The 288,358-nt window shown below is 41.0% G+C and overlaps 12 protein-coding genes and 1 long non-coding RNA gene across 61 annotated transcripts; 4 read left to right on the top strand and 9 right to left on the bottom strand.

Annotated features, from left to right (window-relative positions):
- Nucleotides 1-2,057: 2,057 nt before the first annotated feature.
- On the bottom strand, nt 2,058-43,000 carry kcnh1a (potassium voltage-gated channel, subfamily H (eag-related), member 1a). 4 transcript variants are annotated; one of them, XM_061790389.1, is made up of 16 exons: nt 42,725-43,000; nt 42,095-42,261; nt 41,414-41,802; nt 37,180-37,206; nt 34,296-34,419; nt 26,890-26,996; nt 26,568-26,696; nt 24,721-24,839; nt 23,362-23,754; nt 20,109-20,135; nt 15,766-15,923; nt 14,289-14,560; nt 8,663-8,862; nt 7,639-7,891; nt 6,029-6,225; nt 2,058-4,817 (listed from the first exon to the last, which is right to left on the bottom strand). In XM_061790389.1, the coding sequence occupies exons 3-16, from the start codon at nt 41,484-41,486 to the stop codon at nt 3,951-3,953; spliced, it is 2,946 nt and encodes a 981-aa protein (XP_061646373.1). In that variant the 5' UTR covers nt 41,487-41,802; nt 42,095-42,261; nt 42,725-43,000; the 3' UTR covers nt 2,058-3,950. The 4 variants fall into 4 exon arrangements, with proteins under 4 accessions (XP_061646373.1, XP_061646374.1, XP_061646375.1 ...); XM_061790390.1 differs by lacking the exon at nt 20,109-20,135 and having other exon boundaries at nt 41,414-42,261; XM_061790391.1 differs by lacking the exon at nt 37,180-37,206 and having other exon boundaries at nt 41,414-42,261.
- Nucleotides 43,001-43,143: 143 nt separating this feature from the next.
- Nucleotides 43,144-45,470, bottom strand: mrpl57 (mitochondrial ribosomal protein L57). Its single transcript, XM_061790414.1, has 2 exons — nt 45,311-45,470; nt 43,144-43,683 (listed from the first exon to the last, which is right to left on the bottom strand). The coding sequence occupies exon 2, from the start codon at nt 43,664-43,666 to the stop codon at nt 43,355-43,357; it is 312 nt and encodes a 103-aa protein (XP_061646398.1). The 5' UTR covers nt 43,667-43,683; nt 45,311-45,470; the 3' UTR covers nt 43,144-43,354.
- A 264-nt stretch (nt 45,471-45,734) lies between these two features.
- On the top strand, nt 45,735-53,229 carry LOC133485946 (cytochrome P450 3A40-like). Of its 7 annotated transcripts, none has more exons than XM_061790394.1 (13): nt 45,735-45,903; nt 45,990-46,083; nt 46,196-46,248; nt 47,457-47,731; nt 48,396-48,509; nt 48,819-48,904; nt 49,517-49,659; nt 49,738-49,862; nt 50,675-50,759; nt 50,832-50,992; nt 51,659-51,885; nt 52,635-52,797; nt 52,875-53,229. In XM_061790394.1, exons 2-13 carry the CDS (start codon nt 45,992-45,994, stop codon nt 52,944-52,946), a joined length of 1,596 nt encoding a protein of 531 aa, XP_061646378.1. In that variant the 5' UTR covers nt 45,735-45,903; nt 45,990-45,991; the 3' UTR covers nt 52,947-53,229. The 7 variants fall into 7 exon arrangements, with proteins under 7 accessions (XP_061646378.1, XP_061646382.1, XP_061646383.1 ...); XM_061790393.1 differs by having other exon boundaries at nt 45,737-45,903; nt 47,632-47,731; XM_061790400.1 differs by having other exon boundaries at nt 45,739-45,903; nt 47,606-47,731.
- Nucleotides 53,230-54,339: 1,110 nt separating this feature from the next.
- On the bottom strand, nt 54,340-65,216 carry desi2 (desumoylating isopeptidase 2). 2 transcript variants are annotated; one of them, XM_061790412.1, is made up of 5 exons: nt 64,592-65,216; nt 58,921-58,993; nt 58,742-58,835; nt 57,575-57,716; nt 54,340-56,288 (listed from the first exon to the last, which is right to left on the bottom strand). In XM_061790412.1, exons 1-5 carry the CDS (start codon nt 64,628-64,630, stop codon nt 56,049-56,051), a joined length of 588 nt encoding a protein of 195 aa, XP_061646396.1. In that variant the 5' UTR covers nt 64,631-65,216; the 3' UTR covers nt 54,340-56,048. The 2 variants fall into 2 exon arrangements, with proteins under 2 accessions (XP_061646396.1, XP_061646397.1); XM_061790413.1 differs by lacking the exon at nt 64,592-65,216 and adding an exon at nt 59,419-59,529.
- A 166-nt stretch (nt 65,217-65,382) lies between these two features.
- Nucleotides 65,383-71,578, bottom strand: mtrf1l (mitochondrial translational release factor 1-like). 2 transcript variants are annotated; one of them, XM_061790409.1, is made up of 9 exons: nt 71,278-71,570; nt 70,848-71,131; nt 70,715-70,788; nt 69,573-69,677; nt 68,814-68,892; nt 68,578-68,741; nt 67,343-67,460; nt 67,115-67,251; nt 65,383-66,410 (listed from the first exon to the last, which is right to left on the bottom strand). In XM_061790409.1, the coding sequence occupies exons 2-9, from the start codon at nt 71,026-71,028 to the stop codon at nt 66,198-66,200; spliced, it is 1,071 nt and encodes a 356-aa protein (XP_061646393.1). In that variant the 5' UTR covers nt 71,029-71,131; nt 71,278-71,570; the 3' UTR covers nt 65,383-66,197. The 2 variants fall into 2 exon arrangements, with proteins under 2 accessions (XP_061646393.1, XP_061646392.1); XM_061790408.1 differs by having other exon boundaries at nt 70,848-71,578.
- A 622-nt stretch (nt 71,579-72,200) lies between these two features.
- On the top strand, nt 72,201-76,805 carry fbxo5 (F-box protein 5). Its single transcript, XM_061790407.1, has 6 exons — nt 72,201-72,620; nt 73,570-74,154; nt 74,300-74,470; nt 74,584-74,674; nt 75,336-75,560; nt 76,115-76,805. The coding sequence occupies exons 2-6, from the start codon at nt 73,595-73,597 to the stop codon at nt 76,376-76,378; spliced, it is 1,311 nt and encodes a 436-aa protein (XP_061646391.1). The 5' UTR covers nt 72,201-72,620; nt 73,570-73,594; the 3' UTR covers nt 76,379-76,805.
- A 6,043-nt stretch (nt 76,806-82,848) lies between these two features.
- vip (vasoactive intestinal peptide) lies at nt 82,849-86,880 on the bottom strand. The gene is made up of 6 exons (XM_061790941.1): nt 86,749-86,880; nt 86,059-86,164; nt 85,826-85,930; nt 85,206-85,331; nt 84,336-84,447; nt 82,849-84,259 (listed from the first exon to the last, which is right to left on the bottom strand). The coding sequence occupies exons 2-6, from the start codon at nt 86,154-86,156 to the stop codon at nt 84,251-84,253; spliced, it is 450 nt and encodes a 149-aa protein (XP_061646925.1). The 5' UTR covers nt 86,157-86,164; nt 86,749-86,880; the 3' UTR covers nt 82,849-84,250.
- Nucleotides 86,881-94,730: 7,850 nt separating this feature from the next.
- Nucleotides 94,731-128,030, top strand: anapc1 (anaphase promoting complex subunit 1). Of its 2 annotated transcripts, XM_061790252.1 has the most exons (53): nt 94,731-94,910; nt 95,668-95,907; nt 96,507-96,671; nt 96,750-96,792; nt 97,207-97,304; nt 97,401-97,483; nt 97,581-97,654; nt 97,755-97,900; nt 98,042-98,199; nt 99,405-99,536; nt 99,621-99,836; nt 101,112-101,216; nt 101,313-101,403; nt 101,793-101,858; nt 101,938-102,072; nt 103,137-103,280; nt 104,587-104,647; nt 106,819-106,874; nt 107,583-107,714; nt 107,800-107,874; nt 109,099-109,215; nt 109,319-109,488; nt 112,415-112,506; nt 112,574-112,722; nt 113,577-113,655; nt 114,065-114,095; nt 114,901-114,977; nt 115,066-115,244; nt 115,345-115,431; nt 115,532-115,671; nt 115,767-115,885; nt 116,244-116,374; nt 116,456-116,596; nt 116,743-116,895; nt 117,399-117,480; nt 117,578-117,669; nt 118,427-118,561; nt 118,697-118,779; nt 119,316-119,394; nt 119,476-119,550; nt 119,847-119,902; nt 120,396-120,543; nt 120,612-120,808; nt 122,170-122,256; nt 122,720-122,837; nt 123,443-123,520; nt 123,618-123,685; nt 123,781-123,919; nt 124,229-124,315; nt 125,005-125,100; nt 125,173-125,362; nt 126,165-126,296; nt 126,698-128,030. In XM_061790252.1, the coding sequence occupies exons 2-53, from the start codon at nt 95,692-95,694 to the stop codon at nt 126,838-126,840; spliced, it is 5,946 nt and encodes a 1,981-aa protein (XP_061646236.1). In that variant the 5' UTR covers nt 94,731-94,910; nt 95,668-95,691; the 3' UTR covers nt 126,841-128,030. The 2 variants fall into 2 exon arrangements, 1 of the variants encoding a protein (XP_061646236.1); XR_009790842.1 differs by lacking the exons at nt 123,443-123,520; nt 123,618-123,685; nt 123,781-123,919; ... (3 more) ...; nt 126,165-126,296; nt 126,698-128,030 and adding an exon at nt 121,386-121,514 and having other exon boundaries at nt 122,720-122,772.
- A 4,852-nt stretch (nt 128,031-132,882) lies between these two features.
- arhgef33 (Rho guanine nucleotide exchange factor (GEF) 33) lies at nt 132,883-235,673 on the top strand. Of its 32 annotated transcripts, none has more exons than XM_061789143.1 (28): nt 134,629-134,950; nt 143,012-143,063; nt 151,542-151,637; nt 174,042-174,251; nt 184,863-184,953; nt 189,043-189,202; nt 190,861-190,948; nt 199,206-200,185; nt 200,301-200,407; nt 201,358-201,533; nt 201,615-201,733; nt 221,911-222,054; nt 223,739-223,788; nt 224,517-224,681; nt 225,387-225,499; nt 225,564-225,709; nt 226,239-226,355; nt 227,287-227,413; nt 227,735-227,867; nt 229,075-229,182; nt 229,728-229,820; nt 230,570-230,718; nt 230,815-230,892; nt 231,914-232,095; nt 232,234-232,661; nt 232,749-232,928; nt 233,993-234,123; nt 234,195-235,673. In XM_061789143.1, exons 12-28 carry the CDS (start codon nt 221,994-221,996, stop codon nt 234,274-234,276), a joined length of 2,343 nt encoding a protein of 780 aa, XP_061645127.1. In that variant the 5' UTR covers nt 134,629-134,950; nt 143,012-143,063; nt 151,542-151,637; nt 174,042-174,251; nt 184,863-184,953; nt 189,043-189,202; nt 190,861-190,948; nt 199,206-200,185; nt 200,301-200,407; nt 201,358-201,533; nt 201,615-201,733; nt 221,911-221,993; the 3' UTR covers nt 234,277-235,673. The 32 variants fall into 32 exon arrangements, with proteins under 32 accessions (XP_061645105.1, XP_061645108.1, XP_061645106.1 ...); XM_061789141.1 differs by having other exon boundaries at nt 200,301-200,460; nt 201,100-201,533; XM_061789122.1 differs by lacking the exons at nt 134,629-134,950; nt 201,358-201,533; nt 201,615-201,733 and adding exons at nt 132,896-132,972; nt 150,276-150,304 and having other exon boundaries at nt 199,206-199,289; nt 200,301-200,460.
- LOC133485451 (uncharacterized) lies at nt 192,361-213,990 on the bottom strand. Of its 2 annotated transcripts, XM_061789149.1 has the most exons (5): nt 213,474-213,780; nt 211,568-211,971; nt 207,861-207,979; nt 196,554-196,710; nt 192,361-196,478 (listed from the first exon to the last, which is right to left on the bottom strand). In XM_061789149.1, exons 1-5 carry the CDS (start codon nt 213,479-213,481, stop codon nt 196,453-196,455), a joined length of 714 nt encoding a protein of 237 aa, XP_061645133.1. In that variant the 5' UTR covers nt 213,482-213,780; the 3' UTR covers nt 192,361-196,452. The 2 variants fall into 2 exon arrangements, with proteins under 2 accessions (XP_061645133.1, XP_061645134.1); XM_061789150.1 differs by lacking the exon at nt 192,361-196,478 and having other exon boundaries at nt 196,571-196,710; nt 211,521-211,971; nt 213,474-213,990.
- On the bottom strand, nt 218,967-227,266 carry LOC133485452 (uncharacterized). Its single transcript, XR_009790694.1, has 5 exons — nt 226,224-227,266; nt 225,371-225,511; nt 221,898-221,977; nt 220,094-220,135; nt 218,967-219,234 (listed from the first exon to the last, which is right to left on the bottom strand). It is a non-coding gene; the product is annotated as an uncharacterized LOC133485452 (long non-coding RNA).
- On the bottom strand, nt 235,344-273,310 carry map4k3b (mitogen-activated protein kinase kinase kinase kinase 3b). Of its 5 annotated transcripts, none has more exons than XM_061789107.1 (34): nt 272,936-273,310; nt 263,796-263,853; nt 263,570-263,660; nt 262,881-262,945; nt 262,734-262,789; nt 262,605-262,652; nt 262,045-262,087; nt 261,837-261,909; nt 261,498-261,629; nt 260,645-260,707; nt 260,485-260,566; nt 259,886-260,002; nt 257,046-257,124; nt 256,902-256,960; nt 253,221-253,283; nt 250,095-250,138; nt 249,806-249,844; nt 248,899-248,973; nt 247,017-247,068; nt 245,895-246,267; nt 244,487-244,599; nt 244,322-244,363; nt 244,109-244,193; nt 243,468-243,547; nt 243,299-243,359; nt 243,082-243,199; nt 242,301-242,359; nt 242,038-242,141; nt 241,727-241,904; nt 240,770-240,838; nt 240,593-240,685; nt 240,410-240,480; nt 240,264-240,319; nt 235,344-239,034 (listed from the first exon to the last, which is right to left on the bottom strand). In XM_061789107.1, the coding sequence occupies exons 1-34, from the start codon at nt 273,032-273,034 to the stop codon at nt 238,947-238,949; spliced, it is 2,928 nt and encodes a 975-aa protein (XP_061645091.1). In that variant the 5' UTR covers nt 273,035-273,310; the 3' UTR covers nt 235,344-238,946. The 5 variants fall into 5 exon arrangements, with proteins under 5 accessions (XP_061645091.1, XP_061645093.1, XP_061645092.1 ...); XM_061789109.1 differs by having other exon boundaries at nt 246,072-246,267; nt 272,936-273,302; XM_061789108.1 differs by lacking the exon at nt 253,221-253,283 and having other exon boundaries at nt 272,936-273,309.
- Nucleotides 273,311-274,832: 1,522 nt separating this feature from the next.
- On the bottom strand, nt 274,833-279,298 carry thumpd2 (THUMP domain containing 2). Its single transcript, XM_061789148.1, is given in 12 exon segments — nt 274,833-275,063; nt 275,066-275,184; nt 275,252-275,372; nt 275,444-275,558; nt 275,667-275,738; nt 276,587-276,674; nt 276,769-276,821; nt 276,910-276,987; nt 277,431-277,534; nt 278,113-278,337; nt 278,407-278,545; nt 279,055-279,298. Coding segments are annotated over 12 exon segments (1,386 nt in total). The 5' UTR covers nt 279,166-279,298; the 3' UTR covers nt 274,833-274,902.
- Nucleotides 279,299-288,358: the final 9,060 nt, after the last annotated feature.

Raw genomic sequence — 288,358 nt, 5'->3', positions numbered from 1 at the left:
CACTTTGTTATAATCCAATGGGACGAGCGGTTCCTTTAAGTTTCCATTAGTTGATGCGCGCCCTCGGGGATGATCGCGTCTGCGACACTGAGCCTGGATCAGTGTCCAATCCTCTTAAAAGGAGCAGCAAAGTGTGAGCTTTATCTCCGGTAAGGAGATCGTCGGGGAGAATGAAAACCTGCCGAGTTCCACACTTTGGAGTCACACTGCGCTCGCGCCGACTGCAGTCGTCATGTGTCCTGTCGTTGAGTTTGTGTCATTGCCCAGCTACAACAAACACATTCTAAAAAACAAAGGAGGCTATTTTTACTTAAGTCCATTTTTCAGCGATCTGTACTTTACGTGACTATTTATTTTTCTGACTCCCTACATTTAAACAATTTTTTCCAACCTCCGCGGATGACACCACGTTTGTGGTTGCGATCTTGATTGACTGATTGATGGAGTTCTTGGGGACTTCTGAGATATAAAATAAAAAATGTAAAAAAAAAAAAAAAAAAAAAAATACAGGGACATTGGCGACATGGAGCATTAACGGCGATGACGCAACAGATTCAGAGAAGTGCGATATTCCCCGTTGCAGTTGTCGTTGGTTAATTTAGCAATTTTTTGCTTATCAGTTCACAATGTTATCAAAATGATGGGAAGATTGTTTTTATAGCATCTCCAGCGATTCCTTTTCTTTGTATATATTATTCTTCACTTTTGTACTTACACACCCAGTAAAGTGAATTCAGGGCTTTGTTTCTAAACATGTTTGAAAATAATTGCAGAAAATATGCAAAGCCTGAAAAATATTCAGTACTCAATTGTGAAGCTATAGCGTTAAACTGTTTTTCAACATTTCTGTTTTCCTGAGAATTTGAGTTTTCATGCCCCCCCCGCCATGAGTTGCCCCTCCCCCACTAAATAAGAACTTGAGCGCCATTAGCTAGCTATGACCACACACCCCGAAAATGCATCTTTGCGTTCCATAGTCCGCTGGCGTGCCCGCTTTAGAGCGCCTCATTGTCGAAGGTGAATGCGCGCACATCACGGAAAGTGGAAGAGTGCATACTTTTTTGTTTTGTTTTACTTAAATAAACCTGTTTAATCAGTACTTTCACTTTTGCCACTCTTTTTTTCTTTTTTTTTTTTTTAAACATGTATGCATTACTTTTGCCACCTCTGCCAAAAACTGCGAGTACAACGTGACTGACTAAAAAGGTCGCCGCGATCCATTTTTGGTCACGTGGGGCGATTAGCGAGTTGTGTTCTCGTGTCGTCGTGTGACGTTCAAAGGTTGTACGTAATGAGATTAGCCACGTTAATCCACAGTTTACGCCCAGAAGTAATCAATCCATTTCATATCAGCATGATTAAATTCAATATGTCCAGGATTCATGTTACAAGCCGTGTTAAAAGCTTTTATATTAAATGAGTGGCGAGAGAGAGAGAGACTAGGGAGTCCCTCGTTTGTGAGCTCCTGCATTATAAATGAAATTATGTATTTATCAATTTATTGAGAATATTTTCCTTATGTGGCCACAAATGAGTTCCCGCCTCTGATGACAGGCCAGCTCTTTATTTTTAGTCGTCTGAATTTTTGATGGAAAAAAAAGAAGCAGTAAAGCGTGTGGTGGTTTTTTCCTCTTTGCTGCATCCTTTCCTGATAAAAGACAAGTCATGTAAAAAACCATAAATTACCCATACGAATATTATGAATAATATAAGAACGGTGCTGCTTCTTTGACACGGAAAGAGGACGAAGTGAACGGGGAGTGGACCGCATTACCGGAGCAACTCAACAATATAAAAGAGAAACAAAACATTTATTCGCTTTTGGAATACAAATACTAGTGGTGTTAATGTAAATTACTGATTGGTGTTAATAGATTCGACATACATAACCCTATATGCATAATTATTGCTTGAGTTAAGGCTTTACACATTAGTGAATGAAAATGTTTTCAAAAAATGTTTCTTCTCGTTTGTTCTGTCTCTGTGGTCTGTTTCACATTTTTATTGGATTTAAAATGAAAATCAAAATGTAAATCGGTAGTTAAAAGAACGCACACACGCTAGTTTTTTTGTAGACATGATTTTTATTTATGTGGACAAGGTCGCTGTTTGAATAAAATGCCATTCATTACAGGGACATTTTTATTTTGAAATGATAAAACCCTCATAAAAATAATTTGCATTTTCATGTACAGTGGTTGTGAATATTTGGGGGAATTTAAAAAATATATGTGGTGTGGAGATGATTTGCCGCACATTAAGTTTTAGCTTTTTTATTTTGTTGTTATTATTTTGGGGGATTTCCCATCAGAAATGATTGGTAACCCGACTTGGTTCTGTCCAACCTTACAATAGAATCCACCAAAAAAGAGATCCCCTGCATTGCGAAGATATTTGGTATTTCCCTCCGGAATAATGCAACTTATCCCACGGGATGATTATTATTATTATTATTTTTTTTTTTTTAAAACAATACAGCCTGCATGCAAACCAGTGGCATCAAATATAAATATATCATGTTCCTCGCAGAAAATGCACCTTCCCCATCGGACTCTAAAATACCTTCCAACTTGGAACATTTGGATCCTGGACTAAGATTAATAGTGGAAATGATATTAGTATAATAATATATAAATCAGTCTAGTTATGAATGGTTTTCATGCTATGTGAAGGCGTGTACTGCATGTATGTGGTTCGTGTTGTGTTTCAGTGGGAGATGACCAACACGCAATATAAACGCCCACTGCGCTATTAGAACCGCAGTCCATTTGTCATTAAGCGTCTCACCCCCGAACTCGTTTATCACGATAACTGCTGGACGCCGTCAAGCCTGCCGCCGCATAATTCATAACCGTCCTCGAAAATGCGTACATCACTTGCCCGTGCGGGGGGGGGGGGGGGGGGGGGGCGTAACTCTCGACTGTCCTCTTATAATGCAAACAAACTCGCTTCATCAAACCCGCTCAGGCGTGTAGAGTACCTTTTCATCATGTTTGTAAACAGTAGGTGCCGGGGTTCTTCCAGGTGGCAAAGGAATGGGTGAGTGCCACTGACCTGAACGACGAAATTTGTTTGCGATGCGCCCCCAGATATACCCAAATGGCTTAGAGGGGTTTTTTTTTTTCTCGGTTTACTTAAAAAATAAATAAATAAATAAATAAATCGAAATTAATCGAGCAGAACCTGTGGTTGAGGAGGATAAATCAAGTGGATGTCGTAAATAGCTCGGCAGAGAAGATCGCAAGACGGCTTCAATGATCGGTTGGGTTGTTGTTCTTCGAGGAATTCGGCAAAACAGTGGCTAGCCTGCTAGTCAATTAATTAGCCACTCCCACAGTGACCACGTTAACTACGTCTGAATGTCCACCACATCTGTTTTTCCATCAACTTACCGGTTGAAATATAAATTCCCAACAATTGACCTGACGCAACATGGTCCCTTTTGACTGACACATCACACATTCAAACTATGGCGGTAGCGACGAACGCTAAAATTGTCATTCGAGCCATTTACCCCGTTTCCTCAGTCACTCTGCCTTGCTCAAATGGTTTGTTTACCACGAGAATACTTGAGCTTTTGCCACCTGGTAGTACATGTGACGTCATGGTGAACAGATGTATACTTGATGCGACATGCAAGGAATCGTACGGCATACAACGTCGGGTCATGCTGTTTTACGTCGACGCTCTCAAGTGTTTCGAGCGCAGTGTTTGGTATCTACAGATAAAAGGCTGTTCAGGTTAACCCGCGCCAGGTTCCACATTGGCGTCTGGGCCGTGGCGTTAGCGTTCCTGCAACGGAGGCCTGCGTGTCTTACAAAGACCTCCCCCCACCCACACACACACACACACACACACACACACACACCAGTGCAGCCTCAGCTATCCCCGTATAAATGTAGCCATTACCAGATTACGGCTGAGTTGACAGTAAAATGTCCCTCCAATGCTCAAGAGAAGATGTCCTCCTTGTCGGCTTCTGGCGAGGCGGGCCTGGAAATGTCAAAGAGACCTTGCGGGGAGCTAGCGGGGGGCGTCCTGGCTTTAAGGAGCTGCAGCGCTTCGGCGAGCTGCGCCTCCAGGCCCGACATTCGGACGTTGAGGCTCTTCAGGTCGTCTTTGAGCTCCAGCTTGAGTTCTTGAAGCGAGGCCTGGAGGCTCTGCTCGGGGATGGGGTAGAAGGAGCGTCGGGTTTCAGGCGGCTGCACGGGACTGCGGTCCTGCGGCGTCAAGCGGAAGTCGCCGACTTTGTCGAGGCGCAGGTCGCTTTTGGTGATGCCGCTGTCACACGAGTCCGTCTTCTTCAGGGACATTTGCGACTCGTGGCCCTTGGTCCGCTCTGGCAGCGTCTCCATGGATTCCGCTTTGGACACCGTTTTCCAGTTGTCGGGCTTCGCCATGGACTCCTTGAAGCGTCCCCAGCCTTTGACTTTTCCCGGCTCGGCGGCCCGACCTCCCACCAAGGAGGCGGGAGGTGGCACCTGTAGCTTCACCTTGTCCGAAGGGGTACGGCCGGGGGGCGTGGTTGACGACACGGGCGTGGACGACGAAGGCGTCGCCGGGCTTTCTGTCACCGTCACGATGCTGGTGGTGGTGATGATGGCCGTCTTGGGGACCTCCACGTACACGGGTCCCTTCTCGACGTCGTTCTCTTCGCTTGGCTTGTCGGTGGGCGTGCGAGCCTCCCGCTGCTGCCGGAAGCGCTGGAAAAGTTTACGCACCGGGTGGTCGGGCGGCAAGTTCAGAGGAGCCTCGTTTTTCCGCCTCTGCCGCTCCTCTTCCTCTCGTTTCACGTCGCTGATTTTTCGGAAGACCATCTAAAAGAGAATTCATTGCGCTAATGATTTGAAATCATTTTCGGTACCGACACAAAACACGGAAAGTTGCCGTCCTCTCGTATAAATGTTCCTCTTCTTCTGTCCATATTTAAAGGAGACTATTTAAAACCTGTTCCCAAGTGTTTAAAGTAACTGATATCAGTCTGTTTTGAGGGGGCGGTTCTTTCTCATGCAAATGAGATACTAACCCTTTACTTTTCCCCCCCCTTTCTTTTAGCAGGACAATGGCTATTAATGAAGATTTTACATCTATGAAGATTTTAACAATCAAATGTAAATGCACCTAATGATAGCCAAAAGGTATTTAAAGCAACAAGTGACAATAATTTGAAAAAGAATTACAGGTAAAATGTTTAAAAACATGTATGTATACTCCTTTTATACTGTCTGTCTGTTTTGCTGGACTGTTTGCGTTCAAATGTCTGTTGCTTAAAGAAAAGAAAAAGAAATGAGTCAAACAACATAATTTGGGTCTCTCGTATCTCAAGGCACCACTGTATTTAATTCCACACGTGATGGGAGGGCTTGTATTTGTATACAAGCTATTAGAAAGTCACTTTTCTTTAATACATTCCCTGTAGCACAAGTCGTACCGTGTTTTTCTTGAGGTCAATTGGTTGCAAAAACAGAAACCACAGGCAAATGTCCAACGTTTGAAGAAAGCTGAAGGTTTCTGGCTGTGTGACAGCGTGAAGCAGAATCGCCCCAAAAGCAGCGACCTCTCACTTGCCTCACTTGAACTATCAAGAGTATCGGGCTCGGGATTTCATCGGTGGCCAATACAACCTCGTTGCGCACTTATTCAATCCACCTCGGGATTTCCCAGCAGGGCACGTCGGCGTATAGCGCAACAATACCCCCCGGGCCCCCCGCCCCGCCCCCTCCAATCCGCTGCCGGCCAACCGTGATTTCAGCGCCGCAGATGAGATTGCCTCTTCATAGGCCGGCAATTCCATCTCAGCCGCGCTTTTCTCTTGGGCAGGGTGACCTTAATATGAACGAGGTAATGATCGGTAGCAACTGTGCTTGTTCAATTCCGAGTTGAAGGATCGGCTTTAATATATGGAGCCAATTTACCGTCACTGTCTGCACACGGCGGCGCAACTTGTCTGGCTGTGCGGAAGTATCGTGATCCCGCGGGTTCTTTATCAAGCGGTTGCGTTTTTGCGTGCGTGGGCAACGTCACTCACCCTCTTGCGCAGGTTGTAAGTGAGCAGCAGATTGCGGGAGAAGTGATTGGAGAAGGCCGTGTAGAACTCGAGCACCTTCTGCAGGGCGTCGCGCTTGATGACATGGAGGTCGCAGTACGTCAGAGCGCGGACGTTGGCGCAGGCCTGTGCCAGCGTCACCTCCTTCCAGAATACGTCCCCGAAGACGTCCCCCTTGCCTGCCCGGTAAAAGGAAAAAGACGTTCAAGCCGGATATTTTGTCTGCCCGGACACACGCCGATGGGATTTAGTCACTCGGCGATTGCTCCACACAGCCCTCAGGATTATGTTCCTGGACTGCTCTGTTATTTGCACTGACATTTACAGGAGTGTAAGGCTCTGCGTAGCCGCTTTACACAAACCTGTAGCACTGCCTCCATCACTACCCCAGTCCTGTCCTGTGCTGTCCTGTTGTGTTTCTTACTTGTCGCGTCCCCTCCTTCCTGGGTGTATGCATGGTGAGCAGAGAGCAGCGATAAGATGGGGTCTTGTGCTGTTTTGAGTGCTGTCAGCTGTGCAATGAGTCTGTTCCTGTCCTGCCCCAGACTGCCCAGTCCCCACCACAAGACAGGACAGGGCAAAGGGGGTGGGCCCTTTGCCCTGTCCTGAGACAGCGAGCGCATTGATTTTCACTCGTAGAGGCACCACCTCATCAGCAAGCCGCCCAATTAAAACTCCAATTAGTATGCAGATCCGTGTATGTGGTGCATGCAATGGAGACATCGACAAACACAATTAGCCTGGGCCAATACTAAATACATCTCAGAGTCCAACACTAAAAACTGAAGAGTGCAGGTGAGCCCCCATAAAGCCAGTCAAAGCATCGATTTTCACTTGTAGAGGCAGCACTTCATCACCAAGCCACCCACTTACACTTTAATTACTGTGCAGATCCATGTACAGTATGTAGCTCATGTCAAACACAAACATCAAAACACATTACCAAACACACCCCTACATTATTTGCCAGTTGGTGGCTATCCGAACAACACCACAAGGGTCCAGAACAAAAGTACAAAGCGCGTGTGCGCGAGTATCGCCGACTAAAGGGCAAGTTTATGACTCAGAAAAGAACAAGCTGCATTCCAGATAATTGAATTCAGTCGCTTCATCCGAGCACAGACTTTATCCGTTTGTGCATTTGTGTCTTTTTCCTTGTAGAACTTTGCATCCTCAAAGTTTCTGTTTTTAACCTATATGGTGATTTATTATGCATTCCTTTCACAAGTTAAAACAATTTCCAGGTGTTTTAATCTAATTTGTGGCCCGTAAAGACATAAAAAGCATGGTTTGCATTTTTCCTCGTGGAGGCAGCACTTCATCCTGCGCCAAATTAAAACTGTAAATGAAAAAGTGAGAACACCCTTAACATTTGTGTAAATATTTTATTATCTTTTCATGTCACAACGTTGAGGATACGACATTTTTTCGTAATGTAAATTAGTTACTGCGTAGGTTGTATAATAGTGTAAATTTCAAAATAACTCAACACACGGCCATCCATGAATGTCTAATCCACTGGCAACAGAAGTGAGTACACCCTTGAGTGAAAATGTCCAAATTGAAAAGAAAAAAAAAAAAGCCGCACTCACCCAGGATGGCCACAACCTCGTCATCCTGGATGACTTCCAGAGAGCCGGACACCACGAAGCAGAGGCTGTCCACGCTCTCGCCGGCGTGGTAGATGAGGTCGCCGGGCGCGCAGTGGATGGTCTGGAACTCCATGGCCAGCGCCCGCAGACAGCCGTCGCTTGCCAGTCTGAAGGCCGGGTGCTCTTTGAACACCTTCCGGTTCAGATGGACGCAAATGTCCGCCCGCATGTCCTTCGGACAAATCTGTAGCACCTGAATGGCAAAAATCAAACGTATTATAACAGCGAGGCTACAATATTGATTTTCAAAATGATATCTAGTGCGTGTCATTTTCACTGCACATTAAATCTGATTATGTTGCCGTCCAACAACAACAACAACAACAAGGCTAAATTGTGCGAAAGGACTGAAAGCACCTGCCGAGCGTGTTGCCGCTGCCTTTCAAACTAATCTCTTTGAAGATGAATGTCACAGACGGATTAGGCGCCATTTTTAGAGCCGCGAGTTCTGGCGTCCTCGTGGGCGCAGACGAACGTGGCGTAAGTTTCGTTTGGGTGGCATTCAACCAAGCAGGAGCTGGCTCGGATTTGGGGATGAAAAGGGGATTTGGAGGTTTGAATTTCCTCATTCCTGTTCAAAATGGCGAGAAATCACTGAAACTGAAAGAGTCCGTATTCAAGTAGTTAATGATGCTGGATGGTCTCTCCTGGTTTTTAGAACAACTCTGACTTTGAGTGATGCGCCAATGCACATTTCTTTGTCTGCAATCAGAAAGTTCCCATTTTTCCGGAATGCGGCATTATGTTTCGTCTGCCAGCAGTAGTCTCAAAGGTTTTCAGTCCGTTGTACTTCACTAAAAAGAAATTATTAAGGCATTAGCGTATTATTATTTGCTGTTGCCCTTTACTAAAATGAAAAGATTTAAGATGTTATGTGTTATTAATTGCCTTCAAACCAAGGTACATACTAAACCTTGATTACCGACACACCCCTGCGTATACATGCGGCGGCACGGCCGCGTACCTTTTCGGTGTCGATGCCCCGCGACATGGACCAGGTGGACGCGATGTAGTCCATGACCCGTTCGCTCAGGCCCTTGGGCACCTGGTAGAGTTTGAGGAAGTCCCGCACGCTGTTGAGCATCTCGTGGTAGCGGTTGGTGTTGGCGTACATCTGCTGGAAGATGGTGGTCACGTTACCGAAGATGGTGGCGTACAGCAGAGCTGCGGGAAAGAAGAAGAAACCATATCAAGATGCTTTTTTGTTTTTCTTTTAAAATAGAATCATAAACCCTCGGACAGTCGGTTTGTCACAATAACTGCAGTGATGTTCCTGAGTTGGAGATTATTGCGCCACGTTTAATGGGAATGACGGGAGCCGCTTTGATTGGACAGGATTGAAGTCAGCTATGACAACGCCCACGCCAGCGCAGTGCCCTGCGGTACCCTGCTTCTCGCGCTAAAAGTCAGTTGCGCTATAGAACTACATTTGTTTTATTTCTTCATTGGAAGTTATTTCACAACAGTGCACTCAAAGCCATTTTTTTTTCCCCTTCCCAGGAAATATTTTGCAACTTTGAACCGGGTTAATTTGATTCAACAGGAGGGTTAAACAATTTGGCGTTTACACCAGAATTCATTTTTTTCCGCGTCGGGTCAGTCGGTGAGCAATGAAATGGAGACGTGAGTGTGTCTCTCAGGCACTTGGCTTGTTGAAGCCATCTCTAACAGCTGGCTGGCTGGCATCTGTGTGTGCGTGTGGATCAAAGTGTCTGCTGTGTGTGCGCGGAGGCCTAATTAGCCCCTCTCCGGCAAGGGTCGGCGAAGAGACATGCCAGCCGCACATTTCAATTGTCCTCAGATGTTGATGACACTAACCTGTGTTGCGTTTGTTGGCGTTGCGCCGCGCAATCAAAAGTGCGAGCAACACAATATTGCTAATTAAAAAGTACTCCAAACTCCCCCCCGAGGAGGACCTCAGACGCTCATCCGTGTTATCTCACATTGCGCTCTCATGCACGGGAAGACAAAGGGAGGCAAAAAGAGGCTTTTATAACCCTCTTGCAGGTCAAACTGAATTGTTTGAAAGTTTAAAACTCAAGAAAAAAAAAAACTTTTGCTTCTTTTTATTATCTATATATTTCTTGGACTATTTTTTCATTTTAAATGGTATATTGACAAAAAATATTTTACCTATCAAAAGGGGTCCCAAAAAAACTGAAATCCATTCGCGCCATATTTTCAGATTACCAATATTAATAGTTTTAACCTTAAATACACCCCAAACTATGATCCCCTAACACTTTTATATCATTTCAAACTCATCTTACAATATTAACCTTAAATAAGTAAATGAGTCATTGTTTGATTTTGGAAAAAATGTACTAGAAGACTCTCTGTAGACAACCCAAGCTAAACTTGGCTCCTCCACCATGTACAAAGTTTGTCTCTCAGTCGAGAACTATCACTTCAACATACTCCAAGTTAATACTTTCCTAGTGAGACAAGGTTTCAGAAACCAAAACAAAAAATTTAAAAAAAATTTAAAAAATTGGTTGTTTTTTCACCTAAAACTGTAATCGCTACCGCGCTAATGCTAACCGCTAATTTTGTTGTCTCAAATTCTGTCCAGTTTATACCCTACACTCAGTACCGACATATGCAATTTAAGGATGGAAGTTCAGCCCTCATAAATGAGAATAAAATGCATGCAAGTTGTTAAAAAAAAAGAAAAAGGGTCTGGGGCGGTGAATACTCAACGAAATAGGTATAGGTTGATCAATTCTAAAAAGATTTGATAGTGACAAATCTACTGGAGAGTCAATATTTGTATGAAAAATACTTTTTGGCTATAAATATAAAACAATCTGATGAAAAACAGAAAATTCCGTTCTTTACAGGTATTAAACACGGGACTGTCGTAAACCAAGGCCCCTCCACATTTGTCGTCATGGTTTAACACAGAGCGGGTCACATTCACTGACGAGCATTTCCGGCATACCAAAGAAACAAAGGTAACAGGAGATTTACAAGGCTTGGCCGTCTTGGGAAGACGCTGGTAACAATGCGGATCTATGGGGCCGTTTGAAGGTACTTAAAAGACACTTACGTAGTTGTCAGCCCCAAGCCAAGAGTTGCTATGGCAACATGACATATGCATCACGCTCCCTCCCTCATCTTTCCCCAACCGATCCCCCCCCCCCCCCCCGCCCACCCGATCCCCTCCTCGCACTGTGATCTTCCGCTGGCAGCACCGGTATCCAGAGCTGACGATAAAAATAGAACAGTATCAGGGCATCCATATTTCATAGCCAAGCACAAACGGATGACAAGTACAATTGCATCTACGCTCGCATCCTCCCGGCCCTGGAGGCCTTTTTCTTTTTCCTAATCACGCCTTAATGGGCCGTTTTCTGTTGAAACATTTCGACGGCCGATAAGTGTGCAGATGACTTTTTTTTTTTTTTTTTTTTTTGGTTCACCTCCTCTGCTGAGATGGTGAAAAGAAGGCAAAAAAAAAAAAAAAAAAAGGCAGCGAGAGGGAGGAGGTGAAAGAGGTGTAACGAGGGGGGATAATCGGCCTCTCCTCGGCGGAGGTGTGATGACTTGATGGGCTAACGCGGTCACGCATAAATAGCATCGCGACACTGTGTGAGGCATGCTGGGAAAACAAATTGCCACCCTCCTGGCTGTTAAGGCCTTTAACGTACTGTAAGTGAACGTCTCAAGGAAAGCTGGCAAGACGTGCCCACAGTTGCAGGCAATTAAACTTTCAATTTTCCAGTAGAAAAGGACTAATCCGGTGATCCTTAAACTTTTTACACCAAGTACCACTGGGGAGGGGGGGGGCGGGGGGGAGCTCTCCAAGTACCACCTTCAATTAAAATGGATTGAAAATCAAACTTAATAAATGAAAATTGGACCTCAATAAGAGAGAAAAAAAAAAAAAAAAACGTTCTTTAAGAGTAAATGCAATTGCGTTGCTCTAAAAAGTTAAATATAACTCATATGTACTGAAAGAATGATTTTGTGTGTGTGTGAGTGTATCACTAGCGAGCGCAAGCGTACAACTCGTGGTACAAGTACCACACTTTGAGAATCATGGGATTAATTGACTATGAGGCTGTCATCTTTACTTTATTTTACCTACACCAAGGAGTTGTTGTTTGATTAGGATCCCCCCCCCCCAAAAAAAAATAGTTTTCTCGAAAATTTGGTCCAGAGCCTTTTTTTTTGTTTGTTTTTTTGTTTGTTTTTTTAAACTTTGTGAGAAGCATTTTTCCACATTTTCTCTCAAATTATTCGTGAATACTTCAGGAATTTGACAGTAAAACATATTTTATTGAGTTATTTCTTTACATTTCTATATTTCTTGATTTCATTATTTTTTTTACATTATGCAACAGTATTAGGAGTGAATATTTTTATAATTACTATGTCCATGAGTGGCGGCACGGTGGGCGACTGGTTAGAACGTCAGCCTCACAGTTCTGAGGAGCGGGGTTCAATCCCCGGCCCCGCCTGTGTGGAGTTTGCATGTTCTCCCCGTGCCTGCGTGGGTTTTCTCCGGGCACTCCGGTTTCCTCCCACATCGCAAAAACATGCATTCATTGGAGACTCTAAATTGCCCGTAGGTGTGCATGTGCGGGCGAATGGTTGTTTGTTTGTATGTATGTGCCCTGCGATTGGCTGGCAACCAGTTCAGGGTGTACCCCGCCTCCTGCCCGATGACAGCTGGGATAGGCTCCAGCACGCCCGCGACCCAAGTGAGGAGAAGCGGCTCAGAAAATGGATGGATGGATGGCCATGAGTTTTCTCCATGCAATTTATGATAAATTAATAGAGTATATTTTTTATTGACATTATGACATTTTTCTTTAAAATTTAAATAGATTTTTTTATGAGATGATCCTTTGGGACAGTTATGTTTTTGCTCAAATAACTAACTTTGGCATGATATTAACTTTTTACCAATGACAAACTGATTATTTTGCTGCACATTTTCTTCATTTTTGTAAATAAGATTCCAGACATTTGAACACATTAATCAGTGATGCTTATGACAACTTTCACCTTCAGGCATATGAGGAAGGCGTTCCATCCAAATCAAGATTGTTCATCCTTGGTGAGCCATAATAGTTTAACAGTGTTTCTTCCTCTCCTATCAAAGGCATTTGTCTGGATTTACCCCCCTTCAGCGCAGCTTTACTCGCCGTAAAACCTCCATATTAGCTAAAAACGCTCCACTCCAGCCTGCACTCTGCCTTCTTGCGGATATTATTTTTTTACAAGACGTTTTTATGAGAGGCGGCGTGAGAAGCGAGCCGTGCATCACGCTCGGCACATCTTAATAATTTAGCAGCGCGCCGACTGGAGCTAATGAGCCCAATGAAGGCAAAAATAACACATACGCTAAAGGCCAACTGTCACATGGAGACAGACACCAGGATAGATTCAAAGGATGACTGGTTGTTTGCCGTCGTGGCAACTAACCAAGTACGACTGCTTTGTTACTGTACTTAAGTCGATTCTTCAGGCTTAAAACTTTCCTTTGCATCCCTAACTTTAAACCGTAACCCTGTCTTGAAAAAAAATGAATCGGTGTGAAAAAGGCTACTTCCTGGTTCACGGCGGATGACAGAGGACATGGACTAGATGTGGCGGCGGTTCCACAGTGGACTATACCATCCGCACCAAACGGCAAAATAAATTCCTCTATCCACATCTTTATCTGGATCTCCACCAAAATTTAAAGTGAATTCAGACATTTCTTTCTAAATACATTAAACATGTTTGAAGACAACTGCAGAAAACGTGCAAAGACTGAGCGCTACGTAGTAACTCAGTTACGGAGCTATAGCATTCAACAGTTTTTCACTACTTGACTTTTGCTGATGTTTTTGGGTGTGGCTAAAACGGCGCCACGTGACGAACTTTGGAGTCCAGCATGAGTCGCGCCTCCCCAGCTATTTAAGAAGTCGAGTGCCTTTGTTCGTATCAGCAGTTATCTGGTGCAACTGTGACGTGCAGTTAGCTAGCTAGCTATGTCTACACCCCAAAAATACATCTTCCTTCTCGAATAGACTGCTGGCATGGCCGCTGTAGAGTGCCTCGTTGTTGGCCGTGAGTGCTTGCGCATCACGCAGAGGAAGAGCGAGGAAGGGGAAGTCTAACCTTAGAGCGCCTTGTTGTCATGGCGTGGAACAGCCCCGATATAAAGGCTTTAAGCAGATATATTTTCACGGCTCAAACATTTCGTTGTGTGTAGACTTAAGAAAGATGCTAGACACAGTAGCATCCATTTTTCCTGGTCGCCGTATCGGTAGTTGATTGACAGCTTGGGTGTGGTTTGAGTTCATTCAGCAGACACGCCCACAGCGTTCCAGAGAAGAGACGGCGTGTTTTTTTTCACAATTTTGAAGCCTCATTTTACAACTTGGCAGTTTTTTTTTTTTAATCATTTAAATTTGCCAATGTTGTCAACAACACTCTTCTCTGTGCTTGGAAAGAGACAACTGTCCAAAAATGTCTTGACAACATGAAGAAATAAGATTCAGGGCAACGAAGAATATCTGATGAATAGATGTGTTTGCTCGAAAGTACTTCAATACGCACCAACATCGAAAAGGCAAATGAGACGATAGACTCACATCCGATCATCATCATGGCGACGGCGAAGATCTTCTCTCCGTCGGTAGTGGGCGCGATGTTGCCGAAGCCGATGCTGGTCAGGCTGGTCATGGTGAAGTAGAGCGAGGTGATGTAGACCGAGTCCTTGTTGGGGCCGCCCTCCCACTTGCCCAAGCCGCTGGCGTTGAAGCGGTACGGCGGGCCCACGGTCTCGGCCAGGATGTACAGCCAGCTGTCCGTGCGCACGATGTTGGTCACCTCGTCGATCACCTCGTAGTCGCCGATGCTGTACCTGCAATCGACCGTCATCGCAAAAGTCGGGTTTAAGGTTAGTTTGTGGAAGGGTGGCCAGCACTTTTCACACTCTACAGCGGACCCCCGCTATTTGCAGGGGATAGGGACCGCGAATAGCAAAAATCCACAGATTTTTTTTTTTTTTAGATCCCAAAGATTCTTTTTTTGGAGTTGGTTTGTCCCCCCCAAAAAAAAAAAAAAAAAAAAAAAAAAAAAAGAAAAAGAAAAAAAAATCGGAAAAATAGACTGCTATACAATTAGACAGATTGATAGACAAAACAATAATAAAAAATTGCAAAAATAATACACATACGCTTACGTGATAATTACTTGCGGATTTTCGCTATTCGCAATTCAGGCCTGGTCCCTATCCCCCACCAATAGCGGGGGTCCTCTGTACATGTAAATCTCTAGTATATTTTTTTCAAAATCAAATCATCACCTGTAAGATAGAAAGTGATGATGCAGCAATTCTACCAACTCTCTTTTTATATGTTGATTTTTTTTCCCCCTCTCGGAACGGACAACAAAATCTGAGGAGCCATGCCCCTCCCCCCCAAAAAAGAAAAGAAAAGCAAAAGTAGAGATTTAAAGTGACAGCATCGCTGTCATCCAAGGTAACGGCAGTTAACCTTTTTTTTCCCCCCCCTCTTTCTTTAGCTTGCGGTGTGACCATAGCAACCGCAGACACTGCACTGTGGGAATCGGCGCGGCAGCTATTTTTACCAGGGTTGGGATTCATGCGTTGTGACACTTTATTAGGTACACCAAACACCGACGGAACGCACGTGAAGCAAAGGGCCGACAAAGTATAATCCGCTCGGTTCTTTAATCCGACCCACCGAGCATTTCTTCAATTTGTGTGTGTGAAATGAGACAAAAATCACTCTTATTTAAGTATACATAATCTTTGTGACATTTTTGTTTGGTGGTGTGCCTTAAGCTTCTTCGAATGTAAAATATGTGCCTTGGCTCAATGAAGGTTTGGCACCATTGCTCTGGCATATCCCCCTGTAGAGATGATTAGACTACACAGGCATTACACATTTGCATACCAAGCATAATTTTTTTTTTATAATAAATTCCATAAAGTACTGAAACATACACGTTTGGTATGCTGACGCGGGAATAAAAACAGCCTCTAATTAGTGCGTAATTAACTGAATAGGTGTCCTTGTTATGATAATTGGCTTACGTACGTACCAAATGCAGGCCAGCCAGTGAGCGGCCAGGCCGAACACGCACACCAGCAGGACCAGCACGGCGGCACCGTACTCGATGTAGTGGTCCAGTTTGCGAGCCACCCGACCCAGACGCAGGAGCCGGACCACCTTCAGCGAGCTGAACAGGCTGCTGATGCCCTGAAGCGAAGGAAAAACATAAATTCAATCCAAGTTGTACAAACGCAATCAAAGGATTAACTCAAATGCTTTAGCTGGAGCGTCATGCGAAATGAAAGTAAACAGCGACAATAGTATCTCTAGAGGAATTCAAACTAAATTGTGATTGTGCGCCTATGTCCATGGCCACCAGGGGGCAGTATAATACAGACATGCACACGGAAGAGTTTCACGACTAAGGGACTCAGTAAGATTAGTCGTGTTTCACAGAGGGTAAAGAATATATGCCTGTGCGTATTGTTATTTTCTCTGTCTAAATGCGTTGCTGCTTGCCGAAGCTTAAAGAGTTGTAACACCACGGCATCCATGCTAGATTTATCCGGTCTATGGCGTTTTGCATTCTCTGTTAGCATTGAGCTAACCGACTTTCGTAAGTTACCTTGTTTGATTGTTTCAGTTTTAAATTTCAACTGGGAATAGCAATAAACAGGTTAAATCAAGCAATTGGCCTCTTTTTTTGAAGAATTATTCACTATTGGCTGCATGTTGCGAAGTTCGCTGCCATTATCGAGTGCTTGTAACTCAAATTTTTGCTCGAAAAAGTCAAGTCACTCACTTGTAAGTCAAAGTACCACTGTATATGTTAAGAAAAAATCTTTCTATTATTTCTATAGAAGTTGATGCTGAGGGAAAAAAATATATATATATTTTAAGGCCATGTTGCCAAACCCTAGCAGAAGGTTTTATTAAGGTTTTATGATGATTCACTATTGGATTTGTTTGGTTTTTGTACCACATTGCATTGCACCCTCTTCATCCTGGCAGATAAATTATTATTATATCATATTCCTTTTAAATGACAGGCTCTGATACTCCACACACCAATTCACGTCACATCGTGTTAATAGAGGACCGTGAACGTGAATGGGTATGCAAATGGGTAGCTGGCCACACACATACAGTGCAGTACACGTATTGTACACGCACACGCACGCACGCACGCACGCACACACACACGCACACACACGCACGCACGCACGCACACACGACGCCTGTGTGTGTGTATGTTATGAAAGTGATTCGATTAAAAAAAACGTGCAGAAAATGTATAGCTTCGCCGCAATGTCCACTCAGCATTTTGTCCAAACACCCACCACCAGTGATTCAAATGGACACGCACAACCCTGAGCAGCTTCAGAGAGTCATTGCCCACACTTCGCTGTGTGTGTGTGTGAGAGAAAGAGAGAGAGAACGAGAGAGAGAGAGAGAGAGAGAGAGAGAGAGAGAGAGAGAGAGAGAGAGAGAGAAGCATATTGATTGGGCTAATGCTTGGCGGTGTGCAGCCCGTACGACTGCTGCGCTGGCCGTCACCTGATCCGATCTTGGTGGCGTCTGACGGACACATCGCCCTCTCGAAAACAAAATCAGTCTGAGGAGCAAAAAAATTCATTTATACGAGATGAGAGAACTGATTTGAAAAACATTTTCGCCCGGAGGAAATAAGGGAACTAATCTGGATCGGCCAGGCTGTAAATTGAGTGGCTAGCATGTCTGCCTCAAAGTCAAGAGGTCGTAGGTTCGAATCTCTTTGGAGTTTGCATGTTTTTTTTCATGTTTGCGTTGGTTTTCTCCAGATACTCCGGCTTCTTTACACATTCCAAAATGGTGCATGTTAGCTTCACTGAATTTCTCTTCCATGTAGCTCCTCTCACGAGCACAATGAATACATGTTTAAATCTGGGTTTTCTGCGAGTATCTAGATTCCCCACACAAATGCATGTTATCTTAGTTGAAAATTTTAATCATTTTAATAATCGGTTAATGTGTTGAGTATTTTTCGATGAAATGATGACTCTCATTAAAAAAAATATATATATAATAATCCATCCCTTTCTTCAAAAACAGGACTTTATTTCAAATTGACAGTGCAGAAAATACACAAACATAAACTGATTATGATTAAGTTGCTGGTTTGGTCCATAAAATGTCAGAAAATGGGCAAAAATGTTCATTGTTGTTTTCCAAAGTAAAAGCAGATGTTTGCAATTGCCTTAATGCTAATCAGTCTGCTTTCATGGAGAACTACACAAATCAGAGAATATTTACTGTTCAGAAGCCGCAATTCCAAGGATTTGGGCAATTTTAATTTAAACAAGGTCTCTAAACGATTAATCAATTGTCAAAATAGTTGTCGACTAATTTGATCATCGATTAATTGTCAATTAATCGTTGCACCTCTACTCTAAATTGTCCATTGCACACTGTTGTTTGTTTATATAGGTCCTGCAATTGACTGGTGACCAGTGGATGTCATATCGCACGTCTCCTGACAAGTACAATTCATATGTTTACGTTGCATCAACTGTGCTGTACTCAACTTGTTTAGATGTCGCCTTTAAAATTTAGTTTCAAGTGCAGGTTTGTATGACCAAAAATCATATACTTAGCTTAGCATAATGCGACTTCCTAATCAAACAGTGTCACTTAGCTTTGGTAAGTGACGTATGACGTAGGCTAAAATGTTTGTAAGCACTTTCAGCAATTTGCTGATGTTAAGTGTTATAGTTCCAAGTGTACTTTATTAAGCATTTTTTAAATGACAGTGTTAGTCATCAATGCGCAGCAGTGTGAAGCTGATGTAATGTTTGCTTTCAAGCTTCAGCGTCCTGCTGCTTTGGGACACCACGCAGCCATTTGAGAGTGAAGACGTGTCGTATTTGTTTTGGCGCATCGACATCGTCAGCAGGGAACCAGGGAAGCTCCGGGCTGCTGGATGAGACATCTGTTTACTTCTTCACCTCGTTTTTTTAATCTAATTTTTTGGGGACAAAGCATTGTCTTCAGGTGTGAATGACTTTAATGTTTGGACATTTTATTTTTTATTTTTTTAAATAATCAAACTTTAATCTTGTAATTATCTGACTTTTTTTTTTTTCCCTAGAAAAAATACAATTTCAACCTCATAACTATGCACCTTTGTTTACTCCATAACTAAAATTATAATTCTTAATTTTATAGATCCCCCCCCAATGTATTTATTTATTTACTTTAATCTCGTAATAAAATGATTTATCTTGGTAAAGTTCAATTTCAGTCTGATCAGACTTTTTCCTAAAAAAAAAGAAAGAAAAACAAAAATAAAATTTTAATTTCAAAATCTTACTTTTTTTTTTATTTTTCAACTTTTTTAATATTCTGACTTTTCTTTTTGAAAAAGTAGAACTTTAATCTTTTTTTCCCCCCCAAAAGATATTTTGTACCTTGTAATTTTAAAACTTGTTTTCTTGAAATAATACATTAATCTTGCACCTTTTCCTCTAAAATAATACAATTTTAATCACATGACTATTTTATTTGAAAAATTGCAATTTTTAATCATTTTTCCTCGAAAAAAAATAACCATGCTCATAATATTCTGTTTTTTTCTAAAAAAAAAAATATATATATATATATAACTTAAATCTCATAATATTAAGACTTTTTTTCAACAATTTTAATCTGATTTTAGGACTGTTTCACTCAAGAATAATCTCAGATTAAGAAGACAATTGTGCTTTTTAAATAAAAATAATAATATACCACCTGGTGGAAAACTACAACTTTATAATACTTCATCTTTTTTCTTGAAAACAAAAGGCTATTATTTTTTTAATGCAGTGTTAATCTTGCAATATCACATCTTTTTTTTTGATAAATACGATTTACCATTCATAACAATGTGCCTTTTTTCTCCCAAAATTTAAATTAAAATATATTTTAAGAATAATCTGACTTTTTTTTTGTTGAAGAAAATACAACTTTAATCTGTTGAAAAATTTGCCTTTTTTCTAAAAAAAAAAATAATAAAAATACCAAAGTAACTGTAAACTTATAAATAAACCTCTACACCTTTTTTCAACGTTGATATGGTAACTATGACTTTTTCTGCAAAAAATCCAGTCATGACGCCTTTTCTCTTCTTGAGTAGGGACAAATATAATGTTTGCTACATACTGCTCTTAAATACCAAATATGTAAATATAGCGGCTTCCAATCTTTTGAAGGTTTATTTTCACGTGAAAATGAAGCAGCACAAGTCCAGTGATTGGAATTCAGAACTGATCAACGGCGTGTGTGTGTGTGTGTGTGTGTGTGCGTGTGCGCGCGCGCAAAACATGAAAAACAGCAACTTGTTCATTATCATATTCTCATCAAAGTGAAGCCTACTTGAGTGACAGCTCGCCGGTTCCAATTCTTCCCACGTCACGTCCCGTGCATGCATACAGGCCAAGAGCAAAGTGGGGGGAGGAGCATTGTGTTTGGGGGGGGCATGCGGACAACAAAAAAAAGGGAGATGTGGGGGCAGGGGGGTGAAAAAGAAGAAAAAGAACAAATGAAAACACAATCAAGTGATGAATAAACACACAACTCAAATTAAGGAAAAAAAAAAAAAAACATAATTACAAAAACGAGACAATGGCAAGGCCGAGAATAAGCAAGTTGCTAATCAAGGCTGCCTCGCCTCCCTGCTTGGAGGCCATCACAGTTGTTCAAGTGGCTCATTAATGTCCGCGACACCACGTCGCATCGCCGATCATCTCCGAAGCAATTTGGGAGAAAATTGGCAGCCGCAGAGACGAGACAGGAAGTGGTTATCTCAAAACAACACCTCAGAGATTGGGAAGATGACCCCACATTGCTTTTTAAACAGTAACGTCATCAATCGGATTTGTTTGAAATTGCAGGTGACCCATCAGGAAGTTCAGTCCAGCATTTGATTAGTGTAGAAGGGGAACTTAATGACTGTTGATTATTGCATTGGACATTTTATTGTCGTAACCACAGCTTAGCTGGTCACTCTTCATTGTTGAAAAGTTAAAAAAAATGTGTTTTGAACTCATTATTTCTGTTTTGTCTTGTTATTGCTCTTCAATACAACATTTGATTTGGAATGACTATTGTAAAGCAAACATATTTTTTAAATTTAATTTAGGTCTAATATTTTTCTCCTTAAAAAAACTTGAACTCTACAGCAAATATTTTTTTAATTTTCATCAAATACTTAGAATTATTTTCTAATGTAATTGTTGCAATATTTTATACTTTGTCTAGTAAACTTTGTCCAATATTTTGTCTTATTTTCTAATATTTGTGTCATAGTATCTTTTCTAATAATTTGGATTACCTTCAAATATTTCTCGTTATAATTTATGAATTACATTTATTATTTTTAATATAAATATATGAAATACATCTTTTATTAACGTTTTTTATTTTTCATGTATTTATTATAATTGCCTGATATTTATGTTAATATTTGGTTATTATTTTCTAATGCTTCTAATCATTTTTTTTTTTTTTACAGTTTTTGTCTCATATTTTATTGTTTTGATTTATTATTATTTTATTGCAACCTTTTGTTGTCATATATTGTGTAATATTTTGTATTTTTAAACATTTTTGTTGTAATAGTTTAGTATTTTTGATCATTATTTGTATTGTTGTTCCTTCTTTTTATATTACTTTGTCTAATGTTTTGCCGGTGTTGTCGAAACTTTTGTATTTTTTGAATATTTGTATTTTGTATTTTTTATTTTTGTTGTAATTTTTTGTCATCCTATTTTTCTATTTTTCATCTAATACTATTGTATTTTTTTCCAGATTTTTTTTAATTTTAAACCATTTTCTATTAATACGTAACATTTTTTGTCAAACGTTCATCTTATTCCAGTATTTTGTGTTTCTTTTTAAATATTTGTGTATTTTTTTTCCAGTTGCAACAACATGCTGTTTTCTAATATTTCTGTGTTCGTATTTTTTTGACGTTCTTACTAATATTTGACCCTGTATACCAGACACAGCATATCCAGTTAAGCGTCCACAAGCGCAAAATGACCGTTCCGAGTTCTCCTCATGCTTGAACTCGTCAGCATCTGCGATGCTGAAACATGGAAACACGAGAGCGACGTCTCAAAATGCTGCACGTGCATTTACACACACACGGCGATCCCTTTACGGTGTCTGATAACACCTCGCCGCCACCCTTGAGAGTCCACATATGCAAACACACACACACACAGCGCCACTAACTGCTAGCACTGCATTTTACACTACACACACAGACACACACACACACCTGCTGGACTTGTGTGTTTAATCTGTTCTTTGACCAGGCTCGTAACTACATTTCCTCTATCTTACTGTATATCAAATCACGGTCCCCCATTTAAATGAATTGAAACGCCGTTACGCCGTTCCAGCCCTCAGAAACTACTGACTTGTTGCGTTATCTTAATAAAGAAAACAAGCACTCTATTGTATAACAATATAATAAAGTATAATGAAAGAGAATGTTAAGAAATAAACTGCTGTTCTAAAGCATAATTACTGTACATACTGTAGTATTCGTGCGATGGACTTGTTCCTTTAAGGGGCGTGGCCTAGTGAGTGACATCAGGAGTTGGAGTCGGTTAGCCTGCGTGTGAGCGTCCAGCGCGACTTGTGGTTGACAGCAGTTTCCTGTTGTCATTTTGTATTTGTGTTAACGGTTTGTCCCTCCCACAAATCAAGGTACCACAGTTTATGTTTATGTAGCATATGAAATTGTTTCATAAAGCCATCTGGTTACAGAAAAGCAGACACAGACATCATATAGTGGTCAAAAAAGCTCGAGATTGCCGTTGTCGTTACCCACAATGCATTGCTTCCGTCAGCAGCCGTGAGGTTTTAATGGTTGGAGGGCACAGAAGACAACAGTGTCTGAGTGTCTGCGTGTGTGCGTGGATGTGTGTGTGTGTGTGTGTGTGTGCATGTGTGTGTTTGTCCGTTTCTGTTGAATAATGGAAAAGCTCCTTCTCCCCAATTATAATGTGCCAATTATCTATAAATCCGAAAGCGAGAGCTCCAGAAAAAGCTTTGTGGACATTCACAAACAAGCAAAAAAAGAAGAAAATGAAGAAGTGGGGAAAGAATGTGATCACTGCTTATTAGATGTATTAAATGTGAAAGAGCGTCTCCGTGGACGCTGGATGAGTGCACCACTGTGGAAATCCATTAAGAGATAAATACATGCGCTGTATTGCGTTTGTTTGGATCAACCTGAGCCTTACCCTAGTCCTAACACTAGCACTAGCACTAGCACTAGCCCTAACCTGAGCCTAACCATACCCTTAACGAGTGTCTAACCTTGGCCCAAACGCAAGCCTAACCCCAACCCTTGTCCTAAACCCAAGCTCTAACCCTAACCCAAAAAGTCATATTTGACACAGCCCGCAACGCTATTAGGTGTGGGTTTTGAAAAAAATCGGGAGGTCACCATTTTGGAGACGACCTCCAGATCGGACTGGAATTATAGCCTACCTTTCCATCCATCTATCAGTTTTCTATTGTTCATTTCCAACTATGGTGTTGAAATGTATCTAGTTGTTTTCTCGCATGTTTCAGGTTATGTCAGGTGCTGCTGAAAGGTCGACACACTCACCTCGTCGACGTTCTCAAAGGCGTTGATGACATCGTAGGGCAGGCAGGAGAGCAGGTCAATGACAAACCAGGTCTTCAGGTAGTTCATGCGGATAAGTTTGGGATCCGAGATGACCTCGCCGGCCGGCCCTACGAAGGTGGTGTGGAAGTTGAGCACAATGTCCACCAGGAAGATGACGTCCACGATGCTGTCCACCACCAGCCACGTCACGTTGTTATGCTTGGTCTTGAAGGACACATTGTAGGGCACCATGATGGCTGTGTAGAACGTGAGGATGAGGATGACCCAGTCCCACGTGGTCTTAAAGAGGCAGTAGTGCAGGATGATGTGCGGAGGCGTTTTGGGGGTCTCCTGCTTGTACTGGGGCAGGATGTCGGAGCCCAGCTGCAACACCTGCCCACAAATGCGCAAAATCTGTAAGCCTTAAACATTACTCACAGAAAACAGATCGCCACCAAGTATTTAAACTTGTGACACCTTTGAAATCAATGGCTAAGGTTTAACAATACCGTCCGAAAGTCAAACAAAGATCCAGAACCCAAACAAAAACTGGTGATTCGACTATTACATGAGACTAATCAATTTCTTGTTTTTCCTTTGGCTCTTTGGGCTTATGATAACCCAAAGAGGAAAATTATAAAGACAAATACAGAAAAAAAAAAAAATAACAATAACCCGAGCCCCAACCCTAGTTGTAATCCGAGCCCTAAACCTAACCCGAGCATAACCGCACCGCTAACCCTCATCGTAGCCTTAACGTAAGCTCAAACCCTAAACAAAGCCTAACGCGAACCCAAGACTAACTCTAGCTATTAGCCTAACACTAGCCCCAACGCTAACTGCAGCCCTAACCCATGTGCTTAACCCGAGGGCTCACCTGGGGCGCCAAAGCCTTTTCAAACTGAGAGACACTGATTTTAAAGGGCTACCAGTTTAATACAAGTAGGTCTAAGTAGGACAAACTTATACTGTAATGTGACAAGACAAATACGTATTTGAAAAAGCTAATATATATATATATATATATATACATATATATATATATATATGAAATCATTTGAAAATTCCTCACTCCTGTTCAGAAAATGTCAAATGAATGAATGCATGAAAGTGAAAGAGTCCGCATTAAAGCACTTAATTTGTTTGACAAATCAGGTGGTCTAAAACATTTGTTTGGCGTTGCATAGCAAAAGGACAATGCACATAAAAAGCCAGGCTTTTACAAATCTGACTCTTTGCCGGAGGTAAAGGCATACTGTACATACATACACACACATATATATATATATATACATACATATATACATACACACATATACATATATACATACACACAAAAGGTGCGTGCGTGTGTATTACCTCAGCCAAACGCGAGTGCTTGTGTACGTTCTCGCCTTTGTGGACGGTGGGCTGGAGCTGCTGCAGGACGCCTCGGCTGCTGGTCAGAGCTCGGGTCAGCCGGGCGAATTTACCCCAGCCTGCGCCGCAACAAGTCAACATCATTATTACGCGCTTGACAGTGAGAACCCAATTGATTTGGAATCCTAAGCATCCTATTATGTAAATCCACCAGACTCTTCTTCTTCATGCGTCTCTTATCTATTGAATGTACTCCTTTTGCCCCCTAGTGTTCAGACTGCGACACCACATAACTGATATGCCTTGTATTACAGGCTACATTTAAGTGCAATGTGTGGCAAGACCGTTAGAAAAACCTGCCGTTGGATGGTAAAATGTCAATAATGACATTAGGTGGCATTGTAAGGGCTTGACCAATCCACAAAAGTTATCGCTTAAGCAAAAAACGTTTTCACGAACACAACACTAAGATACAGTATGCGAGACAGTCAACAGCGTGGAGAAGACTGGCGAGACACAACAAGGGAAGATGCTGGGTGAGGCTACGATGATGCGCAGCCAATCAGCTCACGGGATAAATACACTCGTGCTCTCATTGATCGATGTCGCGCCGGGAACCAATCACGCGCATTGTATGAGCATGCCCGTAGCATGTACAGTACAGTACAGGCATCTACAAAGCCTCTGAGTCAACTCATCTCTGTCTGTGTCTGTTTTGACCACCATGCAACCGAAGTCATACTGAATTCTACACCGATATCTTGGATTCGTCTCACTTTCCCACGCTGCTGTTTTTACATTTCATTTCATCATTTGAAAGTCAGTATCTCCCGTACAGCACTAAACACACTTGGATGCAAGAAACAAAAGAACTGTCTGCCCGTATGAAACCATACAGTATGTATCTTTGCGGCTGGTAGCGGCTTTAAAAAAAAACAACTTCCGCAGTATTTGTCATGTAGTTTATAAAAACCTGTGCTTGACACAAGGAAGGTGGTCGCAGAAAAAAAAACTGAATTTTGTGCTGATGTAGTTTGCGTGGAAGATTTCAACTATTAACTCTTGTCTGTCATATCTGCTGTATAGTTTTGCAATCCTGTGCGAGGGAGAGTGTTCTTTTCCTTTTTTTCAAATTGATGTGCAACGCCTTCAACATGAACAGAAATGCACTTAATCCATTCCAGTCTCACTCTTTAATATTGTACGTTATTAAAACAAAAAACAGTAATGACGTAATTAGAATGTAACGAAATTAAAGTTTTTCCACACTTTTTTTTTTTTTTTGGCTTCAATTCAATGGACATTGCACTGCTCCATTTGGTGTGCGCGCCTTGGCCACCTGGGGGCAGTATAATACAGCCGTACAGCTTTACTATACGTCTCAGCTGTTCTCTGCTCCTCCGAAAGCTGCCGTAATATTAGTCGTTCTTCACAGAGGATAAGAAACCTGTGAGTATTATTATGTGTTGCTCCGCCCTTTGAGTTCAAATATCCGTTGATTATAACACCACCCAGAAATACAATTTGTTAGCCCATCTATGGTTTTATCTGCCTGTTTGTTAGCATTAAGATAAGCGGACTTAAACCAAACTTATGAGGTTGTTTTAAATAAAGGTAATTATCTTTGTTTTATGTTTTGTTTGACAGTAAACTTAAACTGGGAGTGACATTTTGAAGTCTTTTTTTTTTTCCCCGCACTATTTTCACTAATTGTTCATTAGCTGCCAAACCGCTGCCTGTTGTGAAGCGAGTATCTGAAATTCTTGCCCACAAGTCAAAGCAAAAAAAAGAAATAAGAAATGTTCCCAAAGACAAGTTTTTCAGTTTGTTGCGCCACGCGTACCAACCTTTGGACGAGTCGTCCTCGATGGGCTGCTTGAAGGCCGTGATGTCGCTGAAGGTGCACAGGAACAGGACCACCTTCTCCTGCTCGTTTCGAATGGGCGCGATCTTCACAAAGAACCACACGGGCGTCCCTAAAAGCACAAGGAACATCTTACAAAAGTCATAACCGATGTGTTAAAGGGTGAATAAACACTGACGACACAGGTGGAAACAAACATGGCCTTGAGGAAACGACCGGCGAGGAAAAGTTGAGAGCCCACTTTGAAGTCAGCCGTGTACATTCCGGAATATATTTGCATAATGAGGGGAACGCGGCGTACTTACTGTTCTTCTTGTACATGAGGATTTCAAATGAGTTCATCTCGTAGTTCTCGAATGTCAGACGCACTTTTTCCGTCGTGTCTTTGTCGGTGAGCTCGCCGTACATGAAGCTGGGAAAAAAAATATGAATTTGTATTTTTAATAGGCAGACATTAGTGAATGTGTAAATATTTTAATACCTTCCTCAGATTATTGTTTTAAATATTCCCTAGTTAAATATTTAATGTACCTTTGCTGCCTAATAAACAAAAATCTTTTTTCCACTTTTTATAACTTTTTCTTTGGATTTTTCTTAATCCAAAAGAAATTAAAATTCTCCAAAAATTGCAACAAAATGTCTTAAATTTTGTAACTAATTTTATTTAGAAAAAAAAGAGATTTAAGATTAATCGTGATTATGTTAATTATTTTTTTGGTCATAGAAATAGTGTAGAAATTAAGATTTAAAATCTGAAAACAAAACAAAAAATGGAAAAAAATGAAAATACTGGGTTTTTTTTTTTTCAGAAGTTTGGGAAGAAAAAAATGTTCGGGGAGAAATCAATATTAAAAATAGCAACACAACAAATGTTGGTTTTACAGATTATCAAATTTAAAAATAACTGTGATCTGAAAAAAAAAAAATAGATTTTTTTTTTCTTTGATTTTCAGTTATTGAGACAAAACAAGATTGTGAGGTTTATTTTACATCTGAAAAGAAAAGAAAAACGGCTGCATACTCCTACTCCTTGAGTCTTTTATTTTTATGTGGTTGAAAAATAAATGTTTTTTTATTAAAAAAAAAAACAAAAATGAGGAAGATTTGAGGTTTAAAATAATGAAAGTACTGTTTTCATTATTCAGACAATAGGAGAGGAAAGGCAAAAAAAAAATATTTCTAATCCAAATAACTAAAAACAAAAATCCCGTTTTGGTTTTCAGATACAGGGGGAAATATCTACAAAATACTAAAAATTACTTTTAAAAATTCCTATTCTTTGGTTTTCAGATGAAAAAAAAAAAAAAAAAAAAAAAAAGATTATTTTTCTATTTCTGAAAAATAACACAAATGAGCATACATCTGGACACATAAAAAGACTCTTTAAATTTCTCCCCACAAAACCCTAAAATGATGTGCTATTCATCAACGTACACCGGCAAGTACTGAGCCTGACTGCCGCATGAAAAATTGAGCAGGAGCAGATGAGCATTTATGGTCTTTGTCGGAGCGAAAAAGCAAAGCCTGTTACCTGTTGTAATGAATACATTCGCCGGAGGATGGGTCACCGTGTGCGCTTTTGCGCAGTCAGCCCTGTTCTAAATATACCGCACGGCGGGTTTGTTATGAAATACAAACAAAGCTGAATTTAATTAAAGAGGCTACATTTTGACGCCACTGGCTGACTTCTCAGACGAGCGCCTGATGTTTTTCTAAATGTCCTCTCTCTTTCTGAGGCCACTTTCTTCAAAGAAACTCAATTAAAAATTCCGCAAGCGACGCTCTTGTCGCACGTGGGGAATTCCCGGCGGGATTGCCCTGGGAGACTCCGGACACAAATCTTTGATCCGCAGCAAAGCAGGCTCAGATGTTGGAAATGAGTATGCATTTTATGTTGGAGTCAACTTGTCAAAACATCCAAAACAACTTGCTGCACACACTGTGAATGTTTTATAGCCTCATCATCAAGCGTCCAGCCATGCAATAGGATGAAATAGGATAGAATTAGGAATAAAGTAAAGAGAGATGTCTATTTCGAGAAACTGGATACAACACCTAGCAGTTACTGCAACAAAATTGGTTTAAAGCTGTCCAATAATAACTGACATTTAAAATATGCTGCTGCATGTTTAGCTATACAACACTTATTAGAACGATCTCGTCCTATCTCGTCTCTTCCTTCTCCCCATGCATACCATCACCCGCACTCTCCGTTCTGGCAGTTTAATTAACCTATTCACTCCCAAAGTCCAGACTACTTTTGGTCGAGCATCTTTTCAATTTTCCACCCCAAACGACTTGAACACTCCGCAACAAATAATAAAACCTCATTCGTACCATTATCATCGTTTAAAATGTTAGTGAGGGATACTGGACATGACCGCTGTATCTGTTTTTAGCCTGTCGTCAAACTTGTATTCACCATGTGCTTCGACGTGATGTAATGTATTCTGTAACTATATCACACCGTTTGTTGTCTATGTATTTGTATTTGCTTTGTATAACACTGCTTTCTGATGCCAAGTCATCCTACCAAATCAGAACCTGCTCACATTTGCCTTGACTGGATACGTAAATGTTGAATAAATAAATGAATAAAACATTTAGACCTACGAACAGTGACTAAAAAGCCAGCCAATGGCTGCATCTAATGATTAATATGTAGACCTACCAATAACAAGAACAGAGACTGAAAATCCTGGCGATAATTGTGTAATGATTGAGACCCCCAAAAAAAAATGCTTCAATGTGAACTACAGTGAGGTGATTTTAGGTCTGTTTACTCCTTCCAAAAAAAGGACTTCCGACTAAAAATAAACCTAAGACGAATCAGAGCCCACACACACACACACACACACACACACACACACACACTCCATTGAGTGTTGGTTCTGGCAAGTGTTCTGAAGCTTATGCCGGAGCCACCGAGGGTCCAAATCATCAGCGCTGGCTGTGACAAAAGCCAAAAAATCTCAGCCCATTTGCCAATGTGACGTGATGTGATCCTGTTAATTAACTGCTTCGTGGCGCGCTCGTTAAACTCTTCCGTCAACACGCGGCGCGTCAACGACGAGGCTTGCGAGATGCTGTCATTTGCCATCTTTCCATTGGATCACTCCAACGACCCGCCCCCTCAAAAAGGAGACGGAAAATGATCCACGGTGTCGTCAGCGCCCGGTGGGGGTATTTGGACCCCCCCAACCTCCACCCGCATCTTTCATCAACAGGCTCCGCCTCATTGCCGCACTTTGATTTTTTTCAAATGAAAATCTATAATTGAGCACACGCTGGCGGCTCCTTTGTTTAGCGGCACGTATGGAAAGCCGCTTGAGAATTTCTTTATTATCATCGATATCCAGCCTGAGGTCCATGTACGAACACACAATTGTCCTATTAGCGCGCTGAATTGTCTTATTAGCGAGGACAAAGAGCAGACTAGTACATGGAACTCAAGCTGTGAATATCGAGGATATCGAATAAATACTCCTCGGGTGTCCAACTGGTGGCCTGGGGGCCAGATTCGGCCCAGCACATTGTTTTATGTGGCCAGCGAAAGCAAATCATGCGTTTCAACTTCATGTTTCTTGCAAATATATCAAAATTGCAAATTGTCTTCACTTGTAATAACATCTCAATATTGCAACCATTTTTTATTACCAATGCCTCCTTGAAAGGAAATGTAATAATAGTTGGAAAAACATGTTTTTATGGGCTTCTGATTTAAAAACGAGTTATCCATCAATTTGTTGTGTATATGTAATTATTTGAGGTGGTAAATCATTCATATGAGTTCACAGTCAGAATGTCCCTCCAAGGGAAGTCATAACTCCAATGTGGCCCGTGACAAAAAATAAGTTTGACACGCTTGAAATACTCAAACGGCTTAAGGTCCATGGTACGCTCTTTGTCAACAGGAGTAAGAAAATTCAGCACACTAGTATAACGACTGTGTCTTACTAATAAAGTTTTTCCCACTTCTGTATGAGACAACCCTGCAGACTAGTAGGATGACTTTGGCATACTAGGAGGACAATTACATGTTATGAGTGAGGCAAAACTCACTAGTAGTATCTAGTATTCAATCTAGTGTTGTTTTTTGTTTTTGTGTTTTTTGTTCGTCTTTGGAGACATTACGCGACTCACTGACAGCTTCCAGCTTCACCGGGCAGACCGCGACACGGAATGATCGGGGAACACAAAAGGCGGCGGGATATGCTTCTATATCAACAAAAAAAAATGTGTACGGACGTCACGGAGCTCAGCACACACTGCAGCCCGCATTTAGAGTCGCTGTTTTCTACTCGCCTCGTGAGTTTGCATCATTCATTCTCGCCGGTTCTACATTACGCCTCAAGCTAACACGAACACCGCACTGCTGACGCTCGCTCAACAAGTAAACGAAATTGGAAAAAAATAACACCCGGACTCACCCCTCGATATTCTCGGGGACTTGAACAAAGCTAAACTCAACCACGAACTCCCTAAATACAAGCAGCACATCGACGGTCCTACCAGAGAAAATAACATTTTAGACCACTGCTATACGACCCTAAATAACACATACCGTGCCATACCCCGTGCAGCACTGGGCTCGTCTGATCACTGTTTAATTCACTTAATACCGACATACAGGCAAGAACTTAAATGTGTGAAGCCTACAGTGAAAACAGTGAAAAAGTGGACCAATGAAGCAAAGATAGAACTTCAAAGCTGTTTAGACTGCACAGACTGAAGTGTCTTTGAAAATTCAGCTGGCAGCCTGGACGCATATACGGACACTGTCACATCCTATATCAGTTTCTGTGAAGATGTGTGTGTACCAACAAAGGACACTTTCACACCCCACACCACCGACCACAATCACACCTCTGACTTCTGCGTTGACCATCCACGAACGGGATGTGAGACGCATCTTCAAACAACAAAAGATTAACGAAGCGGCAGGCCCAAAGCACGTGTCCCCATCCTGGCTCAAAGTCTGCACAGACCAGCTCGCTCCAGTCTTCACACAGATCTTCAAAAGATCTCTGGAACTGTGCGAACTACCATCCTGTTTCAAACGCTCCACCATCATTCCAGTTCCGAAGAAACCTACAATCTTGGGTCTAAATGACTACAGGCCTGTCGCCTTGACATCTGTGGTCATGAAGTCCTTTGAACGTCTCGTGCTGGATCACCTCAAGAGCGTCACAGGTCCCCTGCTTGAGACCCTGCAGTTTGCCTACCGAGCAAACAGGTCTGCGGATGATGCAGTCAACATGGGACTGCACTTCATCCGAGAACACCTCGACAGCGCAGGGACCTACGCGAGGATCCTGTTCGTGGACTTCAGCTCAGCGTTCAACACCATCATCCCTGAACTCCTTTCCTCCAAGCTTCTCCAACTCAGCGTCTCACCTGCCATCTGCCAGTGGATTTACAGCTTTCTGATGTGCAGGACACAGCTGGTGAGGCTGGGAGAGGCCACCTCATCCACACGCAGCATCAGCACTGGGGCACCCCAAGCTTGTGTCCTCTCTCCGCTGCTCTTCTCTGTCTACAAAAACAACGGCACCTCAACACACCCGGCTGTCAAACTCCTGAAGTTTGCAGATGACACCTCTGTCATCGGCCTCATCAAAGATGGTGACGAGTCTGCATATCGACAGGAAGCGGAGCGGCTGGAGCTGCGGTGCGGCCGACACAACCTGGAGCTGAACACGCTCAAGACTGTAGAGATTATCGTGGACTTCAGGAGGCATCCTTCGCCACAGCTGCCGCTCACAGCTGTCGAGACCTTCAAGTTCCTGGGAATTACAGTCTCTCAGTACCTGAAGTGGGCGATCAATAGCAACTCAGTCCTCAAAAAGGCACAGGAACAGGATGTACTTCCTGCAGCTTCTGAGGAAGCACGGCCTGCCACGGGAGCTGCTGAGGCAGTTCTACACAGCGGTCATCGAATCGGTCCTGTATTCTTTCATCACAGTGTGGTTTGGTGCTGCTACAAAAAAAGGACAAACTCTGACTGCAACGGACAATCAAAACTGATGAAAAGATTGTCGGTACCCACCTACCCACCCTTGAGGACTTGCACGCTGCCAGAACTAAGACAGGAGCGTGCAAAATCCTCTCGGACCCTGCACATGCCGGTCACCGGCTCTTCCGGCTTCTTCCCTCAGGTAGGCGCTCCCGATCAATGCAAACCAGAACTAACAGACATTCCAACAGCTTCTTCCCTCTTGCCATCAACCTCTTAAACAGCTAACCTACAATTCCATTGCAACATGCTGGCAATTTTTTGTCTTTTTGTCTTGAGTTTGTCGTCACATTTCTGTCGGGCCAATTATATACGACTCGTGCACTCACTGTAGTAGTCTCGCCACGCTGCACTATTTGCATATCTGTTGTTGACCAATACTGCCCACTCATGCCAGAGTAGCATCTGCACCACTTGCACACTGACAGAGGAGTATCTGCAACATTTGCACAAGCAACACAAATGTACCGGCATTACCAGATAACTCGCAACCTTTTATTGCTCAGCGACTGTTTTTCTCAATGTCTTTATGTCTCAAACGTGTTCTCTGTCAATTGACTGTCTGTTGTCGTACTGGAGCAGCTCCAACTACCGGAGACAAATTCCTTGTGTGTTTTTTGGACATACTTGGCAAAATAAAGATGATTCTGATTCTGATCAGCGTGCAAATAGTGCAACTAGTGAAGTGCTTGATGTTATCTAGCAGAATTTCATAATGTAGTTGTCCTTTTTGTATGCCAAAATTGTTCTACTTGTGTGAAGAAATGTCATAAAATAGTGGGAAGAAAACGGTACTAGTAAGACAATTGTTCTACTATTGCACTGAACTGTCTTACGAGTGACAAACAACATACTAGTACATATTAAGAATATGGAATAAATGTTCAAACAGCTTTCTAGACAAAACATTTGCCATCTGACTGTCAAATTGATACTTTTAGATTGATTTCTTTCACTGGTAACTGATCATCCACTAATGCTGCGAATCCTGACACTTGTACCTACTGTAATTGGCACACAGCGCAGAAATGACGACGTATGGCCTCCATTTTGTCGCTCAACAACAGTCGGATCAATTATTCATTTGAAAAGCGGCCCATTGCGGCTACATCTGCTGCACGACGCGGGGCTGCAATGAACACCAGCGGATGAGACAACCAGCAGACGACTCGTCTGTGAGGATTGGAATCTAGGCCTACATTGGATAGAAAAAGTCTGCACACCTCTTGTTCAAGTGCCAGATTTTTGTGATATATTTATATTAAAAAAAAAAAAAAAACTTTAAAAACTTTAAAAACTTTTTCTGCCATTAATGTCGCCATTTAAAAAATATATATATTTTCAATAAGGGAAGTAGGAACAAACAATTGAGGTAATGTCATTGCACAAGTGTGCACACCCTCTTAAACTGCTGATGTGGCTGTTTTTAGAATGAACAAATCCCATTCAAGCTCATGTTAAATGGGAGTCAACACACACCTGCCACTGTTTCAAGAGCCTCTGATGAACCCCAAATAAAGGTCAGCTGTACAGGCTTAATGGTGTAAAAAAGTTTTTAAACAGTTTATCTTGGTCTTTTTTTTTTTTTTTTTTAACACAAAAACCTGGCATTTGAACAGGGGTGTGTAGACTTCTTCATTGTACCAGTGACTGGCACGACAGTGACTGATAAACCAGTCGATGACAGCGGCCTACCTGCAGGTGCTGCTCTTCTGCATGACCTCTGCCCTGTGGTACCCCGACAGTTTGCAGAAGCCGTCGTTGCTGTAGACGATGGGCCAGTCCACGATCTGCGCGTTTCCCAGCACAAAGTTGGTGTCTGTGCCGCCCACACAGGCAAAAAACACAAAAAGCACAAGGAGGCAAACACTTGAGGGGTTAACGCCGGCATCTCGGCAACACTCCTCCGAGAAACTCAAAAGAGGTTGGAAATATTTGCCTTTGATCAGAATCGAAGGTGAATATTGGGGGAAATTAAAGGGTGAAAGTTACTGGAAGACATGAAAGGACACAAGCAAAAAGGCCAAAAGGAGAAGCAGCAGTTGAGTGTGCATTTATCAATACAGTCTTTTACCGCCATCAAGGCAGATTCCATTGTTGTTTGTCCTAGCTGCAGCCAGGTGGTAAAACCCATTTTGATTATCGGGAACATTTATTTCCACTCCCTGAATCTGAACTCCAGTTTCAATGCTAGTTGTCATATTGATCAGAATAATTGTGTTTTGATTTTTGCCATAGCACAGACTTAGGATGTTGTGTCTTCTTTGGACAGCAAACTAGGTGACTCAACAGCTCCTCTGCTGGTTGCAGCCCGGTAGTGCACCCCACTATGATTATTGGGAAAATGTGTTTACGCTATCTGAACGTTTTTGAACGCCTAATAATTGAGTTGTGCCATAATAAGTCAACAACCCATAGCATTAACGAACCATGTTGGTCTTCTTTAGACAGCAAACTCGTCAACTCAATTGCTCCATTGCTTCAAGACACGATGAATCGACTGAATTCTTAATTCATGAATCTGCGATCGATTATTATGCCCATTTCTACATATTAGAGTGCAAAGCATTTTAGATGTGAAGGTTGACTATATACACGTAATTTAGTGTTTTATTTGTTTTTAATTTGTGTTTGTTTTCCATGTAGTGTCCTTTTTTCTTGTCTACACTTATTAATATTACAAGGACAGATTTGTAACCTTTGCGTTAAAAGCTCCCAACGCACTTGATCAATGTTCATTAGCGTACACGACGCTTCATTACATGCGGGGACATAAGACCGGCAAATTTCGACTGCACTCACTGACACAAAGACCTCATCTGAGTTTGTTTTAACACAGGCTTGTGTGTGTGTTTTTTTAATGACTAAATAAAGAAGGATCACGGGGGATAATCGATGCGATCCCTCGTTTGTCTGTAAATATCAATAATTGCCGTCATTAGTTTTAAAGGTCATAAAAAAGGCAGCGGGTTTTTATGCGGCCTATTTTGCATATTAAAAAGGTGAGCAGCACCTCGGAGCAACACTTACTCATAGTCAATATGCTAATAGCCCGAGACAATCAGTGTTGGTTTTCCACTTGGTTAACGGTCCGCTTGCCGGCATTGCCTGGTCTTTGAATAATAATTTTACAAAAATCTGCGTCCTTGAAAATCCTGTTGCGTTCTTACTTACCCCTGGCTGTAAAATGGTAATTTATTGATCATCAACGTTTATTGAAAGGAGCGTGAAAAAGATCAAAAGCCTGTAAATGTGCTGAACTGGTTGGATAAAAGTGTCCTATTGGCGGTACGAATGAGCTATAGTTACTCCACCACAAGATGGCGGCAGAGAAGGCCACAACGTTCGCCCAATATCCCAACTCGCAATTTGACCTAAGTCAAGGTATCACTGTACAGTGAATCCCTGCCAATTTCCGATTCACCATTCACAATTTTTGCTGTACAACCAAAACAACTATTCGCTGAAAAACTCTACCAATGTATTTTTTTTTCCCTCAGTGAATGTCCTGAACTCCAGTTTTTCAATGCAAATCTCGCGTAAAGCAAAAACAACTGTGATCACATTGTTCTTTTTTAGACAGCAAACTAGTCGAGAGTCGGTTGGTTGCAGCCAAGTAGTGCACTCCGCTTTTCCTTGTTTGCTTCAGACATAATCGACAATCCAAACCAGCCACCGAATTCATAACACGCAATTAATTGATTATAATTTCTTACGGAATGGGAAAACCGACTGCAGAATGTTGTGAACTTTTGTTTCTCAAGTGTCGCATGAATTCCTCCAAGGCATGATTAATCAGCAATGAATTCCACACAATCTTTGGAATTAACAATCAATTCATTGACTCTTGGATAACTATACTAGAAAATCGGCTAGTTTATTTATTTATTTATTTATTTTTATTTTTTAAAAAGGTTTTGCATATGATAACGTTGTCATGTGAGTCCCTTTAAGTCCCACGAAAAATATCTTTTTTTATACATAAACAAATAAATTAATTAATTGATTATTCCTGGTTATTATTGATGGGAGAAGCACATTAATAACTAAACTTGCTTAGAAACAATTTTAAATTGTATTTATTTTGATACTAAAAAAAAATGTGTCACTTCAGTCTAAAAAAGTGTAAAAATAATACACAAGTGGTGCATCAAACAAGAAAATTACACAGGGGCAAAGGACAGGGGAAAGGGATTTTAAATTTCAGACCACATATGAACACAAATACACAAACACTGACACACACACACACACACACACACACACAAAAACACATTTATTTTACCACATTGAACTAAATTCATGACAACACAATAGAATGCACAAGATGTTCCATGCCAATGTGTTATTTTACAATGATCAGATGGATGTTACTTTTGGGAAATCCAAATCTCTTACTCTTGTCTTAAAACTGATATTTGTAAAAATGACTATGGCTCACTAGTTAGTGAGCACTTTGTAAATTAACAACATTTGGTATAGAACATTCTAATGATACACTGCAATGAGAAGGGAGAGTAAGGTAAGGGTCAGTAGATAGTGTAAAGAAAACATAAGAAGCTAGTTTAGATTGTAGTACCTGTCTGTCTATGTGACAGTGTCCAAACTGAAATTTGTGAAAAGAAAAACAAGAGTTAACAGATTCATATGACAAATATCAGGTTGAATGTGTGACCAAAAGAAAAAGAAAAAGATGGAATGTTGCAAACAAACAAACAAAAAAGATAAAACGGTGCATTGACATGTGTGCTCAAATTGTGAACAACAAAATGCTATTTTACTAACTAACTTATGGGACTAGAATGAACTATCCATCCATCCTTCCATTTTCTGACCCGCTTATCCTCACAAGGGTCGTGGGTGGGCTGGAGCCTATCCCAGCTATTTTCGGGCGAGAGGCAGGGTACACCCTGAACTGGTCGTCAGCCAATCGCAGGGCACATACAAACAAACAACCATTCGCACTCACATTCACACCTACGGGCAATTTAGAGTCTTCAATTAACCTACCATGCCTGTTTTGGGGATGTGGGAGGAAACCGGAGTGCCCGGAGAAAACCCACGCATGCACGGGAGAACATGCATACTCCACACAGGCGGGGCCGGGGATTGAACTCCGGTCCTCAGAACTGTGAGGCAGAGGCTCTAACCAGTCGCTCACCGTGCCGCTAGAATGAACTAGTCAAATTAAATTCATCCCGAAACAAGTTTTGCATGTTGCGGCTAGCATAACATCCAGCTGGTGCTAAGAAATGTTAGCATCCATCTGCTAACCCAAAATTTAAAAAAAGGGAGTATTTATACATAAAACAGATGGTTTTCCGTACCTTCTACACTACAGTATATAACCATGTGTTCAAATCAATTAATTTCAATAAAATGTTGATTTGTGAGACACAAAGTGGTGTGATGAGCCTCGGCTAGCTGATTAACATGCTGAAATCAGTAGCCTCTGTTGAAAAACGTTATTAGAACAGCTTTTGGGTATAGAATAAACACACTTGAAAATCAATTTACAGCAAATTTAAGTATTAATCACCTCAAATGTCTAACTTGTTGTGGTTAACATGTTAGCATAACATCGAGCTGATATCCGGAAATGGTGGTGTTACTTTTCTCATCAGAAGAAAAGAATAACAGAGTTAAAAATGACTTACTTTAGTAAATATAGACGGATTTGAATTTTAGTAATGAAAATGTTGATTTGCGATATAACAGGGCGGTGTGACGAGCCGCAGCTCGCTGGTTAGCATGCTGAATTTAGTATCCAACTTTGAAAGAAATTGTTACAATAGTTTCAGGGACAAGAATGAACTTGTTTGAAAAGACGATCAAAATATTTCAAATGAATAAGCAAAATATTAATCTACGCTTACTTGGATTAAATGTTTTGTGAGATGGGGTGAAGAGCCAGAGCTAGCTGGTTAGTATACTAAATCTGATAGCTAACATTTAGACAAAAAGGACATTTCTAAACTAAAAATAAATAAATAAATAAAAAATAAAAAAATGTAAAACAGCTCAGATGTCATCCTTTAAATTTCATATAAACACACACACAATTGGTCTGAACTTTGTAGATTAAATAAAATCTTGATTTATGAGAGTCGAAGTGGCGCTAGCCGGTTAGCATGCTAAATTTGATAGCCAACATTTACATACAATAAAAGTAAATATCTATAAGCTAAATCGCTCAGCTGGCTAACTAAGTTCAATTTGAACATGGAGTGGATGCTTTCAATTTTATTGAATAAAATGTTGATACGTGCGATACAACATGGTAATAGGAGCCGTGGCTAGCTGGTTAGCAAGCAGGCTCAATTTGGCAGCCATCATTGATACAAATTGATTGAAATTGTTTGCTGTGAATTGTTTGAAACACGATTCTAGCACATTTTGTTAATAGCTAGCTGGACACTTGCTTAAAAGTGTGCCGTATTTAAACATAAAGGAATTAAAATTCACTCATAGTCCATGATTGAAGAAAAACAACATTGCTTATGAATATGAAATGTTAAAAAAGACAACAACAACAAAAATATCAAACGATGAGTGAGTGAGACACTTTGTAACATCCACCCATCCGAGCAGCTAGCGCGCTTTTCAGATTAGCACACTTGGCTCCCGTTAGGTCCAGATTTAGCGCCTGCTAATCCTCGGCCCGCCCAAGGTCACGTTGGCTTTTGTCTCAAAAGACGGGATATTCATCGGCTTTTTGCAAATTTTGGCAAGCCCCCATTTCACGGTACCGCACTTAAGATGGGTACACACAGACCGATAATTGGGACAAATCTGAGTATTTCCCCCACCCTTCTATTATCAGATGTCTCTAACAATTTATCCTTACCGGTTATTCAGTGGTATGGGATATGTTAAAACCTTTTTTTCCAGTTGGCGGCTGACAATCCAAAATGTTAAACCTGTTCAATATTTAAAGCGGGGTACGCACATACTGATAATTGAGCTTTATTTGCACGTTTTAACACTCTTCCGACTAAAGTCAGCAAACGCCCGATTGTCGGATGTCTCTAAAAGATTATCCTTTGGGTGTAGGGTTAAGACTGATTTTTCCTTCCCGTTGGACTTAGAAATCGGTTGGTTTCGACAATCGCAAATGTTAATCTTGTTCAGTTAGCCTAGCATTAGTCTAGCAACTTCTACTTCTTTTTCCACTACTATGTTTGTACTTCTACTCCTTCTTTGTATTTTCCGGCCGTTTGGATGCCCTGTGGCACTGTGCTGCCTCTTACAGTCGTACAGGTCAGTCTTGGTACTACAACAGATATGTTTTTGTGTGCGCATGTGTGCATGTGTGTGTGGTGTGCTGTTCTGTGTTGACCATCCGGACTGCACCTCACACAATTGTTGAGAAATTGGTATGTTTGCAAACTGCTTAAATCTGATTTTGGTTTCCTTTTATAATACTTTGGGGGGGGGGGGAAACATTCCGTTTAAAAAAACATTGATTAGACCTCATTTGAATATGCTTTTATGGTAATATGATCATTTCATTTGTGTATTTCTTTAGGTACATATATAACATGCTTTATCATACAGTATGTAGTTTTGTTCCATGTATCGATTATCACGCAATCGCCATATTGTTATGGTTGGTCTCTCGTAAAAACTACCTACAACTTTGGATATTCAAATTAATTTAAATTGAGCTTGATTATGTGATCAGGGGCCCCTAGGCTACTTTTTTTTTTTTTTTACATTTTTTGGGGGGGGGCCCTTTAAAACTATTAAAACTGCTCCCCACCCCCCAACATTTATTTCATGCATGTTCAATCAGTTACTGTATACTTCCACCCTTTTAAACGGCGTACTTTTAAATTAATTTTGGGGTGGCACGCAGGATACGTGGTTTTAAACACTACCTCAGACAACCTCCGAGTCCGAAAATTAGCACTTTTTCCGGACATACAGTATGGTTTCACAGTGTGCAGCACATATGCGTTGCTGCCCATGTAAGAGACACCAGAGACTTGTGTTGCTCTTGTGTAATTATGCGTGAAATTAAAAATGCATCGCTTTAATGGGAGTGAGTAAATGAACAGTCTTGCTTCCTGAAAGAATTCCAAAAGCTTCTCATATAAAAGTTGCTCTAATTAAACATTTCAAGCGGCGATAAGTCTTTTTTTTCGGGTATTATTTCTGGTCCATCAAATTCTGTCCGTGCCAAATCAATCCTGCAGGAGGTTTTTGTCATCACAAATTAGGAGCCTGAAGTTGATTGATTGATTATTATGTAAAAATCCTACATACTGTTGTACTATCACACATCATTTTATCGCACCTTTCCAAAATGTACATTTCATTATTGCATTGTCTATTTTTGCTTAGGTTTTAACACAAAATGGAGCTATAAACACTATTAGGTGTATTATCAACGTTATTGTATCTGTCAATTATATCACACTTCCCACTTTGCACTGTTTGTACAAATGTTAATGTAGCGTCATTAACGATATACTGCATTTACTTACCATATATGAAAATGCAACATCTAAATCTGCATTTTCCAGTTGAGATTAGGTTACATTTCTATTAAACCTGCTTGTTTCTATCCATCTATTTCTCGATAATATCTCTACAGTGTAAGTGGTTTTTGAAATGATCCATAACGACAGGGTTCAGGGTGTAGTGTTTCTGTTTTTTCATCCCCGATTTACATCATCACTCAAACTGCAACTTTACTCATCGAACCCCCTCAAAAATTAGTCCCCAATGAATCAATTTGGCTGTGGATCAATTGGTACGTAATGTACACACACACACACACACAGACGGAAAGCGAAAGCTGGTCTTACCGTTGGAGCGTCGGACAATATTCTCCAAAAAAGTATTCTGAGGGGCCACAAGTCCCCGGCGGCCCCCCGCCATCCTGCCGCTTCACTCGGCCTGCTCCGGGCGAGGCTCCGCGCGGTGCTCCGGCGTCATGATGCCGCGGCGTGGGTGCGTGTGTGCTGCTTGTGCGGCTGCTGCTGCTGCTGCTGGCTCATCAGCCCGCTGGTGCGGCGGCTCCTCATCTTCCTCATCCATGGAGGAGGAGGAGGAGGAGGAGGAGGAGGGAGGAGGACGCCTGAGATGCTGACTCGGATGCGGGGAGAGGAGGGGCCCACCCGGACTGTGTGGGGGGGCGGGGGGGGCCTCCCTCCTCCCTGGTCTCATGGAGAAAGATGATGTGCCACAGCGACACCTGCCGGATGAAAGGATGCGCACACTGGTGAGTGAGCCTTCCATGGAGGACTTTCATTAGCCATCAAGTTAACAAAAGTACACGAGTGCCTCGAGATACGAGTGGGTGACCCGACTTTCTAGATTTTACTATGACTCAAAAGTCATTCTCGAATAGGAAATACTTCAATTAAAAAAAAAAACACGTCATAATAAACACATTGTTCGCGGATATCGTTTCATACGTTTATACTTCGATTAAAAAAAAAAAACACATCATAATAAACACATTGTTCGCGGATATCGTTTCATACGTTTAAGTACGGCCCTCGATTAAGGTGTGAAGAGTGAACTGTGGTGGTTGCTATGGGAACCAGCAGGACACAATGCACCGAAAAGGTGACAAAGTCCTTAAAAATGAAGCTTGCATAGGCGAGGCTGTCCTTCCAGTGAGGAGGATAAACTTGGGTTGGGAAACATGCTGGAGAGGAAGCAGAACAACAGTTATTAATATTTCAAAGAGACAAACTTGAAAGATGTTCACACGTCTACTTCAAGTGGCAGACACACACACACTCACACAGCACATTCCGTTATACACGGTACAGTGTAGAAATCATTTTCTTCTGCATTTTCACACCATAGCAGTAAATTTGAAAATATGTAAATACATGCGCATCGGAGGCGCTGCAGGAATTTGTATTTAAAGAATATTTGTATTTAAAAACTATGTCATTATTTCTTTTTGTTCAATCATTAACAGGTACAGCACTTTGTTACAGCTGCAGTTGTTTTTTTGTGTTCTAGAAATAAAGTGGAGTGCGGTTGTTAGGGATCTTAGCCAACAGGAAGTCTTGAAAGTGAAAAGTTTTTTTTTTTTTTTTTTTTTTTTAACTGATGTTTCCAAATACCAATGACGGAACACTGTGAAGTGTTTAGCCCACCTGTCTCGCAGTCGGGAGGTTGTGGGTTTGAATCTCAAGCTCGGGCCCACCAATGCGGAGCATAATAAGACGTCTGTAATGACAAAAGCCAAAAGTGTGGCAACGAAGCACTTACAACCGTAAAACATCAACTCTGTGTGTATATGCAATCACAAAACATAACATTACATGAACGGCTGTATTTAGTTGTTCAATTATTCAACATAAACAAGCCACCTTCACATGAGCTCCATCAATAGATATTAACTAGCACACAACTAGACCAAACGATATCAAGGAATTACTGTGTTGTAATTACTACTGTACACCTAAAAATTTGAAGAAAATCTGAGCGGTGAAGGGAAAATTAAAAAGTGTCAATTATGTAAATTAGCCCAAGGGGCATCTTCACATCTTCAAAACAGACAACCAAAAACAAGTTGCAGTATTTCAACTGGGTTTTATATATAAATGATGAGTAATACATGTGGAGAACCAAGTTGTACATGGACAACAGTTAATATTGAATATTTTGCTGCTTTCATGCCTTTTTGTGTGTTTTAATGACTCAAAACACCTTGACGCTTTCAGCCCTGCTTCACAATACGGCACGGACACGCTGAAAAGTCTTTCCTTGTCCAAACCCAAGCGTTAAGCAGACCAGTTCTTGGACATGCCGAGTTGGGCCAGGTGATCGGTGACGGTCTTGTGCTGGGGGAAATTGTTGAACTTGGCCTCCTTGATGCCCAGCCAGTTGCCGGCGCGGCGCTCGGCGGCACTTCCGGCGTCCTGCTCGGGCGTCACGTAGGGCCGGCTGATCCAGTACTCGTTCTGGGCCTCGCGCTCCAGTTGCTTCAGCATGTTGCGCTTCATCTGCCACGTGATGGGCCGCGGACGCCGGTACTTGCCGATCCACTGCTTGCCCGGGATCCCCTTACGCAGCAGGGCCAGGCTGAGGAACATGGCGGCCGCTGGCTTCTCTGACGGCGGACGCAAAAAACAAAAGCAAAAAAAGAGATTCAGGTCACGACAGCCGACTCGACGATCTCATTCGCCTACGCCCACGTCACTCACCGGGCCGGGCCACACTTTTTAAAGTCACACACACTCAAAGTCACAGATACTGTGTGGAATATGAGGATAGCGACCCGAGATTACAACAATACCTCACATGCATATTTCATTGTTTAACAATACAATATCATTTTTTTGCAGTTCACTTGATTAATTGATAGACATTTTTATTCTTAAAATATGAGATAGCTGCAATAAATCTATGAATACAATTGCTTTCATTTAATAAAATAATAAGCATTATTTTAATATGTATTAAAAAAATGCTACATTAATGTAACAAGTTTGGATGTAAAATATTACAGGACTTACTATTTCAATCTAAACAAAAGCATTTCATAATACAGTATGTTTATAATTACTTTATTTTCTCTACTAATAAATGTCATCTTAATTAATCAATTCACCAATTAATGAATCGAGTATTTTTTTTTATTAATACAAAAAACTAAAATAAATAAATGTTGCTAACCAATTTTAAGAACCAAACAGCCAACTTAATGCAACAAATATGAATGTAAAATGTTTCAGGAGTCTTTACATTTAATATTAAAATAGTTTAATTTAAAAAAAATTCGCTATCAAGACTGTAATCAATAATCAACTTAATTTATATTTATCAATTATCCATTGAATAATGTACATACGAAATGGGTAAAGATACATTAAAAAACAATTTATGAGGGGGGGGGGCGACAAAATTAATACAACTTTAAATGTTAAGTATTACAGGACCCTTTACATATGTAAACAATATGAAAGCCTGACATGCCAAAATTATATTTCTCTTTTTTTTGTTGTTTTGTTTTCCGTTTATGGCAAATAGAAAAGTGTGACCATGTAGCCATAGAAGCACAAATGTAACAAAATGTAACAACAGAACGCATCCGACTGCACTCAATAGCTATAAAATGGCAACAGGTGACAGTATGCCTGACAGGCATCTTTGAAGGTTAAGTAGTTTTACTTGATTTTAGTTGTATTATTATACAGTGCTTATCTTACTCAAAGTTGCATACATGGAAAATGCTACTTAAAGCATTCACTGTACAGTTTAAGGTTGTCGGGTGGTGACAGTTTGACCCTGGAACAGATTCATTGAAATTTCATTATTTTCTATGGGGAAGAAATTTGGTTCAAAATCCAAAACAAATCAAAAGGTTTCACTGTGGTTCTTCTCATTTAAAAAATGACTACCACTTAGTTGAATAGTTTTAACGACAGCACAATGTGATGTAGAACTGGTTGAAGTATACCCTAATTCATTCATCCTTCATTATGTAACATTGAGTTGTTATATTCCTTGTTCTTTCATAACAAAAAAAAGTGTATTTATTTATCAAGGGTTTCTTTATATAACTTGACGAACCACTGAACGAAACAAAACAAAACACGATTTAATTTGCGTTTAAACTACTCCACAAACTGTTGGCTACCACGGGATGCTAACTTGCTAGCAAGCTAAACTGTAGGTCAGATTACAAGCGAAATAGTCGTTGAAATAACGCTTGACGAGCAATATGTGCACCTTACCTCGCTTATTTGTAAACGAAATAGCTTCAAAATCCGGGGACAAACAAGAAAGGAACAAATTAAGACCTAAACGTATAAAATGTGCAAATGTCGGGGTCGAGCGTCTACATCCGGGTTGGTCTACGGCGCGGCAGAAAGATCAAACTTCACTGCGACGGTGCACTTTTTTACAAGGATTTACACTGAATACAAATGTCCTTAAATACAAGTTTCAAGACTAACAAGTGGCCGGTTTTATATTAATACGTATATTTAATGTGTATTAAAGTATTACAAACAATAAGTCTGTAATTATATGTGAAGTAGGCGTGACATGCACTTAATTCAGGGCACAACGGCGAGTCAGAAAGCTCAAGATCATTACGGTAATAGGTCGCCAACTCGCGGCGAAAGCCACCTTCAAAATAAAAGCCGAGTATGAACAAAATTAGGGGCGGCTGGCTTGACTGCTACTTTTCGAGTGGAGGCTGGCTTGACCGCAGTTGGTTTTCGCATTCACGCTTGGATTCCTCGACGAGTACAATGTTCCCCTTTGAACTGTTTTCGGCCACAACCTGGACTTTAGTGGCTCTGTTTTTCGCATTGCTTTTATTGTGAGTATGTTACAATTTATTTATTTATTTATTTATTGGAAAAAAGGGGAAAAAAACATCTCCTGAGTGACATTTATGTTGCGTAGATATGGTGTGTGGCCATATGGACACTTCAAAAAGTTGGGAATTCCAGGACCCACGCCACTTCCCTTTATTGGCACAATGTGGATTTTTAGAAAGGTGAGTAAGAAACATGGCCAATTGTATGTTGTTGTTTTTTTTGTTTTTTACTGCGTTTTACTCATGCAATCGCTTTATCTGATGGCATCATACCTGGCGGAATTCCAAGTAGGGCTTTATTGCTGCTGACCAGGAGTGTCACGCCAAGTATGGAGATGCGTGGGGGTGAGTAATCTTACATAACTAACTTTGACTCGGCACAAATATGCCACTAGTCCAGTGATTCCCAACCAGCGTTGTGCCATGAGCGATCTTCAGGTGTGCCGTGGGAAATGATCAAATTTGACTTAACAGCTCAAAACATGATTCATTTTCAAGAACTAATGTAGCTTTGTTCCTCTAGTTATGCCAGTGAGGCACAGTGACAGACAGAACAAATAAATGCTCTTCTATTAGATGGCAGGAAGTACATACAGTAATTACTGTGGATCTACTTTTTGTAACTTTTTTTTGTTTGTTGGTGTGCCGTGAGATTTCCCAATTGTAAAATATGCGCCTTGGCTCCAGAAAGGTTGGAAATCACTGCGCGAGACAAACAAGCAAACCAACTCATTGGACATCAAGATGACGACAGTATGACGTTTGGTTAGGCAAAGTGTAAAAATGAGTTGACTGCTGTACGGTCAAATAAAAATAAATAAAATACAGTCAAATTACTCAAAGTACATTTATTTAGTGTACGGGTAATGTGACATGATTTAACAATATTCACGGTACCTTTTAACTTTTTTTTTTTTTTTTTTTTACTTCAGAAAAATTTTTTATTTTTTTTTTTTTACTCTTGTAACTTTCTGATTGTATTCGTTACTTTACGACTTAATTCGTATAATTACATTTTTCATTTGTATGTTCATGACTTTTTTTTCTTCATAACTTTACAACCCCAAAAAATTATAAACTTACGACTAATAGTTGCAAAGTTATGGGACTAGTTTCTGCACTTTATAACTTTTTTCATTACCTTACGATTTAATTCTCATAACATTTGGTTTAACTTTACATACCTTTTTTTTATTACATTTTCTCTTCTAACTTTACAACTGTGTTGTCGTAACATTACAATTCATCGTGTGACTACATTTCTTTTATTGCAACTTTACTGCACTATCGTAATGTTGACTTTCTCAGAACTTTGTGACCTAATCCTCACTTTTTTCCTGTATTTTTATTTTTGGTAACTTTACAACTAAATTCAAGCAACTGTATGTTATATTTTCTTTACTGTGTTGTTTTCATAATATTCTGGATTGACTTTTATTCTCTGAATTTGACTGAGCTATTCTCGCGACATTATGAATTTTTCCTCAAAACTTTTTTTTTTTCTCGTAACTTTGCGACTTTATCCTTGTAACATTACAATTTGTTTCCATTTATTTGTTTGACTTTTTTTCTCGTAATTTTTCATTCTTTTCTCCACTTTCTTTTACAATTATTATTTTTTTCTTGGAACATCACCGCTTTAATCTTTTTTTTTTTTTTTTTTCCCCCCCTCCTCGTAACATCACAACTTTACTGTCAAAAGGTCTGCCGTACCGCGTTTGTGTGCAGTTTGTTTGACGGCAGAACTCCGGTGTTGTTGGTGACGGACCCCGAGATCATCAAGGCGGTGATGGTGAAGGATTGCTACACGGTGTTCACCAACCGCAGGGTGAGCAACGTGACGGGAAAAAAAATAATCAAATGGAAAAAGCCGGCCTGCCTCCGGCCAACTGTATTTTTAATTTCATTTTTAAAAATTTATATTCCTGTATATATTCTTTTATTATTTTGAGGGAAGTGGTATTGAGGAACAACAGAGTAACACAAAAAAGTTACATTTTTAGCTATTTTTATTTCTGAATGTTGAAGTTTTTTGAAGTTTACTTTTTTTTTTTTAACCGCTTTTGTCACCTTGTTTCAGGCAACTGTTCAGGTATACCATCATTTCAAATTAATAGATTTCATTAAGTTTTCTGTTTTTGCACATTTGAAATGATTTTATTTATTTTTGTACTTTTATAGTCATTCTTGCGCTTGTAGTTTTTTTTTTTTTTTTTTAAACTTTGGATCAATGATTGTCAAAGTCTGGTACGTGGGCTCCCTCTAGTGGTACACCAAAGAATCACTGAATTAAAGGGCGAGTACATTTGTTTAGTACAGTGGAGTTGTATGTACAACACATTTGCATAACATCTTTCAGAAGTGTTTGTTTTCAAACATTTACAATTTTATTAAACCTTTGTGTACAATACATGAAGTCGTTTTGAAATGTTCCTCTATTTAAGCGCAGTGTTAGCGTAATTGCGACGCTGTTGCGTTTCCTTGGCCCGCAGGACACGCTCGTGGTGGGAGCGCTGGCCGATGCCATCACGTCCGTCAAAGACGAAAGATGGAAAAGGATCCGCAGCTCCTTGTCGCCGTGCTTCACCAGCGGAAAACTGAAGCAGGTTGGGATGCTTCCGTACTGGAAACTCCATTTATGTAACTTTTATTTTTTTTCCTTCTAAATGTTGTTCTGGATTAATACTAGGAACGTTACAACTTCACAGTTAGTTACGAGGCTAAAGACATTCATAGTAGTAAAAAGGGATCAAAGTTAGAAGAAAAAAGTCATCAAGTTGAAAGTTGCAATATTATGAGGACAAAATTTGAATCATAATCACAAGAAACGTCACACTTTTGCGAGAATAAAGTTGGAAAACAAAAAACCGTACTTTGCTAACTTGTTTTCACAAGGATGGTTTGTTTCATCGAAGGTGTTCTCGCTGGTCACTCGTTCCACGGAGCGACTTGTCGAGAGTTTGGCCAAAAAGGATCTGAGCGAACCCGTGGACATCAAACAGTGCGTATCAAGCACCAATCGCTTTGCTAGCTTTACAACCCAATTAACTTTGAATTGTTTTCTTGTAACGTTACAATTCTGTTCGCACGACTGAATACATTTTAGTCATGATGTTACGGCTTTTTTTTCTTGTCGCTTTACAAGTTTCGTATTGTATGTCGTCTTGTTTTGCGTCGCACGTATCTTTACGTTGTAACATTGTAGCTTGACAAATGTATCGTAACTTTACAGCTTTATTCCCGTAACGTTCTGAAACTTTTGACTGTAATGTGAGCTTTTTCTCATGACTTTATGCTTGGAAAATTTTTTCTCTGGTAACGTTATGACTTTGTTCTACGAACTTTACAACTCACGACACGCACCTTTGTTTTTGTTTTTTTTTTGTGACATTACGACTCTGGTTCACGCAACTTAACTTTATTCTTACAACTTTTTCTCATAATTTTATGTTTGTTTTTTTTTTTTCATGGAGTTTCATTTTCACAACTTAACGACTTTCTTCATGCAACATGACCACCAATTTTGTCAAACTTTACGACTGTATTGGCGTAGCTTTACAAATGTTCCCCCCCCCCCCCCCCCGTACTATCGTGATGTCCTCGTGCGCCGTAGATTCTTCGGGCCGTACAGTTTGGACGTGGTGACCAGCGCCTCCTTCAGCGTGGACACCGACTCCATCAACCACCCGGACGAGCCCATCGTTCTTCACCTCAAGAAAATTCTGAACTTCAAATTTTGGCCGATAGTGTTATTGCGTATGTAGAGTACATAGTGGCCGTTATGAACATTCCAGTCTATGACTATTTCATATTGACCTCGCTCTCCTTTTGCAGTGCTTTTTCCATTTTTCAGCAAGCTGTGCAGGTTTCTCAACCTTGACTTTATGCCCAAGGCCAGCGCCGAGTTTTTCTTCAACATCATTAAGAGGTTTAAAGATCAGCATCAAGCAGAGCAGTCGGTAAATTTCACAGCGTTTTCATCATCTTTTTCATGTAACTTTACAACTTTATTCTCGTAACATAACTTTAAAAAAAAAAATATAATAATAAATAACATTACGACTTTATCCTTGTAACTTGAGGACCCCGTTCACGTAACTTTGTTGTTTTTCTTGTAACATTACAATTCTATTTTTGCAACTTTATTCATGAAACGACTTTATTTTATTCATCACTCCATTGACGCATCTTTCGGTTGTTTTTGTAACTTTACGACTATCCTCGCGACTTCCTTCTCGTAATCTTTTAGCTTGTCTTGTAACTTTACGGCGTTATCATTCAAAATTTACGGCTTTGTGTATTCGTGTAACATATGACATTTGTCTTGTATATTTACAACCCCATTCATGTAACAACGTTTTTTCTTGTAATATTATGGCTTTAGCACCATAACTGCACAACATTTTTTATACTTTGACGTCTTTTTTTTTTTTTTTTTGTCTCAACTTTACGCTTTTTTTCTTTTTTTTTTTGCCACTTTACCGCTTTATTCTAATAAATCTGGGACTTGGGATTCTCGTAACTTCACTTTATTTTCGCAACTTCAATGCGTTCCTTTCATGATATTGTGACTACTTTTTCAACATATTTTATTCTCGGAACGTTCCAGCTCTCTCGTCTTAACTTTAAGGTTTTATTCTCACAGGTTTGCAACTTTTGACGACTGACTAATGACTTGACATTTTTCTTGTAAATTTAGAATCTTATTCCAACATTTTACATTTCCTAATGTTATGAAATGTAAAATGCGTTGACTCTTGTGTTTGTGCAGAGTCACGCAGACTTCCTGCAGGTGATGATCCAGCACGAGATCCCCGAGTCGGACATAAAGAGCGAACACGAGCAGCCGAGTAAAGGTACGAATAATCAACGGAGTCACCAAAAGTCGACGAAAATGGCCGTCTGAAACGTGACTCCCGTGGTCGTAGGTTTGACGGAAAGGGAGATCCTGTCGCAGGCTTTCATTTTCATCTTTGGGGGTTTTGAGACCACGGCCACCACGCTGACGTACATCCTGTACAACATCGTCACCAACCCGGAGGCCATGAGGAACCTGCTGGAGGAGATTGACGCCAAAGTTCCCAAAGATGTACACTTCACTCCCTCGTGCTTTTGGTTGTTGGATTTTGCTTTTTTTTTTTTTTTTTTTTTAGTTTATTCTGAACGAATTGCCTTCAGGAAGGCTTTTTTTATTTTTTATTTTTCCCAACTTTACAGATGTCTCGTAACTTTACAGACGTAAATGATTTAATGATTTTCAACATTTTTGCATCTCTCTAACTTCATTCCGATAAACTTTACACCTTTAGTCCATTAACGTTACTGCATTATACTCACAGCATTATGACGTTATCCTGATAATTGTGCCATTTTATTCACATTTTACTCTTTATTCTCATAACTTTACAACCCTTTTTGCAACTCTTGACTTTCTCGTAACTTTACAGCTTTATTCTCATAAATTCACCATTATCCTCCTTACGCTGCCACTTTATTTGCACATCCTTTTGACTTTATTTGAGTAGTTTTATAATCTTTTTTTCCCACTTTCTCCTAACTTCACTGCATATAAGAAGAAAAACGATGTAGTGATGTCACGTCGCAGCATCTCATCAGACAACTCCGGTGTATGCGTTGATGTTTTAACGGAGACAATGAAGCAATGAATTGATTTTATGGCGTGCCCCCGTGACGTTATCGCTCCAGAATGTTTTGTTGAGCGTCATTTAAGTGAGTCTCCTGTCCCTGTCCCAAGGGTTCCATTTCATACGAGAGCCTGCAGGGTATGGAGTACCTGGACAACGTGATTAACGAGTCCATGCGCTTCATCCCGCCGGCGCCTCGGCTGGAGCGCTTGTGCAAAAAGACCGTCGAGCTCGGCGGCCTCACCATCCCCGAGGGGACCCTGGTCACCGTTCCCGTGTCGGTGGTCCACAAGGACCCCCGCTATTGGAAGGACCCGGAAAGATTCAGACCAGAGAGGCAAGCCCACGGTCATTAGATCTGTAGTTCATTCCAGATCTGCAATTATTTCAGGAAACAAAAGAAATGAGATCTCCCCCGCTGTCATAATTCCCGAGTAATAAGGTCAAAAATCAGCATGCATCGATCCATTTCCAGATTTATAATCATTTTGGCTAAAAATACTCATATGATTACCCTAACCTTGGCTAGGGCAAAGGTCAAAATTCACTATTAATAAGTCAAGTATTTGCAACAAATCATAACGTGACATCCCTCGAATTAAAGTGCCTGATTAGGGTTTTCCAGAGCTGTAATTATTTCGGCAACATCACCTTAATATTACATAACGCCCAAAACCTTAGCCAGAAGTTCATTAATCAATTTGCAGTAAACCATACTCTCTCATACCTCAAATTAAAACTTGATGAGGACTTTCCTAATCTGTAATTATTTTGGAAATATAACCCGATAAGATGCCATAAAGACCAAAAATATTTGACCATAAAGATGTTCACAACATTCGCAATAAAAGTATCAGTTGTTTTTTTTTTAAACAGACCATATGATGTCATACCTCAAATGAAAGCGCTTGATGAGGGCTTTTGCAATATCACCTGGAGGTTCACTCGTAATAAAGTCACAAATGAGTTTGCAACAAAACCATATGATGTCATACCTCAAATGAAAGCTCTGCAATTATTTTTTGCACTGGACCTGTGTGTCTTGAAAACGTTACCCACCGTCCCCCTTTCGACGTGCCATCGCAGGTTCAGCAAAGACAGCGGCGAGGAGTTGCACCCCTACGCCTACATGCCCTTCGGCCTGGGCCCTCGCAACTGCGTGGGGATGCGCTACGCTCTCCTCACCGTCAAGATGGTCCTGGTCCGCCTGCTGCAGAGCTACAAAGTGGAGACGTGCAAGGAGACCATCGTGAGACATTTACAGAGTCATTTCCATCGCGTTGCTTTAACCGCTCCTAACGTGTCGTGGTGTGTCTTCCCTTTTAGATTCCTCTGGAGTTTAACTGGAAGTTCCAGCCGGTCAAGCCGGTCAAATTCAAGTTTGTGCCCAAAGAGTAGGCCAGAAAAGAGGGGGGAAATATAACATGTCTGAATGTATTGGAAAGAAAAAGAGCGCTTTTTAAAATTCTATAAATCACTCTCATTACCCTCTTGACACATCAATCAATGAGTGTAGCTAATGATTAAAGGAGAATGAGAATCTATGCTGCAGTACTGGTAGCAGCCAGCATGGGGCGCAGACAGCTCCATATTGGAGCTATCATTTTTGCATTTCGTTCATACTTCATACTTTCATACTGATTTATGCAAATTTCAAATAAAGATAAATCATCTCACTGAACCGTAGTTGCATGTTCTTCACTATGAGTTAACGAAAACTATTTAAATCAAAACACTCCAAAGCATTTGCATTATTTTGTTCCGTGTTATGCTTTGGGTAGATCCCATATATTAAGTAGACATTTAAGCCCAAATTTAGCAATAAAGTCATTTGTTGCGATGGCATCTTTTGGCTACAGAGGATAAAGTGTCAAAAGAAATGAGTTTATAGCTCAGTGGTCTACAGTCTTTGGATTTCATCGTATACTGCCGACTGAAGGCACCATGCGTGCCAGGGCTAGCAAAGCAGCCCCAAAACATGATTCATGATTTGCTTGACTGGATCTGGCACACAGGGTGTCTTCAATGTCTCGAGACTATAAAGACATTCAGGCGTGAAATGTGTTGCCGGTGTCAAAGCTTGTTGGTCTTCCGCACACCTCGTGCCGGATAGCGCAAAGCAGCCCCAGAACAGCTAAAGTGTTCCTTTCCAGCAGTGTTTTTACAGATGCATGCAGGAAAAAGTACACAGTGAAACATATGCTCAGTTGCAGTTTTCGTTGTCCGGGGCTGCTCGGCTGCATCCGGCACTTACTGCCATTGGGATTTCCAGCGTAAAAGATACTGATGCAACACACAAAAACATCATTTCCATTTAAAATGTGTCAGGGATATGAATATTGTGGATTTAACTACACAAGAATCTCTGGAAATAACAGCAATTGAACAATTTCTACAGTGCAATGTTTACTAATGTTTTTAAAGTAACTCTGAACCTGAAACATGAAGGAGGCTTGGAGGTTTGCAACACCTGGCAGTTACTATTTTCATTTCCGTGTTGATTAAATACTCACCTGACCAAAAACATAATTTCAACTCAAAATGTGGCCATGATACAAATATTTTCAGCCGTAACTGCACAACCTTCTGTGGAAGTCATTGCAATATAATTCACGCTGTAACTCTTGCGATTCCTTGCACAAATTCAAGATACCCTGTCCCAGATGTAGCAAAGCAGCCCCAGAACATCAGCGCGCCTCCTCTGAGTTTCACAGATGAGGAATAAATACCCCAATCAGCTTTCCATATGTAACACTTCACATACAATAAAACCAAAAACACCTTGTCAACAAAAGCTGTATTCTCTATTTAATTTCCATAGAAAATTGCCAACCTGTGTTCATGCGGCATAGTGATGACTGCATCAAAAAGCAAAAAAAAACTGATAGATTTTTTCTTTTTTTTTTTTAATCGAAGATATTTCAAAATGATGACCAAAGACTATTTGGGGTCCTGAGTTTGTCAAAGAAACAGACCAGAGAAATACAAAAGAGACATTTGTAGTAAAGGAGGAAAAGGCTGTGCATTCTCATCCATTTAAGAGTCTCTGAATACCTGAATCAGACGTCAGAGGCGTTGCTGTGCTCGGTTAAAAAACAAACAAAAAAAAAAAAATGTTTTTTTAAAAATCACAAAAAAGTTGGGTTGCTCTACCTGGTGAGCCAGCTCGAAGGCACCACGGCAGGTTGTTGCTACTAAGAAAGTCACTTTCCTTCCTCGAAATGACAAAAAAATGTAAATAAAGGAACATTCAGTCTTAAAAAAAAGAATAATAATCATAATCATCATCATCAACAAGGTCCACGTGAGGACGTTTGGCTCGGGTTACCTGCAACAGGCAGAAGCACCAGTCAACCAGCTGGTCGAGTCCATTTATGGCTGGTGAGGGTTAAGACGGGAAATAGACCATTTCATAATGCTTGTAAACAATAGGCGGCACGGTACTTCTGGGTGGCAAAAAAGTGATTGACTGCTGGTGACGTGAACTGAAACCATGACAGAAACGCCGCCAGATATACCCCCATTTCCTAAAAAAGAAAATAGTCCAGCGGCGCCTGTGGGTGAGGATAAATGGGAGGTCGTAAATATTTGTAGAGACGATTGCCTAATAGCCACTTCCAAAAGGGACAGACATTTCCTCACAGCTACGGTATAAAATGTGGCATTGGGTCGTCTCAGTAATTCAGCACAACATCATGGATAGCGTGCTAGCTAACATCTTAATGGTGTTAAGATGGGTGTTAACAACCCCAAACAGCTCTTTTATTTCCATCTTCGGAAATTAATTAGCCGGTCCCTCACAGATTAAATTAAGATTGAACTTCCATCCCGTCTTATTTTGGAATCAATTTTTCTGTTGAAATGTAAATTACGGGCAGTGTCTCCTTTGTAAGTAATTTATCTCGTGACATCTTTTTGACTGGCGCGTCACACATTTAAACTACAGCAGGAAGGCGGAAATCATCAGTCAAGCCATTGAGCCTGTTTGCTCAATCGTCTCTTGCCTCAAAATGACAGTCACATTATGTTTGTGGCGGGCAACGAAGGTCACGGCGCGGATGAGAACTCTAGTCAGCCGTAGTAAAACAGGATGAACGCGACAAAATGTGATTGTGGGCGTCACAAAACATGGGAAGGGGAAGCATATGCATTCCCATGACATCTCACGGTCTTTTCACGTTTTGTCACGTTCTGTCTGTTTGATACGTCATTTCGTCCCCTTTTGCCACATTATCTGACGCGAGGGACCCCATCAGAACGTGAGCGGCCAGGAGGGAACACCCCGGCATACGTGGCAAAGCGCGAGGCCAACCTCAGCAGCCACCGTGAGAAAACATAAGACTTGAATGTGGACCAAAAAAGTGGCCAAAGTCCCACATTTCGTGTGAACCGAGCTGCCGTGGCCACCGGGAACGTAGAATAAACATTTTGTTAATGCTTGTGCCACCCGGAAGTACGTGTGACGTCAGGGTGAAACGTCCTACAGTGGGCACCGCTTTTCTACCGACGTGGTTGGTGGCGGGACGAGGACGGCGCCACGGCCGCCAGCGAGGCGGAGGCGACGGCGTCCTCCGCCTCCTCCGGCTCGCTGCCGCCGGCGTGCAGCTCCTGGCTGACGCTGGACTGCAGGGCGGCCGGCGTCAGCCACTCTTTGGGCAGGCAGCTCTGCAGGAAGGGCACGCACGAACTGAAGTAGGCCAGGCGGTTCACCCAGCGCGGAATCTCGCGGCCGCACAGGATCTGGACGACGAGAAGGAGGAAGAGCGGATGAGTACAGCCGAACGATAACAATGACAATGTTCCCTATTGGTAGAATGGAAATTGAAATACAGCGCTGCCTTGACTTGCAAATGTAACCCAAAACATTATCATCATCTTTCCCCATTGAAATGAATGAAAAATACCATTCAGAAAAATACTAACAAATAAATAAGAAAAACATCACTACGCAGTATTGTATTTTATTAAAAAAATTCAATGACAACAATTGATAAGAATGCAAAGAACTAAACAGTTCGTGTATTGTGATAATTCAATGGGCTGCTCTTGCTGGTGTGCGCCATGGCCATCAGGGGGCAGCATAATGTGCGACGTCTCGCACAACATGCAAAAACGGACGATTAAAAAAAAGAACAATGAGAAAACAGAACATGCAGCGTCAACGCCACACGCTGGATTCCAAATTGTGGGACTGTCAGGGTGTTCGCAAACGGGTATCGATTTATTTTTTTCCGCCCCAAAGTGCACTTCAAGGCAAGACGAAATGATAGTCACGTCACTTACATTACGGTGCTTTCAAAGAATATTGTAAAAAAAGGCCAACGATTGCCTCACTTCTCCATTACAACATCGAAAGCGTCTAAGCGTGTGTGTGTGTGTGTGTGTGTGTGCAATGTGGCTGGCTGTGTGTGCATGCCCGGGCTTGTATCGTTACATTTAATCCCCATCTCAGCGTTGGGACTCACCGTAAGACTCCCTCCTCATTAGTTGGAGCAGGATAAGCCGATTTGGACCTCACACAAACACACACACCATCGGACACTTCAGTGGTTGTACTGGACAAGTGAAGCTATCATTTGCCTGTTTTTTGGGGTTTTTTTTCCATTATTTTTTTGAATGCACCATGATGCCAATTTACACGGATCTTCTGTCATGATTCTTTTAGATACAAAAAAAAAAAAGGGAAATTCCAACGGCAAAAATGGACGTACGTTACGAGACTTCAGCTCAGACGTCGGTGCTGCCCAACATCACTTAAAAATCTTCGCTATAGCGCGGCCGCGAACGATGAACCGCGATCTCGCGAGGGTTCACCGGACTTTCCTCCATTTCCATTATTTCCTATGGGAAATTGGTTTTCAATCCAAAACGGATTATGTTCGACCTCAGTGCATTAACCAAACAAGTGGCCCTTTCAGTCCTTTGTTTTACTGTCGTGTACTAATTACACGGATTCCAAAGAAAGCCACCCACCACAGCAGGTTTGTGTACGTGTGTGTGTGTGTGTGTGTGTGTGGCTACCGTACCTCTGAGAGCGCCGAGGAAAAATGGTTGCAGTTCTTGTGCATGAGGTGGTAGGCGTTGCCTTTGTACTCCTTGCCCATTTCCTCCACGATGTGCTCCACGTCGTCCTCGGTGAAGTCGGTGCTGCCTAGGACGATGGCTTCTCTGCGCGCGCGCACACACACACACACACACACACACACACACCATCATTATTCACACTCATGTCGACAATGCTGAATTAATACATGTACGATCCTCTCAGGTTGGACATCAACACAAGCAGAATATACTGTAATTTGTTTAAAAAAACAAAAAAACAAAGCACATATATGTTTTAAATCATGAATAAAATAAGCCAAATATCCATGAAATGCACCAAATGGTGTGCCCGGTGTGCATATTTTTGGATTTATATTTATATCTTTTTTGCACCAATGACTATAAAGTTGTGTTATAGGTTGGCCCAATTAATTAAAAAAAATAAAAACAGCATAATCAAATGTTTCTCTTAAAGTGTCAATTTGACTTGCAATGTAGCTAGAGGATGAAATAAACCATTTTCATTGTCTATGTTGATGACTCTCATTAAGCCAAGCAGACGTTTCATACTGAAAAACTACAAACTTTATTTTATTTTGCTTTACTTTTTGCTATGTTTGTTATTATTCAGGCTGTTGCTATTGCAGTCTAAATGCTTTTACGTTCACAATCCTAATAGTTTATTGAGCACCAAGGAACACAATACATACAAAAGTTGATTGTCAAAGGGTAGAACTGTTGGGCATAAACTTCACACCCCTGCCCCAGCATCGCAGACTACCTTGGAAACCGCAAAATTTGCCGGACGACTTCCAACTGTCACAAAAGAAGCCAAAGAAAAAGCAAAACAGACACGCGCAGACTTAATTCGACGCTTGCAGACCTGAGGTCTCATGAGGAACGCTGAGGGTCGAACGTTAACATATTGTGCGACTTTAGTGGTGCGTTTTCCCCTGGAAGTGTCAAGTCCCACTGTATTTATTTGATTACCGTGGTTCAGTAGGCGGCAAAGATGCGTGCCTGTCTGTCGAACACCACGAGGCACATCAATTAGAGCAGAAGTAATGGGACAGGCACGTACGCACACACGCGCATACACAATGTGGGTTGATAATAAGAATGGAAAAAAGGAATTCTGAACGACTTACTTGAATTTAAAAGTGTCGCCGAGCTCGGTGGCGTCACCCGGCGTGATTTCAAAGATTCCTGAGAAGGGGTACGGGTGTCCCCCATAGGCAAACTCTATTTAAAAAAATAAAAAATAAATAAACATATATTCAGCAAGGCTTTTAAGTAGCGAGGCACGGCGCCGTGAGATTGTGCTCACCTCGGCCGTAGATCTCGATTCCTGAGTGGAAGACGCCGATGCCAAGCGTGCTGGTGAACTCGTTGATCCAGTACTGAGGGTGCACACACAAAACAAATGGTTTAGACAAAGCACTCCTATTATTTCGAGTTGTTACGAGTTACATCATTGCCGCAAACAGCAAAAATCTCCCAAGTTAACGCCTCCCCTAGAAGGGGTTTGTAATTGCGTATAGATGCCATCAGATGGTGGTAAACCACTTAAATCGGAGAGGATCACAAAGCATCAACACCATACATTGCGCATGTACACAACCATGAACGCATGTTATGTTAATGACTGTACTCTGTAGTTAAACTATACAACACAAACAAACCACCTTCACATGAGGCTCATCGATAGTATTAGCTAGCATACTAGCCTAAATAACATGCTAGCACAAGCTGACGTCACTACACATGGGCAGACAAATATGCGCACTAGTACTTTACACAAACGCTATTTAAGTCATTCAATCACCTTTTTTTGCATTTACACACAAAATTAAATACGAGGGAATAAAGGAAAATCGGAACGGCAAAATTAGCCACGTGCTATTAGTAACTGCGTCGGGAGAGAAGCGGAAACATACTTTCACTTTTGACGATGCACGAGGTGCATTTAAGGACAGCCTACAATGCAGGACATCTCAAATGCAAATTAAAAAAAAAAGAGATGAATTATAACAACAAAATCACGATTTAACAAGATGGTTGCCAAAGTAATACTTTTATGGCTTTGGCTTGCACACAGTTAATAGACAAAAGATTTACAGCAAATAACAGAGGCTAGGGAAGGTCACCCCCTGAATCTGATCCCAGGGAACACAATATAAACAAAAGTCCTTTTTTCACCAAAATCTGTTTTTCCAAAGCCTCATCCCACCAAAATGTTTTTACACTGTCTTAAGAATATTCACATGATTTCAGCTGTGGTCATGTGAAAATGCTTTGAAAAAAAATAATAATAAATAAAAAATAACCCACATGACATCTTGTCAAGCAGCTAAATTTAAAAAATGTAGTTAGTCTTAAATCAGGGAAATGACTTTCATTTCCAAGTGCATGATAGCTGTTTATGCGCTTACGCCACACTTTAATGGTCAAGCATTTTAAAATGCAGCCCCGACGCGCCCATAAAAGAACTGCTGCTTGGATCCTCCTCGGACTCGCTGGTGACATAAGACTCTTATCTCAGAGCTCGTTAAAACCTGCTGCCTGCAAGGCACAATGTGTGTGTCTATAGTGTTTATCAGAAGCCTCTTGTCACGTAGAAATCCTGCAAAAGCATAACAGTTACTTTTACACCGAAACCCAGCGACAAAGACGCCGTCTAAAGACGACTGAAAATGCTGTGGAGTTCATTTCAATTTGTTTTAAAAATTAAACGTGAGACAGAAAAAAAATATCTAAATGATGCATTTTTAAAATGTATCAATTTATTTGTGAATTTTGGCATGGAAAATGAGGAACGCTAGAAAATATGGGAATTTGGGAAACGTGCAAAATCACAATAATTAAGGTCACGTGGGCAAGGAGAGCAACAGTCCCCGATGAATCTGTTTGTTGAACGGGGAATAAATAAAAAATGACAAACTAAGTCAAGGTACCACAGTATATAGTTTTTTGTGTGTGACATGTTATTTTGTTGCAGCATGAGATTGTTTGGAATGTATAAAATATGTGCCTTGGATCAATAAAGCTTGGGAGACATTGCACTAAAGCACTCACAGAGCCAAAGAGGAAATGCACTCAGTCGAGATGAGAGCAGCCCGGCGGCGGCGGACGCGCTTTATGCTGGACTCTTACGGTGGTGTGATGATCCTGAAAGTCATGTGACACACTACCGATCCTCAAATGGAAAAGATGAATGAGCCATTTTACCGGGAGGTGACGCCGTCTCATCTGACGTCTATTTCACATTCTTTCATTCGTTCAATTGCAAACAGCAGCAACCAAAAGGAGTGGAAATACTGGACTTGCAGTAAATAGTTGACTAGAAAGCTCACTCTATATAGTGACTAGGAGGGGAATGAGCGGAATGATTCTGAATGCAGCGACTGTCGTAAATGGTGTGACATGCTCGTGTGAAATGATAGCGTGACATCATCATAGTGCGACGACGCGACGTGAGGCGCCACTGAACTTGACAAAAAGGAAGTTGGCAGAGTAAAGGACATCTTTCTTTTCTTGAATCTTTTTCAGTGCATTAGTAGGGAAACGACTTCCTCCCGTGTAAATATTGAATAGAAAGCAGTTTCAGCAGTTATCCAATATCCTACCATTGTGCTGAATTATGACTACAAACTAGTGAACTTTAAATAAATGCTCAAATGGCTGTATGGCAAGTTTGAGCATTTATTCATTACCTTTTGTTACCGCGTACATCTAGTAAACTCTTTTTCCTCACTAGTAGGACAACTTCGGCATACCAGGAGGGCACCAAGGGTGTTGTTACCAGTGAGGCAAAACTACACTAGTTGACAACTGCATGGTACTAGGACTACTTAGTGACATTATAAAATTCTACTAATTAACATCTAGCACTTCACTAATGGCACTTCACAGATGTCTTGTCAACTAATGATTTTGCCTCACCAGTAACATGTAGTCCACCTACTAGTATACCAAAGTTAGTGAGGACAAAGAGTTTACTAGTTGTACATGGAGCTGAAGATGGATATCAAGGCTAGATCAAATACATTCTCAAAGTACAGCTTGCCGTAATTGGGAGCGTTTAAAAATATTAAAAGTGTGGCACTCGTACGTCATGCGGCGCTGACCACCAGCTGTTCGGGTCAAATCGGTTTTTTTTCGCCTGACGGGGAAACAACGTGTGAATAAACGGCCTGTTGTCGCAGTGTCCTCAATGACACAAACTCCATTCCCGCAGTAGGAGTAACAGTCGTGCACACAAACGCCGCACACGACACAGGTGTGCGCGCGTGTGTCTTTGCGTTGTCATGTAAAAGTTGTTGATGTCAATGTGTACGGCAGGTCGCGAGGAAGTGCAAGGAAGAGCAAAGGGGGCGGATGAATGAAAAAAATAGAAGAGAGGAAGGAACACGTGTTGAATGTGAGGGGAGGCGTTGTACACAGTAATAAAAATGTGCTCAATAAAAAGATTAGCTTGGAGCTTCAAAAACAGCAGTCCCCATTATTTTAGCGGGCCGGCATATTGACAAATAAAAAAATGCAATTTTTCTCAATAAAAGTTACATTACGCGGAATATAGCTGTTGTAATTAACAGTTTGAACGGAGTTCTTTATTAACGTTTAAAAACATCAATGCCATTTGTTTTTGCTTTGGCTCCATCTGAAGAGTGCATTTAAATGACATTTGAGAGTTACGTTTAGCACGACGCTAGTTTTTAACACGCGACACTGACATTTACGTTGGCGTGATGCTGCTTCAAATCAATAATAAGTTGGATGCACTGTACTACCAAAAACATTTTGTAAGCCATGACTAAACTACAATGTATTTGCTTACGGAGCGGACGTGTGGCCACAGTTACGTTCCTGCGTCTTATCTAATATGTTCCGTACCGAAAAATCTGAATATGAACACAAAACACACTCAAGAGGACAGACTGGACTGGACTGCGTAATCTGGACACCAACAACAACCTTGTCAGCAGATGTTAACAGCAGACACAAGGGCAGCGTGACCATTCCGAGGCCTCCCAACACAAAGACCCCCGCCCGCCGCAGAAGACTCCACCAGCGTGTCAATCAATGATTCATCAATACTTGAGTTGTCTCACTCACCCCCCACTTCCTTTTGCATGGTGACAACGCGGTGACTCTGCCGGCGTCACCCGCTCGCGAAGACGCTGATGTTATCCTCTGAGGAAACGCACTGGTGGTCTTACTAACGCTGTGCTTTGAGGTCCCCATGTGTCAAAAGCCCCATTCGCATACACTTTCACGTTTTGCTTCCTCCTCGGGACGCAGACTAACCCGATTAATATGGATGCTCTAGTAATAGTATGCTCTGTATGTGTTAAAGTAGCAGTTTGAAGGTTTTTAATTACAGGAACCCGAACAGCTATGCTAATTTCCGTTAGCCCTTCTATAGTGTTTCGCATTAGATGTTAGCATTATGCTAGCAGATGCTCATAAGACAAAAGCACGCTGGTGCCTCTTATTTGGAGAAGTGTACGACCGAGAGTGAGAACAGACGGTAATGAATATAGTACTTAAAATAAAGTTTAAAAGTGTTTAAAGTGAGTGGGAGAGGTAAAACTTCATAAGAACTCTCTATATCGTGTATTTTTGCCGAAATGCGAGTGGGTCTTGAACGTAATGAGCAATAAACTGGGGTTCACTCACTGTAGTGCCAGAATATCGATATATACCGTAAAGATATATTATTGAGGTGAAACAGGTTTATACAATTTAGAAGAGCGGTGTTTTCAGTATTGAAGTGGGATGTTTGGCCATTTAATCGCACCATTTTCCTAAGTTTTATTCTGACAGACGTAGATCGGACCCTTCACCCTGAAAAGACATTTCCTAAAGTGATCCAAAACAAACAAAAATGTAAATATTTGAAAAAGTCATGCTTTTATACAGGTGCTTTAAAGTTTGCGTACACAGAGGCTATTTCAGGTCAAATTTGACTAAAATTGATTTTAGATTTTGTAAGCCTAGTAGCATACCTGCTGAAAACAATTTCTTCAAGTGACTGTCACATTATTAATTTAAAAAAATACCACTGTTCTTGCTTTATATATAAAAAAATAAAAAATTAAAATTAAAAAAAAAAACTTTTCGTGATGTCTTTGTAAATTCTGACTCATCCAGGTCATGGTAATCCATGAAGGTTGAATCGAGGCGACTGGATTCTTTTAGTTTGTTAAATGTGTTGTTGTTTTTCTTCTTAATAACTGTAATAAAACTGTACATCCCAATAGTGTCCGTATTTATTATGGGACAGTGGTAACAGTATTCGAGAAGGATCTTAAAACCATCACGAGAACTGTCTGTGTGTCCACCACGTTTACACATTACTGCAGAAACATGCACCTGTTGGTCTTTGCAGGGTCATGGGGGAAATTTCCAAACAGTAAGAGAGTCCAAATCATATATAATCATATATATATATATGTGTGTGTGTGTGTGTGTGTGTTTGCGTGCGTGCGTGTGTATTAGGATGCCCGCTGGGGACTTTGAAACAGTTCAGAGACCTGCCTGTGTTTGCACCATATTTGTACACATTCCTGCAGTACGATGGCAATCTCGAAACAGTGAAAGATTAAAACAGCATAGAATGATCAGCCATACTAAATATGAATGATTTGTTGTTTTTCTTTTGCCATAAACGACTGGTAATATATATATATATATATTAATTATTATATATATATATATATATATATATATAATATAATATATATATATATAATATAATATAATATATATATATATATATTATATTATATATATATATATATATTATATATATATTATATTATATATATATTAATATATATATATATATATATATATATATTATATATTCCCTTTTCTTTGTCACATTGAGTAATGGTTAGTTAATCACCCATTTGTTAATGTCAGACAGGTGACAATTACGTTTTGAAAAGACCTGTAGTTCATAATTTCATTTTGGACAAAACACGTTTCTTTACCATATCGTAGACGTTTAGGATGATCGGTTCGTTGGCCATCCCACTGTGGAGTTTTGTCTTCCTCCAGGCAAGCCGGTGGTGGTGGTGGTGGTGGTGCTTGTTCGGCGGGGTCCTCCTCCGCGCGCCCCGGACTCCTTCCTCCTTCCTCCCAGCGCGAGAGGCTCCACGAATAACCGTCAGCCCTCCCCTAGTCAAACTTGAACACTTCCAACAAAGACGGTCGGGGGTGAGAAACACTTCACGGGCTGCGTGGCGCCCAACATGTGACGGCCAGGCTTTTGTCAGCCCTGGAGCTCGTCCAAAAAAAAGCACAAGAAAGAGAGCAACTCGGCTGACGTGAACCCGGCGACGGAAGAAAAAAAACAACAACAACGATAACTTAAAACGTCCTCTGGCTGTGGGGGAAAGGAGTTTACGCGAGGCGAAAATAAAAACGACATATAAAACGATTCGTAAAATGACGTAATGCTGTCGCACTAAAGCGAAAGCATAGCTACCTCCAGCGGCGGCAGCTAGCTAACGGCGGACGGAGAACCAAACAGGAAGACTCGGTGGGAAGGGGAAAAAAATTGGACCGCGAGTGACAGTGGGCGAGAGCACAATCGAGCGATGAGCGTCGCACTCGATTAGTTGATCTGGAAATGGCGACGGGAATTCTGGGTAATGTAGTTGGCGAGCCAAAGCAACTACGGGGCAACGTTGCTTCAGCGGAAACGTGGACGAACACTCTTTTACTTATCATTGGAGCCTTTTTTTACGTTTACATTTATTTAATGTACATTGCATTTGGCTTACGAGCTGGTTTTTTTTCGTCAAAAGTGGAAAAAAAATAAGACATAAGATCAGAAAATCGTGATTCAGCCCATACAGCAAAACAGTTAGCACACAAAGAAAATATGCTGCTGTTGTGTATTGTTGTTGTTTTCAGCATAAATACAAAATGAGCTAAAAATTGAATATGGAGATCGAGAATAACTTTTATTGGACAGCAATATTAATGCATGGGTTTATTTTGTAACAGTTTGAGTTAGATGTGACTTTATTTATTTCTATCATCTGATGTCTTCTCATATTATTTCATACGTGTATAAAATGATAAGGTTATCCTGAAACTGGCATTATTACTGTAGCAGACAGGGAATGCTCCAAAGGCAAATACTGTATATTTATCCTAGAATAAGCTTACTTTAATAGTAACTTCTAAGGCCTTTTTTTTGAGTAAGTTCCAAAATGAAATGGTGTCGGAAATTAGCAATATTAGATACAACATATCAGACCATACCAATGTGGCTGACTTTTGTGAATGGTAATGGTAAATGGGCTTTCACATGGAAAGCGCTTTTCTACCTTCAAAGTACTCAAAGAGCTTTAACACTTTAACACTCTTCATTCACCTACTGATGACGCAGCATCAGAAGCAACCAGGGAGGGGGGGGGGGGGGGGAGGTCGGGTTGAGAGATGACCACTCTATCAATTGAGCATTGACAGTAAATTCATGCAGTCCAGGTCCAAAATCTGAGGAAAATTGTAATTGACTGTTAAGGTTCCTTAAAAGTGAATGTCAAGCATGGAATTGATAAACAGACACTTAATCCAAACTCATGATCATCCTTCCTTGTTGCCGTTTCCCCCCAAAAGTTCCATGAGCTCCTCCTGGTTGGAGAATTCCTGAAGGGAGGAGTTCATCTCGTCCAGCAGATCCTCGCCCAGCAGGAACGTCTTGACGTCATGCAGCGTCATACCAATGCGGTGGTCCGTGATGCGATCCTGGGCGAAGTTGTACGTGCGGATCTTCTCGGACCTTCCTTTGGTGCCGATCTGTTGGAGAAGCATGGAGAATACAGGTGCATCTTAATACATGAGAACATGGTGGAAAACTTCATTTATATCAGTAAAAAAATGAATGAAAAAAATACTGATTTATCAAATACAAAGGAAAATACTTTATAAATTAATTGCTCATTATCTATATTGAAAATCATTTTGGCTGTCATGTAATTTTTTAATTTTCTTGAGATGGTGAAGTTTGGATTTTCATGAGATGTATGCTATAATCATTAAAATTCTAACTACAAATACAATATTGTAATATTTCCCCCTGTTGTGGATTTGTGCAATATGAGTTTCACTTTTTGAATGGAACGACTGAAATAAATTAATTGCTTTCCACGATATTCTAATTGATTGAGATGCACTTGTATATCGATTATTTGTTCCTACAGGAAATAATAGCAATCAAAATGAAACTGTCATCCTCGAAAAGCCTCCATTCACTGCACAGGCAATGTTCGAAGAAAAACTATAGCATTCTTAGTGAATAGAATAGAATAGGTTTAGAAGTGCCTGTACGTGCCAAAAGGTGGCGACAAAGCACCACTTTTATATGAGATAGGGCTTGGGTCCTGCAACTTCAGAGGCGAATAGTGCGGTTATTAGAGTCAATTTGACTTTAGTTTGTGTTTTATAGCACCAGAAACAAACAAACGTCATTGTACCTTGCAGTATGCAAGCATGTACAGTACCTGCACTTTCCGCTGATTGTAGCGCTTGCTGGTCTCCTCCTCCAGCTTCAAGCTGTAGAGTTTTGCCCGCAGAGCTTTCATGGCCTTTTCCTTGTTCTTGAGCTGAGACCGCTCCTGCTGGCACTCTGCCACAACACCTTGGAAACACACACAGGAGCTCGATAGTTGGGATGGATTCACAACTTGTCAAGGGGCAAAGCTGCAGGGTGCGTAAACTGCGTATCGTACCAGTGGGCAGGTGCACTATTCTGACAGCGCTATCCGTGGTGTTGACGTGTTGACCCCCAGCGCCGCTCGCCCGCTTCGTTTCGATTCTTAGGTCCTTAGGGTTTATTGTGAAGGAGATCTGAGGAAGAACACAAGAAAAGAACCATCTTAATATATCCAAAGAAACCTACATGGGCCTACATACACGGCTGAACTTTATTTAGGGTTCATCAGAGGCACTTTTAATCAACGGCAAAAGTACAGGTTACAGGTCACATCAATGGGAAAAATTTTGAAGTGATTTACTTTGGTCTCATTTTTTATATTAGAAAAATAGCATTTGAGCAGACTTTTTATAACATTAGATACAAGTCTAATGAGTTAAAGACAAAGCCATTCAATTTACAGTGGACCCCCGCTATTTCCAGAGGATAGAGACCGGGTCGGAGCGCGAATAGCGAAAATACGGCGATAGGTGATGTACTTTATAGTTTCATTAAAAAACTATTTTAACCCAAAAAATATTGAATAAATGGGGATAAACCACCAATAAGCAAAAAAAAAAAAAAAAGAAACCTGGGGAAAAAAATTGAAAAAAACTAATCAGCGAATACTTGAATCCACAGGTGCCGAACCACAAGCATGCGGGGGTCCATTGTAATCTAAATTACATCAAAGAAAACATCCATCCATTTTCTTTTACCGCTTATCCTCACTAGGGTCACGGGCTGCTGGAGCCTATCCCAGCTATCCTCGGGCGGGAGGCGGGGTACACCCTGAACCGGTCACCAGCCAATCGCAGGGCACATAGAAACAAACAACCACTCGCACTCACATTCACACCTACGGGCAATTTTGAGTTTTCAATCAACCTACCACGCATGTTTTGGGGATGTGGGAGTAAACGGGGAGAACGTGCAAACTCCACACAGGTGGGGGGCGGGATTTGAACCCCGGTCCCCAGAACTGTGAGGCAGATGTGCTAACCAGTCTACCACCGTGCCGGATCAAAGATAACAGTCGAAACAAAATAATACAGGAGTTATGGGTAGTCAACGAGTGTATACATTTTTGTGACAAAATTAATATGCACTTTGCACATGTAGTTATGTGTATTCATGTTGTTGTTTTTTTAAATGTAATGAATATTACATAAATGATCGGAAAAAAAAAATATATATATATATATATATATATATATATATATATATATATATATAAAACGATTTCCTGTTTGACGCACAACCTGATTGTACCTCAGTGGGTTGGGGCAGCACGGCCACGGTCATGGTGCTGGTGTGCATGCGGCCCTGCTTTTCCGTCTTTGGGACCCGCTGGACTCGGTGAACGCCGCCTTCGAACTTCATCGTCTGGTAGCTCCGACGGCCGCTGATGCTCGCCGAGGCGTGACGCAGTCCGCCTGGGCGCAGGTGAAGGGCGCAATGATCAACTTTTACTGTGTGTGCTTTTATTTGTGTGTCCACTGACTGACCTAAGTCACTGTTCATGTGTTCCAGGACGTCAAAGGACCAGCCGTTGTGCCGAGCGAATCCCTCATACATGTCAAACAGCTTCAAATGGGGGAGGGGGAAGAACTTTGTTACTATAATGAAATTTCATCTCCACAACTATCCTTATACTGAGCCAGTGGTGAGAGGTTCTAATATTTGTTCCATGAAATTATATTCATTTATTCCCAACAGTCTATCTTCTGCATTCGGTAGTATTTCTCTTGGCTGCACTCTTTCCAGGACATGTACACGGACGTTAGATGTTTTGTCCGAACGGATTTCAGCCTCTTATGTGTTGCCATGCTAACCTATTTCGTCCAGGGCCTTCACAATCAGTAGTGCTGGCATGTTAACGGATTTTAAACTATATAAGCAATGGGACTAATTCTTTAACCAATCAGATTTCAAGAGCGCTGCCCCTCGACATCAGCATTTTTCCATCCTCTGGTCAGACAACTTTGAGTAGCAAAACACATCTGTTACAATCTGCAATACATTTAATAATCAGCATCTTCGGTGGGGATGATGTATTTTATTTCAATGTTTTGTTGTCATGTTATTAGATAAATATTGATCTGTTATGTTGCGTTTTTGTCCAATTTTGATGGTTTCTAATGGTGACGTGTATTAAGTCCCAACTGAATGCCCAGGTACCAAATGCACTGCCTGCCACTGTACTTAGAACATACATATTGTTTATGCACTTTAGATTTTTTTTATTTTTTTTAAATAAGACCAACCTCAGCAGTAAACAGCATGGCCTCCTGTCCGCCAACTCCTGCCGTCACTTCCAGCACGAGGTCGCTCAGATCTGTCTCGTCCTGCGTGATCAAAAGATCTAATATCTAAAATGGTGGGGGGAAAGTAGATTTAACGATTTAACAGCGCTCAGAATTTCAGAAAGCAGAGAGAGTAGTCCCTCGTTTATCACAGGGGAGTGACGTTCTACAACCCCCCCGCGATAGATTAAAATATGAAAAGCACCGAGCATATATTTATTTTATTATATATATATATATATTTGAAAGTTTGATGACGCTCCACGTTCTTAAACCTTTTGTCATACCCTTATAAACACGTTCTATTGGGTATGGGGCTTTGTAATATTTCTCAAATCAATTCTACAGATCATCCCATTTTTCACTTGAGTACGCTCATAAAAAGATTTTACTTATTACCAATACAAAAGATGCACGTGAGGTACTGGTATTTTTTTGGTCCACTTGTGGTCGTCATCCTTACATTCTACACAGTAGTATCTGTGACTTTGAATGTGTGCGACTTTGAAAAAGGGGGGCGGCCTGTTGAGTGACACGGGAGTCGGCAAATGAGAGTGAAGAATTTTCTGGCTGTTCACTGACTAACCTGTTTGCTAATCTGCACGTTGAGTGACTGGGCATCAGTTGTGGCCGTGCAGCTAGTGTATGAATGTGCTTGTTACGTGTTTATTTTGTTACTGTTCAATCGTTTGTTTGTTGATTACTGTTTGTTCAATAGTTTGCTGAAAGTGCACCAGCAGCAGTGTTTATCCTTGAGCAACTGGAGGGATTACAATTTGTTCTAACTAGCAGTAGTAAACTATATTAGCTAATGATGTTTACTTAACCGTTGGTGTGTAGTTCTGTACGTCAGTTGTGCTTTGCAACAGACGTATGGCACTTTATCTTTAAATGTGGGATGATCCCAAACTTTGGAGATTCTTTGTCTTTTACAAATTTCTTCCTCCTAGTTCATGTTTATTGGTAGAAGAGTCTAGTGACATTAGTTCATCTGAAGAAAAATTATCACTGCAAAATCCGGAGATGTAGCGAAAAATCTGCGATATAAAACAAAGTAATTAATAGACATGTTTTTTTTAATGATTAACACAACAATTAGCTACCTTTTGCCTCAGGTCACGGATGTCTTGTAAACAGGCTTCCCGCTCCTGCTCAGCCAGTTCTCGGAGATCTTCATCTGCGGGAACGCCCAGAATTATACAACGCCTTCCTTACTTCCGGAAGAGTCGTACTCACCCTTGAGAAGCGCCTCCATCTCACTCATCTCCTTCTGCTTGACGTCCAGCTCCCTGATGGTCTGGATGAGGGGGGCCAGCAGGGACACTCTGGTCCTCTTGGCCCTCAGCTCTTCCGCATTACTCTGCTCCTGCTCATCGCTGTTGACTGCCCTCAAAAAGCCGCTATATTCCGACTCCATCTTTCCCAGGTAGTCCAGCAGGGATCTCCTGGAGAACAGCTCATCGAGGGATAATAACTTGGCCACCTTCAGCCGGCTGGCGGTGTGAAAAGTCCTTGTGGTTCTGATGCAGTGTTTAGGAAACCAAACATCTTTCATGAAACTTGAATAACTTGTAAAACGACAAATGAGGACGTTGAAGACAGACTCCTTTCCTGTAGGTCGGAGGTGAATAGCTCTTCTGAGAAACATGATTGAATGTTTGGATACACTATTTCATTGCAGAAACAGTCTCCACCATCACGATTCGTTCAAAAGTGACCTACAACCGGTTGGTGGCACTGTCAAATTGAATTTACTATAAATTGTGAAGACAAACATGCAACTTAAAAGATACCGAACGTTCAGGTTTGATGAAATAAGTTACCGGAGATAATGAGATTCATAACGCTAATGCAAACTTCCGTCAAATATATAATATATAATATATATATATATATATATATATATATATATAAGTATCGTGAGAAAATTCACAATACCCACTCGCAGATGGACGCAGCCATTTTGAATATTGAACGCATGCGCAGTATTGAACTTCTTGTTGGTTTAAAAAAAAAAAAACGTAGTTTAAAAAAATAAATCAATTGACGAATTAAAGACTGAATTGTTTTTTTAAATTATTATTTTAAATAAGGTGTAACGGTTGCTGTGTTGTTGTCGCTCCCTCTCTTTGCTCAAGTGACCTCAGCCATCAACAAATAGACAATTAAGGTCACTAATGCAACCTAACTTTATCTGACTGGTTCCATGCAAAGGCGTGAAATGACCAATTGACCAGCATTTTCAAGCCACTTATTTGCTTTATTTAAATACAACATTGAGGGTAAGCTAAACATTCACATTTTTCTTTACATTTTGTTGTTGCTTGATATGGAGAGAGAAACATTCTATCAGAAAGAGCTCTTCAGTTGTATTTAATCTAGTGATGGAAAGTATTTGACGCGGAGGGGGGTTCACGCCGAACTCTCTCCCAAAAAAATACCGTTTATTTTTTCGTGTTTTTTTACGATATATTCCAGTCTGAATGCTCTACGATTGCGATCATATTACACTTAACTAAGTACTATTTCATTTGGCATGGGTCTTCTGCCTCCAGATGTTTTGTGTAGGAGAACGTCGTTTCGGAGTAAGTTTGACTCAGTGAAATTGTGAAGCAGCAGGTAACTAACTACAGGCGCCACGCTTTAAACTGCGTATGCGCCCTGAAATCTCGCCAGACCGCGTCGCCCGCTCCCCCAACGTAGCTCGCGATTGGCTGCCGGTTTTAATAGGAAATGGCCCGCGCTGCACCGCGCATGCGCGTTCCATTCAATGTACGTCACTTCCCCCTAACGGCAGCTGTCGCGGCCGCTGATTGGCCGAAGGTTTAAATGGTGAACCACCCGCTTGTCTTTGAATACTTTTGCGCCTTCTTTTGCCAATTTTGAAACGTTGAGGCGATGGGAGGGCGACTTTTTTGAGCGCTGAACGTCTTCTCGAAAACCTCAAAACACGAGCTGACCCACAACAAAGAAGGTGGCTTTATAGAAACGGGACGAAGAAACATTCAGGTGAGTCACTTTTATTCGTATTCTGCAGCCACCGAGGTGTCAAGTGACTACAACGAAAATGTACAATACCAATACGTTTGAGGATATTTGGTTTTATGTAACCAATAATGCGTCTTCGTGGTATTTTTAACGTACTTGATAAGACGTTATGGTATTTTATTTTTTTTAAATCACTTGTGCTTGAGTTAAAAAAGAAAAGAAAAAAAGAGTCAGTTAGTATAGAGTCAAAATGGCTGGTCCCCGCCAAATCTATATGACTTCAAAATGGTCTTAATTCACTGGACACCGTAACGAAACAATGTCCGACCACTTTCGAGGCTGGTGGGGGACCCTGAAATGCTCTCAGTGTTGTGTTATTTGCCAATTTCTCCATGTTTGAGGTAGCTACGTTAGCTTGCACGCGACCTATGCCAGGGGTGAACTTGTTCCTCCCAGGCCTGCATACAGAAAAATCGAAAGATTCTTCAACATTCATTTATTAAACACACTAACAACCAATGCATTAAGCAATTACATGCTTTTTTTTTCCATATGTTATCATTATTTTAGGCTGTTAAACGTGGCAAATAGTGTAGGATTTCGGGGTGGTCCTGTTTTCCACTTGTACAGGGTAGGCCAAAAGTAGGCTTACACTAGCAGCTATACATTTTAGAGAAAACTGCTTAGAAATGTGACTAGAATCAGGGATATTTAAAAAAATAATAATTATAATAATATAAATAAATGCTGACCACATTCACTGTCAACCCTTGCAATTACAATGCATATTTGGCATCTACAGCTTCAACAAAAAAATCTAAAACGTCTCTGTTCCCTTACACTGAGCAGCAACCTATTTGCACATTCGGAACCAGAACAAGAGCAATCTGTAGGAAGCTGAGACTTTTAGTTGGAAATACACCTCTGTGATATGGTCAAACTTCGAGTGAAACCCTCGCTCTGTCTGCAGTGTGTTCGACTGTGAGGAAGCCAACATGAAGTGCCCGCAATATGACGCAGCCAAAGCCAAGAGGAACATGGAAAGAGGCTCCCCGGAGAAGCCCTTGGGCCTCCGTGGGAAAGATTCCCCCATCAAGGACCCCCTCGCCTTCAAGCCCCTTGCTGAGAAGGTGTCCACAGTGTTGTTCCACAACGACACCCTCGGAGCGGCCCGTGACAAAGAGAACCGAACCCTAAAGGCGCACGAGAGGACTTTCGACGAGGCGTTAAATGACAGCGGCTACTTGTCCTTGTACAACAGTCATATAGACGAAGACGACAATCACGGTCAGGGCAAAACCAAAATCCCGCTGCCCCTGCTCCCTCCATGTGTGACACCAAAACGGTCCAATCTATGTCAAGCGGGTACGGTTTTAGACTGCGTTGTGAGCCTGGGGGCTTCTTCCACGCCCGTGGACCACTGCTGGCAGAAACCACCCATGTTTGACTTGTCATCCACCCCCTCTGAGCACCACCACAACCCCAACCTGCCCATCATCAAGTTCCAGCAAGCCGTGTGTCAAGAGCTCGCCAAGAGTTACAGCAAGAATAAGAGGTAGGTACTGTATTGGTAGCAGAGTCACGAACTTGACAAATGGAGGCTAGCACCCCCACCCCCCCCAAAAAAAAAAAAAATCACATGATTGGGAACTCTGTAGTCCGATTCCTAATAGATTTTGTTCGTTTGTTTGGTTTCTCAGGTACGACTGGAGTGTCATCACTGAGGTGGCCAAGGATCATCTGCTGCACCAGGTGATCGGCGGTGGCATGGGCTGCGAGTTTGTGGACGTGTTCGCGTCTCTCCTGTCCAAGAACATGAGGAGCATCCTCGCCAACATCCTGGCCCTTCTGGGAGACATGGACCTCATCAGGTAGCCGCACAAAGTCGAAGTTTCCTGGTGGTCACTAGGTGGCGGCGGCGTTGTTGTCGTCGTGACCGTGAGCTACAGTACCAACGCCGCTTTGCTTGTTCGGCAACCCGCAGTTGCAAGAAGGTGAGCAGGACGTGGACGAAGATCGTACGTGAAAATAGCGCTGCGCTGAGAAGGTGCCGGCAAGCTGAAAAGACGCTTCAGGTGAGCAAGCGCACACAGACACACTTGCACAGGCGCACACGCGTCTTAAGGCGTTACGTATGTTTAAAGTACCGAAGACCTACTTTGATACATACAGTAAACAAATGCACAAAATTCCATTATTTTCCATCTAATTTGATAGACCATTTAATACACAGTTTCTTATTCTCATCACTTTCATTCCTATTTAATTTGGGCAATAACACTCCATAAATTAAGTTTTAAGTTGCTTTGAGTATGTTACTTTTAATCTACTACAGTAGATTTTTTTTCAAATATTAAATCTGTTGTAGATTTTTAGATTAAATCAATTCCAACATGACTCTAGTCCAGATATTTCACATTTCATTGACAATTTGTTTATATTGTTTTAAATTGTATTCCCCCGTAAATACACTTAACATGTTGGCAAAAAACAACCTTATTAAATAACTATTGTACTTTTTTATAATTTTTTTGACTGCACCCCCCCCCACCCAAGATTTATATTTTACATTTGAGTCAAAAAAAAATGTGCACAAAAGCTAATGTTTGTCAACTGTTACGGGATGCACATTTATGAACAATTAATTGCTTTCAAATGTGTACTTTTTTTGTATGAAAATTCTCTACAAAAAAAAATATTTTAAAAACATATTTCCCATTCCTTTTAAAATTTTAGGAGTCATTAAGCTCCGTGAAGCAAAAGAGTTGCGGTCTGACGAGAGATGTGGTCGCGTCCCGGGTGGTGATGTCCTGCATGCAGAAAGTGGCCTCTCCGCACCCTCCGTCGTCGTCGTCCTCCTCTTTGGCGAGCGGCGGTGTCAACAGACGGACTGCTGCTCCAACGCAGAAACGGAACGGCAAATCTCACTCGCAGAGTTCTTGCTTCAACGAATACATGCAGGTCAGTGACCAAAAGCAAAGAACAAATGGGTCTAATAATACAAAATACAGTAATCAAAAGCACGTTCCCAGTACACCTGCCGCTAGCCTCATCTGACATCTGTACGCCACAGTGGCTAATGGGCTAATGCTATAGCCAGGAAACGGCTATCCAACAGTACAGTACGTCCATGACCACGTCGCTCTCCCGGTTAATACATAAACACATTCAGTCATACTAGTTACGATGGTGAAGAATGCGTGAATGTTTCTCCCTTCACTTTAGCGTAGTTGCTTGATGCCAAAGTGATATTTTAATACAAATGTCAAATTCCAATACCAATGAGCCCTTAAAATGGAGGCTGATTGGTGATTATAGTTCCTAAATGATAAATGGCATGTTTTTGTGAAACCTATTGAATTAAGTCTTAGTCTACACCTTAATCACATCCTGATCTGCAATGCTGTCTGAAATGTCTGTCAAATGTCATACTTTTCTGAAACTTCTGGCGTTAAAGCCAAAAGTGTACTCTTCAAAGTCCTAATTATGACGTATTTTTCCATCCGTCCCCTCAGGCCGCCAGCAACTTGAAGCAGGACGAGTCCCTGCGGCGGTGCAGGCAGTGCGGCTCGCCCGCGGCGCGCTCTGCCGAGGCCCAGCGAGCCACGTGCACGCGGGCCAGCTGCAACTTCGTCTTCTGCACCCTCTGCCAGGAGGCCTTCCACGGCTCCGCCCCGTGCCGGATGGCGTGCTGCCACACCCGCTTCCCCGCCTCGGGCAACGCCTACTCCGTCCTTCCTGGCAGCGCGCTGAGCAAGAGGAATGTACGGAGGTTGTGACTGGGAGGGTGCGTGTGTTTTGCCTTTTTCTGTATTGTTGCCAAAGAGGCGGGATTTCAAAGGGGCTGTTGCCGTGGGCTTCTAAATGTTCATTTAAAGCGAGACTGCTAAAATTATACCGCCACGGTCGGCCCGACTGAATTAACTGAAGCACTTGTTCTCAAAAGCATCCTGAACTGTCACCCAATCGGGGCTCTGTGTTTTCGTCAGTGACTGCAAAAAAAAAAAGACAAAAGAAAATGCTGACACTTTAAAGTTGTTTTAAACGTGTTTTAAAGTGGTTGTAAATATTAACCTTTTTTATATATATATGTATATTGTGCTAGTTTGTTTTAAATAAATGTAAGTTCTCTTGGAAACGTTGTGCATATTTACTGTACTGTTTGTATTGACAGTTCCTGTTAAATAGATGCTTTATAAAACTTCACTTTGGCCTCTTTGTGGATCAGTGTGCTCAAAACTTTCACACCACTTTTGTTTGTGTGAAATCTCGCGTACATTTCTGGCGACCCCTAGCGGCTAACTAATGTAATCAACCAAATTAGCCAAAAACAAAACTGTTCTACTGTCCACTGTACTTCAGTAATGATATTTGGACCAAAACGTCCTGTACCGGTCACAACTTCATTTAGTTAATGGTTATGTAAAGGTAAACGAGCAAGTTGGTGTTTAGGTAAGTATCAAATAATACAATAACGCTCATTTAAGAGCTGAACATGCGTTTGAACGTCCATTTTGGCTGACCCATTAAAATGGCGGTCAGGGTGTAACACTTTTGCTGTCCGAGGTCGTTTTGGGTTTGGTAAAGTCGTAGTTGTTCTATATGAACTATAGATAGCCGTTGGAGCATTTATTCAATATTTATTGATCATTTATTCAATATCTTTGATATTCACCGTGCATGTCTTATAGTAATGTTTTTTTCATATACTACTAGTGTGTTGAATTTTCTTCCAAGAGAGGACAAAGTGTACTAGTACATGGATCTTACGCTGGATAGCCTTGATATTGAATTAAAGCTCAGTCAGCTTTCCATGTACTAGTACACTCTATCCTTACTAGTGAGACAATTCCGACATTTTTTCCACTACTACAGTGCCCCAGTTGTTGGGCTGAATGTACTAGTACTCTCTCCTCTCGAGTGAGACATTTCAGCACAACTGTGTCTTACTAGTAACATTACCCCCCCCCCCCCCCCCCCCCCACACTATTCTATGTCATTTTGCCACACTAGTGGGACAACTCTGGCATACTAGCAGAACCAAGCACGTTACTACTAGTGAGGCAAAATTGTGCACTAGTTGACATCTGTGTGCTCCTGGTACTTGTAAACCGTGACATAAAATTCTACCCATTTCCTGCTTCACTAATAGTACTAGTAGCTCACAGTTGTCAACTAGTGCATAATTTTGCCTTCCGAGTAACACACAGTATATAAAGCATAACACATTTTATATATATATATATATATATATATAATATATATGAACCCTGTATTGTACTTGGATTCCCCTCAACAAATTCTATTTTGACTTTTTGCCACTAGATGGTAGTGTTGTTCCCTAGCACTTGTCGATATCAACCTATCAAAGTTGGAAAAATACACGAGGAAAAAAAAGAATGTACACAACCAAATGCTCAAAATATTTCCACTAATATTCCATAGTATGAAGTTCAAGCAGCACGGTGAACATGTCTGCCTCACAGTCCTTATGTTATTAATACTCTTTATTCAATATTCATCAATTATATTTTTTCAGACACTCACAAAATAATTCATCAAAACTGGATCAACATATATTAACTACCAATTTAATCTAAAAAAAAATATGCCTTCATGTTTTTCAGCAAAAGGAAATAAGGGATTTAAAAAAAAAAAGTACAATTCATAAAAAGTGATTCATTTTTCAATCCAACATTATTTGTATTTGTTATTTTTTTCAAGGGCGTGTTTTGAATGGCATCCATCAGCAGCATTCCATATTTCCCTTTCAGTCTGTTGTTGTTGCACTTGTAAGTGCTGTAACTATGTAGCAAATTAATACAAGCTGTTTTTGCTGTTATTAAAAAAAAACATGTTTTTTTCTGATTATCAATAAGTACTTGATTAAATTATGATTAAAATATTTTAATTATTTAAAATTTGGGAGGAACATGCAAACCCCATACAGGCGGGGCCGGGATTTGAACCCCAGTCCCCAGAACTCTGAGGCAGATGTGCTAACCTAGTGCACCGTGCCGCCATTGTTATTATGCTAGGCAGGTATAAGTATTATTTTTTAAGTCCTCCCATGGCCAGTAGATATATGAAAAACATATTGTATACATTATGAGCATTCACAGTCTGGAGGGATTTTACTCCCCCCCCCCCACCTCACCCCAAAGTAACTTTTTTTTTTTTTTACTTAAAAAAACGTGAGCGTTGTTGATGTTAGAGCGGAGGCTGCTGATGAATTGCCACGGTGGCCTTTTAGTCTGTCTGCCACTCGGGATCATTTATCTGCCCGTGTTATTGATCGCCTGCCACACTGAAACACACACACACACACGTCACTAATAAATAGGCTCGCCCCAAACTTCCTGCACTCAATCTCCACAAGAGTGCTACAGTGGTACCTCTACTTTCAATTGCAAGTGGCCTGCCTTAGTTTTTGGAGATATGAGCTGCCGTTCGGACATTTTGCAAAGTGCTTTGGGCACTTTGATGGTGTAGATAAAGCGCTTTATAAGTGCAGTCCATTTACATTATTATTATTTTTTTTTTCCAAATGAGTCACACGCACTAAAAAAGTGTTTCAAGGAATTTCACAACGTGCCGCTGTTTGGCAAAAAGTGAACATTGTTTCAGAAAAGAGGTTTCAAGCTGTTTATTGACACTCCTAGTTGAAGTTTGCTCCGTAACTTGGCTTTGGATAGTCCACTAGCTTCATGCTAACACACAATGCAAAACGCCATAAGCGGGTTATTGAAACTAGCATCGATAGTCGCCTGTAATTCTAAAGCTTTAAACAACTTCAATTTGAACACAAGCATGCAAACAGAGCATAAAACAATACTCAAAGGCATGTATTCTTTATCCTCTGTGAAAAATGACAATATTACTGCAGCTCAGTCGTGACAGTTGTCTTCTGCGTGTCATCATCAAATCTACGTGTAGGACAGTATGTCTGTCTGTCCGGATTATGCTGCTCCCTGGTTGCCAAGGGAACACACACACACACAATGCAACGCAATTATCATGTTGCACAGTGTCTTTACGTTCTATGAAATTACTGCAACGTAAAAAGTGTAAATTGCTATTTTCCCCCACTCCCAGAGAACGGGTCGTCCACTAACCGAAAGGTCGGCGGTTCGAATCCCGACTCCATCTGTCTGCTGTTGAATTGAAACTGTTCTCAATTGCCCAATTTGCTGAAAGAAAGGAAATTCATGACTTAAAGATGATTTGAGATGTACGAGTTCCGTTACGAGTCATTGATTCATCTTGTAAGTCCAATCTTAAACAAAGCATTGAAATGATTTTCCGCATAGATGTTGAGCAAACTGAGACAAAGTGGCATGTACTGTAGGTGCAATCGCACACACACACACACACATGGCGTTGAAAGGCTCGCTCTCTTATCTATTTTTACCCTGTTTGGTCCATTAAGATCATCAGTGATGAGAGTTAATGAGCGAAGCCTCGCCGCAAAAACAGACAGTAATCACATATGTCCTGAAGAGCAAGCGCACACACACGCACACACACACACGACATGTATGGATACATAACCCACAGTCGTACGAAACAGAATTCATGTATAATAATGACAAAACAAGATATGTCGAGATCAAAAAAGCACACACCAGCAATGATAATAACAACACGTCAAACTTGTGACATGCTGTTGTGAAATGACAACTCTATTGTCGTGACATCACGAGAACTTTATTCTCAAAACTGCAACTATTTTCCTCGTAAAGCGACCTCATTCGAATAAAGTTACAACGCTAATCTCGTAGTCTTTTTTTCCCCCGCATTATGTGTCTTCTTTCTTGTAATATGACAGCTTTTTGTGTCACCGTGTTCATTTTTATTCATGTGACATCATGACATTTCTCTTTTGTAAAAATAAGTACAAATGTATATTTTTTGTAATACCACAACATAATTTACATAAAATGATGACATGTTTTTTTTTTATAATGCTAAGATTTTTTTTATCGTAATACAATATTTTTTGTCATCATGTTTCTGACTTTTTGCTCAAAGTATTACACCTTTATTCTCGGAACAATAATAATTATTATTTTTCTCTTAAAATGATGACTTCTTTTCTTGCACAATTACAACTCTTTTCTCTCTAATGTTAAGACTTGACTTTCTTATTTTTTTTTTTTTAATAATAGTGATTTTTGCAGGTGAAATTATTGTAGCGTTTTTTTTTTTTATCATCATAATTTGGCGCGATAATACCAATTTTTTCTTGTAAAAGTATGACTTGAATCTAAAGCAAAGCAAATGTATTTATATAGCGCGTTTCATACACAAGGTAACTCAATGTGCTTTACATGATTAAAAGCATTTAAAAAAACAGAGAAAAAAACAACCGCCATGAGCATTTCTTTCATGTATTGAGGACCTAAAGCGTTTAGTGATTTATAGACCACTAGCAGAACTTTAAAATCCATTCTAAAGCTGACTGGAAGCCAGCGTAAAGACTTTAGAATTGGACTAATATGCTCTGACGTCTTTGTTCTGGTCAGAACCCGAGCCGCAGCTGTTTAATGCACTTTTTAGGGAGTCTAGTCAGAAGACCATTACAATAGTCAAGTTTACTTGAGATAAAAGCATGGATGAGCTTCTCTTTGTCTGCTTGACACACGCAAGCCTTCACTCTGGATATGTTCTTCAGATGGTGGAAGGCAGTTTCAGTCTTTGGTTTGATATGACTGTTGAAAGTCAGAAACTCCGAGGTTTCGGACTTGGTCTTTGGTTTTTCATGAGAGTGACTCCAGGTATTTACTAACAGCAATCCTCTTTTCTTTATTGCCAAAAACAATTATCTTGTAGTATTGCAAAAATGTTTCTTATAAAACTGCAACATTATTCTTGTAATGTTTTGTATCGTAAAATTACATCTCTATCTTGAAATACAATATTACTACTATTGTTGTAGTACTAAAACGTTCATCTTGTAAAATTAAGACTTTTTTAAAACATCTTGCAGTATCACGACTTTTTTTATTGTAATATTAAAGTTTAAGCCTCGTAATATTACATCTTTGATCATGAAACAACAATTTCATTCTTGTATAATCGCTAAATTTCTCTTGTAAAATTACATCTTTATTCTGGTAAAATTACAGTTTTTCTCGTAACATGAAGACTTTTTTTTTTATTTTCGCAATATTGAAGTTATTCTCAGCATATTTCTTTTTCCACATACACAAACAAACAATGTATGTTATATACCATATATACGTCATCCTTATTTAACAAAACTCCAACCACGTGATCACCAAAAATGTTCAAAATAGATATTTTTAATTTCCTTTTTTTTTTCCCCCGATTGGGGCCGAGTCAGCAAAACTCAGCGGCGCGTCCGTTATCGGAGGGACGCCTCGGCTCGTTGCAGTTATGGGGAAGGGTCAGCATCCGGCCCCGCAAACAAATTCCTTGTTGACATTTATGAGTCACATTTCCGCGTCCGTGTGAAACTTGTCAACAAAGTGACTCACCACAACACTGGCGAAGAAGATTTTGGCTCGTCTTGCACCAAATGGAACATTTTCCGACATCCAGCTCGTCATTCTTCACGTAATTCCCTTATCTGGTTCGATTACAAGAAAATATTGCAAACTTAGAAATATTGTCAAATGAATACCGCTCTCAACAGGGTCATATTTATTCTTGTACATTATTTGAATAATCAGATGATGTCAATATGAAATGTGTTGAAAGCAGAGCTGGTTTTTGATTGAACAACTCAACAAAAGAAGGCGGTTTCAGTCCAAGTAATATTACGTCTTTATTCTTGTAAAATTATCATTTTATTCTCATAATATAATGCTCTTTTGTCATAATGTGTCAAATATGTAGTAAAAATGTACTTTTATTCTTGTGAGTTTCTGACATATTTCCTTGTAAATGTTGTAATATTCCCACTTTTTTGTTTCGATGTTGTTATGACATTTTTTTGTGTGTAATAGTTTGACTTTATTTTCATAAAGTCAAATTTTTGTTTCGTAATAATTCGGTCTTTTGTAGAAAACTTTATTCTAATAATAATAATAATACACATTTGTTTGGTAATATATTAACTGTATTTACATAATATTATGACTTTTTGTCTGTTAAATCCCTAACTTTAGTCTCGTAATATTTTTTTACTTATATTTAAAAAAATACATATATTTCTTTTAATATTCTCACTCTTGCTCTGCGTGTGTCGGGGTGAAACGATGAGGCAGACAAAAGGACTCAGCTATGAAAAATAAAAGGGACATCTTTTATTTGGTGAGTGGCGCACGTACAGTACATCCATACATTAATTAGCACATGGTCATCGTCGTCGCCATAACGCGCTAAAGGCAGCCAGCCCCATGCACAGTTGGGACTCTGTTAGCTCTACAAGTCGTGTACAGTAGTAGAAAGTGATGAAATGAATCCGGCGTCCATTGGCAAAAATACGCTTTGCTCGTCCTCCTCCTCGCCGTCGGTCCGTTAGCCAGTCGGATCTCGTGGAATTGGATAAAGTATTCCCGTTCGTAATGTGAACGACATGGTTGAGCAATATATTCCAACAAGGAGTGTTCTTAAATTGCGGTTCGGAAGACTTCTTAAAAGTCAAGATACTGTATAAAGGGTATTTCCAATTCAACAGTGTTATAATACCTGTAGAATCAAAACATACATTGGTGAATGCCACATTCTTCTTGAAAAGTGCATAAAGTGAGACTGGCCCAAATTGTTTCGTTGTCATGGTGTCAATTGATATTTATGGGTGAAAAAAAATTAAATAAATCCCGTTACTGTAAATCCTATTGGGAAAGAGACTCTATGGCAATTGAATGTTTCATTTTTGCGATGTGAAAGAACATTTCTAGGCCAATGTTTTATTGATCTCCATGTGTGCAAATGTTAATAAAAGATAAGAAGTGCAAACATACGTACAGCGCTTGACAAATGTATAAGACCACCAGCAATGGTAGTACTATTTACCAAAATCTTTTTTATAGGTTTCTGTCATGGTTAATTCACCAGTACAGTCGATGTAAAAAGTCTACACACCCCTCTTCAAATAAAAAAAGAGAGAGAAAAAAATTTCTAAACATTTTCCGTCATTCATGTGGCCTATAATGCAATCTTTTCGCCGGATGATGTAAAAATAAATGACCGAGATGAAATGGCATGCGGTTGCACAAGTGTGCACACCCTCTAATCACTGGCATTTGGTTGAGTTCAAAATTCACATTCAAACTTAAATGAAAGTCAGCACACAACCGCCACCATTTTAAGTGCTTCTGATTAACCCACCCACATTTTCAGATGTTCTAATAGGCTTTTCATTGCATTTTTTGGCTCTCAAGCAGAAGTCGGAAAGTTTTGGAACTGTTCATACTTCCCTCCACCTTGACTGGAAAATAAACCACAATAAAGCTTTTTCTTGTGCTCCTTTTTTTTTTTTTTTTTTTTATGCCTGGCGGTCTAATACGTGTGTTAAGCGCTGCATATTGACGATGGACAACTCAATTACAATCACACTGGAGGACGTGTCAGCCTTGCTGGGATCTTTGGGTGAATGCTGCTGCTGCTGTCGTTGTTGTTGTCGTCGTTGTCACTGGAACGAATGTTTTCGCCACGATGACTCCGGACTTCGGTACGTCTCCTCAAAGCGGCTGAGTTAGCAAAAAAAAAAAAAAAAACGTCAAGACAATTGACTTTTGCATACGCGCCGTTTTACGTGTCGCGTACCAGCTGGAAGTTGTTTAGCAGGTGGTCGACGTTGATGTCGTCGTAGCTCTCCTGGAAGGCGTTGGGGTCGTCCCGGGACTCTTCCTGATCACCCGTGCCCACATTTTCTAAACTGTTGAGGGGTGAAAAACAAAACGTTTTTTGTTTAGTTTTTGTGTTTCACCATAAATCACAAGTGTGGTGTAGGCAAAGCGGTACACAGGCCGCCCAAGTGCAGTTCAGTTGTATTGAACTTTTTTTTACCACAACACAGTGGCATTTAGTCATTAAGAACTGTTTTCTTTAAAACTTTTATTTAGGTACAATTTTTATTAGGGGGGGGGGTGACAGCGACAGTCGCCTTGGCAGTCAAACACAGATATACAAAATGAAAACACTTGCAAGGAGCATGGAGGAGATGTTCACACTGAACTGCCTGCTAAATGGCCAACCGGGGCTGACATCACTCACTAGGCCACACCCCTTAATAGCATGCATCAGCACAATTACGACAGTGGCTGTGTGTGACTTTTGGCTTATTTCTTTACATTCTCTTGTATTATGTTTTTATACTTTACAATGCAGTGCTATTTTTTCTTTTTTAAAAACATAACAAAAATTTGTGGTGGAATTTTGGGTTCCGGAACGGATTAACGGCATTTCAATTCAATGAGACCTTTCAAATTGGACCTTTGGAATTCTATTTTGTAGCTTTTCCCTGTTTGCTGCCCCCTATTGATTTGGAGGTTCCGGCGCGAGGTGATTAAACCGCCATATTTACAACATTGCCCGTGATGTCGAACTGTTGTTTTTTTTTCTTCTCGTCTTTTTTTTGTGTGCTCCACAGTCCATCAGAGTAATGAAGACAGTCATCCACGACGCGCCCCTCACCTCCTCTTCCCCGTTAAGACCGAGTTGAGGTACTTCTTGACGGCCATCTGTTTGCGGAAGCGGCTGTAGTTGTCCGTGAAGATGGCGTCCGAGTGGCGCTTGACCGGCTCGTCCATCAGCTCGTCACTGGACGCACGTGAGAGGGTAAAATCAAAGTAAGACGAGAAGGGAACATAAGTGATGAGCCATTTTGCCTCATGGCATCGCTTAACCTTTGGCAATTTGCATCATCAGGCAAGTCAGCTCTTATCATCGCAAATGTCACTGGACCCAAACACACACACACACACACACACACACACACACACACACACAAAATGTATTTGTAAAAAAAAAAAAAAAAATGTCAAGATACATGTTATGTTGTTCTATTTCTACTTTTACTACAGATGTGCGTCAGTAGATGACCCCACGACCCCAACAGGCATCCTCCATTTCTCGCACACTTTCAGCTGAATTGTAGAGTGTATTTGTTTCAATGCACACTGGCTCAATGTAAGATTGCTAACTTTAGATTGATCGCTCTTAAGTTCTCCTCTGAATTCAGCTCAATTTCCAAACTAGAACTCTGATCTAGTCCCCCCCCCCCTCCGCAATAACGATAAGGAGCATCCGCCTACCCGACTCTCTTCCCAATCAGAGACTCCAGGTACCTCCTGGCTGAAAGCTGCCCCAGAAGTTTGCTGTAGCCGCTGGTGAAAAGCCCGTCCGCGTGTCTCGTCGGTCTGCACGCGACAAACAGCATGAAAAGTCCAACGCCTCCGATCATCCAATCAGCAAATGCCAAGCATCGCTCGGAACTCGACATGATAACGACGCGCCTCGCGTTTCAGACGGAAATGGTTGTTCTCACCTCATGGGCGCGTAGGGCAGACTGAGCGTCCTGGAGTAGAGCACGCTGAAGAGGGCAAAGAGGAGAAGGAGCTGGGGGCATCTCCGCTGTGACATCATTTCTACACCTGCACGACCACAGGGAGTATTTAGCCACGTGTTCCTGGAGATTGTATCTTAATCCAAACCTTTTTTTTTTTTTTTTTTGTTTTGTTTCCCCCTCTCGACTACTTTTCAAACAAATGTGAACTAAACGCATTTTGAAGGAAGGCGAGAGAAAAGGGCCCAAAATCAATGCGTAATTGCACACGGGACACATCCAAGTGACAATTTAGGCAATATTTTAAACAAATATGATTTCAATCGTGTTCATGGGTGAAGATTGTTTCTCGGCGAACGTGCATCAGCTCGTCAAAGATAAGCGAGTCTAATTCGATTTCTTTTGTTGAATCAGAAATAGCACCGTGGTTCAAAACGCCCAATAACGAACGCAATACTTTTTTAAGCCAAATGTCACCATCAAAAAAAAAAAATGATGCTTCAAAGTATCTTCGCGGTATAAATATCAATATCGTAAACAAGCGAAACCAATGCGTCATTACGCACGGAGCCGATCTCGCATTCCGACCCCGCTCCACGATCCCTAAAACACTCAAATCCACTTCAAAATGAATTTGGTTTGTTGTTTACAAATCGAAAATAGCCATCTTACACGTGAAATCAAATGTGGTGAATGTGCGGGAATCCCGGTGTGCTTGCTGCCGTCCTCTCCAAGCCTGTTGATGGGATGACGTGTTGGCTCTTTCGTACACCTTTTATACGCCCCCTGTGGACCCCCAAGAGGACCAAATGAGATTTGATGATTGGGGGAGGGGCGTCCGTCGGTCACCGCTGACGTCACCCGCCGCGACGCACTGCGCGAACCCGCGCGCCAATGAGTATTTAGTTCCATGAATCATCTGGCTGGCTGAGCTCAGGTCACTGTGTGGACAACTTGGATATGACGTCATCTGAAATAAAGTTCCGTCAATTCAAAATAAGGTTTGGGAAATTGCAAAAATAAAAAAACTTTTATTGTGGAGCGGATGCAACTCGCTTTCTGTTGGGAACGACACCTTTAGTCACTACAATCATAAATTGAACGTAAATGTAAATGTGGATTATGATGACTACATTGCCATTGTGCATCTGGTGTATGCGCCTTGACCACCTGGTGGCAGTGTAGTACACGGCACAGATAAACATGGAGATGGTCACAACTCCTCAATAAGCTGCAGTGAATATGAGTCGTTTTTTTCTCACGGGATAAAGAATATATGCCTGTGAAAGTTGCTATATTGTCTGGCTACGCGTTGCTGCACCATTTGTGTTCGACCGTCAGTTGTTCAAAGGTTTATAGCGATCATGTTATCAATGCTAGTTGCGTTAGCCTGTCTTTGGCATTTCCCATTATGCGTTAGCGTGACGCTAAGTCATGTGGTTCGTTGTTGCGTAATTCTGTGTAAATGTTTTACATTTCGTTTGACAGTAAACTGTCAACAAGAAACGCGACCGTTGCTTTGTCGTGAAGTTCGCTGCCGCCATCTAGTGGCGGAGTGCTTGTCGCGTACTCGTACTGTGTGTCAAATCGTCGCTCACATCGCGAAGCCAAAATATTCACGAGATTAAGATGTATTTTTTCTATGTCATTGTTATCAATACTAGTAAGTGCTATTGTAATAAAATGGGGGGGGAAAAAGTACATGTACTTTACAATGTAGCTATTTTTAGCCAACCCTGTATGAAAATATTTAAGTAGTTATAAGTATTTTTTAAATCTCTCTGCGTTTATTGTCCCCAACCGCTTGAAATGTTTTGTCGTCCAGCGCAGATGTTATCTTGCAGATTACGACAATGCGGCGTTACCCTTCTGCCATTAAGTGTGTGTCCTTTCGTGTTCTTGTGTCGTGTGTGCAACCCAAACACGCAGACATCAGTACGTCCGATTTTCCATTCACCCGCCGTCCCTCCGTCTGTTCGATCATCCGAACATCTATTTATTTATTTTTTTTTAAACGATAACAGCGAGACATATACCATTGACGAGTCCGCAATGGCAACAGGCCCACGTCAAATATTTGTCAGGTCGCCCGGACCCCCCCCCCCCCCACGTGTCCCCTCCACCGCCTCCCCATCTTCTCCACCATGATGGCCCCATGCGCAACGTAATGTGATCAGCCCACAGAGAAAGTAGATTAGGGGCCAAATCGGCCGTAATTGACAGCAGTGACTGGAGACAGAGCCCGTCAGGAAGGGGAAGCGAGCATTATTGTGTGGATGTTGATGGAATGTTTGGGTGGGAGGGGAAACGTTCCTTTGGACCACGACCGCTGCGTCGTGAGTGCGCGCGCGTGTGTTGAACCTTGGATTTCAAACGTTTCATCTTCCTTCCAAAACAAGAGATGCATCGGGATTCATTTTAAATACCATCCGGCAATCTCAGGTAGCTCATGTCAAAAGGTATGAGGCTAGTACTAGCGATGTTTTAGGAGTAAACACAGCAATACGTTACATTTTATACGACAGTTAGTTTGGACCGAGCGATTTGATTGGACAAGAGTCATACCGTGAGTGACGACACAGGCTAGCAGTTGTTCCAAAGCATTCACGTGGCCTTTGGCTAGTTAGCACGTCGCACAGACGGCTAACCCCGCTTCTATTTGTGTCGGCCGATTAAAGCGATTAGCAGATCAAATAAACACATCGTAATTTGTTGTTGCTTATTACTGTTAACTAATAAAATGTAAAAGCATTATCACACATTATGTTGTGCTCTTGTAGTGTTTCGCATCGCGTTTGTTTTTCATTCGTAGGCAGAGTGCAGGAGATAATCACAGCCGTGACCGTGATAAAATGATAAAATACAGTATAACATCACTCTCTCTCTCGTGTCATATTGCTTAAATATATCACAATATGTCCCACAGGGCATTTGACAATCGTTTGATTATTATTGTGGTGTTGTTTAACAGCCTCCCAACAATGATATAGCATGCCTAATGCTTTTTTTGAGTCTTTAGTCTGGATGAAGTGCTTTTGCATTGTTCTTTACCTACTGGCCAATGCAAAGCATGTTTCTCCAAATGTTTGTTATCGTTTTGTATTCATTTATGTTGTGCTCTGAATTAATTTGGTATTGTTTTTTTTTAATTTTTTTAATAGATATTTTTTTTAATTCATGCATTTTTTTCTTTTTTTTGTTGGACAATGATTATATAAAAATCCTTTTGTTTGTTTTGGTATCGTTTCAATATAATGTTTATTTGTTTGTATTTTTGACCTGACACAAAGAAAACTTTTTTTTTCTTTCCTTCTTTCATTTTGACAAAAAAAAAGTACAATATTTTTGTGTGCCATATTTAACGTAAAATACCAAACAACCGAGTGGACAGTAGACCTCCGAGCCCTCCGTGGCAGTAGTGCGCTTTACCTACTGGTTAAAAAAATATGTAAATCCAACCCCGGCATATTATAAAACAGTCACTGAGCGATAACGGGTCGCTAGCCGAGGGGAAGACTTGGACTGAGGTAGACGTCCGTGTGACGACGAGGGGAATCCCCTGGCGAGTTAAGTGCCTCCTCTGGGCCGCCTCATCCAATTAGCTGAGCCCAGAGTGGCGATTCTATGATGACATCGTGACGATGGTGCGAGTGCTGGGGCGTTGGGGGTCTCGTTGCAGATGAGACACAGACGATCCATGTGGCGTTTTGAGCAAAACAAAGGGAGAACGATGGCGATCAAGACGTACGAGCCGTTTATCGGAACTGTAAAGGTCAATGGAGATGAAGACGTGGAACCTGGGGCCGCTGTCAAATGAAAAGCATGCATCTCGCAAATTGTTGTTCTCTCAACAAAAGAAACTTTTTCCTCCTCGTTCACTCACAAATACATATGAGATACGTGCTTTTCATCGGACGACAATGACGATAGTGGCATAAATGCTAAACCATAGCAGACTATACCATAGTATATAGTATACCATAGTTATACCATAGTTTTATTTAGCTTCTTTATGCTGATGTTTATTATTTATACTTTTTTTTTGTATAGTTTTTTTTGTAGCACCGTGGGCCCTTGAGTAACATAATTTCAATCCTCTGTGTGTGCTACGCATATTGTTGAATTGAGAATAAAAGTACCTTGTACCTTGTATTATAATAAATATCTAGATGTCGGACGTATGGTAGAATTATGGTGCGTGCACTGGGAGATGCCAACAAAGATTTTTAAAATCTGGAAAAAAATAAAGTAATAAAATTGGTTTAAATATTAAAATAATAGCAAATAAATTATACAGTTATAATACATCATATTTCAGGTATTAAAGGGAGGAGTTTGCAGTTTTAAAAGCGCTAGCAAGTTTTGAATCTAGCCTCACTTCAGTAATCATGCCAAGGTTGACCAAAGCTATGTTCCAAATAGAGTATTCTAAAAGTTCCAGCAAAGCTCCCGAAGCCTAAGCAAAAAGGTCAGCACGAGGCTGCGGGGATGTGTGGTTGAACGACTATGCGCATGGTAAAGCGTTGACTTCCTGTCGGTCATGCCATCTGTCCCTGTTCGATTGTTCTTTCTCATGCGCGGCGTTAAAGTAAAACTGCAAACTCTCCTAAAAACAAGAAAATGTCAAAACTAGTCCAAGTGTTGAATTTTTTAATATTCAATAACAACATAATATTAAGTAAATGAGACAATAATTATAAGAATATTTTCAGTACAAAATAATATTAAAATGAAAATAATCCACGCACCAGTGATTTTTAAAAGAAAATCATGAATTAATAAAAAATAGAAAATGAATTAAAATTATGTATGATAAATCATTTAAAAGAATTACAGCAAATAAATAATACAATTAAAATTACAAAATGTTTAAGTGAAATAATTATTCATTAAAAGATTAACACAACAAAATGACAGACATAAAGCATCAAATGTCAAGATCAGTGCAACAACAACAACGTTCTTTCTTCTAAGTTAATTGCTTTTTTTTTTTTTTTTTTTTTTTTAAAGACAAATGTAAGCAATACCAGCAGTGTATGGATTGCTTCAATTTTTTTTCATGATTACAATCATATAAAATGTGAATGAATGAATGGCCATTTGCGCACAATAAATCACATTTTGCTGTCTTCAGCAAATAATGGAGGAACAACTGCCTCTTTACTTTTAGCAGTCGTCATATGAATACCTCTATCACCGTGTCAATAAAAAATGGCCACTTGTTATCTTGGTAATGGAAGAATTGTGGCAATAGGCGTCATTGGAATACCTTACACACACACTCCTGTGTCGTCATGTGATAGATTGTCGTCCCTGGCCAAAAGACGTTAGAGATCAATTCCGGAAAAATTCCCCCGATAGTGAATCAGGTTGACCGCCGATCCAAATGGATCCGCATGAAAGTTGGGGAAATGAGCCGCATTAAAGCGAAGACAATGATGACACGCTTTCCGGACCACGTGCAAAAAAAAAAAAAAAAAAGTCTTTAATTATGATTCGTGTTGCGCAAACAAACGCAGTGAGGCCTTCTCATACGCGCTTCATGGTCAGGGTCCCCGGAGAATTTGTTAATAGGGGGGGGGGGGGGGGTCTTGTTTTGTGTGTGCGTCAATTAGACATCCGTCCAGAGCTCGTGCTTGCATCCTGAATGAAGTAAGTGCATAAATACATTTGGCAGACATTACACATCCACATGCCAGCCATCTTTAATTAGGTCGCTCGTTAACCAGACCCAAAAAACCTTCCCAGAATGCCTTTGGGTCCGTGCCAATCTGATTACTTGCCCGGCTATCTATCTATCTATCTATCTATCTATCTATCTATCTATCTATCTATCTATCTATCTATCTATCTATCTATCTATCTATCTATCTATCTATCTATCTATCTATCTATCTATCTATCTATCTATCTATCTATGGTGGGGGTGCGATCTCATCCAGTCGCGGTGAAACTCGCAGTAATGACATAATGGTGTGGGGCCACGTTCCATCCGGTTGATGCCCGCCGCGTGCCATTGTGCGGCAGGCATCATTAACGTTGTTAGCGCCCCCGCAGCCTTTTCTGCCGTGACATGTCAAAATGTCTTGAGAGGACTCGTCACAGTGCAGAAATGTTGCGGGGAGAAAATGAGCTCAGAAAAGTTTTTGGCTTTGCTTTTTGGCAAGACTTGTTTACAGTCAACATTCATACTGCTTTGATTTCTATAAAAGGCATGTACAGTATAACATCTTGAGAGATATTACTTAAGACAATAAAATACTCATTTTAATATTTAAGAAAATATCCAGGGATTTTTTTTTTTTTTTTTTTTTTTTACCCAAACAGGCTGCTACATAAGATAAGATAATCACGTCTTGGTCTTGAGACATGGTGAAGCAGCATGTGGTTAACTTTGCCACGGAAACATCATATCAGTGCAGCTTCTTCTCTTTGAGTGTTTTTACTGGATCACAGATACCAAAGCAGCCTTGCAATAACGAAAATCGAAAGTGCCTGCGCGTTATGGCAGGATGACCTCGCCTTCCAGCAGGAACCAGCGGGCGAAATGGATGACAGTTAAGTGGCAACTAAGTCCATTTCCATGTTTTCACCCAGAGGAGACATGAAAAATAGCAATTTTACCTGTTTTGCTTTTTTTGTGTGTGTGGCTGATGTCAGTGTGAGGTGAATTCAGGTGCATCCAAGTTTTCAAATGTTATGCAACAGCTCAGTACTGCAGTTTGCATGCAAGCCAGTGCATTCTAATTCGAAAATTAGCAAAAGCTGCACAATGCAACAGTGTAAGAAGGAACAAATGTGAATTTAAAAACAGTCGATTTTACCTTTGTGATCTTTTTAAGCAGCAGAAAGTTATATATGTTCGCCAAGGTAATATTTCAGATGTTTGTGTAATTATCAATCCATAGAGTAGGTTTTTGTCAAATTTTTGTCTGAATTGCTCAGTCATTCACAAGCAAAGATGGAGCGAGGTTCACCTCTTTGTGAACAAGTGCGTGAGAAAATAGTCGTGCAGTTTAAGGACAATGTTCCTCAACGTATAATTGCAAGGAATTTAGCGATTTCATCATCTACGGTCCATAATATCATCAAAAGGTGCAGAGAATCTGGAGAAATCACTGCATGTAAGCGACGAGGCCGAAAAGCAACATTGAATGCCCGTGACCTTCGATCCCTCAGGCGGCACTGCATCAAAAACCGACATCGATGTGTAACACTTCAGAAAACCAATGTCAGTAAATACAGGTCGGCGCTACATCCGTAAGTGCAACTTAAAACTCTACTATGCAAAGCAAAAGCCATTTATCGACAACACCCAGAAATGCCGCCGGCTTCTCTCGGCCCGAGCTCATCTAAGATGGACTGACGCAAAGCGGAAAAGTGTTCTGTGGTCCGACGAGTCCACATTTCAAATTGTTTTTGGAAATAATGGACGTCGTGTTCTCCGGGCCAAAGAGGAAAAGAACCATCCGGACTGTCATGGACGCAAAGTTCAAAAGCCAGCATCTGTGATGGTATGGGGCTGTGTTAGTGCCAATGGCATGGGTAACTTACACATCTGTGAAGGCACCATTAATGCTGAAAGGTGCTTACAGGTTTTGGAGAAACATACGCTGCCATCCAAGCGACGTCTTTTTCATGGAAGCCCCTGCTTATTTCAGCAAGACAATGCCAAACCACATTCTACACGTGTTACAACAGCGTGGCTTCATGGTAAAAGAGTGCGGGTACTAGACTGGCCTGCCTGCAGTCCAGACCTGTCTCCCATTGAAAATGTGCGGCGCATTATGAAGTGTAAAATACGACAACGGAGACCCCGGACTGTTGAACAGCTAAAGCTGTACATCGAGCAAGAATGGGAAAGAAGTCCACCTACAAAGCTTCAACAATTAGTGTCCTAAGTTCCCAAACGTTTATTGAACGTTGTTCAAAGAAAAGGTGATATAACACAGTGGTAAACACGACCCTGTCCCAGCTTTTTTTGGAATGTGTTGCAGCCATAAAATTCTAAGTTCATGATTATTTGCTAAAAAAAAATCTAGTTTATCAGTTTGAACATTAAATATCTTGTCTGTGTAGTGTATTCAATTAAATATAGGTTGAACATGATTTGCAAATGATTGTATTCTGTTTTTAATTGTTTAACACAATGTCCCAACTTCATTGGAATTGGGGCTGTAATAATCAGCGACTAATATTTAGCATGCTCAAACTGGTGTGTGGTGGACCAGGAAGTAGCAGTGATTAGCAAGGGGGATGTTAGAAAGGCACTAAAGAGGATGGAAATTGAAAGGCAGTTGGTCCTGATAATATAATTACATAATAGCTATACTCGTGTCAAATATGATCAACAATTTAAGAATATCATATGAAAATATACTTTGCAAAACAAGAATAAATGATGTAAGGATGTCTAATGCTTCTCATTATCAAGTCAAAATCATTTTTTAAATTGTTATTATTGTCCAACTGCTTTTCTTGAAAATGTTTGCATTTATGTATTGCTATAAATAAAGAATTATACGAATAACAATCCTTCTGAATAAATGAAATTCTCATTTGACGCCCAATAATAATAACGGTCGGATTCCACCGTGATGACGCAATGGCATGACGTCAACACGCTCTCTACTCTGATTGGCGGAGAGGCGGAAGCAGAAAGGATGCCGACCGGGGCAGCAAACATGTCGGCGGTCAATTGAAAAGTTGTCGCTCGTCAAATTATAGGCACCGGGGCGTTTATGTGTGTGTGTTCTTTTTCATGTTTAAACTGCTTTGACACGATAAGCAGACGAGGACTCCACAATAAGAGCCAGAATATTCGTTATTATCAGGTTGGTGCTTGGTCGTACTTCCTGTTGAGTGAATAGAAGACTGGGGGCTTACTGTTAGCCAAGTTAGCATGCTAGTGTGGTTCGTGAACGCATCACCGGGAATTTACGCGTACGGTGCTCACCTGTCAAAACGCGTATGGCCACTTTGCAAATGTCAAAAATACACACTGTTGATTTTACATAAGTAAAGGTGATAATAACTAATGTTTTTTTTTTAAGCATGTAGCGCCTGTTAGAGTCAAATATAAACCATCTTCGGCTGGCTAAATGAAGCCAAGCGTGTCTGATGGTGCTTCTTGTCGAGCTACATGTTTCCATGTGTATATTAAAATAATGATGATCTAGTCTGAACTTGCTCATACATGCGGTTGCTAAATATGAAATCTGGGCCTGTTTAGTTGAACACAAAGCTGATATAAAATGTGTTAGATTTATGGTTTAAACTTTTAATATAAGCAAATGTATACCATGGCTTATTCTGTTATACGAATGGCACAGGTTATTTTTACCTTATGGCATCTCGTGCGAGAGAATTTCATTGTTCTGCCTGTTACTACATGTCGCTGGTAAATACAATATTTGGAGAAAATAAGTAATAATTTTCGAAGCAGTTAAATGAAATTAGATCCTTTCTTTTTTTTTTTTTTGCAGCACACTTAATGATATCTCACGCCACACTAATGTGCTGTGTACCAACTGCAGCCTCTGCAAATGTCGGAACTGGCGGTGTATTGATAGACTCCGTTTCCCCCTCCAGAAATAATGCTGATATCTGGGACTCATGTCGGACGTCGTGTATGAAGAGACAGCCACGATGATTGCCGCAGGGGAATTGCAGTCGTTTGTCCCGTTTGGCCGTGATCACTGCAGGAACCACCCCAACGCCTTCAACCTGCAGCTGCGGGAGCTGCAGCCCGCCTCCGAGCTCTGGTCTTCGGACTGCGCCGCCGGCCTGGCGGGCTCCCTGCAGGAGGTCAGCCTGCAGGAGAGAGAGAAGGTGAGACCGCAGACTTTAGTAGAGACAGATATCGTTTTTTCAGCGTACCGATACTGATTATGAGTCGTCAAGCAGGTCGTTAATCGATAGTGTTAGCCGATATTCATTTGCAGTAAAAAGGAAACTATTGTCCAATTTTTTAAGAATACAACCTCCAACACTTCAAGTTCATAAAGGTAAGTGAAAATTTAAACACATAAATAGCTCCTTAAAATGTTCTACAGTAAATAGTTTTACAAAATTTCAGTATAACTGCAATGTTCATCTTTCGCTTATCTTTGCTTTAAGTTCAAACAAAATAAAAAACAATTGCTGGGAGTCGCCATGCTCGGCAGCATCTCTTATAAAGTGAACTGAAAATGTAAACGCTGTAAGTAAATGGATAGTTAATGAAGTTTACTCAGTTTTAAATTGATCTCTTATCGGTTGTCGGCTTTTAAAAAAAAAAAAAAAGGCTTATGCCGATATGTGTCAAAATGCCGAATATCGGTGCCGATAATTGGCCCTGCCGATAATCGGTCCAAACCTAGACTTTCTTACATGTCACGTCAATTATCATAAAGGTGAAAGGATTCATAGGTGGTGTAATTGATTGGCAGGAGAGTTGGCAGCTGAGGAAGGGCTGCGTGGAAGCACAGGAGCAGGATGTGGACTTTGAAGAGGAGCTTTACACGGCCAGGAACGTGGTGGTCTGGACCCAGGGCAGCCGGGCGCAGAGTTGTAACGTTTACAAGGCGTTCACTGTAGACAGCCCGGTAGAGCAGGTTGGTTGTTGTGTATTATTATGAATTTGAACTTAAGGTTCATGAGAACAATATCGATGTTTTTTCTTCTATCTGCAGGCTTTGTGGTGCGACTTTGCCGTTCCTCAGGGCAAGAAAGACGGTACTGTGTCGTCGCATCATTCAAGTTCCTTTAGGAAAGATTTGAATCATTATTTTATTTGTCAATTAAAATGCTGATGTCATCAAGAGCCAGAGATGTGGACCTGGGAGGATGAATTTGAAACCTGATTGCTTAAAGGAACAGTCCCATTGCTAATATAGTTACACACGCCAGCACTACTGATTCTGAAGGCTCTGGGCAGATTAGACTCACATGGCAACAACACATAGAGGCTGGAATCTGATTGGACAAAAAAAAAAAAAAAAAAAAAAAGTAACATCCGCATATAAGTACTTGAAGCGGTGTGGCCAAGAGAAATGAAACGCTTGAAATGAAGAGCACAGACCGGAATATTAAATATGGAATATTGAGTCAGTGCTTGTGGTAGTGTTAAGGCCTGGTTGTGTTTCACAGATGAAAAGGTGGAGCACACGGTGTGTATCGTGCAGAACGGATGCGTCAACATTCACACTGTGACCGGCAAGGATTTCCTCTCGCCTCTGCCGTTCCAGGTGAGACCCTCACCTGGCACCCCGGTGGGATACTTTCTTTCCAAATGATATGTGAAGTAAGCTAAAAGAAATGCGCGTGTATGTGTTCCACCACAGGTGTCCAAAGTCTGGCCGACCAAGTTTGGACTTTTGCTGGAGCGTAAAATCACAGCGGCTGACGGACAGCTCAGCCCCCAGGGGTATGCGCGAGCACACAAGAAAATTCACGCACACACACACAGACACTCTCGCTATCTTTGCATGTATGATATTTACACAGCGTGTGTTCCTCCACAGCGAGTCTCTTCCCACCGTGTTCAGCATGCTGCATCCGATAGACGAGGTGGCGCCAGTGGTGTGCAAATCTTCAGGTTAAACTCTCGTCTCCTCGCTTTCTCCAAAAACGTCATACAGCGAATGGACCCTCAGAACTGGAACACGATATTTGAGCGCTTACCGTTGGCCTCGCAGGTCCGTTCGACAGCTCTCGCGTGGACTACATGTCCGATTCCAGCACGAGGATCGTCTTCACCTGCTGTCGGCCTTCCATCGTCGTCTCTTACGACAGCGTGCAGGGAACGCATTCGGTGTGGAGCCTGCGCAAGGTCACACATGAGGTACGACCTCGCATACTCAAGTATTCACTCACTGGCATGCGCGCATACTCACTCACACACACATACATACATACACACACACACACACATACATACATACATACATACATAAATAAATAACCTGCCTGTTATCTCCACCAGGAGCGCTCTACTGTGCTCAGTTGTCTCTCCAAGCCCTTCGGTGAACCCTTGGGCTTCCTGGCCACGGGCTTCCTGATGTCCCACCTGCGCAGCCACTCCCGCCCGGATTCGCCGTGCGGCAGCAAGGCATCCAGGTTTAATCCCGGTGTTGGAGGAAGGTAACGGTGTTAGATTCTAAAGGTGTATGGAAATCATTTAGTTGCACATGTGGATGTCAGAATGCAGCAGAGCAGACGATGCGACCCCCCCCCCGTGACATCTTTGTCTGGCGGTCGGAATGTTAGAGATCAATACCCACGAACAAAACGCTGAATCCCAAATTGCTACCTTACGCAATATGGACAAAAATATTGGGACACATAGCCTTTACACCAACAGTGAGTGAAAATGTGGATAACAGCTACAATAGCCTCTATTCTCCTTGGGAAACTTTCCACAATTTCTGAGTGTTCAAGGCAGGATCCATTTTGAGGTCAGTCTTAACCGTCCTAAAGGTGTTCTTATGGGCTACCACACCAAACTCATCCTTCGCCTAACAGTTCCCACAGATGTGGAGGCACACAATTGTCCAAAATGTCTTGATAGGGTTTTTCCTGGCCCAAATTGACACAGAAGCACTGGTAGTACTATTGCGTAAGCAGCACCCCCCACTGGCTCAAACAAACACTTTTTCCGTGAAATGTTTACATGTACCTTATTATTTAATGTTTTCTTGTTGTTGAATAATAATTTACTGGAATACAAGTTAAAAATAGAGGAATCGTGTTTGATATTACAATTCTGTATCGAGTAAATGACAAAAGTGCATTGTGTTTACAGTTAAATATGGCCCTGTTAAATGGTAGCGAAATCATCAGTTAACCATTTCTGTTCAATATATAAAAAAAACCAAAACTTTCAATGTTGTCGTACATTTTAGAATGACAAATAAAGCTATTGTTTCGCAGCCAGAGGCGGAACATTTTGGCCTCCTGTTTTTATTGTATAAAATGTTCTCATGCGCTCCTTGTAGTCTTGGTGCCTCCTTTGCAGCAGAAGTCCAAACTCCTCACTTTGAATCTGTTGCACAGGTGTTTTTTTAACCTGAGAAAAATCGAACAATTCATGTATTAAAGCATTTTTATTATCACAAGATGGAGGAATGTGTCTATTTAAGTGATCACAAGATGGAGGAATGTTTTCTATTTAAGTGACCTGTTCCGGTCCCCACAACTGTGAGGCAGATGTGCTAACCAGTCGTGCGCCGTGCCGGCTGATGTAATTCATTCATTTATTTTGGAAGCGTGTGTCCCACTACGGTGTGTGAATCCTAGTTAGCAGTTTCCCCCTGCTGATGATGTGCTTGTTTTTTCTACCTTTTTAGCGGTGCCGTAGCCACCAACTCCCCTCTTCACTACAGCACTTTGCACAGCCACCAGAACAGAATCCTCATGTCGTCACCTGCAATACACTCCCGCGTCCATTCCCCGGGTATATCCAAGATGGCTGCTCTCAGGTAAGTTCAGTATTATTATTACTATTTTACTCACACAAATAAGAAGTAAACACAGTCAACATGCTCCTTTTTTCCCGGCGGTAGTCGCGACCACTCTCCAGGCATGGCAGCGCCGTCCTTATCGGGCGTGGCCCGCTTCAACACCACCCTCCACGCCTTGTCGCCCATGGGCCTCCACCACGGCGCGCTGCACTCGCCCAATAGCACCGTCAACGAGTCGGTTGTGGTGCCCGAGCTGGAGCCCATCATCCCGGACCTCTTCATGGAGCAGCTGTGGAGCGAGACGGCCACGTGTCACAGGTTAGCAGCAGGATATGACGTAAATGATCGGTTCTCTTGTCGGTTAAGGTTTGTTTTTAAAGGGAACATATTTTGCCAAACCAACTTTTTATAGTATTTGGGGTGTAATATTGTCTCTATGGTGCTTCAGTAAGCCTGTAAAATATGAATGAAACTCATCCGCACATTCCTGAGTTCCGAATGTTTTTCTGCCGAGAAGCCTGAAATCAGCTCATTGAAATTTCTCCAGCTTATCAACGTCACTAGCGAAGATCTCCGCCTACCTCTCCGCCCCCGAGCCAGCGCTGTCAACATAACAAACACGTGTGCGCTCACAAGTGGGTCGTCTACATGGAGGAAACCAATCACAGGAAAGGGGGCGGTCTTAGCCAAATATGGACAAAGCGGATACAAAAGCCAAAATCTAAAATAGCCAAAATATTTCCGGAGGTTTTTTACAATACATGTACAGTATTTAAGAACACGGCATGAAATACTGCACACATAAAATAGTGGCCGCGGGACACAATATTACAAAACTAAAACGGTCTTAAACATTAGATTTGTTGCATTGCAATTTTGTCATAACCATACAAGATACTGTATGTGTGTAATTGTTTTTGAGACTCTTTATTAGAATACAATAACAAAACAAAACACTCAAATGTTTGACCACAGTTTTATTTGTGACATACTGCGTACATACTGTAATTGCACTTGCATAGCCTGGAGTGAACCATTCCGAAGATTGTGCATGGCAAAAGACAAAAATACAATAAAGAATATATTAAAGTAAGGCAACAATTCGCTATATGCAGAACGTCACATGACCAAACCCAGAAAACGGGATAGCTGACTTTATAATGCTATTGGATGTAATACTATGTTTTAGTTAATCAAACAAATACAATTAATAATAATATTTTTTGTATAATAACATTATGGATGTCTTTTTTTCAGAAATGGATACAGTAAGTATTTTTAACTGTTTATTAAAAAGTCATGCTACTTGCTTTGTAATACTAATTATTCTGTTGTTATTTGTTTTTGTAAGATTATTTAACTTGCATATCGCCGGCGTCGGGCAGAATCCTCGCATCTCCAAAACCATCACTTTTCAGGAAAGGAAAACAACCGCATGAATGTTGAGCCATTAACATTGCATCGTCAAAGAGAGCTAGCTGTTTTCAACACTTTAGATTTGTCAATAATCGATTTAGTAAAAATATGAAATGGACCAAAGTTGCATGACGGAGGTTTCCGCCCACCAGTGTCGACATGTGTATTGTTCATCAGCCTGGGCAGAGAGATGAGCAGCCAGGCCTCCAAAGTGTTCCTGACGTCCGACCTCTGTGAGAACCGCTACCTCTGTTTCCTGGTGGAGTCGCACCAGCAACTCAGGTCAGAGTCAAAACACTAGCTGCTACTAGTTGTAGCTGCTCCGTTTAGTTTTTTTTTCCAGGCTGACGTCCTCGCTTATCGTCGTCATCCCCTCAGATGCGTGAAATTCATGGAGAGCAACGACACGTCCCAGCTCATCTTCGCCTCTGTAACGTGCATTGTCGCCAAAGATGCGGAGCCCCTGCAGGTAAACGGCCTTGCTTTCATGTAGGCTAATTATTGAGTCAATAAATATCGCATATAAGATTACACATACATTAAACCCCCGTTTATCACAGGTGATATGATTTCATTCAAAACATGGTACCGATTTACACAGAAAGGGCGTTCTTGCTGTTAATTCCGCTGCATCTATTCTAGTAGAGCCCAGTGCTGCCCGGCATGTTGTGGCACAATGTGGTACTATGCTAAAGTCACGCAATTCTAAACTTTGACTTGCCTTTAGAGTATAATGGAAGGGGAAAAAAAAAAGAATGCTGACAAAATCTGTGATATTAGGGGGTTGTGAACAATGACCCGTGATGTTGCGGGTTTTCAGTGTACCGGTACTTTTACTGGTACTTTTCTTCCTTGCAGAATATAAACGCGATGCTGGTTTTAGAGGCCTGCGGTAGCCTGGTTCTCTACACGGGCATCACCCGGGTAAGGCCGACGATACATTTGTGTCCCTCACACATGGTAGCTATTTTTTTATTTTTGTTTTTGTTTTCATCCCCTCAAGGTCAGCAAAGTGTTTGTGCCCGGCCTCCTGCCGTCCGCCTTCAGTCTGAACAACCACCGCGTCGGCCTCTACTCGCTGGAGAAAGTTAGCACGCCTGCTAGCGCCAGCAGCAGGCACGTGCAGAGACTGGACGAGGTGTGTTGTAAAAACGTCAGGAAAAGCAACCATGAATGTGCTGTACATTTCCCCTTCAGCTCTCTGTACATGTGCTGGTCTGAAAAGCAATGTCTCACTTGATTGGTGACAGTGAACACACAGGCTTAGTTCACTCCCTGTTTTAATAGGCCCGTTCCATGCTAATGCTATATATACTACAGTGTTCCCTTGCTAGATCCCACTTCATCGTTGGTGGCCCCACTATATTGTGTTTTATGGGTTTTTACAGTAGTGTTCACCCGCGAAACGGGACTGATCTTTGCCGCTGGTAGCAAAAATTTGCAAGTAATTTACGCCCCCCTATAAAGTTTTTGAATTTATAATACATGCCACTAAATGGTAACAAAGCACAATTTATGTCTAAGTGAAGCTCCTCACCTCACTTCAACATACAGTGGACCCCGGGGGATAAGGACTGAGTAATTGACACTCCCTTTTAATTGACAAAAAAATCGGAAAAAGAAGGAGATCAAGTCAAAAACCACAAATAAGTATGTGTAGGTGCCCCCCCCCCAAAAAAAAAAATTTACGAATCGGTTAGTTTGTGAATGCCGAACCGCAAATATGCAGGGGTCCACTGTATTTCCTTGGCACGAAGATGCCACAAGATGCCGATGACAGCGAATAGGTGAGTTTTCCTGCATATAATGGAAGAATAAGTGAATCCGAGAATTGCGAATATGCGGGCTGACATTTTTGGTATGAGCCACATTGGATGATGCAATTTTTGTGGCTCTTTCTTGACTGCTGGGAGAACAGTGAAATACAGTGAGCACACTTATGCAAAAAAACTGCCGTTGACCACAGCTCTCAATCAGAGACTCACACACAAACTCGGCGACATTACAGGCCACCCCAAGAGACCCCGCCTCTTAAAGGCACACACAGACACTACAATACATATGGTATTTTCTATGTTTTATGCTCGCAATTATTTTTTTCTCGTGTTCAAATACATTTACAATGTGTTTAAAGAGTGTGTTTTAGTCAGTATAAAAGGGGGTTCACTGTACTTTAATTTTGTCATCCGGCAACTCCCCCAGGCCGCCATGCCCTCCCCGGTGTCTGAGCTGAGTAGTCCGAACGTGAAGCACCACGAAGGCTCTTTTCTAGAGGACTACCTCTTCCAGCAGGCCATGCCTTACATCCACGCCCTGCGGGACCCTGTCAGCAACCGAGTAACTCTGGTGGGTTAAAGTCTTGTTTACTTTGAACCTTGAAGCAATCTAATGGCCGTGTTTCCAGCCATATTGTGTGGTTCATTATTATTTCTGAACTGCAGCCGCACAGAAGCCTATTTCCTGCACATGCACATTCTGCAAGCGTGTCTGCAAGACTTTGACGTATTGCCTCCGTTCATTGATTCCCCATCCGGTCCCTCCGGAGGCTAATTGTTTTTCAGTCCGGCTTGCTGCTGCTCCCTTGACAGGCCGCTACTTGATTTTCTCATCATGGATTCGGGATAAACAAAAAAAAAAAAAAAAAAAAAGGACATGCAGGATAGTGGAATAAGTATGGTTAAGCCACAGGAGGAGTTGAGATTCTTAGCGAACGTAGCTTCTATTTTGACCCCGAACGTGTTATTGGTATATCACGGCCTGACTGTGTAACTTACGAAAACTCTAAATGTCTGTTTCATGTCTATAATGACGGTACACGACATGTATATTATTGTATTTCACACTCTTTATTAGAATCCAATGATAAACACACACACAGCAATATGTTAGTGCAGTTTTATTTGTCACATACATGCAGTAGTGACACCTGTATTGTGTGTAGTTAATGGTACCTCAGAAACATTCTTAAGACTGCGCATGGCAGAGACAAAACATATACAGTATGGATTTTTTTTAATTGAATACATTTAATCAAAATAAAATACATATATTTAGAAAAAAATAACATACAAATTGCATTCAGTTAGAAATAATCTCAATTCGCTGAATTATTTGCAACAAATTCAAAATTCCTCCCCTCCAAATGATTGGCATGCTATTTGGTATGTAATACTACAACCCCAATTCCAATGAAGGGATCGCCTGAGGGATCGAAGGTCACCTGTGGGATGTTCCAAACAGATGTTTGATGAGCATGCCTCAAGTTTCTCATTCATTTTTGCCACCTGTCCCAGCTTTTTGGGAACGTGTTGCAGCCATAAAATTCTAAATGAATGATTATTTGCTAAAAACGATCAAGTTTGTCAGCTTGAACATTCAATATCTTGTCTTTGTAGTGTATTCAATTAAATATAGGTTGAACATGATTTGCAAATATTATGTGTGGTTTGTATACCACAGTCCGAAAAGGTGGCATAAGAGTGTCTTTTTTTTTTCTTTTTTTTTTTTTCCCCCGATTCTGATTTCTACTTTGTTGAGGTACCAGTGTGGTTGTATGCGGCTCATCTGAACGGAACTGATCCATGTGTCCTCCACTGCATAAACAAGGTATTTAAAGACATTTAATTAAAAAATAATTTGTATGTTTCCCTAGGAACTAAGCAATGGCACCATGCTGAGACTCTCCATCCCCGACATTGCCACCTCAGAGCTGGGTAAGCTCTCTTTCTTGCGTTCAGGAAAACTAGCTTTAAAGAGCACATACTCAAAAAATTATTATTATATTGAAATTATATACAGAAAATGATATGATGATAATCGTTGCTGCAATATAAGCCTGCAAATGTTGTGAGTGCTGCATTTCTATTCTGTATTTCTACCCAAAACAGACAAGTCACTTTTGATATTATTATACTTCTGATTATTATCATTAATGTAATAGTACAAAAATTGCTTGGGGTTGAAATGTTCAATTCCCATGTATTGAAATGCAAGTGTAGTACGGTGCCGAAAGGGGGGAAATGCGCTGCAAACGGACCATACGCTGCATAGCAGGAATGATGCAAGACGAAAAACACGCAAGCACATAAAACAACTGCAAAAGAAAAATCCCGCAAACACAACAAAAGACACACAAATCCCAACACAACTGCAGGAGAGAAATGCCGCAAGTTCACGCCACACAACGGAAGGCCGCCAGGCCACTAGGGGGCACGGCCAGTCCTGTGAGACCAGAGGCATCACAGGTATCTATAGGTAGGTACGACACGCCCATTTTGAGCTCCATGACGACTGTGACGCTAAACGAGGGAGGTCAAAGTCGTCAGTGCATTCCATGTGTTTGGACAGCGAGAAAACCAGAAGACCAAGGTTGCCGGCACATTGTGCCACATACAAATAGCTTACAATTACGACAAGGGAACTGGGAGTCCGTTTCACATATATATATATTTTTTTTGCTTTTTATCAAATGTTGCGGATTGATAGCATCGTTTTGGTGTTGATAAAAGAGTAAACCTCATGAAAATTTTTCCGATGCAGTTGTTTTCAGTGATTGCAGCAGTTTTAAATGGCAGCATTTTTCTTTTGGTGTTTTCTTATGTGCTTGTGTGTGCTTTGTTTTGTGTCATGCCTGCATTTGCAGCATATGGCCGTTTGCAGCGCATTTGCCCCTGTCGGCCACCGTATTATAGGGCATTAATTTTACAACCATTGGATTTTGCCTTTTTTCTTCTTCTTTTTTTTCTGCTCCTGGTCTCTCCTTGCAGTTGTGAAGATGTAATAAATACTGTCGGCGCAAACTCAACTTGTTTGTGTTGTGACTTAAAATGAACATTTTATTCACTTTTTAAATGTCAACCAAGCTTATTTAAATCTTGTTAATATTACATGCACACCGACCGTAGCATCCAGAATCATCGCTGCTTTAATTCAATACATTGTAATGAAATGCGTAGGGATCGTGTTGTTCATGTAAACCAGACACATGTCAGACGTCACCATCATCTCCCCAGTGGAGGTGGCTCATGTACTGTATGCATGCTGATGTATTCAAAACTTGCTGTTGGTCAGACATGCACACGCACACACACACACACACACACACACACACACACACACACACACAAACAGGGTTTCCGGCTGAGTCAGAACAGTTGGGTCCTGGAAATTAGGTTTGAGATGCGCCCTACATTGTTACTGTGATGTATTGAGGATGCCATTTCAAGACACACACACACACACACACACATTACAATAGATGATGAAAAAAATTTAAGAGAAATTGACGGCAGACAAAAGATTTCAACCTGTAACCTGTGACTTCTTGTCCAGTTCATAAACAGTCACCTGGTGTAATAATGCCGGGGCGAGGCTTGTGTGTTTTTCCAGACCTGCGAAAAGTACAGTACATGGAGCGGATCCTGTTATTACAGGATGACGTCGTACACTCGCCTCATTATCGGCGCTGATTCATCCCCGTTCGGAGGGCTCAGCGCCACAGCGGCGATGCTGGCTCGAGCTCGGAGGAGGTGGAACGCTCAGATATCAAGTCAACCTTTCGCGCCCAGTTTGCACCTAATTACAAGCACCTTATACGCAGCAGCCCGTTATTTAGTAATCAATCTTGCAGCTGAGGCTTTCGCCCGACCCTAATGAAATGGCATTTATCTGCCTCGCCGCTGACCTTTTCAATTTGGGATGTCAAATGGAGATATTCTGGTCGACCGTTACCATTGTAGCACTGGCTCTTGGTTGTTTTGTTTAAATTATTTTGGCGGTCATCAAAGGATGTTCATTTCCTGTGGTTGAATATTAGAAATGAAGTAAGATTTTTTTGAGTGTAGAGGTTCTTTTGAAGTTCCTTTTCTCCTTTGTTTTTATTTAGTGAGGAAATGTCTTCAGGCCATCCGCTTCATCCTGCCCAAGGATGCTGCCATGAAGGTTTGTAGACACTTGATCATCAGACCCGGTTGTTTTATTGAAAACAAACTTTAAGGGCATGACATGTTTTTCATTAATGACTTCTTCAGTTTCCGGGTGTCTTGATGAAAACTTTCTGAGATTTTATGGTCAAAATATGCAAAGGATAAAAGAATTACAGCATTGGTTGCCTCATTTTTCATACTGAGTTGGGCTTTTGTGACTATAACGAGCAGAGGCGGAAGGGCGTTGCGAGTAAGCTAGTGCACGTCAGTGTTGCGAACTTTTCCAAGGCCTCTCGTGACTACCTTTCAAAAAAACAAAAAGGCAATAAATCTAGCGATGGCTTGTGGCGATCTTAATGTAAGGTCTCTTACATTCTTTGGTCAAAATACACAAAGAAAAGAATTAAACAAAGAATTATAGAACAGTGAACATACTCTTGCTCTTCTGTCTCATGGAAATGAGCCACTGTTGTCCCTGCCACCCTGATCTTTGGGGGCCAACGGGCTTTGGGTACAATGACGACCAGGGGTGGCGCTAGGTGACTTGTTGTTTGTTTGGCACTCCAAAGACAACTGTCCGTGTACGAGCAATCAACCATTCAAATTTATGTCCACTTTTAAGTCTTTAGCTACTTGCTTGTCCTGTCCATCCATTTAACAAATAAAGTTGAACATAAACTCAGGTTTTTTTTTTTTTTTTTTTTTTTTTTTTTTTTTTGCATAGGTTTTGGTGAAGTGGTACACCATCTACAATGCCCCAGGCGGCACCAGTGCCCACGGCGAGTGGAACCTGTTTGTCACATGTTTCCTGACGCTGATGGGCTACAACACGGAGCGCCTGAACTGGACGCAAAATGTGAGTTGTTGTTTTCCCCCCACCTAATTAAAACCGAGAAGAGCTCATTCTGACGTGACCTATATTTCTCCTCCTCTTACTCCAGCTGCATTTTGACGTGCCGCTCTCGCCGGTGATTGCGGCCAAGAAAGCTCGTCCCTGTGACGGAGGCTCTGATGAGGTGTGTAACTAAGAATAAACTAAGCTTTGTCATACAGTTGCGTCGCAATACATTTTTGAAATACTCGATTCAATTCAAAATCTATTATATAGATTCACTACACACAGTGAAATATTTTCAGATTTTTTTTCCCCTGATGATTTATTAACTGTATAGGCCATCAAATGCCGACTTAAGAAGTCCCAATGAAATCTTTTCCCAACTCGAGTCGAGACACTTGATTTTGAGTATGGCTCGACACGAGTCTGATCCGATACCTCAGCAATGCATTAAGACGGATATACTGTACATACTTGAGCGCATTTAATTTCTTCCAAAGTAAATAATACATTCACATTGTTACTTGGAAACGTGTCTTAATTAAATGTGCGACCCAAATGAAGGCGCATAGTTGCTTGCTTAGTGCTCGACTCATCTACAAACACCACTATTATAGAATTGCCTTGTCCAAGGCAACTAGTGGGGCACAAGTTTGCTTGTCCCAACGTAATTCACACTCGCTAGGCTTCGATCTGAAGGTAAGTCGTTTAAAATGCGTCACATTTGCTAACCTGTCGCTCTTTAATCTCTTTGACGATGCTGTTCAGCGAGCTGTTTGGTAACACTGTGTCGTGTACATTATATCAGGCAGACTTGGTTTGTAGCATCTTTCGGCGTGCCCTGACTGTCGGCTGTGTTAGCATAATGTTTCAATATCTCATTTTCCCCATGGAAGAGCATGAAAGCTTGTGGCCATTGTGTTCTTGTCAGAGCAGAAGATGACTGTCAAATGTCAACCAGCTGGGGGCTCAGACTGTGCTTTGCTAGCTGCAGTATGTTCTTCTTATGCATGTGTGTGTTTTTGTGTTTGTGTTTGCGTGACACATGAGTCACAGAAAATCAGAAAACAAGCTGTTGAACTCGCGTTGCTTGTCGAGGAATTTTCCGCCACGGGAGCGTTTTGTTTCGGAGAGCAGTTGCAAATTTTCAGACTAAAAAGTCCTTGAGGCTCAATTTAGACGCCAGGTCCATTTTCATCTTAATGCCTCTATTTGATCATTTTATTTTTTTCGGTACTGTTTAGTTCCATGTTCTACGAACATTTCAGTGTACAAATGCTAATTGTGTCTCTTGAACCACGCTGTGTAAATCCAGCCTCAAAGTAAGACTACAACACATTTCTGTTCTAATTATGCCGAGTAATGAACTAATCAAACCCATGTGTGTTGCCTGCTCCCTGTTGAGGACTGGGAATACTTGCTGAGATGTCATTACCACCGCCAGATGGATTGTGTCGGCAGACCAGCGGACCCTAGTGGCTTCGGCGCGAGCGTCGCTCCGGAGGCGGAGGACCCGTCGTCGGTATGCGACCAAATCGATAACTACCAATGAACAGCGAAGACAAGTCTTAGACGTGTTTCTGAAAAGTTCACTTCACTTCCTGCGTCCCTTGTTTGATTTCCAGTCGTTGCTGCCCTCCGGCTCCTCGCCCACTTTGGACAATACGGCGCCCCTCTTCGCATACATTCCGCCCCTCTTTTACGTTCTCCACCTGCTCTACCAGGAGCTGCTGCTCAACGAGCTGCACCGGGAGAGGGCCTCGTCTCTGGTGTGTCTGCTGCAGCAGCTCGCCAGGTAACTGCCACTCGTCTCTTTGTGGAATCTGATTTGCTTGCTGGGTTCTGTGTAAAGGAGGCCGCTGTTTATGTCGCGCTCCTTCTAAGGAGCATTAAGGAACTCCACCTTCACTAATGAGCGTCTCATCTCAGGCGGATTGGTAGGTATTGAGAGCTTGGCACCTCGGGTGGCAGCTTTTACAATCGGCATGTGGCAACACTTGAAAAAGAAGAGGGAAAAAAAGCACCCCACAATCAAACTCCATTCCCAGAATGCTTCCATTGATGTACTTCAGACCAGATTTTGGTCAAAAGTACTGTTTCAAAGTCGAATAAAATGGGACGGTCTATTCATTGTTGAGATTCACGTGGTGAAAATGAGCACTGGCCAATTATGCTGAAGGGGCCTTTAGACTCCCACGCCACGTTCTCCGTCATTGTCACCAATCACAGCGCTCACTTAACCTTTGCCACTTTGTTTCTGTCACGCTGAAGAGGCCTGATTGTAGGAGGTGTGTTCAGCAGGGACGCAGTCAGGACAAATAGTTTAACCCACGAGCAGAAAAAAGTGTACACACCCCTGTTCAAATGCCAGGTTAAATAAGGCCAAGTTAAAAGAATTACTTTTATACTTTATTCATCATTAATAGAGGGCTAGAACATGTACAAGTCAATGTATTCATTTTTAATATCTTTTGGCGATGGGAGGTAACAACTGAGATAATGGGGAGCACTGGTGTATGTCTGCTGCTGAGCCACCCGCTTAAATGGGTTTGTCGATTCTGAACACAGCCACATCCCAGTTCTCCGAGGGGGGGTGCACACTTGTGCAATCACATTATTTCAGCCAGTTATTTTTACGTCCCCTCATCAAAAGATTTTATTTCAGTTGAGTTGTACAGGTTGTAGGTGACATTAATGGAGGGAAAAGCTTTAAAATTATTCATCTTGGTATCATTATTTTTAATATGCCCAAAACCTGGCATTTCATCAGGTGTGTGTATACTTTTTATATCCACTGCAAGTACACAAAATGTTACTTTTTTTCCTTCCCATTGAGAATTTCTGACATGATTTCTTCTATTGTGTTAAGATTTTATTTTTACAATCATTTGATCCTCTCCACTCCTCCAGAAAAAGTTACACATATTCGACTTTTGGATGGAATTCCAGGATAAACCCAGAATTGACTGTAACCTTTAAAGGTATTTTTAAATGTTTTTTTATTTTATTGTATTTTTTTCACGTCTTCGGTTCATCCTGAAATTTCACCCCAAAGCCCAAGATCCCTAACGCTTTGTGAGTGGTGTATTACATTTGACAAAACGTACTCGCTGTTCACCCTTTGATTTTTGAGAAATGTCGAAGCGGGTCTGTCTCTCGCTTCTGTTTTTGCTTCGGTTCAATTATTTTTTTTTTCATCGCACCACATCTTTTTTCTTTTTTTTTTTTTTTTTTTTTAAAACTGCCTTGTCCGCTTTTATAGTCCACCAATTCGGATAAATGGGCACGTAGAGCTGAGTGGGATGAAGCTCTGTGCTAAATTAAAAATCATTGATTATGTGAAGTTAAAAAAGGGAACGTGTCTGACTCAGAACGCGCGTAATTAGCACGCCACAACAAAGCTGAATGTCACGGGGAGAGGAGAAGCAATTTTTTTTGTCCTGGTTTTACACATGCATGGCGCTTACTTACTGTTCATGTCTGTACTTGTCTTGGGGCCTCTTTGTTTCTTCACAAAGCGGCTGAAATCATCATCCCGTAGGTCTGCTGTCATCTTCCAGCACTCAGGCCCCCTCCTCCTCTTCCTGCACTCGTTGCATGAAGACGAAGGGGAGGCAGGTGAAATATTTATTAGCGCGGAGAGTGACACAACAATTATCTTGAGTAGCAAACGGACCGTGGCCACGTGTCCAGCGATGCCATTCGACACACGTGTAAATAAACTCAGTGGCTTTGTGGAGCAAATACAGGCTGAATGTACATAATATTTTATTATTATCTGAAAGAGTCAGTAAACTCCCCACATGAGCTGTTTTTCCATCTTATGGCAGACCATGCTTTTATGATTAAGACCATTCCAATTTAGTGCTTATGTGTAGTATGTTTCTATGTAATGACACTGTCGCAATTGACTTTTGCCCACCGTGCCCTGTGACGTATTGTATAATGCCATTGCTATTTTGCATCTTGCCATTGTGATCAATATTGTTCAGCAGCAGACTATGTGATGAATGTTGCCCACTCCACATCCATTGCGGCCTGGTCATCTGGAAGGGGGAATGATTACATTGCATTTAACATTTATATTTTATTAAATTATTGGGAAATTATGATAAACAAATGAGAAATAATCATCTTTTTTATTATTATTAACCTTTATTTAACTTTGTTGTTTATTGAACTCAAGATTCAAAATCTCAAGTTAAATGTCAGTGCGAATGGTTGTTTGTTTATATGTGCCCTGCGATTGGCTGGCGACCAGTTCGGGGTGTACCCCGCCTCTCGCCCGAAGATAGCTGGGATAGCGGTACAGAAAATGGATGGACGGAAGTTAAAGTGATAGAGTGTCCTGGTCAAGAAGTATTATTTTCTTATTAAAATAAACAATTTTACACGTTTGACATTTGACACATTTTAACATAATTAGCTGACCCATGTTTAGGTACAAAATTGAATGTGGTCTTTGAGCTCCAAAGTTTGTTAGAATGTAAAGGGTGATACATTTAATTGGAAAATATCTTACTGGATCTGTCCTATTATTTACTGTATTTCTACGTCAAATGGAAAATGTAATTAAAAGCAACAAATCTGGGAATTGCACAGTACTACACACAGTAATATGCCAGGTATACAAGTACATCAAGAACCGACACTGTCATATGTCCATTGAAAAGTATTTTTCTGCACTATCCCGAGTGATGTAAACGCAATTTTCTCTGCAGGGACCTCCAGTTGGACGACTATGTGGATCTGTACTGGAGAGACTACCCCTCATTAATGAGTGGATTGACAGAGAGCTGCCTCATGGACCAGTGTAAGACTTCAGAATGCACTTTTGGGTGCAACAAATGCCTCTTTTCACACTTCCTATATTTCGTCAGCTCTGATTGATCAGATGCAGCATCCTTCCTTCCTGCGGGCGGAGCCTCCCTGCATCTTCAGCTGGCTTAGTTGCTGCCTACGAGGAGAGGAGGTCCCGCCTTTCCCCTACCTGCCCGGCATCTGCCACAGGGTCCGGCTGCTGGTTCTGGTACGTCTGCTCTCGTACACCCTAAAGTCATTAAACATGTCCAAAATCACAAAAACAAAAGCATAGTTGTTGGATATGAGCGATGTCTTTTGTACATGGTTTGAGTGCGTAAGGGTAAAGAGTTCTCCGTGTGTGTATGTTGCATGAAGGGCAATTATGCCCTTTTATTTGTCGAGAAGTGCACATACTGTAATTTGCCAGTGCGCCGGATGGGTTCAACCTTTGATTCATCCAGCAAGGAACACAACCTTCCTTGTTATGTATGATGCAATTAGAAGTAGTCTCGCTTTTAAACATTTGTTTTGTGGTGACTAATTCATAAAGGGGGCAGTACAGTGACGTAAACACACGATTGAATGTTTTGGACAAAAAAATTGACACCCGCTTGGATTGTTATAGTGTACAATTACTGTAATAACTTTTCCTATGCCCTGTACATTATCCATCCATCCATCCATCCATTATCTGAGCCGCTTATCCCCACAAGAGCCCTGGAGCCTATCCCGGCTATCATCGGGCAGGAGGTGGGGTACACCCTGAACCGCTTGCCAGCCAATCACAGGGCACATATAAACAAACAACTATTCGCACCCACATTCACACTTACGGGCAATTTTGAGTCTTCAGTCAACCTACCATGCCTGTTTTTGGGATGTGGGAGGAAACCGGAGTGCCCGGAGAAAACCCACGCAGGCACGGGGAGAACATGCAAACGCCACACAGGCGGGGCCGGGGATTGAACCCCGGTCCTCAGAACTGTGAGGCAGATGTTGTAACCAGTCGTCCACCGTGCCGCCCCCTGTACATTAATTTCTCGGATTTATTATGTTTTTTTTCTTTCTGTCTACTGTCAGAGTTACGCTCTGTACATCCGTGGTGACGACAATGCCACCACATCCAACGTGTCCAAGTACCTGGTGAAGCTCTCTGCAGGTCAGTGCGCATGCCATCAACCACCGCGTGTGTGCATGTCTGTCAAGCCCTGCACACTGCCTCAGGAAGCAAAAATAAAAGCGTGTGACACGGGATTAGCTGTCACATGGGGTTTTTTTTTGAAAAGGAGATTGTGGTGACGACAACTCCCTGCTGGTATTTGATGTGGTATTCAAAATCACTGACTAAAGATTGGACATTGACTTCCGTATATAGTGTAATAGCAATCCGGGCCTTTATTTTTGTGCGTGTTCACCCAAATGTTATCGTCTCCCAAGGTGGGAACAATCGAGCATCGAATGTGCTGACGCATTTTCAATTTGCGCCCTCCGAATGCAAACAATACACCAGAGGCGCGGTGGCACTAATTATTGAACTCGTTGACCTCTTTCTGTCTTTCTTTCGTCAGGCCAGAAGATCACTGAGCCACAGTACAGAAGGTAAATCAGCTCACAGTGCTCATTTGTCCATTGCATTGAACAGAAATAGAAATACGATTAATGCAACAAAATTAACAAGTCATAGATTTATTCTATTAATCCTCATAAATAAATCAATGATGATTAAAAAGTAGTACTGTGTAGAGCAACAGGGATGGGAAAAGCAGGTTTGTACTTAAGTTTAATTCATTGGGGTGTTTCTTGTCATTTTCCAATCCAAAATGTTAGTAACAGCTCTCGATATGCTTTACAACCACAATAAGAAACATAGTAGTACTCAACAATTTGCAGTTTCTGTGCTCAGGCCAAAGCAATAAAAAGTATTTGGTGCTTCTTTTGGACAAAAGTAGTGCTTTGCCACCATCTTGTGGCTTCTTGATGACAACGGAACTATGTTGAAGGGAGTCGAGGAGTTTGATTTCGACAAAAGTAGTGATTTGCGACCATCTTATGGCATCTATAGGTAATTATAATCCTTTTTGTGAGGGCGCCGTTAATTACTGGCAGATTTTGGCTATTTGCAGCAGGTTTGGCCCCTATCCCCCGCATTCTAGGTTCTAATCCAAAAAATGAAATTTGAAGGGTTAAAAAAAATACAAAGAAATTGATCTTTTACACTAATGACTAGATCTCATGTTAGTTAATAACAAATTGCAGTAAAAGAAGAAAAAAAATACATTATTTGATTATAAAAGTTGGAAGGGGGGTAAAATTGAACAAAGACGGTGGTTATTTCATTTGTGTATTTTTATTTTTGATTTATTATAATTAATGTATTCGTCATGTTTTTTTGTCTCGATTGCAGACAAACGAGTGTGAATCCAGTCAAGTCTTGCAGTGAGACTCTCGCTGAGCAGCTCGTGGTCTGGCTCACCTCGCAAGGTAAACCTCTTTCTGTTGCTTTTATCACACTTTCAATGGATATTTTTGTTTTTAGACAAATATTGTTGCCTTGCCTTCTGTGGCTCAGGGTTCACCCTCAAGGACTTGGAGTCGGTGCCGTTCGGCGCGGCTCTGCCCATCCGAGACGCCGTCTACCACTGCCGGGAGCAGCCGTGCGCCGATTGGTCGGAGGAAGTTTGCCTGCTGATCGGCCGGCAGGACCGCACCAGACAAGCCCACAAGATGACGCTGGCGAAGAGCAAAGCTGTGAGTCTGAATATGTTTAAAAGTCATCACTACAGTGTAAATATTTCATATTGTACTGTTGCGTGTGTGTGTGTGTGTGTGTGTGTGTGTGTGTGTCCAGTCTGTGGGTTCCAGTTTGTCCTTAGATCCTCCCGCGACCACAGAGGCAGACGAGGAGGAGGATGGAATGTCGGACATCATCCAGGAGGTACACCTGGTCGTCGAGCAGACAGCGCATCCACCGCAAAGTATCACTGGATGACAAAAACCTGCAGTTCTGAGCGGTTGTTATCGCACACACTCAATAGGTCACAGGGCTGATCTGGAGTCAGGATCTGAGGATCCAGGAGGTCCGAAGGCTCCTGCAGAGCTCCAAGCCAGTCCGGGTCAGCGTGGTCCAGCTCCCAGAAGTCTCAGACCATGAGTACATAGAGGAGAAAGAGAACAAGTGAGTCCCCCTTTGCCCGTGTCCTAGAACGAATAAGTAATATCTTTCACTTCATTCATTTGAATGCCTTCTTTATCACCTTGCGCCTTTTCCAGACTCCTTCAGCTGTGTCAAAGGACTATGTCCCTCCCAGTGGGAAGGGGCCTCTTCACTCTGTTCTCCTACCAGCCTGTACCCACGGAACTTTTGCCCATACCCAAACTCAACCTCACAGGTAATGAAATAACAGTGGTGCCCTTAGATACAAGTAATAATGAACAATATCCCAAAAGACTTAAGAAATATTTTCAAACTTATATGGTTTACAGATGATTTGATTCCCCAAAAATGCACAGGAAGTTGATATTTGACCGTATTTAGAGTAATTATCCCTTTACTACTGCGTTAGCGTAGGCCAGCGCTAAATTAAGGCGAGGTACATCTTTGGGTGACGTCGCCGCCGTAGGAACAGAACCCCTTCGGAGCCAGGACCCTTGTAAACAAATGAATTTGATTTAGCCATGAGACTGCTTCAAAATACCGATTAATTCTGACATTGTGTTCGTAACGTTGCACGTTTGCATGTGGCCTAGGTCGTGCCCCGCCCAGGAACACCATGGTTGACCTGAACAGTGGCAACATTGACGTTCCCGCTAACATGACCAGTTGGCCCAGCTTCCACAACGGCGTGGCTGCCGGACTCAAGATTGCGCCCGCGTCGCAGGTGAGACTCCACAACCGGGCTGTGACCTGTTCTCGTGGTTATGCGCAAATAAACGAAGTGGCCCGCCGCTCGTGTGTTCAGGTGGACTCGGCTTGGATCATTTACAACAAGAACAAGAACCAAGAGATGGCCAATGAGCACGCTGGCTTCCTCATGGCGCTGGGCCTCAACGGGCACCTCACTAAGCTGGGGACACTCAACATACACGACTACCTCAACAAGGTGCTCATGACTCTTTGTAAAGTGCATCCGGAAAGTATTGACAGCACTTGACTTTTTCCACATTTTGTTATGTTCGAGCCTTATTTAAAAGAAAAACCGAAGCAAAACTATAGCTTAAGAGCTCAACTTGAGCATGTCTCTGACAGGGCCACGAGATGACCAGCATCGGGCTCCTACTGGGCGTGGCTGCGGCCCGACTGGGCACCATGGACGTGTCGACCACACGCCTGCTAAGCATACACATCCCCGCCTTGCTACCTCCCACCTCCACTGAGCTGGACGTTCCACATAACATTCAGGTATGATTATCATGCATCAATAATATGCTGGGTTTTTTTTTTAATGTGGATTTTCTACTGGAGCATGAATTTTATAGTGATGTGGTTTATACTTTTGCCTAAACAGTGGTGGCTTGAGATACAAGTTTAATTCATTCTGTGACCATGCTTGTAACTCAAGTTACTTGTATCGCAGATCATCTTTCGCCATTGAAATGAACGGAAATGCCATGAATCCGTTTCAGCCTCCCAAAAACAAACAACATAACATTTTGTCATGTGTTTTTCTAATGAGAAAAAAAAACACTCTATAATATTGCATTTCATTAAATAAAAAAAATACAAACATACATGAATGATGATTTGAGTTCAAATATCAGTTGCTTAAAGGGTTATAAGTGTGTTTCCCATTATGTATTAGCATTAAGCTAGAGGACGAAGTATGTGGTTCACCGTGGGTCACAGTGGGTACCTAAAGGCACCACTGTATTTTAAAAGGACACAATTTTCCCCTCTGTTTGCAGGTTGCGTCTGTAATTGGCATTGGGCTTGTGTACCAGGGAACAGGGCACAGACACATTGCTGAAGTTCTACAGTCAGAGATAGGTGAGTAGAGTACTCATGGATTTATTGTCTTGCCACTTCATTAACACTAGCTACTACGTGCAGTAAGTGTTTCTGTATATGTGTGTGTTCATTTCAGGGCGACCTCCTGGTCCGGAGATGGAATGCTGCACAGACAGGGAGTCCTATTCCCTGGCTGCAGGACTTGCGCTCGGCATGGTCTGCCTCGGGGTAAGTCACATTGAAAAACACTATTTACTCTTAGGGCTGGGTGTTAATGAATTAAAGTGAATAAAATCCCCAAATTGTTTTATTAATTTTTTTTTTTCCCACAAAAATCTGAGTTACGATTTTGAATAGCTTTTCCCCTGTTTGCTAACAGAAAACTCAAATAACAATCAAAACAAGTTTTGCTTCTCTGGAATTTGCTGTATTTCTTCTGGTACCAAACCGTACTCCCAGCATTAACTTGCATCAACTTTCAAAGCTACAAAAAAAAAAATCATCTATCTTTTGTCCTTTTTTCAAAACTTAAACAGTATGTTGGACATTTTTAAATCTCCAACAATAGATCTTTTATCTTTTTTCTTTCTTTTTTTCCCTTTTTTTTTTTACTTTACAAAAAACAAAGCAATGGAAAATTTTACTTTACTAAATATCCAATACTGAAAACATTTTGTACTGCCAGTCTGAAAAGGAGTAGAACAAAATCCTAACCCTTCACCATTACCTCCATCAAGAAGTGCATTCCGATATACATAAATATACCATAATATATGCAGAATCAATCTCCACATATATACCCCCCAAAATACCTACAGTATATACATAGACCACATAGAAACACTTTTGCCTTTATAGGTGAGACAAGGCGACCTCTCCAAAATATTTCTATCTTGGAACCACGTACCTTGGTTCCAGAGTTTTCAACATGTTGGTAGATCATTGCTTTTGCAAAGTATACATTATTTCCTGTCCTCCCCTGCAGCAAGGCAGCAACCTGATCGGGATGAGCGACCTGAATGTCCCGGAGCAGTTGTATCAGTACATGGTAGGGGGACACCGCAGGGCCCCGGTCGGAGCCAGCAGAGAGAGACACAAGTCTCCCAGTTACCAGATCAAGGTACATTGAACAGTTTACAACACTGACAATCTTTTGCGGTGCGTAAATAACTGTATCACCCGAACAGGAACAGCACTTCTGGATGTGTTAATGGTAGTTTGCATACCGCTGAAGTGTATTAATGATTGTTTACAGGAGGGCGACACAATCAATGTGGATGTGACGTTTCCCGGAGCCACACTGGCTCTTGCCATGATCTACCTAAAGACCAACAACCGGTGAGAAAAGTGACCATTCTGATTGGGATTGCACACTGACTTCTGGGTGTTTTATTAAGCAGACACAGACAAACGGTCAAAACAGTGTTACTATTACTACTGCTTAAGCGATATTCAGTTGCACAGGGGTGAACATCTCCCGCTCTGGAGGGAGTCTCTGAGTCTTCAATAACACACAAAAAGAGTCACTACAGCTTTTTTGAAACATAGGAGAAGGGTTGGAAAACTTGCCGTGTTGGCAACACTGAGTAGCTACCGCTTTGTCGCAACACCATAGCTTTGCTCCCGGTTGCCAAAGTAACAAAAGCTTTACTCAGCATTTGTATATCTATGGATGCCTTTTTTGGTAAACTGCTTCAAAAGTCTTAATTCTTAATTAATTAATGAATTAATTCTAGGGCTGCTGCTGCTATTGAATTACATTTAGAATCGCTTTTTCTATCAATTATTCCATTGATTAATCAGATACAAATTTAATATGTTCGGTGGAGAGGGTGCAATGGAAACAAGCGTATTCATACTTTGTGCTTGACCAGGTCCATAGCTGATTGGCTGAAGCCTCCAGACACTTGGTTCCTGCTGGATTTCATCAAGCCCGAGTTTCTTCTGCTCAGGGTTAGTGTGCCGTATGAGATCATTTTTGCAATTTTGTACCACCACAATAATAGTTAATTCTCTCCTTGCTCCTCCCACAAGACCCTGGCCAGGTGTATCATCATGTGGGATGAAATCCTACCTAATAAAGAGTGGGTGAAAAGTAACGTACCTCAGGTGAGAAACCACACAAATAGAAAACATTTACCGGAATTTCTCATGTATAATGCACATATTTTTTCCCAAAATAATCTTCAAAATTCCATAGTGTGTGTATTACATAGCTGTAGTAAAAATGTCCTTCACTGTGAAATTAGGTCTATGAGTAGAAAAGCCATAAATTAGTTTTAAATCTTGTTTTCAATTTTGGGGGTGCGCCTGATGCTCGAGTGTATTCTACAGGAGATAGATATTATGGTACATTGTTTGTTTTGATTCACTGTTAAATGTATGCGTTTTTTGTTGTTGTTCAGATTATGAGGGGGACTCATTTGGACTCACCAGAAAACATTAACATGGAAACATGGATGTGAGTTTCTGACTTTATACCGCCATCCCTGTCATTATGTTCAGTCCCTGCTGTGAACTGAGAAAAAACAAGCGTAAATGATGCCTCCTCACCCTCATTAAAAAAAACAAAACATTTTCGATATATGTTTTGGTTTAAACCAGAAATATGAAGCAAATTATAGTCTCAAAACAAATGTGATAATATTTCAAGCCCATTTTACAGCATGCTGTACACTCTTAAAAACAAATGGCTTAGATGTTTCGATCTCGACAAAAAATGAAGTGCGCATGTACTGTACATATACAGTGCATGCGTCAAAGACTCTCGAACTTCCACGAACATCAGTTGAGCTGTATCACTTCAACAACCCTTGACACAAGGTTTTGGCACCATCATGTAGCTTCTTATTCTTCTATTCTTTATTCTAATATTGAACCACAAATATTCAGGGAATTATGGATTGTTCATTTTGTTCTCCACATTGACACGTGGTCTTTTTTCCTTCTCTCAGCCAAGTGCAGGACTACATCACGGCCGGAGCTTGTATGGCGCTGGGGCTGCGCTTCGCTGGTTCCGCCAACTCTGACGCCTTCGACTGTCTCTACGACTTTGCCAAGAGCTTCATGAAGGTCATGTCCTTCTACGGTACAGCCGCTGTGGTAAGTCTTTACATATATAATGGACAGACTGTGTTTATGTCCACCAACGTCCGCTCTCGTTCCCGCAGGAGCCGGGCTGCTACAACATGCAGACGGCGCTGTCCATGATTTTGTTGTCCATGTCCATGGTAATGTCCGGCACGGGCAACTTGAAGGTGCTGCAGCTCTGCCGCTTCTTGCACTACCGCACTGGCGGCGAGATGAACTACGGCTTCCACATGGCTCATCACATGGCGCTCGGCATGCTCTTCCTGGGAGGGGGAAGGTGCGACGCCAACATGAGCACACACAAAATGCCATTACATTGTTCCCCCATTATTCGTGAGGTATATGGACCAAAGTGCACTCAAGTCACCAGCACTTTGGCAGATAGTGAACAATTCTTCCAAAAAAAAGAAAACAAGTTGCTTGTTGCCACTCCCGGTTGAAGTTTACTGCCAAGCTAAGCAGAAGACAAAAAGATGTCCATGTTGTGTATTTAAAACAACCACATAGCTTTGCCGTACGAAGTTCTGCTAGCTTAATGCCAACAAACAATGCACGACGCCATAAATGGGCTAGCATTGATAGCATTGATCATGCGGTGTAACAACCCCGGTGACCTCACATTACGATACATGCGTTAAAAGAAGATAAGCACAAAATTAAGAATTTAAAACTCGCTACCTTAACTGTAACTCTGGTGCTTCCGTTGACTATTTATTTCATTGTCCTTTTGGAATCAAAAAGACAAAGAAAGAAAGACTTAAGAGCCATTTTTGTTCCCTGAAATTTGTCATCTCATTCTTACTTTAAATTTTCAAATAAATCATAGTACCCTATTTGTTTCTGTTCTTCTGTAGAAGGAAGGCTGGATATCATTCACTTCACATATCTACCTCCTATGCTGACCAAAATTCACAGTGCACCTCAACGAGCACCATAGCCGCCATCAGATAGACCTTCTGCGTGGAATGCTGCTCATTTCCAATGTAATTTTTATCCAACCAGAATGAATTCACATTCTGGTATTCTTTGTAAAAGAGTTGATAAAAATATTCCAACCATAGTCAGGGAAATAGCAATTTTCCATGGTTTTCTTGATAGTTACCAAACTCAATGGGAATACCATTAAGACGAAGCATGTCAAATAGGACATTAACTATTGTGGAATCAGCTGCATTTTTGTCATGTTCAGTGTATTCTTCAGGTAATATACCTTCAGTCTTACCAGGCATGGAAATGAACAAGAAATTGAAGAAACAAAGGTGGTCTAATAATTTTTTTCCATGGCTGTACGTAACACGGAAAGGCCATTTTCATGATGTGTAGCACAAGGAGATGCCATCCATTGTGAGTGAGAGTTGATCCATTGTCCCCCCCCCCCCGTCTCTTCTTTTAATAATAATAATGGCTCCTTTATTCGAAGTACACACTTAAAACAGCGGGAGCTATTATGTTGGAGAGGCTGGATGGTGTCAAGAGTTATTATCAAAACACAGCGAGACAGCAATGCTCCTACTCAAAATGGGGGGTGTACACTTTCACTGTACCTTTTTTTTTCGTTTTTGTTTTGCATGTCTCACATTTTTGGCAAGCAGTGATGGTTCAATAATAATAATAATGTTTTTTTTTGTTTTTTTTCAGGTTCAGCTTGAGCACCTCCAACTCAGCCATTGCCGCTCTGTTGTGTGCCCTCTACCCTCACTTCCCTTCACACAGCACTGACAACCGGTGAGATGAACACATCAATCATTTAAACAACTGCACCAAGGCAAATTTTTCACCTGTAATATCGCTCAGCGACTCAGGGGGTGCTATAGCCAGTGTTCCCAAAAATTTGAAATATGAATACAGTGCACATAGTCGCAGTTCGGCACCCCGCAGATTCACCTATTCGCAAACAACCCCAAAACTGCTCATTGGCCACCTATTCACGGTTTTTGTGGGTTAAAAAAAAAAAAATCAATATTTATTTTATTGTTTTCAATGCAATTATATATATACTTTCGCTATTCATGGTCCAGCCTGGTCCCTACCCCCTGCGAATATCGCGGATCTACTGTATATGTGTTACTACATGTCCTACCTAGGCACGGATATGGATTTTAAAAACAATTTCACAAGGCCTCAGAAATATTCATTAAGATGTTTTTGCCTTCCTCTTTTTTTTTTTGTCACGTCTATATCCTTGCAGCTACCACCTGCAGGCCCTGCGACACCTCACCGTGTTGGCCGCCGAGACCCGCCTCCTGGTGCCGGTGGACGTGGACTCCCTCAAGCCCTGCTACGCCCTCCTTGAGGTCACCTACAAGGTAACAGGGAGCACCGTTGAAGTCTTTGAGTCAATTCTACCACGTCATTGTACCTACTTCCTCTTTGTGGTTGCGCGTCCGTGGCGACACTTCCTCAAAGGTGAGAAAGTAACATGCAACATGTGCTGATTTCACTTCATCCACTAAACTGCCACTAAATTTGCCATCTATCAGTTGACATTGAAAAAAATGGCTCACTGTATGAAATGTAAGTGTTTTGTTGCTACGGCAGCTTTTTGTTTGTCCAGTTGCGATGCGTTAAAACCGCTATGCTTGCATTGTTTGGCTTGCATTTCCCTTTTCACTCGGGTCCTATTTCTTCTCATGCACGAAGTAATCGGGTTACTAACATACAGTAGATTCTTTTTAGTGCATGTAGAGCTTTCAAACTCGAACTAACCAATGTTTAATGTAGACACACATCTGACATAACAAAAGTGCCTTCATAAAGATAATAATGCTCACTTTTAATTAACACTGTTGCATATTCACATCAACAACACATGCTTAGTGTAATTGTAGTTTACAATGTTGTACACCTACACTGCGTTATTCAAATATTTTGGTTGCATGGTGAGACACTGATCTTTTCTGTCTCCTTGCAGAAAACCGAGTGGTACGACGAGACCACGGTGGAGCTAATGGCACCCACAATGCTGCCTGAGCTGCACCTCCTCAAGCGGGTAAAAAAAAAAAAATCAAAATGAATCATGACCACAGCGTCTCTGGACTAATGTGTTGATAGTTTAACATTGCTGCCTTATGTTTCCCTCCGGCCAGGTTCGAGTGAAGGGTCCTCGTTATTGGGAGCTTTCTATTGACCTGATCAAAGAAGGGCAGCACCTCAAGTGAGAAACGATGCTTTCCTCAAGGGGCGCACTGATCTTGTTTGCTTATTTGGTGGGCACATTTTAAACAACGGTTTGTCTCTGCCGCCACTCAGGTCCATCCTCTCCAGGGACGGCGTGCTGTACGTGAAACTCCGAGCCGGACAGTTGCCCTACAAGGACGACCCTCAGGGATGGAAGAGCCTGCTGGCCTCCGCTGTCAACCAGCGCAACTCTGGAGTCAGAGCCTTCAAGGTAACTCCTTCAGACTATTGAGAAAAATACACATTTGTTTGTGTAATGTAATGTAATGAAATGTCCCTACAGTGTGTTTTTTTTTTTTTTTCAACTTTATATACACAATACTGTTTACATAACATTTTTTCCTTTTCCGTTTGGCTCTATCGCGGCCATTTTTGGCCAATTGGAAAGCATTTAAACGACATTTTTAAATTCTGTTATTTACTGGATGAGTTTCATTCTAGACTCAAAACTTGAAACTTTTAGCTTTACCAGAATACATAACATTTGAAATGTCACTAATTGCCTGGCATGTGTGTGTAGCTGGAGGCCATCTCCACCTTCACCTCCGAGCCCGCCCTGCTCTCCTTCGCCGAGTTCTTCTGCAAGACGTCGGACGGAATGAAGCACGTGAGTAGACGCCGTTCGCCACAAGCAGGTGCTCGCAAGGTAGTTGTGCGCGCACGAACGCCATCCTCATGGTGGTGCTAGAGATAAACTGCTCTGGTTAATGTTCATTGAGCTTCACGAGAACACGTGTGGCACCCAAATGTGTGGAAATATTTTTGGGGACAGTAAAAATTATGCAGAGCGGTGGTAATGGAGGAACCAGCAAACACATTTTTTAAATACAATTGGAGAGAGGATATTCTTAGAAACTGCATGACTCTAATAGGAACGTGTCTCAGTACATGATGTACACTTTCTACAGTGAGCATTTGAGTTGGGTTGCCCCTTCCTTCCTTAAAGATCACTGTTCCCATCTTGCAGGAGAAATTGTCGTTTTGTAGTGTAACATTGTTTGATTAAATTTATGCCATCATGAACCAATCAATTCAAGCCACTCATTGACACACATCTGTCGGGAATATCCCCGATATTCATGGGGGATAGGCACAGGGCCCAACTGCGAATTTCCTTGAATAATTGACACGCCTCTAAAAGGGATTTTAATTGCCTATAGTAATCGTTTAAAACATAAATATACCTCAAACTATGATATTGGGCTGCACGATATGATTTTGATTTCTCCTGTAAATCACGATGTAAATGTTAAAATCAACCCATTGATGCATAAAATGACACCAGTATCCTTGCAGAGGGAGGAGACGGTAGCGTTGTTCTCGGCCATGTTGTACGAGTGTGTGACGCGGGAATGTCCGGAGATGCTGCCCACGTACGTCGCTATCGAGCAGGTAATCGCATCGACGGGCCCGCTTGTCCGACATGGCTCGCATCGCGTCTCTAACGGGGTCTCCTCGCCTTAGGGGGTCGGTGCTCTGTGTCGCGGCGAACTGCAGCACAGCTTCGCCTTGTGGCAGATGCGTCTGGTGGTGGAGCTGTGGGACAGCCGGGTGCTGCGGCGTCCCGCCAACTGCCGCGACGCCTTGCTCTCCTCGGAGTTCTTACCCGTCATGAAGAACAAGGTGGACGTGGCGCTGGACCAATGGCTCAAAGGTAAAAGCTCAAGTAGGGTAATAAATGTATGGTGTTACCTTTGCTCTCAAATTTCGGATTTTAATGAATACAAAAAATCTTGGCACCAAGATGCCTTAAGATGGTGCCAAATCAATGCTTACGTATTAGAATGGGCTACGGATTGAGCACAGAAACAGCAAATAGAATTTTCAGCGAATAACGAAGTATAGTTTCCCAAAGAAAGTCCACACATTAGATTTTGTGTATAGTAAATCATGAGTATGATGGGGAACATTGTATTAAAAACAAGTTTTGCTTGCTGGGATTTATTTAAATTCTCCTGATACCAAACAGGCCTTGAAGCATTTTTTTCAATATTTTTTTTCTTTACAGATCAAGTGAATATAATTGCTTTCTAGTGGGTAAAAATAAAATCCCTTTGGTCAAAACATGTATGTAAACACAGTTCTTTATAAATTAACATTTTAAATGTTCAACAATTTAATATAAAATGAGCCGTCGAACCGAATGGCTCGGCCGGTCCCGGTTTAGTTATCTCGCTGCCTCAAAACAGGTCGTAAATAGGGGAAAAGACTGTCACGTTTGATGCCGCATCATTTTGAACCAAACACAACTTGGTATTTGATCCAAGTGTTTTTTTTGGACACAAACTTAATACAGTATTATTTCAAGCCTCTTGTAACATCAACACCACCAACATTTACATTGAAAAATAAACCCTGGGGGGTTTTTCTGAAGATTTCTCACTGGTGGCAAATATTGCAAATCAGTAGGATTCTTGAAAGCGCAAAGAAACTATTATGTGCATTTGTTCCTCCAGACAACAGCTCAGCGTTGAGGGCTTACGTTCGCGGCGAGGTCCCCTTGGATGGTGCCCGTTCTCCCATGTTGGCCTGCTTCCTGGTCTATCGCTCTGTGCCCTGCCTCAGGAACAAACTTGCGCAGCTTCATGGTAGGAAATGGTTGAAGGATGCTGTGGGTCGGAGACACTCTCTTTTGGGGCGGTACGATGTCAATTTCCTGAATTGCCACGTAACGCTGGCTCACAGACGCATTATCAGAACAAGGCAGATAAAAGATGCAAAAGCAAGCCCTGCAAATGAAAAACTGGGAGTAATTCTCTCCACCTAAACATTTTTACAATTGTTTATGTTAACAGTTGAGACTGTAAATATACCACAAACTATGATGATCTCAAAACACTTGGATATCATTTCAAAATCATCTTACATTACCCTGAAACACATCACATGGCTCGCAGATTATTTGATTTTGTAAAAAAAAAAAAAAAAATGCACCGGAAGAGTTTTCCGTAACTTCCACGAACAACTGTTGCGTCCTCTCCTCTCCAAGGGTGCACTTCGCTCAGGGACTTGTTGACCAGCAGCGGCCGGTTGGGAATCCCGCTCAGAGACCTGCTGAGGCTCGCTCCCGTCCTGCTGGAGGCCGCAACCGGGCCGCTGACGCTGCCTGGCTTCCCGATGCTCGCACGGTGAACCTTGAGTTCTTTCATAGCCTTATACGACCTTCGAACAACAGACAGACAAGGTGGCCTTTCTGCATGTGTTACAGGTAATCTGGAAGGAAATCTGTATGGGAATGCAGACTTAGTTTCTTCCCATTTGTAAATAGAATGTTTCTATGTAGTTCTCTGTAAAGTTGAAGGTTGCTGGCCGGTTTGTCGACTCGCGCAAAGACACAAGTGTTTCTGTGTCGAAGATAAAGACCCTGCACGCAGTTTATTTTTGTATTTGCTCCTGGTCAGGTTCACTGAATGCTGGGAGCACACACTAAAATACACTACTCACAAAAAGTTACGTGATATTGGGCTTTAAAATGAAATTTCAGGTTGAACCTAAATGCATTATAACTTTTACAGGTGAACTTAATTCAACCGCTCCAACTGTTGATTGTTTCAGTACTGTAAAGGTTTTGGTGTATTTTAGGTTCATCCTAAAATTTCACCCAAAAGCCTAATATTCCTAACTTTTGGTGAGTTGTGTATGTTTGTGTGTGGTTGGCAATGTTCCATGAAAGTCATTCAAAACTGAGTAAGTAATTAAAAACAGGCGTTTGCTTGGTTCCGGGTGTTCCCCCCCCTCCACCCCCACCCCCCCACACATGACAGGACTCGCAGTGTTCGCTTGCAAAATTAGTGACTCAACCAAGTTTGACTTCTTATGTGTCTGATGTCATGAATTAAAAAAAAAAAAAGATATGCCTCAAAAAAATTCCTTTAGTAGCAACGCATTTGTTGTGTTTTGGTATCACACATTTACAGGCACTTACAAAAACACTCGTGTGTGTGTGTGTGTGTGTGTGTGTGTGTATGAACTCCCTCTGGGCTTTAAGGCCCATGAACTTTAAATTCTCATTTGAATAAAAACAGATTTAAAAAAGCAAAACTCCTCTTGGAAGCAAATTGTGAAATTATGATGTAATAACTTACTAATTCATATCATTTGAAGATATTAGTTATGTTAGTGTTCCTTTTACTGTAATTACTTTTATCACCAAACAACTTTGTATTATGACAGAATATTTAACTTTAGCCTTTAAAACCTGCCAAATCAGTAGATTACGCATGATAAAAAAAATGAGCAACTCAAAACAGTACTAATAAGCCTACTTTTTAAAAACTTTTTCCTCACCCAACACCATGAAAACCTCAATAAAAAATGTAATTTCACGTGCAGTGTTATCGTTGATCCTTTGTACAATGACTGACAAATGGACTGCCCAATGACTGCAGGAACAGAGCCTGAAAAGCAAGCCAGCCAATGACTTCACAGCCACGTGTGTGTTTTTGCATGATAGTATTTCAGCTAGGGGTCGGCTGTCACCTGACAGTGGCTCTGGATATTTCCCCAGCCTAGCTCCCAAATCACAGGCAAAGGAGCTCAGCATTATCATCACCAGCTGAATTTTTTCATCAGAACGTTTGCAGTCTTTTAAGTGGCTCTTTCTTTAGTCTGGAGATCAGAACTTTTTTTTTTTTTTTTTATTATGTTTCTTCCGAAGGCGTGTACATTCCAGCAGTGGTTGTGGCACTTGAAAGTGGTGGACAAGCAGCATTTATGCCTAACAATGTCTTCTAATCTCCAGTTTTCCAGCAGCTGTGAGAACATTCCTCAGCAAATGAGAAACACGCAAACAAACAAGCAAGCAAGTGGCCCACCCAGTCTCCTCTCACGCTCCCTTCCAACTATGTTCATGCAACTGCGCTCCGTTAATGCGCTCTATGTTGCGTCTGACTGCGCTATCGCGGTCAAACTTGCGAGATAGCCAGGCCTTCAGTGGCCTGCGTGTGCGTTCAGCTCGCTGATAGCGAGTGTCTTCCGTTTCCTGGAAGTCACTTCATCTCATCTTTAAATGCTCACGAGGGTCCAAACTGCGAGTGTCTTCCGGATGATCAAAGATGTTCAGGTTTTAAAGTGTCTCCGGTTTTGCTTCCTGAAAATCCCTTCTCAAGACTTTTAAGTAAATTATTAACATTCCACACCCACATTGTGGAGTCCTCATGCCAAGACCACGAGATGAAATGCTGTAACATCCTGCAGACGTTTTTTGCCCCTCCCATCCCTTTTCTACACTCATATTTATCTACTGTATAACAAAGACAACACACGCTTGCTCATTTAGTGCATTTTAAAGCCTTGTGCCATCCATTTATGTCCTCCTATTTTATTACTTCCTTTTTAAAGTAATCATAGGCAAGTATTATCACATGCACTTCATTATCTCAGGACTGTTCGTGTAATAAAAATACAGAGAACTATAAAAATATACATCACATGCAGTATGGCAGCACGGTTACCTCCTGTTTAGCACTTCTCTCCCGCAGTTCTGAGATTTGGGTGTGCGTTGTTTTTTTTTTTTACGGGTTCTCAGACTTCTTCACATATCCCGAAAACGTACGTTAGGTACATTGAAGACTTAAATTGTGTGAATGGTTGTTTGATTATATGTACCCTGCAATTGACCATGTCCCACGGCCTAAGTCAGCTTTGCGATAGACAATAGTCAACTTACCTGCAACTCTTATAAGAACAAGCACGATAGAAAATGGATGGATATGCAGTATGCTAAATCTGGTCAAATAAGTGGGTCAAAGTAGTAAGCCCTGAGGAACCCCATCAGTTTGGCTCAGGCTTTTTTCATCAACACAGTGTTGCCGTAATATAAATGTAAAAATGTGTTTATTATTGTGCATATAAACCCTGCATTTCATCCTGCCGAGAGCCATTTTTAGCATTTTGACACTCTCCTGTAGCTAAATGATAATGATAATAATAATGCCACCGCAGAAGGGTACTGATGATGGGAAATGGGAGAAATGTGATGGTAACCATGGAACCAGACGTTGAACTGTGATATGCGATAAATGAACAAATCTCTGACAGTATCAAGCAAAAAAAAAAAGACTACAATGAAAACCATATTCGCGGTTCGGCATTCACAAATTTGCCTGTTGCCTGCGATTTTCGGGGGCACTTATCCTCCATTCTTCGCTGACAAACTCACCTGTTTTCGCCATGTCTAATATACAAAATGTTGCTTTGGCGTCATCTTGTTGGCAAGCAACTATGTAGAAGTGAGGGGAGAAGCTTCATTTAGTCAGGCCATAGTCTTTGTCTCACGGGTTTTCGCTGTTCACAGCAAAGTCCGTCCCTACCCTCGTGGTTGACTTTATTATCATTTATAATAGATGTATAAATCTTTATTATTATTAATAATAATAACAATGACTTGGTCAAGTTGTACATGGATTGTGCAAGTATACGTCATGTTTTGGCCTTTCAGCATAATTCTAATTTAAAAAAAGTTATTTTTGTCATCGTAAAGTGAGACACGACAAATATTTCAACCCGCCACTTTGATGGTGGTTGAAAACTAAAGTATAAATAGCTTTTCAAAACAAAAGCATGGCAGGTATGTGCGGTACGTTGCCTCCATGTTTTTTTTTTTTTAAATTACTTACGGTTTTAAGTCGAAGGATACTTCCAGTACTAACTCTTACCTCACACAGTTGGGTCATTCTTCAAGTTCTTTCATCACACGTTGTCTGGATGTTCAAAAAGGAAGAGTGATTGTGCAACCCTCGCCAATCCAATTGCATTTTTTTTTTTTCCTGAGCTGTGTTTATATCAAAAATACTGTGCTACATTCTGCTGATAGAGGAAATATTTGCGCAGAAAAAGGAATGCTTGTCCTGAAACAAAGAAGAACCAACCCAGGTGGCCTCCGCCTTTCTCAATACCAACTCATAATAATTATCATCGCAATCATTCCGATCACAGCAGCTTTCTTCCTGCAGACATCGTGTCACGTTTGTTTTCATAATAAGCCAACGTGGGAGTGTCGCTGTGAGCCTTTCTCACGTCTCGCAACACAGGAGTGTCTCACGGTCAGCTTGTGGTGAACCGGAACAAAAGACCACACCTTTGCGTCAGTGTTTTTCTTTTTACCTGTACATTGCACAACATTAGGTAGGTCTGCACGATCAAATGATTTCCAATGTTAAAATTGAGCCATCACAAACATGATTTTGACTACTTGAACAGTTTGGAAAAAGCTGCTCTGAAAATAAACAGAATTCTGTTTCACGTTTGGCTTAAAATGAAGCACGGCGGTGCCTTGCGATGCAAGTTAAATTCGTTCAGTGACCATGCTCGAAACTCAAAACACTCGAATTTCAAATCATCTTTCCCCGTTCAAATGAATGGCGATGCCGTGAATCTGTTCCAACCTCCTCCTGTACTTTTTATAAACATATGGAAATAACATGATTTAATAGAACAATAAAAAAAACCATTTTGTGCATTATGAGTAATTCATTGTGATTGTGCGGCTCCTTCTGGTGTGCGCCTTGACAACCTGGGGGTGGCATAATACAGACACAGATCTACATGGAGACGGTCACAACTCCTCAGTATGCTGCAGTTATGTTTTTCGGGGAGCTTAGTGAATATATATATACCTGTAAGTATTGTCATATTGTCTGTCTACATGTGTTGCTCCACCCTTTGAGTTCAAATATCCATTGCTGCAAGGGTTTTGAGACGGATGCTGTTCCTTAGCCCGTCTATGGCTTTTATCATTGTTTGTTAGCCTTAAGCTAAGTGGACCTTCAAAAGGCAAAGCTATTTGGTTCTTATATATGCAAAACGCGCAATTCTTTGTTTTATGTTTCGTTTGAAAGTCAACTTCAACTGGGCGTGGCAATAAGCAGCTTGAAATCGGTGACTATCTGCTAAACTGGTGCATGTTGTGAAGTGAGCTGACTTGAGTATTTTGAATACAGCAGGACCAATGATTGCAGAGTGACTCCGGTCTTCAACTGAGAGGAGGGGATGCAGTGGATCTGAACTCCTCGCTCGCCCTTGCTAACATGTCTAGATTCTATCTTGCACGAAAATGTGCATTTTAGCTTGGGCGTCGCTCCTATTACTTTCGTTCGTCATTTCCCACGCACGGTCTCTCCTCGCAACTGGCACGTCCTGTAAACAATCCTAAAAGAAAGTATTCCCGCATGACTCGAGGTTACCTACAGTAGAAGACGTGAAAAGCGCCAGGCGTCTGCCCACACACTCCGGCCTTGAACACTTACAGCATCTATAATTATGATAAGATGAACGAGTGGACAATATGACAATTGAGCTTTTCATGAAGTTGTTTCGTCGTTTTCTATTTCGGTTTTTTGTGATTAATCTGTTCCGAAAAGACTGACTAAAACCAAAATACGAAATCCAGAGCAATATTTCTCACAGGAAATCACGTAAATACAATTAATCCGTTCCAGACAACCAAACATATTAACAAAAACAATTATAGATTGGATTTGGATTTGATATTTAGATCTAGAATAAAAAATAACAATCTCTTTACATCCAAAAACAATGTGAAATAAATGTAAAAACCAAGCGGACGTACGAACCAGGAGAAAATGTCTACCCTCCCCCCACCCCCCAAAAAAAAAACAAGGTTTCTAACCAAATCATGAAAACTAGGGCATAGGAAACCTGAGGTTCCACTGTGTATGTAAATAACAGTGTGCCTCAGAATCCTCTTTTATTTGCCAAGTATGTCAAAAACACACAAGGAATTTGTCACTGGTAGTTGGACAGCATGCTGTTTCACCACTTCTCACACTTAACTGAAACACGAGCCGAATGACAGCTGAAGAATGCATGCTGACCCAAGGTCAAAGGTTACTAAAAGTAACTTGTCTTACAAAAAAAAAAAAAGGGCGTTTGGTCGCCCGCTTAAAAGTGTGATGCAGACCATAGAAAATGAAATTGATCGTTTCACATTGTTAAACGGCTACCTCTCTGACAGTTTACAGTAATGTACAAGTGTTCTGCGTGGAGGATATTTCAAAATACAATCAGTTTCAAAATGAAGAAAACAAAACAAAAACAAAACTTGTGTAATTCCTGTCTTTCATGAGGGAGGATGTCATCACATCTGCACTTCCCCCACCCTTCTCCTCACCTTGCAGGAGGTCACCACACTGCAGTTACTTCACCTCGCAGTCTATTCTGGGAACTCCAACCAGGTAATTTTTTGACGTTCTGCCTCAGAATGGAGAAGTGTGACTGCGCTTTTGTAAAGAAGTGGAAAGCATGGTGAGTTTTTGTGCCCTTTCTGGCACCACTTCTTGTTTGACTTCCTCTGTGACTATGAAAATGGGCCCAATGTAGTGGCCTGCCAGGCGCAGCTACTTTTAATATTATCTGCATATCGAGAGGAAGCCAGATAAGCACACACCCGCACACACCCACACACACACCCCCAGATGCTAGTTTTACTCTGTCTTAAGATGGTGTCTAGTTTGTAGCTTTTCCATGCATCTAACTATTTTCTCATACCATTTTACACACTTTACAGCCGAAAACAAGGTTTATTACTTTGTCCCACTTTGGTTGCCTATTTTACATACCGTCTTGCGTAAGATATTTGACATAGCTTCTGTGTTATGGAGTTGTTTGATGCCTTGAAACCTTCAGACCACTCAAAAGATACATCAAGACAGTTTTAGCCATTAGGGTCTACTACTTCGCGCCAGTTTTTTGTTTGCATTTTGCATTCTGTGTGGCATGATATGGTTTTTCGTGAATTCCCTTAAAATCCTGAAAACAACAACAAAAATGCATCTAAGAAAACAGCTTTAGACTGACTGATGATGGTGTACGTCAGGGTTCGCTACACTGCCCCGCTTTTTTTTGTCTTTCTCCTTTACATTTGCATACTTGTATTGCATATATTTGATAGTCGTTAATATGTAATGTAGGATCAATGGTCAAGTGTCACAGTTCTAGCTGTAATAAGCTCAGTACAACCTTGAAGACCAATCACACAATTGACTGATTCGTCCTCAGGATCTAATACTCTGCCCCATTAAAAAAAACAACAACATTTTTTCTAATGATGAATACTGACTTTTGTCACCTCTTGGACTATTTACTACTTTATGAAGACAGGGTGGTATGGGAAAACACCATAACAGAAATAAATGACTAAACACTGCCTCTCTCTCTCTCTCGCTCTCGCTCTCTCTCTCTCTATATATGCATATATACACACACACTGACACACATCTGAATAACCATTGATGAGGGCGATGAATTCGTAAGACGTTGGGACATGAGTGTGTATGAATAAACTTGTTAAAACAGGCCAATGAATGAAATGTTAAAATATTTTGCCTTTTTTTTTTTTTTTTTTTTTTTTTTAGGAAATAAAAATCGTTTTACACCTTTTGCTCAATTTATATTTTTATACACAAGAAAACTGAATGTTGCACACCTTCCGCAAAAAAATAAAAAATAATTACAAATATTTTAAATATTTAAATAGAAGTAAAAGTGCCAGCACGGTGGCCGACGGCTTAGCACATCTGCCTCACAGTTCAGGGGACCGGGGTTCAAATCCCGGCCCCGCCTGTGTGGAGTTTGCATGTTCTCCCCGTGCCTGCGTGGCTTTTCTCCGGGCACTCCGGTTTAACTCCCACATCCCCAAAACATGCATGAATTGAAGACTCTAAATTGCCCGTAGGTGTGACTGTGAGTGCGAATGGTTGTTTGTTTCTATGTGCCCTGCGATTGGCTGGCGACCGGTTCAGGGTGTACCCCGCCTCCCGCCCGTCGTTAACTGGGATAGGCTCCAGCACGCCCGCGATTAAAAGTAAATGGATGGATGGATGGATGGCTAGAAGTAAAAGTGCTCCCCAAATCCATTCAAGTCACGTGACTGCACGGTGTCCAATGAATGACGTGTCTCCATTCATGGTGGGTGGAGGTTGTGGGCGTGTGACCAGAAGTTGATACTCGAACTCGGCGAATCGTGCAGCAGCTTCACTTGAATGGCGTTTGCAGGGACGTTTGCTGCAGGGAGAAAAAGATCGACGTGGTTTGGGCATTATTATTATTATAATTAGTAGTAGTAGTAGTATTTTTTTGTTAAAAATATAAGTGCATGGCGCTTTTTTTTTTTTAATTTTTTTTTTAAGAAATACAAAAGTTGTAAGCAAATACGTGTTGCGTTTAAAACAGAAAGAAAAGTAAAGAAAGTTTGGGGCCCAAACTTTGCTGCTGCTGATGTTGTGTAAGTTCACTTTCTAAATTAATTCAAAGCAAGTGTGTGCGCGCGCGATATGATAAGAAAGTGTGCGTGTGTGTAAAACAGCTTCGCTCGGCCTTCCTCTTCCCTTTTTTCCTCTCCGTTCAAAACTTTCAATTCATCGAAGCTAAAATTTCCGAGTAGGCCGGATGTACCATGAAGACGGCACAGCTGATCCGCTCTCTTCATTCTCAGGTGGTGACGTCACTGCGCGTGGTGCATGGAATCTTGTGACATTCCGGGAATGTTTTCTTCGTGTGTGTGTGTTTTGTTGTTGTGGCCCACTTTTATACACACAGTGGGGAGGTTTAATGAATTCGTCAAGTCCACGGATACGCGTAGTTAAAGCAGAACGGGAGTGTTACATTTAGAAGTTCGAAAAAGCTTCACGGCCAGGAAGTCGCTGAGAGAGCTGCTGCGTTCAGGCGTTGTGGGGAAACTACTCCATCCGGGTGAATAACGACTCGTTTCTTTCAAATGTGTTAGCAGTGAATATTCTCATTTTCGTCGTGTATTTGTAATGTGCTAAATAGCGGAATTAGAGAGGAACACAGACAAAAAGAAGCAACAAGTCCATTTAGGTTTAGCAGGGGGGAAACTTTTGCGACACGAGCGAGATGCCCCTCCTGAATTTCAGATCGCTAAAATCAAAAATAAGATGAACGATTCTCAACTGGCGCCTGGGTGGCTCCAGCAGCTAGTCAAAATAAGACAACGTAGACGACATTGATATAAGACAATGGTGGGCAAACTTTTCTCAAGGGTTACGGAGGAAAAAAAAGCTAGTGTTAAAAGTCATATAGTTAATTATAATAGAAAATATTCATTTATTCTCATTTTTAATTGTATTAAACTAACTTTATCATTGTTTTAAAAATTTAAACATATACAAAAGTATTTGCCCATTAGTTCTATATTTACAATAAACCAATTAACCAGTTGAATAAATACGTTTTCAGTAACCTTTTGGGGAAAAAAAAAAAAATCAATGAAAGAAAATTTGCCCACTCGGGTCTAATAGAGCTTTTTTCAACTTTTTTTTTTTTTTTTTTTAAATATATAATTAGCTGAGTTGAACTTTTATCCAACTTTGGGACAATGTGGCATTTGAGAACCTTTGATCAAGATTCACTTCAAGGACATCAGGCTCGTTTTGTGTGTGTCAAAACACCAAAGGCATGCGATGATATCAGCTTCCCAAGGCCTAGCAGGAAGCTCCTACGCTTGAGCAAAGCACGATGCGTCTAATATTGGGACAGGGATTTGGGGGGAAAAAAAAAAAAAAAAGAATGTGTTCGATGACAACTTGAACAAACAATCCACTAAATGTTGATACAGTTTCTATTTGGTCAATTAAATTAAGTAAATTACAGACACGTTGGAGTTGGAGTCTCGAGGGTTTTCTCCGGGTACTCCCGCTTCCTCCCACAAACATGAATATTGGGTTCATTGAAGACTAAATTGTCCATAGGTGTGAATGGTTGCTGTAGCTCCTCTCACAAGCACAATGAATACATGTTTAAGTCCCATTGACTTAGCATTGTGTGACGCTAAGCCCAAACAGGCTAATCACCGTGCTGCCCAAAACATGTTAACAGTGTTAGCAATTAAGATCATAGTCATGAATATTTCTATTTATTCATCTCGTCTTGATGTGGCGTTCACATTTCCGACCGTACTTGAACTTGTGCTCCTCCAGCAGGCTGCAAAAGGTTAGCATGGTAGTGGGACTTTCAAAATGACACAACGCGTCACGTGGGCTTTCCCTGTCCCACTTTACTCCATTCATGTGGCTAACACACATACCAGCCGGATGTGAGGTGTGTGTGTAGCCGGATGTGAGGCGTGGGTGTGTGTGTGTGTGTGCGTGTGTCATAGATACGTGGACAATAGCTGGGTGTGTTTGCATGTTTTATTTAGACGGGCTTTATTTAAACAGGATTGTTGTTTGGGATCACATTGTATTGTGTGCGTGTCATTGTGTGACAGCAGTTTCCTGGTTGTGCGATTTGAGTGAGCTCAAACTTGCTCTTGATGTCTGCTACATTGAAGTGTAGTGTTGTTCCTATGTGTGTGTACCTAATGATTTGACCCTAGTTACTTGCCAGTCGCCCTTGTGCTCCTGGTCACCGTCACCTGTTGCTAGGCAGAATCGGCAACTGTGCCCCCACGATACACCAATCAAGCTGACTACATTGTATTTGGCAGCCCCACACTGCTGCCCCAGGAGTGGGGAGACGGGTAACCGATACTTAGCACCTTGAGAACCTCTACCGATTGTTTTGCTTCTTTCACAGTTTTAAGCATTAGCATTTAGCAGCAACAGGAAGTATGCCAAAGTGTAGTCTTATGCATGTGTTTTTTTAGAAGCATTTTGCAGTCCTACTTAGGACTTTTCACAATCTTTCACTGTGGTTGGGTTTCAATTGTTAGCATTAGCATGTAGCATTTAGCGTGGACTATGCCTATTTTGCTTGTTCATATGATTGTGTGCAAGGTGGTCAGTACTTCTAAAAGCTCCACTTATGCATGGGTTGAGACTCTTCGCTTATGTTAGCAATAGCATGTAGCATTTGGCATTGAAGCAAATTTTTCGGATCTGTCAGCTACTACAGCGACTTTAAGGCACCTCACCCATAAAGCTTTAAAAAGGGGTGTGGGCTCGACAACACGACTTGGACGCGAGTCAGACTCGAATCATGAATTTGATGACTTTAGACTCGACAACACGACTTGGACTTGAACAGCAACGACACGTGACTTCACTCGGACTTAAGCCCATTGACTTGAAAAGAAAGAAGGATTATTGCAACAAAACAAAAAAAATCCGCATTCGCATTGTGGGAATTGCGTGGCTTGACGTCACCGATGCTCATTTTTCATTAGCATTAGCAGCTAGCTTTGTGAGCGATCACGCAAATGGTGACACGGCGGGCCGGCCATGCGCTATCTGGGCTTCCTGTTCATTACAGTCTGGTTTAGTCAGTCGAGTGTTCTCAATAATCAGTCTTGTATTTCTTATTTGAATTCACTTTATTTACCAGTCTGCACACAGCTAGCATCTATTCAACATGAAGCTACATTCTTCTTCGTCTCTTTCTCTTCTTCTATGCTTTTTGATGTAATATTTTTATGCAGTGGCCCCTAGTGTTGGATAAAATTGTGCCTTCTTAACAAGTTAACAAACATGTTCCTCTTTTTTTTAAAGCTTTATTTTTTTGATACATACAAGAAATGCCAGGTTTAAACTGAAATCTATTTATATTTGTGTTTGAAATTGCCTCACTCGAAATGTTTGTAGACAAGAAAATGCAGTTTCCTGCTATATGCAAAATGTTAGCATTAGCATGCAGCATTTTAAAATGGACATTTTGCTCATTCAAGTGAAAGGGAGCTTGGCATGTCGCTACTGCGGCCACTTTAAGGTGCCTCATTGAGTGAGATTAGCATTAGTATTTGTGGGAATTAGCATGTTTCAATAGTTTGAACAAGAAAAATAAACAGAGGACTTTTTGAAAGCTCTCCCAAGGTTGTGTTCAGACTGTTAGCATTGGCATTTAGCATTGATGATGCTAATTTTGACCATTCAAATGAATCGAAGCTACTGCGACAACATTAAGAAGTCTCACTCGCAAAGCTCACTGGTCAGATTAGCATTATCCGTGAATTATCATGTATCATACATTTAACTCCAATAAACAGGAGCTTGGCAATTAGCTACCGGAACCACTTGAAGGCATCTCACCGTGTTGGATTAGCATAATTGGCAATAAGCATGTAGGCATAGTTTTAAGAAAAATGCAAGCAAACTGTAAAAACCATGAAGTCAAATCAGCACAATTACTAGTTACACCGACCGGCAAGCACTTTCTTGCAGTAACTTCTCATCTTCAACATCTTGACTTTTTAGGAACTGGAATCCCATTTAAAGGCGGTGTTGATGAGTCAATGGGATTTCGTAATTTTTGGCTCATCGCAATAATAACGCCTTCACGTACTATTGTCTGAAACTGCACTGGAGAGGACATAATACGCTAAAGGCCGTGTGTCAATATTTGCATTTAGCACGCGCACATATGTTTCATCGGTAGTATGTTTGCTCTAACAAATAATATTTGCATATATATATACAGCTCATATTTTTTTCCAGCAGTTTTTTTTAAATACTCACAGGCCGCTTCATGAGGGACACTTACATCCAAAAGTCAGCCTTTAACAGAATAGTCATCAAATAAATGCAACAATATTTATGTAGGGGTTGAAAATATAATATTACGGTGTAACAAAATCACAATTCCTTTTTAAGAACTGTCCTATAGCACCACTCAGCGTCAGAAAGGCGAAATTACATCCTTTCCAAACCTAACACTGCAGCGCAACTCTTCCGCCATCTGCTGTACAAGTGGAGAACTACATCTTATTAAAAAAAAATAGAATCTTCCTCTTTCCATTTTCGGCTATTTCTGTTGCCTTATAGATGAAATCATTTCATATGTATGTAAATCGAAGCAGATCATTTTAAGTCTTATGGCATCACTTACTTTTTGACCCTCTCATATATATATATAAAATAGGAAAAAAATCATGACAAACATTTTACCATGATAGAGTGCATTTGTATGTGTGATTTCTGTTCTAGTTTTTTTATTTGTTGACGACGGGGCAACCAGCGAAGACGAAGCGAAGTTGTAATCGTGTGGGCGGTATCGATTTGACCGCACGTGGCCTGTACCTTTTTGAAGTCTCGCTCCCCTTTGGGAATAGGCGCTATTGATTGGTCGACGCCGTCGGCTGCGTGTATTGATTGGTTGAAATGTGTCAAGTGAAGACAATGTGAGTGGTGAGAATTCTTCAGGGTTTCGTTCTCACACGCACACACACACACGCGCGCGCGTGTTCGTGTGTTTGTTTGTTGACTCTTAACAGAAGAAGTCAGTGGTGCGTTCACTGTCACTGAGTAAATTTGTCAACTTCTGCTTGTTTTTCAACGTTTTATTACACAACACTTTAATAGGATTACGGGTCAAACACTCCCTTTTTGCTCTGAATATTTATTTTTTTCCCCATCAATTAGCATTTCAAATTATTTAAATTTAGCACAACTCACAATAATGACAATTGAATAGAATGTAAAGAATTGAACAGTTTGTTCACTGTGATGAACTCATTGTGTGGCTCCTTCTGGTGTGTGTCACTTGGCCACCGGGGGCAGTGTAATACAGTCATGCAGACACAAACAAAGAAGAGTTTTGTAACTACTCATGACTCAGTAAGCCGCAGTATTAGTCGTTATTCGCAGAGGATAAAGAATATATGTCATAACGCCACCACATTTATGCTGTCCGTTAGCCCATCTATGCCGTTTCCCATTGTGCATTAGGCTAGTGCGCTCAAAGGTAAATTTGTTTTGTTTGATGTTTAGTTTGACATTAAACTTCAACAAGGAGAGGAATTCAACATTTTGAAGCCTCCTTAAAAAAAAAAATATATTTTTTTAATGTATTCACCATTTGCCAAACTGCAGTTGGCAACAATGTACTAGCTTAAAAAAAAAAAAAAAAAAAAAAAAAACATTTGAGTGGAATGTTAAGCTCCAATTGGAGAGTTTCCGCTTTCCCAGCAGTTTTGAATGCAACATTTTTTTGGAACGCTTCCTCCTGATAAAATAAATTCAATAACATTAATATTGACTACTTTATAATGCTATTCATATGAAATAAATACACGCGAGGACTCATTGTGTTGACCAAGACTTTTCGCACTTTTGGGAAATCGCGCTTGGTGGTCGGAATCAGTAGACGCAGGCGGGTACTTTCGTACTCACACTTCATCCCATTAGACCGCACACACACACACACACACACACACACACACGCACACGCAGATAAGACAAAAGTCCAGTGTGTGTGTGTGTGGTCTAATTAAAAGCACAAAGAGCCTCGTCTCCGAGTAACCTTGGAGACTAAAAGTGTTTAGACTCCCGAGGAGGTGAGTCAGACTCTTCTCAGCCAGCCTGACTCATGACGCCGGACACAAAACGGCAGGAAGCAGACACACCGTGGAACTAAATCCAATGGGAATCTGTTGTCAATGGCCTTACCTGGATAATTGAGGGCCCCGAAAATGCAAGCTTTAATTAAACACACAGTGCATGATGTGAGGTGGGATTTCACGAACAATAGAAATAAAAAAAGGACAGTGGAAATAAAAAAAAAATAAAATGAATAAATAAATGTAGTCCACGAAGCGCTCTGCCGCGTGACTCCATTTGCACAATGTACGCGTTTTATGATTACGGGACGGATCGTCACACCAGTTATTTGTCATAACAGCCACCTTGCACAATAGAAATTAACAATGCCTGGAAAGAATCCTAAGACTCAAAAATATGGCATGGTGGGTCACAGATGGATACATCCAAGTGCGCAGTGGCTATAAAAAGTCTACACAGCCCTGTTCAAACCTGCCAGGTTTTGAAAGATTTTCAACAGGGGAAGTAAAAAGAAAAACAACCAGCGTAATGTGGTTGCACAAGTCTGCACACCCCTTTTGAAGTGGGCATGTGGCTTTGTTCAGAATGAACAAATCACATTCAAACTCATTTTCAACGGGAGTCAGGACACGGGCCACCGTTTAAAGTGCCTCGGATTAAGCACAAATAGAGCTTAGCTGTTGTAGGCTTTTTTTTAAAATGTATTTTATTTATTATTATTTATTTTTACAGCTGGCTTCGTACTGTACAGTACTGTACGTGTCATGAGTAATGCAATTACTCCTCTTGGCATTCACTTATTTTTATTTACAAATTAAAATAAAATAAATAAATGAAAAAAATCATGTGAAAAATTTTCCTTTCAACTTTTTCACATTTCCGAAAATGATTTTAAAAAAACTTGAAATATCTCAAATTTTATTTCCAATTGTTAAATCAAATCACGCAACAAAATTTCATTTTTTTTTACAGTAAAACATAATTTAAAATAAAAAGTGTAATATGCTGTAATATTTAACTTAAAACATTTTAAAAATAAAAATCATGTTTCCGCGTTTATATTTTAAAGAATTCATAAAACTAATATTTCATGAAATCATTTTAAAATAAAAACAGTGTGATAGCTTATAAAATTGAATTATTTTAAAAAACGGGCATTAAAAATGTGACAAATTTTCATTATACTTTTTTTTTTTATATAAAAAGTGATATCTTGTAATGGTCAACTTAAAACATTTTAAATAGGTTGTTTCACCATTATTTTCTTTCTTTAACTGTTTTACATTTAAAAAAATTATAATAAAAAAAGTGTATCATGTAAGATACAATTGAAAACATTTGTAAAGAAAAAAAATGTGTGTATGTGGCAACATTTTAACCTCTTGTAACCTTTTGATTTCAGCTGCGTTTAATTTTACTATAAGAATGAGCGGCAGGCCAATAAAAAAAACCCCGCAGCTGGCCGCAAACGGCCCCTTGGCCAGTGATCGGCCACCGTAGGGCTTTGACCCCGTAACAGATTATTTCCATTTCTAACGTGTTCAGAAATGCAAATAAGCGGCCTCCCAGCATGCTTTGCGCAGGGCTTTCCACTGTGCGGCTGTGAACCGAAACCTGCATTTCATCCTAAGAGATCCCAAAAATCTCCTGGGATCCCTGGGAAAAGGGAAGCTACTTGTTTTCCTCTCTTGCGCATAGGGTCACACGCTCGTCTTCCCCCCCCCCCCCCCTCTTCTCATGACATGTATACACTCAGAAGTCATAAGTGGAGAGCGTTTCGGCGGGGGTGCGTACGTCTGAGGAAGCTGAAAATGACTCAGTTGGAACCGCACTGCTCATTCGCTTCATTCTTTCCTCCTCTCATCTTCAGGTTCTCTCCATTCTTTCCCTTCTCCCCCTCCGTTCTTGCCATGATCTCATCCCCCTCTCTGCCCTCCGAGCCTCTGCGAGACGTGTGTACATCGTTTGTGCGTGCGTGCGTGGGAAGAGGACTCTCCTCCCTCGGCTGTGATTAAAACATTCCTTCTCTCTTTTTCTCTTTCCGACTCGCTCAGTTTGAAGTGAGGAGCCACTGTTGAAGAAGACGACGACGAAGAGGCGCAAACAGTGAGTGAAAATCATCCCCAAAATCTGCTTTTTTTTGTTTTGTTTTGTTTTTTTTTTTAATCCCAAAATTTGTTGCGGAATGATGTCTGGAGCTGCGCCGGTGGTCTGTCTCAGCTCGGTTTGGCAGCGCTGTTGCATGTTTGTTTTTGGGGTAGGGTGATTACGAAAGAGAGACCCTGAAAAAGTGATGCTGCGTTTATTTATTTATTTTTGGGGGGAAGAGGTCATGTGATTGGTGATGTCATCACAGCTACTGGTTGATGCCAATTGACGGAGGGGTGTCGCCATTTGTCGAAAGTCAGCGAGCTTAATGCTAACGTATAATGGTAAAAGCTATAGAAAGGCTAACGGAAATTAGCATCAATGTTACAGTAATTATAAACCTTCAAACAACTGCTACTTTACACACGGAGCAGCGACACATACAAACAGAGCATATGACGACGCTCACAGGCATATTCTCTTTTTTTTTGTGTGTCTCTATTCTTCTTGCGCTTAATTATATACTGCATCTCTTCCAGTAGAGCTCAGTGCTGCCCGTTGTGGCACGACATGGTACTACGTGGAAGGCGCACAACTCGATTCCGACTTGCCCGTATACTGTCAAAAACCTGTTAAAAGTGATTGCTTACAAACTTGTGATGTAGCAGGGCAGCACAGTCGATGAGTAACAGGTTGAAATGACTGGGGGGGGGGGGCGGTTCTGTCTTTTTTTTCTTCCCCCCCGCCTAATGCAAACGCCAATTAAGGCTTCCCCCCCCAAAAAAAGCAACTATTTACAAGCGAGCTTCAGTGAATATTTGCATTTTCACTCGCGCAGGCAGCACTTCACCACCAAGACGCTGAATTGCTACTTAATTGAGCGGACACATTTGCAAACACAAATACCTTCCCGCTCAAAACATCAAGTCCACATTTGAACCACTGAGAACTAGAGTGGGCCAAGTCCATTTTTTTTCAAAGTCAGTTTTGTCGCGCGCCACACTGTGCCGTAGTTCCGGTTTCCCTGAGCGGGCCGTTATGACTGTGAAAGCATATAAATGTATAGCTGCCTCTATTTTTACATATACACCAAAAATGTATGGATAATTAGTTTCGAAGTATGAAGTCAAGGAAAACAATTTGCTCAACTATTGCTCAATTTATTTGAAAAAGTGTTTTGGTAACAAAAATGCTTATCTCGTAACGTTATTAGAAGTGAAACCAATCTTCGATCCGAGTTTAGTGAGGAAAAAGTAGATTCACATAATTTGATTTCTCGGGCCACACAAAATGATGTGGTGGGCCACATCTGGACCCCGGGTTTTGAGTTTGACACCTTTGCTTTCGTATAATAGTGGTGTAAGTCCAAACATCCGTCAAATCTATCGACATTTCACGAAAGATGACAAATAACACGCACTTCCACTAACATGCAGATGTGGTGCCACGCAAGCTAAAGCACTGCTTGCTTAAAAAAAAGCACAAAACTCATTTAGTTTTAAACTTATATCCTATGAATACAATTATGTTATTTATACATAATGTACTCTGTTATATAAATGTATCAAATTAATAATTGTATGATAACACCCAATATAAAGCTTTTGAATTGTGGGAACGGGAGTTGGCCCAGCGTTGCACCGACGTTAATTCGGGAAACGTGCCTTGTGTAACGAATGACTGCCCCCTGGCTGTCAAAATTGGAATTCAACCTTGATGGAGACGACGATTTGCTCAAAATATATTCTCTGTTCCTCACCCAAATGGAGTTAGCCCGCTGTCGTTCTCAGTGGCTCCGTTTTCCCAAACTCTTACTTTGAATTCACTGAAGCACTCACCCTTTACAGATACATGTTGTTGTTGTTGTTGTTGTTGTTTTTTTTTTTTGCTTCGTACGCGTCCAGATGAGGTGGTGCTGCTGGTTTTGCATCACCGAGAGAGAGAGAAAGGGGGAGGGAGGGAGGGAGAGAGAGAAAGAAGAGAAGAGCGTGGGTGGAGGCGAGTGGGAGGTCTGGGACACGGATGACTCAGTGGGCCTGTGTTGCCGGGTAGTTTGGCAGGAAACGCACCCGCAACCCCCCACTCGAACGCCTTGCTACGCTCCACCCTACCACCTTTCACCTCTGAAAACTTGACCTCCAACACTGCTCAAGAATTTGGGGGGGCGGGGGAATAAAAAATACCGCCCAATGAAAAGCGCCAAATGGAGCCACAATGTTTGTCCATATTCACATAATAATAATAATAATAATAATAATAACTGCACTGCATCATACTGATGGCAGTTGTTGATTATTATGGTTTTGTTATTATAAAATTGTTCGAATTACTTTTTGCGATTTATTTTTAATAAGTAATAATAGTATATAGTAGTAATGATTTAAAAAAGTTAACATTTTATTTAAATATGTGCTTTTATTTTGTAAGATAATTTAAATGTTTGTAATGTGCATAATTTATTCAAATTATTTTGCAGTTTTAGTAATAGTGATATGAAAATATTTGGATTGATCTTATTAACCATTAACATGATTTGAAACATGAATTGTTATTAAAAGTATTTACTTGTTGCTATTAATTGGATGTTTGCAATATGTAATATACATTTAATGCATTATTTTACCAATCATTTAAATATATCAACCACGGATTGTTTATTCCAGTTATTTCTTTATTTTTATGAATAGCCAGTTAAACCTAGTTGTAATTATTTAATATTTAAATTCTAATTAAAATATGCATGATTTATTTTTCTTGTATATATTAAAACTAATTATTTTATGAAACTATGATTGTTTTTTTTTTTTTAAATAAATTGGTATTTAATTATTTTGAATATTTATGTATTGAAATAGAGTAAATAATTTTACAAATGAATATTATTTCATTAGAACCCCCCCATTATTATCATTTGAAACAGTTCTGATGCAGCATCGAAAAAAGTGGGCATCGTTAGCTTCGCTTCTTTAGCTTTAGCATTGAAAGAGCTTTTTTGGAAAGATGACATTTCTTGTAACGCGTCCTCGTGGTGTTGGTGGGACATGTTGCCATGGCAACCAGACAACGTCACACAATAAGCGCTGTTCCCAACTGCTCCCGTCGTGGTGGTTCATAACGCGGCGCGTATTTCGGCATTGGGGGACCCTCAGCGTCCGTGTGCTGCAAACATTTTGAATATTAATGTTCATCGTCAACAAAAAAAAAAAAAAGAATTCTCTTGTTTCCTAAGCTGGGATAACTCCGCTTCATTTTCTTGACGACATGCCAACAAGTTTGTTTTGCTCATTGCAACTCGTTTCTTGAATCGGGTCAAGTAAGAAGATGGACTAGTCCATTGCATGAGAAGGGAGATTGCTTTCAAGCAAATACAACTTTATTAATCACGTTTGATAGGACTTTTGTAAAAAAAAAATATATATTTTTTATTTTGCGACCCCCCCCCAGGCAAGTCTGCGCGTTTCAGCTAAAAAAAAAAATAATTAAAAAAAAGATTATTCTTGAAGTCTTTGTGTGAAATTCAAATTCAACGTGAAGAAATAGTCGAATGATGAAAATCCCGAAGCGAGCGAACGACTCTGATTCGAAATCTGCGTGGCCGTGTGTGTGCTCTCGTCTACCTTTTTCTTTCGACACACACGCAAGTACGACCGTGCTGTTGTGTCAGATGAGTCAGACGCTGAAATTGTCCTTTTTTTTTTTTTTTTTTTTTGCTTGCTCTCTTGTTCTCTTTTCTCTGCTTCCTGCATCGTTCACTTCAAAGGCAGCAGCAGCTTGAGAAACATCAAGAAAACAAAAAAAAGAGGGGGGAAAAAAAAAAAAATCTACTTTCTTTTCATAGTTACTTTATTCATGTGCCAAGGAAATTCATTGTTCCCCAAAATAAAAACAATGCAAGGCAAATCAGGCCTGAAGTAATACTAATAAACTAATAATCTTTTTTTTTTTTTTAAATACAGAAATAAAAAGTAATCATTCCCTTTTTGTTCAGCATATCAAAGTTTGCATCCCAATCTTTTTTTTTTTCCTGACAGCCCTTTCAATTGACAATTTGACTTGAAAAATATATTTTCAATGTTATGTTCTGAACTCCTGCTTTCTTCTCATGCAGACGTGTCTGACATTTGAGCTCTGTTGCGAACCAAAACAGCAGCCTTTCCGTTCGGGACTGTTCTCTGTCCACCAATTAATACAAAGTCATCTTCCCCAAACTGTCTGTGTGTAATGCAAAGCCACTACTATTACCCCCCCCCCCACACACACACACACAAAATCATACTAAACTATTATGTACAGCAATATAATCTATGATTTGTATTTATTTATTTATTTATTTTTTTTAATTGTTGCTGTGCATCTGTGTATGTCCTAAGTGTAGCTATATATTTTCTAGTGTTTTTTTATTTTATTTATTTTTTGCTGCTGGAGTGATTCAAATTCCCCCCCCCCCCCCCACCCAAAAAAAAGTGAGATTGCTGCAGTGATGTCAATCATGTTATTAATAACAATAATTAAGGAGCAGCCTGTTTGCGCACATGTTGGGTGCAGCAACATCTTGTCTTTGGAGAAGAAAAAACTCCCAACCGCCACAGAGGCTGCCAGTAATGTGACGTCATGAAACTGCGTGTGTGTTCGTATGTGTGTGACGTAGTAGTAGTAGTAGTTCCCCTGACCTCCACTAGATGGCGACTCGTGCCCACGTTTGCAACAGTGAACGTCTGCCCGAGTTTTTAATACCAACGTCAATGCCATATATATATATATAAATACTTATTTCTACAACCGGTCACCATTTAAATTTCAATGATTTTTGTTTGCTTGGTCTCACTTTTGTGGCCGAAACTAAAATCATTTGGCCAAAAGGTGATTAATTCTTTATTTTAATTTTTTTAAATAAATAATTTAAAAAGAGGAAAAAAAATTCACCTCGCAGGAATTAATGACCTTTTTTGTCAAAAGTAGATTGGAATTAATCAATCTCTTATTAATTAGGTTTAGGTGTGCTTACAACTAAATAGTTGGGCAATGGTGTCTTATTATTTTTTCTTTCTTCCTTCATTTTGAATGTTTCTGCCTTTTAACGTACGAGCTTTAGTCACAGTATTTCTTTGATTAAAAACTTCATTATACGAGCACAATGCCAATGATTTGGTTGTATATGCGTGTTTTATTGTGTACGCAATGGTAAATTTGACATTTATTTAATTAGTTTTCCCCTCTCGAACGATTAAAAATCTAACGTCGTTTGAAACTGCAACGTCAACCAAACACGTCTGTTATTTAAAGCAATTTTAATTATTAAAAGAGTGCAAGGTAAAGAAAGGGGGGGGGGGGAGGGGATGACGTATACTTAGTGGTTATTTTAGGCCGCAAATGGAGAATGTTTATCATTTAAAAAAGGAAAAATAACTAACAACAATAACAAAAAAAAAAAGATTATTCGTCATCGATCGAAAGTAACAACAGCGGTGCGTGTTTATGCAAAAAAAAAAAAAAGAAGAGAGCGTTTTAAAAATAACATCACAAATAAATCCGGTTTAAATTAGAATTGCGTGTTGAAATGCGCATTTATGTTTACAACACAATCCAAATAAAAGTATACACGCTTAATTGGGAGTGTTTTAAACGTTCAATAATGTACGTTTGTTGTGTATAAGTGGGGAAAAAAGAGTTTATTTGAATGGACTTAATTCGAAACGTGATTAGAATGTTTAAACTGACAGATATTATTGGATTATTTTCCAGGAAAGACAGTAACATGACTTCGGTTTACCGCATTTTAATCATGGGCAACCGAAAATTATTATTATTATTTTTTTTTAGTGTTTGAACAACAACCGCGCAGCTGTCACAAGAAAAAGTGAAATCATTTCCACATAAACGACAGAAACGAATAAAAAAAAAACCAAATATAAATGACGTGAATTGCAATTCAAGTCATTTTGCACTTTTAGCGGATCACAGCGAACATTTAAACATATTTGTTCGAGTTCTTAATTGCAAATGTTACAATTTCTCCTGCGCTATTTTCTTTCTAATAATGATCATTAAAAAAACATTTTCATCTACTATATCACTCTAGAAATGCTCACGAATTATGTTTTTGAAAAAGCTTCGTTTTTTTAATAATCACGAGTTTCTTCTTTTTTTTTTTTTTTTTTTTTTTTTACAAAAAAAACCAATAAAAAAATATACAACACTAAAGACAAGTACATGTTTGTTGATATAATAACAAGAAGTTATCCGTCATAATAATAATCATCATCAAGAAAATGCAGTCTGCTAAACTTTCTGCGGTTTGATTAGGTTCGAAATTCTCTTTTTGTTCTTTTTCCCACTTTCTCACTCAGCAAAAACAAACAAACAAACAAACAAACAAAGAAATAAAAAGGACACAAGGACGTTCTGTCATGAAACTTATAAAAAGTCCCGTTGAAAAGCAAGCTGCTCAATATGTAAATGATGCGTTTATTCATATTCATATTTTTCAAATGACGTTGACGGGACAACAACTACATTAATATTGACTTTGAGCTCACATATTTGTTGGACTTGTTTTTTTTTTTTTCTTCATATCATATCGGAGCTTGTGAAAGTCCTCGTCATATCCAATTATGAATATGATCTGAGCTTCTTCAATGGTGTGTCTTTTCATATTCATCTTTCAGTTTAAGTCGGCATGCAGAGGACACAAACGCATCGTCATCATCATCATCCTCATATAAAAAAAAAATAAAAAAAAAGGCCTCAAAGCAACTAGTGTAATTCAAATTTTTTTTTTTCCCAAAGCAATTCTATTTTTACAAGACCCAAAAGGCCCAAGTGACTTTTTCTTTTATTGACTTTAAAACTAAAGAAACGTTAAACGTGCTACTTGGGGGAGGTTGTAATCAAACATCTAACTGCCAAACACACTTTATATATTAAATAAAAAAATTAAAAAAAGATGCAGAGTTGCACTGATGCAATTTTCATTTTGTGGTACTGAGAGTGGATAATGTATAAAAAGTTAGCTGGGAGCTAACAGAAGCCTCAACAAAAACGTCATATACTGTAATTATTATGAAACCGCTTCATCATGATGAATCCACATTTATTTTTTACTCTACAGAATAATAATAATAATAATAATAATAATAAAAGACATGTTCACAATATACTATATGATGTAATATAAAAGTGGAAATGGCACTTAAGTGCAAATCATGTCATATTTTGTCATTTTTCTTTTAGGGCCTCAGCAAGCATTAAGGTCAAGTCAGGTAGGCTAATTTAAAAAATAATAATAATTAAAAAAAAAAAGTCATATTGATGTTCGAAAGCTGCTATATATATATTTTTTTATGCATTTGCAAACTTGCTGGAGGGGAATAATTGCATTTTATTTACATGAGTAAAGAAATGAACACAGGAGTTCATGTCAGGCGTTAAAAGGGCATTTGGACACGACTAATGATATTTTTAATCATAACGATCATTCCCGCCCATGGATAACTTTCAGCGAATAAAGCGATTTTTTTGTTTTATAAATTTTAAGACTGCGGACTGTTTTTTCATTGGAAAGTTTCTATTGATGCATGTGTTTTCGTCCACATTTAATGTGAGTGAACCCGCCGATACCCGCGGTCCAGCACCCGCAGAATCACAACAACAAAAACAATAATAAAAAAAAAAAATATATATATATATATATATAATATATATATATATATATATAAAGTTCTTTGAATGGACTGAATTTGAACATGTACATCGGTTGCACCTTATGGAAAAATGGGTGAACTGACTGCCAAAATCATTTTGATCACATTTTAATCGTGTGCAACTGATATACGTGTTCAAATTAAGTACATTCAAAACACTTTTTTTTATTTATTTTTTTAATCTTCCAGTGCATTTGTAGATTTAAAAAAAAAAAATAAAAAATAAGAAATTCTCCCCAATTTATTTTTCAATTGTTGTTTTTGTTTTTTCTGTTTACGGGGAAATCCGACCCTGAACATGCTTATTGGCAGTTTATCCCCTGCTTATTCCAAAATTTCTTGGGTTTAAAAAAAAAAAAAAAAGACAAAATTTAATTCATTTACAGCAGGCATTATCCTCCACGAATACTCAGGAAAAAGTGAGGAGTCGTCTTCAGGTGAAATTTCAGTATGAAACACCATCAATTTTACAGGTCAACTCAACTTGACCTCGTGTAAACTGTTGAACGTTTCAGCCTTTTTTTTTTTTTTTTTTTTTTTTTTTGCGCCCAACTTGCAAATTTTGTGCTTGAATCTCACCAAATGTCATCAGCATGTCGCGACGGAGATCGGAGGAGTCACTGAAAGTTTGTGAGACCTCCTAACATTAAAGACATTTTTCTTTATTTGTGTTTCTAGAATAAATGATAGTGGTTTATAATTTTAACCATAGCGACCATTCCCTGCCATTCAGGGACCATTCAGGCCTATGGACAAATTCGAGCCTAGAATGAAGCCAAAATGTTTTTGTTTTTAGACTGCGGGAGGAAACTGGAGGACCCCGAGAAAACCCGTCAAACACCACACCGGAAGGCCTGACTGAGCCCAGATTTGAACCTAGAACATCACAACTGTGAGGCACACACGATAACCACTAGGCCCGCCGTGCATTCTATCAAACTTGCTTTTTCCTAAACTGTTGCCACAAAGCATACAAGAGCCCAAAATGTTACAATGAAAACACTGCAGGAAGTTTTTATTGGACAGTTTCCATCGATGGCCTGCAGGTGTTTTCGTCCACAGAGCGGAGACGCTGATACTCGCAGTTCAGCACCCGCAGATTGACCTCCACTGGAGGGGGGAAAAAAAAAAAAAAAAAAAGTTCTTTTGAATGGACTTAATTTGAACATTTACGTGGTTGAAAAGGGGATCGAGACGGAGCCCTGCTGCAAATAGCCAGAATCCTTAACTAAATGACCCCCACCCAAAAAGTTATGTTGTTGCATGTAGATGCCACAAGATGGCGAGAAAGCACATTTCTATTAGACAAAGCTGTCCTGACTGAATGAAGCTCTTCTTCTCACTTCTATGTAGTTCCTTGGCCCCAAGATGCCACAAGATGGCGCTAAAGCAGTGTTGGCCTGAGCAAAAAAAAATAAAAAATAAAATAAAACAGCAAATAGGTGAGTTTTCAAGGAATAACAGAAAACCCCTTTAAAAATCCGCAAACAGGCAAATTCGCAAATGCCGAACCACAAAAATTCGGAGGCTAACTGGTGTGTCTGCATTGTGTAGCTTTGCAAACATTATCGTTCCGTCTTGTTTTCCCATTGGTAACATGATTTATTTTCTTTGAAGCCGAACTTGCAAAAATGTTTTCTTTATGGCTGGTGTCTTTGGACTAAAGTTAAAGACATAAATATGATTGAGCTATAGAAATATGATATATGTAAAGACGACTGAAGCCTAAACAGCGTCTGTTGTCATTCTTGGTGGCGCTGTGGTAACATCTTGTGTTTATAAAAGACAACGTAGAAGTTTCAAGGGGGGTTGGAAACGCTCCCCTTCGCCGTGCACCCGAGCGAGTGAGGCCGAAGCGCTTTTAGCCGTTTCGCCGGATGCGGATGCGTATATTTGCGCATATACGGGATTGCCGGATGTGTGGGTGTGAGTCGCCGACTTGTTTTTTTTTTTTTCTTTGTTTTTTTTTTGGGGGGCGATTGTCCACTTCAATCACTTTCTGCAGCCTCGCTCGCTGTGCGGTGGGCCTAAAGTGCATTAGTTTGTTTCACTTATTAGCTAATTTAGCTAATTTTTAAATCAGTTATTTATTTTTTTTTAAATCAGTGATTTAAAAAAAAAAAAAAAGATTTTTTTTTAAAAGAGAACATTTTCTTGGTATGAGCAACATGCAAGTGAAACTTTTTCAGTCATGCCAAGTTATCAAAATGGGTATCGTATTACAATTGACTGTAAAAATTCATTTTTCATTTCTACTTTTGACTTAACTACAGAAGTATGATCAGTACTTTGCCCCGTCCCGGTAAGAGTCCAAATCGGCTGTAACGCCTTTTGAATTGTCGTATGTATTTTTAGCGCGGGTTCTGCAGATTAGCACGCGTTGTCTTCCGATGACCTTTTGATTGAGGAGATAACCGATATCAGCTGCAGCGGTGAAGCCGGTTGCCACGGCGATGGGCAAACGACACGCTCGCGCTGACGTGCGCGCATGACACACAAAAAGTTTGGCTTCAAAGGCATGAACGATCCCGTTGGGCTTCCTCTTCATTGGCTAAGTAGCTTTTTAATTAACGCGTACATAGCATCCAATTCAAATTGGAACAGCAATTTAAAAAAAATACAAAATACCCTTTATGTCAATCTTTCACCCTGAAATTTGCTGACTTTTTCGAAAGTGACCCAAAATATGCAGCGTGAAAGAAAACATTGGAAAAATGTCATTATTTTGTACAGGGGCTACGCTGTTGGTTTGCAATGAGGCTGTTGTGTCTACTAAAATTGATTTTTTATTTGTATTCCCCCCGCCCCAAGTGTTGATATGGCGGAATGTTGAAAGTGTCAATACAGACGCCATAAGTAGTGTGTGTATTTCTTATGGGACAAAAGTGGTCAAAGGGGAGCTTGAAACAGTCGCGCAACTTTCAGGAGCGAAGGATCGTCAAGTAGCTTGCGACTGCTTCACTCATCTACCAATGTTCAAAGGGGGGCTTGAAACAGTCTGTGAGGAAGAGGAGGAGGCCGAAGCTTTAAGCCAATTTTTAGGCGCCAAAGGGTCATCCTCTCACGTTCAGCTGCTCCTCACATCTCGAAGGCCCGGCGCCGGCTAAAGTTCCAGATAGCGGTCGGGGTAGCGCGACCCGAACGCCGAGCTTCTCCGGCTCGTCCGTCGAGAGCCCGAGGACGTACCGCCGCGCGCCACGCTAACGGCAGCGGGGGGCGTACCGGGCCCTGAATTTCAAATGGCGAATTTCTTTTCTGTTGTCCTTGCGGTGAGGCCCCAAATGAACCAACGAGCGGTGACGGTGATTTCTAGCCGAGAGGTGTCATTCACACTGTAATCCAACGAGCGAGCTACTGCTAACCTTTGTACCGAGAAGTGCGCTACTGTTCTAAAAGTTGAATAACGCAAAAGGGTCATTTAGTGGTTTTCGCAAGCAAAGTCCAGGAAGCTGGTGCAGCTAACCATGGGAAAAAACGCCAATGCACACTGGACCGGCCGTTTTTTTTTAAATACTTGTACGTGTGCACGTGTATGATGACTTTGAGAGGCATTCTATTCTACTGTATTTCATGTTCCAACTCTTATTTTTCTTGATTGCCGTTACATGGACTGCAGTCGGAAATTTACTTCGAAGCAAAATATTGCGACTCTCGTGATTGTTTTCTGTACGTGGTCCCCGACAAATAAACAAAACTTCATTGCTTCTACTTTAGATGGCTACTAAGCGGAGTTTCATCTCCGTTTCTAATGTTACAAAAACGTCATTTTAAGTGCAACCTGTCCCGTTGCTTTAGGTTGACGACGTGGGGACAAAAGAAAGCCGCCGCAAATGCGAGGGGCTTGGCATGACTCATCATTTTTGTTTTTATTTATTTATGTTTTTATTCTGCTTTCATGTGAGTCATTAATGAGTCGTGGGGGAAAAAAAAAAAAAAAAAAAAAAAAAAAGTGGTTTGCCCTGGGGGAGAGCTGAGAGCATGTCAGCAGGACATTATGAAGTAGGATTTTTTTTTTTTTTTATGTAAGGTGAATTTTTAAGCAATCTGTTTTTCTTTTGAAACCAATTTAGAGTCACGCGTCTTCAGTGTGGTACGGCAGCATGAGGTCTACTGGAATACATGCAGCGTAATTATGAGCAAGAAGAAGCGGAGAAGGTCCCTCACTAATGTCCAGTCATCGTCGTCGTTCCCACGGAGTTTCGAGAATATACGCCTGTGAATATTCTCGCATGCTTTGAATATGTTCTTGCTTCATGTTTGTTAAAGTAGCAGTTGTCTGTTGCTTTGTAATTACTGTAACATTTACGCTAATTTCCGTTACCCCGCCTGTGGCGTTTCGCGTCGTATGATGGCATTCAGCTAGCTAATTTTTTTTGTTGGATGAGATTTCATGATTTGGTTGAATGTTTGGGTGTTTTAAAAATACAATGTTTAATTCTCTTTTGTTGCATGCTCAGAGTTGTATGTGTTGCTGCTCCGTGTGTGTGTGTGTGTTAAAGTAGTAGTTTTGTGAAGGTTTTTAATTAGTGTAACAGCTATGCTAATTTCTGTCTACGATGTTTTGCATTAAGCAAGCGGACCTCCGATTGGATTGGGGAAACATTTTGGGGTTTAAATATACAATGTTCAATTCTCTCCTGTTTTGTGTCAGTTTTACTGGAAGTGACAAAAACAGCTTGAAGCAAACACGCGTTGCCTCTTATTTGGAGCACTGCGTAAGCCTGAGGGTCTTCTTCTTTTCGCTTCCTCAAAGTGACGTTATCTGAAAACGTTTTTTTTTATATGGTCTTGCTATATCTCAGCTTCGCACCCATTGCGGTTGCATCTGGATCGTCCCCCCTCCTCCCCCCGAGAAAACGGGGATTTACTGTAAGCGGAAAAGATGCGGTCGAGGTTCTCGCAGAGTCGCGTCACATAACACTTGCCTCATTGACTTTATTGATTGCGAAGAGAAGTTGTCAGAGACCTCACAAAGTGTCGAGGGCTGGTCCCAATTAAAGATGCCCGTTTACAGTCTGCACTTGCACTTCCTGCAAAAAAAAACAAAAAAACAATTGCTTGGCAGCGTTTGCAAGTGTTGGCGAGAAGAAGGTGCAGCTGCTCCATCGGGACGTCCCGCACGTCATCCGCTGCATCATCGCCGACGCCAAAGTCGTGAATCACAACCGAACCCCTCCCCCCCAACAAAAAACGTCTTTTTCACCCTCCTCAACATCCTCGCCATTCTCCCGACATCTGGACTCTTCTTGCCTCCGAGCACCCAGTTGCTGGATGTGATTAAGTTTATTCAAATGAAAACATAAGCAACACTTGAGGCAGCAAAGCATATTCGTTGTTGTTGCATTACTAATTTGACGTGTTTATATGCTCGCTAACTACAGCATGTCAGATTTTAATGTGTCATTTATTTATTTGACTAAATTACATTAAACAGCAGCTCAGGATGGCTTACTCAATCGTACAGATGGGAGGAGACACATTTCTGGAATGACGTTAACCAATATCACCGCTATATCACAAAACCCCTAATCCTTACCGAGTTTTTCAACTGAATGCTAAATGCTAATGCTAACCCTAACCCTATGGGAGGAGACACATTTCTGGAATGACGTTAACCAATATCACCGCTATATCACAAAACCCCTAATCCTTACCGATTTTTTCAACTGAATGCTAAATGCTAATGCTAACCCTAACCCTATGGGAGGAGACACATTTCTGGAATGACGTTAACCAATATCACCGCTATATCACAAAACCCCTAATCCTTACCGAGTTTTTCATCTGAATGCTAAATGCTAATGCTAACCCTAACCCTATGGGAGGAGACACATTTCTGGAATGACGTTAACCAATATCACCGCTATACCACAAAACCCCTAATCCTTACTGAGTTTTTCATCTGAATGCTAAATGCTAATGCTAACCCTAACCCTATGGGAGGAGACACATTTCTGGAATGACGTTAACCAATATCACCGCTATATCACAAAACCCCTAATCCTTACTGATTTTTTCAACTAAATGCTAATGCTAACCCTAACCCTATGGGAGGAGACACATTTTTGAAATGACGTTAACCAATATCACCGCTATACCACAAAACCCCTAATCCTTACCGAGTTTTTCATCTGAATGCTAAATGCTAATGCTAACCCTAACCCTATGGGAGGAGACACATTTCTGGAATGACGTTAACCAATATCACCGCTATATCACAAAACCCCTAATCCTTACTGATTTTTTCAACTAAATGCTAATGCTAACCCTAACCCTATGGGAGGAGACACATTTTTGAAATGACGTTAACCAATATCACCGCTATACCACAAAACCCCTAATCCTTACCAAGTTTTTCATCTGAATGCTAAATGCTAATGCGAACCCTAACCCTATGGGAGGAGACACATTTCTGGAATGACGTTAACCAATATCACCGCTATATCACAAAACCCCTAATCCTTACTGAGTTTTTCATCTGAATGCTAAATGCTAATGCTAACCCTAACCCTATGGGAGGAGACACATTTCTGGAATGACGTTAACCAATATCACCGCTATATCACAAAACCCCTAATCCTTACTGATTTTTTCAACTAAATGCTAATGCTAACCCTAACCCTATGGGAGGAGACACATTTTTGAAATGACGTTAACCAATATCACCGCTATACCACAAAACCCCTAATCCTTACCGAGTTTTTCATCTGAATGCTAAATGCTAATGCTAACCCTAACCCTATGGGAGGAGACACATTTCTGGAATGACGTTAACCAATATCACCGCTATATCACAAAACCCCTAATCCTTACTGATTTTTTCAACTAAATGCTAATGCTAACCCTAACCCTATGGGAGGAGACACATTTTTGAAATGACGTTAACCAATATCACCGCTATACCACAAAACCCCTAATCCTTACCAAGTTTTTCATCTGAATGCTAAATGCTAATGCGAACCCTAACCCTATGGGAGGAGACACATTTCTGGAATGACGTTAACCAATATCACCGCTATATCACAAAACCCCTAATCCTTACTGAGTTTTTCATCTGAATGCTAAATGCTAATGCTAACCCTAACCCTATGGGAGGAGACACATTTCTGGAATGACGTTAACCAATATCACCGCTATATCACAAAACCCCTAATCCTTACTGATTTTTTCAACTAAATGCTAATGCTAACCCTAACCCTATGGGAGGAGACACATTTTTGAAATGACGTTAACCAATATCACCGCTATACCACAAAACCCCTAATCCTTACCAAGTTTTTCATCTGAATGCTAAATGCTAATGCGAACCCTAACCCTATGGGAGGAGACACATTTCTGGAATGACGTTAACCAATATCACCGCTATATCACAAAACCCCTAATCCTTACTGAGTTTTTCATCTGAATGCTAAATGCTAATGCTAACCCTAACCCTATGGGAGGAAACACATTTCTGGAATGACGTTAACCAATATCACCGCTATATCACAAAACCCCTAATCCTTACTGAGTTTTTCATCTGAATGCTAAATGCTAATGCTAACCCTAACCCTATGGGAGGAGACACATTTCTGGAATGACGTTAACCAATATCACCGCTATATCACAAAACCCCTAATCCTTACCGAGTTTTTCATCTGAATGCTAAACCAAGTTAACTCCCTATCCTAACCGTAAAAACCTGGATCCTAACAATAACCCTTACCCTAATCTCTAATCCTAAAACAAAACCAAAGACCCCTAACCCTAACCACTACCCTTATCCCTAATCGTAATGCCAAACCAAAGACCCCAACCCCTGATCCTGTCAATCAGGATCCTGTGACGATTATACTTACTGCCCATTTTTCTCCTGATGAGAAAAAGTAGGCATCTGTTTGAGGGAGGCGTCCGCTAGAGTCGGGGCAACTATTTGAAGAAATAAGAAATTGGAAATTTGGATTTCCCCAAAAACAATTGTCCACATTTTTCCTCTGCTTAATACAATGACTATAATAGAGCGCAGACCTCCGCCAAGACATAACAATCATCTGTGTCACTTTCATGATTTTGTTAGCTTTGCGCTTCCTGTTGCTGGCCTCCACTCCCGTTTGCTTGTTGGGTCAGAACCGATATTGACCAACTTTTTTGTGAGTCTTTGAACTCAGCTCACCTGTTAGCTTCTCGCGCAAGCTGCCGACTGCTAGATTGTCATGTGCAGTTTATTATTATTTTTTTTTTACATCCAAGATTGAGTTCATCTGATATTTGGTATTGGTCTCTTAAACCTGTGCAGTGTTTTTTTTTTTTTTAGTACCAGACTGGCGGCGGATTGGTTGTTTGCTACAACACTCCTACTCACACACACACACAGACAAAAATGACAGACGAAAACAAAAGTGTTACTGGTGGTTGGTTCACCTCCCACACTAACTAGACATACTTACACGTGTCATTTTACATAGGAAAAAAACCATACAAGACACACACTTCCACTCCAATATCTTTCTGTATGTCTGTCCGTCTAATGATATAATAGTTTTTTAAAAATGTTTAGTATTGTTATTATTTACAAATGTAGTGACTTGGTGCTGAGTCAACTGTCACTTTGGCACTTTTCCCTCCCATTCCCAAAAAAAAAAAAAAAAAAGCTCCTAGCAACAATTGTAGCTGCACTTTGGTCCATGTAATTGACCAAATCAGTGTCAGACAAGTTCCAGGACTGATGTACACACACAAAAGAATTTCAAACCCAAAGAGATTCTGCAGCTGGACCAACCTCCCAACTCTCCGACCTTGCTCAGTGTGATTTAAAAAAAAAAAAAAAAAAAAAAAACATTCCCCCTCTTTCTCGACGTGAAGCTTGACATCAAATATTTCTTTTTTGACGCCAGTCCTGGAACATTTCTGACACACTTCGTATAATGATCATACTGGTCGATTAATTAATCGCGACGTATTCTGTCGATTGTGTGGACGTGATTGCTGATGTATTAGGTCTTAAAGTAAATGCAAGAAAAATCGAGTCCACTAGTTGGTTTGCATCCACAAACAATATGGCAACCCCAAAAGATTAATGCAACGTGCTTAATACAAACACTGGCATGGAAACAGGAGCTCAGAACATTCAAGAGAGACAGTGATGCCTTGACAACTTTCGTATCGCAAAGTATATTCCCCCTTTTGAAATGAATTCAAATTAATATAGTGTGTAGTTCCACCGTTTGTGTTCAAATATCCGTTGTTTAAAAAGTTATAACACCGTGACACTGATGCTACACTTAAAATAAAAGTATGGTAAACTGATGTAATTTCACCCTCTTTTCCTCAAAAATAATCAAATCTCTGTCAGCTTAACACAATTTAATCATGTTCAACCGAAAATTAAGTTCACTTTTTTTTTTTTTCATTTTTCAGCACAATGGTGTTGATCAGAAGCATCCTCAAAAGCCGGAATGTGGTGTGGGCTTCCTTCACGACAACTTTGGTTTTTCAGGAACATCGCTGCGGCTGTGTGACTGCGACTTATGGTCGCAAACAGGAAACAGTTTCCTGTTACTGTTATAAAACAAAACAAAACAAAAAAAACAAACACACACACACGTTGCTCCTCGCTTAATTCGAGCCAGTTGCTTTATCAACGCCTAAATGGGCTGCAGGTGGACGCCGGAGTGCAATACCATCGAGCTGCAATTATCTCATCTTTTGTATTATTCTGCTATGGCTACTTCTTGAAGCATGAGAAACGTGATTAGATTGACCTGAGCGGTTGGCTGCAAAAAAGTACACCGGAGTCCAGTTTTTGTATATCGGGAGCTGTTATGTCGCCGGGATGTTCGGAAAGCAGCGGCGTCGCGATTGGAGTCGGCAGTTAGTTGAGCTTTGCCGCTTAAATGGGCTGCTGAGGTTCACCGGAGTGAAGTATGCATCTCATATTTTGCTTTTGGAGTTTTGTTATATTGTTGTCATGTCCCGACACATTGGAGGACACAATTTAGAATTAGCCATGAGCAAAGGAGGAGAAAGTTCATTCCGGCCCGACTGGCGAAATGAGCCTCAAAGATGCAGCGGTCGTTGTAACGATTTGTTACGCGTGCGCATTTGAATGTGTACAAGAGAACTTCCGAGCCTTCGCATCCTTTCTGTTACTCGTAGTAGTAAAATTTCTTCCTTTCACTGCAAAAAAGAGAGAAAAAAAATAAATAATCTTTTGTCTCTTCTTCCATCTGAAAGTAATGAAAGCTGTTGTTTGGTGACTCAAAACGGTCGCACTAATTTCCAAAACCACACACGCACGCACGCACATGAGTCGGCGTGTGGGCGCGCAGGGTTGCAGCAGCGTCAACGCGTGCATATTGCATGAAAATTATGAAATATTATCAAGAAAGGATGACAGCATGATTCCTGGGCAAAACTGGGAAATGGGAGCAATCGACAGATTCAGAATCATCTTTATTTTGCCAAGTATGTCCAAAAAACACACAAGGAATTTGTCTCCGGTAGTTGGAGCCGCTCTAGTACGACAACAGACCGTCAATTGACAAAGAACACTTTGGAGACGTAAAGACCTTTTCCAAAAAAAAAATAAAAATAAAAAATCACTGAGCAGTAAAGGGTTGCTAGTTATCTGGTAATGCCGGTACATATTTTTTTTGGGGGGGGGGACAATTGTGCAAAACGATGCAGAGCAGTTCCAATGACTAATATCGCAATAGTCCGGTGCAAGGACCTTCGCGCAATGGCCGCCGAGACTTCAAGCGAGTAGTACGATAATCTGGGACAATGTCGATTGTGCAAATGTTGCAGATACTCCTCAATGGGGCAGATGCTACTCTGGCATGAGTGGCCGGTATTGGTCAACAACAGATATGCAAATAGTGCAGCGTGGCGAGACTACAACAGTGAGTGCACGAGTAGGATATAATTGGCCCGACAGACAAACATTCAGACAAAAGAAATTGGCAGCATGTTGCAATGGAATTGTAGGTTAGCTGTTTAAGGAGTTGATGGCAAGAGGGAAGAAGCTGTTGGAATGTCTGCTAGTTCTGGTTTGCATTGATCGGGAGCGCCTACCTGAGGGAAGGAGCCGGAAGAGCCGGTGACCGGCGTGCGCAGCGTCCGAGAGGATTTTGCACGCTCTTGTCTTAGTTCTGGCAGCGTGCAAGTCCTCAAGGGTGGGTAGGGGGGCTACCGACAATGCTTTCAGCAGTTTTGATTGTCCGTTGCAGTCGTCGTTTGTCCTTTATTTTTTTTGGTAGCAGCGCTACAAAATGAAGTCATCTGTCACGGAGAGCATAACGGTTTCATAACTCATGAAGTTGACATAGTTTACAAAAACAGATTTTGAAGGCCGGTTGTTGTCATTTGAAGAATTGAAGTTCCGACGAACACCGCTTTTATGACACTGTTCAGTTCTATTCTGTTGCAGTCATTGTGCAAGTTTCAATTGAATTGAATGTTTCTTAAATATCATCCACCTGCCTCTTGTGTTCTTATTTTCATTTTTTGTAAGGGAGGGATTGTGTGTTGTATTTCCTTTTTAGTCATTATTTCCCCTTGAACGCAGAGGAAAAAGGAAAAGTCATTTCGAGCTCTTCTGGGCTTCCTTTTTTCTACCTTTTTGAAACCCGATCTCGGTGTTTTTTTTTTTTTTTGTCTTGAAGTGGCCTCACAAAGCGCTGGTGCACTTCCCACATATTCTTCACAATTTCTCTGCCGTCTTATCGACGAAGTCTTCTCTTCTGTGCGTGTGAATCTCGTCTATTATAGGGTGTAAAAAAAAAAAAAAAAAAAAAAAATGTTCCTGCTCACTTGCGATGTGACTAATTTTGTGCCGTGAAAAAAAAACAAATAGTCCCGCCGGCCGCTGCTCCTTTCTGCTCGAAAACAAATTGTCCTTTAAATGCTTGCATTTGTTTGTTGCTGCTGTGTGGAAACAACAACAAAAATCAAATTCAAATACAATTTCCCCACTCATCTTGAAACCATGAATCAGACTGAAACAAGATCTTGCGTGTTTGAAGTGACACAAATGGAGCCTTCAGTTGTGACTGTGGGATGTATTATTATTTTTTTAATAGCTTCATATGTTTTCAACACATGTAACGCTTGTCTATATTTGATCTACAATTTAAGACAAATGCTCAGCAAAAAAAAATAAATAAATACAAAAATCCCACTTAAAAATATTTCGGATGAATTAAAAATGGCAACCACATATTTGATAATGCCACTTGCTAGTTTGCGTTTCAATTCGGATTCAAACAATTCAAATCCAATCAAATATATCTTTAAATTCAAGTTAAAAATTATGAAATATTCTTAGAATGTGTAAATGTCCAAATCACAACTGATACTAAAATTCTAAAAACAAAAATGAATCTGTTATTAATATTGCAACCAAACACAATAGTACAATTTTTAATAATCGAGTAAGAAATATTGATTAAAAAAATGTCTAAATGTTGAAATGACAATTGATGCTTAACATAATTTCTCACAGGTTGCTTTTAGAAAAATGACTGACTAATTGTTTTCAATTGAAGCTGTTGTTAAAGAGGAACAAAGCCTATAAATGCCCACAAAAAAAATAAATCCAATTCTCATAATTGTAGACTTCAATTGTTGTGAAAATTACTAAAAATGTGGAGATGTGTGTGCACACCTAATACTTAAAATACTTTACCCCCAAAACATTTTGCCTGGAGTGGACAATTTTGCCCATTAAAAAAAAAAATATTGTAGTTCAAAATGAATATTTCTAGAATGTGTAACTATTGAACACACCTGATAATTAAAATACTCCCCTCCCCAGACATTGCTTTGAGTTGACCCACAAAAGTCAATTTGTAATCATTAAAATATTTAAGTTGCAGGAAATTGCAGTCATTTTTAAAGGAACGTATTATGAAACACACGCGATACCTAAAATGCTGCGTCTCCCCACGTTACTTTAAATTCCCAATTTTTGCCCACAAAAAGCCAATCTCCTGGTTTTGCCCTGGTGTGTGTCGCCGAGTTGTCGTCAGATGTTTCTCACGTCAATAAATGCGCGCAAGTCAAAGTGCAAGTGCGTGATGTTCAGGAGGAGCGATAATAACAAGCAACAGGGGAAATTTCCCTCGTCGAGCGTTCTTTTCTCTGACAACCCACTCACTTTCGACTGGAAAAAACAAAAAACAAACGCACTTTAACCTTTTCAGCAGCAACAAGTAAAAGGATGAAAATGACTGTGTGTGTAAATGTAATGAGCACGTTTCCTTATCCCCGTCTATGCATCGTTTTAACAGTCACATACGAAGTCATGTCACTTTCAAAATGACAACTCGGCGCAATATTGACAATATACACACTCGCACAGCTAATATGAAATAGGATCACGTTTGTTTTGAATTTCAGAATTTCTTCATCAAATTTGAACTTGTAATTTTAGCCATATGTGTGGCACATGCACATGCTGTCTTTTTTTCATTACAGTCCACTTGCGTTTTGTTCAGTCTCTCAGCGTCTTGTATATAAATACTGGCTGCGACAAATATTGTGTATTTAAATATGTTCTAATTGTGGATGGAATCACACACTCCAACGTGTGGGGATCTTACTTCTGTCGACTTTGATTGACGCTATCAAAATGTTTGTTATAATTGCGGTGGCTGTTTCGAATGTACATAGTTAATATCATTATATTCTATAATGTGAGTGCATACACATTGTAGTGCTTTACAGCGTACTGCCGGTTTTTATTTCTGGCTGTGTGTGTGTGTGTGTGTGTGTGTGTGTGTGTGTGGGTGGGTGCGTGCGCACACTTCTGCAATTTGTTGCATGTACATTTTTTTTACATGACTAACAGTATATTTTGGACATCTGCTTGTGTGTGTGTGTGTAACATAGCTGTGTGTACATGTACAATTGTGTCTGACAGTATGTGTGCATATTTATTTATATTATGTAATAGTCTGGTTATGATCTGTGCACTGTACAAATGTCAGATGTAATATAGTGTGTCTATGGGTCCCACAATGGTTGATAAATGTGAACTAGTTTGTTTTATAAAAAATGTAATCAATGCGTACACTGGCACATGGTAGCATTTAGACGTGGTAGTATAGCTAAAATGTACCGAATGTTGAAAATTTCCCCACGTAGTTAATAACTGCTTATTAATGCTTTATAATGTATTTATAACATGGTTATTAGCCATCTTATAAAGCACGTATAAACCCTATATGAGCTTAAAACACTGGGTTTTAATTGTATATCATAATACAAGGTTTTTGAAAAGTCACTGTGCATTTATATATGTATTAATGGATGTGTTTAAAAAATGAATTTATATGTACCTCCTGTATTGTACATTGAAACGTGTCTGTAAAAGAAAATGCCATTGTGCACTTGTATTTTTCCGTAACAGACATGTTTCAATATGAAAATAGACAAAAAATTAATATCACTTCACAGTCAGTTTCCGAACACTCTGTATAATGAATTGTACTTTACATACGTACAATATTTTAACCTTGATATATTTACGCCATGAGGCAAACGGCGCACTGCAAATGTTTGCTTGGCTGACTGAAAAGTTCAACTGTGGACACGGTCAACTAACAAAAACAAAAGTGCTAATTATGTTGACATACAGCATAATGTGACAGACGCAAAGAGTGATTGGATATAATTTGGAACAACCACCCTTATACGGCATGCTGCGTGTGTCAACGCGCGCCCACGCGTGCGTACATACTGTATTCTTTCTGGGTTCGATTTGCATGCGCGCGGACGCGGCGGCCACTTGAGCGCGACCGTCCGACATTTACACATTCAAATGAAGCCGTCTGAGACGAGTGAAAAGATGAATTTGGCTGCCCGCTAGTCGATAATCTCCCCAGATGAGCGCCGCCCGGGCGACTCGCTTCGGGAACTTCTTTTGCTTTGTTCTTTTGACCCTCGGTCACAAAACTTCGTCGGCGGCTAAAGCAGCTCTTGGTGAAATACTGCATGTTTTTTTAAACATATATTAACAGTAAAACAAACATGCGGTAACTACTCTTTCTGAATCACCCAAAGATGCCACCAGAAGCCGCCAAATAGGAAAGTAGCACAGTCCAGTAATTGGTGTCAAGGAAGTGCGTTGAAGTGATCTATCTCGACTGAGAATTTTCTTCATCGGGCATTGAATTAGCTATCTTTAAACATCGCGTGACTTACATCTTTATAAAGCTTTAACCAACAAGTGGGAAAAAAAAATCTGGTTATAACCAGTTAATAAGCCATTTATAAACTCTTAATAGGAATACCCTAATAAACATTTTGAGCTATGCTTAAACGGCATTGTATGATTTGTCTTTACAAAAGTGTTTAAACTCGTTACAACTGCAACAGTCATAAGCATACCCTCAAAAAATAATTAATCGCTTATAAGCACTCTGTTAAATTGGCTACCGTTGGTTTAAAACAGTGTATGACATCTTTACAAAGTCTTAGCTCGTAAAAAAAAAAAACACGTTATGACCAATTCATAATTTGTAAACCCTTCATAAGTGTGCTCTCAAACATTTAATAATTGGTTAATAAATTGGTTATAGGTACTGTGAAAGAAGTTGCAGTATGTTCAAATGACAATGTATGATATACATCTTTATAAAGCATTCAAAACTAGTACAAAAAAGTAGTTATTACCAGCTAATTAACCATTTAAAACGCTTCATAAGTGTCCCTCATAAACCGCTTATGATTAATAAATAGGATATAAACACTTTATAAACAGGAATATGTTACTTGTGTGTGATTATAAAGCATGATCCAAACAACCAGTGTATAACGCCTTTATGAGCACATTTGGGTATCTGTTTTTAGCAAATGTGTGTGAGTCAATGTAGGGTAGTCATAAAAAGTTTTTGTGAGTCACGCACGGTGAGCGCGCGTCAAGTCGCGCCGCGGCGCGCCGGCCTGCTCGTTGCAGCCATTGGCGGGACGCGACCCGCTCACGCTCCGGGTTCTCACGCCTGTTCGGACGCCGCCGACCGGCTTCCAAAGCAAACACGTCCACTTTTTTGTTTTGGTTTTTGTGTTCAGCCCCCTCAGGGCAACCCCCCCCCTTACCACCGGTGAGTCAGCGCACTTGGACGTCTCACTTCCTCTCCAAAGCCCCGTTGCTCACTTACTGTACTCGGATGTACTCCGGTGAAGGTTTCAAACATCCCCGCAACGATCGCTTGCTGCGCCCGTGGACTGTCGACGCGCGCGTGGCCGCGCACGTACTGCGAGTACACACTTGTACTTCATTTGTCAAAATACATCTCACAACAGCAGGGTGATCACAGACTCTAAAGTTATTGCGGCTTGTATTTGGTTAACGTTTGAAATTGCTCTAAAACCATAATGAAGTTAAAGCTACTACCACCACCACTGTAGTACAACTACCGCTACGTACCCTTTCTTATACTAGTACCACCGAATTCTCCACCTCCTACTAGTGTTTTCTTACTAATCCTCTTCCTTTTACTAGTACAGTACTGCTATTGTAAGCACTCACGTCGATGAGTCCCTCTGTTCCAGTTCCAATCCAAACGGATCATTTTGCTTTTTGATGACGCTTTTGTCGACGGGTACCTAATGTTTTGTCCGTGAAGTGTGTTTACCGAATGGGATTTTTTTTTTAATTTTTTTTTTCTTCTTGGTTTGTTTTTCTTTCTCCCCCTTCCTACGCCAACGCAAATGATGAGACGAAGTGAAGAATTCAAAGCATTCCGTCTCTTTTGGTCCCTTCCTCTTCTTGTTTCCTCTTCTTTTCACGACTCCTCCCACTTTCGGGACGAATTAGCTAAAGTGGAGCACGTCCATCCATCACGGGGATCAATAAGTCTTTGTCGCGATGGCGGCTGACTTTGTCAGTGGTGCCTCGAGATACGAATGATACGAGTTGTCTTCAGCTGATTTTTAGAGATTTATTTATTTTTTGCTTTGACTTGAGAGCACAAATTTAAGATACGACCGCCGTATGGTGGCAGTGAACTCCGCTCTCGTCGCTTCATGACAACAAGCCGCCGTTGAGCAAATATTGAATAATTCTTGGAAAGAAAAAAAAAAGAAGAGGCTTCAAGATTGACGTTTACCGTCAAACTAAACACAGAAGTAAAAGAATTACGCATTGCATATGCTTGTTTTGCTTTTTGTATTCAAATGCATTTACAATGTGTTTCAAACGTGTTTTAATAAGTTGAAATGTGTTTAAAGCATGTTGAGAAGGGTGAAACTATTAAAAAAAAAACAAAAAAAAAAATTTTTGTTCCACCTCTCCTCCTGCGCTTGTTTTTATCTGCACGTCCGTCCGATGAGTCAGCACATCTCCTGTGAAACGAAACCATTTTGCCAACAAAAGAAAAACCGGGACGGCGGCCAATGAGTCCAGTGAGTTCGCGCGTCGCTCGCTCTTAATTGTTTCATGCCGCACAGTTTTTTGTGTTGTGTTTTTTTTTTTGTCCTCGTTTGAACCCGAACGATGGCACGGAGGTAATGAAAGCCACATGGCTGGCCTGAGCGGGACGTTTAACTTTGCAGGCGTAAATCCACATCTGGCTTGGGCGTGTTAGCGGGATGGCGCTAGCTGCGTCAGGCTACGTAAAACGGCGTGACATCGGGGGACAACGGATGACAAATTCTGTCGTTTTCGCGGGTAAATTAGCTCATTTTAGGGAGATTTCACATATTTACCTTCTTACCTTCCACATTTACTGTCAGATTCTGTTCAATTTATTCAGGACCTTTGCAGCGTTTGTTCGCAACCGTCGTCACCCTGGAATGACATTTTTCTATCTTCGCTATGTCGCAACCCGCTTTTACCGAAGTTTGAAAGAATATGTATTGTTAAAAAAAAAAAACCTTTGAAAACATATGAATTTCCTATTTTTTGAACATAATTACTCATGCTTCCATGTTTAAAGTGCCTTTTAGAGCACTTATAAGGAAACTGAGGGTAAACATAACTAAATGTCCCAAAATGTAAATCTTGGCACTGAGCTCTTCTTTTTAAGAAAGTGCAAACTTTATTGTGGGTTTTTTTTTCTTCTTTTTAAGAAATGAAGGCAACAGACCAAAGCAACTGTAATAGTTTTAACAGTCTGAATTATGCTACAATTTTGTCACTACCTGTCCGCGACCCGCCCAAAATGGCTCCACGACCCACTTTTGGGTCCCGACCCACCAGTTGAGAATCGCTCATTTACAGGACTGTGCACATTTTTCAGAATTCTGGAATTTTGACAATAAAATTGGACCGATTTTCCACGTGTACCTCCTAGTTCCACGTTTCTTGACGGATTCAAACCATTCCAACTTCAAACTGTTTCTGCCCTTTCAGGGACACAAAGATTCCCGCTCTCAAAATGACCCAAATTTTCATGATAAAGTTTTTCAATTTTTGATATATTTGACACATTTACTTCCACATTTCTTTACCAATTCAAACCATTCTAACTTCCAACTGTTCAGCCCATTCAGGACAATATGAAAATATTCCCACGACAAAAAAATCCCCATTAAAAAAATAAATAAAATAAATAAATTAATAAAAAAAATAAAAAAAAATAATAATAATAACAAATAAAAATAAATAAATTAAAAAAATATTTATTTATTTATTTTCCTGCACGGACTTGACAGAGATAATGCTAAAAACCTTAATACCATCCTGGCACTGACTGTAATCAACAACGTTCCGTTCTGGTCGCCTTCACAACTCTTGCCATTGTGAACGTAAGAATCCGGGTTAGCGTATTTCCTCAAATAGTGGCCCCCTCGCCAATAGATACGATGATTTCACTCGTTCAAAAAAAAATGCCTTACCCCAAATAGCCACCTCTCTTTTTTTGCCTGCGTGACAAATGACGGGTAGTAACTGCACTGCAACAAAACAGACGCCTACACCATCTGCAGTTAAGTAACACACACACACACACACACACACACACACACACAAAAAAACACTCCTGGGAGCAAAGTGCTCCTCGGAGATTTGGCTGCGTTCCCGCTAGGTGAGCGTGATAAACATCTCGGGTACGTAGGTTAGAAAAAGTGAAATAAGCTCCCGTGGGAAGACTCGTCCTTCGCACCGGCCGCCGGCTGCCGTTCGCCCTTCGCCCTTCGACCCGCCGGCGGCGGGCGTTAAGTAAGTGGTCTGAAAACATGCTCTCATCCGTCAAAGTGGCCCGAAAAGTCACTCGGACGACTCATTTATCAACTCAGTTGACGCACTCGCCGCTGTGTAATTTGTCTTGATGGCTAATGTGATGAGTGGCAGGTTACGCGCAAATGTTATTTAGCGGCAAATGAAATCAACACGACAGGGGCGGTCGGTCATTTATTTTAGTAATCAAAAGAAATATACAACAAATGTAATACAAAATGACCAGAAATCATTCATTCTCATGTTTGAATTGTATTATTGATCATTATTTATTATTAACCACTTTATGGACAGTGACATTTTAAATGTTACTCTTTGATGTCATTTTCAATATTTAAAAAAATAAAATGAATACAATAATGGTTTCCTCAAGGCATGTGAGCGCAGGTCGGTTCACATGCACGTGATCGACCTTTCTCAAGTTGTTTGTGCCGTCTGGCGAATCCCTCATGAAAGATGAGCTTATTTCTTTTGAGGCCGTCTTCTTTGCATGCGGTCTCGCTCAGGCCCTGGAAAAAAAACAACAAACAAACAAACAAACAAAAACAAAAAAAAACTGATCAGCTGCGACAAGACGCTGCTTTGTTCCTATTGCCTCCGAAGTCCAAACAACACCAGTTAGATCGCGCAAGACAATTTTTTTTTTTCAACCTAAAGAGCCTTTCGACCCGCAACACCTCGCAACCTCAACAATCAACATCGATGAATGAACGGGCGGAATCGACGAATTAACGTAATGTTGGCGTACGATGTGTAATTACACTCGACTGGACCATGAATTGGAATAACGGACACACAATTAAACAGTACTGGTGCCGCCTCCTCTCACATTCCCAAAGTAGCCGCGTTAGCTTCGTTTAGCAACTCTAAATTGTCCATAGGTGTGATTGACTTTATGCGCCCGCTTCTCTCGTCTAAAGTCAGACGTTTGCACTCGTCTGCAGCGTTCATTTCCCCAAAAGATCAACTATTGATGTTACACTTTCCTAAACAGAAGAGATAAGCTGATGAAATATTTTGTTTTTTATCCTACCATGTTCCGTAATTAGTTTATTTGAGAATGTTTCATTTTTTTGGTAGAATTTACTGCTGGCAGTTTGCATTACCCTCCCCCATATTTCATTTTAAATGCCATTAAAAGTAATCCTGTTGACACAAAAGAGAAGCACGTCGATGTTTTGAATTTTCATTTACTGTCCTCAAAGCGAAATGAACCATCGCCTTAAAATCAAGGTACGGTACGTACTGAACTGCGGTTTTAGTTCTACTCCTAATAGAAAAGTGTATATAAAATAAAAAGTGTTGTTCCTCTTCTATCAACGCGCAACAAGATCGCAGACAAAAACGTCTCTACTGCAATCCAGCTCTTGCACCGGTGATGAATACTCCAAGGCGTGTAAGACAATTTGATTAAAGACCTCGTAAGAAGTGTCAAGAGATAAAATACAGGCGTCCATTTATAACCCGGAATCCGTCGACTTGGGCGATGCCGTTAATCATGCTGCTCTTTAATAAGTCGAGCAAGTGCAGTTGTCAGTCCTGCATTCCTTTTGTCACTTTCTATGCGCAAACTTCATGTTGCTATTGAGCTAAATTGACAGAGCTCAAAAAAAGGGCTTTCAAGCCAAGTCGCCGGGCACTTGACTTGATGAATTGCCGGGGTGAATAAATCACGTCGGGGACACGGGGCAAGACGCCGGGTCGTGATGGACGACTCGGTGCTTTGTCTTCTTGCGAGATGAAGCGCGTGTACGCCTCCGGCGCATTTGTCCGAAAAACCGCGATGGGTGTTAAAAGCTTGTCGGTAACAGTGTCCGACCTTCCTCCCGCCCGCTATATTTCGTTGACTGAACCAAGGGTGTAAACTAGAATGACATCTTTTTATATCACTAGTCAGTCGTCAGTTAGATTACGCTACCATTGACTCTGAATTGTAGTAATGAGAAACTTGGTCTTTAAATTGGAGAGTGATTTTTAAATTGGATTGGCAAATTGGTGCGGTAGTCAAGTCCAGCTTTTTTCACCAACTGAAGCAGCAATTTGAAACAAATTAATCCACGCCTTCGTCACATCTCAGATGAATTATTTTAACGCACTTTACTTTGGAGTCAGCCAGTCCCCCCCCCCCTCCTCAAACGTCTCCAGTTGGTCACCTCAAACTGGAACACGTAAGAGGGAGCATAAAACTCTTGTTCTGGCTTCCCTCTACTGGCTGCCTGTACACTTTAGAGTTCATTATAAGATTCTGCTATTTTTTTTCAAATCTCTCTAAGCGGAAGCCCAGTTTGGGGGGGGGGGAAGGTTTTTTTCTGTCGTTGGTCCCAAACTGCGAAATGACCTTCTGGTGCACATTAGACCCGCCCCTTTGCTCTTCAGCCTTAAAACACATTTTTATTCCTTGGTGTTCAACACAGAAGGAGACTTGAGCCCTTATTTTAGCGTCTTATTTAGTTTGATTATTTTTAACTTTGTTGTTTTTAAATTAGGTATGTTAGGTCGATTTTTGATTTGGGGGGAAAGAAATAAAAAAAAAAAACCTTTCAATTAAGTGGCACCCATCTGGCTAAAACATTTTTTCCCCAACCTTTATTAATTTAAATCTGCAACATATTTTAAATTAGAATGAGAGCAAAACTGTCACACAAACAAAAAGTGGATGCACGGTTTCTCTAATTGTTCTGCATGTCACCATTTGTTGCTGGCATAAGTAGATTAACAAAATTTGTCGCAAAACCAAAAACACAAAATTTGAACCAATTAAGTGAAATTGGGTAATTTCCTCTTAGCGTGCCGCGGCACAGTGCTCAGGAATCACTTGCCTAGCATAGTTTATTTTTAATAAACTAATATGATATGACTATGAGATGACTAATATGATTGAAAAATTCATTCATTCATCTTTGATGGTTTGTCATTTGCCAGTGGGATTTTTTTTGTTGGGGGAATTTCATGTAGACGTCTGACTAAAGAATTGGAGATGAACCGCCGCTGTTGCGTGTTGTAACAGGAAGAACAATTTAATCGGTTCAACCCTCGGCAACGCCGTTTTGCCCGCAATGACACATGCTCATAAGATGAGCATTAGCCCCGCCCACATGCTCTCTCAAGAGACATGACCCTTTTCCCGCCAGAAAAAAAAAATAATGCAATTTCCTCCTTCAATTTGTTCCCAAACACACATTAGCGTTGACTGTTGAGCCCTTTTGAGCCCTGTTGCTAACCAAATCAGCTCCTACCAAGGCATGTAAATGGTCTCTCTATATAATGAGTTTCTGGTCAAGTAGTGTTACAATAGATCAGGGATGGGCAAGTTCAATGATGGTGGGGGCCACCATTTTTTTGTCAGCGCGACCAGAGGGCCACATGGGACCGCCATTTTTTTTAATTTCATTTGATTTTATTTTTTGGTATTTATGTTCCAGGGAGCTTTGCCACTTATTATTAATCATATTCCCCCCCCCCCCCCATCATTTTAAGTAAGTAAGTAAATAAATAAATAAACCCCAACAATTCTTGAATAATTGTGGATAAACCTCCACTAAGCAGTTTTTGTGGTTGGTTACCCCCCCCCCCCCCTCCCCAAAAAAAGAGAAAAAACCCCAAATAAAAAAATAAAAAAATGGAAAAAAAAAAACAAAAAAAAATCAGCAGATAGGTGAATCTGTGGGTGCCAAACTGCGAGTATGCGGGGGTCCACTGTACTTACGAAAGGATAGGGATATTCAGATATTGGATGAAATTCCAGCATGAGCCGAAAATAATCTATAACCTTTACAGGTGAACTTAATTGTACCTCGTCTCAACTTTTGACTGTCCAACTGTTTCATGCTTTTGAATATTCTCATTTTTCATTCTCAGGGCTATGAATGCATCGCAACTGGACTGTTGTGTTTGTCCGTCTTAGAAGATGTTTAAGTACGAAACAGTTGGACATTCAAAAGCTTAGACAATGACAAATTAAATTCCCCGGTAAAGGTTTAAGTGCACTTTAGCGTTATCCTGAAATTGCCAAACTTTTTTTTGTGAGTGAGTGTGTATTCCGACAAGTTGCCGAATTGTCAAATTGTGTCTTAAGCATCTCCAACATGTTCTTTTTTTTTTTTTTTTTTCCCCCTCTGGTTTCTTTTTGTACTGCAGGATTGCTGAGTCAGCCTCATGACTTCATCGACATCACGGGACGGTGCGAGCGAGGGCGTGACCGCAGGCCCGGGAAGCGCTCTGCAGCTGCCACTTGGCTTCTTTTTTGGCACCAGCTCACCCGGCCCCCCCCCCCCCCCCCACCCATGGGCGCTCTTTTCTCCCGTCATAAAAGGAAGGAACAAGCACTCCTGGACATTTTAAGGGGCAGTAAGTGTTTTTTAATTTAATTTTTTTTTTTTTAATTTAAATATTGCCACATTGCACCAAAAGGCTGTAAAACACCTGCAGGGAGGTTTGATGTTGTGGTTGCGCAGGTGTTGAGGTTTCAGTTGCGCTCTTTCCGGGCTCGGTGGCACAACGGCCCCGCACGCTGAGGTCATGGCGGATGGTGCAATGACCGACACGGCAGATGAGCTCAAGTGGACGTTTGATGCGCTTTTTAAAAATAACGTATGAGAGTGAACATCTGCCTCTTCAAGTGCACACAATACGAGCTTTTGAAAGGCCTTTTATCTTAACAGGAACATCGAAACACAGCTTAATGTGGAGGTCATCGTGACAATGAAATAATGCAAATATTATCTTGAAATATTTTGAACACTAGTAACCAACTAAATATTATTTGTTAGTTAGTCTGTGGATTGTGAATTTATTCCTTAAACTTTAAATTCTTTCACTGCCAGCGTTCCCACTTAACGTGGCTATTTGACTTCTAAAGCCGTCAATGGCAGTGAATGTTTAATAAAAAAAATTTGACAACCACTAATATGATTTTAAATACTTTTTTAAATTTTATCACATTTAACGTATGTATTATTTTATTAATATTTCATAATCAAGGATTATATATATTTTTAATTGTAAAAGTATGTAATTTAATTAGTTTATAATCATTTCTATAATTCACATACATAATTCTGTAATTTAGTTAAAATAAAACTTGTATACATATAGATATGTAAAAACGTGTAAAATGAAATGAAATGAATAAAACATACTGTCTTATATTCTTTTCCACATATACGTAATGTAACTACTGTTTATGGATTATTCAGTGCATGTTGTTTATTTAATAATTGAATTGCACAGTTAATAATAATAAACAAAAATTGATAATAATACAGAAAAACATTTTAGAACATTAAAATGTATATTGCATACATATGGAATGTAAAAAGCATTCAAAAGCAAATTTTATAAAATAAAAAAAAATAACTGGGATATTTCTGCTAATCTTTTCAAATGAAATATAATGTACACATAAAGCAAACAATGTGTAGACTGTATTCAATACAGCTTGCACTTTTGTAATATATTTTATATTGTAAATCTTTCCAGTCTGTATTATTGTTTGAGCGCGTACGATGGTTATGAATGCAATTAGGGAGAAATCTATTAAATGCCAAACCATTTCTTCCCCCTCACATTTAATTATTATGTTGACACGGTACAGCTGTTTCGCAACCAGTAGGGTACGGATGTCATAAAAAAGTGTGTACACGTGTGTGTGTATGCATGTGTGTGTGTGTGTGTGAGAAAGGTGCTGAGTTATATTTGTCTGCCTATAAAGCTCTGCGTGCTTCTCGTTTCGAGGCATTAGCAGAAGTGAGCGAGTGGCCGTGTAGGAAATGACTGTTCAAATCTCAAGCTAATTTCAAACTTATTGTATAAGGGTACTACTGCGTGCGTTTGTAACGTATAATTTAAAACAAAAAAGAAAAAAAATGAAAAGAAGACAAATGCAACCAGGTCAAATTGCTGACGCATGTAATGGTCACAAACATCATGCATGAACGTGAGGTCTTAAACGAGGTCGAGTACTTTTACAATCAAATTACTTCACGCAGTCACGTTGACGTAGTGGAGGTTGAACCGACGAGTCGCGTTTACGACTTGAAGCTTGGACTTGACTACTCGCTAATCGCTTGTTTAAAATATTGAGTTGATTGGACAAGATTTGGAAAGGGGACACAGCTGTCTGTGTAAGGTCCCAAAGTTGACAGTAAAGCACAAACCGAGCATAAAGCTGGCCTAAGATCCAAGTGCCAACCTTGTGGCATCGTATTCGAAAAGACTTGTGGCTGTAATTGCTGCCAGGAGTGCGTCAACAAAGTCGTGAACAAAAACTGTGAAAACCGACCGTATGGGCATACACGGGATTTCTTAATTTTTTTCTGTTCACAGGGGAGGGAAAGGTAAAAACAGATAAATGCATACATTGTCACCTATTCCAGGGCGCGGCCACGTTGGGCAATATCGCCCTCTGCTGTCGACTGAAATTAACATCACAATTGCCCTCGACAACGTCACGTGACTAAACCCGGAAATCAGGATATCGGGCTCCCCGCGTACGCCGCAATAAGTAGCAGAACTACGGTTTGGCCGATATTTTAGCAAGTTTGAGTTCAAACCTCTGCCTCCAGTTAAAAAAAAAAAAAAAAAGTCAAGCCAGTCCGCCACGATGATTGTTCATAAGCAACACGGGCGGGCTCTGACTTCAAAATAAAAGAACCAATAACACATTGGACATCAATGCCTTGTTAAGCTTTTATTTTGAAGTTTGCCTCCGCAACTTTCTTGACTGGATGCCGCCCAGGCCGCAGTTTATCTTGCCATCATATACTGTATACTACCAAAGTCATGTTCAATTGCTAATTTAATATGCAAAAAAATAAAAATAGCAAAATGTATTATGCTGTAATTGATTGTTTAATAGAATACGCTGTTAGCTCCTCGGCATTAGAAGCTAGCAGCTAGCTTCCCGAGTGCCCGGTCATCACAGGGAAATATTGTTTACGTGCAGTCGAAAAGATGTCACTTGCTTTGAAACAACTCATTTCGTGCAATTACTCAAAAAACAACAACAACAAAAAAAGCATTGTGCATTTTTTTTTTTGTAGTGGTTATTTGATGAATTTGGTCAGTGTCGTGTACTTATCTCATACTTGCTATGAAATGAAACCGTTGTCATACTTGCTCTCAAGCTCTGTTAAATCACCTCAAAACAACATGTGCGCCTTCCTTGCGCCCAGAGAAAACAAATCGGGTCCCCAAAACGAAAATAGGACTTTCAAAAGTGGATAACGTGCGAAACGTACAAGGTTGTTTATATTTTATTGTTGCCGGGTAGGGAAAGATGTGAAAGTAGAAAGGAAGTTGAAACTAGACGGGCGCAGCGGGTCAAGTTACTGTAACACGACGATGTGACGACAATGACTCACCGGCGAGATGATGCGGAGGATAAGAAAACGAAGAGCGCAGCAACATCATCGCGGCGCGACTCACTCACGTGTGCTCGCCACCTGCTTGCGCCATCATGAAACTCATCTTTCTCTTTTTCTTTCTCTTTCGTTCCCATCCAAATCATGCTTGCGTGAACCATTCTGTCTGAAACGTGTGTTTAGAGCTAATTGTGTGTCCCCAATAAATGACTCAACAGTCACCAGTCGGTAATGGCAAGTAAATGGCCAAGTTAAGGGCTTGCCAGTACACCAAAGTGGGAAAAGTTTGGAAACTTAGCACCCGAAACCAGTTCTGCTTCGCAATATGGCATTTGGTAGGCGTGTCTATCAAGAGTAGACCCTCCAAAAAGTCTTCGGCCATGTTGTCAAACCAACGGTTAGTCAGCCATTTTGCTTTGAAGCAGCCATTTTGGCAATTTCCAGGGAGTCCTTCAAAGAAGAACTCCTGGAAAATTCAGCCCCCGAAGCCCGTTTTATTTCGCAACATGGAATTTGGTAGACTGTTCTATAATGAGTAGACCTACAAAAAAGTCTCAAGACGCCATATTGTAAAACCGACAGGAAGTCTACTATTTTGCTTTGAAGCAGCCATTTTGGCAATTTCCAGGGAGACCTTCAAAGAAGAACTCCTGGAAAATTCAGCCCCCGAAGCCCGTTTTATTTCGCAACATGGAATTTGGTAGACTGTTCTATAATGAGTAGACCTACAAAAAAGTCTCAAGACGCCATATTGTAAAACCGACAGGAAGTCTACTATTTTGCTTTGAAGCAGCCATTTTGGCAATTTCCAGGGAGACCTTCAAAGAAGAACTCCTGGAAAATTCAGCCCCCGAAGCCCGTTTTATTTCGCAACATGGAATTTGGTAGACTGTTCTATAATGAGTAGACCTACAAAAAAGTCTCAAGACGCCATATTGTAAAACCGACAGGAAGTCTACTATTTTGCTTTGAAGCAGCCATTTTGGCAATTTCCAGGGAGACCTTCAAAGAAGAACTCCTGGAAAATTCAGCCCCCGAAGCCCGTTTTATTTCGCAACATGGAATTTGGTAGACTGTTCTATAATGAGTAGACCTACAAAAAAGTCTCAAGACGCCATATTGTAAAACCGACAGGAAGTCTACTATTTTGCTTTGAAGCAGCCATTTCAGGGTCATTTGGGCAAATTTCTGGGGGTCCTTCGAAGACCAACTTAAATAGTTTGAAACTTCAGCCCCTGAAACTAGTTCGACTCGTTCACATGAAATATGGCAGTCACGTCTATCGCGAGCAGACCCACCAAAAAAGCCACGCACAAAAATTACACAGCAAGTCTGCCTTATGCGCCTCAAGTGCCGTTTTGGGCTCAAGACAAACTTCTCCTGGAAATTTGGAAAATTCAGCCCCCGTAGCCGGTTTCACTTAGCGACATGGAATTTGGTAGACATGTCCATAATGAGTAGACCTACAAAAAAGTCTCAAGACACCATGTTGTAAAACCAACAGGTCATGTGCCATTTTGCTTAGAAAGAGTCATGTTAGGGACAATTTTAGTATTATTATTATTAATGTTTAGGGGTTGTTCAAAGAGAATCTTTAAGATTTAAAAAAAAAAAAAAAAAAAAAGTCAGCCAGTTGAACGAGGCAACATGAAATTTGGTCGCAGCATCTATGAGTCGAGCCACAAAAAAAGGCTGTGGTTGAAAAGACATCGGAAATTACAGATTCACTTTAATTGCAATCATTAGCATTTGATGGAGACACACTTTCCTGCACAGCGCGCACAAACACACACACAAATCATTGAGACAAACAGAAATGGCTTGATGACGTTTTATTTTATTATTGTTTTTTTTTTATGTCAGTGTGCTGGCACAAAATGGCCTACGAGATAAAACTTGGACTTCACTGCCCTCCTTTTCTTTGTTGTGTGTGCGCACATGTGTGCACTCTACACCACTGACTGACTGACTGGCGAAAAATATGTCCGGACATGTTTGAGGAGCAACACACTCTCGAATACACACACACTTACACACACATGTACTGTATTTCGTCACACGCGCACAAAGACACGTTGTCCAATGCGCATCCTCGCATTGTTCAGCCAAAATGTCCTCACAGAGAGAACATGTTATTGCGGTTAAGGCGCCAAGGGTTGCGCTGCTTAATAATAATGAGAATTATAATGATAATGATCACAATAAATACTACTACTACTACTACTAATACTTAGTCCCGTTACCACGTTCATAAAATAGTCCAGTAAAATAATTGTCATGAATCCTGTGAGTTTCTCAGGTTTCTTTAAATTTCTATATCAACATAAAACAAAATAATTTTACACTCTAAAGTAAAAAAAAAAAAAAAACTGTGCAAAACAAATATGTAAAAAAATCTCAGCCATTTTTTTGCCAATCAGAAGCCTGATTGAAACACGCTATGACATTAAATATGAATTGTTATTTCATTGGACAGCACACTTGAATTTAATACTATTTTACCCCCCAAAAAAACAAAATTATAAAAAGCTTTTCAAGTTTTTTTTTTGTTTTTTTTTGCCTTAGATTTTTTTTATTCAATTTATTTTATCCTTGAAAGTGTTTTCAAAAATGTTATCATTATTATTACTGTTATCATTATTATTATTATTATTATTATTATTAGTCATGAATTGTTTTTAGAAAGTCACTTTTCAGGGATCCAAAATGGCCAAAGTCGAACATTCCAAAATATGTCGGTTGCCGTGTGTCGTGTCTTGGCGTGGCGCGCGCGTCGTTCAACTCGTACACTCCGGCAATCGAAAGTGTTCCACAGCTGCACGAAGTTACAAGGAGGAAAACGTTAGACGTCAATAGTGACAAGTGGCTTGTTTTATGTGTTTGTACAGCTTCTTTGAGTTTCATGAAAAGCGCTATATAAAACTGCTGAATTATTATCATGATTATTATTATTATTTAGTGAACTGTACATAGGAAAGCAGCGCTCTCATAAGACCAAAGTAACATACGGTTGCTATTCATAGTTTGAGAGTTTCTTAGTTTCCTTTTTTGAGGTTTGAAAAGTGTCACAAGTATTTCCCCGACTGCCAAGTCCCCTTTTGCATTTGCCTTTCGACGCCTCTTGGACATTTTGAATTCTGGATTAAAAACAATAGCGACAGTGACAAATTGGGCTTGTATGTTGTTTCGTGTTGGCGATAGCGAGAGAGACGGCGGTTCTTGATCTTGAATTTGCTGTGTCATGTTTTTGAAGAGATCTAGTCGGATTGTTGTGCCCTTTAGACTTTGTTCTTTGGAAGAAAGAGGAGTAGTTGTGCAGCGCAAACGCACCGAATGCAGCGCGCAAGACATTGTGACCAACTGCTAACAGCTGTTGTCACAATTGCGTCAAACAAGCAACTGTTTACAGTGACTTGAAAAGGAAAATAAAGAAATAACCACAAGCTATGTCACCAAGATGAATACATAAAAATATGATTTTATTCCCCCCCCCCCCAAACTTAGTATGTTTGTTCTATATCGTGAAAAAAAAGACTTTCCCTTGAAAAATGTTTTACTCCTGTTTTTTAAAAATAAGTGTCTAAACTAGTATTTGTTCTGAAAAAAAAATATTCATTTGTTTTCTTGTAGTAACACAACTTTAAAAAAAAATAATAATAATAAATCCAAAGAAAATAAAGATTTGTTTTGTTGCCTCACTGCCGCCTCCTCAGGGCTAGCGTGGAATTGCAGGCCTCGACATGCTTCATAATTTAAATAATAATAATCACAAGCTGTATTGAGGGAGATAATGAAGAAGATACCGTGCTAGATAACTGCTCAAGACGTCAGTGCAAAAGTTTCATCAAGTTTCGCATCTAAAAAACTGGTTTGTTCTCTTTTTGGGCGCAAGTGGGAATGGCGCTAGGGTACTTTTGGCCAAAACTGGAATTCACCGAACTCTTATCGCCATCACGTCCACATCTGCTCTTTGAAATCGTCTCAGGGTGGAAAAAAAGGCCAGTCGGTCTCAAAGTTTTTAAACCAAGTAGCACCGTAACGACCAACATAAAAATACAGTCGTGAAAATACAGTCCCAAAAAAAGAGCGAATGTTGCCTTCAGGTTTTTGTGGGAATTTGAACTTTCAGCTCGTCAAAACTGCAAGGTCATTCTTGTAAATGTATGACTTCATTTTCTTGAAAAAACCTCAAAAAATCTAATATATATATATATATATATATATATATATATATATAGATATATAGATATATAGAGTGATTCTCATTTACTCTGACATGCACTGTCTGACATAGACAGGTGTGTGGCTTTCCTAATCAGGTCCAATCAGTATAATCAAACCCAGCTGGACTCCAATGGAGGTGTAGAACCATCTCACAGATGATCAGAAGAAATGGACAGCACCAGCGTTAAATATATGAGTGTCACAGCAAAGGGTCTGAATACTGTGTGATATTTCAGTTTTTCTTTTTCAATAAATCTGAAAAAAAATGTCAACAATTCCGTTTTTTTTCTGTCAATACGGGGTGCTGTGTGTACATTTAATGAGGGGGAAAAAAAATTACTTAAAGGATTTTAGCAAATGGCTGCAATATAACAGAGTGAAAAATGTAAGTGGCTCTGAATACTTTCCGTACCCAGTGTGTGTGTGTGTATATATATATAATTTTCTTTCTATTTTTTACATGAAAATATACAAATTCTCTCAATTAATTTTTCAAATGTTATGTTCTTGAAAAAAAATGGAAAAAGATATAATAAATTCTCCCCCAAAAATACCCCCCCAATTATTGTTTTATATATATATATATATATATATATATTTTTTTTTTGGTTGTTGCAAAAAACAAAACAATTCTTTCATCTCATTTATTATTTTTTTTTTTAAAGAGTAAAAGAAATCATTGGGGGTGCATCGTAATGGAGCATCTGCTCTTTGAAATGGTCTTTGATGTGTATAGAAGGGGGAAAAAAAACGAGAGCGAGATCTTCCAGGGGGAATGTGTCACGCCGGCCACGCCCGCGCGGCTGGCGACGTCTCTTCTTGTGGGAAGAAGCGAGAAAAACAGAGAGCAGATGAACCTCAGCGACCGCTAAGCCTCACACGCGGCGCGAGCGTTTCACCGCGCTCACAAAACGTTTCCAGTAAGACACACACTGAGGTTTCAGCTCATTTTGACAGCTTGTAAAAACAACTTCACGGGCAACTTGTAATGGAAATAAATCACCTTTTTTTTTTTTTTTTTTTTTCTTTACACGTGTTTGTTCAAACCCTATCAGTCACAGAAGCAGAAGGGGAGTCCAACTTTCACCCCATGAACAAATAATGAACTCAGGATGAGTGAAGTGAAGCATTAGTTGTGTATTTATGGACAACATTCGGGATGACTACAAGCGTACAATGGACTGTTTAGACGTCTGATGTCACTTGTGGTGTGGAAAGTACCTGAACATTTGTGATGGCTCATGCACAGTTTTATTTTGTTTGTTTGATTGTTTTGTTTTTTTGGCACCACATGCTCGAAATATGGACTTTGTTCAGCCGTGCGCCTGCAGCCAGGCGAAATGACTTCTTATCTCCTAAGAATAAGAACCGCTCAATGTGACGCATCGCTTTTCTACAGGTTCATGACAACAGACAAGTTGCACTGATAGTGTGGGTTTAACCAATGATTCATGATTGTACATAATTAATATACAATCGCAGATCTTCGTTTAGGTCTTTATGCCTTTATGCTCTTGAGATTGTGACTTTTTCAAAAAAAAAAAAAAAGAAAAAAAAAAAAGCAATCTAATTTTGTTTAAACTTCTCACTGTATTTGAACTTTTCCCCTTCAAAATTATAAAAAATAAAAACATTTTGACTTTATCCTCGCACAATTTCAACTTTTTTCTGAGTAATATACTTTTTAATTAATAACTATTGAAAACAATTATGACAAAAAATCTTGGAAAAAATATTTTTTTTTAATTCTTGAAAAATATTTTCAAATTTTTTTTATTTTCAATACTGATTCCAGACACCTTTTTAAAAATGGGCAAAAAATATAAATATAGAAAATATTTTCAGAACTATTGAATAGTTTTTAATTTTAAACTTAGAAACACTTTCTAAAAATAAATTTGGGAAAAGAAAATGAAAAAAAGACATTCTAAAACAATTTTTCAAAATTATAAATGTAACTTTTTATGCAGCATATTTCCTCAAAAATATTTCCCTCAAAACATTCCTGGGAAAAAGTCATTTTTAAAGAGTTTTTTAAAAAACATTTTTTTTCCTATTTTTAATTGAATTGAGTTTTAATTTATTTTCTCCAAAGAAATATTTTTTTTATCTTGAAAAATTTAAGAAACATTTCGAAAAATAATTTAGGGGAGAAACTCATTGAAGAAATAACTCTTTCCAACTCACATTTTTTTCCAGGAAACATTTTTGCAATAAGACATTTTTTTCCCCCTCCAAAAATTTTTGTTCTCCAAATTTCCACTGTTCTTTGTCTTAATATCACAATACATAACAGTCATGCTAGTGTTAAAAAAAAAAAAAAAGGTATAAGATAAAGGTAATAAAGCTGAAATAAAATAACTACTTACCACTTGGCGGATTGTTGTGTCATGTCTCAACAAATTCTAGTTCCTGTTCTATGGTTATCATCATATATTTTCCCTTTGATACCCTTCTGTGAGTCTTGCCTCCAAATATACGGATAGCTGTTGTGTGACTGCTGTGGCTGCCATGGGCATGCATGCATCATCCACATACATTTGGAGACTAGCCCCAAAATCATTTATATACAGGCTAAAGAGTAATGGTCCTAAAATTGACCCCTGAGGGATTCCTGTTTTACATTTTAGAAAAGATGATTTCTTTATTATTATTAATGATGGTCCATTGTTCACGATCCATAAAGTATGATTTAAACTAAGACAGTTTTCTCAGAAAAATAAAATAAAAAAAATAAAATTTAAAAGATTGGAGAAAAGAATATCATGAATTACAGTCTACAGGGTGATTGAAAAGTAACTTCCTATTTTAAAATACTTATTTATTCATATGATGTAATATTTTCCTCCAATTTTTTTGTGTATGTTCCATGATTAAAGGAGCAAGTCTATTCTACCAAACCAACGACTTTGGAAGAAGTTGAAGGGCAAATACGAGAAGTAAACGTCTTCCATCCCACACGAGTTCCTTGTGAAATCAGCTCATGCGGTTCCCAGGCGGCTTGAGAAAGTGATGGCTAATGCCGGCGCCCATATCGAATTTTAAATAAAACTCAATGCAATACACTTTCTTCTCATGTTCATTTCTTGTAAGAATTATAGTTCTGAAATAAATTACAAGTACTTAAAAATAGGGAGTTACTTTTCAATCATCCTGTAATAAACGAGCCCCCACCGCACTTCCCTTGTCTATGTAAGATTAGGTTTGTTCTCATGAGAGATTTTCAGCCGTCTCGTGCGATGATGTTTTTGTTGACTTGTGTGCTCTTTTTTTTTTTTTTTTTTTTTTTTTTTTTTTTGCTCAATTTGTCAGTGTGCCTGTTTGAGCTTGTGGCAGGTAAAGTTGCTGACTCATCTTTTCTTGGTCTTCACAGCTGCAGTTGGGTTGAGCAAGGAGAAGGCTGACAGGTGAACGGGAGCCTGGAGGAGAGCCCCCCCCCCCCCCCCCCCCACCACCCTCTTATGGTGTGTGTCATTCATGGGTAATTATATGTTTGGAGTGCGTGCAATGACAATTGTTCACTGTTCATAATTGATTACCATCTGAAAATGTAGAAAGGGATACAGTATGTGGATTTGTGAGGGTCCATTGTTGGGTTTTGGACTAAAATTAGCAATAGGAGACAGTATTTGTTACTTGTTAAATACATTTACCAAGTAAGATTCATTTTATTCTGCTTATTTTTTTATTTTCATTACCGGCATTTTTTCCCCACGTGCTTCTCCTGGCACAGTTCCGAACTGATTCAAACATTACAACTTCGAATAGTTCACGTCATCCAGAACACAAATGGAACTATTCATCACATTCCTCCAATTCCCACATTTTTACAATCAAATTCCCAAATGGAGATATTTTACATCCAGTTTATTTTTTTTTTACCCCATCCTTCCACATTTCTTGGCCCATTCAAACCATTCCAACTGCAAGCCTCACATTCTACAGTTCAACAATTCATTTCATTCCGCAGCATTTCCATTCAGCGTCAGCATTCACGCGCAAATCCTACAGAAATTGCGTTCTCCGCTTCATATTCATGTGCTGAAAAATAGAAACTATATAGCGCTCAACGCGATTGGTGTCCTGGCTGGTCCAACAAGCAGTTATGATTAAAAAAGAAAAAAAAAAAAAAAAGAATTCCAGCTGTTGTAGCATTCCCCCATCAATTTAGTAGTGTTCATTTAAACCCAGATAATTACCTCTTGTTGCGTTCAGGATAATTTGATGTATATGCAAAAAAAAAAAAAAAGCCACCGAGCTTTGGATTTACGGCATTCGACATCAGGATAAACCTCAACTTCCTTACTGCAACTTTGATGCGGTTTTCATTTCTGGGAATTGGACTGGAACTTCGTTTTTTTTTTTTTTTTTTTTTTTTTTTTTTTTTTTTTCTTTTCTCTCTGCTCAAAAGTGCATTCCCCCCCCCCTGTCTTTTTAAATGGCTCTCATCCAAATATATACACACAACAGCACACACTATATATATTATATATATATATATATATATATATATTATAAAAATTCATTTTTATTAAATTCTTTCTGGAACGTTTTCCTGTTTGTTTCATATTTTCCAATTAAAAGGCAACTAATGAAGCAGAACCACGTGATTTTTTTTGACCCAGCCAATCAGCAAAGAACCCAAAACGATTAAAAAGGAAATCATGAAAGTCATGTTGTCACGATGCATCAACATTATTTTAAATACAATGATTAAAAAATGTGAAGGGAAAAATATCTTTCATGCTACTATGTCTTTCATAGTATCTGAATAATGAGTGGACCACAAATTTCGGTCTAATCCACGCGCGCACACTAAGATTTAGATTGCAGATATTTGAATTGTAAAATGATGTGCGTGTAGTTTTGTGGACCATTATCATGACTTCAAATTCCTCTTTCGAGTCACGCTGACTCATTACATTCTTCATACAACTATATACAGTAATGAAATTAATTTTGTGATGTAATACTAGTAATTCTAATATTAAGAAAGAAAATAGCTCTGTGATGGATGCACGAGATTGTGCAAGTGTACCTAATGAAGTGGCCAAAGTTGGCGCGGGAATTTTGCTGACCTTCTTTTTTTGGGAGCTGGTTGTTTTCTTGTACTTTGCACGTTGAACTATTTTATGGTATATAAATAATTAAGTTCAAATAATGAAAAATTCAAAACGTTGAAAAGAACAAAAAGAAACAAAATAACCTACATTACAATAAGGTGAAAACAAATTTAAAAAAAAAAAAAAAAAAAAGCCCAGACACAATAAAAACAAACAAAATAAAATAACATTTAATACAATAAGATCAGATCAAATACCCAAAAAAATAAATAAATAAATAAATAAAGGAAGCAAAGATAAGAAGATAACGGCCAATTGGTAAAGTGTTTAGGACGTCTGCCTGACAGTCAAAAGGATCTCTGCTGTGGACTTTTTTTTTGTTTGTTTTTTTTTTTTTTTTTTAACCTTTATTTCTCCAAGTAAGGCAATTGAGAAGTTTTTTTGCTTACCATGTATATGGCCGAATTTTGGATACGGTCGAGTTATTTTTCAGCACATCTGTAGCTGTTTAGATGCGATTGTAACAGTAGTTAAAGAAGACAAAGCAACACAATGCAATCCATCAAATAGTGCAAAAAGGCGTAAAAATAAATAGGCTGAAAGATGCCTTCACGGGCTTTCAACTCCTCACTTTGATCAGGTGAGCAGAAAGAGGGTGCGTTGCCGCGGGTGACGCAGCGCTAAGGTTTGTGTGTAGGTTTTAATGTGTGCGCGCGTGCGAGTGTGCCGAGATCTTTTTTTTTTTTTTTTTTTTTCCTGTTTGATTGTGTAACCCGCGCTGCAGCTTGTGCAACTCGACCTGAGAGATGTGTGACAGAGATTATGAGCGATGTTTTGGTCGATTACGTTGGATGCTGTGTTTGTAAATGACTGTGTGTTGGTCAATAGGCTGGAAGATTATGTTGGATGTTATTTTGGTAAAATATAAATGTCTACGTATGAAAATAAACTTTTATTTAAAAAAACAAAAAAACAAAAAAACATAGTTTTGGCAAAGAAATTAAAAAAAAAATCGCAATGAAATGCAATAGATTTTCCTTTTAAAAAAATCTGTGAAAAATACTTTTTAAAAGAAAAATGCATTTTTTTTTCAGAAAATAAAATCTAAATAAAAATAAAAATCATGAATACTGTACATTCAAATAGTAGGCAGCTCACACACAAAACAAATGATTTGCTTGTTGGATTTCACACTCAAAGGATGGACAGGCAATCCAGAGAAACAACTAGTTGTATACAAATATCGTACATAACTGCGGGAACATGCTCTTAAAAAGTCAATTTTACATATGTGTCCCCATTAAAAGAGAGTCTGTGATGTTTGAGTGACTTAACCACTTGGGTATTTCTGTTGTATTTCTGGCACAAGTTAAGTGTAAATAGTTGGGCCTTGACCTCAATTCTTTATTTATTCTTCAGCGCGCAAAGGTGTCATAGCAAAAGCAATTCGGAGGCAGAGCTGCATGTCAGCGCGGCTCAGGCTGATGCAACTCTGAGCTGAAGACGTGCAAACACTGCAGGCGGTGGCGCGCAGCCTCGCTGGACACAACATTAGGGACACCTGCACCCACCAATTACAGGAGAAAATCCCTTTCATGGGTGTAATAACGCTCACTTTTTGGCATTGATTGAACAATGCAGGGTGTTTATTCTTGTGCTTGTAGAACTGCACTGCATCGTTTCTCACCTACCTGTATAATCCATCCAACCTTGGAGCCTATCGCAGCTCGCTTTAGGCAAGCGGGGTAAATGCGGGTCACATATAAAAAAAAAAAAAACAAACAAACAAAACAAAAACATTCAAATTCCCACCTATGGGCAATTTAGAGTCTCGGATATAGCTAACATGGATGTTTTTGAAACATGCATTTGGGGAACGCCAGAGAAAACCTGGATTCAAACCTGAACCTCCTGACTGCAAGGCAGATGTCCTAACCATTAGTGTGCCGTGCTGGCAAACTGAGAACTCCACCCATCAATTTTATATTGCGCTCATCCTCATTTGCGTTGCGGGTGAGATGAAATTCATCCCAGTTGACTTTGGGCCAGAGGTGGGTGGGCTACACTATGGACTTAAACGTGTATTCATTGTGCATGTGAGAGGAGCTACATTGGGGAGAGGCAGGACACACCTCAGACTGGTTTCTAGTCAATCACAGGGCACCTAACACGCATTCACACTTGTACCGGTCCGTTTTTAGAATGTGGGAGGAAGCCGGAAAATCCGGAGAAAACCCACGCAAGAACATGCAAAACGCAACACAGGAAGTCCGGAGCTGATATTCGAACGGCAGACTTTGAGCCAGACACACGAACCAACTGTCAGTCAACCTTGTAGCTAGCTGTATAGCCGCCAAACTAATAGGAACAGCTCTCAGTATGACGGACAAAATCAATTCTTCGCACGGAGGTATTTCCCTGCGTTCATGTGCTCCAGTAGCTAAAAATGGAACACTTTTATGAGCCTTGATCATTTTGTGTCTGATAAAGGAGTGGACGTGACTGGAAGGCCGGGCGTGGGCGGACATGTGACTCAGCAGGCAGCAGCAGGAACTAAAAGAAGGCGACGGCGGGAGGTACGGCCGCAGCATCCACTCGCAAACGGGCGGCCAAAGACGACAGAGGACTATCATGTGATCACCTGATTCCTGTAAGAGCTGTCGGAAGACAACACAATAGCTACAAGCAGACAAATAGTGCGGATTACGGCGTAATACTGTATGATCATTATTTGTGTTTGTGTGTGTGCGTGTGCATGCATGTGAGCGAGATTAGCGCGTACCCCGGCAGATGCATCTTTTCCTGTTAGTTGTGATAAAATAGGGCTAATGTGCAAAGCCAAAACAACAAGAAAGCATCTGGAATTTAGCGCAAGGCGTTTTCTCAAGTTAGAAGTGGGCTGAAATGTCCACGTTTGGTTCAGGCAGTGCCAGATAAAATATTACAATACCTGCAAGCTGTTGTTTTTCTTCGTCTAAATGTAAACAAGAGTCACGCGCCGTTGCCTTCGATGGTAACGACGACCTTCCCAACATGGTCGCCACGTAGGCACTTGGATGAGCCGGGCTGCCGTATCTAGTAGCAAACCAAATGTATTCATATAGTGCATTTCATTACACCCGTTGTGTTGGTCATGTGACTTCCTTGTGTCGTTTGATTGGTGAACTAGAGTTAAACGTCACTAGAGCTTAAATTGGATTGGAGCAAACGGCGCTCAATGAGTAAGTCGAAGTCGTAGTCTCGCACAAAAATAGTTGATAAGCAATAATTGATCAACAAAAGTAGCAAGTGGCATTTCCTTCATTGTAACGGAGCAAAAGTACCGTTTCTTTTTCACATAAATACTCCAGCAAAAGTCAAAAGTATGCTGTATTAAAACTACTTTGACAAGTACAATTTATCCCAAAGTCTGCTTGAGTAACTGTAGCATGTTACTACCCACCTCTGGACAATAGACAGCTTTGTCTTAAAATTCTAAAATTAAAAAGTACATGGCGCTCCCAGGCTCAGCAGCAATTTCTTACATGCAACGACATTGATTTTAGTAACATTCCTAATCTCTCGTTCAAGTGTATAAATCAGTTCAAGGGAGAAACTGTGTTGTTCAAACTGCGAGCAAGATTTGAATAAAGTACAGTACTTACTTGAGTCCTATTATTATAAAATAACAGTAGTCTGTTTTACAGTTGTTAGAAAAACAAATGATGTTTCCCCCCCCCCCCCCCCCCCCCCCATTGTATTTTACAGAGGCGATTATTACGCCATCGTTTTCAGCAAAGCTCCTGAAGCCCAAAGTAGCAGCTCAGCGCCAGGTCATTTTACTCATGTCCTACTGTCACATCATACTGACAGTTTTAACAAATATGAGAAACTACCTTTCATAATAATTCCGTTATATTAAAAAAATAAATAAAGCACTCAGTCTTAACTTTAATGATGAGTGGCATCGGTGACAAGTGCAAAAGGAGCCGGTGACACTGGAGTCTCACTGCTTGGAACGTGAGTAACTTCCTGGGGATATTCTACTTTTTTTTTTTTTTTTTTCCGTTGTTGTTCTTTTATACCTTGTTGAGGCTGCTTCCCGTCACATCATCCTTGCTCGCTGAACTGAGCTCTTGCAGGGTCATTTTATCTGCACTTGTATTTCAAATCAAATGATTAGCTACATGGAGCAAAAAAAAAAAAAAAAAAAAGAGAGAGAGACAGCTACAAGTTGAGCAATTGTTCTTCTGAGAAGCTTTGGGAGCGAGTGACGCTCTTACCTAAAACACAGATGGGTAAATGGCTACTTCTCTCTTTTCTCCTCAGATGGATGGAGCAATCCACGCTGCTCGACCGCCACCCTGACTCACACGCACTGACATGACACTTTGTGTGTGCGTGTACACGCGCAAATGTACGTATGTGTGTTCATGACCTGTGTGTGTGTTGTGTGTGTGACGCAGAAAAGATGTAATTATCTGGGCATGTGATTTGGCCAAATCGTGGAAGACACCGTACTTTCCTGCAAATGAGCGTGCACAAACACACACACATTGCACCCACACACATTGCACGCACACACATGCACACGATGATTAAACAGACGGAAAAGCATCTTTGACTCAAACAGCGTTTGAAATGTCGTTTTTACGGCGTCCTTTTATTGCCGCTGTCTTTCACGTGTTCATCTGATGTTTGATCTACTTTAGTTTGCTATTATACATGCAAACATTTTTATATACATTTAGTATTGATGAATATGTATTAAGGAGATCAAACATTGGACATTAATCAAGCTGGTCTAGACACGACATAGTTGATGTGTAATGTTTTCTATTCATTGCAAAATTACAATGTAAGAAACAAATGCAATAAAAGAAGCTCCAAAAAAGCAATTATTGTTACAATTTGTATGTTTTCAGATCTAATTTTTAGGATTATTTTACTCATCATTAACACTAATTGTCATTGTACTAATTACCATTATAAACCAAATGTGTTTTGGACAAATACTTAAGGATATTACTCAATTAATGTATGAGTCGCTGTTAATCTCCAAATGTTGAACTTCGGTTCATCTGAGAGGTTTACTGGTCAAAATTACAATTTATTTTCTTGAAAGATGCAATTTGACTTTTCTCTTGAAAGCATAGAAAAAATTTTTTAAATATTGAAAAAGATAATGTTCTTAAAAGCTTTCTTTTCTTTAAATGTTTTAATGAAAATTTTTTTTAAATATTTTTCTTAAATATATTGTGAAATATGACTTTCTCAAAAGAATTGAAAAAATGTTTTCCCCCCTCATATTCTTGAAAAAGATTTATTTTCCTCAAATATGTTTTCCTTGAAAAACAAAACATTATCTTGGATTTTTATTTCAGGAAATAAGTCAATGTATTTTTTCTTGATTTTTCTAGAAAACATTTATTGAAAAGTATGCCGTTCTCAAAATAATTCTTGAAAAAAATACTTAGATTTTCAACCTTGTTTTTAGCAAAACATTTTTTTCCCATTCTTATTTTGTTTCTTGTATTATTAGTGTATATTTGTAATAAAATATGCACTTTTAATACTGGTGCAAAAACCAGTATTTTATTTTTCTTCTTTTTATTTCTCAATGTTTTGCGATTTTTATTTTTTTCAGATTTTCTTGAAAAAAAGATATAAATTTGTCTATAATTATTTTGTTTATTGTATTATTAATGTCAATTTGTTATATAGGAAAAAATGCACTCTTAATACTGGCGCAGAGTTTGAAGATGACCCCTATTTGTGTCAATATTAACATTCCTATCTTAACCAGCAAGCCACACTGAAGGGTTGATGTAGAAAGATGGAAAAAAAGTTTTATTTACAAGTTGAAAGAGACAAACAGTAAAATTACAACAACTTCAGTGTGTCATAACAGTATCAACAGGCATAATAATAATAATAAGACAGGTGCTGCTGCTACAGTCGCACTGGGTCATTCAGAGTCACTTGCTCACAAAATTCCCCCTCTTCATATGCAGTCCCATTTGAAGAAATGTTTCAAATCCCCTGATACAGTCATTCACTCTGAACGCAAAACAAAACACATAACGACTCCAGCAGTGTTGTCTTGCGAATGTGCAAAACCCTGAATGTCACACAATACGGCTCATCCGTCGCTGTGCTTTTTTGCTCCCAGCCGTAGTCTTGGGCTTAGTTAGTTAGTTAGTTGGACGTGAGGTTGTAAGTTTTCACAGGGCACCCCGTGCAGTCGCAGTCGGTAAAGAGTCAAGTGAATGTGTTTGTTGGTCAGCCTGGTGGGTTGCGTACTAAAATGCAGACTTTGTTTTGCATGAAAACCAACAAAATAAATCAGTGTAACATTTCGTCAAACACATGACTCGACTGACGAGGTGTGGTTCAGGGAGGCGCATAACAATCACTTAATTGGTCGTTAAGAATTCTGTGAATTGTTTGCTAGTAATTTGAAAGGTGTATGAATCCCGCTAAAGTAAGTCTGTCAACATTTCTCACTGACTATTGCATGACACTGGACTGAGGACATGTGGCTTAGGGAGAACATAACAATCACAATTCATTGTTATGGATCCTGTCGATTGTTTGCTCGGAGCTTGGAAATGTTGAGAAAAACTCTACTCGTATGAATTCCAATTAAAAGTATATCACTAACATTTCTCACAGAAGAATGTATTACTACAGACTGAGAAGATGTAGCTCGGGGGGGGGGGGCATAACAATCGGTTAATTGATCATTATGATTTATGCCAATTGTTTGCTAGTAACTTGGAAGGGTTGCATAAAACTGTATTTTGTACAAGTTCCAATAGAAAGTACACCAAAAACATTGCTCACGGAATAATGCATGACTATGGACTGAGAAGGTGTGGCCTTAGCAAAGGGCATAACAATCTCTTAATTGATTAAGAATTCTGTTAATTGTTTGCTATGAACCTGAAAGGGTTGCGCAAACCTTTATTTAGTACAAATTCCGATTAAAAGTACATCAGTTGCATAAGGCATAACTACGGACCTCGGAGGTATGGCTCAGGAAGTGGCATAACAATCTCTCAATTGATGGTTAAAAAAGTTCTCCATTATTTGCTAGTAACTTGGAAGGGTTGCACTAAAAAAAATATCTTTCCATATGAATTCTGTTAAATACGTAATACCATTTCTCATGGAAAAAAACGCATAATTCTGGACGGAGAGTGTGGCTCGGGTAGGGGCATAACAATCGCTTAATCGATCATTAAGAAGCTTGTCAATTGTTTGCTAGTATGGAGAAAGGGTTATGCAAAAAAAAAAAAAAAGATATTTTTGCACGGATCCCTATAAAAAGTCGGTCTGTTAACATTTCTCACTGACTAATGCATGACTCTGGACTGAGGGGGTAAGGCAGAACAACAAGCTTTATTGTCCGTTAAGTATTCTGTTGATTGTGTGGAATCATTGTTAATATGATGGCAGTGCACGACCTGGCTCTTGGTCCACTCGCGACTAGCAAAACGTCGGCTAAGAGAAGTTAAATTACATCTGGCGTGAAAACGGGTGTTCAGAAGATTGTCACCCATAAAAATTCAATCGACTGATTGTTCATTTCCCCATTATTGATAATTCCCCAATTTCAGTGTGTTGCGCGACAAAAGTGCACAATTTGACGCTGATTCGAATTAGGGTTGCCCTGGCAGAGGATTTAAAATCCACAAATTTTGTGCACCAGCGGGAAACAAAGTATTGTGAATGTAAGGAAGTCTTTTACAAGTTGAGTTCATGCCTTATATACCTGCAGGCTACATGAAATGAATCACCTGGTTCTCTTTCGTTCCCATGAACATTTATAGCCGGCCCCGTCCAATCAGACGTTGGATGGGTCCCAACATCGTGAAAGAACGCCAGCGAGTTCAGGGACTGTGATGCAGTGCGTGTTGACACAACTGTACAAACATCCCCCACGGACGCGGCACAAACACGCTCAGCTGAGTTTTAAAAACCCACGTGGGTGGGGAAGCAACCGTTATGAAACCATCGCTAAGGATTGTTATTATTAATTATCATATCATTGTTGGTAGTTAAATGATTTGAGTAAAGTTTTTACCCCAAAAATTGGGATTTACATTCTCCAATCAAAACTCCGGCTTCGTTCGGCATGTACGGAATAGAAAATGGCAGGTATGTGTTGCATGACGCCAAGTTGGAATGAATTGAGTATTTTTAGATTGGATTCAATTGAAGTGAGTATTGCTCTACGCTCTGCTTGTATGTGTCGCTGCTCCATGTGTGTTAAAGTAACAAATGTTTGAAGGTTTACAATTACCGTGATATCTATACTCATTTCCGTTAACCCGTCTATGGCGTTTGCCATTACATGTTAGCTTTAAGCTAGTGGCCTTCTCGTTGGATGTTTAATTCTCTTTTGCTTCATGTGTCACTTATACAGTAAACTTCAACTGGGAGGGACAAACACACTTTGACACTTATTTGGACAACTTTGCGAGCGAGTCTTCTTTTCGTTTTCCTAAATTGATCTTATACGATGATTTCTCCCATTTCTTGAGAGTGAGAACAGGTGTGAAGTCATACTTTAAAAAAGTATTTCTTCAATAGGTTTAAGTGTGTTTAAAGCATTTGGGAAGGACTCTCACTAAGACTCTTTAGTTACCAATCAATGTACAGTATGTGCAGCGTGCTAGCAGGCGTGTTAGCTACCCATTCATTTGCTGCTCAGAAATCTCTCTGTATGTTTCTGGGAGTGCCTAAACGGCCGGCGGGCAAGCGCAGACCTGTGAATCGCGGCGATAATAAACGGATATGACGATACTGTACGTCCACAGGCTGCAACCGAGAACGGAGAAGGAAAGTGGTGTCCATATAAAGCACTCTAGGACCCAAACGGCTACAAAAAGTAGTCGGTTGATTCAGTTCTAGTGGTTACAGAAACACTGGCGTCTCATAGAGAGGATGTTTTGCATAGGAGCTAAGATCTTTATTGGTAAGTTCATAATTACACACCAAGGAAGAACTCGTTTGTTCATCTTAGAACAGCGATTCCCAAACAAACTAAGCTTTATAAGCTTTTCCGTTTTTTTCTTTTTCTTGAGTGTGTCCAGGGGGTGCGGCAACGTTATTGGCATGTTGAAGATTTCAAAAAGTGGGCGCCAATAAAAAGTTGGTGTGCAGCTTAAAAAGTTTGGGAAAGGCTGCGGTAATTGCTTTACAGCTTTGTTAGAGGGTGTTAAAAGGAGGACTGAGTTGGGCGTGGCTTGAAAAGTTTGGAAAATGCTGCGCTAAAAGCTTTTCCGAAATAGTTTTGAGGGTGTTGGAGAAGCGCTTCACTAGGGGCACGTGATTTAAAAAGTTTGAGCAAAGCTCCAGTAAAAGATTCTCAGACATTCTGGAGGGGGTTCCGGGAGAAGGTGGTGGGGTGTGCCAACACACTTGGCATGTCGGGTCCAAGGGGGTAGGCAGCTTTAAAAAACAACAACAAACAAACAACGTAAAAGGCTGTTCCTACAAGTAAAAAATACCGATAGTGTATTTTTGTTGGCAGAAACAAAGATTATCATGTGGATCATTTCGAACGTGGGAAAAACGGACATCAGCCAGGGAGAAATGTCGGAGAAACCGCGGCTTGGGAATTCATGGACCCGCACGTCATTTAACAACCCCCGGGTTTGCAGAGTTGACTCGCTTACCTTTCTGTATAACAACAACAACAACGATGAAAACATCTCGCGCAAGTAAACGAAAAGGAATTAACAGGAGAATGTACAAGGCACGCTTGGATTTCCACAGCCATCATCTTCCGGGGAGGGGGCCTTGTTTGCGTTCCGGATGGGAGTGCAAATTCCCAACTCTTTGGTTTCATGGCAAAGGCTCAGAAAAAAGCGGAAATCCGGACATTTTTAGAGTTCCTGAAAGTATCCCCCGTCAGAATGTTTTAAGCGGCACAATTCCTGAAATAAGAAGAAGACTTGTCGGATGCTACGTCTGCTGGGTTTATTTTTTTCCTCCCCCCTCCGTGAGCTAACCCTGAGGGTGGTCCGGCTGGCCGTCGGGGTCTCCGCCGAAGTACCATGCGATCACGAAGAACAGGACGCCCATGCAGATCAGGAAGGCGGGATCCTGGTGGATGTGCAGCACCAGCAGCTGGTTCTGATGGACGGCCGCCCCTCTGCGCTCTTCTCCCTGGATAAAAACACAAGATGATGACGTCAAACCGGAGAATGCAATTTTTCGAAGGAATTTCACGTGAGCACAGAAAAGCTCGAGCTAAATGCTGTGGAATTATTCGAATTGTTGAAATGAGGAATTTGAGATTTGCAATGCTTTGAATCGGTTGAGAGGTACGGTAATTGTCTTTAATTCGGTCATTTCGGAGGTTTATAGTCTAGAGTGTGGCATTTTGGAAATATGGAAAATAGTTACATAGGTGTCACCAGTTTTCAACTTCTTTTAATAAATGTCTCGTTGACATGTATTTTCTTTTTGGGGGGTGGGGGGTAGGAATCTAGGAAAACCGGGAATTTTGCAACATGGAAAGTGACACATTTGTGACGATGTTGAATGGTTTTAATCTTTGCACGGAATAAAATGACAAATATTGGCGCAATTCATCAGCATTCACACAATAAATCCCCGACTCATTGCTATGATTAAAAACACACAAAATAAAACTCAAGGATACGAATATAGAAAGGCCCAATTAGCTGAGACTGAAATAGTCACACATGATGATGTCAGTCACAGGAGATGGACGCTTGTGTTAGCTTCATGCCAGGAATGAAGTTTACTGTGGTGATGGTTGCTATGTACCACCAAATTACTCATTTTACTCATTTTTCAACAGACGCTTGTTTGTTTTAAGACAGAAGAGATGTCTTGTTGCTTGTTTGGGAAGATTTTGCCCCGGACCGTAAATGCTATTCTTAGCCTCCTAGACAACAGGAGCTGTTAGCTCCATATTAGTTGTTGACAAACCAGACCAGTTTTTTTGTTTTGTTTTCGGTCGGAATTGTTGGTTGAAAGCTAGATAATCATACGTAACCGTGTTTACTGCGTAATTATTGTTTCTGCTAGTGATTGAGGATTTTGGCAAGAAGCTACTTGCTAATCTAAGATTCCTAGCTTGTCTGTGAGCGACAATCGTTGACAAACTAGGCATCTTTACACATTTTTTGGTTAAAATGGATATTATAAAGCTAGTTAATCATACTTTGTCGTGGTCAGCATAATTATTGCAGTTACTGCTTGCAACATGCTAATCGTGGCGTCTTAGATAACAGCTGTTGTTTGTTAGCTACATTAGCTGGTTGACAAACTAGGAAGTTTGTTGTTAGGTTAGAATCGCTGATCGAAAGCAAGTTAATCATACATTGTGGCGATTACAGCATAATTACAGTTTCTGCCAGCGACTGTTGAGTTTGGCAAGAAGCCACTTGCTAATCTCAGCTTCCTCGCTTCTCTGTAAAATGCATTAGTTGAGTCCAAAATCAGGCTTTTTATTTCATTGATTTATTTGTTTTTTATTGTTGTATATTGCATTTGTACTCGAAATCAAGTTACTCATACATTTTGGTGATTCGAGCAAATGATTATTGTTTCTGATGGCAACATGCTAATCTTGGTTTGTTAGAATAACGGGTGTTGTTAGCTCCTTTGGCTGGTTGGCAAACCAGGCATGTTTTTGTTGTTAGGTTGGAATTGCTGATAGAAACTGAGCAAATCATACATAACGGCGATTACAGCATATTTATCATTTCTGCTGAAAACTGTTGATTATTTCTAAAGGCTTCTGAGACAAAATGTGTTTTGTGTCCATTAGTTGTTAACAAACTAGGCCGTTTTTTTTTTTTTTTGTCATGTTAGTTTAGAAATGCTGATAGAAAACGAGTAAACCATACATGCTGTTGAATACACAAATATTATTGTTTCTGCCAGTTACTGTAGATTTTGAGGAGAAGCTACTTGCTAGTTTTAGCTTCCTGCCTAAACCAATGTTATTAGCTACATAGCTGGTTGTCACACTAGGCTGATTTTTTGTTTTGCTTTTTTGGGTTAGAAATGCTGGTAGAAAGCTAGTTAATCATACATTGTGGTGATTACAGCAGAATTATTATTATTTGTGCTGGCCATCGTTGATTAATTTTTTTTTTATTCCCCCCCCCCCCCCCAAGAGACTGCTTGCTAATCTTAGCTTCTTTGTTAGCTACAGTAGTTTGCTGAAAAACTTTTTTTCTTATGTTGGGTTAAAAATCCTTGTCCAAGGCTAGTTAAACATACATTGTGGTGTTAAGGCATAATTATCGTTTCTGACGGCCACTGTTGATTTTGACCCAAGGCTACTTGCTAATCTTAGTTTCCTAGATGTGTTGTTAGCTCCATTAGTTGTTGACAAACAAGGCTGTTTTTTCTTATTTTAGGTTAAAATCACTGGTAGAAAGCGATTTAATCGTATATTGTGGGGATCACAGCATTCTTTCTGCCAACGACTGTTGATTTTGTCCAGAGGCCACTTGCTAATCTTAGCTTTCTAGCTAAACTGGAGTTTATTACTACATTATTTGACAAAACATGCATGATGTTAGGTCAAAATTGCTGGTAGGAAATGAACACAACTGTTACATGGATTTGGAAAGGCTCATGTAACGTATTAATGGTGTTGCTGTATGTGGCTACTTTAGCATGTTGCTAAACTGATGATGGGTTCCAATCCAAGAGGAAACGCGAGCTGCACCACTATGTTTACATCCACAGGAAGCAAGCAGGTAAGTATAGTTGTCAGTATCCTTTTTTTTAAGCCTTTCCAGGTGTCATATAGTGCCTATTACAAACCTCACTATCTACTCCGTAACTCTATTCGTAAGTGTCCAAATCATCCATGCAAAGAAAAACATGCATCTCCAGATGTTGTCAACTTTTAGTATAGCCAACAAACAAAAAAGGGACTGTTCTTAGTTTTTGAAATATTTGTAAAAAGCGTGTACAGTATCTCGCAAGTTTTTGTTTTATCCCAAAGACAACAAAAATTACTTTCCTTTTTTTTGGGGGGGGGGGGGGGGGGGGGAATATTTATAAGTGCCAAATCGTCCCAGTCCAACGAAAAACATGCATCTCCAAATTGTGTATTTTTTAATATCTATAATAAATGCAAAAAAATATATATATATTTACAAGCTACCAAATCACTTTCCAAAGAAAATTCTGTAACTCCAAAATTTGTAATTTATTTTTTTATATGAAAAACCACTGAAAAGATGTTTTTCCATATATATATTTTTTAATTTTCACTTAATGAAAGGCTCCTATCATCACTACTGTCCATGAAAAGCATTTACCTCCACATTTTGCCAGTTTCTTTTTTTTTTTTTTTTTATCCCCAAAACATCAACAGTGAAATGTCCTTCGTTAAGATACCAAATAATTTTTACTTTGAATCCAACATACAACAAAAATAAATGTTTGTTTTTCAACACAAAATAAAAAAAAATGACATGTTTTTCCATTACACAGCCATGATTTGTTAGTTTGGAACAAAATCAAAATACAACAATGTGTTTCTACTCCACCAAACCTTTCAGTAAATATTAAAACGTATCATCAATAGCATGTGGAAAACCGAGCCACATTCTTTGGCCTCTACACACCACAGACCGGATCACTGGTAAACGTAACCACACGTCTCCCACTCAGATTCCCTAACACACTTGGCACTGGTTGTGACCGTAGCAGGTGTTTTGGTTTGGCTTGACTTTTCTTTCTGCTCTTTATCCCTTCAGTCAACAACGCCACGCTTTGGCCCACATCCACATCGTCATTCATTCCTCACTCTTGCAGCAGTAGAGGGGAAATGCTCTCCAGAAAACACCACCAGGACTCGAGAAAGGTGCGCCAACATCCATGCAGACTTGGGAAGTTTTCTCACGAATATAATTAATGGTAAAGCAAAGTGAATCATTAATAAACCTTTCAACAATAAGTGTGGAGTCACTATTTGGCCGAGATCCAACTGCTTCCGTCAAATCGCTGATGTTCCTAATTAAATAATCAGCTACTCCCATTTATAGTTATAAGCCATATGGCAAATAAAGGGCTTTTGAGCAAGTGCGGTCTGAAAAGACCTTGGGCTCACTATTTGGCAAGCATGGAGGAGAATGGCAGTTTTTTATTACGTTACCAAATGCATTGTCAGCCAATTTCTGCTTTGAAGGTTACACTGTCCACTCGTCTTCTTCATATGATTGAACATTACGTCGATGGGGGGGAAAGCAAGTGCATCTACATTTTTCACCTTCAAAATAACAAATATATTCACTTTTATGTCTAACACAAAAATTGGATATACTGAACTGCTTGTCATTGGACAGTGACGTCAACAAATATCCAATATGTATTAAAAGAAAGTTTTTAAAATAAAAAGCGAAAATGTAACCATGTAATCTGCTCGCCCCTTTTATAGTTAGCCAAAGCCGTATGGCAAAGGATGAGTTCGCAAAAAGCATGTACATTTACATTTTTCTGTTTTTAAAAAGTACACTTTTTTTTTAAATTAATATCTATTTTTCATGTTTTTGATAGAACGAAGAAGCCACAAAAATTGGACATACATGCTTTACATTGGACGGTGATGTCATAGCAAATACCACCACAACAACAACAACAACAACCGACTGCCTGCCACATGTATCGTGTTGCACTGAAGTTTGCTTTTGCTTGACTATTCAACTTCTGCCGCGGTAGCTCGCTTAAATACATGTTTTAAGATGGACCCGTCGCAGTCTGTCTGAAACATATTATTTACTGGCGTAGGAAATCAGACTTTATTTGGGTTGGCAGGAGGACGTCCTGTCTTGGCCTCACGCGTTTTGAATGAAGCCTGGCCCGGATGGGTTGTATAATACCAACAAGACCCGAAGTGGCACGAAAACGAGCCAGAGAGAGATATATCCCAAGCTGGATAGGAAAAGTAAGCCAAAGCCCACACAGCACGCTAATGCCAGGACAGGAAACAGGTGAGGGGAAAGACTGGTTTTCCCGGTTATGAATCATATCGTCTTATAATTCTGCTGATGACCCGAGTCGCACACATACAGGCCAGACGCGACAATCAAGAGACTTTTCCAGCTTTTCCTGTACACCATCCCTTTGACCTGACTGCAAATATGTCACACCCAGGAGAGGATTCAATTGTCTCGTGATGACTAGGTCAGAGGTGAGGAATAGTTCTTGCATACAAACATTAACATTTAACTGGTAATAAAAGAGCCTTTGTCTTCCAAAAAACATCCCAAAATGTCCTTTACGATCATTTCAAATAATCTTTGCGATGTCGAAGGCCACATCTCGTCAAAGCAAATCTCGTATTGATTTCATAGTGTCGTATCGTACCGTGTTGTTTCATATTATATCAAATGTGTCGGATCGTCATTGGAGTGAATCGTATTGCCTGGTTAACGGAATCGGATCAGAATAGGAATGTATCGAATTGTTTATAGGGTGATTCATATCACCTTGTAAATGGAATTAGATCATAATTGGTGTTATTCGTATTGTGTCGCATGGTAAATGGAACTGGATCAATTGGGGTGAATTGTATCATAATTGGAGTGATTGGTATTCTATCGCAAGGTCATTGGACGACATCACATTGCAGGGAGAATGGAATCGTATCAGATCATAATCGGAGTGAATCGCATTGTAATTGGTGTTGCTCATATATATCACAGGGTAAATTGAATCCAATCATAAATTGAGTGCATGGCATCGTCATTGAAGTGAATCATATACTGTGGCATCGTATCGTAATTGGAATGAATTGTATCGCACCTGGAGTGGCTTTATCTGTATCGTATCGTGTTTCGCATCGTAATTGGACTAAATCATATTGTATTGGAGTGTAAATGAAGTGAACTGTTTCATAACGTCATTGGATAGACTCTTATTGGATCGTAATTGAAGTGAATCATATATCGCACAGTAATCGGAGTGAATCGTATTGTAAGTGGAGTGAATTTCCTCGCTCGTTAATTAGTTTCAGTTGTACCGCCTGGTAATTGGATTTTAAACGTACTACGTCATAATTGGAATGAATCGTATCGCATCATAATTGGAGTGAATTGTATCATACTGCATTGTAATTGCAGTGAATTGTAGCACATCGCAATTGGAATGATTTGTCTCAAATCACAAAGTAATTGTAGTGAATCATAACAAAACGTAATTGGAGTGAATCATATCACTTGGCATTGTAATTGGAGCGTTTGGCATCGTATTAGAATTGGTTTGAACCAACTTGCAGCGTAATATGACTAAATCATATTTTATTGCATTGTTAAAGAAGTGAATCGTTTCATATCGAAATTGGAAGGAATCGAATCAAATCCTAAGTGTAATGAATCCTATCACATCAGGAGCAGCTTTATATGAATTTATCGTATACTCAGAAGTGTATGAAGATGCAAATGGCTGGGGCGCTAAAGCTAAGTCGAGCCAATGAATGCTGAATGTTAATTAAGCAATATCACTAACTAATTAGCGCCCTCAACTTTGACCAGTGATGTTAGCCAAGACGCTCGCACTAATGCTACATTAAAGGATATTGTAAGCCACAAAACTTAACGTTATATAAAGTACTAAATTGGAATGTGATTGTTTTGTTGGACAACTTTAATGGTCCTTGAACCTCGGCAGCACTGTAAACAATTGGCCAGCAAGCCATCTGATTAGTTTTTATTGGCTCTCCACAAACTATACCACAACCTGTCATCGCGATGCAGATAGCGTGTTCACGAGGTTAAAATCGCCGAGCGCTCCTTCGTGCCTCGGGGGAGGGATGCAATCAATTATTGCGTCATTGTGTTCACGGGCAAGTGTAGGAATCGATAAAGCAAACACAAGAGTGAGTTTGCCCGCCCGTCTTGTGTGTCATTTTCCCTGCTCCCACTCACACTGAGCAGTACGTTCACCTCTTGAAATTTCGATTCCGTCTTTATTTCTTACTCTTTTCCTTGCTGTTGTTACTGATGTGCGTCTGTTTGGTGGAAACATTGCAGTCAGCCGGTACAAAACAGCTCATGTGATTTTTGTTTTCTTGCCGCAACTTACTATGCTGCTGTCCAAAAATAGCTGCGCGAACAGGGCTACACTTAAAAGGCGTGCATGCACACACACATACACTGACGCAGCAAACAGAAACTGGCTCAGGCTTTGTTATCGTTTTCCAAATAGCATAGTTGCCGAAGTCATATTTGAACGTTTTCAAAACAATACAAAACACAACAAATTCAACAAACAAGAAGAGTCCTGTTGCCTTGATTCAACCTTTGCGGATGATCACGACTGGAATGACTGACAATGTACTCGGTCATAAAGAAAAACAATTATTTAACAAACATTTTTTATTGATATTGTGACAGTATGTTAAAAAATCAATATCTATATAAGCTGGATGTACTTTATGTTTTACGAGACTTATATATGTATGTTTAATGTGAACCGTAGTTGTTCATGAGGTTTAGTTGGACGCATTATTACAATATTTTAGTATGAAAAAAATTGGTGTGATTAATAGTAATTCATATAAAAAAATATCACTAAAAGAATACAAAAAAATAAATAAATAAATAAAAGAATCACTAAACAAATGATGCAAATTACAATTCAAATTGAATTTAAAATCTTCCCAAATCTGGAATTAAGGACATTTTGCCAAATACCCATCCTAATCAGCATAGGCCTACTTGGCTATTAATAATTATCCGGTGATTCTGATTCTTACACATGAGCCCAAATATAACGCCCTCATAAAAAAATATATATATATTTTTTTTTTATTGTATTGGGTATTTCTCATTAATTGATCAGCTAGTGAATCCCTTTCATAAAACTACACTTTTGTAATCATCTGCTCTCATGCTTCTTTTGTTAACCAATTATTAGAATACGTCATATACTGTACATCTTTCATAAGTCTTTGACGATATGCAGTCGTACAGTCATACACTGTCTTGCCCTGAACGCCTTCCTTTGTGTTCATTTGAATAATTGTGAATAATTAAGACCAATCCTGTAACGTCTTGCAGTGTCTCCAGCAACACTCTTCGTGTTTATTTTAAAAGTATAAAATACTTTGTACAACTCCCGCTTTTAGACACGCTAACAGCACGTCCCGACGGGTGCGCAATGTTCCTCCGAGTTATTTCTATCTGCGAGCACTCCCACTGAAAGACGACACAGTGTGTAATAGCCTCGGCCGAAGTGTGCGTTCGTGTGTGCGTTTGAGCGGGATAATTAGACCTTTTGCCTTTGCTCACCGAGAGCCCTGTAACCGCAAGGCTGAGCAATAATGTTAGCTACACTGTCACGGAGACTGGCAACTGACACACACGCGCACACACACACACCAGAGAGCGTTTACTGACGTCTGAAAACAAACGCACAATGCATAAATCCGACATAAACACAGGGAAGGCGTGTAGATGACGCATGTGACGATGTGTTCAAGCCCACTTGACAATTTTTCGCAATCGGTGGAGAGTTTGTGTCGAAATTAGCTGTGATTAGCGCAGTTAGCCAGGTGGCTAATAAGGGCCTGGGACCAAACGGAGATTTCGTGCTGTCACATTTTCAAGTTGTGGAAGATTCAGGCGTGACTCACAAGCTCCGCCCCCTCAAAAAAAGATAATAGTTCAGACTGTTCAAATTGTTACTTGTCGCACTTATCGTCGTTGTTTGTTTCCTAAAAAGAAGAAAAAGTATTGGTGTTACACTTTCTTAAAAAGAAAATGATTTCAACTAGTCAAAAGTCAGAATTGTTACTTTCCCAAGAAAGAACAAACTTGTGTAGCACTTTCCTCAAAAGAAAATATTGAAGCTATTCTGTATTATTAAATTATACTACAGCCTACATTTTCAGAAAGGAAGACTACTGATCTTATACTTTCATTTAAAAAAAAAAAAAGAAACTTTTGATGTTGCACTTTAAAAGAAAATTTAGCTATTATATATTATTAATTTCCACATCCTTCATTTAAAAAAAGAAGACAAAACTATCGATGCATCACTTTAATTAAAAATGCTTTAGTTGCATGTGTTATGAAATAATGTTCGTAAAAAGAAGAAATACTATTAGTGTTGCTCATTTAAAAAAAAAAAAAAAGAAAAGTGTTGCACTTTGCTAACAAGATGAAGAAGATTAAAACTGCTACATATTGTGTTATTAAATTGCACTTGACTGCGTTGCCAAACAGACAATCATTTGTAAAAAATCTAAGATATTACTGATATATAATTAAATTGTTTGTTTCCTCAAAAGAAGAAAAACGATTGGTGTTGGACTCCCCCCCCCCCCCCCCCCCCCCCCAAAAAAAAATTACATTAAAGCTTTTACGTATTATTATATTCCACTTGTCTTCATTGCAGGTGTCCTAAAACGAAGACCAACTTTTGGTGCGTACAACATTTGGGAGTTTTCCCGTTCAGTAAACGGCTGAAAGTTCCTTGGCAAACGTGGCTCTCCTTGCCCACATGCGAGGGCGCTTCGCTCGAGCGGCGGCGTATGATAAGTATTTATATTTGATGCCATTATTTTTCGAGCAAAGGCAATTGGAATCCTAAATGCTATCAGGCGATAGCACCTGGCACGAGAAGAGGGAACAAGCCTCCGCCTTCCTCTTTTTTTCTGAGGCCCGCTCATTGTTCTAATAAAACACGTGCGCACACTTTCGGAATAATTCTGTGCTTAAGTTCACAGGGAGGCTTGCGCTATTAAGACACACATGCACACACCTTCTTCTCTTTCTAACTTCCCCAGTCATGTGAATAAGTGTTGAGTCACAGCGGCTACTTATCACATTATCGCAGTCTTCTGCAGCCTCCTGCCGGCTTCCTCTGCGGCTTTTTAATCGTGGCCGAGCGAGGGCCGGGTCGTCCGCAATCAATTTTATGTGCACGCCTGAAGGCCCGGCGGGCGGACGCAAGTGCAGTAATTGACTAACAGTCAAGACTAAGGGGTGGGGTGGGGTGGGGGGGCGTTACTAAGCTCTGTTAATGACGAGCTTTAGAAGCAACGTCTCAGGAAAAGTGGAGCTTTGTGACACTCGGATGAGATTCAACTGAGTTGAAGCGGCGATGATGCAACGGGCAGAAATGATGCCAAAACCAAAACGGGAGCCACGCGTAAAACATTGTCGTGCTGCCCTCCATCAAGTTTAAAACGTCAACTCCCGATGAGATGGTGTGTAATCTTACGGTAAAAATAACTCTACAGTAAGAAAATGTCCTTTTGGAATCAAACAGGCTTAAGGTTGCCAAAATTGGGTCATTTTATGAGAAAGTCTGCAATACTATTTTTGATATACTACGCAGTGTTCCCCTGCGATATCTCGGTTATGTCGCGTGCTCTGTACGTGTTGCTAAAGTAGCAGTTGTTTGAAGGTTTCTATTTACCGTAACATTGATGCGTTGCGCATTATGCTAGTGGTCTTTCAATAGATGAAAGGCAAATGGTTTGGTTGAACATTTTAGAATTTGAACGCGTTTTGTTTGTTGTATGCTCTGTTTGTATACGTTGCTGCTGTTTTCTCTGTTTATGTTAAATCAGCAGCTATTTGAAGGTTTAGAATGACCGTAACATCTAGGCTCATTTCTGTCAGCCCATCGGTGTCATTTGGCATTAAATGTTAGCATTAAGCTAGTGGAGTGTCGTTCGATGTCATTTTATGGTTTAGTTTAAGAGAATGTGCAAATGAGTCATCCTCTTTTTTTTGATTTGTCAACGTTATGTTATGATATTTTGTGACGATGAGAGATACAGAATAGGCACTAAGGAATATTTTAAAAGGTGCGGGATGCTGTGTAAAACAATGTTGCTTTTGGTGTTTGCCTTGCCGCTTGACGTGCAGAGATTTCTCTAGATTCTGCAAATCTTTTGATGACATTACGGCCCATAGACGGTGTAAATCCTTCAATTCCTTGCAATTTTCTGCATGTTGGGAAAAGTTGTTATTAAACTGCTGGACTATTTGCTCCCACAATGCGGTCAACTCGCCCCCTTCCTTGCTCATGAGGAACTAAGCCTTTCGAGGCGGCTCCCTTTTGTACAACATCATGATACTCACCTGTTTCCTATTAACCCGTTCACCTGCGGAATGTTCCAAACAGGTGTTTTTTGAGCATTTCCTCAACTTTCCCAGTCTTTTGTTGCTCCCGTCCCGTGTTGCAGGCATGAAATTCAAAATGAGTGCAATGTAATGTCATTTGCACCTATCGCAGGAGGTCTGGTAATGCACCACAGTTCACAGTTCACCTAAAAGGTCGACTGAATGCGGATGAAGACTGACCCTCAGTATGTAGTCATTGTAATCGTCGCCGATGTGTCGAAGCGACTGTCCGATCTCCACGGCCTGCATCGCCCCCGCTGCGTCTCCGGGCCTGACGCTAGAGGGCCTGGCAGAACTTCCTGTGAGCAAAAAAAAACAAAAACAAAAACAAAAACATTTCACCCTTTATGCGACCATAAAAGCACTTGCTAAATATTAGCGTGAGAGCTCAGCCAATTAGCCGCGCGCCATCCCGCCATGACGCTGCTATTCATTAAAAAGCGGGGAAGACAGACGGGCCCCGGCCAGTAATTACACGACTGAAGTGGAGCGTCGTCTCTCTGTGAATCAAAACAAGCCGAGGAGGAGCCGACTGGCCGAACGGATCCGAACCCAGTCACAGATGATCTCCATGACGGAGACGACCCACCGACCCATGCTTAGCGGTACTGTGTGTGTGCGCGCGCGTGTGTGTGTGTGTGGTTTTAGCGCAATCTGATGGACGCCGCTGAATGAACGAGCGCGTCTGCGCCTCACAAAAGACCAGCGCCACTGTTTTGACTGCCACACACGCACAAATATCAAGCCTGCTAAAGCCCAGAGGTCTTAATGAACCGTGTTTAGACTCCTACTATCTGTCCTGCGCTGATAAAGCGTCGAAGGACACAAGTGCCGAGATTTTGACTCTCAGCCTCTATACTAGTTTTAATAGATACAAACGCCGTATCGACAATTCTGGCTTTGCGAAAGACCTCCGCCAAGGCCAAACAATACTGGTGAGTCGAGAGACGTACGTTCCTCGCTCTCAGCGTAGGTGGTAGTTTCAGACTGTAAGGTGGGAATGACATATATTTTCAATCTCTGATTTTAATAAATGCTAAAAGACAAAAAAGCTCATCTTACGATCCTAAATTGAGTTCTGTATTGCTCCACTCCAGTCCTGTAGGTGCCAGTGGGTAGTAGAGTTAGATTATGCCATTCTAGCTTAGTAGCTAGTTTACTACCCTGAGATATATAGACAAAAAAAAAAAAAAAAAACAGCTCTTGATTGTTGTTACAAAAGAATTATAGGTTGCGGTTGATACTGTTCCACTCCAGCCCTCTAAGTGGCAGTATTGCGGCACATTCCTCCCACCTAGCTTAACGGCTACTTCAATACGCTAAGGTGTAAAATGTACGAATTCTGTTGTTACTAAACGTTAAAGACTCACAAAAAAAAAAAAAGAGCTCAAGATGATCGGAAATTTTCCAACAATCACTAATTGAGCTAGCTTAGTGGCTAATGCACAACTGTGAGATGTACACTGCTGTGTGTGTCATAAAACGTTCAAGACAAAAAGCAGCTCCTGATAGTTGGACATTTTCTAACAATCCTAAATTGCAGTCATTATTGTTCCATGCCAATCCTACAGGTGGCAGTATTGTGGCAGATTGCGGTACAATCCGCCCTCCTAGTTTAGCGTCTCGTTTAGGACTATGAGATGTTTACTGATAGGCTGGCAAAAAAGCTCTGGATTGTCATACATTTGAGATTGTTGTAAATGTTTAAACAATTCTGTGTTTCAGTCATTACTGTTCCACTCCAGTCCTGTAGGTGGCAGCATTGTGTTTTCCCCATTTCAATCTCTCACTACCTAACCTAATTACTTCATTTTGACTGCAGACAGACATGAATTGAACACGTTTGCTATTATCCAAAATGTTTCCCCTCCCACGAGTCTAAAATATTAGATTTGAGGACAAAATAGGACTCTGTGCAGCGTGAGATCGTCATTGTTGTTTGTGTCCGAACCAACACTATGAGGGGATTAGCGCTTGGTCGATACCGCTCGTTTTGTCCCGCGATGCGGGTCGTTTGTTACCAAAACAAGCGTTAGGGACATTGAGGTGGCTAAAAAGTGGGCAACATCATTTCAAAGTAGCGCTTACATAACGAAAAACAAACGCTTTTGTGTCCCGTGGCTGGAGGTGATGATGTTTTTCAGTCAGCATAAATAATAAATAAAAGGCACTTAGCGGAGAAAATGCTAATAATAAGATGATGAAAGCCCCTTTTGTTCTGCATCCCAGACAGGGGCATCACTCGCAGAAATTCTGTTCCGGGAAAAGTGTATCCCCGATATTAGAAAAGATAGCGGAGAGCTCACATTGGCACAAAATATAAAGTTTACAGACTGACTTTACCTCATTTACAACTAAGTGTACAGTTCTGTTTAGTATAAAACACTTCTTTCCCCCTGTTTTTGGTTGTTGAACATTGCCAAAAGAAACTATTTAGCCATGTTTGCACCAACCGGTACAGTCTGTTCACCAATTTTTTTTTTTTTTTTTAGATACAATTTCTGCCACGCGTTAAGTGACCAGAAAAAAAAACCAAAATAAATAAGAATCCGACTAAGCTGCGGCAAATTTTAATCACACATCAAGTTTCGCAATGAACCATGTCGAAAAGATTTCTTTGTGCTGTTTTTAAAAAACGTTTCCAGACTTTTGAGTACAATCAACAAACTGCCTAGCAACAAGTGACAAGCAATTCTCAATGCCCTTTGAGCGAGCTAAAAATTGAATGGGACTATTTTATGATGAAAATGCGTTTTATCTGCGTTTGAGTACATTCGCCAAATTGTTCAAGTGATCAACTGTGTGGGGCACTGGGTCCCTGCGCCCCAAGTTTCCCCAGGAAACAGCGTTGCAAATTCTGAGAAGAATCTGAGAATTTCTGTGCCTTGGAGCTAGCTAAGAGTTGATTTCAAATTGTGGCCTTTAACAACCGCGTAGACCAGTTCTGAAACATTTTACACCCAGCACCGCCTCCAAAAAATACTCACCTCGCCAAAAAAACAACACTCAAATGCGGACACATAGTAAGTCTTGGTGTTCATAAAAATTCCTAAAAAGTACATGTATCATTGTAAGCCACTGTAACATTATGTACAGTTTTAACAACAATCAGCTTAAAGAAAAAAGGAAAATGTAAAAAAAAAATAATAATAATAGAAATTATCAAAAAGGGTAATGCAAATGTTTTGTACTAAAATATTAAATACAACTCAACTGTATTTAAAATATACTCCGTACTGTACTTGAACGTAAACAGGTTGTTTGCTAAGCTACAAGCTTTGTTCGAATATGTTTGATGGCATTTCATGTTTTAAATGTAAAATGTATATGCATGTAATTCAGTGATTCTTTTGCATAGCACTAGGGGGAGCTTGCGTACCACTAGCGCGTCGTGTCACATTTTAAGAATCACTGACATCTACTTGTAAATGTTGTTTTGCTACATTACTGTCGGACTGTTCCGTCACGATCCGTCCTTCTTTTGTTTCGTTTTTTGTTTTTGTTTTGTTTCCCCGTCTGGTTGCTGCCAACTCTCCCTGTCCTTTCTCGGTCGTGCGCAACGGCGCCAGTAGACTATTTGACGTCTCGAAGCGAGCGAGACGAAGCCTGCGGCGCGACTCGTGTTGTAGTTTCACGTTTGAACGCCCGCACTGCAGTTGGAATATCAGCGGCGCCTCCGCGCGCGAGTTCATCATTTCTATCAATGCCGTTATTATTCGCGAGCTATTTCCGGTGGCCTCACACCGATGACCTTCCGTTAGCGTCGTTTGCTCGCCGAGCTGCAGCCGCACTCGCACAAGACATTGTTGACACACACACACGCGCGCGCTGGCTGCTCACGTGATCACACTCGCCTTCCGCGCCCGCCCGCCCGCCTGTGCGCTCACCGTGCGGCGTGCGCGCTCCCCGGTCACGCGCCTCCTCGGCCACGCGCGCCAAGGCGTGCCGCAGCGCCTGGGCGGAGGGGCTGGGCGTCTGCGTGGAGGCGACGGCGCGCGGCGGCAGAGGCGAGCCCGGCAGCGAGTCGCCCGTGCCGGAGAAGTATCCGCTGGACGAGCGCCGATACGGGAAGTGGAAGACTGTTCTGGTCTCGAAGACGCCGCGGCGCTCCGGGGAGAGGAGGGGGGCGACGCTGCTCCGGCGGCGGGGAGGCGAGCGCGGCGCGCCCCCTCCGGCTGCTCCTCCTCCGCTCCCCTCGGCGCCGGAGCCCCGCTGCTCTCCGCGGCTCTCGCTGGGCTCCGGCCGCGGACGTCCTGCGCTCGCCTGTGTGCTCACTGCGGTTCCATGGGCTCTGCGTGCGGGGACGGGGACGGGGAGGGGGGATGGGGGAGGGGGGGGGGGGGGGGGGCGAACAAAACGGCACCGTCAACCCGCGCGTCGCCAGAACCGAACCGCTGCGGGGTTTTTTTTGGTTTTCTTTCTCCTCAATCGGATTACTTTCACCGCCGAATGGAAATTGAGCGTATCAGCCGTCGCCGTGCAGAATTCCAGCTGGGACGCTCTACCGCATCCGAACCGGCGCCGGTGCAATGTTTAAAAAGCTCTTTGGTCTGGTTTGGTTTGGTTTCCTCCTGTGGGATTTTGTCGAGACTCGCGCGTGAAAAGGAAGCAAACTTTCAAAACTGCGTCACATGCCAACACGATCACGGAAAAAACAACAACTTCTATGACAGCACCCCACCGGGAACCCGTTGACTCTCTTTAAGTCGGTTATTTGACATTGTTGAGGCTTGAACCAAACAACAACAAAGGTCCAGCAGATAACATTATTGATATATTTATGTATTAGTCAGAAGGGGGGGAAAACGCATCTCTTCCTGTTTGTCCAGACTGAAGCGATTCCCTCGGCGCGCATTAAACGCAATTCATTTCTTATTTTATGACGATTTATTTGGAGGACTTTTCTCGCAACAAAGCCAAATTTGCGCCGGCAAAACAGCGCCTTTGCGCAATAATAACAGCGGACAGACGTGACGTTTGCCCGGTGACGGCATGCGTCAACATTCAAGTTGTTATTATTGTTGTTATTTTATTGACGCTACACGACTATTATTATTATTATTATAGCGTGCGCGCGTCCCGGCCTGCACCGAGTAAGGCGTGCGCGCCCCCAGCAGGCAAATGCTCGCACCGGCACCCCCCCCCCACCTCCCAATCCCCGCTACCGTACCGAAAACCGGCGTCAGCCTGTTAACTCCCTCGGTTTTTTTTTTTTTATTCTTATCATCACCGAAAAACATGCATGTGAACCAGTCTCCGATGTGACGTCACGACTCGGAAGAGAAAAAAAACGAGGTGGGGGGGGGGGGGGGCTGTGAACCCCTTGAACTCGATGAGATGAGGCGCTTTAAAACACTATTATTTTTTTTTTTAAACACTCAACATTTGTTGTTGTTTTGCTTCATACGGTCGCACTAAAAGAATTTCCTGAAGACCTTGAACGCACCATTACGCTGGTTTAGGGCAGCAAAAACAGCAAAGTGTCCCCAAATCAACTTTTTGGAGGACTTTTGATTTATTATTATTATTTTATTTATTTATTTTATCAAATGCAGCAAGAATGACAACAAATTCGGATGAATATGAAACTCCCGAGGTCCTTATTGAGCAATGACGTTCGCCAATGTGTTGTCTCGCTTTTGGGAGCGCGCGGCGCGACAGCTGACTCGCCGGCGAGCCCCGAGGCCGTCGTCACTTTGTAAAAAAAAAAAAAAAATACAATAAAATAATAATAATAATCCCAAATAAATCACAATGGCAGAAATAGCACAACATGAGCCGGTTCGGACTCACCTGCGCATGTCAGTGGTGACACATGACGGCCGGCTCGGAGAACACAGTTGAAATGAATGTGTTTAAATCAACAACAACAACAACAACCCCCAGCGAGTGCGAGTAAGGTAGTTCCCGATGGGTGGGAGGGGGGTGGGGGGGAAGCCCAAATAAATCCTCCAAGTTGTGCTGAACAATCCGCGTTGAAAAGTGTGTAAGAGGACGAAAACAAAGTCCAGCAGCGTCTTTTGTGTAAGGTTTCCTTCCTGTGTTCTGCTCGTCCGTCCGCCGTCGAGTCGGGGGCTTGTGGAGCCCGTGCACCCCTTTATAGACTGTTCCCGGTGGGCGGGGCCTCGGGCTGACTCCCGTACTTGCGACACTGGCGCCCCCTGGTGGGCCACGTGCGGTGAGGCAGCTCGCGGACGTCCAAGAAAATGAAGCTCGCGTTAGTAGCTTGGTTCATTAAAACAACAAAGCTTGATCATCCAAAAATTCTTTTATGATTATATTTTTCTATGTCACCGAAGTTAGTTTCAGGTATTTTTAATTTTTTTTTAAGTATACCCAAAAAAACCTGAACCAAATACTGAATATATTATATTGTAATGTCGATACAACAATTGTGCAAAAGCTGTAGAAAGTCGTCAATCAGTTTACACTTTAAAGTGCTGATTTCAGATCAGCCAGGACAGTGTAGCAAGATCATTTTTTTTTTTTTATCACCAATGCTTTAAGATAATAGATAACTTTTTTTTTCCCCCCCCAGACAGATAGCAGGAGAAGTATCGAGTACTCACCGATACCAATACAGTTACTTTTACTTTTGATACCCAAAATCCAAGAAGAGGGGTAAATTATGTCATTTTAACGCATTTTAATCATGTGCAACCGATGCACATGTTCAAATGAAGCAAATTCAAAGGATTTTTTATTATTATTTTTTTTTTCCAGTGTAAAAGAGTTGCATTAGCAGATTTTTGCACTTATTTTAGGGACATTGTTTTTTCTTGTTTTAAGTGACATAAAATATGCCAATGGAACTAGTATGATTGACTTGATACAATTCTGAAAATAAGATCTTGATTTTCTTTTTAACATTTTGTTAGTTATGTAGTAAATATGTATTTGTTAGCCTTAAAACAGTTACATTTGTTATGTATTTATTTATAAAAAGTAAAACAATTAATCAAAATAGAAAATACTTAAAGATATATTTTTCATTTTGTTATGTATTCAATATGAGATTAGTTTAAAAATGTATTTTTTTAAAGTTAATATTATGTCACTATTGACTGCCGACGATGTTTGTTGTACACTCACGATCTCATTACAAGTTCAACTTGTTTGTCCCTCAAAGGCCACCATACTCCGCGGACCTGGCAAGTTTGACTATTATTATTGATTTTTTTTAAAAATTATTTTTCACTGACACAATTTAGGGAACAACAATTCCTCATAACATCAGTCTTGTATAACATTATGTAAGACTGCGAGCATCCGAAGCCGCAACAAGTATATCGTACACTTCTGCCGACTTCGAATAGTTCGGTTAGCTCGTCAGAAGGTTTGGCTTTGTGCGTGCTTGGCGGCCATCTTGGTCAACGCTAGCGGAAGCTACGCTCCCGGGTTGGAATTGCAATTGTTTTCCAAGTGCATTTTTGACTACAATATGGTGAAACGCTGTTCGTGTGAAGAGACTCACCTCACAGGCGCGCGTGACCTTACTGTCACAATATAAATAAAAAAATACCAATGTAGTGTAAAATTGTATTGATTTTTTTACATTTTTTTATTTTTTTGGGTCTGTCTTGATTCTCAGGCGTCCACCAGGTCATGGTAATACACAGAGGTTAAATTGGTTCCAAAATGACCTCGGCAGTTATGCCATTAGGCTAACAGAATGTTTCTTTAAACGTTTGACTGTACTGTTAAATCTTTTTTTTTTATTTTTTATTTTTTTTATGATGAGGCCATTGAATGGATTTGTACAGTACGACAATTTAAACACATTGCGAGTTGACGAGCAGACACACACGCACGCACGCACGCACACACACGGTGCAGACAGACAAAAGGCTGAGAGCATCAATACAATTTACATGCGATCAATACTGATTAATTCCTCGGTGTGGGAACCTTTCTGTGGAACTCGTCTCGGATGACGCTGCGTTGGTACGCGTTCATACGGAGACTTGTGATGAAGTTATGCGTGGAAATACTTTATTTTTCGAAAAAAAAAAAAACAATCGTAAGTGAACAATATTAATGCTGCATTGTGTTGAGTGTGTCCAATGGAAACCTTTGCCTGTCATTAATGCGCTAATAGAACCAAAGGACAGCACAGGCCTAAGATACCGTTTTAATATGATGAATTTCTTCTGGGAAAATGTTATGATTTAATAATCATTTCAAAATAAATACTCATAACATTGGGACTTAGAAATTATTTAATAATAATTAAAAAAAAAAAAAAGATAAATGAATCTTGGAAAAAAGAAATTTCTTGAAAATAATGCCATGTAAAATAAAATAACTTGAATTTATTTTGGGGAAAAAAAAGAAAAACATTTTGAAATTTTTTTTATTAAACGTCAATTCTGGTAAAATGTAGTTTTCTAAAAAAATAATATATATATCTTGTAACGTGACAACTATATTATTGCATGATTGGGACTTTTTTCTTGAAAACAGATATTAGCAAAAATAAACTATTTTCTTTAAATACAAAAGAATCTTCAATACAAATCAACAAAATATGGAAAAAAAACTCTTGTAAAATTACACCCCTCCCCCGATTTTTTGTTGTTGTTGTTGAAAAAGACACCTTTTTAATACATAAAATTTCTTCTGATTAAATGTTATATTTAAAAAAAAAAGATAATTTTGCAACTTTATCCCTGCATGTTTACGACCATACAATTTACAATAGTCGTTGATAAGTTATTGAATAAATAGCTTTTTCTCCCAAAAAGAAATCAGTTTATTTGTTCTCGAAAAAATACAGCTTTTTCTAGAAAAAACAACTTAAAAATACAATAAAAACGCATTTTGAAAAAATACACACTCTTATTAAAATGAATTTCTTTGGGTAAAACTAACATTGAGATTTTCTTGCATGGTTAAAAAAAAAAAAATACACTCTATATTAAAATGATACAAAGTAAATTCCCCAATTAAAAAAAAAAAAAACAACTTTCGCAAGATAACATGAGTTTAATTAATCACTAAATGAGTTAAGAAAGATTTGTGATATGCTACAATAGTGAGTACCCAATATCGAGTTCATTTGTGCATTCAGTCAACTCAATGACACCCATAAACCACAGTGAATGTGTTGTTCCATGCTCAACACTGCAAGCTCTGTGGAAACTCACTTTTACGGTGAACTTGTGCAACCTCTCTGTGAAATAAGGCTAATTAAGGGCCTGTGTGTGTGTGTGTGTGTGTGTGTGTAAGCAAGAGGGTATGCATTTAAGAGCTAATAACTAATGCAATCCAACACTAATGGAACGCCAATTGGTTCCCATGCAGTGAGCCATGACCCCTGCCCCCCTTCGTCTCCCCCTTTACTGGACAATAGCAGCCACCTGGACTAATAGTGTGTGTGTGTGTGTGTGTGCGTGTGCATCATAATATTGACAGGCTGCAATGTGAGAGGTCAGGACACAATAGCGCTGCGACTCTGAAGACGTAACACCGTGCTGTGAGAGGTCGCAGCTATGTGACACACGCGCGCGCGCACACACACACACACACACACACGATCAACGAAATGAATTCAAATGCATTCATCTGTTCCAGCCCCCCGCCCCAAAAATATTTTTCACGTTTTAATGACGGAAAGTAGCGCTGTGTTTGCTCAAAGCATAAAACAATAAAAGTAGAATGTAAAGCAATAAATAGGTTTTGTGAAGTGTACTTATTGTCCATACTGTAGTTGATGTGTGTTGGACGTACGCATTTAAGGGGCGGGCCTGAAGCGGGTCGGTCTGGCCTACGGCAGCTCCGGTGACCTCAGACCGGGGTGAGGGTTCATCTCGGGGCAGTTCAACGACTCTTGAGCACACAACGGAGATATAGAGGTAGTGCTCCATTTGTGTGGTTAAATATTATGTTACAAGCAAGTACGCTGGTTTTACATCTTTCTGTGTTGTTTAAAAATATTTGGGGGGGGCTCTCTAATTTGTAGGGGTGCTGGGATTCATTCGAAAATGGGCTAGAAATGCCATCTGACATTGCAAACAATATTTATTCGTCAATTTGTGTTTTTGTTCCCTCACACATATTATACACAAAAAAAAAAAATAATCACTTCAAAACTGATGAATTTGACTTGTAACATAAGACATGGCGTGGTACGAATTTTAATGTTCGATTTGAGCTTTGCGCCGTGAAAAATCACATTAATTGAAAAATGATTGACGTGTGCGTGCGTGCGTGCGTGTGTGTGTTGCGAGCGTGTAGTTAAATGTCACACCGCGAACACAACAAAAAGCTCAAAAAAGCGCTAACATTTAAATGACACACACACAGCCTGCTGACATTTTCTCACCAATTTTACTCATTTACTTTCAACTGCACGTGTGTGTGTTGTGCAGGCCCACACACACAAAACATGATATTTTGACAGCAGGATGCAGATATTCAGATAAAAGAGGCAGGTGCACAGGGTGTTTCCCCTGCTGCAGATGTGTCTCCACAATGTGACAGCTTGTGTGTGTGTGTGTGTGTGTATATATATATATATATGGATATATGCATGGAAAATGTTGCACAATAACTAGATCGCAATGTCTCCCAAAGCATGTTTGAAAACTGTTCTGAGGTACAAAAAAAAAGATAATTTTAATTACAAAAAAAATAAAATTATATAAAATGGGTTTGTACAAAAGTACTAATTGTAATAAAATAATAGAAAAAAAAACATAATTCAAAAATAGAAAAAGATTACATAAAAAAAAAATACTCCTATATCTGTGAATGTTGAAATATTCTTACATGGGTATATATATATACAAAATAATTGTAATTAAATAATGGAAAATAAATCATCTTTATTTAAAAAACAGGGAAAAGAAATATTACATGAAAGTCACTTCATAAGTATTCAAATAAAATTAAAAGGTTTTGTACAAAATAAGAATTGAAAATGATCACTAAAAGAAATTGCTTGAAGATTGAGCCCGAGATGCCGGACGTCCTCCGTGTAGGCCACAGGTGTCAAACTCAAGGCCCTGGGGCCCCATCCGGCCCGCCACATCATTTTATGTAGCCCCGCGAAAGTAAATTATGTGCGTCAACTTCCTTAATTCGTGCTGAAATCTTGCTGCCAAAGTTTCAACTCATCATATGTAATGAATAATAATGTTGAGATTGCAAGCATTTTTTTGGGGGGGGGTCACCAAACCCATTTTTACAGTAACTCAATAGAGTTAGTGTACAGACTTCAAAATCAATTTATAGTATATATTTAATAATATGACAACACAATGAAACATATGGTTTCAAAGTCATAACGATCTTCTGAGGAAAACCGTACCTACGATGGGGGCCGTGACAAAAAATAAGTTTGACACCCCTGGTGTGGGCTGAGTCGTCGTTGTCCCTGCAGTCTCACAAGGGTGGTGCCGTCAGAAACTTTGACGATGGCGTTGTTGGGGTAAATGGGAGCGCAGCCATGTGTAAAGAGGGCGGACAAAAGAGGACCGAGGACGCATCCCTGAGGTGTCCCCATGTTCAGGATGAGGGTGGACGGAGGAGGTGTTGTTTCTCATTCTGGACTCTGTTGCGGAGGACGTCGAGTATCAAACTCAAAGGTTGATTGCGCAGTGGAAAACAGTACGCAGTAGTTAGGCGGCAGACGCGCGCGCGCACACACTTTGTGGAGGTGAAAGCAAACTTCACCACGGCAACAAGTCGGGAAGAAGCTGACGGGGAACAAAACACCAATGTGTGCAAATATGTATCTTGCGTTTAAGAAGCAACACCGGAGGAAATATAGGAGACATTTTTGTGCCATCTTACTGACAATATTGTGTTTGTACAAATACTTCAGCGTGTGCGCTTGGTGGTGTTTGTGTGTGAGGAAAGACTGGAAAAGTCTGAGCGGTGTGACAGAGTGTGTGGTTTTGACATATTTCATATCATACACAATGGGGAGAAATGTGGTTTGCTTGTATATATGTGTGTGTGAGTGTGTGCGTCTTATTGAATGCAAAAAAATGAAAAGGCGTGCCATTACAAAGGTTATCATGCTCACTTTTGATCGACGCTGCGATTTTTGGGAGACACCTGCAGATGACATAAGCGCGTGCTCGTGCACACACACACACACACACGCACACACGTTACAAAACATTAAAATATACATTCAATTGCTGCACTTTTGTACTCTTGTGTGTAACTGGTGTGAGCATAACGTAAAGCACTTTAATTGCCTTTAATGACACAATTGCCCTGCAACATCGTGTGCACAGGAAGCTGACAAAGCGGCGGCGTTTGTTCCCCCTCGCATCGTGTTTGCCGTGCCACAGGTGTTCACCCGTGCGTGTGCGTGCGCGCGCGCGGCGTGGTCACGTGCACACACGCGCGCCACGCCACGCGCGTACACGAGAGAGAGAGAGAGAGAGAGGTTTTTGCACCTGTGAAGCAAAGGCGTGCAGATGTGGTGTGGAGCAAACACGCTGCACGCGTGAGGAGGGTGGGGGAGGGGTATGATGACATCATCATCATCATCATCATCATCATCATCAGTCGTATTACCAATAGAAGACAGGACAACATCATTAAAACACACAGACATATTTCACCCTCCTTCAGTGAGTGTCAGACATGTAATACACAACAGTGACCAGCAGAGGTCCCTACACGTGTTCATAAGGAGGAAATAAAACTGGATGTGGTGATTGGAGGGAGGGAGGGGGGGAATGCAAAAAGAAATGGAAGGAAGGGAGAGAAATAAGGGAACGACGCCAGAGAGGACAGAAAAAGAAGAAAGGATCGATAATAGCAGGGGCGCAGATGGGATTTGGGGATTGGGGGTGGGGGGCACGGGGGCCAAGCTTGTCAAAATAATAAATATGATGTCAAATTTGAGTCTTGCTCTCCTACCTTGATACTAGAAAACCGAGAATAATATAATAATGGGAAAAAGCCCCCCCCCCCCCCCACTTTAGGATACATTTTCTAATGCAACGTGCTTATCAAGATGATTGTTTTCTCTTTTTAGGCTTCAAATAAGAACAATTTCCGATAAACAAGGCTTCAAAATTCTTTCCCCCCCCCATCTTCTGCCATCTCGTGGAAAAGCATTTCCTGGTTCTGACTGTCACTATACGTCACTGGCGTAGATAGATGATATAAAAACTCAAATCTTACCTGTGTAACTATTTTAAGACAGTTGACCCCCCCCCCCCCCGCAAAATTTCCAAGGCAAAAAGACAAGATTGTATTTGAAGAACCTTATCAAGTCAATTGATACGAGTTTCATTAAAAACGAGACAATTTTGTCCCTAAAAGTGGGATCAAAATAAAATAAAAAAAATCTGCCAAAGGAACGACCAGTATGACTTGAGAAGATTCTTCAAATGAAAAAAAATGTTAATCTTCAAATTGTTTTGCTGAAACCTGAGGGGGGAAATAATCCCTGCATGATTTGGATTCTAAGGAATATCAATTGTGAGAAATCAATCATCAAACCTTGAGAGGAATTGTGACGGCTGCACTGCAAAAACTCTTCTTTCTCTCGTGAGATCTGGAAGATGACTGCGCCTTCCTTGCAGCTAGCAGTACCCTCAGCGGCTCCTTATCAAACCAGTTCTTTTCTATTCTCAGCCTGAATGTTATCAGCATGTCTGTAGCGCATGTATGTGTGTTCATAACATATAGTGTGGTCAGTTTTAACAAACAAAAGCTCGTCTGTGTGTGTCCTAGTGTCCTAGTAGGCAGCAGCGTACAAATATACCTTGTGTCTACATGTGTTGCGCCACAATTTGTGTTCAAATAGCCGTTGCTTAAAGGGTTTTAATATCGCAACACCGTTGCTATACGTTAGCCTGACTATGGCGTTTCCCATTATGTGTTAGCAGTAGGTGTTTCAAATACACGAGAAATTCCTCTTTAATTTGTTAGTAAACTTAAATCGGGAGTGGCAATTAACAGCTTGAAGGCCTTATTTTATTTTATTTTTTGGGGGGGGGGGGACAAAAACATGTTACAAAACATCTATGGCATCTCAGGTCCTCACAAGTGATTATTTGCTTTGTTAAGGTGCGCCACTGATATTTGCAGCGGCTCGCTAATACGTTAAGTACGCAGCGTGAGTGCTTTTGCCATTTATGATTCGTTTGCGGTTTGGCGTACAGTGCGATGCTGTCACGTCTGTCTGCGCGACCTCCGCGCAAACAAGGAGTCGTTTGTGCGCACAAGACATATCACAGGACTCACATGCTGTTTGCAGGGGAGGGACGTCTTCATCGTTTTCATCTTCTTCCTCGTGTTCCTCTCGTTCTTCGCGAGCAACCGCACTGCAAGGATCAAAACATGGGGGACAGTCCACGGGACCCTCAGGACCACACAGAAGACGTGACACCAAACCAAAAAGGTACGGAAAAACAACTTTTTCGAGTCGTTTTGATTCAATTCACTTAGTGAAGCATAAACAGGAAGTGTACAAGGCAGACTTCCTGTGATATGGACAACAAAAACAAAGCGTGTCAACACAGTCACGGTTGACGTGAGCAAAGGTGGAAAAAGTACTCACGCCGCCTACTTAAGTACAAGTATAGAAAAAAAAGTATTGATTCGACTCCTTTACATAAGTAAAAGTACAGAAGATGCAACACAGACGTGAAGCAGTTCTCAAAAACAGTGCTGGTGTAACTAAAGGAGAGTTCACAGGAAAGCACTTTTTAGTTTGAAACAGTAAATATTCCTAAATAGACTGCCATGCAACACAGACGTGAAACGATTATACCACTAAATTGTCACCGTGACATCATCTTCCCATGAGTGATGCAATAAATGAATAAAACAATGAGCTGACTCAACAGTTTAACTCATTCACTGCCAGCCTTCCCAGTTAATGTGGATATTTGACTTCTAAAGCCGTCAATGGCAGTGAATGTGCTAATAGACAAATAAATCTGGACAACCTCACCCTTACGGCTGACCAGCTCCTTCTGCACTGAAGATTGCAGCAATCTATTTTGAACAAAACAGGCTTACTCAAATGGACCTAACTTAACTATCGTCACTCGTTATTGTCTTTAAAAAAAAAAAAAAAATCCCGATTTTCCATATGCTACATACCTTTTGCTCGCTAGAGAACAAGATTTCATAAAACAATCCCACATGTAGAATGTATTGCCAACAGGTGTGTATTTGTTATTTTTTTTGCTTAGGAAGTGGTGGGAGTGAGTTGCGGGGCAGACTGATGTAAAAAACTTTTATGACTATTATTATTGTCGTAATACAGTGAACCCGTGCATATTCACGGTTTGGAATTAGTGAATTAATTTGTTATTTTTGATTTTGTTGCTGTGCTTGACAGCCATGTCTAATACGATGGCGGCCAGATTGTCTGTCCCAGTTGAAACGAACGGAAATGCTATTAATCTGTTCCAACTCCACAAAAAAATAACCCCCCAAAATGTGTCATTTGTTTTTAATAGGGAAAATAGCGCTACATAATACTGAATGTTATACAAACAATAAAGTAATAACATTCAATTAAACAGTTTGTGCATCACGATTAATGTGGGCCTATTATTGTAAGCTGCAGTAATATTAGTTGTGTTTCACAGAAGGTAAAGAATATCTGCCTGTGAGTTTTGTTACATTGTCTGTCTACATGTGTTGCTTTACCATCTGTGTTGAAATATCCATTACTGAAAGTGTTATAACTACTACGACGGCGATGCTAGTTTCCTTAGCCTATGATGTTTTGAATTGTGTTTCACATGCGAGTTGAGTTCGCTGCCACCATAAAGCGCTCGTATTTAAAAACATATATATATATTATCACAAATCAAAGCCAAAACAAACTCTCGTAACTAACTCGCGTGTAGCTCAACTCAGCATTGTTTTAAAATATGGCTTTGGCGCCATCTGGTGGCACCTCTGTGTTAATCATCCATGTTGAAGTGAGGGGAGGAGCTTCATTTAGTCAGGTAGCTTTGGCCACTACAAGAACAAAATTGCTCTGCTGCCATCTTGCGGCTTCTTGCATTTCCAAAAATGTATTTTAGTATTTTCTATCGCTATATTAATGTGTTTTATTTGTCCAGATAAAGAAGAAGACAAAAGCGTGCCGGACGCTAACATGGCGGTAGCTCAGGTAAGAAGCTCTCTATGCTCCAGCTCACTGTTGACATTTGTTTGAACCTTAAAAATCTTCGTTTAATGCTATCATCTTTCTATGAGAATTCTACCAACACACAATTTTAACATGAAAACACCTCAATCCTCTTCATCAATTCATCCTTTTCCGTCTGAATGTTAAGGGTGCTCAATACGACAGCCGAAATATTAGGAACCGTGTTAACGACGACAACAACGAAGACTTCGTGAACAGCGTCGGCCAAAGCCCAGCGGGAGTTTTGAGGTCGAAATGTTGAGATAACATCAAGTTGTGTTCCATACGCATGTTCCGTTTAAAGCCGCGCCGCCTGTCTCGGTTTCACTTTTCTCATGACTGAATAAGTGAATCAGCTCTCGGGAACAAGACATTCTGTCTCTGATTCTTTCCGTCCTCCATCTTTTGCATCTCTGTGTGTGGGTCATGTGAGAAGCATCAGGCAAGGACGCACGTGTTCTTTTTCTTTTCTTTTTGTTTGTACTGGACACTATAAACATTTGATGTGCGCTGCACCTGGAGGCTCAAACAAACGCCTTTGAAATGGTCTACGTTAGCCACATTAGCCATTTGTGTATGGAGAGAATACCGTAGACGTGTAACGCTTGTGTCATGTCTCAAAACCGTCTCCTCGTTAAAACACATTTGAAGTGAAAGGAAACAAACCGATCAGCCAACTAATGAAGTGTAAATATTGGCTGACCACGCAGCTGCAGGGCCTGGTGGCGGAGCTGCGCGAGGGGCTCCGCGACTCCCTGGCGGAGCTGTGCGAGCTGCGCCAGGAGGACCGGCGGCTGGAGGAGAGCCTGCGGGCCCACCGGACCCACGCGGATCAGAAGATCACGGGCCTCAAGAACTCGCTCAACACGTTCAAGGTGCCGGACACAACGTCGAGCGGCCCAACACGCACGCACGCACGCACGCACGCGGACACACACGACGGAGGTGGAAAAGCGTCAGCAGCCGAATGAGGAACATCTCCCTGGACGGAGGCAGCAGAGCGATGTCATATAGTAGACAGCAGCTATTTTGGAAGTCATGGATTGCGCTGCTTGTTCATCTTCACACACTTGGACTGTCTGCCATATTGTGGTCGGTCACCGACCTAACTTGCTTGACACCTACATACTGACCTCCCCAACCTAACTGTACCAGCCGACCTCAGTTCCACCTAGCCGAACCGTAGCTAGGTACCTACTTACCGACCGACCTGGCCCTAACTTTTGTTTACCGTTCTACCTAGCCCTGACTTCTGTCCGCCAACCAACGAACCCTAACCCGACTCCTCCCTGTTCACTAAACCCTAACTTCTACCTACCAAACCTGCGACTACAGACTTACCCGTCTACCTACAGACCGACTTAACACTACCACCAAGTACTGACCTGAATAAGTTCTGTCCAACTCATATCTATCTCCCAACTTAGCTACCTAACCCTAACTTTTGTCTACCGTCCTTCCTACCTACCGACCGACCCGCACACCTACGTCCGATATCCTACCTACAGACGTTACCGAAACATCTACCCGACCGATCAAACCCCGCCTACCCAAAACCACCCACCTGTTTCCGCTTTCAGGAGGAGCTGAGCGCCGCGTTCTTCCACATCCAGGACGTCTCCAACAGACAGCGGGAGCTGACCGAGCAGCTGGAACAGCAGCAGCCGGAGACCCCCGTCGGTGTCGCACACAGGTAGCCCTACACCTGAAATGCGCAAATGAATCACGCAATCGATTATTTCTGATTGGTCCAAAAGCAGGAAAAGCTCCAAGTCGGACGTGCTGAGCGCATCTGAGGACGAGCGCGTCCGTGCGCCCGGCCAATCGGAGCTCAGCATCATCCGGTGCTACTTTGCAGAGTCGCAGAGGAGCGTTAAGTCCGCGCAGAGTGAGCAACTGAATGGTGCTTAGTGGGCAAGTCGCAGTGGATATAAAAAGTCTACACACCCCTGTTCAAATGCCAGCCTTTTGCGATTTAAAAAAAAAAATAATAATAATTTTCAAAGCTTTTAATATGAGCTATGACCTGAACAACTCAATTGGAAAAAAAAATCTCTAGAGAAGCAATAAAACGAGACGTAGTGGCAAAAGTGTGCACACCCTTTTTTTGGTTCAGCATGAACCAAACACATTTCAACTCGCGTTTAATTCATGCAGTCAGCGTACACCTGCCACAATTTAAAATGCCTCTGATTAACGCCAAATAAACTTCAACTGTTCTAGTAGGCTTTTCCTCATAGATTCCCCCCCCCCCCAATGGCTATAAGTCACATTAATGGTGGAAAAGGTTTTGAATCGATTTATCTTGGTCTTTTTTTAACTTATTTTTAATATATATATACAGTATCACAAAAACCTGGCATATGAACAGGGGTGTGTAGACTTTTCATAGCCACGGGAAAGGAAAATAAATTCACCGAAATGTGTTGTAGCATCCACCTCTGAGCAGCAGAAGCAACAGAGATGCTGTTGGTCCAGAAATCCGGCGTGGGGGGGCGACAGGAACGGTAGCGAGGACACGGACGCGTCCGGCAACCTCAAGGACAACGGTACGAAAACACGCACTTGGTGGGTATCGAGCGAGATGAGGAAACAAAATTAAGCAAAGTAGTATAAAATACAAATATATGGATATAGCATACCAATAAATAAATATTCAAAATAAAATGAAAAAATAAAACACTAACATGAGTTAAGATCAAAGAAAAATAATTAGAATGTGATTTAAAAAAAAACAAAACACTAAAAACAAGCAAAACTGTAAGATAAAATAGAAAAACAAATAAAATACATGAAATACAACTAGACAAAATTAGTGGAATTGAAATAAAATGAAAAAGGTCAGATAAAATGAAATAAAATATATCGGCTCTTTTAAAAATCAAAAAAAGTAAGCAATAAGAAACAGAATTAGAGTGAAGCAAAATAAGATAAAATACAACAAAAAGTAAGAGTTAAAATAAAAAGAAAATAAATCAAATAAATGAAATACAATGACTTCAATCTATATCAAGTTGACTGGAAACTTAATAAAATAAGAAAAGACAAAATAATCTAAAATTAAGATGAAATAAAATATAAGCTTACTTAAAAAATTAAATAAGATTAAGTTAAATACACTAAAAAGAAAAAATACAATAGGATCTAAAGATAAAATAGAAACAATACAAAATGAAGAACAAACTAAATTGAGACAAAAATGAGATTTAAATAAAACAAGATACAATAAAAAGAAATACATGAGAAAATAATATACAATGTAAAATAAGAGCAAAACAAATTAGGATTAAAACAAATCAAAATAAAATGAACTACAAAGAAATACAGTATGAATTACAAAAAGATCAAATAAAAATGATATGAACTGAAAAGAAGCAGAATCAAATAAAACCAATGAATTGACTTGAAAATGTGTGAAAGCCACTTGCGTATTCCTCTAGCCGAAATTTTTGATTCTTTTTTTTTTTTTTTTTGGGTCAGGTCTGAGACAGAAGGCGGCCTTGGAGCTGCTGGAGTCGGAGAGGATCTACGTGTCGCATTTGTCTCTGCTGCTGAAGGCCAACATCACCTTCAACGGCTCCGAGGCGCTCGCCGCAAAGGACAAACGGTGAGCAAAAAGAAAAATGGCACTGTGGGCCACGACTTCATTATTAGTTTTGAGTTCGCACACACACCTAGTGCGCGTGCCCACACGGGATCAAATTCGAACGTTTACACTTATCGGAAGGCAGGAAATGAATAAATCTAATAAAGCTTAATGCTAATGTCATCGCCGCTGTAGCCTCCATACACGTTTACAAAAAAGCACAAGGGGGGGGGGGGGCTAATGATATTTGTCAGCGATGGCGTCGCTTTTCACAAATTCGTTGACGCGGGCTGCCAAAAGCCGCCAAACTGACGACGTGCCGTCCTCCGTCGGTGGCCGCAGTCCGTTTCCCAGCTCCCTGAGGTTCCTGATCCAGCAGCACCTGGACCTGCTGCACACCCTGCAGGAGCGCGTCCTCAGGTGCCAGTGGCAAGGCATCATGGGAGATATCTTCATGAGGCTCACCAGCAAAGAGGTAGCGTCACACCTAACTGGAACCCACGGAAAACAAGTGCGCAAATGAACACGAACACTGGCCTTTTGCTTTTTTGGGGACAAAACACCTGACATGACACGAATCTATATATAGCATCGATAAATACAAATATTTTATTATCGATTATACACCTACAGTACATGTACATGAATAAAAACATGGATGTAGTATGAATTTACCTATATTACAATGTATAGCCAATATACCAAGTCAATAAAATGTGCATTATTTAAAAAAAGATTTACAATATATGAATTGTTTTATGTATAGTTTTAACATGCGCCCATGAATATCTTTTAAACATAAATAAAAAATATTTCACACATGTATTATACATTAAGTGCGTTGACTGAATTATTAGTTTTTAATTCAATAAATATACTACTAATATTAAAGTATTAAAAGGCATGACTACTCTGTGATAAAAAAATATTAAATAAAACTTCCTGAATATTTCTATTTTTTTAGTTCATTAAAGAGTTCATTAAATTTTATAGTTCATTAAAAACATATATCATTAAAATATGCATGTCCACTCTGTGATTAAAAAGACGGTATACTACTAACATTATATATTTTATTCAATAATGAAAACACACGTACTGAATTATTTTTAATCAATAAAAAAATCAATTATCAAATCAAAATTCTTAAAATGTCAAATTATTATACATAGTATATTATTAAAATCCTTGCCCACTGTATTTTTGTGAAATTATTATCTGTACCTATGGTATCTATGTAGCTCCTTGAGTAAATGTTTTTTCTTCTAAAATATTGACTTCTTAAGTAATATAAGAAGTGTAATAACAGTTACATTTTAAAAAAGTATATATATATTTTATTTGATTTATTTATTTATTTATTTTTTACAAGTGCATTTCCAATAATCCCCGTGACATTCTCGGCAGTCTTTTAGTCCAACACTGCAATCGACTGCTTAAACGCATCCTTTCCATTTTAATTGAATAAATGTGAATGCGTGGAGGTCAAAAGTTTGTCCCTCATGACTTCTCCATCCCTAATCAATCACAATCGCCGACCCTTAAAAAATAAGGAAATCAATTACAGCACAGTTGCAAAACAACCCTCCCTGTTGTACCCAAAAGCAGCTGCTGGACCACTTGCCAACACTGTCAACTGCGTATGTGACTTGCACGTGAACTTGCACTTTCCCCCCCCGCAGAGCGACTTCCTGGACTTGTACGTGTCCTACCTGAAGGAGCTGCCCGACTGCCTGAACGTGGTCAGCATGCTGGCCGCCGACGCCGTCACGTCTTCCGCCTTCCTGGAGGTCAAACACACGCAAAAAGTTCACAAAGTTCCACAGCATTTAAAGCCAATGTCAATTTGAATCGGCCATTTGGGGGCCGAGCAACATGCAATCAATGGACGAAAGTCTTGGGACGTACACTACCTCTAATCAGTCAGGAACTGGACTAGACCTCCTTGAATCCTACTTCCAGTCCTTATTTGGGGGCATTTCCTGATGCACAGCTCCTAATCAATAATAACCAATCACGAGTTAGGAGGACCTCCTTTTGGAAATTTATAGGATTCCAACTTTGTGGAACATTTTGCAGAAGGCCATTTTCTAATGTTTTTAATCATCCAATATACATTTAGCTGTAAAAAAAAAGTAAAAATACTGAAAGGACAAAAGTATTGGAACACAAATATGCTAATCAATCGTTATAATGTTGTCCCGATACTTTCGTCCACATAATGGAGATGAGCCTGTTGTCTGCACCGACGTAGCCACATTACAAAAGATTGATGACGTCCTCTCTCTCATCCTGATTGGCCGACTTGCTTCATTTTCTCCATGGTCTCCAAAAGAGTGACATCGTGGGCGACGAATCCAAACCCTCCCTGCCCACGCTGCTCCTCCAACCCGTGCAGAGGATCCCCGAATACCTGCAGCTGCTGCAGGTGACACGCACGACAGATCTCATCAAATCCATCACTCATTCATTGACTTATTGGGAATAATATACAATTTTTTTGTGTGTAAATTACATATAAACGTAACTTTTATTTGATTGAATAACTTTGAGTAATTGATCATTACAAATAACATTAGAATATTTTATTAATCAAATTAACCATTTTAAACCTGTATTTAACAATTCATTTATTTTTATGACATAATTGCGGAATTATGATTAATTCAACATATCACTATAATGGGTTAATTATTAATGTTCGGATTAATTATAAAAACAAAATAAAAATGAATTGTTTTAATATTGAAATAAACTATTTTACATATAGTCACTGTTGGGCAGACGCTTAAGCCCAAATTTAGCCAATTTCCCATTTTTTCCCCAAATCAATACAATTTGTCGGTCTCCACGTGGGTCTGTTCATTTTGCAAATTACTAACCAATATAAAGTGTTGGAAATAGCTTGAGAACCTTAACGTCAATATTAACTAAAAAAAAACTCTTTTTTTTTTTTTTTTAATTTCCTGGGGAAAAAAAAAAAGTTTTGGAAATGCGGGGATTCCACTCGAGAGTGATAATATTTTGCGTTCACAAACATTTCATTTGATCTTATTGCGTTTTCTTTTTGGCCCTTGGCCACAAGAGGCTCGTGAGCTGAGCCCGACCGGAGATGGACACAAGTGGCCCGCTTGTGTGTCACGTGTGTGTGTCACGCGTGCGTGCTTGTGTGTTTAGGGTTTGCTGAGGCAGACGGAGTCGTCGCACCCGGACTACTACCTGCTGCTGCTGTGCATCCAGCAGTTCCGCTGCTTCTCCAGCCAGCAGCAGCACCTCCTGCAGCGCAACCAGGAGCTCCTGATGCACAACCGCCAGGAGGTCAAGAGGTCAGCGCGCTCAAAGTTCTCCCAACATTCATACTTGTAAACACAACCCAGGTAAAGATGGAGGACATGTGTGTGTGCGCGCGTGTCTCCCCGCAGGTCGTCCACGAAGCAGCTTCTGCGGCCCGTGGAAGGCGGCCTTCAAGGTTCTCCGTACATTCATGGCAGCACCGTTTTGTAAGTACGGCAACGACATTTCTCTTCCAGGCCACTCGATTGGCAGAAGCGTGGCGAGTTAGCTTAGCACGATTAAAAAAAGCAATTCTAAAAATGGAAAGAAATTAAGCAAGGTTGATGAATCAAAATAGATCATGGCGATCACCAGATGCGACACCAATTGCTAGAAATTTGGTAGTCTTAAACCACAGGTGTCAAACTGGTGGCCCGGGGGCCAGATCCGGCCCGCCACATCATTTATGTGGCCCGCGAAAGCAAATCAAAATTGCTCATTGTGTTATGGTGTAATACTATTGAGATATTTGCAAGCATTTTTTTGTTTGTTACCAATCGCCCTTTGAAAAGGACTGCAATAGTTGAAAAACATCTTTTTAAAGGCTTCTGATTTCAACACTGCTTATTCGTCAATGTGTTGTGTATACAGTATGAAATTAGAATATATGTGGTAATCTTTCATTTATATGGTTTCACAGGCCCTCCGAGGGAAGTCATAACTACGATGTGGCCCGTGACAAAAATGAGTTTGACACCCCTGTCTTAAAAAAAAAAGTAGCATTTTGGGTAGGAACTACTAATTGGCCGTTACTAATACTCAAGAAGTTTAGCATTTTGGACAGGTACAACCAATGGGCAGGTGTTAATGCTAAATAAATGTAGTATTTTGGGTAGGTACTAATCCCATACAAAACTAGGATTTTGGGTAGGTAACAGTGCTAAAATAACTTATTTTGTATAGGTACGACTAATGGGTAGATACTAATTTTAAATAATAATAAATTAAAAAAAGCAAGCGCTAATGCTAAAGAAAACTAGCATCTTGGTAAGGTACAAATGGCAAACAAAAGTAGCATTTTGAGCAGGTATTACCAACTCTCAGATAGGAAAATATGCTTCTGAAGTCACAAAACTTTATAAGTGGTTAACTTCTTTTGACACAAAAAAAGACCTCCCAAAAAAGAAGCTCATTTTTCAATGTGTAAATAAGATGAAAAGCTTCTTTTGTGCCATTCAACGTGTACAGGGAGCACACCAACCAGGCCAAACACAGCAAGCAGCGTCTCTTAGAGCAGATCCAGTCCAGCCATCGCTTCCACGAGTGGGATCGCGAGCACGAGCCCGAAGCCAGCTCTTACCAACCCGACTGGCCGCCCCAGCTGCAGTACTACAGCCCCGACGTGGACTCGCGCAAACACAAACCCACAGGTAATACAGAACTTGGCTGCACATTTTGCAAGGTTCTTGGGTGATTTCTAAAAATATGAAAAAGGTCCTTGACGAATAGGAACGTCCATGGCAGTGAACGCGTTAACGGCACGGTGTCACCAACCTTTTGGCTTCCAGGTCTGGGCAGCATCCCTGAGAGCGACGCATCCGAGCGCTCCGGCCAGCATCCCCCGCTCTCCAGAACCTCGGAATTCCGGCAAGTCCAGCCGGGCTCGGCTCTGGCCCACGCCTTGGAGGAGTTCCTTCTCACTCCCGACCCCCCCGGGATGGAGAGTCTTTACGAGGAGGACCGGGGCTCCCCGCACGACGCGTCCGCGTTCGACCGCTACTCCTCGGCCTCGTCCGACTCGTCCATCGACATCGCCTTCGTCAAGTGCCCCAAAGCTCCCGCGACCCCGTCGCGCCACGTGCCGACCAGCCGGGATATCTTTGGGAACGGGTACAACAAACTTCCCAACCGAGGGTGCGCCTCCCCGGACGAGGCTGTGCTGATGCGCCAGGCTCACCAGCGCCCCCTTCAGCCCGGTCAGCGCAAAAAAAGCAAGGTGAGCTCATCTGGTGCTTAAGTCGAGTTTGTCTCATTCCCATCTCAAACTGCAATGAGACACATTCCGCGTTGGCCGTCTTTGCAGTCGCTGAACGGCCTGCAGATGGACAGCGCGGTGACAGACGGCGGCCACGCCAAGCTTGAGCGCCAGGGCAGCAGGGGCAGCAGAGGGTGCGTCGCCCCGTCCCGCAAGATCCACAGCTCGCCGGGGAGCAGGAAGGACGCCGAGAGGCCCGGCGACGACCTTCACGGGCTGCTCGGCATGGTGACGAACGCACGCGCTAACGGGCAGCATAAATCGCGACATTGCAATTGGGAATTTTTGTAAACATTTTTCATTCGCTGCTTAAATGGGCTGCGGTATGAATGAAGCAGAAAGTGGCACACAGCTCCACTGGGAAATCCTCAAAAAGTAACATTTTGGCTCAGTTGGCTACCTAAATGGGTTGCAGTATGAGTCGAAATGTAGCGGAGTCTACTGTAAATAGGGGACACATCTGCTCTCACACTATACATTTATTCAGGCCTAGTTCGAACCGTACAGGTTGCGCGGTATGTTTCAGAATTTAACGCTTCCCTTTTGAACCAAAGGAAAATGTAAATAGTTGTAACTGTTGTATGAAGCCGCTTTCATCGAGGTTCGACGGGTTGCGGTAAGAGAGCAAAGTTTCACGTTGGACACGTCCACTTTTGCTCTACCTGTCTTTCCCCCCCATGCCTGCGGAATGGTCTACATATTTTGTATGTATAAAAAAAAAAAAAAAAATGTGCAAAGATGAGACAGCAGTATTTTTATTAGTTAGGATTCTGCAAAAGCTGACTCCCTCATAACTTCGTCCTGAGGACATTTTGGTGCTAATCCTGAGAAAAATGCGACACAGGAATCACGAGGCAACCGTCACGAGTTAGGTGCACAACATTTTTTTTTGTCCTGTGATCCGGGAAGTGACACTAAACAAATGATCACAAATCATTTTGATAACGGTTCAACCCTGAAGGACGTAAACACTTTTTCCCCTGAGGAAGTTTTTGGTGTATTCCGAAAGTGGTACTTTTCCACATTTTTTTGATTCCAAATGCCATTGCAATCCTGAATTAAACAGCGTGACCAATCCACATTCATGACCTAACTGGTCCAACTCTGATGTTTTAGCTATTTAACCAGACCTTATTGTACTGTGACTTTTATTCCTGGTCTCAATTGATCTTACTTCTGTTCGTAATGTGTTTACTGTAGGCTGAAATTAAGTGGGTACACGACTTGACTTGTGATTTTTGGGACTTGCTCGAAACTTGAAGGTTTAAGACTCGGGACCTCTTTGCGCTCAGGACTCCGCCATGCAGCCGTGGGGGGGTGAGGAGAACCACCACCACCACCACCACACGCCCTTCAGCGAGAGGAGCCGCAAGCAGGACAAGGGAGGCTTCAGGAGCTCCTTTAAGAAACTCTTCAAAAAGAAGTACGAAAAATGGACGTTTGAGTCCGATACAAAGTAGGCTGTTCCTTTATTAAAGCGCTGCTTTCTAACAGGGGCGGCGATGACAAGAAGGAGAAGGCGGCTGAGAAAGGGCAAGAAAATCAACAGGCGGACGTCAGAGGCACTGCAGTGTGAACATAGAAAAGCAAACATAAAGCACAAAGGTTATACATAATACGTACGCTTTGAAAAATCGCCACACCTGAAAAAACGAAACTGGTGATAGCACTGGGTGGCTGTCATTCCAGTGAACCCCCAATATTCGTTGGGAATAGGCACAATTTACATCCTTCCTAAAAATATTTAGAATTGCATGTGGATGTGACAAGATGTCAAGAAAGCACTACTTTTCATGAAATGAATGTATTTATTTTTTTAACGCTAATCCTCAACTCACTTCCTATTTCAGTGAATAGGTGATCTTTGCAGCAAATATCGGAGGATAGGTTAAAATAATCTATGAATACCAAACCAGGAACAAACGGGGGCTCACTGTACCTTGACTGGGTGTGGCATCTGTAAAGCTGACATGCAGTGAATGATGCTTCAATATGCTTGAAAATGTGCACGCGTATCCTGGAGGCCCACAAATGTCACAACTCAATAGCGCTCCCTGAAAAATTTGAAAAAATTAGCCCCTGATAACAATTTCACCGTTTGACATGAAATTGGGTGGATATGTTGATCAGGACAGGACACACAAAAAAGTGTCAAGGACACAAAGCCCAGGACTAAAAAGGACGACCGACACTTTCGGGCAAATCCCAACAAGGGGAACTCGTCCAAATCGGAAGCGGTTATACTATAGCGATGGGCACAGCTAAATAGCTAAGATTTGTGCCTGCACCATCTTATGTGGCTTGGCGTCAAACTTTCATCACTATCATTTGGAGGATTCAACAATGCACAAGCTTGAGCTTCAATTTAGACATATTGTTATTATATTGTAGACATGCATAAGTTTGTATGTTTTTTGTGCTATCTGTTTAAAGATATGAAAAGTTTGGACCGACTATTGAAGGATGTAGAAATTAAGGGCAATTTGAAATTAGAGTTTGCTTTTCAAGTTACAAATCGGCAGATGTTAAGTGAGAATTTGTTACAAATAAATGTGACATGTATTTCATGACTAGGCTATACGCAGTGAGTTATTGTTTCAGTATAAACTAAGCAACAAAATGACCAGGTGAAACACGGAAGCGTCATATCCTTCTTACTTTTAATGAGTTAACCGCTCATCCTCATAAATCTTGTTACACTTCTCAAAACAAAATATAGGCAATTGTACAGTATGCAAAACAAACCAAATTTTATTTTACACTATATACACATAACGTGCGCATTGCATCGTGAAAAACAAACAAAAACGTGTGTGACAAAAATAAAAGCGACAGAACAGGAGAGAGTCAGATTTTTAGTGTGTTTGTGTCAGTGTTCACATGAAATCTGCCGGCTGGTTAAAATAAAAAAAACAATTTAAAAAAAAAAAAAAGGGCTTTTTTTTTTTGGGGTAACAGGAGATGAATTCAAAACACATTTCAGTGGAATGTCTCACTCACGCTGTCAAATGTGACGTGACAAGTCCACGACATCACAAGGCCGACTGAATCTAAATTGACACAGTGTGCTTTCTACATAAAATGAGTCAAATCCACATTTTAAACGTCCACGTCAAGGCATTTGGAATGTGAGACCTTTTCAAATAATTGGAGCTAAGGGGGGAAAAACACATATACATATATATATATATATATATATATATATATATATAAAAAGACAAATTGCTGCGCTATCCTACGTGAGTGGAGTGACAGTTGCTTTTTTTTTTTTTTTTTTTAAATAAATCGGTAAAATAATCGACAGATTAATCCATTATAGGAATAATTGTTAGTTGCAGCCCTAGATAAAACCCAAAAACGAGGCATCATATTTTGTGTCCTCGGGCAAGGACGAGGATGGGCTCAGCATAAAACACATGAATCCATTCAAAGGTCGAGGAGTCTTTATTTGCCGGCCTTTTCAAAAGGAAAACTTTCTTATTGAATACCTCGGGGAAGTCATAGGCAGACAGAAACATGAAAACAGGCTCAAACGGCAGAACGAAGACGATCACTGTGACTGGGCGTGGAGCCAGCGGGGAAGTGATAACATCCAACTACGGAGATTCACAAAAAGTTTCGCCTGAAGCAGAACCTCAAGACACAGCCGTAGCGTCTGACCGCACCGTAGATGTTGACCAGGTTTCAACTGAAGCAGAATCGTAAGGCACAGCCATAACATCTCACCGCACAGTAGACGTTGACCAGGTTCTAACAAAGGCAGCTCCTCAAGACACGACCGTTAACATCTGACTGCACCAAAGCTGTTGACCGGGTTTCAACTGAAACCGATCCTTAACACGGAGCTGTAACATCTGACTACACCAAAAAATGTTGGCCGGGTTTCAACTCAAGCAGATTCTCAAGAGACAGTTGTAACATCTGACAGCAGGCCTTACTTCAGAGAGTTTCAGAAATGGCTGATTGTGAACGCCTACCCTTGCCCTCTTCTTCAAGTTCTAATTTGTCAGAGGAGGATAGAATTAACAAGTTCAGCAGTTAAGGCAATTGAGAACAGTTTCTCATTTACAATACCGACCTGGAGGAAATTTAGGGTTCAGCGTCTTCTCCGTGGACACTTCCACAGCAGTCAGAGTCAGGATTCCAACCACTGACGCTCCAACCGGCGGACGGCCGACTCTACCAACTGAGCCACAGTCGCTCCATTGTCTTACATAGGGCTGCAACAAATAACTATTTTGATAATCGATTCATCGTTTAAGAGATGTTTATTTTTTTGAACATAAAATTGTCCAAATTCTTGCAATTTCCGCCTTTCATCAGACAATATTCTCAGATTTCTCGAGTCCTCCACAGAAGCAGACTGATTTCATCTAAATAAGACATTTGCAAACGTGCTTCGAGTTTTGAAAACGGATCAACATTTTTACGGAATCATTAGCGTTTGTGTATTTTCTAGTGTCCATTTGAAATAATTTACAGTTTTGGGGAAAATTGTAAATTATCATTTTTTTGAAAAAATTGGATTCATCAAAACAATAATTGTCAGAGGAATCGATTACGAAAATCATCATGAGTTGTTCTTAAAGTAGTTTGGAGAGTTCCTACATTGAGCCTGCTTCAGAAATTCAAAGGCTTGTTAGAAAACATTTGACGAGCCAATAATTACACATGGCCAATAGTACAGAGCAGCTTTAGAAGACTTGCGAGGAGGCCAAGCAAGTGTCTGGAGGAGTTCAGACGCGCAGTACTGCAGATCAATCTGTTCATGAAACTGGGAACGTTAAATGTACCCAAACTTCTAACATGGGAGTCTTCAGCAAATAAGAACAATTATAAAACCATAGTCGAAAATTGCCCGTCGCTTGAAAACACACGAGAAGACAAGTTTTCGCATTCCCAAAACATTCTTAAAGAACGTAAAAAATACAAACAAAAAAAAAAACATGCTGGACAAACTTGTTTTACAGAGTGGGAGTGGATAAAACGGTATGTATGTGCACTGCATGTATTGCCAAGGTGTGCTTCTCAGGGGGGGAGCTGAGGCGTCATGTTGCAAATGTGGGCTCTTCCTTGGAAATCAGCGGAAGCAAGTTGCTGACTGAAAGCAATCTTTGTCTCCGGCTGAAATGTCTCATTACTGCAGCAATTTATTGATTATTTTTTTTTTGTAATCATTTAAGTTTCTGTTTCAGTAAAAGAGAAAGGTTTGAACATTTAAGAGCTCCTTATTGTTTAAGTTTATATCTGTGATGCAGATATTGTGAGAGAGAGGGAAAAAAAAAAAGAAAAGCCTCTAACGTTTGTGTTGCTTCAGGACAAGATGTGTGTACAGACACACATTGATAACACACACACACACACATTCACGCAAAAGACATCACATTTCTTTCGCAAACACCTTTTTCTCTGTGCAAATGTTTAACACCAGTGGTTCAAATAAAAAATTAAAAAAGTAATAAGAAGCCTTATGATCAAAACTGCATAAAAAAAAAAAGATGTTTTAAAATAAAAAACAAAACAAAACCGTGTGCAGAACGAACAAGTCGTCATATTGTGTCATTTTTCGAAAGGTCCACCCGAAGAGACTGAGAATTAGTCTCTGCTTCCTTGTCACAAGATCAGAGAACCGGGAAGTGAGCAGCCGACTTCCCCTTGTCTGCCTGTCCGTCCGTCCGTCCGCCCGCTGTTTGTTTGTGCCGAGCAACTACGCACACGCCTAACTACACACGAGCAATTTTAGTGTTCATATCTGTCCAAAAATACTACATTTATATGTACATCAATTAAATAGACATCAGTTAAGCACTTACGTGGCTGTTGTTGCTAAGCGGAGGCGGCCGAAAGCCTTCTCCTCATATATATTTTTTTTAAACACTTAAAAAACAGGAGAGTCGTCGTCCTGCTGGCGGATTAACGTCATGCCACAATAAATAAAAGTGAGGGGAGGGGGGTTAGCATAGGGGAGGGGAGGGTCTCTGTGCAAGATGGCCGCAGTAGTAGCACAATGTGTACGACTAAGTAGTACAAGTGGTGTGGAGGTCCCACCTCCAGGGAGGGCGTCACGAGCAGGATTGTTACTTACATAGTCATCTGCCCTCGAACGCACCGCGGCGCCTCGCCGACGCTGTGGAAGGGTAGTGCGGAGGGGAGGGGGGGGGGGGGGGGGGGGGGGGGGGGGGGCAGCGCACTCCCTTTTGCTAGTTGCTAGGCTCTTAATGCGGGGTGTTAGCATGTGTGCGTGTGTCAGTAGCTGTTTTCGTGGCCCGCCAGGATGTAGAGGTTGCTGTGGGCTGTCGGGTTGTCGGTCGGCCGACTCTCCAGCACCACCACCCTGGAAACAACGTATGCACGCAGGAATTATAATGTCATATTAACAGCGAGCACAGATTTAGGGGGGGAAAAAACAAGTTCAGCGAGCCCTCTGCCCACACAGGACATCATATAATCGCAATAAAAAGACTATTAGGCTATGTCCACAAATACACAGGTATTTTTTATACACCAATTTTGTAACCAATACATGAAATGATAGCTTAAAAAAAAAGAACATTTGTCCACATAATGTATTTGCAGGCTGTCAAGTGGAAACCGAAACAGCAGGTGGCGCTGCAATGCAATTTCAGCCGATCCGAAATTTGACAAATGTTATTTTCGGAAAAGGCTCTGACATAAGAGTGCAGCTGCACCTGAATAACACAATTGAAAAACAGTCTACAAAACAACACCTAAAATACATTTACATACAGCCGTGGGCAGCCGTGGCCCAATGGTTAAGATCATCGCCTGCCACCGTGGGGGACCTAGGTTCAAAACCCCGACTGGACCATCCGCCAACATCCCCCGGACTCACGGCTGTGGTGTCCTTGAGCAAGACACTGATACCCTGAAATGCTCCCCGGGCGCTTCAGCTGCCCCCTGCTCCAGTGTGTTCCACTAACATGTGTATGTGTTCACTGTGATGGGTTAAATGCAGAGAACAAATTTCGTGTGCATGCATGCATGTTCATGACAATAAAAAGATGATTCTTCTACATCAAAAGAGATTTGGATGTCTCCCCCGCATCCCCAATAAGAGCCTAAACAATTTGAAAAATGTTTGTATTTTTATGGACATGGCTTAAGTTTCTTTTTTTTTTTTATTACCATGGGAAGAAACCACAAATGCTGACATCATCAAACTGACAATAAATGATGAGCGTGCAGACACCAAAATAGAACTTTCTTCATTTCGTTGCTGATCTACATACAATATTGCTATTTTCAAAAATAAATTATTAAATGACCAATTAGATTTTGGGGTCTTCACTCTCATCAAGCAAGAAATCCCCCAAAACACACGCGTCCACTTAAAGAGTTGAAAATGGTCAATGAACAGCCGGTTCCAGCGGGCATCAAACGTCCCAACAGAGAGTCAGCAGTACCTGGGCAGAGTGACGCCTCTGTCATGACGAGCTCTGTGGTCGCCACGTCTTTTGTGAGAAGGCAGCAGAGAAGGTTAACGCCTGACTCTGTGTGTGTGTGTGTGTGTGTGTGTGTATGCGTGCGCGCGCGCACACCCACCTGTCTGATCCCAGTAGTCTGAAGATGCGTGTACTGTCAGAGATCTCCTGCGTGATCTGAGGAATTGCACACAAGGTTTTAGATTCGAAACAAAACAAACAAAAAAACGGCAGTCCGGGTTCCGAGACAAAAATATGCCGGCTGACCTCATTGGTCTTGAAACTCCGCCCCTGCATGCCGTGCCTCCAGAAGGCCAACACACTATCTTGCAGACAAACTGTGAAGGAAAATGAAAAATAACCACAATGACTACCACAAAACATCGTGTTTAATTAAGTACGGCTTCACCTTTTCTTAGAGTTTAATTGCATCTGGTTCTGTTTTCCTACCTGTGGACTCGATCTGGAAGTTGAAGGTGAGCTCGGCCGACAACTTCCTGCTGGATTTCAGACGGCCCTGGAGGTTGACGATCTTGATACAGCCTGATAGCGAGAAGCGGACAGGGAAGGAAGTGAGAAGGTTTTGTCTTTTGGAGGTGCTCATCAGACCGACGGGGGCTGACTCACGGTCGAGGCAGACGAGGATGGTGTCCCTCTCCAGCTGCGTGACGTGGATCACGCACGTTTGAGGCGTGTCTGCGGCGAGGAAGAACGCATTCGCAGAAAAACCACCAAAAATAACGAGAAATCAAACACACAAAACAATTGAGCTTCAACCACATAGCGACACGAGACTGCAATAAAGCCTAATTATGAACACTGAAGTTTTGGGCTAATAATTTGAAAACAATTGAAACGCCACTGTTGAGAAATGTTACATCCAAATTTAAACCCCTCTTCCATCTTGTTTTAATACAAGATAATGGAAGAAGGCAGCATGGTGAACTTGTCACTGATTTAAAAAAAAAAAATAAAAAAATCATTTCGAGTGGGAAAGCAAACAAGTGAGATAATGTGGTTGCACAAGTGTGCACACCCTCATAACTGGGGAGGATGTGTCTGTGTTCAGATTTAACCAGTCATATTCAAACTCTTCAGCTCAAAATCAACACATCTGCCACCATTTAAAGTAATTTTAATTAGCTGCAAATACGGCTCAGATGTTTTAGTAGGCTTTCCAGACATTTTTTCACTTTCTAGGAGAAGTCTGAGGTTTTTGTGCTTCCACTGACTGCTATTTGGAACTGTTCCTAAATGCCTCCACCCTGATTAAGGCGCCAGTTCCAAATAGCAGAAAAACAGCGCCAAAGCACATCATGTACTGTTAATCAATTTTCAGGTGTCGTCTTGGTCTCATGATGTCAAAAGCGGACTGTTTAAATACCAATTCTAACTGAAACACTAAATTATTCCAGTCCTGGATCAAACACCTGTCGAGAATTTTACCGTTCAGCTCTTTGTTAGCATGTCGCGCAAAAAGTACTGAAACATTGAACAGTTAGGCATGTTCGTTTAAAAGTTTACAGAAGTTCAAATTAAGTTCAACCTAAATGCAGTTTGACTGTGTTAGCGTGCGTGTCTCACCCGTCTCTGTGAACCAGGACGAGGTAGCGTTGGGGTTGGGGTTGACGGTGCCGAAGCGGACCACCTGGTTGAGCTCGCTGCCTTTACTGACCGCCACGCAAATGAGAGGGTAGGTCTGCTCAGGAACCACCAACATCTCAAATACCTCCAGCGGGCACGGCAGAGGGAAGTCGATGGTCTAGTTCAACAAAAAAAAAAAAAAAAAAAAAAAAAAAAAAAAAAAAAAAAGAAAAAGATGAGTTTTAATTAGGAGACCAGACAACTGTGATTAAAAAAAAACAATAATTAAATCATGAAAATATCAGAGTGACCTTGATGAGCATGAACTTCTGCATGGATTCCACCCACTCCAGCAGCATTACATGGGACTGGAAGGCCCCGCAGAGGTACTTGTGGCCTGTGTACGGGTTGCGCACTGCACGCAAAACGGTAATAATTCACAAACAAGTCGCAATGCACTGCCTTAATACTACAAATAACAACATTGCACTTTTAAAAGATTGACTTCACAACACAATCCATTTGAAGCATTCTTCCTAAATACTAGAGACTGGAGAGTCATAAAAATACGTACCCACGCAACACTTTTGGCACCCTTTAGTGTCTGGAATTTTAGTGGAAACAGCAAACTTCCTGTCATAAATAAAAATGTGCAACTTAAGAGACATATATTTCATGAAGTACAAAGTTTGATCTTTAAACAACCAGCCCAAAATAACAAAGAACGCTCGTTCATTTCTTTAATTATTAGCGTACAACGGAGCATCCGTAATCAAATGGTTTGGAATTGGACCTCAAATTTCTTTGAAAAGTGGAACAAAAAGTCCAACGGAAATCCAAAACCCGTGCAAAAATGAGACTTTAGAGCTAAATATGAAACTTTTTGCCAAAAGTGATCATCAATGATGTGGAAATATCCTTTCGTATCATGTACCTTGAAAGGCCCTAAATAAAGCCAAGTGATTATCATCATCACGTAAGTGAATTTAACGTAACAAAATGTGACTTAAGTTAAGGTAAGGCATCATATCATAGTGCAAAGTTAACGTATCGTGTATCGTACTGAAACAGACTCCTTTGAAAGGCACAATAAAAACCTAATTCTATTATTAAACATTTTGATTGCCATTAAAAAAAGGGGGTTATTGTATTATATCCTGAATTTCCCCTCTGGATTCAGGATTATCCTATCTTTAGCATGGATCCGACATTCAAACATAAGCTGTACAATCGTTTATTTATAACGGGAAAGGTTTGACCCCTTGAAGCGATTTACAGGGAAAATTCAAAATCTGAACACACTGCGGATGGTGCCATTTGTGCAGGTTTTTTTTTTTCCAATTTGAACTCCTTGCCTGGGTATCATCTTATCAGGCAGCTTGTGTGTGGGAATGGCTACTGGTAACTTCTGCAGCTGTCTGGCCTGGTCGAAAAGTCCCGGCAGGCCGTGCGAGTACAGCTGGGAGGCTTTTCCTGCAGACGCCGAGGCACAAAGTACCAACGTTGAATCGTTTGTCGCAGCAAGTCAATTGCGGCAACTAACTGCCGCGTGAGAAATGTGAAACGACTCACCGGATACTGACAGAAGATTATTGTTCATGACGTACAACCACGTGCACCGACGGGGGAAGAGCTACACAGACGGACGGGGAGCAGCGTAGGTTGTTGTTTACAAATGCATCTTGTGACTCCACATGAAAGTATTTACCGCACGGCACCAATAGGAAGTGGAATGACTCACCTGTTCCATTGTGGTCTCATGCAGCTCATTAAGGTTGAGTGTGTAAATTCCCTCTTCGGCGCCAAATATCAAATATTGATCTGAAACAACACACAACAACACAAACTCTGTAGTGGAGTGGAATGTATGAAGTGCCGTTTCCACAAATGAAAATGCTTTTATTGTCTTTGTGGGCACTCAGTCTTTGGCCCACACGCTTTTAGCCTGGTCGCAACCCCCTATCCTTGCCCTCGGTCGTCATGAGAACAAAAGCCGTACTCGGCATCGCTTCCGCAGTAGAGTGGGGCGAGGTTGGCCATCGCTCATTTGCATGAAACAGGCCCGCCCCCTCAAAACAGGCCAAGTTTTGGGAGGCTTAAATAATTGAGTGTGTATCGTGTGCTGTAATTCTTTATCCTCGGGGTAAGACAGCTGGGAACTGTTTTTAATTAATTGGATACATTCATATAACAGTATATTGTATATGAATAACATTTTATGAATGTGATATTTAAGTTCAAAACTATTTAGAGATTAATGAGCACTCAAATGCACAGTAATACATTTTTTGTTTACATGTTTTAATAAGCAATCAATCAAATGGTGGGGCAAAAAAAAAATAAATAAAAATACTTTGCCTTTAAGTCCTTTTTATTTGTTACCTCTGGTGTCTGGGTTGATCCAGGAAGTGGCACAGTGGATCTTGAGAGGGCAGCCGTTGAATACCTTGGAGAAACAAGCACCCATCTGCAAACAGAAGAAGACAAAGAAGACGAAGAAGAAGGAGGAGGAGTTGGAGGAGTGACAGAAAAATAATGAATGATCTCAAACATGAATTCTTAATACCTGCTGTACAAGCTTAAAGAGACACTTACATGGACTTTGGGCGTAGGTGGAAGCCCGTTGCTACTCGGCATCTAATCCACACACACAAATGTTTTAAAGAAAAATCAAGATGTCGTCGTCCTATTAGATGACCGATGATGCTCTTTATATGTTCTCTGCTGAGACCAAAATCCCCCCCTGGTTGGTCCGCTTACCGGAACGTCCTTCTTGTCCTTCCGTACGGGAACACTAGGAGGCATGGTGGACTGCTGTCTGTCGGCGGGACCGCTGCGCTGCTCGCCGTTGTGCGATGAGTTGAGGCCATTCCCTGCAGATATACGACACACACACGCAATAGGTCAGTTTGGGTGAACCTGACGGAGAACGTGTATTATTGGACTCACGGGACTGACGACATAGAGGAGAGCGAAATTTGACTACAAGGCGGGGGAGGGACGGTGGGAGGGAGGGAAGAGGGGGGCCGGCTAGCATGATAAATGCGGCCACGACTTCGTCTTCACTTCATTTTCCCTATGACAAGAAGTTCTCTCCTCTTCCTTCGTCCTCACTGGAAGGGCTAGTAGGCCGCTGTTAAATGATTGACAGCGCTCAGCAACCAATCAGGTGTTTAACAATTAGTGTCAGGACACAGATAGCAATAAGCTGATGGGTAAAAACAAAAACAAAACAAAAAAAACTACAAACATGGGCTGTGTTCGGATTCATTCCCTCATTCCGTACTCTCTTATCCTTATATAGGGATTTGTATATAGTGGACTATGTAGTTCACTCATCAGCCAAATGAAAAATTGTTTTGGGACACTATTCAGGCGGCCCATTATTTATGTCAACGTATCGGATCAATGTCAGCTGGTGGACATTCCACAATAAATATTGAACAAATAAATACCTACTATATTGTTTTAAGATGAGCCTATTTTACAAAATGTATCCAAAGAAAGCACTTCATGTCCATCTGTGTCGTGGTCATCGTTTTTTTTTTAATAATCTCGGGAAGGGAATTGATAGGAATTTTGCTTGTCGATGTGATTCCTTATCGATTCTCATTGGGCGAGGGGATGGAATAATACAAATGGGTTTGATATCTTTGTCTTCGAAGATACAGCATATCCAGTATGCAGTCCGAATGTGCAATGTATCCTTAGGACAAAAAGAAAAGAAAATTGGGTGACGGACTTCTCAAAGTATGTCAAGAGACCAAAAAGCTGAATGCGGTTTTTGCTCTTAGAAAATCCATTCTTATAGGTCGACAGAAGACGCGCTGTAGGTGACCTCACCAGCGCTCAAGTAAAGCGCTAATTCTTTTTTGTTTTTGATCGCGCTAAATGGAATGGTTATGCTAGCACACAATTCTTTTGCGAATTACAAGGAACTGCTTCTTTTTGTCGTTGCCATCACTACTCACTACACATTGGACCAGCACTACAACAGGGCAAACTCACTATATAGGGGCACTATATAGTGGATAAGGAGTAAATCCGAACATAGCTCAGGAGACGTTAAAAGTGTTGATATTAATGGACTTATGGAACAGATAAATCAGTAGGCGAGGACAACCGGAGGGGCGGGGCAAAAGGCAGCTATCAAGCTACTGGCTCTTACTCTCGTCCTCATTCTCTTTCTCCTGCTCCTCTTTCACCTCCTTCAGCACCTCCCACGCCTCCTCCAGCTCCTCCTCTGTGTGAGGCGTGTGGAGCCACTGCCAGAAATGCCTAAAACTCCCATCGTCCTCCGGGGCGGACGTGTCAGCGTCCGAGCGCTCGCTCGCGGTCTCGTTACCTAGGCTGCTGCGGCGGTGCGGCGGCAGCCTCGGCGGCGGCGGCCGCGGGGGCACGTTGGAGGCGGGCTTGGCGGGACTGGGCGTCTGCGGGACCGGACAGCGCTTGATGGTCCCGCCTCCGCCGCCGTCGTCCTCGCTGTGCGAATGGCTGTCGTCCTGTTTGGGCTGCGGCTGGGGCGAGCTGATGGACTTGGGCTGGGGGAGCGGACACAAAGCGTCGTCATGGACAAAAAAAACATAGTTTATATTGGAAATCCACACAATCCATTCTGGAAGGCCGATCGGCCGTCATAAATTTGGATGATCAAACATTTTCCCATAGGAAATAATGAAAATAGAAATAAACTGTCAAACTGTCACCCTTTATTTACTGTAGAGACAATACTTTAACATTTTAGTTTTTAATATTATAGTGTAAATAATGAACATACCTTTGTCGTCTGGTAACAGCCAATTCACGCTCACATGATCATAAATTTGAATGTGTAAAAACAAATTTTGTTTTCCGTTAAACTGAAGTTTAAGTTTGATATTAGTTTATTTGACTTTTTTTTGTGTCTTTCCAGGCTGAAGAATGACGAAAATGCATTTTTTCGTGTCAAAATGTGCTCGAACACAGTCGTGCAATAGTGTGCAGATCGAGTTTTTTTTTTTTTTCAAGTCCAACGGCGACGATAGAGATGTAAAAAGAAATTCTACAGGATAAGATGCAGACGACACTGGAGTCTTACTGCTTTGATCACGAGTCTGATGAATTCAGGTCATTTCCTGTGTATATTCTTTTTCTTCTCTTCACACGAGAAACTTTATTTTTCTTCATGCACGATAATGGTAAGAACTCCCCAAGTTTTGTTCAGCTTTAAAGGTGTATTTTTCCCGATGTGTTTGGCTTTCGAGGTACCACCGTAACAAACAACCATTCCCAACCAAGGTCTGACACCTACCTTGGGCGGAAGCGGGGGCGGGACCTTTGGCCTCAGGATAGTGTTCATCTTACTACACGGTGAGAAGATGGAGAGAGGAGCACACTGACTTTGCATGACAGGACAGCTCAAGCACAGTACATCACTGTGGCTTTTACTTGCCATTTTTACATTTTTAACCAGTTACAGTTGTAACCCCTGAACTGGCTTGGAGTACATCGCGACAAAAAAATACAACAATAGGATTTGAATTTGGTGATTAATCATGAATCAAATAAAGGGGACATATTACGGAACATTGACTGTTTAATTGCTTGTATACATACAGACGACTCGGAAGCACTGCCGTGTCCAAGCCAAAATGTCAGCAGAGCTGTAGCGTCAGCACAGATTAGCATTAGCTAACAGTGCCGTCAACAAGCGGCATATTCGAATGTCGAACGTTGTCGTCGTACGGGGGGTGGATTTGTGTTTGCCGATGTGTCTGCTGCATGCACCACATTCACGGATGAGCAGACGAATTGACAAAGTGCAACATGGCGGTTGGATGAAGTGCTGCCCCCACGAGTGAAAATACAAACGATGCTTGCCCTGCTCGTCTTTATGGGGGTCGCTTTTCTCTTTTGACTTTGGGCCGCTTGAGAGCAAGTAGCCGTCCGCCTCGTCGCGTCGCCCAGGCGCCGAGCGCTGTCTCACTTCCGTGAGGCGGAACCAACCCTTCTAAACCGAGTCATTTCCCCCACAATCTTACCAGAGGATGTCAAGGTGCTGTAATCCCTTATTCTTTGTGCATTTTGACCAAGGTATGTCAAGAGACCGTTGATCAGGACCCCTGGTATTGCCCCCCCAAATGCATAATATGTCTCCTTTAATGATTGAATGACAAATAACCACAGTGTCTTGGCTACACACAAAGCGCGCGCCAATCAAGCAAGCTGGTGTGAAGTCTCTGAGAATTGTAGTGCCGACACGGAGAGTTTTGCCATAGGGAGGCGCTAGCGAGTCAATTTGGAGGCGCCCTTATCTCACTGTCAGCACTGTAATGACAGAGATTTGACTCCATTCTGCAAATCTATTGCAAATAACTTGTTAATGAGGGGAATGACTGATATGAGCATACAAATGAGAATGAACTGCAGCTGGATAATGAATAGAATGCAGAAATGAGCACAAGGCACATTGTTACGCGCATAAACATGTTGCCTCTCCCATGCCACCAAGATGCTAATTTCCTCATTTTCTGTCCATAAAATATATGGATATTATCCAGCTCTGGGAAAAGACAAAAAGCAAAGCACAAAAAACTAAACCCTTTGCACCTTTGCTTTGACACAGTGAGAGAAGACACCTCGTGTCAATGAACACTTGAAAACGATGCAGCGAGCACCATGCGCGCACAAACAAGGAAGCACGGAGAAATGGCAGCGGGTGCACAAATAGGTGGACAAAGCAGCATAAGTTCACTTATGCACCAAGGCTACATTCTGACTGACCCTTAACTGGAATCCAGACACAACTTACAGGTCACACTCATCTTTAGTGTGTTAGATGAGCATCCTGTTAGGGCTGTTTGTGCCTTTTTTTTTTTTTTTTAAACTTTTTTTTGGGGGGATAGAATACAAAAAAACTAATCAAAAAAAAGAAAAGCAGCAAAATAATTTCTAAAATGGTTAGGGAAATTGTTAGTTACGATGAAAAGCTGTCAAGATGCGCACACACACACACACAAAACACAGGCGTGATGGTGCGGTGTGTTGCATAGAGATGAGTGGATGAAACTGTAGCACAAAACGGGAAGCCTTCCTCCTCCTTCCTTGTTTTGATGCGGGCAAGGGAGGGAAACGAGGACGGAGAGGCCTCCCGTTCTACGACTGCATGGGGGGTGGGGGGGGGGGGGACTTACTGAGTGTGAGTTTCATCATCATCTGCACCATCATCATCCTCATCCTCATCATCCCCTAAGTGTGCCACATGGCCCCTGGGAGCGGAGGTGGAGAGAGGAGGGGAGGGGGAGAATTTCGGGGATTCCAGGTGGGCGAAATGAGGGGAGAAAGGATGCAAGCAAAAGGTGACAGGAGGAGGAGGTGGAAGGTGAGGAAGGAAGGGAAGGGGAGGGGTGGGGTGGGGGAGTTGGGATTAGAGCTGTGTGAAGCTTTGTCCACAAACCAACCGCTAACCTGCCAAACAAATTCTTAATAACAGAACAAATGGGACACAGTGAAGCTTAATTTTCTGTACTGTATTGTCAAACAAGTTGGAAAATGGGACTAAAACACAGAGTTCCACTTCACAACACCTCATCAACAGACTTAAAGATCTTCACGCTTGTATCGGCTTTAAACGTGAAATCCCCACATCGTTAACACCAATGGTACACCCGTGATTACTGACGGAATCAAGAATGAATGCATGTATTGCGACAGATTGCCGCAAAGGAAACGAAGCCAGAAGGAGTCCTGCAGATTTGCGAGTGTAATTGCTAGACGCCCGCTGTACAGTTTGAGTACAAACTACAAAATGTGTGCATGTGTGGAGTGTGAGCATCTGTGTGTAAGCCATGCTCTGCGGGAAAGTGGCTGATGAGCGCAACCTTTCAACTCGATGACATTAAAGCGCCAAGCGAAAACCCAGCAGAGTGCAAAACGCTGACAAAACGGCATGGAGTCGTTAGTGGCGTGTGATCAGACCCGATTAGTCGCGGGTTAACGGTGATTGGCGGATGTGGTGGTGTTAGACCACTGGCAAAAATAAAAACATAAAATCAAAAGGTGCCGAGTCAGCACGTGAAAGGAGGAGGAGGTCGGACTCACCTCTGCTGCAGCTCCTCCTCCACCGATTTGAGAAGACTCCTGTTTTGTGACGAACAGGAGGAGAAGACATTATTATGAACAGGGGACAAGCAGGAAAGTAAATAAAGATCTTAATTTCTCCAGTCTGCTTCGCCTTGGCCAGACTGCGCGACAGGATCCGTCCTGCTCCAAGACAGCAAATATGAATGCAAAGTGCAATTAAGCGGATCAAAGTTGATACAATTGGGAAACGTAAAAGGGAAGAATTCGGCACAAAGGCAATAAGGGACACAAAGTGCGGAGAACTTACTTGTTTCCTCCGAGCAGGCAGGGCGAATCGTGGCTATACTCCAACTGCAAGCCCCCAAAAAACAAAACAAAACGCAACAAAATTGCATCACTATTGGGACGTCATATCCAAATGACCGGCAATGCACTTGAACTTACAATGACATAGTGACTAATGACACTCAATCCCTGTTGCCGAATGACGGCAGGGACAGCAAAGTGTTTTCAAGTCCAATTTCATGACATGTTCAGGCACAGGGTGTAGTGGTCTCGTGCTGTGTTCACATTGTGGCCTTACTAAGGCGGCTGTCGCAAGGCTCACCCCAAAAGAGAACCGTTGAAAATGTGCCTAGCGGGTAAAAAAAATTGAAAAAAAATCTCATGATATCTTATCTCATTTGATCTTACTTATTTTTCCATGTGTTTATTCAGCATATCAATTAAGTCAGCGTTCCCCAAGCTTGCTTGAGCAGAGGCACATACTTTACTTTCGAAAGATGTCATGGCACAAACCACGCCCACAAACAAATTACACTTAAATAAGGATGATATCATCTCAGTTTATCATCTCACTGACTTAAAAGGGAGTTTGAAATTTTCCCCAAAATCACTCTGTTGTTTGTTAAAACGGTCAATATAAAGCTGACAGTGGGACATTAGTAAAATGATCGGTTGAAAAAAAACAAAAAAAAAACATCCCTCTCAAGCCCAATTTTGTACATCTAATAACATTTTTAAGAACCAGCCACACCCAAGGAAAATCCACCAATCAGAGAGACAAGGTGTGACCGACGAGGTGTCAATCATTTGGCGCGCACTCGTGTGCACACCTTAGGTCTTCGGGAACTTTGCTCAAATTACCGTGGCGAATTCCAACACCGCTTAGCAACAAAAGGTCAAAAGAAGGAATTGGACAGATCCAGTGACAAAACAATGGTGAACATAGGATCTGCCTTTCAGAGGTGGAGGGGATCACGGGTGGCTGTGAAGATTCAGAAGCGACGCAGAATTGATTGTACATTCCCAAATATATAACCTCAAACCGATAACATTTAGTGTTATAGTAATACTCTTACGAATAAGTCATGCCACCAACAAAGCAGCAGTGGCTAACGTCGCCTTGTTCACAGTGCACATTACGTACAGCGCACGTTCGTGAGGGGCGTGGCGTCGGTCAAATCTAGCAAGCAGTTATAAAACTGCAAACTTCCCCTATAAATCATGACAAAAACCAATGCTTCAACTCGGGACTTAAAAATTTCCCAAAACTGACAGCTTGTCAAAATGCTGAGTGTGGTTGGAATGGTCTCTTCAACCTGAGTACAAGGCACCAAGAATTTTGAAGATCGGATGATGGGTTTTGTTGAAATAGATTTTTGGATTTTTTTTCTGGGGGGGGTGAAATCTTTGAGTGATACAGAAAAACAAAAGCCGCCTTCAAATTAGAGTAAAACAGTATAAATGGATTTTTTTGTTAACATTGTTCCTCCACCCTTTAGTTTCGTCTGCTACTTGGGGAGCCCTTTCTCCGATTGGTTGACACGTTTCAGTTAAAAATATCCACCAATAAGCGCATATGGGCCAAAATTCCGAGGGGTTCTCCAAGTTGACGCTTAAAAATTACGGTGAAGTTTAAATAAGTGCAAATTATTAGTGAACAGATTATTAGTGAGAAGAGCAGTAAAATAGGTCAGGTATCATAGTAATAAATTATTTTTTGTGAATTTATTTATGGAGGATTTTAGAGCCGTTTGAAGTGCTCTTTTTTTTTTTTTTTTTTTTTTAAGAAAATTCCACAAAGATGGCAGCCGCTTGTTACGTTGCTATTAAAAAGGAACAGTACTGACATCTAGTGGTCATGTTGGAATTAAGAAATCCCATTGCGACCTTGCTTGTTTATGACCAACATCTACCAAATTTGTCACCACTCCCCATCGTGGTTAGCCATCAACATCAACCACTTCTTTAGAAAAGATGTTTGGAATTTATGTGCGTATGTCTTCCATGACTAAAAATAAAAAAAAATAACACCCTCCCTCCCCCCAAAAAAAACCACAACTCTGTGATGACCGGATCGTGGCGGCGCTAGCAAAAAAGCATTGTGGCTTTGCGTCGACATTTCAACTTGTGGCCGGTGATGGCACCATCGTCGGTGATGGCGTCCGCATCGTCCCGCCACCGCGGTTCCAACAGAAGGCATTTCCTGCCAAGCTGCCTCCGACGTCCACTAATCGTTATCCACAGTGACAGAAAAACAAATGTAATTATAAGACGTCTGCGCTCATCATTGTCTTCTGTGTGACCTAATGTGGTCGTCATGGTGACTGCGGCGGGCAGTTTGGCGCCACCCGAGCCGCTAAACCATTTAGAGTTCCGGTGTGAATTCTACGGGCTGGACCTCCACCAAAGTAGCTCAGCTGTGTTGAATGTATAGGATTGAGCTGAACTTGATGAGGTTGTCGAACAAAAAACACCAAGTAAAGCCACAATGTGTAAGCAGCTGTGTTTCAGGGCGGGGCAGAAAAAGACATCTTGAAAGTAAAAAGTGACACAGTGAAACAAGAGGGAGGGGTGTGAAAAAAAACAAAAACAAAAAAAAAACACGAGAAGCCCAAGCGCGACACTTGTTTTCGTCATCTACCGTACGTGAGAGGTTAGAAAGAGCACCATACAAAAAGCAGCAGCGTACAAAAAAAAAAGAGACACATTTTACAAAGAGGAATATCCAACCAGCAGAAAAGGAAGTCTGTATTATGCATCCTCGGTGTGCCCTGGAGCAAGGCACTGGACTATTCAGAGTATGTCACATACATGTAAACCATCTTGTTTTGTGTTTGGTCTGTCTTGAGTGCGTTCATGTGATTGTACAAATGTCTGAGAGGGGGGGGGGGGGGGGGGGGGAAGATAGCAGCAACCGTTAACAAGGCTGGAAACAAAGAATAGAAGAACGCGCGAGAAGAAGCGCAGCAGGACACCAGTCGCCCGAAATGAACACACATGAAAAGAAAAAGGCGGAGGTTAGGAACGGCAGAGAAATACGGAAGAGGTTAGTGACGATGGCGGCAAATAAACAACAAAAAAAGAAGAAAGGGGCGGGGCTCAGGTGGAGAGAGGTAGAAAGAAGGAGAGAGACGAGAGAGAGTACTACCAGATTAGATCTCGCGGTATAGTAGAGCTCCTCAACACAGTCCAGATAGGGCTCAGAATCACACTGGTCAGCAAGACAAAGCGAGAGAGACCTCAAGTTAATACATCAACCTTGGACGATGGAGGGAACTGGGGGGAGGAGGAGGAGTTGGCAGGAATGGGGGGTGGGCATTGATGCAAGACAGAAGATGATGGAGTGTAAGGCAATGGGGCACAAAATGGACGGAGGCCAAAATGGGATTTGGAGCGAGAGGATACATTTGTAAAAGGGGCGGAGACAAATGCAGGGATGACCTGCTGTGGTTTGCGGATGCGAACAAAATCTCTGACTATCCCTTATTTCCTCATATAGTGGCGTTTATTTACCTCGACTGCAGAAGGTAACGGGAATCTGTCCAGTTCTATGCTTTTCTGTGACTCCTCCAGTCTCTCTGTTGGAACCTGCTGATGACCCTGAAAGCTCAGAGGCCACTTCCCTCTGAGAACATCCCGTCTGAAGTTTGAGGCAGAAGTGGGCACTGAGCTTGCAGGGACATCAGCAGGTTGCAGTGGAGAGAGAAATACTGGAAGAGTCACAAAACGGTAGAGAAGTGCCAACCATATCCTTGGAAATGTATTGTGCGATTCATGGACCTGTTGCGAATTTTGACATTGGGCTTCTTGTTCGAGAACAGGCAGGAGTGCAAGAAGTACTGAAACATTCAACAGGTGTAGAGGTTTTAGAGACGTTCTAATTAAGTTCACTTGTAAAGGCCGAATATCCAGAACATTTTGTGAGTACTGTAAATTACAAGATACTTCAACACGCCACGTCTGCTGTGGTAACAGCGTCCCGCACGACACACGCTGGTATCCTGTGTCAAATGTTACACGGAGGGAAAATAAATACATAAATTAATTAATTAAAAAAAGTGTCTCAGTGGTTGGCGTGCCCGGTGAATAATCCACTTTGAGGAAATGTGGTACGTGCAACCTTCATATAACATGAAAATCTCTGCATTCACGATTCATGTTTCCTTATAATCCAAATACATGACACTTAAGACAATACACATTGCACGAGAATGTGAGCCGTCGTCTTCTGTAAACGTAGGCTTTACAGATGCCACGTCTGCTGTGATAATGACGATTTGTATGACACACTGTACAACCCCAAAACCAATGAAGTTGGGACGTTGTGTTAAACAAATAAAAACAGAATACAATGATTTACAAATCATGTTCAACCTATATTTAATTGAATATACTACAAAGACAAGATATTTAATGTTCAAACTGGTAAACTTAATTGTTTTAGCAAATAATCATGAACTTAGAATTTTATGGCTGCAACACGTTCCAAAAAAGCTGGGAGAGGGTCTTGTTTACCACTGTGTTACATCACCTTTTCTTTGAACAACATTCCATAAGCGTTTGGGAACTGAAGACACTAATTGTTGAAGCTTTGGAGGTGGAATTCTTTCCCATTCTTGCTCGATGTACAGCTTCAGCTGTTCAACAGTCCGGGGTCTCCGTTGTCGTATTTTACCCTTCATAATGCGCCGCACATTTTCAATGGGAGACAGGTCTGGACTGCAGGCAAGCCAGTCTAGTACCTGCACTCTTTTACTACGAAGCCACGCTGTTGTAACACGTGCAGAATGTGGTTTGGCATTGTCTTGCTGAAATAAGCAGGGGTGTCCATGAAAAAGACGTCGCTTGGATGGCAGCGTATGTTTCTCCAAAACCTGTATGTACCTTTCAGCATTAATGGTGCCTTCACAGAAGCGTAAGTTACCCATGCCATTGCCACTAACACAGCCCCATACCATCACAGATGCTGGCTTTTGAACTTTGCGTCCATAACAGTCCAGATGGTTCTTTTCCTCTTTGGCCCGAAGGACACGACGTCCACAATTTCCCAAAACAATTTGAAATGCGGACTCGTCGGACCACAGAACACTTACACTTTGCGTCAGTCCATCTTAGATGAGCTCGGGCCCAGAGAAGCCGGCGACGTTTCTGGGTGTTGTTGATAAATGGCTTTTGCTTTGCATAGTAGAGCTTCAAGTTGCACTTACGGATGTAGCGCCGAACTGTATTTACTGACATTGGTTTTCTGAAGTGTTCCTGAGCCCACGTGGTGATATCCTTTACACATCGATGTCGGTTTTTGATGCAGTGCCGCCTGAGGGATCGAAGGTCACGGGCATTCAATGTTGCTTTTCGGACTCGTCGCTTACATGCAGTGATTTCTCCAGATTCTCTGAACCTTTTGATGATATTATGGACCGTAGATGATGAAATCGCTAAATTCCTTGCAATTATACGTTGAGGAACATTGTCCTTAAACTGCACGACTATTTTCTCACGCACTTGTTCACAAAGAGGTGAACCTCGCTCCATCTTTGCTTGTGAATGACTGAGCAATTCAGGGAAGCTCCTTTTCTACCCAATCATGACACCCACCTGTTCCCAATGAGCCTGTTCACCTGTGGGATGTTCCAAACAGGTGTTTGATGAACATTCCTCAACTTTCTCAGTCTTTTTTGCAGCCTGTCCCAGCTTTTTTGGAACGTGTTGCGGCCATAAAATTCTAAGTTAATGATTATTTGCTAAAAACAATAAAGTTTATCAGTTTGAACATTAAATATCTTGTCTTTGTAGTGAATTCAATGAAATATAGGTTGAACATGTTTTGCAAATCATTGTATTATGTTTTTATTTATGTTTAACACAACGTCCCAACTTCATTGGAGTTGTAGTATCAGTCTTGGCGTCTATTCGAGGGTAGCGCCACGATTTGAGGAACAACATTACGCGGGCCACCTTCACGTAACCTGAAAATATCTCCGTTCATGTTTCCATATAATCCTAAGGGTAAAGAGGCGTGTGGAGAAATCCTCGAGAGAGACAGTAATGATATCAATAAGGCAATGAGGTTATTAATGACAAAACACTACATTGCACACTGAGGCCGGAGACTTCAGAACCACACGGGTCAGCAGCAGCAAATAGGGAGGACCATAATGCATTCATTAGATGAGATAGTAGAAAGTAATGTTATAACAATGACCTTCAGTGGTGATTTCAAACTGATTAAAAATTAATAATCATAATAAACAAACACACAAGGGTACTTTCAATGTGTGAAATGCCAAGGGAGACAAAAAATAAATAAATCAATCTAAAAGACCGGAAGTGAGGACAGGAGGTGGTGGTGGTGGTGACTGATATTGATGGTGCATGAACCTAGAACCAGGCAATGTCCAATTTCAAATACTCCTCTGAGAAGAGCTGCAGCAAAATATATGCACTCCCAACACCAATAATGCGTTTAAAAAGTTCACAAACCCAATTTCATGCCTATAGTCCAATAGCCCAGACTTCCTCCAAGGCACATTCTGGAGCAGTGCCCAATTTTACACCTCCCGTCTGTCCTTTCAATCCAAACGAACACCAGCACCACTAAATGGTTTTTATCACTCCGTGTGGGTAAGCGCCACCACATGCTTCTTTAAGCTGGTAAACACATTAGACGCTTATTAAATAGGAGCCGACAGTGTGATATGGTGGCATGAACTACAGGAAGTGGAAGGGCTGGTTCTTTTGGGCTCGGCTAACGATAGGTGAAGACTGGCCATGCTTGTGCTGGTGAAGTGACATAAATGCACATATGGAAACACATTTTGTAACAACTCACCGGTTCGTGATGGGGCTCCGTCTCCTTCCTTAGTGGGGGGTCAAACTTCACCTGACCGACTGGGAAATGAGGACAAAAAGGTTGGTAGAGAATGTCCGGATGTTATTGTTGTGTGGACGCTCTTTAATTTGCGCATGAACTCACAGTTGATCTCAGAGAGAGTCTTTCCTTCACGGGTGCTTCTGCTGGTGGAGCGAATCCGATGAGGGACGGACACCGGAGACTGTGAGGACGCACGCACACATTGAGAAAAGAGAGATGCACACAGTCAAATAAATACTCAAATAAATCACTGTGGCAGTTTTGCAGGCCACTCGAAAAGATTACACAACGTATTAAACAAAATCTGTTTGGTATTTCCTCTTAGGGGGGAAATTGGATGACACAGCACAAAAAGCCAGCTGCACGCAGCAACAAGGTAAACACAATCAAATCAAACAAATGCTCCCACTCGAGGTTTTCCATCCGTTGACAACGTGAGATCTTTTGAATATGCAATTGAAAAAAATAAAAAACCCTTTAAAAACACTTTACAGTCAACCTAAAATAATCGCTCTGATGCAGTCGTTTATCTTCAAAATGAAAACAAAGGGCATCAGTCGCGCAGTTCCTTCATAACACAGCAAATTCACACCATGCTTTAAAAAAGGACAAATCAGCATTCCCCAAACAAAACAACTGCAGAATAAGGTCAAAAAAATCTCAGCCAAGTCCTCCTCACAAATGACAATCTCCTGTTTACATGAACACAGTCGATAATATTGACATTACCGGTATGTACTTTACTCCAGATTTTGCACCAAAAGTGCTTAAAATTAGGTTTCCTCAAATAGTGGCCTCTGCTGTATTAGATGCCGGGCCCCAATTAATTGCTGGATGTATCATCCGCGTAAATAAATAAATGCTGCATCTTAAATAGACGCATCTGTAAAGCTGAAGCATACCAGAGAAAACGATCTTGTACTGTATAAAATAATACATTTTACATATATTTTTATTGCAATACGGGTGGCATCTCAAATAAGAATATTGTTTAAAAAAATGTTACTTAATTCAGTAGTAACTTCATATTTTATAGATTCGGCACACGTTCTACTTTCTTAAGATGGTGAATTTCGTTTTTTGTAATAAGCTATTATTCTTAAAATTATTTTAAAAACAAAAAGAAATTGACTATGGATAGTGAATCTGTATAATATACAAGTGTCACTTTATACAGTGAACCCCCGTATATTCGCTGTTGTTCAAAAAGATAAAAATATATTAAAAAAATATTTTGGCACCATCTGGTGGCATCTTGCTAGCAAGGCCCTGTTGAGGTGAGTTGAGGAGCTTCATTTAGACAAAAGCTATCCTTTGCTCCCATCTTGTGGCATCTATAAGCAATTAACCTTTTTTGGGGTGTGGCGTTAATTATTCGCAGCAACACCACACGACGAGCGGACGTTTACTGTGCTGAAAATGACATTTTCCACAATATTCTAATTGATTGAGATACACCTGTATATCTTTATTATTATCTGTGAAACATGAATCGTTGAGTAAATAAAAGCCACCAGCCACTATGACGAAATGCGCTCCTATGAGCCACCTAGCTATAGGCATCGGTATGGAGTTGACGATTTCCACGACAACATCAACTCAATGGGATAGAGTCTTCAATACAAGTCACACATGCTTTTTTTTCAGACATCACATCACTGCAGACACCGCAGCCCGACGTGGTACCTTCCGACGGGCGGGAAAGCGGGGCGCACGCCGAGCGCCGGGGCTTACGGCTAGGAAGTGACCCCTGTACTTAAACTGTGGAGGAGGAGGGAGAGGAGGGTAGAGGACAGTGGGAAGGCAGACATGAACAGAATAGAGGAGAGGAGAGGAAAGGTGAGAAGGAGAAGAGGAGGACGCGCTGCAAGATGGAGAAAAGAGAGGAGAACATTTAGTGAGGGAGTGCAATGGAGGAAGAGGAGGAGGGCAACAACGTGGGGGCGTTAAGGCTGCTGGGAGTAATAGTTGATGTGGGGAATTTGACAAATGAAGAACAGATGAGACACAGTTTACAGAGGAATTAAAAGAGGCAACATCTAGTAAAAAGATCGTTACAAGCCATGTTTGTCATGTATGAATAGGGTTGCAAAGGGGTGGAAAATTTCCAGTAAATTTCTGGGAAGTTCAGTTACCATGAGAAGTTAACAGGGGACTTTTGGAAACATTTTGTTTTATTATAGAAGACATCCATGCACAATAATTTGACCTTACACCGATTTTAATCGGCCTGATCGGTATCGGCCGATAATTAGCCTTTTATGCCGATCGGCTTTCATGTCATAAGTCGCCGATCCGATCAATGACATCATTGATTGGCTCCGCAAAAGACATTGACTCCGCGTCGTCATCATGCACAGTATATTTGAAACCAAAAGCTAGTTTATTTTTAGCCTTGTCGCGTGTCTTTTGACGTAGTACTGTAAATATCTGCCGGCCAATAAAGTTATTAAAAAAAAAAAAAAACGTCGGCGGTGTGGAACAGACAACACGTCTGAGACGGGGAACACGTAATGCCCGGTTCAGACTACGTGACAAATTTGCTCTATGTCAGACTACTGCAATAAAATCTTGTATTCCGATACCATCGCATTTCCGTTTTTTTACGATCATTGGGCTTTATCTTGTCAACTCAAATGTGACCGGATACACTCGTTACCGTGGCGACGACAACAAGAGTGGATCGCGCCGCCTTTGTATTATAAGGACAAAATGGGGGAAAACGTGTTGGCGATCACCGGTGCGCAGGACAGGAGAGGACGAAATCCTGATCGTGTAAAGCCTAAAAATAATACAATTAAAAAGGAAGACTCATTTATTTGTAAGCAGAACTTTATTTATATTTCGTTGACTCAATCCATTCCCATGGAAAGTTTCCAACTTGGAAAATTCCCGGAATTTTGCAACCGTATGTATGAATACAATAGAAAGTCTGAGGTTACCTCCGGTTCGGGGTCGTCGTCGTCAAAGTCGTTGTAGTTGTTGTGGTCGGGGTTTTTGGCTCGGTCCAACAGCTCTTTAGCCAGCGTCCTGCTCAGCGGCTGAGACACGAACGGGTGCTGTAAAGACAGGAAGCGAGGCTGTCAACTTTTTGGCTCTAACCAGAACATAATTAAGTTTCATTTTACATCCATTAAATCTACTGTCTGAACAAACAAGTGGATGTTACTTGGAAATCTATTATAAGCACAGGAATTCCTGACTAGTCAGAGTCAAAGTGAAAATCTGCGGCGCATTTTGAGATGCATTTTGGCCTAACGCGTACTCAAGTCACTGCCTTGACGGCGAGCGCAGAGACATAAATACGAAACGCTATTTTATTTGATTTTTTTAAGAGGCTTCGTTACAAATCTCTAGGCGACATCGGGAGATAGATAACACATTTAATCAATGGATGGGACAGCCCGCACCCGGTGATTAAATGTGTAACAGAGCACCAAGTATGGGTGGTTTAATGGCTGGATTCTATTATCAGCCTCCGGCTCAGTCGTAAAATATTCGGCGGGATCGACATGAACTGCAACATCAATGACTTTCCCACCTGCAGCAGTTTCTCCGCTGTGGGCCTCTTCTTTGGGTTCTTCGTCAGGGCTACTTTTACAAAATGGTGAAAGTTGTCCGTCCTGTGGTTCAGAATATAAATGACAAAATTGCTTGGGCGCATCTTTAGAGGATTTAAAAATGACTGAACAACACCTTACCACTTGACCTTGTCTTTCAATTTCGGCGGCTGGAAATTACTCTTGGTCATCAAGAACAGAGCCCTGTGCAGGGAGGAGAGAGGAGTATTAAATGGAGGTAAAGAATCATCACATAATCACAGTTGGAAAGAGAAGCCACTTTAGCTGTGGTGGCTTCGTCATGAAGAAGTCCATGCCAAATGCCAAAGAGGATCCTGTGTTATTCACGGCATTGAAAACATTTTTTAGCCCTTTGTGATGGCGCGTATACAAATATGGCTCTCACTTCAGTGGCATCCGTTCTAAGTATAACTATCAGAATGCAACATGATACACACAGAGAGGTGAGCGCTTGATTATTAGAAGTTCTTTTAGCTTGAGAGAGCACTTGAGATAAAATGGCATTTTTAATCTGCTCGTATTACAACTAGGTACAGTGGTGCCTTGACAAAAAAAAAATAATAATAATACAGTAATAACAATTAAATAAAAATCTAAAGAAATAAACACGTTTGTACATTATGATGCATTAATTCTGCAGCGCCTTATGGTGTGTGCACCTTGGCCACCAGGATGAAGGAAAATATATTCACAACTGCTGAGTAAGCTGCAGTAATATTAGTCGTTTTCACAGAGGATAAAGAATTTATGCCTGTGAGTAGGGTTACATTGTCTGTTAGCATTGTGTGTTAGCATTAAGCTAGCAGAGGTTCCAAAACCAAAGTTATGCGGTTGTCTTAAATACACGAGCCTGTAATTCTGTTTTGTTTCGTTCTATTGCTCATATCTCAAAAGTTTGCTCGCAAGTAAAAAGCTGGCGTCCTGAAAAACTCCTGATTCGGGGTACCGCCGTGATAACCGCCACCACACACACCTCATGGGATGCAGCTCAAACATGGGTGGCTGCAGCTCGGCCAGCTCTATTGCGGTAATGCCCACAGCCCAGATATCACACAGCTGGTTGTAACCTCCTTTCCTCTCCACTGCTGCCACCTCTGGAGCCATCCTGTTGCAGGGGAGAGAAAAGAGAAACACATGCTCGTATTCATTCAGGTTTAAAAAAAGAAGTGCGGTTTCATCAACTAATCAATCAAATTCTGTCATCCTGCAGCCCGAGAGACTAGATTGCTGCGATTTGTACACTTTGCCCTCACATGCAGCAAACTACCAATAAATAAATCATTTAAAAAAAAAAAAAACATCAATAACTCACCAGTAAGGTGTTCCAATGAATGACTTCCTCTTGGCCAGAGTTGCTGTGATCTGCGCTGATACACCAAAGTCGGCTATTGCGAGAAAAGTGAACAGCGGATGCGGGATTTAAGCCCAAAAAATACATTTAAAATTGCAACGGAGAACAATACAAATAAATCCCCAGAGAAGGGAAGAGAACAAGCAGCAGAATGTCTGGTTCCTCTCACCTAGCTTGACGTAGCCGTTGTCTGTCAAGAGGATGTTGGCGCCCTGTCGGAGACAAAACGCGTGTCGCGCATCAGAACACACGACAACGCGGCGCGTGTCGACTCAAATTAAATGTGAAAGGCACACGGTCTGTCAGCACGCCTCGGTTGAATTGTGACCGAGTTCCCATGCTTTTGCGCATCACACGCACATAGACACATAGAGAACTACACAAGAGTGCAGAAAAAAATATTGCAATAAATCCTTTCAAACCAACATTTTCAAATCGCCTCTGTGGTTTACTGCGACATTTAATTCACAAGAAAAAAGGAAGCAGGGTGTAGGGAGTCAAGGAAATGACGTCAATATTTTTAAGTATATGGATGGAAGGAAAACCTGTTTAAAAAGTGGCAGTTCAAATATAGAACTTCCATTTTAAACTAGGACATGAGGATGAAGCAAAGCGCATTTTAACACTCAATATGCCCAAAAATGAAAGCACAAAGAGGCAAACCAAAACCACGTTGACATTGACGACATTATCGCATAGAAAGTCGTGATCCGTTTCCCCAAAGCTCACCTTGATGTCTCTGTGCATTTTGCCTTTATTGTGAAGGTAGTACAAACCCTGCAAATACAAGCACACAACAGCTGTTATAGCTATTAAAAAACAACAACAATCATCAACGTTTATGCAGCATACGCTTACCTGCAGGGTCTCCCGTGACATGTAGGCTATCTGAGACTCTAACAAAGGCCCTGTTACTGAAAGTACAAAAGAAGAGAGTGAAAGGTCAGTGAGTCGACGACCAGACGTGCCTAACACGTAAACAATCAGAATGTGTGTGTGTCTCACCATGATAGATGTCCTGAAGAGAACCTCCCCCGCAGTACTCCATACTGATCCATAACTTGTCTCGCCTGCGCGCGCGCACACACACACACACACACACACGCACACACACAGATTAGGGTGCACCTGCACAATGTAACAAAGGCTGGATTACAAATTCCGCCCTTGCCAATATGCCCCTCTTGTCCCCCAATGGACAACTCTGGATTTTCTCATGCACTCCAACAACAAGCGAATGAACGTGAGAGGCAAGTTGCGCAACCTAGCAGGGAAGATGTTACATTAAATTGACGCATTTATCCATAGCTGTCCATCATCTTCCAGCTCAAAAAAAAAAAAAAAAAAAAACTCCAATATAGACTGCATTCAGCTTTACAGATGCCATGTCTGCTCTGCTGGTGGACAATCGATGTGTAAATATGTATACGTACAATAAATCTGTATCCCAGTAGGATCAAATACTCAGTAATATTATTGTGGTTGTAACGTATCATACTGAGAGCAGTTTCCAATATTTTAGCTACTTTATGTTGCTATTGAGAGGGGCTACTTGTACAGGTATAACCTAATAAGGGTCAATTCTTTATACAAATCTATCGCTTTGCTTGCACATTTTCTCCTCCCGTTCCACACGCTCATCTAAAAAAAAAAAAACCACACAAATGTCGGTAAAACATGGAAAGTATTTTTACCGGAGATAGCTGCCAAAGTAGGCCACGATGTTGGAGTGTTTACAATCCTTCATCATTAGAATCTCCTGCTGGACAACGGCAAAGTCCTCCCCTGGAGAGAACACAGTGACACCGCATTGACTGACGGAGAAGCCGCCGCTTTCTCCTCATAGGGACATTGAAAACAAGGGGGAGGAATGAAGGGCTAAAGGGAGATGGCCAAAGTGGATGGAGGCAAAGTGCTCACCTGGCTCCAGTTTGATGACTTTGATAGCCGCCAGCTCCCCCGTGTTTACATTACGAGCCTGGAGGAAAGAGAGGCAGAAGAAGGGAGATTAGCGAGCTCTGAAACATACAGCGTACGAAATGCATGGTAGACTGCCAAAAAGTATCCCACTGTGCATCCTCCGATTGTTTATGATACTTATATAGACACCATGAAGGTAGCACAAGGGATTGTTTTGCATGACATTGACGCTATACAGGAATGTATGGACAGGAAATGGCGGCGTATTCCTGAAAAGCCGGGAATTCTTTGGTAAACGGCCTATCGGCAGGACACCGAGGAGGCAGATTTTTCTATAAATAGCGAGCCGTGTTTACATCTGGCCGCAGCGCTGGTGAGGGAAAAGGAGTTCCTCTGTGAAACAAGACATGAATAAAAGATGATACGTACAGAGGAAATGTGAATCGCCCAATTCACTCGGGGGCAGAAGCATAGCCGCATAAAAATGAGTGAAAGTCAATGGGTTTCATCGCAGTTCAGGTTTTGTGCCCTTGTTACTTATTAAACCAGCTCCTTTGGACTGGAAAGCAGTATTGATAAGAGTGGTTGGACTAAAACTATATATATATAGTTCCAGTATTTTTCCATTACATTTCACACTCTTTTTGGAGCCTCCCTGATGAGCCAGAGTAGCCAGAGTAGTTCTTTACTGATGAGGACCAGCTACTAGGCCCGAGGCTGAAAACGCGAGCGTCAACTGCAAAGCCTGCGGGAGCCACCGCAAAGACAGCAAAACGCTTGGATTTCATTGTCACTTGCGGATGGCCGCATTTCATCGGCAAGTCGCTGAATTACACTCGTCAACTTAGCGTGCAGATCCATGCGCGTGGCACATACAGCAGACACCTCGCCGACAACAAGTACATACGGAAACACGATTTTGTCCACCCTTGACCACTTTCCGGGGGCATTAAAATACGTTCTAAGTAGCGAAAGTTAGGCTATATCAAATTAGCTAACGTCGATAAATTACTTCGTGTTGGCGATCGTAGGAGTCCTGTTGTGGTACACTTTGGACTTTATCTTCTTTGTTAAGTGTGAAGTGACCCAAACCCAATGTGGCATGTGCGACAGTAGTAACAGTCGAGGCAGAGATTTGGCTTCCGATTATCCGATTAATAGTCGCTGCCCTGGCCAAATTACACGACAATTTTCAATTAAAAGATCCCCAAATGTGGAAAACAAGTTGGACAAACCTGATTTAGACCTTTAACAGTACTACTATATTAGACCAAGGTAGCGTGATAACGCTCGACCTTGAAGACAAGACATAGCAGCGCTGTACAGTTCTGAAAACACACGCCCTCATCGGCACTGCAGCCTCGCTTGCATATTTAGCCAACAGCTTGCAAACAACAGGCCGTGACATTTCACACAGCGCTCCGCTCACTTTCTTGAGAGAAACCTTCTACAGAAAGTGACCTAAGGCAGAAACAACACGCTTTGAAGAAAACACTTGAAATGTCAACACGCGGATATTTTTCAAACCCAAGCGACCGCAATGACAAAAAAACAACACACTTGTAGTTTAAACGTAGCAGGAATGCGAAGCGCTGTGCTTTCTATTGAGGCCACAAGTGGAGAACAGGGGAATGATTGACAGCACACAATACAAGAACACGTAACAAAGCCGTGGCAGGAGGGAGGAGACACAAAGACGCATCCAGAGGCGAGAAAGGAGACGCACACAACACAGCAGTGTGTTCGTTCGGTCTGCAGACGGATGAGAGCGATGACTCATAAGCGTTCGGTGCCACTGCTAAGGGCAGCAAGCGCACACTTGAATGAGTCCAGTTGATTGTGTCTGGTATCACTTGTTACATCCCTGCTGTGCTTGCTGAAAGTGTTTATATGCTTGATTAAATCATAGACCTTTTTTTAAATTATTATTGTTGTTATAAGCAACTACAAATGAATGAATGCGCAGCCATGTTAGTTGGATTTCATTCTCTCCAACACTTAGAATGCAGTTATACAGTCCTCTGAGCACTTTATAATGCACCCTTTCATTCACCCAATGATACAGACAAAAACCACACACAGTGTCTACTCTGAGCTGCTACAGAAGTCACACAAAACGGATTATATTAATTGTTAAACAATAATACATGATTCTTATATTTGTAAGTACTGTATGTTCTAAATCAATCAACAGTACCCTCATCCTTTGTTGTCGACCCTTAATTGCGGGGCAATAAAAGGAAATCAAAGATTTGCCTTTAAAATTGCACAAAACATCCAACGGTGAGCTTCAGTTTTTGAGATTAATCCATTGACTGAAGCCAAACTGTTTGAAAATGGAAGCAATATTTTCCATAGGAAATAATATAAAATCCAATTAATCCATTCCACAAATAAAAAAAATAATAATATTATAGAGACTAACTATAGTGTAACATACAGAAAATAATATGAAATAAATATGACTATTTAAATGGATACATGAACATTAAACATCAGTTTTACCTTTAAGACTCTTGATGGTGTATGAAAGACAGCGAGGAGGACAAGCTTTTGTTTAGAAGGCTAATCTGCCATTTTCATACTTTCCATGAGTTCTTTCTTCGGTGTTTCTTGTCTTTATGAGTGGGCGGCACTTGGAACTTTACTTTGGTCTCATAGCGACCTATTGACCAATCGCACTCAACAAATGAGCACAAAAACCGTTTCGAAACGCTTCCGATGACCTTGTGGGGTGAATCTCACGCTCATTTCAACAACAAGAACAATGGCGAACATATGTTTGCACTTGTATGACAGTTAAATATGATAGGATGTTGTAAAAAAAAAAAAAAAAAAAAAAAAAAAAGTGCCTGCACAGTTCTTATGGGGAAAAACAAATACACATTACATAGCATTTAGCATGTAGCTTGTGGGGGCTTCTATTTGCATTGTGCTAGAGAAACATTGCTCATACCAGCTGCGATTGGCTGGCAACCAGTTCAGGGTGTACCCCGCCTCCTGCCCGATGACAGCTGGGATAGGCTCCAGCACGCCCACGACCCAAGTGAGGAGAAGCGGCTCAGAAAATGGATGGATGGATGGATGGATGGATGCTCATACCAGTCACTAGCATCTCGGCCACAATACGTGCGTGTAAAATAGTTGACACAGTGGTGTACCCGTGTGGCATTTCACCCTCTCGTGACGAAGACCAAATGCTCACTTTGCATTTTGTAACTTTTTTGAAGCAGGCAAAAAAAAAAAAAAGAATTTATGTTTGTTCTTAATCTAGCGTGACTGAGGCCAGGTTAACCCACAACTGGAGACTGGTCAGGCGAATTCATTTGCGTAACCCCAAGCAGGTCAAAGATCGAGGCCTGCAGCCAAGTTGGATTGCTAAATTCACACCTGAGCTAACAAACCACATGAAATTAATAAGTGTTCCATTAAAAGTGAATTCAAAAGTAGTCTGGTTTACTGGTATGATAAGCATCTGACTTAAGAAAAACAACTTTTACGGTTCGCGCACACAAAAATAAACCAAGAGACCAAACGACTCGATTGCACTTCACTTGAAGTCCACACCCTGCTTCCATTTGGTCAAAAAAAACTGCATTTTGTTTCATGTGTGATAGGTCATAGGTCATCCAGTATAACTGAAATGAACCTAACGAAAGACGGAACTAATCAGTTGCACCTCACCGTGTCCATCGTCCTACTTCACAGGGAGCCCCGACAGAGCCAATTTTTGGGGGATCTTGCCCACATCCATGACAAAATGCAAATCTTTCCCAGAATGAACAAGTGTGCCAAATTTGATGGATTTTTGAGAACGAGGAAGCACTCAGCCATGAGAATGCCGATTCATTCAGCCTCAGAATGACAACGAACCTCATGTCTTTTCACCTCTAGTGGGTGAACAAGTGGAGGAAGAGTGACAAAAGCAGGATGGTTTGGGTGGCGGGCACCTCGCTTTAATGGCGACCGACCCGACGGCCATCTGCAAGGCTTGCGCCGGCACACAAACGCCGGGTCACGTTGGAGCCTTCTGCTCGGCCGTCTTCCTCTGCTAGCGCATCACGAAACAATAGGACATGAGGGCCCTAGCGTGCGCGCACACACAAACACTCACATAAATAAAGGAAGCCAGGACTGTTGCATTCCTGCACCACAGTCGTCCAGATGTCTCACAAACACACAAGGCCTGGTGAGAGGAAATTGCTACTATAAGCACATTATAACTGCTACCGGCTTCAGCCTTGCATTAAACCCAGCAGGATGTACACTACAGAAACACACACACGCTTAAAAAAAATGTTCGAGATACAGCGCGTCGCTCAAACGATTTTTTTTGCCTTGAGTTAAAAGCAAAATTTGAGTTATGAGGTGTAGCTGTGACGGCGAACTTCGCAACAAGTAGCGGTTTGTGACCAGTTATTTGGGGGAATTATAAAAAAAAAAAAAAAAAAAAAAAAGGGGCTTCAAGCAGTGTATTGCCACGCCGAGTTGAGGTTTATTGTAAAGCTAACCACAGAGAATTACAAGTTGTGTCCAGTATTTAGTCAAAAGAGAGTCTTCTACCTTAATGCTAACACAATACTAAACTCCATAGACATGCTAATGAAACTAGCATCAACGTCGCAGTTGCACTTGCAACACTAAGCAACGGATGTCTGAAGACAAACGGTGGAGCAACACGTAGACATATAGTATAACAATTTCCACAGGTGTATATTATTTATCATTTTCAAAAAGCAACTAATATTACTGTAGCTTATTGAGCTTATAAAACAATGTCTTCTTCATGTACATCATTATGCATGTATTATATTGGCCAAGGGCACAAACCAGAAGGAGAAGCACAATATTAATGGACTTTGAAGTAAGAAATCATGATGCACAAACTGTGTAATTCTTTAATTCTATTTAACAATGTCGTTAATGTATGTTTTCATAGGGTACAATACTGTAATCTTTTTTTTATTGAAAAAAAAAAAAACATTACCGACAAATTTGTTGATGTTTTTGGGGGGCTGCAACGAGTGTTTTGAGTTACGAGTCTGTTCATGGGATGAATTAAACTCCGAAATCAAGGCACCAAGGTACAAGCAGAAGGTAACGGCAACATTTTTTTTTTCTTCTGGATCTGCGCCTTTATCCAGATCATCAAAATTTGAGTTTCATCAAAACATGTAGTGTTGGTGGGAAATAGGAACTGACTGAGACTGAAACCTCCTGTGGCCTATTTTGCATAACTATGCTCTAATCCTTAATTCTTAAATCTACTAACGAAGTACACAAGTGACAGAAATGACTTTTTAGGTGACTAGTGTGCTGGTCATGAAGTAAAGGCCATTGTGCAAATGTACTTCCTCAATCCGAAGCCGCGCTCATTGTCACCTTGCGGGAACAGGAACGTCATCCCTATTCAAACATCGGAGTCCGCGCCGCATCCTGTCTGATAGTAAATATTTGAGAGGCGCAGCTATTTTGGCCCGGCCATTGGGAGGCACAGGTATTGATGAAAGACGATGGGGAGCAAAACAAGTGTCGTTAGGTAGTAGACAGCATCGCAAGTCAATATAAATGCTTTGCCTTGAAGCACTACAAACCAGTCGGACCAGGACAACCTAAGCATGTCGACTGCATTGCTGAGTGGCAGGAACTCCAAGAATTGTATTGTCTGCTCAAGGACTTCAATTTACTGGAAAGCAGAACATGTTCACCTTTAAGAGCAAGGAATCGTGAAACTGTCACTATTCTTCTTCAGCGGTACGGCGAAATTCAAAAGCAACAAGATTGTACAGTGTTCAATATTGAGAAAAATAGGCTTTAAATGTCGCACAACAACTGTCGCTACGGACGACTCAGCATACCTCACTTGAGCTATGTTTATTAAGCCACAAAAGGATCAACTCTGAGCTCGGGCTTTTGCTTTTACTCTAGCTTTTATTTTGGGTGGGGTTGAGTGCTAACATTAGCTACTGGCATTAGCTGGTACATAGCTAACTGCTAAATGCACTGTACAAAGAGCGGCAAAGGTGGAGTGTATTATTAACATTTTTTAGGGATGTTTCCAGTTCAGGTTGAAAGCGAGTAGTATGGCAATTATATGATCAATGCAAGGTGCTTGCTTCCTAGGTGCTAACACAACAGCCACTTTGTTTGGACTGAACAGCCACGAAAATGTGAGAAAAGGTCACCCGGTATCACCATGCCTCCAGGAATGAGAGACAGATTCCATCCATTTTCTGAGCCGCTTCTCCTCACAAGGGTCGCGGGAGTGCTGGAGCCTATCCCAGCTATCGTCGGGCAGGAGGCGGGGTACACCCTGGACTGGTTGCCAGCCAATCGCAGGGCACACACAAACAAACAACCGTATGCACTCACATTCACACCTACGGGCAATGTAGAGTCTTCAATTAACCTAACATGCATGTTTTTGGGGATGTGGGAGGAAACCGGAGTGCCCGGAGAAAAGCCACGCAGGCACGGGGAGAACATGCAAACTCCGCACAGGCGGGGCCGGGGATTGAACCCCGGTCCTCAGAACTGTGAGGCAGACGCTCAAACCAGTCGCCCACCGTGCCGCCGAGACAGATTCCAAGCGTCTGAATTCAAAATGCTAACTCCCAGGATAGGTGTAATTGAGCGCCTCCGTTGCACACACGCGAGACGATCGTGTGTCGGGAGGCCCGTCTTGCTCCTCTGGTGCGGCGCGACCAGCAGGAGGAGAAGAAAGCACAGTAGCCGGCTTCACACGTTGCTTCCTGCTCAAACATTCCGATCCGAGCCGCAGATTTTCACACAGCGATAGAGCCAAATATAGGCATCAATGAGGTTTGCCGAGAAAGCCGCCTGGTGCTTACACAGATGTCCCACCGGGTGTCATCAAGCCGAGTAGAGCAGCACCTCTAACGTCAACCTGAGATTTGGACTTCCAAACCAAAAATCGGCCAATAATTGACATCAATATTCCTAATGGTTTATTCCAGCTTTATTAACACTACAGGCCATGTAATAAGCAACATTTTAACATGAGTAATCGTCACACAGTAATACATTAAAATGCAATAAAACCACTTTCTAAGCAGTGGTAATAAATGTCGCAATCGATCATCAAATGAAATCAAACACCAATGTCATGTAAAATTGTTTATATTTATGACATTGATGTGTTTTTGATACAAATATTTATTGTAATTATGACATCACCATCGTAGGAACGGAACGCCATCATAAACCGAGGTTCCTCTGTACTGGCTTGCAAGTTTGTCCACCGGATGGCGCTATTTTTCACTTTATTCAAAGCATGCAGCAAAATTTCATCAACTTTTTATGGTTTATAGTTTGCCTCACCATAACTGTCGCTATTGATGTCGGATAAGGGTGCGCACTCCCACTAATTACGTAAACACGGCATCTAATCGGTCACTCAGACATGGCCGAGACAATGCAGGGGTCCTCCGCGCAAATAAGGGTTACGTCACAAAGCCAAACATGTACAAGAGTTCTGGGTTCCAAAATGTGAACATCAAAGACTTGTTATTCTTGAACATTTGCTGACAATTGTGCCGAGAACAACTGTATGCAAACTGCATGACAAACTACGACATGATAACAGGTCGAGTGGGGTGAACAGCAAGTTTGTCAGAGCCTGAGTGGTTGTAACAAGCCAAGATAAAGTGCCTAAAGTTAGAACCCCACATGATCGACTCCAGCAGGGGAGGCATGCAAAATCCGAAACACATGCACACACACACACAAAAAAAATAAAAAATAAAATAACAAAGCTGCACAAATCAGCCCAGAAATATATAAATAAATAAGAAATCCAACAACAGCCATTGGAAATGTTGTGTTGTTGTTGCATTTTAGGATGTGTCGACCACAACAAAAGAGTCTTGGAAGCGGACCAGACATCATCATCAAATGGTATTAAGAATGTTTAATGTTTCACAAAGCTGCACTGTGCCAACTGTGACTGTAGTTTACTGGCGGGCAGAATGCCATTTGGAAACAAAACAACCACATACCTGAGACTTTAATAAGTACGCGTGCGCAAAAACAGATTGTGAATTACTGTGGCTCGTGTGGTGTGCAACAATATTTCTAATCCTTTGACATAAACAACTCTCAGCATATACAAATAATAATGAGCATTCTTTACTTTGTACAGCTGTACTCGGTGACGCCGAACAAATTGTTACTTTACAAGGCATTTTTAACATTCTCAAATGTTGTGCATGATTACAATTTGTCAACAACAGCCATAACAGCTCCCTGAGTTAATTTTATTCAATTTTACTGATGTTGTCATGCAATTAAAAGACCATCGGGGCCAGGGGTCTGCTTACACAGCATCAGCAGGGCCCTGGCTGATTGTTGACCACAAAGATAACGAATATAAATCACAATAAACCAAACCCACGGCTAATTCATAGTGTCGTTTACTTCTGTAATAATCCTATCTGAATGTTTTAGTGGTGTTACGAATGGAGGAGAGCAAGAAATCCTGCTAATGTTGTTGTTATGGAAGCTTGTTGTTGAGTTGGCTTCTTGGGGGGGGGGGCTCACGACAGCTGTCAACTATATTCCTTTTACCGACAGCTGTGCAAAAAGGTGAGCGGCTGGTGCCTCCCCGGTGAACATATAAGAACCTAAATCAAGGATTGTTGCGGTTTTGTGACATTGTTTCCCCCTACGGGGCAGCCGGGGTTAGCATCACGATGCTAACGCCAATCGACTGAGTCCATTTTCGGACAGCTCGCTTTCCACAAGCCCGCTATCCGGTTGCTATTTTCCTTCGGACGTATTTTAACCGAACCGCGCTACCGAAACGTTGTTAAAGCAGAAATCCTAGCGAAAAGAGGTGAATTTAATAAGGCAAGTCTGCCACAAGCAGGCGCTAAAGCTAGCTTGAGCTACAATTGACGCACTTTTGTACGGCCCACAGCTTCAGGTGGCAACAGTTACAACGTTTGGCCTTTACATATAGTGACGTCGGTGGCAAAAAAAAACAAAACAACAAAACATAATTTCACATATGCGGCCACCACCTATGCATGTCCGATAATGGAAGCCGCTACTTCCCCACTCCCGCTACAGCTTTTATTTATTAATTATTATTATTATTTTATTTATTTTTATTTTTTTACCTTGTACACATCTCCGTAAGTGCCGCTTCCTATCCTCTGGATCAGCTCGAAATCCTCCTGCGGATTGCGGCGGGACAGGTCGACGCTGGCGTTCATCATGGCCAAGTGCCGCTCGGGGCGCCGGACGACGCGCGCGGTTGACGGACACCGTCGATGTTATGTGCGAACGCGGATAATTGTCGGAGAGGGGAAGAATAAACAAACAAACAAACAAAACAACAACATACGGCGTCAGAAAATCGTAGCCCGAGCCCACTCCTGCTCCAACATGGCGGCCACTGCGCAAGGAGCATGCGCAGTGGCCGTGCCCTCTTCCATGGAACCTGGGCAAAGCGCATACACCGCACAAAAATCGGCTCACGTATATTAGGACATATTAAACAATAAAACAAATATAATGCAGCAAAAAAAATAAAAAATAAAAATAATAACAACATAGCAAAAATATGAACAAATCTGTAATTAAGATTTTTGAAACTAAATTCCTATTTCTTTCAGAATCCCAACTAGTTTGTAAAGCACTTTAACCGAGAGGACTCGCACAGTGCTTCACATAGTTTAAAAAAAAAAATATATATATATGTAGAAAATACTGAATCACAGAATTTTACAATGTTTAGGCGCCCTCCACTGGTACGTAAAAGAATCACTGCCTCATTCGAGATGTTATAGTTAACTTTTCAGGTCAATACATTTTCGTGCATTTTGTTAACTACTGTGCAATACATTTTTTATTTCGGAATAAATCTTTCTTTTGACGAACACTTATACCTACTACGTTTGTGTATTTGAATGTTGGTCAAGAGGGTGGAACTTGGTGTAAAAAGTTTGAGAAGCACTTTCCCAAGTCATTTTTAACTTCCTGGTGAGACTCAAATCGTACAAAATCTGTCACGGACAGTGATCGTGTGGAAAAGAGGCCTTATCCGAGTTGCTGCGTATTCAGCAGTTGGGTGAGACGGCATCAAAAATCACAAGTGATTGGCTTAAGGGGAAGTGAATAGAAAAGCTTGTAAGTAAGCGAGCCCAGAGTGTGGCCGTGTCTGGCCCCCGCACAGTTTAACTAGGCTAAGCGGGGCTAAACGCGAGCAGATGGCAGCATTGTGATTCAGCTGATGGGGGTCAGCGTGCGAAGAAAATGGCCCGTATGCCGTGCCAGGAAGTTACCATATCATATATATATATATATATACATACATACACACACACATGACTGGCACCAGAAAACAAGGGACATGATCCAGGTTTGCACAGATGCAGAACATTTGAAAATATTCAAAGGTTTGGATTTAGGGCCCCTGGGAAGCAGGAAAACAAAAATTGCCCTTGAAATGTGGTTTGAAAAATTGACATGAAATTGGGTTTGGGTGGATATGTATAATAACTTAAATCATAAGTACGCAAGAAAAAGTATATAGGGATTTTAAATGATAAATGAGTCACTTGGAAAGGTCACTGATGGTACACTCGCCTGACTTTGGTGCGGGCAGCGTGGGTTCAGTTCCCACTCAGTGACGGTGTGAATGTCATGTCATGAGACCGCCTGGCTCCGTTTTGATTGGTCAAAATGGCACCAACAAAGTGACACTGGTCAAATTGTCATGTGACAAGTGTGTGTGGATTAATATACAAGTAGCGAGTTGATTGTGGCTCAATGTGACGTCACAAAAATAGTTTCCTCTTAGCAAAAATACTCAAGTAAAAGGTATGTTGCATTCAAACACCTCTGACAAGTCCGGTTTATCCAAAACGTTACTTAAGTAACGGAGTAAATGTAGCTCGTTGCTTGCCACCGCTGGAGACGAACCTGTAATGTTGCAAATCGTCCCTTCATTCTCATTTATTCCTGTCAAGTCCATTTCCCATTGAATTTTGCAACCCTAACTGGGACACGTGATTAACACTTTTGTATTACTTTTAATTAAAAAAAAAAGTAGCAGTAAAAGAAAATGTCCAGGACAGATAGATTAAGTGTGAGTTTTTATATATTTATGTAGAAGTCCATCTATGGCACCCAAAGTGAGTCTTCGAGTGGCCACGTGTTTCAGAGAGGCGAGAGGGGGACACGGCTCGGTCGTCGGCCCCGTCGGAGGCTCTGTTCCCTGGGTAAGAGTTGGCGTGACCCCCTGGGATCCGGAACGCCTTCCTGGTTCGGCTGCCCAGGGTCGTTGCGCGCGAGGATTTTTTTCAGGACAAACGACAGCTGAGGACTCAGGAGGAGCACCAAGCTTCCACCGACTCGGAGGACTCTGCAAAGTACAGCGACGTTAAATTGCGCTTTCCGTTACCAAACCGTCCGTCTCGGGTTCAACGGACCTCTCCATCTCGGCGAGGATGAGCGGCAGACCGGCAGCCGTGCCGGTTTTGGTGCCAAACTTCCTCCCGAATGGCAGGTCACAGACCACCGCGTCCACGCTCGCACTCGCGAGAGGCATATCTGCCAGAGGAGACCTTTTGGGAATTATGGGAAAACGACATTTCTGATGATTTTGTGATCATTTTCCCCACCAGTAGATGAAGCTTTTATGAGGTGTATCCTGTCTCCCAGCTCCGCGAACGCAACATTCTCACTGGCTTTGTGCAGCTGTCCGTCATCGAGATCCAAACCCAGGAAATAAGCCAGCTGGAAATCAAACACACACAGAGAGAGACATTAACGTGATATTAATATTTGATTTACATTACAATCGTGCCGATGAAGTTACACTCTAATGCAGTAACAATTATTGACCTTGTGATCCTGCGCTGCTTCGATTAAGATGGTTCCTACTCCGCACATTGGATCGAGCACAACGAAACCTGACTGGAAAATATAAAACATACTGTTATTAATGTTCATTAATACACTTTACCTTTGAAATATGATTACATAATTATTATGATTATATTGTATTTAATTAAATAATAAATTACAAGACAAAATAATATTTTATCTTCTACTGTTTGTAAGTATAAACATATATCCTCCTCGATTCATGACAGTGTTATTAATTTCTAATTCTATCTTATAATAAAAGCAGTATATTATTATATTAAATCAGATGAATCACAATATTACTAATACTTGCAAATAAAAATCCGTTTGCATTGTAAATATTTATGCACACAGATATTACAATTTATATATTGTATTTGGTATGATAAAATAATAGTGTAATAAAGTATAATAACAGTGATATCAGAAAATTATCACAAGAACAATGAATGATATTCGGACGTTTTATGTTTTTTTTCTTCTAACTGTATAGAAGCAATTAAAAAAATTCACAAATCAAATTCAACTGCATGCTTTTTTCATGTATGCCCATTGATAATATATTTAAGACAAATACAAACCAATAACAAAAAATACAGTGGCTAATAAAAGTGATTATCATCATGAAAATGATATTGGGGTATATGTAACTGTAATTCATAAAAAAAAAGGGTTTGATATAATTGTTTAATTTAAAAAAAGCCAATAGATAAACAGTCAATGAAATAAAAACACATTCAAATAACAAGTAAACAATTCAAATAATAATTTAAAAATAAATAAATAAGAATTGATGACATAATAACTTGAATTTAAACCCTTCTCCTGTCCCAAAACAAAATGTGGCATTCAATCATAAAGAAGCACACAGCCCAATTGTAATTCTAGTTGAATACCTGAATCTGAGCCAGTTCGGCCATAGCCCAGGCAACTGTGGACCTCAGTCCTGTCGTTTTGATGTAGCACCGATGAGCGAGAGGTAACCTGACGCGAAACAAACAACACTTAGCGGTACAACTAAAATCAAAACACGATGCATTCAAGGTCTCCTTTTGGCGGCCATTCCGCGAGTGCTAACCTGGTTAGCGGTATCCCGAGCAGACAATAGTCATCTCTCAAGTATACGGTAATCTGCCGAGAAAAGAACGAGCAATTCTAAACACCATTCAAACTAATAGAACACAATACGAATTATTTAAAAAAAATGGATTGAGTTTACCTCAATGTGAGGGTTCCTCAAGTCAACCTTCCAGCCCAACTTTCCACTCAGACTGCCTCCCAACACTTTGCTCACCTCCTTTTAATACAAAACAGTGGGAAATACAATACAAAATTAATATTTGAAAAATGTACGCTGCAATACTTGGGTGAATTCACTAGTAGGAGTTTGCCAAAGTACAAGCTCGAAATGTCTGCCCGAAATGTCTGCCTCTAAACCAAAATGGCCGATTTCCTGCATGTTCAATTCCGGATACGGGCCCTTGAGACTTTTTCGTCCGTCCTGTTATAATAAACATATCCACCTGATTTCGTGTCAATCAGGGAAATCAACTGAAATCAATTGGTGAGCTTGGGAGAGGTCACCCCTATGGATTCTCAACTGGGTTTAGGTCTGGGGCTCTGGCTGGAGCATTCTAAAATGGCATCACTGGGCTGCTGGTGAAGCCTCTTTATGTCATCTGTACAGTGATTAGATTGATGTAAACGGTGTTTTTAACATGAAAAATAATATGAGGGTACCCAAACACTCAGACAGCGGGACAGAGACCCGGAACACTTGCAGCTGATCCGGAAGGAAAGTGGGACAGAATGCTGGTTAGCTTGCGGCGCTGTTGTATCCCGGCCTGAATAAAAGAGTGAAACTACAGTAAAATAACACAACTGAGTAAATGCAAATATCAGACTCTGAAGTTGCTATCAGGCCTGGTTTAAACTAATTAAAAGTATTAAAATGGGGATTCAACTTTTTTTAAACATAAAACAAATATGTACCTTTTTTATGGGTCAATTTGACCCACAGAAAACAGGATGGTTAAAGTAATAAAAAGTAAAAAAAAAAAAAAAAAAAAAAAAGGCATAAAACTTCTTTTTGTACATTTAAAAAAATACATCTAGATTTTTACAGGTCAATTTGACCCACATTATAACAGGAAGGCTAAAATTTAAAAAATTAAAAAGCGATAAAACATTCTTTGCACATTTATATATATATTAAAAAATATATATTGATGGTTTTGTAAGATACTTTTGAATATGCTATATTAAATATTGACCAGGGACTGACACAAAGAGGCAAAAAGCGGGCAGAATCTCCACATTTTTGATGGCTAAACACACAGCGGGTCACAGTGACCCGTGAATATTTTCGGTGTACCCAAGACACAAACATAACAGAAGGGTTGACAAATAACTGCATAATTACCACATTTTCCCAGAGTAAAGTCATCTCCACAGTCCATCTTTCTCCTTTTCTTCATTATTTGGAAGTCACCTGCATTTTCTTCCTCCTCTCCCCTCAGCTCCTCACCCTCGCTCGCCTCCTTCCTGTCTGCTACCACCCCCTGCAGGCGCCTCCACGTCATTACAGCACCGGTCCACTCTTGTCGGTGCCCCAACAGCGTGGACTGCAGCACAGAGGCGACTCTGGCTGTGAATGTAGCGGACAAAAACCATTCAATTCAGCATCGTCTCGCGTGCAGTTTTGTGTGGTTGCTACCTGGGTTGGCGTGAGCGGACAGCTTGAGAGGAGAGTCTCGCTTCAGTAAAAGGAAGAGCCTCTCCGCCGACTTGAGCGCCTTCACTCGGGTGATGTGTGCAGAGGTGCTGAACAACACTTTACCTTGCAAGCGCTCAATCTGCCAAACAATCACGAGTGTAGTAGGGACGAAGCAGTCTGCAAACAAACACTTGACCCCTCCCCACACTTTTCATTTCATATAGGCCCTTACCCATTTAAATTGCCTCTGATGAACGCCAAATAAAGCTCAGTTGTTCAAGAAGGGGTTTCCTGACATTTTTAACAGAAGCCTGAGGGGTTTCACCCTGATAATAACACAATTTGTTAAAAAAAAATAATAATTAAAAAAATACAAGATGAAAATTCAATATAGAATGCAAATTGTATCTTTTGGTATGTTTTCCCTTGCTTCATTTAAATGATCATTTACAAATATTTTGGGTGTTTTTGATTACGCTGTATGGACGACTTGAGTTCTTAATAACGTTTTTATTATTGCGTACACTTTCGAAAGGCGTAATAATAATAATGATGATATAATAAATGTATAGACCGGTAGATGTATTAAGCTTTAGGTTCATTCGACTGGTACAGAATTGAGATTTTTGATTGAATTTCTTTACTCACGTCCTGAGCCGCCAGTTTCCGCGTCACCTCGTCGACTACAAACTGCTCCATCCCGGAACCAGCCGTGCAAAAATAGCGAATTACACTCGCTTCGTTGCTTATGTGATCCATTTCTTCACTTTGAAGTCTTTTATGACGGCAAAAGGAGGAAGAAGTTCATCCTCGGTTCGTGTTAACCGCCATGTTGGCTGATTTGTTTACATCGGAAACGGAAATGCGTCATCAAGATGCGCTTCAATTTCTGCTCCAGCAGGGGTCTCTTTTGGACAACACGTCGAATTTATGACGTTTCCATTACGAAATGTTATATTAACCTAAGTACGAATGTCTCCAGTAGATAGTTATTTTATTTAAAATTGTTTCATTATACAAAAACATCAGCTTTCAAACCTTTCCTGGTTAAATTTAAAAGGCACCTACTTAGGAAGATTGACTTTTAATAGCGAGGTGCCTAGACCTACAAGTTGAATTCGTTCCGTAAGCACTTTCCATCCTTTTATTGCATCTGTTACAGGTTTCGTGTAATGTGTTTGACATAAGTAAATTGCTTGTTTAAGTGAAGTACAGTATTTAAAAAAATATAAATGTCATGACGAAGCTCCACACGTTCTTCTCTATTATTGTTTTACGTGAAAATGCGTGCCTCGCTGAGAAAATAAAAATAATCTAATGAACTTTTATTTTGAGATAAATTCATTTTTGTTTTAAATGCACACAAACCATAACCCAATTTGAAGTCATTTCAGTGTAGTGACTTAATTGACTAAAGGGGCTGATGCATGAAAAAGACACACTCATGGGCTGTGGCCTTTTTAAATGGCATTCCCCCTTTAGGCCTCGCTTCAGGACTAAAGTGACCCAGGGGTCAGTTAAAAATGTCAAGGGAGCAAAACGGAAGGTCAGATCGCCCTGCTTTTGCCTTTTTTAAAATTATGTTATATGATATTATAATGTGGGATGTTGAGTGGTTAGCACGTCAGACTTAGCAGTTCTGAGGATCTGAGTTCAAATTGCATCTACGACCTACTTCGGCTTCCACCCACATTAAAATAAATAAATAAAACAATGCATTTTAAGTTCATTGAATACTCTAACTTGTCCATAAGTGTGAATTTGAGTGGTTACGCTTGACTGTCGATGCAATTGGCTGCCGAAATGTATCGATGTGCCTCAGAACGACATTGTATGTTTTTTTTTTTTAGACTTTTAAAAATCAATACGAGCGTTTGGGTCACTGAGTTTCGAAAATGTCAGTGGAGTTTTTGCTGTTCTCATTAAATAATGGATTTTTGTTCTCTTTTTTTGGGCCATGAAAAAACGTCTGATTGCAAATTCTTAACACTATGCGCCGCAAAAAAAACAAAAACTTTTGTTACCTTTAAATATACATTAACACGTCATATATATGTCTACGTATATGTCGACTACTTTAAAAGGCCAAAATACAGCATACTGTACGTTTATACAGCGAAGACAGCCTCGGGGTCAAATTGACCCACTTGAACACTTTTGTACAGGACAAATGTCATCATGTTTCTATCATGTTTCAATATGGAAAAAAAGTTCATTTAAAGATGTCAAACATGTAATGAAAGATGAAAAATAGTATGAGCATTAAGTCCATTCTGTTATATTGTGGGTCAAAATGACCCATATGAATGTTTAATCTGTGTCGTAAATGATAACATTTCTTCTGATGGCCTCATTTTTGTTGTTTTTATTATATATATTGGAAAATTAGTTCAATTGTTGGAAATTCATTTTTTTTGGGGGGGGGGGGGGGGGGGTTCTTGACATGCCCCAAAACTCACCAATTTTTTTCAAGTGTTAAAAAAAACCATACTGAGGAGCGCCCCCTTGACATTTGACAAAGAAGTTACATAAGATTGCACTTTTAGTCTATACATTCTTTTCTGTTGGCCCTGGCATGGTTGAAATGAGTTGAACGCTCAAGCAGTACGTCAGCCAGTGGCAAGCGTGTGACACGGCATCCATTTTGCGTGTCCACTTAGCGGCGGCGGGGCTAATTACACCAAATGGCAGCAGCGGCAGCAGCAGGACAGCAGAATTGATATCGGCGTTCCGCGCGGGCACGTTGCATATCACAGCCCGCTGAAAGCTGTTGCGTGGGCGACGTCGCAAAGAAAAGCTGAGCAGTAAGAGAGCCATTCGTCTCGTTTTAAATGTACATGCAGAGAGGCTTTCAGGCTCATTATAATCACCATCCATCTCACAGGCGCACGTGACACATTTTAAGGCCTTTAACGCGACTCTGAAAGGCAGCGAAATTATAAGGCAACCTGCCAAGTTTGCATAATTCCACATGAGATGGATGCAAGTGCCACTTTTTAATCAAATTGCAGGATTTCACAAAGGGAAAGGGTTCTATTTTTGCTTCCTTTACAGCGATTACGTGTAAAAAGTCAACCATGATTTCAAAGTACCTGTTGAAATTATGACTTCTATTATGTGCGTTTGTCAGGTACAGCAATAATGTTCCTGGGTCAGTTTGACCCGTTACCCAAAAGTGTGATAAAACGCAAAGTTATGAATTGCTACCTCCATGAGTAAAAATGCTTCCATGTTTAAAAAAAATATATATATTTTTTGGCTTCTTTTCAACTCTGGGCTCTGCTTCAGCAAGTAGATGCCGCTCACCTAGTGGCAACGCCCTCGCTCATTAGAGTTCTTGGGGTATTTTTACATAACATTATAGACTAAAAGACCTGGGAAGTGTTTTAAAGTGTGAAAAAAATACATATGTCCTTCTTTGAGGGCAGTTTTGAATTTTCTTGAACCACAAAGACCCCCGTTATGTTTACAATCAGCGTATGTGTTTGTGTGTGAGTCTGTGGAGCAAAAATGAAAAAGTCATTGAGCAATATGAGTTAGAAATCCCCGCAAGACAACTTAAGAGGTCAGTTTGAGGCTAAAACCTTGTTTTCTTGTCTTAATCTTCCCCCAAATGTTCCGACTTGGCTCACCTCATAAGTAAGAATTGGGATTAACGCGTCTGGCCTCCACGTCATCATTTTCTTTTTGCTGTATCATCTCCTTCCAATCTCGACCTTACTTCCCCTTTCCTCCCTCATCCTCTTTTTATTAGGTTCCTCGCAACAACGTGTTCCTCTCATCTTCAAAGTCTAATGCAAAAGAGACCTGTAAAAGAAGAAAGATGGAGTCCAAGTGAGAGATGACTGCGCATGTGTGTGTGTGTGTGTGTGTGAGACATAAGCCTTATATGAATAAATATTCCTTGCTCCTAGAGGTGTGCGACGCGTGTCAGCAATGAGTCAGCGACAGCACACACACAGTAAAACAACAACACACGTCAACACTTGCAAGTGAAGGAGGGAGGGGCAGTGTGGAAAAGGTGCAGATGATGACATTGAGAAGGTGTGGAAACATGCCTTTAAACAAAAATGAATTATCATTTATACCTGTTGGCTAATGCCAGGAAATTGTAATTGTTTGCTTTGCAATAGATTTGAGGCGTTTCTTTTTCCCCCCTTTGCAGAAAACATCCAATATTTGGGTCCCCATAAGTGTTTGGACTGGAAAAGTAATAGTGTATCAGTGTCAAAAGGGCTACACATTTTGTTCTTGATTGCATGCAAATTTGATGAAAAATAGACATGCTATTTAGTGCCATTAAGCAAAAATACAAACATTTCAAGCAAAACGAACGTGTTTGGACTGAGAAAAGTAATAGTGCAGCCGTCTCAAAAGACCTGTACATTTTGTGCAGAGACAACTGGAAGCAGAGCTGGAGGTGGCGGAAATGAAGATGTTGAGGTTCGCTCTCGGAGTGACCAGGTTGGATAAAATTAGAAATGAGCTCATCGGAGGGACGGCCAAGGTTCGATGTTTTGGAGACAAAGCTGGAGAGAGCAGACTTCGACACGTTTGGACACGTCCAGAGGAGAAGTGGTGAGTATATTGGTAGAGGGATGATGAGGATGGAGCTGCCAGGCAAGAGAGCGAGAGGAAGACCAAAGAGAAGGTTGATGGATGTCGTGAGGGAAGACATGAGGGCACTTGGTGTTGGAGATATTCATATACATTCTAGCATACCATAACAATCCCCTGATATCATGCAACTGCGCCCCCTAGTGGCTGTATGCAGCAAAGGCCTGAAAACTGAGGGACATGATCCTGATCAAATTGCTATGTTTCTGTTTCGATATGTTTTAGGACGCAGGAAATTCAAAGCTCACCTGTCTAAGCAATGATGCATACTGATTGATAAATCGACATGCTAATAAATGCTGTTAATGGCAGAAAAATAATCGCGATCCGAAAACGCCCCGCTGGTAGTAACCTGAGCTGCAGTCAAGAGGCGTGTCAGTCCACCGAGCCCTTGTCCCGGATAACAAAGAACATCTCCGACGGCTCCTAAATTCCCACACCCTCTTGCCCCATATTTAATCGAGTGAAGGAAGAAAAAAAGAAACACCACCTACCAAGGCCTCACTCTGTTCCATTTAGCTAAATAAAAAGCCCTTGGCCTATTTATCAGTTTGTAGCTATTACTTCCAATCCCATGGTGCCTCTGGCTTCTTCTGCTCCTTTAGCGTAAAGAGGATTAGTTGAAATTGCATCCACTAAAAGATAGCGCTTGAAGAAAAGTGCTTAATAACTCTTCAAAGGTTGGAAATCCAATGGGGTCAGTGGGCTTTAAAGGGTCCCCTCCCAGTATGGCAGCAGGGCCTGTTCCCCGTTGCTAGGCGGAGGTCTTCTCTTACGGCTCAGCTAAATTCTTGTCTTAGCAGAACTCTACTGCAGCAGGAAAAGGAAGTAGAACAGGAAGCTGGGAAGAGGCCGGCCGGCTGAAAAACCACACGAGAAAGAGCTCAAATGTGACAGTAACGCTGCATTGTTTTGTGACGTGTTAGCTTAGCATCGTAGCCGCTACCCTGGGCCAGCTGCTGTCCTCAGAAGAGGAGCTCTCTAGGGTGAAACGTGCCATTGGTGCCCTCCTGTACCGGACCACGCTGGAGGGCGGAGCTGTACCCGACCCTCGGTGCAGTGCACTCCCTGCTGCTGACCAATCACAACGAAGTCCCCGAGGCCCGCCTCCAGGAGCAACTTCTGCAGGTTATATCCCAGCATATCATCGCAATGTCATTAAAACCGTGCAAATACGTCCTATGTTGGAGTCGCGTTGACTGAGAAAAGTCTCAAAAGAACTGCGTATTCTGTCCTATAGTGAGTGCAAATTTGTTTAGGGACAGACACGCTATTATGTGCCTTTTAGCAAAAGACTCACCTAACGAACTAACTTTTTTTTTTTTTTTTTTTTTTTTTTAGAACAACCACCGCTGTGCAAAGTACTGTAGATGACGATAAAGAGTGAACATAAAACACAATAAATAAATGTGTTTTGAGTTAGGAGCGTGGTCACTGAATGAATTAAACTCATAAGTCAAGGCGGTTTTGGACTGAGAAAAGTAATAGCTAAATTTGTTGACAAATTGTGGCGCATGTTAATTAACCAGCATAAATGAGATGACCGAGTAGCGCAGATGAGAATATACAAAGATGCGACGTCAGGCGAAGATAACGCTAGCGAAGGTCTGTACCAGTTAGCTAGACAGTGAGATAGCGAAGGTAAGGTTACGCAGGCGGGCCGACTGATTAAGAATAGAGATAGAAACGTGTTGACTGGTGCCAGTGGTGTGTGTGTGTGTGTGTGTGTGTGATCGATGGAAAGAAGATAGAAATGTTAGCTTAAATTTCTCCTCCTCCAACTTATAAGCAAAGCCAAGGTCTTTCTGTTGCAACTACTTTACATCCAAACCAGCGGCAAGAGGCACCAGGCGACTAGCTGTTCGGTAGCTTAGCAACCACCGCCAAATATAGACGCGCTTGCGCCGCAATCTGTCCTGCTCCATAGTGAGCACCTGGAAAACTAAGTGCACTGTAAAAAAAAACCCGAGATCGCCATGAATCAAGATCTCAACCGCGGTTGGCTTTACCTCTCTCGAGTTACTGTACGTCATCTGCAGAGGATGAAAAAGGCAACAAGTCTATTTTGATATTTGTTTTCTAATGTAGGGAGTAAAAATAAGTCAGAAAAATAAATATTTCCCAGTCCAGACACTGTAGCTAGTTGACTGTTTCTGTTCCTGACTACTCACAGTGCGAAGTCCGCGCGCATATTAAAAACAAAGTCAGACGACTGCGCTGTCAGCTTGCGAATAAACAACACATAAACAAATAAATCACGTGTTAAGAGCTGTCGACTGCGAGACGAGCTACGAATGCAAATGAAATGTCGCATTGTATTTTATATAGTTTCATTTGTCTTGATTAAGTGTAAATCTTCCCAATAAGAAACACATACAACTGCTTAAATAGATGAAAATAAAAAGAACATAACAAACTGCATAATTATTATTATTATTATTATTTTATAAATAATATAATGGATATTTTACAAATAGTAATTGAAATGACATTTTATATATAAATATATATCAAATAATAAGGCATCAGAAGTCATTAAAATAAACAATACTCTAATGAAAGAAAAACAAAATGATAAAATACTAAAAAATAGATAACTAAGAGAGACATGATAAAATAGATAGCAAGTCAATTAAAATAATACAATTAAATACAAATAATGACATAAAATACAAATCATGAAATATGTCCAGTGAGAGAATAAAATGAAAATAAGAAAAGAAAAAAAAAAAACAATAAGATCAAAATTGCAGTTTGTGGAGGTATTTTTGCGCAGACTTTTACGTACAAGCAATATTTTGCAGTAGTAATTAATGTATATAATATTTTTTTCTGCCTGGGGAACCTCGTAGTAGATATTTACGTGCCATTGCAAGAACAAAAACATGTTATTTTCGAATTCACAATAGTACTGCCCAAGCTTCACTTGAGCTGAATTTAACATAAAGACACACCCTTCTTTTCAATTGGCAGCGTTTTGTGATCTAAGAAATAAGACCCAGATCAATCACTTCAAACCTTTTCCACAATTAGACCTATAACCTGTATGTAAAATTGATTATTTCCAGAATAAAAAAATAATTCCTTGTGGTAGGCTGACAAGCAGTCCCGGGTGTAAAATGCCTTCCACCCAAAGTCAGCTGGGATAGGGTCCAGCTCACCCACAGCCCTGATGCGAATACAATGCAGTATAGAAAATGGATGGATGAAATCATTGATTCGATTTTCTTGCTATTATTTATAATTGATTTAAAATGAATTTCAAAAACATCATTTTGGGGAAAAAAAGTGAAACGCGAGGGATTTACAGAGAGTATCTTCTGTGTACATCTTGACATCACTTACGCCATATTCAAACGGTATGCGCTTGTCTCCCACCAAGAGTGTGGGTCACTTGCACGCACGCGAAAACGACGTGACACGCCGTGCGACATTAGCAGACGGAGGTTGCGTCGCGCCGTGTTAAAAGCGCGGCGTCTCGCAAACGTGGCCTCCGCCGTCAAAGCGGGGCGCCCGTGGATTTATGCGAGCGTGTGTCGAGCGGGAAGTCACAGGATGTCAGGACGCATTCCAAAGACGGCAAATGACGGCTTGTGCGGCACAAGTGGGCCCTATAGCTCGCTCGGCGCTCCGCCGAGGAGTCACGCCACACGGCTCCAATTACAGCTCGGCTAACGCCGCCCGATTGCCGCCATTAGTCTCTCCTTCCTCCTTTCCGAGCAGGCTGTCGGATCACCGACTTTCGCGCAGTTCGACACAGACGGACCGACGGCTATTTCTTTTCTTCTCAGGTGGTTGCTGGTGACGGGAGCGTCGCCGCGGTAACGGGGGAAAAAAAGCGCCGCTCCAACTCGACAGGGTTCGCACCGCCGCCCACGGGCCTCTCAGCAGAGCCACGAAGTTGTTAATGTAGGAGACGGAGATGTGGTAGGAGTGAGGGAGAAGGAAATAGACGGAAAGATGCAAAGCATGGATGATTCAGGAGGTATGGAAGTCGGCGATAGATTGATTGGGGCAGGAAATAGGATGGAGGCGAGAGAGGGGAGATAAGGCGTTCAGACATAACGCGTAGGAAGATGTAGTAGATGATTGAAAGTAGAAATCGGTGGATATGGAGTAAGTAATAAAGTGCTGGACATAAGACGGTCAGAAGTAGAATGTTACGAGACAGATGGCTGGAAATAAGATGGAGTAGATGCAGTTCATGGTAGGAAGGATGACAAAGTAGGATGCAGTAGAGACATGGTAGGAAGTAAAGCGATAGAAGGTGGTGAGGATGCTTACAGGAGGTGCTGTATGTATTTGGAAATATAGGATGTAGCTGGTAAGAGGTAGGACAGTTTGTTGGAGGTCGAAGATGGACGGTAGGAGCCAGTAGGAGACAGTAAGGGTTGAGCGACAAGCGATTTCTTTGTCGTCGATGCTTGAGTCAAATTCGATTCGTTGATAACGACTTACGGGACGGTTTCAAGTCGACACACATTTTCTGGTGCAGGCAGAGAAACAAATCGAATCGAAGGATTCAAAATACAACTCGCCATCAGGCTAATTATAGTTTTTGTATTTCGTGGGAGCCGGCCGAATGTTTCTCATCAACAAACCGGACGGCGTCGTCGGTATGATGTCTAAGATGGGAAAGAAGCTAAGTGCTAGTACACTATGTAAGGCATTTGCAAGCAGAGTAATAATGACACATCAAATTAAATGGAAAAAAAAAGATCATTCATTTCTGCCACGACTGTAATAGAAGTAGACATGAGTGTGTTCTCAATTGTGGTGAAAGTCTCAGTGGAGCGCGAGGTCTGAGACTTCGCTATTGATTTAGCAGCCTGCTGCCTCAACTCGTTTCACTTTAGCAGAATTAACTTGCAGTCACGTGGAACGGCCTCTAAAGAGACAATCAGAGTGAGCACACAATTTGACAAACTGTTTCCCCCCCTCACTCACAAGTTCAAAAAAGTGACAGATTAAATTCCCCTTTTATTTCAACCCCCTACTGCTACTTGTGTTCCATCGCATGTAATCATCTAAAATGCTTAAAATCACCGATGGGTCACGTGAAGTAACAACGCACATGCTGGATGCGGGGGCAGAGTTCAGGCTCTGGTATTTGCCTGACATTTCATTCTAATCTGCCCTTGTGTGTGTGTGTGTGTGAGAAACAGCTGCTTGTACATGGCCACAGTCACACTTCAAACCAGGTTGGAGTCGGACACACCATTTGTGTCTATAATCATACCTAAAAGAGAAATCTTTCCACAGCTCAATGAATTGCCGAGATGTTTTCCGATGTTTGTTTGTTTTTGTTTTTTTTGCAGATTGGTAGTATCAGACA

The sequence above is a fragment of the Phyllopteryx taeniolatus genome, chromosome 11, assembly GCF_024500385.1.
Source record: "Phyllopteryx taeniolatus isolate TA_2022b chromosome 11, UOR_Ptae_1.2, whole genome shotgun sequence".
Lineage (NCBI taxonomy): Eukaryota > Metazoa > Chordata > Actinopteri > Syngnathiformes > Syngnathidae > Phyllopteryx > Phyllopteryx taeniolatus.
This window is presented reverse-complemented; position numbering and strand designations above follow the sequence as displayed.

Coding starts and splice junctions, on each gene's coding strand:
- mtrf1l (XM_061790408.1), bottom strand. CDS start 71,259: ATGTTTCTCAGAAGAGCTATTCACCTCCGACCTACAGGAAAGGAGTCT. Junction 69,678..70,714: donor TCCGTGACCTGAGGCAAAAG/GTAGCTAATTGT, acceptor CCACCATTTTAG/ATATTAGATCTTTTGATCAC. Junction 67,461..68,577: donor TGCTGCCCCAACCCACTGAG/GTACAATCAGGT, acceptor GTTCTTCCTCAG/ATCTCCTTCACAATAAACCC.
- fbxo5 (XM_061790407.1), top strand. CDS start 73,595: ATGAAGTGCCCGCAATATGACGCAGCCAAAGCCAAGAGGAACATGGAA. Junction 74,155..74,299: donor AGTTACAGCAAGAATAAGAG/GTAGGTACTGTA, acceptor TTGGTTTCTCAG/GTACGACTGGAGTGTCATCA. Junction 74,675..75,335: donor AAGCTGAAAAGACGCTTCAG/GTGAGCAAGCGC, acceptor TTAAAATTTTAG/GAGTCATTAAGCTCCGTGAA.
- mrpl57 (XM_061790414.1), bottom strand. CDS start 43,666: ATGTTCCTCAGCCTGGCCCTGCTGCGTAAGGGGATCCCGGGCAAGCAG.
- vip (XM_061790941.1), bottom strand. CDS start 86,156: ATGATGTCACAGCGGAGATGCCCCCAGCTCCTTCTCCTCTTTGCCCTC. Junction 85,931..86,058: donor CTGCCCTACGCGCCCATGAG/GTGAGAACAACC, acceptor TGTCGCGTGCAG/ACCGACGAGACACGCGGACG. Junction 84,448..85,205: donor GTCTTAACGGGGAAGAGGAG/GTGAGGGGCGCG, acceptor ACCCCTCAACAG/TTTAGAAAATGTGGGCACGG.
- desi2 (XM_061790412.1), bottom strand. CDS start 64,630: ATGGCCAACGAACCGATCATCCTAAACGTCTACGATATG. Junction 58,994..64,591: donor TCCTAAACGTCTACGATATG/GTAAAGAAACGT, acceptor GTGCACCCTCAG/TACTGGATCAACGAGTTCAC. Junction 58,836..58,920: donor AATCGAGATCTACGGCCGAG/GTGAGCACAATC, acceptor TTTTTTAAATAG/AGTTTGCCTATGGGGGACAC.
- LOC133485946 (XM_061790394.1), top strand. CDS start 45,992: ATGGTGTGTGGCCATATGGACACTTCAAAAAGTTGGGAATTCCAGGAC. Junction 46,084..46,195: donor CAATGTGGATTTTTAGAAAG/GTGAGTAAGAAA, acceptor AATTCCAAGTAG/GGCTTTATTGCTGCTGACCA. Junction 48,510..48,818: donor CCAGCGGAAAACTGAAGCAG/GTTGGGATGCTT, acceptor GTTTCATCGAAG/GTGTTCTCGCTGGTCACTCG.
- arhgef33 (XM_061789121.1), top strand. CDS start 199,221: ATGATGGGTTCCAATCCAAGAGGAAACGCGAGCTGCACCACTATGTTT. Junction 227,414..227,734: donor CTCGCCGCAAAGGACAAACG/GTGAGCAAAAAG, acceptor CGGTGGCCGCAG/TCCGTTTCCCAGCTCCCTGA. Junction 229,821..230,569: donor AATACCTGCAGCTGCTGCAG/GTGACACGCACG, acceptor TTGTGTGTTTAG/GGTTTGCTGAGGCAGACGGA.
- kcnh1a (XM_061790389.1), bottom strand. CDS start 41,486: ATGGCGGGGGGCCGCCGGGGACTTGTGGCCCCTCAGAATACTTTTTTG. Junction 26,697..26,889: donor CCTCATGTACAAGAAGAACA/GTAAGTACGCCG, acceptor TTGTGCTTTTAG/GGACGCCCGTGTGGTTCTTT. Junction 24,840..26,567: donor CGAGGACGACTCGTCCAAAG/GTTGGTACGCGT, acceptor GTTGCGGCGCAG/GCTGGGGTAAATTCGCCCGG.
- LOC133485451 (XM_061789149.1), bottom strand. Junction 207,980..211,567: donor GGGAGCGCGCACGCCGCACG/GTGAGCGCACAG, acceptor TTTTGCTCACAG/GAAGTTCTGCCAGGCCCTCT. Junction 196,479..196,553: donor CCAGCCGGACCACCCTCAGG/GTTAGCTCACGG, acceptor TTCTTATTTCAG/GAATTGTGCCGCTTAAAACA.
- anapc1 (XM_061790252.1), top strand. CDS start 95,692: ATGTCGGACGTCGTGTATGAAGAGACAGCCACGATGATTGCCGCAGGG. Junction 120,809..122,169: donor CTCTTCCTGGGAGGGGGAAG/GTGCGACGCCAA, acceptor GTTTTTTTTCAG/GTTCAGCTTGAGCACCTCCA. Junction 123,521..123,617: donor AGCTGCACCTCCTCAAGCGG/GTAAAAAAAAAA, acceptor CCCTCCGGCCAG/GTTCGAGTGAAGGGTCCTCG.
- map4k3b (XM_061789107.1), bottom strand. CDS start 273,034: ATGATGAACGCCAGCGTCGACCTGTCCCGCCGCAATCCGCAGGAGGAT. Junction 263,854..272,935: donor CTTACGGAGATGTGTACAAG/GTAAAAAAATAA, acceptor TCTTTCCTCCAG/GCTCGTAATGTAAACACGGG. Junction 260,567..260,644: donor TTGAAAGACAAGGTCAAGTG/GTAAGGTGTTGT, acceptor TCTGAACCACAG/GACGGACAACTTTCACCATT.